The following is a 288,358-nucleotide window of genomic DNA, read 5'->3' on the forward strand; positions in this document are numbered from 1 at the left end:
CAATACCTCGCCACTAGACCACATGGGAATTTACAGTGTTGTGCAGTGGTAAGAAATTTGAATTCAGAGTGCAAAGAATTAACTGCAGAGTGCAAACTGGCAGTTGCAACTGGCGTTAAACAATTATAATTCACAGTGCAAAGGATTAAGTGCTCCACAACACTGGATTATTGTACGTGCTTCAAGAGCATTTTCACCACTACCAGAGCCTTAGAGGAGGAGGGATAATCTTCGTAACGGCCACGGACGTGTTGTAAGTATCCTGTACACTGCTAAATATTCTCCATACTCACTTCTAATTCCTCATTCTCTGATTCCTTTTCATTTATTTCATGCCTTCTGTCCCTTATTTGTGTGAACAGGGTCTTAAATAGGTGCTGTGCATGTCCGGTAGGGACTTATGTAGGTGGTTTTCTGAGTTAGGCTGGGTTAGGCTCCATAAGTACCAGTCCAGGAGGCAAGGTCCCAGTATCTGGATGATCCCACTTCCCGGACATGCCTTTGGCTGTATTACATCGGATATTAGAAAGATTACAGTAATAATTATAATTATAATAATAATAATAATAATAATTCTTGCTACCGAAGGATTGACAGCTATTTTACTTAAGATGGTCCAGTAGAAACTCGCTTGAATTAAACGTGTTCTGGGGAAGGCTCAGTCTATTGGTGTGGGTGTGGATATACTAGTATGTTTTTTTTTTTCTTGGAGGGAACAATATGCATACTTCTAGCCTTTGGTTCCTTTTTCTTGCATTAGTAGCAGCAGTAGTAGTAGTACTATTAGTAGTTGCAGTATTAGTAGTAGTAACAGTAGTAGCCTAATAGTAGTGGGATGGTGGTGGTGGTGGTAGTAGTAGTAGTAGTAGTAGTAGTAGTTGTTGTTGTTCTGCTATTGCTGTTGTTGTTGTAGTCCCAAGTTCATTTGAAAAAGTGACTGCAGACTTGGGCTACCATTCTTCAGTACATCCTCCTCCTATCACTGGATAGGGAAATAGATGAATATGCTTACATAACCAGGCAGTGGAGCCACCTGGTTGTATCGCTGCCACCACGTGAAAGCGTCCCTCTCCAGCACCCATTAAATGTAAAACATATAGCCATCATTTACCACATCACAGGTGCTGCAGAGGCATGTCTTCATGAGGTGCCACCAAATAACTGGATCGCTCAACTGCCTGGTTTTACAGACGTACATGAACTGCTTCCCTATTCCTCGAAAGAATGATGATGAACTGTAGAAGATCAGTTTATGCCTGTATACCACCGGACTCACGTTTTAGATTAGCCTGGGGATAATCATCATCATCATCATCATCATCATCATCATCATCCGGACCTCCTTTCCCACCCTCCCAGATAACATGGGGTTATTGGGTCAATATCGATTCATTCCGGATTAGTATCGGTACCGCCGGGTTGCGGCAAATTGCATGTGACTTGCCTTGGCTTAATACAGAAAATACTCTTCCATTCCAATTCTGGCAAACCAGAATTAAAACAGAATATTGTTGCCAAGCCTTGCATATACCTGAATAATTGGGTCTATATAGTCAAACCCTTATCAAGCCATTTCCAGCTATTTGTTTAATGTTTGCCTATATATAAATTTTGCCATTTTTAAGTTAACTTAATTTTAGGTAGAGAACACTGAAACAAAAAATGGTCAGTCGATCGATGATCTTAAATATTCTATTTTTACTTGAAAATTAGAAAATTATGCATTGTATTATAACTTTTCTGAATAACAACTGGATATTTATTATTATTATTATTATTATTATTATTATTATCCGAAACAGTGAATTTGCACTGGATTTTCCCCTTATTTTTTCGACTTTTCCACCACCCGCAGTGTTATGCTGAGTGTTTTTAGGTCGACTCCCCGCCCTAAAAACACTAGCGACTGAGCAGGGTCCTCTTTCCGGACCGGAAGTAAAGCACCAACAAAGGAACAGGACATAAAAACTAGGCAGTATACCTTAACACATCTATTACCTTAATTCTAAAACCGTTACAATATGATACAGAGTGATATTTAGGATATAGGATACAGAGACACAGAGTTAGGTTGGGATGACATGAGATACCACTGTACTCAACACACAATATGATCACATATAACAATGGCTTGTGGTTCTATAAGTGGGGGGCACCTGACTGCCGTTCACAATGACGGGGAAACTCCTCTATTGTGGGAGGGGGATAATACTTTATTTACTATTGTTGAATTACTTTCCTTTAAGGGACATGTGAGTTTACTGGGATTAATAACACTTAACTGTTGATTTCATATGGATTGCACTATGTCACTCTGTCACTGTTCCTGTTCCTCTTCCTCGGGTATACTTAGGTCTAAGGGGGCGTCACTGAGCTACCCGTTTTTCCTGGGTTAATTCGCTCTGTCACTCTGGTCGAGGGGGAGGACCTCAGGGGACTCTACCCATGGCGGGCGACACACTACCCACAGGGGAGTCACTACCCGGGTCCGGTCCATCGGTGCGTTGCAGGGAGGCCCTCCTATCTGGGGCCTTGACCTGGAGGTAGACCCTTATCTCAGGGTCTCGTCGGTGTGGTGCAGGGAGGCCCGCCTGTCTGGGGGCCTCGACCTGGGAGATGGCCCTCGGGGCTGGGGCCAAACAGTTGGAGGAGGCGGGTCTGGCGTCGGAGGCTCCGTGGTGTGAGGGGGTCAGCGTTACTCTCACTTGTAGGCTGCTGGGCTCGCCTGGGGGTCCTGAGGCTGCGGAGGTCCGCCAGGGGACGCGCCGTCAGGATTGGGCTGTGGCCTCCTCTCCTGCTGGTGCCCGGAGAAGACAAGAATCTCCCAGGAGTAGGAGGCAGGTCCAGACTTGGACTTTGCCTCCGCTCCGGTGACACCTTCGGGGCAACTCTCCCGAGTGGTGTCCAGCTATTCCCACAGGGGAACGCTGAAGGTGGAGTGCACATGGAGACCGTGTCCTCTCCTATATACAGGGAGGGCAGCACGGAGGAGACTCTCTCTCCTGTCTCTGTCACAGCCGTGGCTCCAGGTTGCTTTACCCTGGGACCCACTTTTTGCTTTCTACTAGGGACTCTTACCCTTGGGGTGGCAGAGGGTACTGGCCCCTCGTGGCTCACTATTGGGCCTCCTGCCCTGTATGTGGCAGAGGGAGGTGCTCCCTCGTGGCTCACTGGGTATGTGGCAGAGGGTGTTGTTCCCTCGTGGCTCACTAGGTATGTGGCAAAGGGTGCTGGCCCCTCGTGGCTCACTATTGGGCCTCCTGTCCGGTGTGTGGCAGAGGGTATTTCTCCCTCGTGGCTCACTGGATATGTGGCAGAGGGTGTTGTTCCCTCGTGGCTCACTGTGGCAGAGGGTACTGGCCCCTCGTGGCTCACTATTGGGCCTCCTGCCCTGTTTGTGGCAGAGGGTATTTCTCTCTCGTGGCTCACTGTGTATGTGGCAGAGGGTATTGCTCCCTTGTGGCTCACTATAGGGCCTCTTACCCTGGACGTGGCAGAGGTGGGGACACCTCGTGGCTCACTGAAGGACCTCCTGCCCTTGAGGGGTGTAACTATGGCCGTCGCCAAAAAGTTACTAGGGACTGACTCTTTATCAGTCCAACCCCACTGCTGTCGATGGTTAGCCCGCCTGTGAGGTTGTCTCCGATCCTGGCTCACCTGGTGTCGGGGCAGTTGCGGGAAAAAGGGGCACAGGTCAGTAGTGGTTGGGTGACCCTCTTGCCCTGGGTCATTAGCCCCCCCATTGTCCCTTCCTGGGGTGGTGGGGTGGTGGTGGCCCAGTGGTGGGGTGGGGGGTGGTGGGGTGGATGGTCCGGCGGCAGGCATTTTACCACCGTCGTCTGTGAAAACGTCACGACCCCGTGACTGCAGGTGGTAGGTGGTGGTAGTGAACGTCTTATTGATCGGGGTGAGGTGTTGCAGGAGGTTCATCCAGTGGTTGGTCATGGTGTTTGGTTCTCGGGCTGGGTTGAAAAAGAGGCAGATGGAGGAGGGGCGGTTTGTGTGGCGTAGGCGGTGGAGAAGCTGGGGCGTCTGTCGGATCTTGATGGGTGGCTGGTTGTAGGGTAGCCAGTGGACTCGGGTGATCCTCATCTTGGTGGTTGGTGCCTGGTGTGAGGGCAGTAGCTGAATGCTGGCGAGTGATGGTAGGTAGGTGCTTTTATGGGGAATGGGTCTGTGGGTGGAGGATTTCATTTTAGGGAATTGGGATTTGGGGGTTTTCCATCGTGCTTGGTGGAGAGGGAGGGAGATGGGGGAGGTGTTTGGAGGAGGAGGGGTTTGTGGTGGTGGGTGGTGGGTTGGGCATTCACTGGGGGGTGGTGTTGGGGTGTATCTGGATGGTGGGCGTGAGAGGCGACCAGACCTGGTAGTGGTGGTGGTGAGTGTGGGTGTGGGTGGTGAGGGTGGTTGTGCACGTGGTGGTGGGGAGGGTGTGCAGCTGTTGGGGGGTGAGGTGGGTGGCAGTGTGGTGTGGCGGGTATAGTGGGCATGGTCGCGGGGGAGGTGGAGAGTGTTTGATGGGGTAGGTATGGGCGTGGTGCGGGTGCAGGTGGCAGGGGGTTGAGGAGTGCAGTGTGAGGAGGTAGTGGCTTGAGGTGGCGGTGGTGAGGCAGGTGGTGGAGGCGACGTTGTGTGGGGGTTGGTATGGGGATGGGTGGTAGAGAGAGGGGTGGGAGGCGGTGAGTGGGTGGTGGTGCTGGGCGGGGGTGGCAATGGGGGCGGTGGATTTGGTGAGTCAGGATCAGGTGTGATGGTGGGTGGTGTGGTTGTAGGTGAGGTGCTGGGTGGGGGGTGAGAAGTAGTAGGAGTAGGAGTTTGGGGGGTAATTCTCGGAAGTGTCGGTGTGGCCAGGTGGTCCGGCAGAGGTGCGGGGCGCGCGGGTGTGGGGGTGGTCATTGTTGGGTGGGTGGAAGGGTCGCACGTGGCGATTCCGATACGTGCGTTGTTGGCCTTGCTGATTGATGATTACTTGATAGGGGTTGGGGACTTGGGTTATGGTGAAGGGTCCGATGAATCGGGGTGAGATCTTATTTGGGGTAGGGAGTTGTGCCACGACAACGGATTGGCCAGGTTTGTAGGGGTTGGTGTGGTTGGTGTCGGGCGTAAGGTCCTGTTGTGTTTGCAGGTGGTGGAGGCGGCGTTTGAGGTGGTGGAGAGGGTCTGTAGTGGAGGGCGGGGTGGGTGGCTGGAGGTGGTGGCGGAGGGGTAGGAGAAGTGGGGTTTCCCCGAATACTCGCTCGTGTGGTGTTATGCCGTCTTCTCGTGGGCATGTGTTTAGGCCCCATTGAACAATTTTGACATGAGCAGGCCAATCTTCATTTCCTGTTTGCATGATGCGAGTGCGGACCTGATTGAGGAGGGAGCGATGACTTCTTTCACAGATGCTGTTGCCTTGGGGCCAGTAGGGGGATGAGTGGGAGATGTGGAACCCGAATTTTTTTGCTAATTCTTGCCAGACTTTTCCTGTGAATTCTGGTGCATTGTCAGAGTGTAAGGCCTGGGGAACGCCAAAGTATGGGAATACGTGGCGAGTTAGAGCATCTGCGACGGATACTGCACTATGATTTTTTGCGGGGCATGCTATTATGAACTTGGAATAGACGTCAACGAAGGTGATTATATATTTATATCCTGCTTTGGGCGTGAGGGCTCCGATGACGTCGAGGGAAAGTAGTTGCCAGGGTTTTGTTGCTGTTAGTTTTCTGGATGGGCCTGGTGTGCGGGTGATATCTTTTCCTAAAGCACACGCACGGCAGGATTGTATAATGTCCCTGGCGATGGTGATGGGGTTCGGTGTCCAATACATGTCATTGAACACTTGAGTGAGTTTCTTAGTGCCCAGGTGAATGCCATTGTTGGCGTGAAGGTACAGCATGGTGTCGTGGGCGGTGGTGGGGCTTAGGACGATGTGGCCGTTGGGGTCGAACAGGTGTTTGCCGTGCAGGTGGAGTTTGCTGAAAATGTTTGGCAGGATCCAGGTACGGTGTTGCTTATCTTGCCACATTTTGATCAGGTCTGGTTCTGCTGAGATGGCGCTGATGGGTAATCATGATAGGGCGTCGGCATTCGTGTGGAGCTTGCCTGGACGATATGATATTTCAAAGTCGTATTCCTCGAGAGTTTCTCGCCATCTTGTGAGCTGTGCGTTTGTGGTGTTGGATTGGCGCAACCACTGTAGGGACTGGTGATCAGTAATGACAATCACATGGGTGCCTGAGATGTACGAGCGGAAGTACTCGAGTGACCAGATAATTCCTAGGCATTCACGTTTGGTGGCCGCGTAATTCCTTTCCGCAGAGTTTAAGGTGCGGCTGGCACAGGCGATGATGTGCTCATGGCTGTCTTGGACTTGTGCAAGGACCGCCCCTATGGCGAGGAGTGAGACGTCGATATACAGGCAGAACGGCAGGTTGTAGTCTGGAAAGGCAACGACTGGGGCGGAGGTGAGTTTGGCTTTGAGGGTGGTGAATGCATTGTTTCTGGGTTCTGTCCAGACGAAAGGTTCTCCTTTTTTGGTAAGGTCGTGCAAGGGTTTGGCGATGTCCGCAAAACCTTTCATGAAACGCCGGTAATAGGAGGTTAATCATAGGAAGGCTCTGGTTTCGTGCACATCGCGGGGTGGGGGGATGTCGGCAATTGCACATAGCTTGTCGGGGTCGAGAGAGATGCCCTCTGCATTGATCAGGTGTCCGAGGAAGGAGACTGATCGTTCAGCTAGAACACATTTTGTGGGTTTTAGCTTGAGCCCGGCCTGGCGTATACGCTGAAATACCTGTTTGAGGCGGTGGAGGTGGTCGGCCCAGGTGTGGCTGAAAACTATGACGTCATCGAGGTAAGCCAAACAGGCTTCCCAGGTAAGTCTGCTCAGCACAGATTCCATGAGGCGGGAGAACGTGGCAGGGGCATTGCAGAGTCCGAAGGGAAGGACGTTATATTCGTAGTGCTTCCCGTTTGATGTTGAGAAGGCAGTTTTGTGTTTGTTGTCGGGGTGGACTGGAACCTGCCAGTAGCCTGATTGCAGGTCTAGGGTAGAGAACCATGTCGATCCGTGGAGGGAGTCTAGGGAGTCGTTGATCCTGGGTAGTGGTGTAGTGTCTTTGATGGTAACGTCTTTCACTCTGCGGTAATCGACGCAGAAACGCATGGTTCCGTCCTTTTTTCGCACGAGTACTACAGGTGAGGACCATGGGCTAGTGGAGTTTGAGATGACACCGGCATCGAGCATTTCCTGGACCTGCCGGTCTTCTTCTGCCCGCTGTTTGGGTTTTTTTTCGGCGAGGTGGTTGGCGAATGGGAGGTCCGGTAGTATGAATCTCGAGGCTGAGATAGGCAGTATGGCCAAGATCGGTCGGGCCGGCGGAGAATAAGTCCTGAAAGTCCAGGAGTAGTTGGTGGAGGCTGTTTGATTGGGAAGGGGATAGATGTGATGGTATGTTGGGGACAGTGGGGTGATTAGGGGGTGGTGTTGAGCATGGTTCTGCCTCTTCTGTATCACCAATGATGAGTCCTCGAGGCAGAGTTAATGGTGTTGTGGCGAGATTCGCGATACGGATTTGGTGGGCGTGGGGGGGGAAGGAAAGTAGGGGAAACTAAACAGGATGATAGGGGTCCGGTGGGGATGGATGGTGAAAAAAGGACTGATGTGCCTGAAGGTCTGGTTAGTGTTACCCACACTTCGTGATGAGGTGGAATGGTAATGGTGGAAGCAATAGTGGCTGGGAATGAGGGAGTTTGGGGTAGCAAGGGTGGAATGGGGGATGGGGTTGGAGGGGGATGAAGTGAGGCATTTAGTGAGGTTGGGGTGGGGTTACATATACAGGCAGGTTGGGGAGGGTGAGTGTTTTAGGGTGGTGTGTGTGTGGGTGGTGTGGGGGTGGTGGTGTTGTTTTTCCTTCTTTTTTTTTTTTTTCCTTGTTAGTGGATGCTTGGTTGGGGTGGGCTGGGCTGAAGTGGAGGCGACGTTGATAACAATCAATGGTCACATGGAGTTTCTGAAGGAGGTCCAGCCCGAGGTATCCATCATATTGACTACATGAAAAATCAAATATGATGAATGGGTGGTTGGTGGAGACTCGTTGGTGAGTGCTGGTTTGTAGGGCCCGGCTTTCCCCACGGATGGGTAGGGGGCCATCCCCCGCGTCTACGAGGTTGGCTGAAGTGGGGAGGAGTGGGCCGAATGCTGAGATGTGGCGGGAGTAAAAATGGGAGTAGAGGCAAGACCTGGCTGCTCCCGTATCCACCAGTAATCTTGCCTTGACCCCGTTCAGCCAAATCTTGTTGTAGACTGGGGGTCTGTAGTTGTGTGAGGTGGCCCCCGCCACCGTGGGGAGGTGCGGGGGCAGGCCTAAAAATCCATCTGCTGAGGATGGGTGAGATTGTCGTGCTCGTCGTCGTCTGGTCCTTGGTAGAGCAGTGGTGGCGCGTCGTCCTCCTGTGCGTCGTCGTCAAGGGAGGAGACTTTCCTACGCCCTTGTTGGGGATTTTTGCACCTGCTCACCTTGAGTTGCTCCCTTATGTCGTGAAGGGGGCAGGTGTGACTGCAAGTCGTGAACTCCCAAGGGTTTATGGTAATTAGATTGCCTTGTTCCCTGGGGTTAGGGTGCTTCTTTTGTGGGTAAGCCCTGGGTACTGTGGGAGGCGGCTCTGTAGGCGGCTGGTAAGGCGGCGGCTTGGGTTTTGGTGGGGGGTTGTGATTTGTGGAAATCTTGTTACTGTGTGAAGGGGTTGTGGTGTGAGACGGGCGGCGAGGAGACGTCTGACGAGCTGCAGGTCCTGATCCATGTTTCCTGAGGGATCATAAATGGAGAAGTGCTCCCTGACCGTGCTAGGGAGAATCCTCAGCAGAGCGTTGAATGTGTGAGTATCCCGAGTATTCATTTCTGCCTCGGGATAAGCGGCGCTGACGAGGCGCCGAGCCTGGACGAAAGTGTCGTCCAGGTTACCATCATAGGTGAGGGCGTCGAGCTGTGAAAGAGCGACAACTCTGCCCATACAAGGCATAAAAACCTGTTTCACTATTTGTGTGAACTGGTCCCATGACAGTTCTGGGACTACTTTTGGTGCAACATTAGTGATAATTTTTCCCAGGTTAGGTAATGTGACCGCAATTTTCTCCTTATCCGAGTCAAACCCTATGTCTTAGAGGGGTTTGATCATATCCAAATATACATCAATGTCACATTGGTCCAGGTTGAATTTTGGTATTTGAATGTGCGGTTTGGCTGCCATTGTGCAAGTTTCCTTTTTTGGTTCCTCCGTGCTTTTACTTGGATCCAGAACCACCGCTTGCCACCAGTGTTATGCTGAGTGTTTTTAGGTCGACTCCTCGCCCTAAAAACACTAGCGACTGACCGGGGTCCTCTTTCCGGACCGGAAGTAAAGCACCAACAAAGGAACAGGACATAAAAACTAGGCAGTATACCTTAACACATCTATTACCTTAATTCTAAAACCGTTACAATATGATACAGAGTGATATTTAGGATATAGGATACAGAGACACAGAGTTAGGTTGGGATGACACGAGATACCACTGTACTCAACACACGATGTGATCACATATAACAATGGCTTGTGGTTCTTTAAGTGGGGGGTGATTGTCTTTCATTAAAGCCCAAAATATCTATACTCACAGTAGTAAAAGGAATACACAAGGTTAAGAGTCTGGGGGAGGAGTATTACTATAAGAAAGGCAGGGTGCGGATCATGACACTCGACTCAGTTAACTAGACGCGGCGACACTCTCCTCGGGGTTTTGGGTTTCCCGCGCACCTGACTGCCGTTCACACTGACGAGGAAACTCCTCTATTCTGGGAGGGGGATAATACTTTACTTACTATTGTTGAATTACTTTCCTTTAAGGGACATGTGAGTTTATTGGGATTAATAATACTAAACTGTTGATTTCATATGGATCGCATTATGTCACTCTGTCACTGTTCCTGTTCCTCTTCCTCGGGTATACTTAGGTCTAAGGGGGCGTCACTGATCTACCCGTTTTTCCTGGGTTAATTCACTCTGTCACTCTGGTTGAGGGGGAGGACCTCAGGGGACTCTACCCATGGCGGGCGACACACTACCTGGGTCCGGTCCGTCAGTGCGTTGCAGAGAGGCCTTCCTATCTGGGGCAGTTGGAGGAGGCGGGTCTGGCGTCGGAGGCTCCGTGGTGTGAGGGGGTCAGCGTTACTCTCACTTGTAGGCTGCTGGGCTCGCCTGGGGGTCCTGGGGCTGCGGAGGTCTGCCAGGGGACGCGCCGTCAGGGTTGGGCTGCGGCCTCGTCTCCTGCTGGTGCCTGGAGAAGACAAGAATCTCCCAGGAGTAGGAGGCAGGCCCGGACTTGGACTTTGCCTCCGCTCCGGTGACACCTTCGGGGCAACTCTCCCGAGTGGTGTCCAGCTATTCCCACAGGGGAACGCTGAAGGTGGGATGCACACGGAGACCGTGTCCTCTCCTATATACAGGGAGGGCAGCACGGAGGAGACTCTCTCTCCTGTCTCTGTCACAGCCGTGGCTCCAGGTTGCTTTACCCTGGGACCCACTTTTCGCTTTCTACTAGGGACTCTTACCCTTGGGGTGGCAGAGGGTACTGGCCCCTCGTGGCTCACTATTGGGCCTCCTGCCCTGTATGTGGCAGAGGGAGGTGCTCCCTCGTGGCTCACTGGGTATGTGGTAGAGGGTGTTGTTCCCTCGTGGCTCACTAGGTACGTGGCAGAGGGTGCTGGCCCCTCGTGGCTCACTATTGGGCCTCCTGTCCGGTGTGTGGCAGAGGGTATTTCTCCCTCGTGGCTCACTGGATATGTGGCAGAGGGTGTCGTTCCCTCGTGGCTCACTGTGGCAGAGGGTACTGGCCCCTCGTGGCTCACTATTGGGCCTCCTGCCCTGTTTGTGGCAGAGGGTATTTCTCCCTCGTGGCTCACTGTATGTGGCAGAGGGTGTTGTTCCCTCGTGGCTCACTGTGGCAGAGGGTACTGGCCCCTCGTGGCTCACTATTGGGCCTCCTGCCCTGTTTGTGGCAGAGGATATTTCTCTCTCGTGGCTCACTGTGTATGTGGCAGAGGGTATTGCTCCCTTGTGGCTCACTATAGGGCCTCTTACCCTGGACGTGGCAGAGGTGGGGACACCTCGTGGCTCACTGAAGGGCCTCCTGCCCTTGAGGGGTGTAACTATGGCCCTCGCCAAAAAGTTACTAGGGACTGACCCTTTATCAGTCCCACCCCACTGCTGTCGATGGTTAGCCCGCCTGTGAGGTTGTCTCTGATCCTGGCTTACCTGGTGTCGGGGCAGTTGCGGGGAAAAGGGGCACAGGTCAGTGGTGGTTGGGTGACCCTCTTGCCCTGGGTCATTAGCCCCCCCGTTGTCCCTTCCTGGGGTGGTGGGGTTGTGGTGGCCCGGTGGTGGGGTGGGGGGTGGCGGGGTGGATGGTCCGGCGGCGCAGTACCACTGATGTTTATCTTCCCGATGTTTGCAGGACAAATTAAACTTATTACACTAAATTTGACTTGGCAAAACTCCTTGTTTTCTTAGTAGTTCAATAAATGCTTCGTTATTACTGTGGTAAAGTAAATATTGATTTTGTGTAGATTGTACATCTTTCCCCCTTCCTCTGCTAAACCTGTTTTTTTTTTTTTTAATTATTGTTTCAAGCTATTTGGCTCCATACAGGTATGGTAGTCTGTCCAGTAGAATGCGGTGCTTTCAAAGCTGGGCTGCGTTTCAACAGCTGGAGTGCCACGGAACGTGACGGTGCTTTCGAGAGCGAAAGTGTGGGGGGTGAAAGGGGGATTGTCGTGGCCTCCGTCACAGTTGGAACTATTTGATGAGGTGGGTCTCTCTGGCGACATCTGACAGCTGTAAATGGTTTAGATCACAGTCGTGTGAAGGATAACAGAACTCTCAATGCCAGGGTATTATTCTGTGTAATTTGGGAGAGTGAACGGATTTTGAATACTAACATGTCATAAATGAAAAGATTTGTTGCAATACCCTCTTCATTTCAATTAAGTACTGATTTTCGTCTTAATGAAAGTAAAGGCTATGCGGATCTAAAGAGTACGGACTGAGGGTTTGTTTTCATTCATTCCCGCAAAAATCATACTTCCATGAAGTACCTCCTCACCTCTGCACAATGATCACATCTTCCAAAGTCATCTTGTTCCACTATAGTCTTGCACTGCTGGGTTCATTTCGTCTTCAAAATCGGAGGAAATTACAAGAGGAAGCAGCTGTGGCGAAGGCAGGATTTGTTATGGTTCTTCATTACGGCTTAAATATTTCCAAAGTATTTCGGCAATATGCATTTACAATTATATTTTGCTGATAAATATGCATGTAACATTAATATTGTTGTTAGTGTTATGCTGAGTGTTTTTAGGCCGACTCCTCGCCCTAAAAAAACTAGCGACTGAGCGGGGTCCTCTTTCCGGACCGGAAGTAAAGCACCAACAAAGGAACAGGACATAAAAACTAGGCAGTCCACCTTTAACACATCTATTACCTTAATTCTAACACCGTTACAATATTACATTGAATGATATTCTGGACAGGGGATACAGATATACAAAGTTACGTTAAGATAACACGGGATATTTGACATACGCTGTAATTACACTTTACAATGGGATGGGGTTCTATAAGTGGATGTGACTGTCTTTCATCAAAGCCCAAAAGATCTCAGTTCAGTAGCATAAGAGGAATATATAGGTTTAATGGTCTAGGGGAGGAATATTACTATAAAAGGGCAGGGGGAACGGATCACGACAATTGACTCGTTGGGCTGGGCGTGGTGACACTCGCTCGCACGTACACTGACAAGGGGGAACTTCTCTACTCTGGGCTGGGGGAACAACACTAAACTCACGGTTTCGGAATTATAGTCTTTAGTGAAGGGCAGGTGAGTTTGTGGTAATCACAGGCACTTATAGGTGGAATCCCTCTAATTCACACTGTCACTCTGTCACTGTCCCGGTTTCACTTTCTCGGGTATAGGAAGGGATGTCACTGATCTTACCCGTTTTTCTGGGGCGATATCACTCTGTCACTTTAAGGGGGGGACCTCCGGGGGCTCTACCTGTGGCGGGAATCATCGTACCCGCTGGGGAGAGACTCGACCCGGGTCCGATCCACTGAGGCGTTGCAGGGAGACCCTCTTGCGTGGGGTCTCGACCTGATGTAGACCCTCCTCTCGGGTCTCGTCGTCGTGGTGCAGGGAGGCCCGTCTATGTGGGGCCTCGACCTGATCCTCTAGGGGTCTCGTCGTCGTGGCGCAGGGAGGCCCGTCTATGTGGGGCCTCGACCTGGTGTGGTGGCCCTCGGGACTGGAGCCAAACAGGTGGAGAAGTCGTGCCTGGCGTCGGAGGCTCCGGGGCGGGAGGAGGACAGCGTTGGTAGGCTGCTGGGCTCGCCCGGGGGTCCGGGGACTGTGGGACGCGCCGTCAGGGGTGGGCTGCGGCCTCATCTCCTGCTGGTGCCTGGGGTAGACAAGAATCTCCCGGGAGTGGGAAGTAGGTCCCGACTGGGACTTGGTCTTTACTCGGGGGACACCTTCGGGGCAACTCTCCCGAGCGGTATCCAGCTACTCCTGCAGGAGTTGGTTGAAGATGGAAGACACACGGAGGCTGTGTTCTCTCTCTTACACAGGGAGGGTAGCACAGAGGCGACTCTCTCTCTTGACTCCGACACAGCCGTGGCGCCAGGTCGATCGGCCCTGGGACCCACTTTTGGCTTTCTACAAGGGGCTCTTACCCTTGGGGTGGCTAGGGGTGTTGGACCCTTATAGCTCACTATCGGGCCTCCTGCCCTGTTTGTGATAGAGGGTATTTCTCCCTCACAGTTCACTAACAGACCTCCTGTCCTGGTTGTGGCAGAAGGTATTTCTCCCTCGTGGCTCACTGTGGCAGAGGGTACTGGCCCCTCGTGGCTCACCAGAGTTGTGGCAGAGGGTGGTGTTCCCTCGTGGCTCACTGTGGCAGAGGGTACTAGCCCCTCGTGGCTCACCAAAGTTGTGGCAGAGGGTGGTGTTCCCTCGTGGCTCACTGTGGCAGAGGTGCGAACACCTCGTGGCTCACCAAGGGACCTCCTGCCCTTCTGGGGTGTAACTGTGGTCGTCACCACAATGCTACTAGGGACTGATTTTATATCAGTCCCACCCCACTGCTGTCGATGGTCAGCCCGCCGTTGAGGTTGTTGCGGATCTAGGCTCACCTGGCGTTGGGGCAGTTGCGGGGAGAAGGAGCACAGGTCAGTGGTGGTTGGGTGACCCTCTTGCCCTGGGTCATTAGCCCCCCTGTTGTCCCTTCCTGGGGTGGTGGGGTGGTGGTGGCCCGGTGGTGGGGTGGGGGGTGGCGGGGTGGATGGTCCGGCGGCGGGCATTTTAGTTAGTAATGATCATATATACATAACTGCTAAGTATTCTGAAAGAAGGATATCTAGTGTAAAAGCGAATTCGCGCTTCAAGTATTTAGTGGTTTCATTGCTGCTACCTCCACTACCCCCGGACCGCTCTAGGGCGCTAAGGCCTGTTGAAACGCAGCCCTGGTATTCCGGTAGATGTCACCACCACTGAGACAAACATATTCCCAGCGCTGTTTAAAAAGCATATTTTTCTTTGTTAAAAATCTACACTGTTGTGTGAAACTGTGAAGCATAGTAATGTCATATACCGTAATATAAATAATACAAATAGAACACGTATATATAACGTAGCGTGAATTGTTTATATCTATCATAAACGCAAATTAAAATATCATTGATGGCATGTGATGGCAACCCGCCATTTCAGTGGTCCTATATTATTTAATTTCTGCTACATTTAGTGCAAGTTAGGTTCTTAGTACATAGTTTGTTCAGACTGTAAACTACGCCTAGTGGGTATCTTGACTCATTCAGTCTCTATGTGGGCAGAAATGTAATGTTGAGTAAATACTGGGACTCAACATTTTGCTCACTCCCTTCACCCATGCACACCACAAGACCCGTGTTGCCACGGTTTGAGAAGGCCGTGGTGTTGCCCCTTCAAAATTCTAATACAGTTTACAGTACCTGCGGTACTGGTTAGGTCTAGACCTAACCAGACCGCAGGTAGTCTAAACTGTATTATTTTAAGCATTAGTCCTCGAGCGTTTGTTTTGAAACAAATCTCTCGTGAAAAAACAGACACTGGACTGTCTTGTGCGCATGCGTGAAAGGAGTGAGCAAAATGTTGAGTCCCAGTATTTACTCAACATTACATTTCTGCCCACATACAGGGTTGCCAGATTGGGCTACAAGTAGCGAATTGGGCTACTTTTGGAAGCCGTGTGCTACTAAATTTTGAATTTCGCTACTTGCGACTTTTTGGGCTACTTTAAAAATGAGTTGGGCTAACTTGGGCTATTAATGACTGGCGTATCCAGGATTTTTGCCACGGGGATCAAACACTTCAAATATTTCCCCCAAATATGACACTACACTGGCTTGAGTGTCCCAAACACACACACACTTTCCCACATATGTGATACTATCACTATTTTTCTACTTTCCTTTGCGGTTTTGTATTTCTCTCTCTCTCTCTCTCTCTCTCTCTCTCTCTCTCTCTCTCTCTCTCTCCACTTAGGACATATACGTAAATTAAAATTCGCTGCCGCACCCACCCCCAGTCTGGTATTCTGTTTCAAAATCCGCTGCACCCACCCCCAGTCTGGTATTCTGTTTTGTACTACTGCTGTGGTGGTAGCCAATAGAAATTCTATTTTCCACTACTTATTCTTTTAGTTGATTCTCATTGGCTCAGGCATCCTTTACTCAGGTGACCACTCGACCTGCCCCGCTCAGCAGGGAATGATTTTCATATCACCTGAACTGTACTGTACTGTATAGAAATGATTTTTCCATTAAGGAAAAACAAGAAAAACGGCATAAAGCTATTCATCCTGAAAAATTTTCACCTTGAAAAGTGGGGGGGGGGGAACAAAAGATACTCTGTCTCCCAGGCTCCAAAAAGTGGGGGAGACACGTCCCCCTGTCCCCCACCCAAACGAGGCCCCTGGCAAACACATTTATATCTGCATGCCTTCTAAAATGTAGTCTGAGGTGATCAAAATGGCTTCATGCAGTCTTCAAAAATTCTGCTTGTTTCAGTTGTTTGTAACAATAATTGTGTAGTGCTTGTTTGCAACTGGCTGCCAGGTGAGAAGATGTGGCTGAGGGGACAGGAAGGCCATTTTTTCACCTCATCAGGAATCAAGTGCAAAACATCATTAGAGCTCTAATATTAACCACATAATCTAAGGTGATAGGGGAAGTTGCTAAGTTATAACTGGTCATTTTTTCTCAAGGGTTTTCTAATATTTAGTCTAGCTTTCAATTTCAAAGGAAATTATTGCTCCTAAACAAATATTTTTCGAAGTAGATATTACTGTTTAACATACAAGTGGTAAAATTAGGAAAACTGTATTGTCATACAAGAACTATGCCAAAAATCTCAGCATTTCCCAAAAATTATCCCAGGGGGGACAAACTGCCCCCCCCTGCCCGCCCCAGTGGCTACGTGTATGCTAATGAGGCGGAAGTCAAAGATTGATTAGTGATTATGTTTCACTTAAAATATAATATAATTACCTTTTGAAGACACCCGATGGTAATGATTCATAATTTATCATATCCACCCTCTTTAAATTTCTCGCACTCTCGTATAAATCCCTGATTGGCTATTGAATTCGAACTGAACGTGTGAGATTACCACCCCAGTCAGCCGTGTCTTCTGCATCCACGAGTCGTGGATGCAGTAGAAGACTTTTCTGATAATCTTCAACTGTGAAGACGTGGTCGTGGAGACTTACTGAATGATTTAAATATGCAATTATAATGAGCTGTGCAAGAAAATACTTTCCTTTAGATCCAAAAAAAGTTTCGTTAAGTTGAAAAAATGACTAAGTTCAGACAATATGGGTTGTGTTTTGTTAAAAAAACAGTTTAGTTCCGCGAATGTAAAGGAAATGAAATAATTTGAGGAAAAGAGAAGTAAATATAGTTAATGCAGTAATTAAGGAGTTCTATGTCAACATCAGGCTTACATCACGTCGAACAACCTTACAGGAGCACTGGAGCAGCATTCAACTGGTAAGCTGTGCAAAGTTAAATTGTCTGCGCCTGTATGTATATACACGTGGATAGAGAGAGAGAGAGAGAGAGAGAGAGAGAGACTGTAGATTAATATACATACATACTGTACATAATTATGTTGGGCTACTTTATACCGAAATTCGCTACTTTTGAGGCCTTTTTGCGCTACTTTCGGTCACAAGAATCTGGCAACCCTGCTCACATAGAGACTGAATGAGTCAAGATACCCACTAGGCGTAGTTTACAGTCTGAACAAACTATGTACTAAGAACCTAACTTGCACTAAATGTAGCAGAAATTAAATAATATAGGACCACTGAAATGGCGGGTTGCCATCACATGCCATCAATGATATTTTAATTTGCGTTTATGATAGATATAAACAATTCACGCTACGTTATATATACGTGTTCTATTTGTATTATTTATATTACGGTATATGACATTACCATGATTCACAGTTTCACTCAACAGTGTAGATATTTAACAATGAAAATATACTTTTTAAACAGCATGGGGACTGTGTTTGTCCCATTGGTGGTGACATCTGCCGGAATACTAGGCTTTCCAGAAGCACCCCATTAAGTGTGCAACATATACCAGACATGCTTTAACAAAGAACCAAAATTTATAAACTGCAGAAGTTTGAGAGCTGCAAGACGTAAAAAGACAGATCATAAACTTTTTCCAAGCTGCAAAACCACGTTTAAATCATCTTGTATTGTGCTGAATATCACTATTCAACAAAGACATGAATGATGTTCAGCTCTGTTCAAGCTGATTCAAAGGCGGTCTCTCAACCCATAAAAAGAGAAGAAAACCGGATGCTCAGTTTTGCGTTTAATGGTCTGATACATAACCAGTGCTGGTAACAGATGGTTTTGTAATGGTTATGAATTGATCTGATACAGCAGTACATACATGAATCAACACGTACCCAGCCAACACTGAAATGACGGGCCAGCACTGGCATATAACGGAACTAAGGGAAAATGGCAACCATGCACAGGACCGATTTCTGGCCATAAGATTCTGTTTATATCAGGCCAATTGATGTTAATCTTGTGTTGAGCCGACATATAAATAAAACATTTTTTCCGACACTGGGCTGAAACGGCAACCATACACTGGACCGATTCCTGGCAGGAATGATTTTATATACAGTATATATATATCATATCTATCTATCTATCTATTGCCAGACGCTATAATCCTGTAAGGGGTGGCCACTTGAGTTATTTGTTTTACGGGGAGGGGCACTAACCCTCCACCAACCCACTTGTTGACAATAGGGATCACGTATGATTTGGTTATATGGTTACCACCCAGCATTGTAAATGGTTTCTTGACTTACAGGAAACAATTTGGCTTGTCACTCAATGTAAAGCCACCTGTGAAGGAAAGGAAGACAATAAGAAGTGACAGGAAAGAGGGGAGAAATATGAAGAGAGGAGGGCAGGCACAGGAAAAGAATGATAAAGGTGAAGGAAGAAGTAGGCAGCACTATATCAAGTGAGTGGATGATGGTCGCTACCACCTACCACCAAAAATACCATACTATTCGTGTTAATTTGAATGTAACATCTCAATGACAAAATGCAGCCGTCATGATGCTTAAAACACTGGGCCATGCACTTTTAAATACTGTTAACTGTAACAGTGATATTAAAAGGCATGCTTGAAATCTAGTAGCGAAATTTTAAATAAGGGGAACCTTCCAAACAAGAGGAAAGACTCAAAAAGAAAGTCAACGTATCTACTGAATCTACTATATCTACCTACATACTAATAGATAGATAGATAGATAGATATAGATATATATAGATAAAGACAGATAGATAAATAGACACATACATACCTACAGTATATATATATATATATATATATATATATATATATATATATATATATATATATATATATATATATATATATATATAATGGGTCTATTGGTGTAAAACATGTATTGGACGGATATATAAATATAACTTTATTCGAAAACTGGGTCAAAAATGGTAATAAAATGTTGGCCTAATCTACAGTATGTATTGCTGATCACCCCAATCAAGCAACTAGCAACTGAGTGATATATTTATACATCATCCATCACAGATCATTTTCATATATTGGATAACTGAAATATATCATTTTCATATATTGGATAATTGAAATATATTTTATTTAACATAGAAATTTCGACAGAGACAGGTGTTTTCCATAGGCAACTGTCTTGTTATAAAACGAAAGTGTTATTTTTGGTTATGTTTTTGTGGAACTGAACTTGTTTTCAGCTCACTAGTTCATAATTGATAATATTAATATTAAAAGGGCATTGGTATACGCACAAAATATATACAACTGGGCTATAAAATGGTCAGAGTTACACCGTTGAGTACGAAGGTCGTCCGTGCCTCAGTGGCAAGATGCACATATCTAATGTGTCGGAGGCACGGGTTCGAGTTCCACACCAGCCAGTTAATTTAATTTGTTTCATTTCAGAGATTCCATCACTTGGCGGCAATTCGGGACAAACAGAGATGGCATCATAGTGTGTATTCATAGATATAACTTGGGTAGAGAGACTCCACTCAGTATATTAGCTGTCACGTATTGTGGACTGTACGGTAGGCATTCTGAGGACAAAGGTTCGAATCTTAAGACTAAAAGCTTACAATGTTTTTCCCTCAAAGGAAGAAAAAGTAAATTTCAAGATATGTAAATTTCAAGCTATCCAGACACACTTGTAAATTGGCCCGATTACTTACACCCGATTCAGATTTGATTACTGGCTTCCGATACAGACATGATGTTGGGCCAGAACAGAACCGAATCTGGATCTTTGTGCAAAAGCTTGTCGGCACTTGCATTGGGACGATTCAGGTCATCTGGTTTGCCTGTACCATTTTGACACCACGTGCCATCACAAGCCAGCATCGGTACGGTTCTGTTCCAACACAATCGTGTCTGCTGTGCTAGGGCAGGGTGAGGAGTAGAAATGTCCAGACAACCCAAATTTGCCCAATCCAATGAGCCATACTTCCATTCACCCATCATTCAAGCCCCCGGAATCCTAGCTTTATCGGATACGCCAAAGACATTCACCACGTTCTGTAGCTTCACCTAAATGTATCCGATAGAGTCAGTCCAGACGCTGGCACGTTAAAAAAGGGTGCCAAATCCCTGATCATGCACTTCTCACAACTTTCATCCAGCCAGCTTGATCTCTTGTCATTTCCCTAGTCTCACCGACTTCCAAACCTCTCTTCCTTACTTACTCATCGACCATATCCCTCCACCTTTTCCTTGGTCTACCTCGCCTCCTTCCTTCTTCACAATCGCTCAGATATACGTTTTTCACGACTCTATTGTTATTCATTCTCTCCACATGAACAAACCATCTCAGTAAACTCACTTCGATTCTGGTGTCCACAGACTTCGCCACTCCACATCTTTCACGAATCATATCATTTCGTATCCTATCCACTCTCTGTATTCCACATACATTCTTCAGCAGTCCCACCTATACTGCTCTTACTCTTGACTTTTCATTTTCATGCCGCACCATAGTCTCACATCCACATGTTAAAGTTGGCACTAACACTCCATGAAAGCTTCGTGCAGCTGCAGCACTCAAGCCTGTTACTTATCAAGGCCTTCATTGTACCAGCTACTTTTCGTCCTTGTGTCACTCTACTTTCAACTACTTTTTCACATTTATCTCTCTTTTCTACCACTGTACCCAGGTATTTGAGCTCTCTCACCAATTCCAGTCTCTCTCCATTCACTGTTACATCACACTGGGAGTCACCTCCTCTCTCAATAGCCATCACTTTGCTCTTTTCTACCTTTACTCTCAAGGCACAACGCTCACAGACATCAACAAATCTCTACACTAACCGACCAAGTTCTTGTTCGGTATTTGCAAGTAGTACTGCATCATCAATATACTACAAATTTGATACTCCATCCATCACCATTCATTACCAGTGCCATCCCCATCTCCATTACTCATGTTCTTACTTCTCTCATTACCCCATATATATATATATATATATATATATATATATATATATATATATATATATATTGAACAACCATTGGGACATCACACAACCTTGTCGCATGCCCACACCGATCGTGAACTATTTACTTAGAACCTCATTAACCCTTACACATGCTTCATTACCATCATAAAAACCCTTAAGGGCACCTAGCGGCTTACCAACTATACTGTACATGCGCAAAACTTTCCACAATCCTTCTCTGTCCACTTTTTTGTATGCTGTTTCCAGATCCATGAATGCCATAAACACCTTATGGTCTTTCTCACAAGACCTCTCTGCTACCTGTTTCACTGCAAATATTTGGTCCACACATCTTCTGCCACTCCTAAAGCCACCCTGTTCATCACTTACTAGGACTTCTGATATCTCTCTTACTTTCTCTATAATAATTCTTCCATACAACTTCCCTACCACACTCAATAATAATAATAAAAATAATAATAATTGAAATACCCACCCGGTGGAGCGATCCCGACACCACCACCCCAGGAGGAGGACATGGGGAGGTAGCCCCCCCCAAGAGGAGGCAATGGGGAGACACACTGGTGTTCCACACCACAGCGGCATATATTCCCTGTGACCCAACGCCCCTCTTTCACACAGCCGGACCACAAGGAAGTACTTCAGTTGAGTGCGTTACCCACTGATGGAGTGAGCACTCGCCAGAATCAGGATGAGACTTGCCCTAGGAAAGTCCCAAGTAGGCCCTCGGATGCAGAGTCCACCAGATCTGCCTTCACAAGAGGGAGAGCCGCAGCCAGCGCCCACAGTCCTACTTCACCCCAGGGGAGCAGCGGCGCAGTAGTATCCACCGGATCTACTGTAGGAGAAGTGTCCACCTAATCTCCTCCTTCTGCCACCCACCTCCGGGAGCAGGCGTCTCAGACCGTCACCTCAACGACCTTCGCCTGTGCTCCCCAGGGGGGCAGTGGGCCCCATGGTAGTATCCACCGGATCTGCCACTCGGGGAGAGACCACCGGTTGTTCCCCAGCTGCACTTTCCCCTGACAGCAGGTGGGCAGCAGAGTCCACCGGACTTGCCTCAGAAGACAGAAGACCCACTGGGATTTCTTCTCCTGTTGTCCCCGAGAAGAGTGGTCCCCTGGCAGCGTCCCCTGGACCTGTCAGCCTGAGGGAGTGACCTCCGGATCTCCCTTGGCCACTACCCCAGGAGGGAGCCTGAACAGTGTCCCCCAGACCTGCCAGGCAGAGCGTCCTCCGGACCTCCTTCCTCCGCCCCGGCGTGGAGCTTCGGCAAGGACCGTAAAGCCCGCCAGACTGAGGAACAAGCCACCGGTCGTTCCTTCTCCGCAACTCGGGAGGCTCCCTAAGTGGGCACCGTCTCTGGCTCAGCCCACCCCACCTGTGGCCGAGTGAGTTGCTCCTCCCCCCTCCCCTCCTCCATGGAGAGTGGAAACTGCTCCCCAACAGGGCCCCCATCAAGAGTACCTGGGACAGGGCCACCCTGAGGCCAGGCGTCCTGTCTCTGCAGCCCAGTCCCCGATGCCCTCAGCAGCTGATGGACTCCTCCAGGACAAGCAGCCGCAGTCCACCCCTGATGGCCTCCTCCCCCAGGCGAGACCACAGCCCCCGGACTATGAAGGGCAGCTGGTGGCTGGCCCCAGGTCTGGAGCAGCCCAGATCCGCCTCCAAGACCCCCACCTCAGCCAAGGGCAGATGCCGTGCTGTACGCCTCCTAGCCCTGTTCGGCCCCAGCCCAGTGGACCACCACACTCCCAGGACCCCCACAAGGAAGGGGCCACCCATCACTCCGCCCTTCAGCTCGACCCGGACCCCCGACCACGCCGTATGAGACTCGTGCCGGGAACACACCCTGGATGGCCCCCCTCCCACATCGGGCCACCGTACGGCTACCTGTGCTGTAGCCCTGGGCATCCCCCTCGTGCCCACTGATGACCTGGCCTACACTGCGAGATACTCTTCCCTCCCCCCCCCCGACAATTTCCAGTGCTACAGACCCTGTGTGTGAACCCCTCCCCCTCGCCCAGAGTGTCGCATCCCTGTGTGTCCTAGATTTGTACCAAACCCTCATGTGATTCCCCTGTGTGCATTCCCTTGTGTGTTCCCCCCCTCTTTGTGTGTGACCCCCCCTGCCCCATAGGTAATGCCTACACTCCCCTTTGTAATGTCTCTGACCCCTCACATGTACGAGTGGTGACATACACTGTCCTAGTGCAGTGGAATAACTCCCCCCCCAAAGATCCACATATGTCGATAATAACAGACTCATGTGATATATCTGACTGAGAACATATTTCAGTGTAGTAAATTGTCACTGGGTTGTCGAGCGTGTTGTTCCCTCTCTGTGCAATACATACCTGACCTGGCTGTATATTCTATGCACTGTGATATACAGTGTCGTGTGTTATATTGCATTCATGCCCCTATGTCTTGTACTGATATACAGTGTTGTGTGTTATATTGTGTTCATGCCACATACGAGTATGTGTATTGTATTGTGCTATATATAGTGTAACTGTGTTTCATATTATACTGTGTCATATAGTGTACTTGTACTTTATATAGGATTGTCCATGTACCTGTGTGTGAACGGTTGTACTCCGTAAAGTAATATACGTGAAGATCTGGTTAGCCTGTGTTTGAGCCCTATCCCTTGTCTGCATACTCTAGCCCGGTCCAGAATAAAGAACCCAAGGCCCTCACCGTATCTGAGCCCAAGAAGTTGGGCGCACAAAACACTGCATAATAATAATAATCATCATCATCATCATCATCATCATCATCATCATTTAATTCTAAAAATCTCTCTAACGCTGAATAAAATCGTCTGGTGGTAGCAGTGTGCCTACTAGAAGAAAACGCCATTGAAGTGACTCTTCCTGCTCTAACCAAACTATTTTTTTTTTTTTTCAATTAAAGGAGACAAGACTGCTGTATCTAATCCCTCCTGTTCGAAGATCCCGTCCTAAGCTGAATTATATTGCTGAGAAGCGGGGTTCGCCAGGTAGTGCTAGCATATTCCCGATGTTTCTCGTAGTTCCATAGTTCCATTATGAGTCAGAATTGCCAGATAGCCTGCTTTTGGGGGGAGAGTTATTTTGTAAGTGGTACATTAATTTTTGTGCTCTTTTTCTTTATATTGTTTTACTTATGTGATTGTTTGTTAAATTATGTAGTTTAATATAAGTTTGTATGCTAAATAATTTAGAATGTTATGCAGTGTAAGAAAACTCTGGCATGTTTTGGATGTCTCCGAGTTGGAAAGTGTTGTAACCATTGCTGTCTCGGAAATACACGAGAACTGTGAAGAAGTGTAGAACACTCTAGAATTTAGGAAACTTATATAAGAATGGGGAAGAGACTAAAGCAGTTTTAGTTCAGTTTGAGTGTAGTGCAGTGTCAGTGCAGTGATGTTTGTACATCATCGGTAGTTATGAAAACAGTGAAGTTAGCAAGCATTATTTGTAATTATTTGAAAAATGAAGACAGTGGACTTAAGAAGACAGTGGACTTAAGAAGTCAGTGCTTATTTACGTCTTTGCTGCTATGTTGTTGTACACTGAAAGGCTGCCTCTAGGAAGAACAACTCACTGGGCAACGTCCTTCCTATACTGTACTACTGCTGTTGGAGCCTGTGGCAGTATGGGATGGGGACATAACACTGGTGTCAGGAGTGTGGATCATTAAGGGCTGCAGTGAGTCAAACCTTTGACATGGAGCAGGGGAGTGTGCAGACAAGGGCCTAAACTGGGCAGCAGGAAAAGGTGTCCTTGGTGGCAATCATGAAGCTGTTACAAGCACAAAGTGTACAACTACAAGCACAGAATGAAGGATAGAAAGAACTCAAAGAACAATTTCAGGCACAGAATGAAGAACAGAAAGAACGATATGAAAAGCTTCAAGAGGCATTGTAGGAACAACAGAGGAAATTATAGCTGAGGATGCATGGACAGCTAGATGCTTTCATGGGGGAAATGAAGGAAGAACAACAGTTGAAGGAGGACGTATAAACTGAGCTACAGCAGCAAAAGAGTGAGGTAAGCAATAATGTGACGAGGTGCAGACAGCATGTAGACGACCAGTTGAAGTATGTAGACGACCAGTTGAAGCATGTAGATGGCCATCTGATGATAGTGAGAGAATTGAGGCTGTAGAGAAATATTGCACTGCTGAGCCTGAGGTTAATGTACAGAGAGTATATGGAAAAAAAATAGACAATGTATGGTGGATCTTGACGAAGCTCAAGCATCTAAAGGTAGCATTACAGGGTTGAATAATCAGAATGTAGCAGATTTAAGTCCTGGACTTACTGTAATTATAATGCCCCAGTTTTTAGGCCTCAAACCAGTGAAGTGCATGGCTATAAGGGGGGTCCACGTAAAAAGAAACCTCAGGAATTTGATGGCAAAGTATCTTAGGAAGTTGAGTTGCCTGCAGATCAGAATGGTTGGGATGATAGACAGAAGGCAGTGCAACTTGCTACAAGTCTCAAGGGTGCTGCAATGGAGATTATTGGCCAAATGTTAGTGGAGGATAGGAACAGTTACAGGTTCCTAGTAGAAGTGCTGGAGAGCAGATATGGGACCATGTACCAGACTGAGGTTTACAGAGCAAGATTCTGAAGCTGTGTACGGGCCCAAGGCGAATCCCTACAGTAGCTTGCTCATGACTTTGAGAGTATGGCATACAAAGCATTCCCTGGAGCAGCACCTAACCTGTTGGCTATTCTTATGAGGGACCAGTCCATCGATGCTCTTAATAGTGCAAAGCTGAAAGTGCAAGTGAAGTAGGCAGAACTCAGAATCATGCAAGAAACACTAGCCAGGGCTCTAGAATTTGAGTCCTACATCAGGTCCAGTACATCCTCTTTTCAGGCCAATCGTACTCGTAGTGTAGGATTCAAGGCAAGAAAGATGCAGTTAATGAAGTGGAAAATTTTGAAGGAAGATGCTGGTACTGTGAAAAGCCAGAAAGGAAAAAGAGATCAGAGGAAGTTGTTGGTATCGTGAGAAGCCAGGACATCAGAAAGCGGATTGCAACAAATGGAAGAGAGAACATAGACCGGAGGAGGTTGTTGGTTCTGCAGGAAGCTGGGACACAAGATGGGTTGTTACAAATGGAAGAAGGAGGAAGAACGGAACAGTGCAAGGAAATCCCCAATTGCAACAAACAAGTGTAGGGCACGTGGTGAGGTGGGACACTTTAGCTATGCGTGTCCAAATGAGAAGGATGAGGGTAAATTAATGAAGGCTGGAGACGAGAGTCAACAACCAGCCAGTTTTTCCCAAGAAGCCCCACCACTGAGGATATGCAGGAGAACCTTGATGAATAGTGTGCAAGAAGACGGAAGAAAATACGGCAAGCAGTGTAGTAGGAATGGGAATCTTAGCAGGATATGCCACTGTACTGTAATGACAGGGCCAGCTTCAGAAGAAGACCTGAAAAGGAAGCAGATGGAGGATGCAGATTTACAATCAGTGCAACAGTGGCTACAGTGGAGTACAGTACGGCCATCTTGGGAAGAAGTTTCCAGAATAAGCCCTGCGACCAAGAACTACTGGAGTCGGTGGGACCTTCTTCATTTAACTCGTGGATTGCAAGCCACAGCTCAGGCTGGCTAGAGTCACGTTGCGAGCCACAGCTCAGGCTGTACTGGCCGTGCATCACCGCTAACTACTCCACCATTACCCAAACTTATGGATGGTGCTACGCAGAGAGAGAGTTTTTTCTTTTCACCCGATGATGCCCTGGATGTTTATCTTCAAGTTTATGATAAACAAATGCTTTTTTTTTTTAAATTCATTTTTTCACAACTTACCTACGTAAACTTAAACATGGCCTTATGCAAAGACGGAGAGAGAGAGAGAGAGAGAGAGAGAGAGAGAGAGATTTTTTCACCAGATGATGCCCTGGATGTTTATCTTCAAGTTTATAATAAACAAAAACTAAAAAGAAAAACTTTTTTCCTTCATTCTTTTGTGCACCATAGGGTAAAAAAAAAAAAAAAGGTAGTTGCACAATCCACGGGTTAAACAACGGATTTCTGGGGCGTCAGTGGTAGACACCCAGTGGCCTCAGCAAGTATTGGCAACGGAAATGAGATCTGGGATCTTGAATGAGTCTCATAACCAGATCATTTGTGGGCACCTGGGGTTGAAGAAGACTCTAATTCGGCTGTGACAGAGGTTCTACTGGACTGGTATGCAGCAGGATGTTGGAGAGTGGTGTCAGGCCTGTGATGTATGTTGTGTCAAGAAGGGACCCAAAAAATGTGGTTGCGCCCCTCTTCAGTTGTACCAAGTGGGTGTACCAATGGAAAGAGTTCCTGTGAACATTGCTGGACCTCCGCCACTCACTGAAAGAGGAAACTGGTATATATGTGACGCCATGGAATACTTTACAAAGTGGCCAGAAGCCTGTGCCATCCCTGATCAAGAGGCTGCAACTGTTGCTCAGGTGTTGGTTGACCAGTTCTTCTGTTGTTTTTGAATGCCACAAGAGCTACAATCAGACCAGGGTAGAAACTTCACGCATGCTGTGTTCCATGAGTGCTGCAAGTTACTGGGGATCAAGAAGACCAGGGCAACCCCACTAAGGCCACAGTCAAATGGAGTGGTGGAGAAATTCAACTGGACGCTGGGACAAGAACTGACCAAGTACCATGTAGAGGGACAAACGGAATGGGACCAGAAATTACCTGCATTGTTGATGGCATATTGGTCTGCGTCCCATGAGTCTACTGACTACACCCCTGCAAAACTGATGTTGGGCCACGAGTTACGCTTACCCATTGACTCGTTAATGGGAAGACCACCTGGTGAAGAGCTGCCTACAGAGGCACCTCTAGCTATGTGAAGCATCTTCAGGAGAGGCTGGCTGAGATACATCATCAATTGTGAGGAGCCCTTAAGTTTTCAGAAGAGGTGATGAAGTGCAAGTATGATCCCAAGGCATGTGAGGTGAGCTTCAAGGATGGTGACAAAGTTTGGTCAGCATAAGAAGGGACAGTCACCAGAGCTGCAGAGCCCATGGGCAGGCCTTACACTGTGCTGGACCGCCTATCAAATGTAACGTATCAGATTCGGGGAGGCAGGATATCTCTCCCAAAGGTAGCACACATAAACGGAGAAAGAGAGATGTAATCTTAGAGGGTGTGTGTGCTTTATGTTACCTAGCTGTAGTTGATGAAAAATGTACTGCTTCAGGCTAATGTAAGAAAAATGCTACTGTGTATCAGTGGAGAATATGCATAAACTACATACACAACAAAATGAAGGGAAGATCTGAAGCAAAGAGAGAGTTTCATGGAGGGAGAGTGTAGTAGGTGTGATGGTGGAAGGTGCTGTGGCCATCACTCACCGACCTCCTGTTAAGGCGATGCTATGTCATCACTTTCGGCCAGGGCTAGAACTGATTTTTTCACTGTATTCCATTACTACTCTAGTACTACCCTTTACTCCTGTATGTAATACATCATACAAATGCCTCCGTATTTCATAACAAAGTATAACTTATTTTTTATCAATGGATATGTGGCTACACCCCCCCCAAACAAAAAAATGGTGTGGCCACCCCCCCCCCCAAAAAAAAAAAAAAAAAAAAAATGGTGTGGCCACACCCATGAATGTCCAATTACTAACTGTATAGTTCTGTATTGGCTGATGAAGGTGTGTGGCAAGACCCACCACCTTCTTTTGTTGTATTAGCACTCTGTATCTTTTACAACAATAAATATTTCAAGATGGCACACATGAATCATCTGTGACAGTACCATGGGCCAGGACAGTACGACTGGGACGTCTCCGTGGAATCGTGCTCATCCGCAGCCAAGGATGTTGAGGAGGACCAAGGAGCTGAAGTGCAAGACGAAGAAGTGCATTAGGAAGAGGACCAAGACATTCCAGGAGTGGACTATGTGTAAGAGCAGGGACGTCGCCGGAATGGGCATAGAAGACTTGATAAGTTGAAGGATTATTTTGTGTATTGTCAGATGTTTCATTAGGTTTAATTATGTTTGTATACATTGCATAATTTTGTTGGGACGACAAAGGATTAGGGAGGGGGTAGTGTTGAGAAGCGGGATTCGCCAGTTAGGTAGTGCTAGTGTACAGTATTCCCGACATTTCCCGATGTTTCTCATAATCCCGTAGTTCTACGGGTAAGAGTTGCCAGTTCGTCTGCTGTTTCTGAACGAGTTTTTTTTTTGCATGTGGTACATTAAATTTTGTGCTCTTTTTCTCTATAATGCTTTATTTATGTGATTGTTAAATTATGTAAATTAAGTTTGCTAAATAATTTAGAATGTTATGCAGTGTAAGAAAACTCTGGCATGTTTTGGATGTCTCTGAGTTAGTAACTGTTATAACTGATGCTCTCTCAAGAATACACGAAAACTGTGGTGTAGAACATTCTAGAATTTAGGAAGCTTATATGAGGATGGGGAAGAGACTAGAGCAGTTTCAGTTCAGTTTGAGTGTAGAGCAGTGTCAGTGCAGTGAATTTTGTATATCATCGGTACTTGTGAAAACAGTGAAGTGAAGCTGGCAAGCATTAAATGTAATTATTTGGAAAATAAAGAGAGTGAACTGAAGAAACTAGTGTTTATTTACAACGCCTGTGCTGCTGTGTTGTTATACACTCTGAAAGGCTGCCTCTAGGATGAACACCTCACTGGGCAATGTCCTTCCTATACTGTACTACTGCTGTTGGAGCCTGTAGCAGTACGTGACGGCAACGTAACAATATTTAAAAAAAAAAAAAAAAAAAAAAAAAAAAAAATCTGCTGATATAAAAACTTTCTAAAAATCTTAACCAAGTACACAGAAAATTTTAAAAGTAATTATATTGTATTGTGGTGTAATTTTCAGACATAAGTAAAGCCGGACTGTAAACCCCTAAAAGACAAGCATAATTATGCTGACCAAGGGTACTATAGGGCCAGAAAGACGGGTGTCTGAAAAAATGAGGTCATGGCCCCCCAAACCCACCCCACCCCCTTACCACCACAACCACACACCACCTGCCACCCACCTCCACCCCCTCACCCCAGCTCCCCGCCCTCCCCCACTTCCCCCGCCCTCAAACCCCCACCGCCCCCTAACTCCCCCCACCATCCCTCAGTACCCCTACTGCCCCCTTCCACCCCTAACCCCCACCCTCCCACCACTCCTACCCTCCCCACCCCCACCCCCATGCTCCCTACAACCCCCAATCCCCCCAACCACTTCCCCACCACTCACCACCATCCCCCCGCCACCCCCACCCCCACACCTCTACCCCCCAAACCCCCTACACCCCCAAACAACCCCACCCCTCCAACCCCCACCGCTACCCACACCCTTTTCCCTCCATACACCTCCCCACCCCCACCCTTCCCTAAGCATCCAGTCCCCATCCCCGCACCACCCTACAACCCCCACACTTCCCCCCCAAAAAAAATAATCCCCACCATATCGCACCCGCCGATTATGCCCGTCCTGAGCGTGTCAAAACATTTTGGATGTCCATCTTTTAGGGGTTAAGCCTACAAACTAACGTTTTCTATTTCTCGTGTTTAAGAGAAAATAGTTTTAAATACTATTGCATATATTCTTATCTGCTTGGAAGGTTGGTAGGATAATCTTTCAAAATAAACTAGCACTCACTATTGCGTTTATTTATTTTTTTTTTCGATGTTTCCTAATCCTTCAAGGCCGAATGTTTTTTTTTTTTTAAATTCGGTAAACATACGCTTTATCTGAAGCAGTGGAAGCGCCTAACCAAATCAGTTGTTCTTCCTGATAGTTTATATTTTTCTGATTTGATAATTTATATTTTTCTGATTCCTTTTGTCTTGGTAAATATTTCTTGTTAAATCTGTTTTCCCGCTGTTTTTGGCTATGTTATGCTATGTCGACTCGTTTGATTCGTCAGCGTACTGGATGGGGCTGTCCTAGCCTAACGTAGCTTAACTGTATCCTAATAATTTCTAACCTAACCCAACCCAACCTAACCTAACCTACCCTAGCATCCAGTCTGACAATTAGGAAACGAAATCCACCTTTGAGTACGTTACGTAAGATTCTTCCATTACGTCGAAAACAAACAACCGTATACTGTAGGTACGGCTTACAGAACGTGATGATAAAAACAATGGGAAATTTTTCAGCAGGAAAAGGTAAATTACCGCCCTGAAAATCAAACATTTCAGAAAACAAACTGGAGGTAATGTCCTACTGCTTCAGGTAAAGTGTACGTTTACCTTTTATTCTTGCTATCTCCTGGCGATCTTGTTCAGACGTTCCGAACTGCAGGAGTTAAACAGATTCATAACAAGCCCTTTCAATATGACGTCTTTCCAACGTTTAGTAAAGTCACGAGAGAACAAGAATAAATTAATTTGGAATTCACCCGGACAGGAGTTGTAATTCGTGAGGCTAAATTGAGGAGTGAGATGCAATGCGTTGATGAACAAGAGATTGAATTAGCAAGAGCTGCGTACTGGAGTTTGAATTCAGAAGTAAGAAGGTTAGCTAGGAGAGATAAAAGAAGATGTGTGGATGAAAAGGTTGCAGAGACTGAAATCTTAATAAACAAAAATGATGGACAGAGTCAAACAATAGCATATGAATCGATTAGAGAACTGAGTGGTAATGCAGGTAAACGCAAGGAAATACCAGTTAGAGACAGGGAAGGAAATTTATTGACCAAAGATGGAGATATTAAAAATAGATGGAAAGAGCATTTTGAGACAGTTCTTAATAGACCAATACCACCAGAAGAGGATATACCGTCTGCTCAGGAAGATTTAAATATAGAAACAGGAGAGTTGAGGCTTGCAGAAGTGGAGAAAGCAGTAAAACAGTTAAAGAATAATAAGGCACCAGGGGAGGATGGTTTATTTCCGGAAATGTTTAAAGTGGAGGGGGATAGATTAATAATGATCTTGACCAAGCTATTCAATAAGATATGGGTAACGGGGTTACTACCATCAGTTTGGAAGAATGGTGTAATTGTTAAAGTTCCGAAGAAGGGAGACCTGAGTGAATGTGGTAATTGGAGGGGAATCTCTTTGTCACCGATAGCTTTGAAAGTTTTCAGTAGAGTGTTGTTAAATAGGTTGGAGCCAGTGGTTGAGGGTATTCTGAGGGATGAACAGGCTGGTTTTAGAAAGGGACGTGGTTGCAATGATCAGATCTTTATAGTTAGGCATTTGATGCAGCAAGTTAATGAAATGAGAGTACCGTTAAGTCTTTGTTTTGTTGATTTTGAAAAGGCTTTTGATAGTGTTTCGAGAGAGACTATGAGGAAGATCATGAGACATTATGGAATACCAGAGGAGTTTGTGAGGGTCATTATGAACATGCATGAGGACACATTTTGTAAAGTGATGGTTAATGGTTGTCTGAGTGATTCGTTTGAAGTCAAGTCCGGAGTAATTCAAGGTGGTGTTCTATCGCCTTTACTATTTATATTGGTCATTGATTACATTATGAAATGCGTTGGAACAGAAACCGGTGCAGGTATACTTTGGGGAGAGAACAGAAAACTTTTGGATTTAGATTATGCAGATGATATAGTTTTGATTTGTGATGGGCCAGAAGAGATGCAGAGAGTGTTGGACTGTTTGGTGAGTGAAGGTCGCAAGGTGGGTTTGGTTATTAATTGTGGAAAAACTGAAATAATCAATATGAATATGGAAAATGCGCAGGAATGTGTAATTGGAGGTATGGTTGTAAAGCAAGTTGATAGGTTTAAATATTTAGGTACTTATTTAGCCAAGGATGGTTCTTTGAACTTTGAATTCGAGGAAAGGTTAAAGAAGGCTAATCAGGCAATGGGAATGCTTAAAAATATTTGGAATAATAACAATTTCTTTGTGCATACTGTTACGGACCAGAGAAAGATAATGTACACTTTAAGTGAGAATACTAAAAATCACTACTGCCCCGTAAAGTTCCAGGTTCAAAACAAAAGAGTTAGGTAAAATTACAAGTTAAAGTTTAATGCTCAAACTAACAACAAAACATTCAGGACTCATAAAGATAATGTAATGGCAAATAAACAGGTTAAATATATGGTTAACTGCAATAGCCTCTGTTAACACGAAATTAGCGAGAGTAAATTTATCTAAGTCAGCCCTGATAAAATGAGATACCAGATAATACTCAGTGAATGCCAGATAAATTATTACAGATACAAAATAATATTAAAACTGATGGACATAAAGAACTTTACATGAATTACAAAAACTTCACTAGGCCTACAAATTAAACTTATGCTATACAGTACAAGAAAAAATGCAATAACAGTTATACTCAAATTACACAGCTGCTAGATGGTTGGAGACTACCTGAGAAACTCACAATAATAATAACTGTACAGGGGAGGACAGAGATGTGAACAAAATGAGGAGCAGATCTAAGTGGCAATGATGCAGAGACTGAGCTCATTATATAGGGGCCAGCAGAGCTTGATACAACTTGTAAGAAGGACGCGCAAATGAAGCCATGGGGACAAAGAGCTGAAAATCCCGCTCTGAATAACAGAGAGAACGACTTACTCTACTATAACGGTAGAAGGGGGGGACTGAGGCAGAACACGCTCGTGATCAAACATGCAGCAACTGTGCGTTAAAATTACACAAAGGATGATGAAATCGTAGGCTATGTAACACCTCCCCACAAAGAAAAAGAAATTTACAAAGGAAATTTCTTATTACTCTAAAACAATGTCTAAAGTCTAGATAAGCAATCTGCAATAACATTTTCTTTCCTAGAGTTACAAAACATGAGATCTCCCTAGCACGTTCAGTCATAGGTACTTGCCAGTATCCCTTTAACAAATCAAACTTACTTATGTACCTAGCCTTTCCGATCTTGTCTATGCAATCTTCCACGCGAGGGAGAGGGTAAGTGTCTGTTTTGGTTATCTGATTAACACGTCTGTAGTCAATGCAAAGCCGCTGTGACCCACCTGGCTTAGGGACCAGAGTGACAGGAGAACTTCACTCGCTCTGACAGGGCTCAATCATCTTGTGGTCCAACAGGTAGCCAAGCTCCTTCTGGATGAGAGGAACTTTCACTGGGTTCACACGGTAAGGAGGCAATTTAATTGGCTTTGCGTCTCCAACATCGACATCATGCATCAACACAGTGGTTCTTCCTGGAGTGGCACGGAACACTTGCGGGTACTCCTGCAGTAATGCCGAAAACTCCTTTCCTCGGGAGGTAGATGAGAAAGCTTAGTCTGGAGATCATTCATGATATCAGCATTCTTCCCCAAACTATCACTCAGGCTCATACTGCATGGGAGAGCTTCACTTGCAGACTCGGGTGGAACAGCTACAGTGCAGACTGGATTATTTTCGTCCCGCCTGTGATATAACTTTAGCATGTTGATGTGACATAGTTGCTTGCTCTTTCTACGATCTGGTGTGGCGATGACATAGTTGACATCACTGAGTTTCTTCTCCACGAAATAAGGACCACTAAACTTGGCTTGAAGAGGTTGCCCATGAACTGGTAGCAGAATCAAAACCTGATCTCCTGGCTGAAAGTGGCGTAACCTGGACTTCTTATCATACCAAGTCTTCATCTTCTCCTGAGCAGCTCCTAAATTCTCTCTCGCCAGCTGTAAAGCAGTGGACAGCCGTTCTTTGAACTTCATCACATACTCCAGCAGGTTGACGTCATCATCCTCCGACAGCCAGCATTCCTTGAGTAACTTAAGGGGTCCTCTTACTTCATGGCCAAACAGTAGTTCAAAAGGTGAGAAGCCCAGTGATTCATTTGGAGATTCTCTTGCGGCAAACACAACGAATGGAAGACCTTTATCCCAGTCTTTCTGATGTTCCAAACAGTATTTCTTGAGCATCGATTTGAGTGTTTGATGATATCTCTCCAACGCTCCTTGGGTCTGGGGATGATAAGCTGAAGACGTGATCTGGGTGATGCCCAACTCCTTCAGAGACTGCTTGAAAACGTTTGACATGAAATTACTTCCCCAGGCTGACTGTACCTCCTTGGGCAGACCAAACTTTGTGAAGAACCCTAGCATTTCCTTAACCACGTTCTTTGCTGAGATATTTCTAAGTGGAATGGCTTCAGGATAACGAGTAGCCATATCAATCATGGTCAACACATAAGAAAATCCTGAAGAAGTCTTAGGAAGAGGGCCCACAATATCCACCAACACACGGGTGAAAGGCGCCTCAAAAGGAGGAATGGGAACTAGAGGTGCAACCTTTTCGGTCTGATTACACTTCCCCACAACTTGACAGGTGTGACAAGACTTACAATACCAGGAAACATCCCTGAAGATACCTGGCCAGTAGAAGTGTTTCAAAATGCGTGCCACAGTCTTCCTCACTCCAAGGTGTCCTGCCAAACTGGAATCATGAGCCACTCTAATGATATCCTGCCTACAAACAAGAGGGATGACAACTTGATGTACAACCTCCCATTCACAGTCGGCTGATGCTGTTGGGGGTCTCCACTTCCTCATAAGTACTCCTGACTTTACATAATAACAAGTAGAAGCACTGGCTGACTCTTCTTCACTGTAAGCAGGGTCAGCAACCTGCAACTCAACCAACTCTTGACGAGACAAATTATCAACACTACGGGGTACTGCCTCATCTGGTGAGTGGTCCAAATTAGCAAGAAAAGTGTCAGCTAGGATAACATCATCATCATCATTATCCTCTAAATCACCAGTAACTTTAGACTTAGCCCTAGTGACAGCACATGCAGGGAACACATCAGGGACATCACAATCCTGGGACACAGCCACTGGCTCACTAGACAACTGAGGAGCTGGACACACTTGACTTCCACCAATATCATTTCCAAGTAAGAAAATTACACCTGACATTGGGAGTGTCTCAACCAACCCAACCATAACGGAACCATTAACAAAACCGGACTCTAAATTCACTCTGCACAGAGGGACAGAGAAGTAATTATTCCCTACACCTTGTAAGATTACAGTTTCATCAGAGGAATTAACATTAGAGCCTAGAACACTGGTCAGCATAAGGGATTGGCAAGCACCTGTATCACGATATATTTGAACTGATTTCCTGTCATTACTATCCAGAGGACTGACAAAACCATCAGACAGGAAATTAGCACATGAACTCTTGAGAGTGTCACCCACGTTACTGCTCAAAAGAGGAGCTCCATCATGAGAATTTAAGTTACCCCTCAAAGCAGGTTCAGTTAACTCAGTTAAAGAATTCTGGGAACTCTCAAGAGTGGACACTAGACCAATTGACTGAATATTTAAAGACTCCTTTTTGTTCACATCACGCTGTCTCCTGAAACATTTCTCCGTAGTATGACCAAGCTTACCACAATAAGTACATTTACTTTTCTGAAATCTAGAGGTGACGCTGGTATTTACTTCCTGAGAAACATCATCTTTATTCTCTTTCCTGTTACCTGTACTCTGAGTAGAGGCAACGTACTTACTCTCAGCTTTCCCTTTTTCTTTAGAATATCTCTTGTGAGTGAGAACATATTCATCAGCTAAAACTGCAGCATCAGACAAATTATCTATCCTTCTCTCATCAAGATATAGGCTTACATCTTTACTAATACACCTTTTGAAGTCCTCCAGCAGAATCATCTGCTTAAATTTGTCAAAATCAGAATCCACATTCTTAGAATTTAACCACTGCTCTAACAGATCTTCTTTGATTTTTGCATACTCAACATGGGATTGCTTATCTTGCTTGTAAGTTGTCCTAAATTTTACTCTATAAGCTTCAGGAACAAGCTCATAGGCCTTAAGAATCAAGCTCTTAACTACATCATAATTATCACACTGATCCTGAGGCAAAGATGCATAAGTTACTTGAGCTTTACCGGTGAGAACAGTTTGAAGGAGTACTGGCCAATACTCCTTAGGCCAATTAAAACCTGTAGCTACCCTCTCAAACAACTGAAAATACTTTGTTAAATCAGATTCATTAAAAGGAGGGACAAGTTTAACATTTTTAGCCACATCAAAATCATCAGAGCTAGATGATCCAGTTCAACCTTGTTTCATGCGATACTCATGGTCTGCCTGAATCCTAGCAATTTCAACTTGTGCCTCAGCCTCTTTAGCACGGGCCTGAAATTCAGCCTCCTTCACACGAGACTCCGCCTCCTTAGCCTTAGCCTCCTGCAGGGCTAGCTGTAACTTAGCTAATTTAATCTGCGTTTGCTCATTTGGAGGAGTTACATTAAACAAGCTTTCATTAATCATGTCAACAATTTGATCTTTAGAATGATGAGAGCGAACAGCAATTCCCAATTGTTGAGCAACGAGCTTAAGTTCATTCTTTGTTCTGTTTTCTACATCCAACACTGTTTGCACATTTGACAAAAAATCTTTGGCTTCATCAAGTGTAGTAATAGTAGACATAATTAATAAGTAACCGTCACAAAATATCAAGCAATATCCTTATGATAATATCCTGAATATCCTGATATGAGGTCGCCAAATTTATGTTACGGAACAGAGAAAGATAATGTACACTTTAAGTGAGAATACTAAAAATCACTACTGTCCCGTAAAGTTCCAGGTTCAAAACAAAAGAGTTAGGTAAAATTACAAGTTTAAGTTTAATGCTCAAACTAACAACAAAACATTCAGGACTCATAAAGATAATGTAATGGCAAAGAAACAGGTTAAATATATGGTTAACTGCAATAGCCTCTGTAAACACGAAATTAGCGAGAGTAAATTTATCTAAGTCAGCCCTGATAAAATGAGATACCAGATAATACTCAGTGAATGCCAGATAAATTATTACAGATACAAAATAATATTAAAACTGATGGACATAAAGATCTTTACCTGAATTACAAAAACTTCACTAGGCCTACAAATTAAACTTATGCTATACAGTACAAGAAAAAATGCAATAACAGTTATACTCAAATTACACAGCTGCTAGATGGTTGGAGACTTCCTGAGAAACTCAATAATAATAACTGTACAGGGGAGGACAGAGATGTGAACAAAATGAGGAGCAGATCTAAGTGGCAATGATGCAGAGACTGAGCTCATTATATAGGGGCCAGCAGAGCTTGATACAACTTGTAAGAAGGACGCGCAAATGAAGCCATGGGGACAAAGAGCTGAAAATCCCGCTCTGAATAACAGAGAGAACGACTTACTCTACTATAACGGTAGAAGGGGGGGACTGAGGCAGAACACGCTCGTGATCAAACATGCAGCAACTGTGCATTAAAATTACACAAAGGATGATGAAATCATAGGCTATGTAACAATACAAAAATCAAACTTTATAAGGTAATGGTTAGGAGTATCTTAATTTATGGACACGAGTCTTGGTACAGCACAGTGACTATGGAAAATAAATTCTTGGTGTTTGAAAATAAAGCACTTAGAAGAATATTAGGAGTTAAGTGGTGGGAATGGATACCAAATAGAAGAATTAGAGAAATAACGGGAGTGCAGCCGATTGATGAATATGTTAGATTCTCACGATGGAAGTGGCTAGGATATGTGTATAGGAGACAGGGAATAGTACGAGGTACACCAGGGTGGGTGGCACTTGGTAGGAGAGGTAGAGGAAGGCCAAAAGAGATGTGGGTGAGGACAATGAGACGGGAAGCTGGAGATGAGTGTTGGGGAGATCTTGAGGAGTTAGCACAAGATAGGATGTGGTGGTGTGAGTTCATCGAGGCCCTATGCATCCCCGAGGGTGCCACAGGAAATGATTGATTGATTGATTGATTTATCTTATTTTTATCGCGAAGGCGAAGAAGGTGAAGCACCCTGAGATTCTGACAAAGGTATCCCTAGTTCGACCCTTACTCTGATGTAGACTTCTGATTTTATTTTAAAAGAGAGTTAGACAGGGTGATAAAGAAGTAAATTGGGGAGTGAAAGATAAAAAATGGTAAATTGCTAGTGAAGAAGGGAGCAAAGGGGAGCAGATGGAGAGAACATTTTAAGGACTTGTTGAACATAGAAAGTACAGTAATGCGAGCATATGTACAGTCGCCAAACTTTCCACCTGGGCCATCTTGCCGCGAGAGGTGGGCAACGGTTGCTGGCAACAGTGTATATGTTTGTTCGTGTGTACATGCTCGACGAAAGTTCGGATCATCAACTCTCTTCGTCCGTAGTGAACCTCAGTCAGAGTCAGAGTTCATCCCATAAATAGCTGGGTACAGAGTTGGCTGGGGAGAAAAATGTCTCAGGAGTAAGGCGGCTCTCCCATCAGCTCAGCCAGTTGCATGAAACTGGTCGCATGGGAAACTTTTGTGTGCCACAGGTGGCGCAGAGCAAGGCCAATTAAATAAGACTATATTAATTTTATAAGGAGGTACTATATATACTGTATATTATGGTATAAATATATACCTTTATATATAGTACAATAACATATACTATCTTATTTGGCCTTAGTCCGTGCAACCTGTGACACGCAACAATTCCATGCAACAAGTTTCCTGCAACTGGTGGAGCCGGTGGGAGAGCTGCTTAAGATGGAAGCTTGGCATGGTGAATGCCAGGGTAGGCGCCGGACGGGGGGGGGGGGGTACGTTATTCATACCGCCAGTGATAATACTTGCCGAACTAGTTTTTGAGATCCATTAGCATTCTACTAAATATTTGCATTCTTAACAATACTAAACATTTTATTTTCTATAACATGTTAATGCACTAAATACTTGAATCGCTCCAAGCCTCTCTCTCTCTCTCTCTCTCTCTCCTTATATCAGTAATTCCATATCATAGGGTTATCGCTTGATACCATTATCAGTACAGGTTGAAGAGGAATGCATTTACATAACATCGCGTCCAGTTACAAGTAAGATTACCTGTCATTCACATCATGAATGACACGGACCAATAAACATTAGGATGATGTTCAGACGCTGTTAACGGTTGCTTACATCCTCGTTGGTAGTACTTCAAGTAAGTGTTTTTATGTGTTCTGTGGTGCACCACGAAGAGGTAGGAGGCTAAAATACTGTCACCTCAACAGGCAAAGAGTTTATGCATACTCTTGTCGAAGAGGCTATTACATCAGCTATGATAATGACTTACCGTATCATATTTCATATGACTATGGTCATTACAGCACACCATTGTAGTCCATTCATCTAACGAATGACTGAATTACACATTAGAAGGAAAATTGATTGTGAGCGGTACCGCTTATGTGTGAAGTCACACATTTACACGCTCATCGATTATTCACAGAACATTATCTCACATTACAGCAAGATGAAGACACCACCTCTCCATCACAGTATGCAAAAGCTTCCAGTCATTTTAAGCACAATTGCTATTGATTCATGAATTGTTGGAACATTTATATTACTATTGCCTGTGATATTACTTATGTGATTGGTAAATGCAACATAAAGAACATAAAATTATCATTACAGGCTGTAACACTGATTTTATTTTTTTAAATCCCACGAACCTAGGCGCTTTAGCGCCCGTCGACTCATGACTAACTGACTCAAGGCAGCCTTAACGAACGAGTTTCAGCCTCCGACGTCAACAGTTCCTTATTTCTCCTACTTAGCTTAAATTAATATCCGCTCAATGAGTAATCCTGTAACGATTAATGACCTCACTTATCTAATCATGTCTCAGATCAAGAATGGTATTTCAATAGGTGTAATCGTGACCGGCCCAGGACTGGCCAAATGCGAACAGACACCGGTATCTATTTTTATAGCGTAAGGGCCGGTCACACGACGGTTCTTCCCCCCCAATATTCAGTAGACAATTTTTAGCCATGGGTTGTCATGTAATAATAAAAAAGAATATGTTTATAGTTACGTAATATATGTAAAGATGCGGTCTTTTAGGTTATTTTCCTTATTGTTTTCAGTATTCGCATTATCCTGTACTTTCAAGAAGTTCCTTTCAAATTCTATCGGCTAAAATTGTAGACTGAATATTGGGATGAACTCTGACTGAGGTTCAGTACGGAAGACGAGAGCTGATGATCCGAACTTTCGTCGAGCATGTAAACACGAACAAACATTACACTGTTGCCAGCACCCTTTACCCACCTCTCGCGGCTAGGTGGCCCAGGCGGAAAGTTTGGCGACTGTACCTGGGGAATGGCTGGGAGGAGGAGGGAAGTGAGAAGAGAGGAAGGAATCAGTAGGATGGAAGTTGTGGAAGCAATGAAGAAAGTCAAAATGGGGAAAGTCCCTAGAATTGATGAAGTGTGTGTCAAAATGCTGAAACATGGGGAAGAGATAGTAGTAGAATGGATATGCATGTGCAAATTGGCCTGGGAGGAACGTAGATTCCCGGAGGATTGGAAGTCAGGTACAATTAATCCCCTGTACAAAGGAAAAGGGGAGAAAGAAGTGTGTGGTAATCACAGGGGCATTTGTGTTCTTAGTGTAACAGGAAAACTATATGGTATGACACGTATTTTGCCATTTTCTCAGTTGCCTCGGACTGCACACCCGAGGCTGTCAGCTAGCTCCCGAGAGCGATTTGGTTTTCTCAATGGCATTTCCGAGGCCTGTGACCCGACCATTACTGGAACACTCGGGTGGAAGGACCCAACTGTTAATTGGGCAAGGTACACCTCCCGAGCTGGGCAGGCCGCTGTAAAATTGATGTTTATTTTTAAATATATGAAAATACATGTGATATGTACTGGGTATAACGTCAGTAAATATAACTTCGATGTTTTGGCGTAGTGTATGGCTAAAAATTTGCACACTCCGAACCATACAACATTTACCGACGGCCAGCATATAAGCCATTATAACATTATCTGCATTCCTGCACCGATCATATTAATCAGAAAATTACTGTGACTCCTCTTCTCCATGACCGTGAACCTGAAACTGGCAGGAAGCTAAGTGGTGGGAGGGTGGGAGTTAGGGGTTGGAAGGGGGCAGTGGGGGTACTGAGGGATGGTGGGGGGAGTTGGCGCCACAGCAGGAGGCAGGGTGGGGCGCCTGGGAGACAGGAGGGAAAAGGGTGAGAAGGGGGCAATAGTGGTCTAGCAGGAGGCAGGGTGGGGCGCCTGGGAGACAGGAGGAGGGAGGTGGGTGAGAAGGGGGCAATAGTGGTCTAGCTAGTGGGAAAGGGGGGGGGGGAGCTCTACTGGAGACGAGTGATGGTGTAAGAGTGAACTGTGGCAGGAAGCTAATATAGGACGGATAAATGATACGCTGGTGACATGGTGCCAAATCAGCTATAGTTTAACCTTTATTATGGATTTTGATCATCATCATCATCATCATCCAATCCTGTGTTGCCCCATTAGGAGCGTAGGAGCCCTGGGGCTAGGCAAGTCGGTCCTGATACAGGTGAAAGTGACCACCCTCACTCATCCCTGAGTGGGATTACGTGAGCAATAAACCCCAACTATCCCTTGGATTTGAACCTACACAAGCTCAGTCCGATTGGAGCACCCTAATTGCCCACTAAACCACCAGGCGCCATAAGTTGTTTGTATGAGTACTACCCAGCATAGTAAATGGTTTCCTGGTGAACAGAAGTGTAGTCACTCGTAAACAGATGGAAGAGGAAAGAATGAAGGAAAGAAAGGCAGAAGAGGGAGGAAGGAAAGAAGGAAGGAAGAGAGGGCAGTCACCTACATCGAGTAAGTGGATGGTGAGCGACCCCACCGATCAGGCCGTCAAACGTTATGCAGACTTTGGCACGTTACGCAGTCAGCCACCATGTTTTGTTTTATCGTCTATAGGACGCCCTACTCCCTACGGGGTGGCACATTACACAAACTCTACATTACTGGTGTATGGTGACGACTGTGTCATCACATAGTGACAAATGAAACTCCCCAGAATGTTTGTCTGATGTCACACCTGTCGTCAGAGCGGCTGGGAGCTATTTTTGTTGCGTTTACGTAGTAGCCTAACATCATGGATGACAACTGTAAAATTAAAAGCAGAGGAGGGGGGGGGAGGAAATTTTTTCTTGCCACAATTAATAAATAATAGTTAACAGTAGTGATTCGTGCCTATGGTTCTCGTTAATATCTGTATGACACCGATGTAAACGAAAACGTGGTTTACTAAGGGGTAAAGGACTGGGTCTTAGAACATAGGTGGCGATATTGGGGTGGGCAAATAGGTGGGTAGAGAGATGCCATATCAGCTGTATTTACATGATCTTTATGTCGGATTACTGTTAACTCTATGCTGATAGGGTAAATCGTGGGATGAAGGGTGTGTAATTGTTAAACAGTCTGATTCACAACCTCAGTGTCCAGTTCACTGTCCGCCCCTCCCTCTTCCTGACAACTGCGTGCACTCACACATGGATACTGACGGGAAGGGGAGATGGCCGTAATGACTGCTACACCATGAACAGCTGATCACATGTTTATATATCAACGACGGTGGTTCATCTGTCTTCTTTAATGGATTGCAATATACACCGTTACTCAGCCAGGGCAACAGCTCCATGTTCGGACACTGCTGAGATGTGTGGCTCGGTAGTTGCACTCATGGACAGGGCAATAGCCCTTGTATTTATCTTTATCCTGTCAATTTATACAGTGTCAACGCTACCCGGTTGCTTATCATAAAAAACACACTGCAGATAAAGTGTGTGTTTGCACTTAATACAATCGATTTCTGTAATTCACGGCATAACTGATGTAAGATGCACGTGCTCAGACTGGATAACTGCCGACATTATAAGCTTGTTCCACCATTATTGGCTCGAAGATTTGTGAAGGAATGCTTGGGGCATACGACAGTTGCTCAGTATGAATCTAAATATAACTAATAACCAATGGCAATGTGTAAAATCAACAGCCAAACACGGCAGACAGAAAATGGCAACATAAACCTGGGTTAAGTAAATCCACCTTTATTTTACATTTGTGCCATACAGATATTAATAAGAACCATAGGGACAATCATTATTGTCAGAGTGTTCGTATTCATTGGTGAAAAAGAAAAAATCTACACAAGTCTATCCCTACTCTGTTAGCGATATCAGTCGTCATTCATGATGATACCTACGTAACAGGCTACAAGAACAATTCCCAGTCCCTATGGCAACAGCTGTAACATCTGACAAATTGTAGAGAGGTGTCATATGGTTGCACATAAGTAGTCACCGTACTCATAATACAGGGGTACTGAGCCACCCAGTGGGAAGTGTGTCGTAAATTGTTGCAGATCATGCTGGTCAATTACAACACATAGCAACGTCAACATAACGTTTCATGGTCTGACTGTATAATTCCATGTTCTCCATGAAACAATTATTTGGTTCAGTCATCACCTTGTAATCTATCCCTTCCACTGTAGCTCCTGTCGTATACCAAAGTCCACCATCCCTTGCCCCATCACCCCTCTCCTCTTAGAGGACTCCTGTAGATAGTGGAGTCCTTAGACAGAGGAGTCTTCTAGTCCCCAGTTCGACAACTATTGTCCCCTTCCTCACCCACCTCCCTCTTCCTGTCTCTCAGGTCCCTCACCCCTACCCGGCCGTCTCCTTCTGCGCCACCTCCTGTATATAGTGAACTTGCTTCGATTTCAGGTCTACCAATGTCAGGTTCACGGTAAGGAGGATGCGCGTCTCGATAATATTCTGTTCATTGATAGTTGTGGGGAAGCTGAAAACTATGACTTGTATACATAATGAATTATTAACTGTTGCATGGTTCATCACTAGAAACTAAACCATTCATGAAATCCGTGTCATTCAAAAGAACTGCCATTATGTAGATGGTGTATTGTGTGACAATATTTTTAAAAATTACTATAATCATGACATGTTATTATCAGTATATTTTCTGGCGGAACATTGCTTATATATATCAAGGTCCAAGGAGAGAAGGTCTGTCCAGTCCGGGAGAGAATTCAACCTGGTTGGCGCATGACGTCACGTGGGAGACAGCTACTCACTCCACTCACTCAGTCACTTGGTTTTCCTAGGCCGCAATGGTGGAGAGCTCGGTGTTCTCATATATTTATCTCATACTAGGACAGTTATCAGAAAGATGCCACTTAACTGTGCAGTAATTGGATGCTATTCAGCAAGCAGAAAAACTTCACTTTTTGTACAAATTATGTAAATACATTATACCATCTTGCTTAAGTTATTCTAATTAGGGCCGACAGCTGACGTATATGGAAATGTTCCTGACTCGTCTGGTTCTCTTTCATATATTGATGTCCCCTATATTAGGTTGTGCCTCGACTGACAGTCACCAGGTGATGAGTGTAGGTATGTCATGTAGAAAGGCATTACATATCTGCAGTCGATGGTGTTCTGTTAGTCGAGGTATTTTTACCATTAGTGTAGGTCTAGCTATTTGTCTCTGTAGGATTTAGTATAGGTTAGCGATTTGTCTGTTAGGTGATTAGTTTTAGGGTCTTTACATTAGGTATTTTAGTTTATAAGTAATATAAGGTTAAAAAAATAAAAAAATAAAAAAAAAAGATAATAAAAATAAAATTACAAAAAAATAATAAAATTAAAATTATTATATATATATGTACGTGTGCATGAAAGTGTGTATGTTCATATGCATGGATGTGTGTATGTATGTATGTATGTATATATATATGTTCATATATATATGTATATATGTGTAAATATATATACATGTATATAATTGCCTTAATGACCAGGGGCTCCGGCCTCAATGGTCGATAGGCAAAAAAAAAAAAAAAAAAAAAAAAAAGACAGTGACATCAATTTCTTCAGGTTCCCACAAGATAAAGACACTAGGAAGAAATGGGTCTAGCTGTGTAAGAGACAAGACCTGGTTAACACAAAACAAGCCCGTGTCTGTAGTCTACATTTTGCTGTTCTATCCCTCATTCCCCTTCTTCTCTCTCTTCACTTTCTTCCTCACTCTCTCCATTTCCTCATCTCTCCGGAGTAGTCCACCCTTCCCTCAATTACTGCTTTTTTCTCTCACATCCTCTATTCCCTCCTTCTTTTCCTTCAGTACTTTCTCTTTCTTTTAATTCCTCCATTCCCTCTTTCCTTTCCTCCATTATTTCCTCACTGTTTAACTTCCACTACTCCCTCTCTCCTTCCACTATTCCTTCACTCCATTACTCCCTAACTCCATTCCTTCATCCTTCTATGCATTCTCTCGCTCCCTCCGTTATACCCTCTCTCCCTCCACTCATCCATCATTCTCTCCATTCCTCCACTCCCTGCCGCCCTTCACTGCTCCCTAATTCTTTCCATTCATCCACTCCCTCCATCCCTCCAAGTATTCCATCCCTCACTCCTTCCATCCATCTATCTATCATTCTAGCGAATCCCTCCACTCTCCCTTAACTGCATCCCTTTTTTTCCTTCCTCGTTCTCCATTTTTTCTTTCTCTTCTACCAACTTTCCCTCAAGGTTTTCCTCCATCTCCTCTTCTTCTTGCCTCCCTCCCTCCACTAGCTGTCCTTCTCTGCCACTTCTCCTCCTACTTTCCTCTCCCTCCAATTTCCCTCACCCGTTCCCTCAATCTTTCTATCCCTCAGTCAATTACCTACTTTCCTTCCTTAGCCCCTCCATCCCTTCCTCTCCATCCCTTCCCCTCCATCCCTCCATCCTGCCCTCCCGTTTTTCTCTTCCTCTATTTTCTCTCACTCTTCCCTCATATCTATCTATCTATCCCTTCAGCTATACCCTCACTCCCTTCCTTTAAAAAACATTATTTTATACTCTCTCTCTCTCTCTCTCTCTCTCTCTCTCTCTCTCTCTCTCTCTCTCTCTCCCTCTACTCTCCTTTCATTAGTACAGATATTATCTCCCTCCATCTTCCACCTGCTTCTCCTTCTCCTTTCTTCCCCCATTCTGCAATCCATCTCTCCATTTCTGCTCCTCCTCCTCCCTCACTTTTCTCTCTCCCTCCTCCTCCTCATTCTCCACTTCTCTCTTCCTCCATCCCTAACTCCCTTTCTCTTTCTTTCATCCTCCCTCCTCTTCTTCCACTTTCTAGCTCCCTCCTCCACTTCTTTCTCCTCTTCTCTTCTCTCTCCATACCTTCTACTCTCTTCCTTGCTTCGCTCACGTCGTTTACTTCATTCGCAAATACTGTATCTCCCTTCCATCTCGCCCAATCACTTTTCTCTCTCTCCCGTTCCTCCCTACCGCTTCTCCCTCTCTCCCTTCTTGCTTTCTTTCTCTGCCTTCCACATTTTCTCCTTCATTTCTTCCTTTCTCCTTTCCTTCTCGCTTCCCCTCCCTCCATCTCTTCCTCCCCGACTCCAAATCACCGCTTTCATTTTTTTTCCCTCCAATCCATCTCTCTCTCTCTCTCTCTCTCTCTCTCTCTCTCTCTCTCTCTCTCTCTCTCTCTCTCTCTCTCTCTCTCTCTCTCACGTTAACTGTTACATCCCCATTAACTAGTAGAAATGTTAATTATGCAATGAAAACACTTTAACCATAATATGATCAGCTGAAAGTTCTGGAGGCGAAGCTATATAACATTATATTACCTCAGAAAAAAGCAGTATACCCTAAAAGAAAACGGAAGTCGCCATCGGCCGCCCGTTTATCTCCCACCTGACGTCATCAGAATGTGCGCACGAAGAGACCTTCTCTCCTTGGACCTTGATATATATTACCACTAATATGCACGGCGGCAATGATCACTGCGTTCGGTTCGTCCTAGCGACCGAGCGAAACCTGGTGAAGTTCCATATTTATCAGTATTACCAGATGCGGAGAGCGTTACACCACCGTGCTGGTGGAAGGGATGTTTCTGAAATGTCCGCAACTGTACCTATTGTACATTCAGATATACGCTTAAAATAATACCAAATCATGTTTCCTGCCTTAAGATACCTTAAACCATTGGTAATGTGGGTAAATGTTCTGTAAGTGACCTTGGCGTCTCTTGTTGACCAATTATATTCAAAACACACTCTTAAAATGATTTTGGTCATGCAAAAAACTACCAAAAATAAAATACAGTATACCTATCTTTAAGCAAAATTAAATGATTGGTCACCATTTGGTGGTAAAGTTTTGCCAACTACCGCAGGCAGGCCTGGCCAGTTTCTAGCAGCCGTTGGTCAATACCGGGCACACTTGTTTTGTTGTCCACACAGCAAGTATTGCCTCAACAACAGGCAAGGGTGTTATAGATAGTTTGCCAGTGGTTTCCCTGCTTATGACGTCATCTACGCTCGTGCCCGCCAGCCACCTTCTAAATGTGTGGCCCGGTCGTGTGGACGGGCTAAAGGCTCAGGTGTTTGCACCTGAGAAATTCATTGACTGAGAAAACCAATCTCAGTTTTCGGGTGCTGGTGTCCGAGGCTCAGGAGCAGGTGCCCGAGGTGGGTGCTTAGGCGAATGAGAAAACAGCCCATTGTCATGACAGTGATTTGACCTGATGGTGAATTGTCCCGGAACCCTGAGGACAATGTCCCAGAAGCCTTGTTAGACTGGAGGGCTGATTTGATTAGTAACCAAGGAGATTCAGTCGTACGTCCGAACTAAGGCTGATCACATCAGGACTTGAATGTTCAACCTGTGTGAATGGCCTAGATCCTACAGAGGTGACCCACATCTGTCCGATGAAAACAAACCTCTCACTCGCCATTTCCCCAACATGCCCGTGTTGCTTACAGCTCTAAATATACATATATACGACCTTGCAGCGTTAGGTGGGCGAAGGAGAGACCAGGGGAGGTTGGGTGGTGAATTCGCATTTAGTAATATCGTCACACATCAATGAATATCAAAACAATCATACAAAATACACTTCATATTCAACACCGAACCCAAATCCAGAGCAAAAACAAACCAGCTGGATGGAGAATCTCACCTTCGGGACAAATTTATAATTTTACCGATTTCCAAAAGAATGAACATTTATATAACACTTTTTATACCATAATTATCACTGTTTTCAGATCACACGTGACTGTTCAATGTGAAGTATAGTATTGTTTTTCACACAGTTATAAAGGATTTGTTTTTCCTTTCATTTTGGTAATATATTTTTCATACCTATTGCTAAGAAGCGGGATTTGCCAGTTAGGTACTCGAGAAGTTTCTCACTGATCCCCGATGTTTACTGTAGTTCCAGTACGAGTCAGAGTTGCCAGAGCGCCTGCTGTTTGTGAGGCTATTGTTTAGTAAATTATGCATTAATTTTTGTGCTCTTTTTCTTTATAATGTTTTATTTATGTGATTGCTGTTATCTTATGTAGTTTAGGTTTGTATGCAAAATAATGTAGTATTATGCAGTGTAATAAAACTCTGGATATTTTGGATGTCTCCTAGTTGGCAACTGTTGTTCTCATAGAATGTTGATCATTCTAGTGCAATGCAAGCTTATATAAGGATTGGGAAGAGACTAGAACATGGACTTTGATGCATGGTCGTGAAGGGAGTGAATGTATGCTCGTTGGCTCTCTTCTCTAGCTTTCTAGGGCTGCCTCACTGACATTAGTTCTTTTTTATTTTTCACCCTTCTGGTGGCGACTAGGTTAGTTAGTTACTCATATTCCTCCCTTCCCTCTAGCTAGGTACAGTAGGTGTCTGTACTGTTATACTGAGTTTATCTTTGCTTATTGCCCACGGAGGGTCCCCCCCACTGATCGCTCTGGGGCTTGAATCAACACGGTCGGGCCTCCCTGGAGTGGTTTGAGAGGGCAACCTCAGACTTAGGTGTGTGGTCCCCGGTTGTTTGTCCCTTGATCGTCTTTTCTCCTTCTTCCCACTTCCCCCATTAGGGGGGGGGTTACTATGGCGGACGCCCCTACTGCCTCCCCCCCCTTCAGGGGGGGAGGTAGTCCTGACCGACCCCTGACTGACCAACGGACGGACTGTCCCTCGACTGAACGGCCCCAGACTCGTTTGCCTCGTGACGTCCCTGTTCATAATGCAGAATTTGTAATCATCACTGCTCTAGGTTCCACTCCCTTGAGCAGTCTCAATCCCTTCATGATTAAGAAGGTTATTGATGGCTGTGCTGGGGAGGTGGAACAAGTAAAAAAACTTGAGAATGGAGACCTCCTTGTAAAAACATGTAATTCATCCCAAGTTAAGGACTTGCTGAAGCTGCGCAAATTCCACATGTGATGTTGAAACCAAGATCCCAACTTCCATGAATTCCTGCAAGGGAGTTATCACTTGCAGGGATCTTATGGTGATGAGTGAGGAAGAGATCATAGAGGAACTTGCTCAGCAAGATGTCATCGATGCTAGATTTATCACCAGATTTTCGGAAGGTGTCAGGACAAAGACTGCAACCGTCATTCTAACTTTTGGTAAAGTGTCACTGCCTAGCCATGTAAAAATTGGCTACGAAATTGTTCATGTGCGGCCATACATCCCCAACCCTTTCCGTTGTATGAAATCCCAGTTATATGGGCATGGTGCAAAGACTTGTCGGGCTTCCCAGCCAGTGTGTGGCAAGTGTGCAAGCCAAGGTCATCATGCGGACCATTGTACATCTGAGACAGTATGTTGCTTTCACTGCAAGGGCACTCACTCCACTTCCTCTAGGGACTGTCCCAAGTGGAAGGAGGAGAAGGAGGTCTGCACGGTGAAGGCAACTGAGGGCATTTCCTATTACGAAGCTAGGAAAAAGGTGAAGGAGTTGCATTCCCACGCCGTATAGGTCCTATGCTTTGACGGTAATGTCCTGTCCTATGATGTGCTCTGTCGAGACACAGACTGATCTTGTCCTTATCCCTTCTGCCACTCACAGTACCTCTCCATCTCGGCCTCCCGTCCGCTCCAACTCTCTCACTGAGATCCCAAAGGTTTCAACCTATTCTCAGGCTGCTGCTGCCTCTCCATCAGTACAGCCTAAAGCAAAGCTTGACAAGTCTAGTAGAAGTAACATGACCACCCTCACAAAACAGTCTCGTCCTCATGTTCCTCCAGTTCCCACTCCAGTGAGGGAGAGGAAGGTTAGCTCTTCCTCGGGGGAGTCGGGGAACCTAATAGTTGATGAACATATGGAGGTTTCCGTAAACAAGCACCGGGATAAGTCCCCCGGTAGTCGCTCACCTGCCGGCGGGCGACAAAAAAAGACAAAGCGCACTGGCCCCCAACGAAAATCTTAAACCGTCGTTTTCACTGTATTACAGTGGAATTGTAGAGGTATTGGGAATAAGTTACACAATATAGCAATTTTACTTTCAATACACAGGCCAGATGTTGTTTCTTTACAGGAGACGCACCTGGAGGATCACCCTGATCCTCCACAGTTCAAACACTATCTCTCGTATAGAAGATATGAAGGTCAAGGAGTTGCCATTTACACCCACAAATCACACCCACAAACGGAAGTGATCCTAAATTCTACTCTGGAAGCTGTAGCATGCAGAGTAAAATTTAATAACACGTATCTGTCTATTTGCTCTCTGTACTGTCATCCACATGGCCTCATTGATAGTGATGCTATAAATTCACTATTTGAACATCTCCCTAGAAATAAGTTAGTGTTGGGCGATTTTAACGCCCATCACTATCAATGGGGTAGCCTGAGGATCGATGGTCGTGGGGAGCAAGAAGCCGACCTAATACTACAGTCCAACCTCTGTCTTCTGAACGATGGTAGAGCGACTCGTGTAGATGATCGTACTGGTAACTTTTCGGCCATTGACTTATCTTTGGCCTCCCCTCGTATACATCAAGATTTCTCATGGGACCCTTGTGACGACTCTTTAGGAAGTGATAATTTACCCATCTGTCTTTCTTATACACGCGACATCGTTTCGGACCCTCCACCTCCAAAATTTAACTATAAGAAAGCAGATTGGGGATCATTCTCAAGGATCGCCAATTTAGATATATCTGGGGAGACCATAGATGTTAAGGTCGAAAATTTTACCCAATCCATATTACACACAGCTGAGGCTGCTATTCCCAAGACTTCTACAGTTCATGTGAAGCATAGAGCACATTGGTGGACGCCGGATTGCCGACAAGCATTAAGAAAACGCAATAGGAGATACAGGATTTTTGATAGTCAGCCCACTGAGAAAAATTTTATTGCATACAAACAGGCACGGGCTGAGGCAAGGAGAATAATAAGAAGGGCCAAATGTGACTCCTGGCGGTCTTTTGTGTCCACGGTGACTCGTACTACACCATTACGCAAAGTCTGGTCCACTATAAGAATATTAAATAATAAAGGCCCATACATACCTATACGACCCTGCAGGTAAATAATAACATCTATGACGAGCCTGTGGACGTTGCTAACATCCTAGTCAGGAGTTTTTCTCATATAAGTAGCTCAGCCAATTATGATCCGCGTTTTCAACATCATAAACGCACAGCTGAGCTATAGATATTAGACTTTGCCACAGAAGACGTAGACTCCCCGTACAACCAAGAGTTTACACTAGATGAATTGCTCCTTGCCCTTAAATCCTGTAGACACCAGCCCTGGACCAGACACCATCACATACGGTATGATCCAGCATCTTAATCAGGCCAACCTGATTAAGATGTTAGCATTGTACAATGAGATTTGGGCGTCTCGAACGTTCCCAAACTCATGGCACTTTGCGCACGTCATACCGATACCCAAAGAGGCTGGTCGTCTTATGAATCCCACTTCATTTCGTCCTATTGTGTTGACTTCTTGCCTATGTAAGGTCATGGAACGTATGGTTAATAATAGGCTTCTTTTTGTTTTAGAGTCGAAGAATTTGTTAAATGATCAACAATGTGGCTTCCGTAAATACAGAAGTTCACTAGATCATTTAATGAATTTGGAGCATTGTATTGCAGAGGCATTTGCCAATAAAGAATTCATGATAGGGGTGTTCTTGGACATCCATAAAGCCTATGACATGACATGGCGACACGGTATACTAATGAAGCTCTATGCTTATGGTTTAAGAGGAAATTTGCCTATTTTTATTTCAAATTTCTTAAGGGACAGGACTTTCTCTGTCAAATTGCCCTGTAACGTAACATCGGATATATTTATCCAGGAAAACGGGGTGCCACAGGGAAGTGTGCTTAGTCCTACTTTATTTAGTATTATGATCAATGATATTCTGTCATCAGCTCCCATCCTGAGGAATCTTAAATACTCGCTCTATGCTGACGATTGTGCAATATGGCACTCTTCCCGTAATGCACAATTTTCTGCTGGGCGGATTCAAGCAGCCCTTGACTCCGTCCACCAATGGGCCTTGCAGTGGGGATTAACGTTTTCAGTTCGTAAGTGTGCCGCTGTAGTTTTCACGACTCGTGACGTACCTAATTTGTGCTTAACTTTGGATAATCAGGCGGTACCTTTTCAAAATTCTGTAAAGTTTTGGGGAATACATTTTGATCGTCGTTTGAACTTCAAAATTCATGTTAATAATTTGATTGCTCGTTGTGATAAACCAGTAAATGTCCTCAAGTACCTAGTGGGTACTACGTGGGGTGCCGACAGAAAATCTTTATTAATGGTGTATAAGTCCCTTATCCGATAGAAGTTAGACTATGGCGCACAGGTGTATGGCTCGGCATCTGATGCCACGCTGAAAGGATTGGATGTGTTGCAGAAAAAATGTTTGCGAATGTGTCTTTGGATCTGTCCGGTGTACCCGTGTAGCTCGTATGGAAGTATTCCAAGTAATTACACTTAATGCTTTCCAGTTTCGTTCCACTGTTTTCACAAGCACTGGAGCTGTACAGACTTTACTAACTGCAATAACACTTCACAGTTTGCCAACAACACTTCACTATTTTCATACGTACCGATGATATATGAACTTCACTGACACTGCACTACATTCAAACTGAACAAACAACCGACTGACTATTCTAGTTTTTTTTTTTTTTTTTTTGGGGGGGGGCCTATCGACCATTGGGGCAAAGCCCCTGGTCATTAAGGCCATATATATAAATGTACATATATAGATATATATATTTATACATACATACACACACACACTTCCATGCATATATACAGACATACTTTCACTCACACGTACATATATATATATATATATATATATATATATATATATATATATATATATATATATATATATAATTTTTATTTTACTATTTTTTGGTATTTTTTTAATTATTTTTTTTATCTTTATATTTTTTGACCTTACATTATAAACAAAAATGCCTAATCTAAAGAATCTGAAACTAACCACCTGACAAATCAGTAACCTATACTAAATCCTAAAGAGGCAAATAACTAAATCTTCACTAATGTTAGAAAGGCCTCGACCAAGAGAACACCATCGACTGGAGATATGTAATGCCTCTCTACATTACACACCTGCACTCATCACTTGGTGACTGTCAGTTGAGGCACAACCTAATGTAGGGGACATTAGTATATGAAAGAGAACCAGACAAGTCAGGAACATTTCCATATACGTCAGCTGTCGGCCCTAATTAGTAACTTCAGGAATATGGTATGATGGATTTACATAATATGTACAAAAAGTGAAGAACCTCGCCCAACAGACCACCATCGACTGCAAGTGCCCAATACCTTTCTATATTGCACACTTGCACTCACCAGCTGGTGACTGTCAGTCGAGGAAGGGGGTTTAATGTAGGGGACATCAATATTAGAAATAGGTCAGTGGGAAGAGGAACTATTTCAAATACGTCAACTGTCAACCTTAATTAATAGTACAATATATACTTATTTACAGTTGATAAAAACTATAACCATACAGTAAAAAAGTCACATCACTCTGATCAGTCCGGTCTCTCTCAAGAAAGCCATCAATTTATCAGTCATAACAATGTCCCCATCACCCAGGATGGTGGAAAGGGTGAAGGGGACATCTACTGCACCGCAGTAATTTATAAGTGAAGCACGTTTACGAATAAATTGCCGACAGCGCAGGATGATATGACTGATAGATAACACCGCATTACAGATGTCACAGTGCGGTGGGAAGCGTCTTTCCATATATGGTTTCATGTGAGTTAAAATGGTGGCATTGAGCCGTAACCGAGCCAATACTTTTTCTTCAAGGCGACTGGGGCGGTTGGCAGTGTCCCAGTCGCCCAGGTGCGGCTTACAAGATGGAATATTTAGTCTGGTCCACTGACCTCGCCACAGAAGATAGATTGATTGATTTCCGAGAGAGAGACTCGACTGTAGTTCACGAGGAACGTCCCGAGTCTCCCCGAGCTCTACAGCCGACATTGCAAGTAAGTCAGCCTGCTCATTGCCGTAGATACGACAATGACCAGGCACCCAGATCAGCGTGAATGACTTGTTGCATGAATGCAACTTATTAATGATGCGGCCCTGGATCTCGTGAGAGTCCGTAGTACAAGATGCAATTGCCTGAAGGGCTGATTTTGAATCTGAAAATATGACAAATGAGTCATGCCTAGAATTGAGAGCATGGTCTATGGCTTTGTCAATAGCAAAAAGTTCGGAGGTAAACACAGATGTATGAGTCGGCAACCGATACCTGAGGGCACATTCAGTCGACCACACACTTGCACCCACACATTCACTCGACTTGGAGCCGTCGGTGTACACTTGATGGGACCCCAAGTGACGAATAATGATGTTACGAAACAAGTGGTGGACCTCCGCCTCCGGCGCCTTGGCCTTTGCTGCTGGGAGCACCAATAGGACTTCAAAATGCGCTAGATATAGAAGAAAATCTAATATTCATTGGCACTATATTGTTACAAAGTACTAAATTATTATGAAAAGCTCTATATTTAGCACCAACAGCACCAAATTAGGAACTATGGGCGCACGGGTACCGGTGGTGAGCCAGTGCCCCTGTTGCAGCTTCAATCGGCTCAGCATATGTGGCGGAAGAGCTGAGAACATTCGTTATGGTGTTCTGGTGCTGGCATCACTCGCACAATGAGTTATGTTCTCACATTACTATGCATGTTATACATGGGTGTGTTTATTCATATTTAATGGGTATGTATAGTAGTACTGAGATGAATAACCAAGTACTGTTGAGTGTAGCGTGGGAGAGAGAGAGAGAGGCTGCCCCAGACATTCCCGAGGCTAGCGCTTTTAGACGTAAACAGTGAAATTAAGGGAGGTGTGGGGGAAGGGTATAAATTCTGTATATATCTCAGTCTTGGGAAATGTATACGTATTATTACTACATATACTGTTAACACTGCCTTATTGAGATGTATGAAGTGCATTGTAGAGTTGTAATTCATACCTACTTGTGTACATATCTCCATGTGTCTGAGAGATAATGGCATCTCTTAATCTGCTGACCTGTGCCGCTTCCCAGGCTAGGCAGCGAGGGCAGTCAGATAACTTCTAGCTCCTGCCAGAAGTAGACGCTCTGTTTCGTAATCTTTCTTGTCACAGCTGTATCTTTTGTGGCATAATAAAGAGGGAGAAACACACCGTTATCTTTCTTGTCACAGCTGTATCTACTGTGGCATAATAAAGAGGGAGAAACACACTTGCTCCTAGTATCCTGATTCACCTGGCACGCTACTTGCTCCTGATCACAGGCTCATCATCACCATAGTCTTGGTAGCTAACTATGGAATTCAGCAGAGTCTATGCTGGAACAAAGGGATTATTTATGAAAACCGCTGAAAAACCAGAAGTACCGTAAGACCAAATGGCGAATGAGAGGACTTTACTGTATGTCAAGAGTAACATGAAAAAGAAAAGCAGGCTTCACAAATTCAATAAAGTATTTCACTTGATTACTATGAAATTAATAGGTGACATGCGTGTAAGACTATATAAACTGTATATATATATATATATATATATATATATATATATATATATATATATAGATATATATATATATGGATGCAGTAAGGAAGAGATGGGCAGAGTATTTTGAAAGATTGTTAAAATGTAGAGGAGGAAAAGGTGGCTGAGATTGTGGCGGATGGAAGGGTGCAAGGAATAAATGTGTTGGGAGAGTTAAATGATTCTTTGATCACGAAGGAGGAAGTGGAGAAGGCAGTAAAGGAGATGAAAACAGGGAAAGCTGCAGGTATGGATGGGTGTGCTGTGGAATGCCTGAAGGGTGGTGGAGTGACTGTTGTTGACTGGTTAGTAAGATTGTTGAATGTGTGCCTTGAGAAAGGTATGGTGCCAATTGACTGGGCAAGTGCTTGTGTGGTCCCGTTGTATAAAGGCAAGGGTGATAAGTATGAATGTACTAGCTTTAGAGGTATAAGTCTGTTGAGTGTTGTAGGTAAGGTGTATGGTAGAGTGTTAATTATGAGAGTTAGAGAGGGTACAGAGGGAGTGATTGGTGATGAGCAGTGTGGCTTTAGGAGAGGGAGGGGATGCGTTGACCAGGTGTTTGCTGTGAGTGAAAGTATTTAGCGAAAGGCAAGGATGTGTTTTGGGCATTTATGGATTAAGAGAAAGCGTATGATAAAATTGATAGGGAGGCTTTGTGGACTGTTTTAAGATTGTATGGACTTGATGGTAGGTTATTAAAAGGGGTGAAAAGTTTTTATGTAAATAGTAGAGCGTGTGTAAGAGTGGGAAATGCTGTGAGTGATTGGTTTCCCGTGAGAGTGGGGCTGCGACAGGGATGTGTGATGTCGCCTTGGTTGTTTAATATCTACATGGATGGTGTTGTAAGGGAGGTGAATGCAAAAGTTTTAGGTGGAGGTCTGAGTCTGGTGAATGTTGATGGTGGAGAGTGGAATCTGAAGCAGCTGCTGTTTGCAGATGATACTGCACTGGTGACTGATTCAGAGGAGAGATTGAGACAGTTGGTAGAGGAGTTTGGAAGGGTGTGTGAAAGGTGGAAATTGAAAGTAAATGAGAATAAGAGTAAAGTGATGAAGTGTACGAGGTTGATAGATGGTAGGGGGATGAATATAGTTTTGAATGGTGAGTTGCTTGAGGAGGTAGATTGTTTTAAATATCTAGGGTCACATGTTGCTGTGGATGGAAGAATATATGCAGAAGTGAAGTTTAGAATAAATGAAGTAGGAAAGGTGCTGGGAGGAATGAAAAAAGTGTTTGAATGTCATTCGCTTAGAATGGATGTAAAGAGAAGGCTGTATGAGGGTGTTGTGGTACCGACTGCGTTATATGGGGCTGAAACATGGAATATGGGTGTTGCAGAGAGGAAAAGTTTGAATGTAATGGAGATGAGGTGTCTGAGGAGTATGTGTGGAGTGACGCGTATGGATCGGGTGCGAAATGATGAAGTGTGAAGGAGAACTGGAGTTGTTCGGGAGATGGCTGGTAGAGTTGAGCAGAGGGTGTTGCGATGGTTTGGGCATATGGAGAGAATGGATAATGAGCGATTGGTGAAAAAGATAACTAGATCTGATGTGAGAGGTGTAAGGCTGAGAGGAAGACCATGAATAGGATGGATGGACAGTGTGAAGAGGACGTTGGATGCGAGAGGGATGTCTGTTGAGCAAGGAAGAGTGGCTGTGCGTGACAGAAATAAATGGAGGGAAATTGTGAATGAATAAGTGATGACGCAGCCCTGAGGGGATATTCTCCCGCATTTGGTCTGATCAGCTAGTCAGGTCAGGTGCGGGTAAGGGGATGGGTCTGTTATGATGTGGCAGGGGTAAACCAGTTCTGCTGTCAGGCCCTGCTGCGGATGTCACTGATTGCATTGCGCAGTTGACCCTTGTGCGGTGTGGTGCAGTGAGGATCTGTCCGTTCTCCCCTTTGGGGCTAAGATGCAAATGAATGTGTTTGAATGGATGAGTAAATGGGGAGTGTGTCGTCCTGTCTCGGCTACTGCCCTTTCCTTGGGGGAAGCAGCCTAGATATATATATATATATATATATATATATATATATATATATATATATATATATATAATGCTAGGCGTTTTTAGGTCGGCTTCCCTCCCTAATAATGCCTAGGGTATAGCTAGGTTCCCTTTCTAGACCATAGCTTAGACACAGTATGAGAGGAAAAGGGCATAAAAACACAGGGCAACAACCTTACTCGTATATTAGCAAATTCTCTGCTACAGAATGGGAAGACAATTCACTCGATGGCTATACAAAATTAATACACAGGCCGGGAGATGGATTGCGTGTATCACGCAGGATAAAAGATAGACAATAGGCTCAATTTGGGTAAATAGGTAATACACAGTTTCACAGTCTTTATATGTGTGGCTCGTTTCACAGTGAGAGGGTGAGATATGGGTTTTACTGTGCACAGGATAGTTTATGAGTCCTTATTCTGGCACTGACTCCGTTTCATGAATACAGAATGGGAATATATTGCGACTGGATATTACCTCTCAGTTTATACAAGGTGGATATGCACTATCACAAGAGTTATTATTATGACTGAGTTTTACCTCTCGTTTTGTACAAGGTGAGAATGCACTGTTACAAGAATCTTCATCAATGGCACTGGAATTCAATGCTTATCTGCACTGCGCAGTCTCTGTCCTTACCTCTCAATTTCTGTCTGTGGGGACTACAGTATGTATCACAATCACTAGTCAGCGGGCAAGGGGAAGGGGGAGGGCCTGCAGAATCACAGTTGTCAGCCTGGCATAGGTGGAGTCCCTTCAGGAGTCCCTTCGTCCTGCAGCCACGGGACAACTCGCAGGGGCGTTGTCTCTCATCGAGGGCTATGGTCGTGCGTGGTGAAGGGCCCCTCACTGTCGGGGCTGGGGACTAGGGTCTGGCCCTCAGGGTTGGGGCCAAACAGGTTCTGTAGACGCTCCTGCAGGTGCCTGGTGGGGGAAGGGCGTTGCCTTTATTGGGGAGGGGAGAGGTCTCACCCCAGGGTCCTGGGGCACCCTCGAGGGTCCGTCGGCTGCGGTCTCCTTCCTATTGCACTGCCATCGGGGTGGCTCCAGGCAGGAGTCCGTCAGGTGTGGGTCTCGGGGGCCGACTGGATGAAGAACAACCCTGGGGATAACACAGGGCCTCTCCACCAGTCCTTGGGTTGGAAGTCCTCCTCCTGGTGGTTGCCTCAATCCTGGTGGGTGGAGATGCGACCTGTGCCCCTGCCGGTAGGCAGGGCTGAGTGCAGGTCGCCCTTACATTGTGAAGTCACTGGGGGCAAGGGACTTTGGTGGCGTCCCTCCCTGGCGCGGCTACAGGCCGTCACCGAGGTCCCTTGGGCAACAGGTGGAGGATGGCTGCAGCTCATCCCTTCCCAGTCGGTGCGACTACTGGCCGTCACCGGGGCCCAACTTCCTGACGAGACCGTGGACGAAGTGCATCTACAGGCCGTCGCCTGCCTACAGGCACAGCTACAGGCCATCGCCAAAGTCCTATAGGGAGGGCAACGTGTAGGCGAGGAGCAGCTACAGACCGTCTCCTGCCTACTGCTGCAGCTACAGGCCGTCACCGGTGTCATGCCCTCTGAGGCAACTGCAGAAGGAGAGGGGGTGTACCGGTCTCTCCCCACGTGTGGCTTCGGTCTGTCGCAGGTTCTGCAGGGAGGTTCAGCAGCACCTGGAGCGGCCACAGGCCATTTCATTTTGGGCGCGGCTAAAGGCCATCACCCTTACTGATGTGCGGCTACTGGCCGTCACAAGGGCGTGGCTACAGGCCGTCTCTGGTTTTGCGTGGCTACAGGCCGTTGCTGGGGTGCTGCTTGGAGCTGGTTTTCAGCTCCACCCTGATCCTGGAGAGGGCTAGCTCGGCCAAAAGGTAGTGCACTTGGACTGGGGTGGTCGCACCGGGCGCGCTCCGAGGAATAGAGTTGCGCGGTCCAGTGGGACTTATGTCTGTATTGTACGGACTTTGTGCATGCGCCACATACCCCTCCATAGTCTCCTCCTGGGGGTGTAGTGGTGTCCTCAGTTGCCATGGCCAGTGTTTCACCACCATCTTCAGGGAAAAAGTCACATCCCCATGGCTGGAGGTAGTAGGTCTTGGTGGTGTTATGGGCCGGCATTAGGTGTTGCAGGAGGGGTGTTCCATTGGGTCGTCGCCAGGTTTTCGTCGAGGTGAGGGGTGTAGGTGAGGAAGAGGATGGAGAGCTCGGAGGCTGTATGGAGTTGAGGCCCGCGGATGCAGTGCCTCCTGCTGGAGGTCGGTGCCCAGGTTGTGCACCGTATCCTCGTGGGTGTAGGTGGTTGCTCTCCTGAGGGTCTCAGCTGAATGCTTGCGACTATGGAGGTGGTGCATCTGATGGGAGGGTGTGAAAGGTGGCCAGAGCGAATGATGGTGGTTTTCAAGGTGGGCGTGGGTGGCGAGGTGGGAGTGCGGCCTCCCGATGCTGTGACTGTACGGGGCATTGGGATGGGATGGGTGGTGTTTGAGGTGTGGGCCTGGTGGTTATGGGAGAATGTGGGGTGATGGCAGGGGGAGTTGACATGGGGGTGGAGGTGACAGGGTGGTGTGTGGGGGTGTGAGGGTGCTTTGGTGCTGGAGGTGGGTGGTGGTGGGGTGGCGGGGTGTAAGGTGTGCGGGGTGAAGGAGCTGGGGGTAAGGTGATAGGGGGCTGGCTGGGGGGACGAATTTGCGGCAGTGGTGAGGGGGCGGGTGTGGTGGCGTGATGTGTGGAAGGTGAAAGGACTGGAGGTGAGGAGGTGGGGGGCTGGCTGGGGGAATAAATCTGCGGTGGTGGTGAGGGGGCAGGTGTGGTGGCATGAGGTGTGGGTGAAGGGGGAGTGCAGGCGTGTGGGTCGGTTGTGGGTGATCTTGGCGTGCTCGGACGGCGTGATGGTGGAGGGGTGGCATGTGAGATGGTGAGAGGTGTGGATGTTGGAGTCGGTGGTGAGGAGAAAGTGTGGCCTTGTGGTGTCATCCGAATGTTTGGTGATGGGGTGGCGTAGGTGGCGGTAGGGGGCTGTGCTCGTGGTGTGGGGTGGGTGGTGGGTGTGGGGTGAGAAAATGGTGTGGGTATGGGGGTGGTGGCGGGTGGTGTGCAGTCCTGGAAATGTGGTGGAGTGGCTGGGGGTGGATTTGGGGCCCCCGGGTCGGGTGGATGTCTTGGCAGCGGTGGTGGGGTGGCGGGAGCTGAGATGCGGGGTGTGGCGAATGGTGTGTGGCGTCGGAGGTGTGGTGCGGGGGCCATGGTTGGGTGGGGAATTCCTTGGTTGTGATGCTGGTCCTGCGGTGATGACGTGGTGGAGGGCAGTGAGGCATCCGGTGGTCATTGGGGATGAGTTGGGGATCTGTGGGGATGGTGAGGTTGAGGGTGGGGTAGGGAAGGTGACCGAGGAAATGGAGGTGGGTGAGAGTGAGGAGGAGGAGGGTGTGATAGTGCAGGCGTGAGTTAGTCGTGTTGGTGGGGAAGGTGAGTGGTGAAGTGTGCTAAGTGGGAGAGTGGGTGTGGCGTGGCAAGGAGGTGGCGTGTGAGGTGGGTGGTGCGAGGTGATAGGTGGGAGGCAGTAGACAGGAGATGGTTTTAGGAAGTAGGTTAGGGGAGGATATGGTATGTGTTCTAGGGGGTCTGTTATGGGGGAGGCAGGCTTTGTGTTGAGGGAGGACAGGATGGGGGGAGGTGATGGTAGCAGAGAAAGTGGTGTGTGGGGGAGCAGGAAGGTTAGGAATAGGGAAGGGTAAAACAGAAGATATAGTGGGTGGAGAGTAAAAGGAAACATTACGTTTCCCCCTGTCATAGACTGGAGGGTGGTGTTTTTGTGAGGTGGCCCCCGTTAGTATGGGGAGGTGTGGGGGCGGTGTGCACCTTTCTGTGCCGAACTCTGCACCTTTTTCGTCAAGCTCTGTAGGAGGCGTCATCCTCGGCGTCTTCGTCGTATGGTGGGGAGGCTTGTAGATGCCCTTGGATCATTTTCCTGCACCGGGCAGCTTTTAGCTGCTCATGGATGTCGTGGATAGGGCATCCGTGGCTGCAAGCAGAAAATTCCCACAGGTCAATAGCGATCATCTTTGTGGGGAATTGATTAATTGCGCCGATATGTTGAGGGGTGGAGTGGATGGCTAAAAGGCATCTCATTAATTGGATATCTTTATCCAGGTCTCCCATCGGGTCATGTATTATAAATGTTCTTTGATCAAACTGGGGAGGATCCTAAGGAGTATGTTAAACATAAGCTGTTCCCGGGTTTCTGCGTCTGCTTCCGGGTATGTGGTGGTGACGAGCCGCCTAGCCTGAATAAGAATGTTATCCGGGCTTCCGTCGTACATTAAACCATCCAGTTGTGACAGTGCCACTACCCTACCTAGTGAGGGTGTGATTGTCATAAAGACTTTGTAGTTACTTGTAGAGAAGTATATTTTAGACTTGTGGTCGAGCGGCTTTTATATCTCGTAGTAGTTTCCCCACCAGATGTCATGTAGTGACGGGAGAGGTAAAGAATAGTATGGGACTATTTTTATTTGTCTTGGAAATATTAAACAGGTATAATAGTATAAGTCCTGGGTAGCTACCTCCCTGTCTCGCTATCTCTCTCTCTCTCTCTGTTCTAAGGCTAATCTCCGTCTCGACCTCTCTCTAGGGTCGCTTGTCTCCTTCTAAACTCTCTTTCCTAACATCTCGTGTAGTAGGGTGTGTGTGTCACGTATGTTCCTCATGGCAACAGAACTTTCTCACGAGAGGACTGCTGACAGCTAACTGCATCATCTCCTTACTGGCCGCTGTCGTCAGCTTTCCTCCGTGTAAGCGTTTAGCGCTGCTCGCTTCTCGCAAACACAACACCTTCTCATCATTTGACTTCCTGCTTCTATCTGTCTCTCTATCTATCTATTTATTTACCTATCTATTATGTAGTCCTATATTTGCTCGGCCGCGAAAAATGGCGTACCATCGACATTTAATAGTTATAATATATTAATACATACTACATACACATTATAATGAACTTATAAGCTAATTAAGTGAAATACATAATATTGTAAAGTAACATAATTGTATGAATATTGTATACATATATTATTCATAGTAAATAGTGATTATTCAGTAATATTACATTTTAAATAAGTTGAATACATATTGGAATAAATGCATTAAAGTAAATTATTTAACTGTAATACAGTATGTACTTGGGTTATTATAGTGAAATGCATACATGCAAGAATAAAAATAGTTTAAAATTAAGATTATTGTAAGAGTTATTAATATTTCATTTAAAGATAATGGTACTGGTTTGTCATATATGGGTCATTCTTCTTTGTGTTATTATTATTATTATTATTATTATTATTATTATTATTATTATTTTATATATAATTAATACTATATACAAAATATATACACTTCATTCAGGGTGGTTAACTGTGATGTTAACTCTCCCCCCACTAAACAATGACTCCAAATTAGCAATTCTTGCATGCATTCTGTGCATGGCCAACAGCAATACTGCAACCACAATGCAGATAATTATAAAGACAGAAGGTGCTTGGCTATACACATAATATGGGTTGAACATACTCAAACTCAAATCTTCCCAGGGCTTCATAGTTTCATTGATCAGCTGCATAGTTTCAAACTTAGGTGAAGTCAGCTTAATACTTGTGCTCATGTTTAAGTCCATATCAGGCAGTGGGTGGAAATGTTTGTGTGTATGGTTGATAATGGCGTAGTGATTGATGGTGGAAAAAGTAGACATGGATGGTGTAAATACCGCACAGTAGTCTGGTGCTATGTATAATCCTGAGGCTGATGTATGAGATGGTGGTATATCTGGACAGACTATGTAAACTGATGTGTTATGAGGGAAATAAAAAAAACTGCGAGTGTCCAATGCGTTGATGGTGTACAAGTTTATCTGGAGCAAAAGTGAAGTTGCAATGATGATGAATATTGTTATTGCTGATGATAGCCATTTCACAAGGGACCGTATCAGTAGGCTGAAACGTGAAAATGTACGCAGGACAAAGATGAACAGCATGTAAGGATGTGCGGCACTTTCGCTCAATCGTTGACTCACTTGCGAAAGTGACAGTGTCTCGTCTCTTGGAGACCATGATGAGTTCGGTGTCTGTGTTGATGTTGATGATGACTAAAGTGTTGTTGTTTCTATAGGGGAAGGGGTGTATTTGGTATACTGTGAACAGGTCTTCCGTGATGAATGGTACATGAACTATCACTGATGTTGGTGTTAGTGTTGCTTCCAAGTACGGGTAATATTGCATAAATTCCCTACTGCGGAACAATGGCTTCAATTTATGTTTATGTATGCCTTGACTAACTATCTGACGTAGCTCATGAACTGGGAGTAAGTCATTTGTGATCTTGCCATCACCAGCATTCGAAATTCCTTGCATAAGTGCCCTGAAATGATCTCTAGTGTTCTCTAATTGTAGTAGAATCGTGTCAATATGTTCTGTGATGATGGAGAAGTGCTGGAAAAGGGTAACGTTACCCTCCAAGTCATTTATTTTATCTATACTCTCGAGAGCTACGTTTTCTGCTTGTTTCAGATTTTTCACAATTGTTTTCATTGCTGAGTTCTGTCCTGTGATGAATTTATCTTGGTATGTTAGTACCTGAGCTATCTTATTAAAGTTTTTGTTTATTTCTTTAAGGTCATCCTCTGTAGCCAATCCAAAGATGTTCCCAAGAATAGCGCCGCCCAGATCGAACAAACCGCGCTTTTGGCGAGTACGTGTGATGTTGTTCCTGTCGCTCAGCACCTCTGTTCCATAAGATGGGAGATCTTGGATCATGACGAGCATAGTTGACTTCGCCTGTTCTAGTTTCCATTTCGCTAACTTCACCATTTCATCCACTTCCTTGGTGATATGTGATTGTGAAACATAATTCCCTATCTTGAAGTCCAGAGTTCGCATCGGCGTCGCAAGTCTTTCTATATAAGTAGGTAAGTCATACAAGTAATCTAGACTTATTTCAGTACTCATGACGTCCTTGACGATTGTAGTCGTGGCCGTTGGAGCTATGAGGCATCCTTGTCGTACTATATGCTTGGGGTCTAGGTGCGCATATACTCTTACTATGTATAGGAGAATCCATAGCATAAGTCCCTTCATCGTAACCTACCGAAAAAAAAAAAAAATCTATTAATTTCCTATAAAGCTGTGGTTGATGATAGTGATGATGTGCGTTACGGTTGGCTGTTATTTCATTTATAGAAGGAGTTTAAATCGATATTTAATTCTCGTAAATGATGTACTGTAGATTTCATTGGAATAGTTGCACCTATGTTCGATTGTTTGGTATATGACCTTAATTTCTTTTTGTAATCATTGTTGTGTTCTTGCTTGGTTTCTTGAGGTACGTTCACCTGTTCGGTTGTATCCGAGGCTGAATAATTATGTGATAATTCCCTTGAAACTCGTTTTAAATGGTCAATATGAACTTGTTTTTCCTCGCCACTTGAAAGTGACTTAATTAAAACTTTGTTTGCCTTTATGTTAATTACTCTGTATGGGCCCTCAAATTTAGGGGATAATTTATTGTCTCTCGTATGAATGACTCCGTAAACAATGTCTCCTAAGCTGATAGGTGAATCTTTTGCCTTTTTGTTAAATGCCTCCGTCATTTCTTCCTTGGACATCGTTAATTGTTTTTGCACTCTTTTGTGTATGTCCTGGAATTCACGTAAACGGAGTTTAGAGTAATCATCGTAATTGTATATAGGCATGCTGTCACCTTCTAGGAGCTCATATGGTAATTTTTTATCTGTGCCATATATAATGAAATGTGGTGTGTCACCAATGGATTTATTTATAGACCCATTAATGGAGGCCTCTACTCTGGGAATCCAATCATCCCAGCTTGCATAATTTTCACTGAGAATGTGTCGTAGCACATCTAATACCTTTTATTTTGTCTCTCTACCAACCCATTCGATGCTGGGTGATAGGCCAAAACGTTAACCTTTTTAATGTTGTATTGTTTACATATTTCTTGTAAGATCTCAGAATTAAATTCTCCTCCATTATCACTTATTAATACCTTTGGGGTAGTAAAGCGACATATTACATTATCTGTTATTGCCTTTGCTACTGTCTCTGCTGTCTTATCTTTAATTGGAGCTAAAATGACATAACGGGAAAAATGATCCGTTGCTACGAATAAGTATAGGTTATTATTGTATGATAATGGCATCTTGAGTAAATCAACAGCGACAACGTCCCATGGTTGATGTGGTACTGGGTAATTACCCATCGGTGCAGGTGTGATTGGGTATCCTTTGTGTTTCGCACATGATTCGCATCTGTCTATATGATTGTGTATATCTCTTCGTAATGAAGGCCAGTAATATAATAGCTGGGCTTGGTTGAATGTCTTATCCTTTCCAGGGTGTCCTGCATGTGGGCTGTCGTGTATCATTCGTAATACTTGGGGTATCATGTCATTAGGTACTACCAACTGGTTAGTATTTCTTTGGCGTTTTGGTTGTTTAGAGTTAATTTTGTATAATGTATTATTGACCATTGTGAATTGTTCAAGTGGGACATGCAGTTTGGGTAATTGTATGTCATCTCCACTTTCTAACTTGTATATTACTTTTGACCATACTGGGTCAAGTCTTTGTGCCTTTGCGATATCCTCGTGGTTTGGGATATTTCCTTTGAGATCTAACGCCGCGACCTGAATTGTGTTCGGGTTCCTAGATAATGCGTCAGCTACTATATTCATTTTACCTTGTATATAATGTATTTGTACATTGTAGTTTTCAACTGTACATTTCCATCTTGCTCTCCTCCCAGAAAGGAGTTTTTCTTTAAACATACCCACCAGTGGTTTATGGTCGGTGAATAAGTGGATTTCGTAACCATATACCAAATCTCGAAACTTTTGTAATGCAAAAATCACTGCAAGTGCCTCTAAGTCTGTAGTGCTATAATTTTTATCCGCACCTCTTGTCTGTCTGCTGGCAAATGCAATTGGTTGATTCTTTCCTCTTTTATCTTCCTGCATCAGTACAGCCCCTAATCCTTTAACTGATGCGTCTGTACAAATAAGAAATGATTTCGTGTAATCTGGATATGCTAAACAAGGTGCATTCGTTAGTTTAATTTTTAGATTGTTAAATGCCCTTTTTTGTTCTTCTTCCCATTGGAATACAGCATCTTTTTTTGAGTAGTTGGAATAGAGGGAAGGCTATATGAGAGAACTGTGGTACGAAGGACCTATAGTACCCAGCCAGACCTAAAAATTGTCTAACTTCGTCAGTCGTAGTGGGTTCAGGAAAATCTCTCACTGCCTGTATTTTGTCATCAGTGGTATGAATACCATCAGAACTTAATTTGTGGCCTAAGAAATTTATTTCCTTAAAGCAAAATTTGCATTTAGAAAGTTTAATTTTTAATCCAGCATCACTAAGCTTTTGTAAGAGTAAGTCTAATTTCCTGAGATGATCCTTAATATTCTTCGTTGCGATAATAATATCGTCAAGATAAACAAATATTCCTTGTCCTAAAATTCCGGACAATACGTAATTCATAAGACGCTGGAACGTACCGGGGGCTGTCCTCAGTCCCATTGGCATTCTTGTATATTGATAATGGCCTCTGTTTGTTGAAAAGGCAGTGTATTTACGTGACTCCTGAGATACCGGAATCTGATAGTATCCGTTTAGGAGATCGATGGTCGAGAATATATTATTCTCAGGACCAATATTCTGTAGAACATCACTTAGCAATGGCATGGGAAATCTGTCAGGGATTGTGTGATTATTTAGTTTACGGTAATCTACTACCGCACGCATTTCTCCATTTCTCTTGGGCACAAAGAAAAGGGAGCGTTCCACGGAGAAACTGAAGGCTCAATAATTCCAAGCTTTAACATTTCATCGACATACTGATTTGCAAGTGTACGTTGGGAGTGTGGTATGCGATAAGCTGGTACGAAAATTGGTGGTGTTTCTGGGTGCACATTAATCATGTGATTAATCAAGTTAGTACACCCTAATTGTTCTCCGGGCAAAGGCTACGGTGTCCCTGTGTGTTTCCAGCAGGGTTAACAAATCATTTTCTTCGTCAAATTCACCTGAGTGAATTAAATTCTCTTTTATTCTTTCTCTATCCGTAGATTTGATCTCACTTGTTACTCCACCAATATTTATTTCCTTCACAGGGGCGAAACATTTTTCAATATTAACTATGCAAGTTCCCTTCTTCAACTGAACTTCCCCATTCATGTGATTAATAATGAATATCTGAGTTAGCCCTTCGTCGTTCGTATGACATAATGCGTTTTCTACTGACAATCCCTTTACTTTACATAATTCTTCTAAGACAAGAACAGTACTATTCCGTAATTTGCTCTTTATGGTAACCTTCATGTATGAATTAGGTGGTATAACCAAATCATTAGTGAGATGGGCTGGAAAAAATTGATAAATCAGTACTGTTAGCTGGGTCACTAATTCTGGAGGATGGGGTTGCTGGTGTAAAAGTGGATCTATACACTCATCTGTTTGTGTATGTTTGTTTAAGCCTTTAATATTACCAATTCTTTTTGGCTCTCTTCTACCAATCGGTGAGGGCTCTGAAAGTATTTCCTCTATGAATTCATTATCAAAGTCTATTCCATTCATTTGTGGGAGTATAGTTATGTTCTCAGTTCTCATGGATCTTAAGCCCAGTAACATATGAGCTTTAATTGCTAAGTTTTCAACGATATAGAACAATGCAGAGAATGGTCTTGTAGTTTCTGTGAAACTGAGATTTAATCTTATCATACCTTTTACTGTAATCTCTTGACCATCTACTGTGTTTAATTCTAAATCAGCTTCATCCAGAAAAGTTACTTTCTTTTTATTTTTAAGAATTCTATTTAGTTCTTCATGTGTTATTAAGTTCACTGGAGAGCCTGTATCTAAAAATAAGGAAACGTTTTGATCCTCACATACAGCTGGTATCAAGATACACTCATTTCCCAACATGCCTCCTATGTGAAGTTTAACCTTGTTCTTCTTTACGTTTGTTCGTTTTTTGTCATGACTTGGTCTTCCCCCGATTTGAACATGGACACAATTTTTTCTACTGTTTTGCAATCACTAGTCCAGTGCCCTTGGTATCTATGATGCCTACAGTAAGGACCAAACCCTTGTGTCTTTTGATTATCCTCTTTTGCCTTGATAAAGCATTCATACCTTGTGTGTCCTGGTTTTGCACAGTAATGACACAGAATGGACCTATCCCTTGACTGTGACCTACGAGGTGATTTCCCATAAAAAGTGTTGTTTATAGCGCGAGACCTGCTCGGGCTGCGCGAAAACTTATGAAACTGCCTGTAGGAAGGCGTGTGGGAACGAGGTCTAGGCGTCTTTGTCTGTTTGGGCTGCCTCATTTCAGGTCGCGATCGATTTTGTTCTCTGTTTGGGGTCGGTGTTGATGTTTTCACAGCTGATACTGTCTCAGGTACCCTGATTCTACCAGAATGTGCATGTGTGTCGACCACACCTGCTTTACTGCACTGCATCTCTACCTCGTTCATTAAGTCTAGTAAGCACATTCCAGGGATGTACGCGATTGTTTTGGCGATCTTAAGGGTTCTATCAGGTAATTTACACAAGGCAGCTACATAACCAATGATGTCCACGACGAGGTCTGGGGACATCTTTCCATCATCTGTTATCCACTTAGAATTCTCCAGAGTAGCTAATAGGGTTCTCTTGATTGTGGAGACATCAGCAGTTATTTCACTGAGCACATGGTTTGTAGTGTGCTCCCTTACAAGATCTACAATTTTATGTAATTCTGGAATTATACCTGGCAAGAAGTTCATACCTCCAGAAAATTTCTTCAGAAATTCAGTTTTAAATTCATCATATGTCCTAGCACGATGTAGCTTATCGGAGCGCAATAAATTGCTTGCTGGACATCTTTCCTGGCTTATGCAAGATGAAAAAATAGCAATTTTCTCTTGTTCATCTAGTATGTGGCGCTTGATGAACATTTGTTCGCACTGACTGATTAATGAAATGACATCAATGCGATCCTTGTCTGTGCCAGAGAATTTTGGGGCAGTCTTATCCTCGTGATACACAAAAACGTGAGGTGTGGTTTTTAGATCAGCAGTATTTGTTTCTTGATTCATATTTAATGATTGCCCTGTTAATTCAACTTGTACGAGTTTATCGTTATGTGAGGGAATGGTAGAATATGTATGACCGGACCGGTGAACCCTGTTAAGTATATTGGCATACGTATTTAAGGCAGCTGCGAAGTCGATACTCTCAACGTCTGAAGGGGTTTCCCACTCATCATCCGAAACTCCCGTATTTGTTTCCTTATCTATAACGTGTGGTGTGGGTTGTACAATGGGTGGGCTGTCTCTTAATTGTGAGTCTGATGTTGTGGCAATTTGTGTGTCATCTGGTATTAACGTGGGTGGTTGCGAAAATATTCCTGTCATTAAGATATGATGTTATGAAATACGCCTCTTGTTTATTTATGTCCTAGCAAACTAGATGATTAAATAAGTTGAATATAGCTAATTTTAGCACTGAGAAGAAATGAGCAAGTATAATTTTACCCACTTGATACAGATCGTAGAGGTGTGTCGATACAAAAGTCGATCTCGGAAGAAAATACAGGTTTGATTGAAGATCTCTTGATAATTCTAGTGGTGTGTTGATGGACGATATTACTCAGGAAACTCCATGGCCTGGTATTTGTAGTGGTTAACGGCTGTCCCAGGCAAACCTCAACATAGAACGTCGAATTTCCAACTTAACTGTGAAAATAAGTGAATATGAGTAGGAGCTATGTGAATAATGAGTAATGAGTAGTGGGTGAGAAGTGCCTGGTGTCAGTCACACGTTGCTTGGCATGGCAGACTCGCGTTGTGATGTCATCTCAGCACATGGTGACGTCGGCTTCCCACACTGGTAGCTGTGGTGAGTGAATGAGTAGCGATGAGTAACTTGAGTGAAGACGAGTGAGTAAGATGAGTTGTAAATCGTGTCTCACTCTTCGTTTGTTTGTTCCCTTTATTCTATGTGGAAGTTTTCTCTGTCCTTTTCTCTAGTGATTTATTCGTTGTGGGATGAAGACTGCCGCTACTTGTAGGTGCGTGTAGAAGATTATACAGACGACGTAGAGTTGTTAATTGTAGTTGATTGTAGATGGCTGTAGTTGATTGTAGATGGCTGTAGACTTTGTAGAACTGAAGCTAACCTTGTAGTCTCGGTTGCTTTTGTAGAAATTTGCTTTTAATTCGGAGACGATGTCCGCAGATTTGCTGGTTTGTCGTTAAGCTACTTGCAAGGCGTCGAGTGATCTCTTGACCTCTGCATCAGCGTAATGATCTGGGAGACGGAGGGGGCAGGAGCTGATATTGTTGGTTGTTGTCAATCTTGATATTTTGTAGGAATTTAATGTTGATTCGTAGACGAGGTTCGTATACGTTCGCTGCTACCAAATGTCATAAAGACTTTGTAGTTACTTGTAGAGAAGTATATTTTAGACTTGTGGTCGAGCGGCTTTTATATCTCGTAGTAGTTTCCCCACCAGATGTCATGTAGTGACGGGAGAGGTAAAGAATAGTATGGGACTATTTTTATTTGTCTTGGAAATATTAAACAGGTATAATAGTATAAGTCCTGGGTAGCTACCTCCCTGTCTCGCTATCTCTCTCTCTCTCTCTCTGTTCTAAGGCTAATCTCCGTCTCGACCTCTCTCTAGGGTCGCTTGTCTCCTTCTAAACTCTCTTTCCTAACATCTCGTGTAGTAGGGTGTGTGTGTCACGTATGTTCCTCATGGCAACAGAACTTTCTCACGAGAGGACTGCTGACAGCTAACTGCATCATCTCCTTACTGGCCGCTGTCGTCAGCTTTCCTCCGTGTAAGCGTTTAGCGCTGCTCGCTTCTCGCAAACACAACACCTTCTCATCATTTGACTTCCTGCTTCTATCTGTCTCTCTATCTATCTATTTATTTATCTATCTATTATGTAGTCCTATATGATGGCTTGAATTAATAACTTTGTGAAGTTCACCCATGTTAACTCAGGGACGACTTTGGGTGCAATGTTGGCAGCGGCTTTGCCTAGGAGAGGTAGGGTGACAGCTGTTTTCTGCCTATCGTCCTCGAACCCAATATCCAGCAGCGGCTTACCTACTGATTGATATGGGTGGGTGTCATATTGTTCTGGGTCGAATTTGAGTAATTATATGTGCGGTTTCGTTGCCATTTTGACGATTTCCTTGTTTGCTCCTCTCTGTGTTTGCCCGGCTTAAGTACCACCGCTGTCCACTTGTGTTATACTATAGTAGGACTCGCGCACGTTTGCGGCTGTGGTGTGGTCCGCACCTGTGTACAGTGTTGCCACGTTTTCTATACCGTTATCTCTCTCTCTCTCTCTCCTGGCGGGAAATGTGAGCCACCCTGAGTACTTTTGATTCTTTTATAAGTTATTTATAATTGTGCTTTCATCTGTTAATTTGGTTTTGTTATATTTAGTAGTAGATGGAGTGTCAAAGTTACTGTCTGCTGAGAGGTTTGTTGCGTTACTGATTCATACACCCCGACGTAGTGGGGTGTGGGTGTAGGTGTGGGTGGGAGTGTGGATGTGGGTTTGTTGGGGTGGTGGTCCAGGGGGGAGGGGAAGTGTGAAGGGGGATTTGACCTGAGACACCCAGGAGGGATTAAGAAGGGAGGGAAGGGGAAGGGGGGGCTGGATTCACCTACCACATGGCGGGAAATGTGAGCCACCCTGAGTACTTTTGATTCTTTTATAAGTTATTTATAATTGTGCTTTCATTTGTTAATTTGGTTTTGTTATATTTAGTGATGCCGACAATGCATTCAATGCATGCCCCTCTCCTGCCTCTCTCTCTCTCTCTCTCTGTAGGGAAGCTATCTGTCAGTGCTGCCACTCACAAGAATTATATGAATTATTTCTTTTACTTTGGATATTGGCATATTTCTTCTTTTTTCAGGCTCATTCTATTATATCCATAACTGTAATATTATTAACCACCCTAAAACTACGCTAAAAAACATTAAAAGTGACTGCTATTTCTTTTAGCAACACTGTACAATATGTATGCCATGTTTCTGTGTTACTGTATAAATATTTTATGCATAATTAGATTACTGTTGATTCATCCATCAAAATACACAAGTGTAAGTTTTATTCATCTGAATTTATCGAATTTGTGATGCCTTGTACATAAATAGCTTCCGTTTCACATCGCAAGTTGAGGAAACGTGGCACCATTGTAAACAGGTGCGAGCCACACCACAGGCGCTTGCGGGCGCAAGGCCGACTATAGGCATTTTTAGGTTGGCCTCCCGCCCTAATAATGCCTAGGGTATAGCTAGGTTCCCTTTCTAGACCGGAGGTTAGACACAGTATGAGAGGAACAGGGCATAAAAACACTGGGCAACAACCTTACATGTACTGTATATTAGCAAATTCACTGCTACAGAACAGGATGATAATTCACGATATGCTATACAAAGTTATTACACAGGACAGGAGATGGGTTATGTGTATCACGCAGGATACGAGATAGACAATAGGCTCAATTTGGGTAAATAGGTAATACACAGTTTCACGGTCCTTATGTGTGTGGCTCATTTCACAGTGAGAGAGTGAGATATGGGTTTTACTGTGCACGGGATAGTTCAAGAGTCCTTATTCTGGCACTGACTCCATTTCTAGGAATACAGAATGGATATATATATTGCCACTGGATTATACCTCTCGGTTTACACAAGGTGGATATGCAATGTCACGAGTCATTATTATGACACTGAGTTTTGCCTCTCGTTTTGCACAAGGTGGGTATGTACTGTTACAAGCGTCCTTATCAATGGCACTGGAATTCACTGCTTATCTGCACTGCACAGTCTCTGTCCTTACCTCTCACTTTCTGTCTGAGGGGACTATGTATCACAATCACCGGTCGGGGGGCAAGGGGAAGGGGCAGGACCTGGGGACTCACAGTTGTCAACCTGGCATAGATGAAGTCCCTTCAGGAATCCATTCATCCCACGGCCACAGGACAACTTGCAAGGGCATCGTCTCTCATCGAGGGCTATGGTCGGGTGTGGTGAAGGGCCCCTCACTATCGGGGCTGGGGACTGGGGGCTGGCCCTCAGGGCTGGGGCCAAAACAGGTCCTGTAGGCGCTCCCGCAGGCGCCTGGTGGGGGATGGGCTTCGCCTTCGTCGGGGAAGGGGGAGGTCTCGCACCAGGGTCCTGGGGGCACCTTCGAGGGTACGTCAGCTGCGATCTTCTTCCTGCTGCACCACCGTCAGGGTGGGGCTGCGGCGTCACTCCCAGCAGGAGTCCATCAGGCATGGGTCCTCCTCTGGGGCTGACTGGATGAAGAACAACCCCAGGGATAACACTGGGCCTCTCCACCAGTCCTTGGGTTGGAAGTCCTCCTCCTGGAGGTTGCCTCGGTCCTGGTGGATAGAGATGCGACCTGCACCCCTGCCAGTAGGCAGGGCTGAGAGCAGGTCGCCCTCACGTTGTGAAGTCACTGGAAACAAGGGACTTTGGTGGCGTCCCTCCCTGGCGCGAATACAGGTTGTCGCTGAGGTCCCTTGGGCAACAGACGGAGGGCAGCTACAGGCCGTCCCTTCCCTGTCAGTGCAGCTACTGGCTGTCACCAGGGCCCAACTTCCTGATGAGACCGCAGACAAAGCACAGGTACAAGCAGTCACTTGCCTATAGGCACGGCTACAGGCCATCATCAAAGGCCTGTATGGAGGGCGACATGCAGGTGAGGAGCAGCTACAGGCCATTGCCAAAGTCCTGTATGGAGGGCAACATGTTGGTGAGGAGCAGCTACAGGCCGTCTCCTGCCTACTGGCATGGCTACAGGCCATCACCAGTGTTATGCCCTCTGAGGCAACTGCAGAAGGAGAGGGAGCATACCGTTCTCTCCCCATGTGCGGCTTTAGGCCATCACGGGTTCTGCAGGGGGGGGTTCAGCAGCACCTGGAGCGGCCACAGGCTGTCTCCTTTTGGGCGCAGCTACAGGCCATCGCCTTATTAATGTGCAGCTACCAGCCGTCACAAGGATGTGGCTACAGGCCGTCACTGGTGTTGCGCGGCTACAGGCCGACGCTGGGATGCTGCTTGGAGCTGTGTTTTCAGCTCCAACCTGATCCTGGCGAAGGCTAGTTTGGCCAAGAGATAGTGCACTCAGACTGGGGTGGTCGCGCCAGACCCATTCTGAGGAATAGGGGCACATGGCCCAGTGGGACTATGTCTGTATTGTACAGACATTGTGCATGCGCCATATACCCTACCTTAGTCTCCTCCTGGGGGTGTAGTGGTGTCCTCAGTTGCCTTGGCCAGTATATCAACATTTATATATATATATATATATATATATATATATACATTCATTCATTGCCAGACACCATGTATCCCAAACGGGGTGGCCAAGGGCTTAGAGTTAATTGTTATACAGGGAGGGGCACTAATCCTCCACCAACCCCACTTGACAAGTAGGGAGAACGTTATGCCAACAGCATCTGGTGTTCCCAGGCGGATATATATATATATATAGATATATATATATATATATATATATATATTATATATATATATTTTATATATATATATATACTGTATATATATATATATATATATATATATATATATATATATATACAGCTTTCATATACCACTAAAGGAGAACGTAATTCTTTTGGTGAAAAGAAAAATGGAAATAATGGAGCCTCTTCCTTCTGCCACTGTTTAATTATCCATTGATCCAATTAAGCTTGGTCACTAAGCCAGCGCATGTGATGACATCTGTTGAGTCTCAGCCATATCTCTCCCCATGGTTCGCATTCTCTATGGCCGATCAGAACAAGACATTGGATATTGTCATTCCAGATGAATATGCACTTGTATCCCTTCAAAGTCATTTTAAAATATACCAAGGATGTTGTAATATGAATATATTTATGACGACAGCTATGGGTTATGCCAGATTATAATTGAAAGTCAACTACAGCGAGGCAGAAGCAAGTTAATTATTGACTTCAAGTGCAAATTATAAATAATATCCAAAGCCTATGCCACTGAATGAACATAGACCTAGATAGTTCCCCTTGAAAATTAGTTATTGGAGTATTAATCACTCAATATCAAGCTCCAGTTTCATCAGCCCTCGGGACTAGTTCCCAACCATCCCCATTTGCTGAACTTTTTCAGTGTTTTTAACACAGAAAGTAGGCCCTCATGCTCTCTTATACAGGTTTCTCTAACTGTCTACACCAAACTACACGCACGTACACACTACACTTCCTTTTCTAAATTAATAGAAAAATGGGCACATTAACCTTGCCTCAGAGTCCCCAGGGGTGGGGACAACAGATACCCCCACCATCCACCCCTCTCCCGGTGACGACTCTATGAGTTGCCTGGAACCACTGTCTGACTCATTTCTTCTTCATTTCTGCAACATTCGCGGCCTTTCCTCTTTCTCTCTGTTGAACATCACCTCTCCTCTTCTTAGCCTCACTTCTCTTTCTAACTGAGACTCAGCTGTCAGAAGCAACTGACAGCAAACCCTTTTCTGTATCCTCCTACTTCCTCTATACTCAGCTCAAAGCCAAAGGTGGCTGTTGTGTATATGTACGCAATGACTTATCTTGCTCTCGTGTTCCTGAACTTGATTCGTCTGAATTCTCTACTCTCTGGCTTCGGCTTTCCTGTCATTCTCTGACTAAATATATCTGTGCTGCTTACTTATCTCCTAATTCTACTATCAAAAATTCTTTGACTATCTTACTTCTACGATGGAATACATTCTATCCATTTCTCCTTTCTCTGAAATCTCCATTCTAGGAGATTTCAATGTTCACTACCACCTTTGGGTCTCCTCTCCTTTCCCTGATCCACCTGGTGAACGAGCCTACATCTTTTCTATCCTTAATGACCAAGAGCAGCTTGTACAGCACCCTACCCGTATCCCTGACTGCCTTGGAGAGAGCTCCAACATACTTGACCTCTTCCTTACAACTAATCCTTCTGCTTACACTGTTAATCTTTCCTCTCTGTTGGGCTCATCCGATCACAACCTTATTACCTCAACCTATCCTGTCGCACAGGTACACCCGGTGGACCCTCCAAAGAAACGGCAATTGTGGCAACTTGGAGATGCGGATTGAGAGGCCCTCAGGCAGTACTTCTTTGATTTTCCCTGCAATGATTATTGCTTTCATGGTCGGGAGCCATCTGAGTGTGCCTTGCGCATTACAGAGGTTATTCTCTCGGGTATGGAAGCATACATTCCTTTCTCATATCCTTTGACTAATGCAAGAAAGCCTTGGTTTAATCACGCTTGTTCTAATGCTGTCCACAACAAGGAGAGGGCCTATAAAAGGTCTAATGCTGTCCACAACAAGGAGAGGGCCTATAAAAGGTACCAGTGCCAACCCACTCCTGAATCACAACTTTCTTTTTTATGTTTCTGCCCAGAATCATGATAAGTCTGTTCTTCGCTTGGCAAAAAAATATTTTCATCCACACTAAATGCTCTCAACTCTCCAACAAAAATTCTTCCCGCTCCTGGCACCTTGCCAAAAACCTTTCTAACAACTTTACCTCACCATCCTTCCCTCCTCTTTTCTACTCTGCTGGCTCTGTAGCTATTTCTTCTACTGACAAAGCAGATCTCTTCGCACAGACTTTCTCCTCCAATTCCACCTTAGACGATTCCAGTGCTGTTCCCCTATCACTTCCCCCCTCTGACTTCCTCATGGCTGACATTAAAATTTCTTCAGCTGATGTATTTTCTGCCATCACTGGTCTCAGTACTAACAAGGCATATGGGCCTGATGGAGTCCCTTCTGTTGTCCTCAAGAACTGCGCTTCTGTGCTTACACCCTGCCTAGGTAAACCTTTTCACCTTTGTCTTTCAACTTGTACCTTTCCTTCTTGCTGGAAGTTTACTTTAATTCAGCCTGTCCCAAAGAAGGGTGACCATTCCCAACCCTCTATCATCCAACTGCTTTAACATCCTGTATTTCAAAAGTTTTTGAGTCTACTCGTAATAGAAACATTTTAAAGCATCTTTCCTATCGCAACCTTCTTTCTGATCATCAGTATGGGTTCCGTCAGGGACGCTCAACTGGCGATCTTCTCATCTACGTTTCAGACTCTTGGTCATCCTCCTTTCGGGACTTTGGCGAAAACTTTGCCATTGCACTTGATATCTCAAAGGCTTTCGATCGAGTCTGGCACAAATCTTTAATTTCCAAACTGCTCTCTTACGGTTTCTATCCTTCCATCTGTGCCTTCATCTACAGCATCCTTTCTGGTCGTTCTATAGCTGCTGTTGTAGACGGCCATCGTTCTTCTCCTAGATCTATTAATAGTGGTGTTCCTCAGAGCTCTGTCCTATCACCAACTCTCTTCCCTTTATTCATCAATGATCTTCTAAGCTGTACATCTAACCCTATCCACTCATATGCTGATGATTCCACCCTTCACCTTTCCATTCGGTTCCTGCAACGTCCATCCCAGCAGTTACTTCAACAATCAAGGGATGAGGCTATGGCACTCCTAATGTCTGACCTGGCTCATATCTCTGACTGGGGTAAAAATAATCTTGTTTTTTAATGCATCTAAGACTCAGTTTTTACACCTATCTACATGAGTGAATCTTCCACAGGAGTACCCATTAAAATTTAATAATATCCAGCTCAATTCAGCATCATCCTTGAACATGCTTGGGGTCTCATTCATTCGGGATTTATCTTGGAGAGGTCATATTACATCTCTTGGTAAAATCTGCTTCCAAGAGATCAGGTGTGCTAGGCCAACTCCATACCTTCTTTACCCCTGCACAGTTGTTGACTTTATACACAGAATTTATTCGCCTCTGTATGGAGTACAACTCCCATGTGTGGGGAGGCTCCCCTCACACAACTCTTCTTAATAGGGTGGAGTCGAAGGGATTTCGTCTCATCAACTCTGCTCCTCTTACTGGCACCCTTCAACCTCAGTCTCTTCGCTGCACTGTTGCATCTTCATCTCTTTTCTGTCGCTACTTCCATGGTCATTGCTCCTCTGAACTGTCTGCTTGCATCCCTCCACCTTTACGACGGGCGCATAGCACCCGTCTAGCAATAAACTCTTATCGTTTTTCTGTCCAACTCTCTAATACAAGAGTTAACCATTACTCCCAATCCTTCAATTATGCAACAGGTCAACTCTGGAACTGTCTCCCTCTGTTTGTATTTCCTACTTCCTATGATCTCCAGTCTTTCAAACGCAGTGTGTCCAGACATCTCGAAATGAACAGATCTTGAATTTGGCTCTCTTTTGCACTGTTTTTGTGTTTTTTTCTTGGAAGGAACTGTGTTGAAAGCTCATAGCCTTTGGTTCCTTCTTCCTCGCATAAAAAAAAAATATTTATAGAATGACAGGGAATCATCTTGGGTAGGAAGTGTCCTGATGGGAAATCGTCCATGTTTTGACAGCACGACTTGATGGCGAATTGTCCCGGTGTCATATGCACAGAGTGACTTTATGCAGGAAGTTACCGTTCCCTTCTCTATTTAGCCTAAATTTATTTAAACTAACCAAACTGTTATGCTAGGTGTTTATGGGGCAGTTTCCCGTCCCTAGAACGCCTAGAGTGTGGCTGGGTTCCCTTTCTAGACCGGAGCTTAGACAAACAAGAGAGGGCCAGGGCATAAAAACACAGGGCAACAACCTTACACGTATATTGAGAAATTCAACTGCTGTGGAACAGGACGACAAACTTACACAATCTCATAGGCAAAAATCAATACATAGGCTAGCATTAATGGGTACAGTATTGCACAGGATACTGGATGTACAGGAGTCTAAGTCTGGTTCAGGTGGGAAAAGGCACTGTCACACTGTCCGTGATGAGGAAGCACTGTCGTGAGGCGATCACTGTTCTGACACTGAGTTTATAGGCTGAGTATGGGGGGGGAGGGGAAGGTGTTACTGACTTGCACAAGGGAGGGGAATATTTGATAGCACTATTTGCAGGCGCCATTATAGGAGCGAGGGTAATATCAATTTGTAATATTCACTGTCCGTGCTTTTGTATTTCAGGATTTTACAGGCTTACTTGGCCCCACTATACACTGGTAATGAATTCACTAGGGCGCCTGCTCTTTTACACTCACTGGTCTCGGTCTTTTCTGGCCTCACTATATTCTGATAATACTGTAAACTCACTCTCATGCCTTAAGTGCCGGTCTCACTGTTCACTGTAAATTCACTGTCTTTAGGTCCACTTTGTTTCAGGGGGGGGGGAGGGGGAAGTCCAGGGCTTAGGGTGCGTGCACAGAGAACGATGGTTTTCTCGCGCGAGCAACCAACGTCGACCAGTGCGGACCCGCACTGGCTTCCGGCGCTGGTAGGTGATCACAAAGGACGCAGGTAATCTGCTCCGACCAGCGCGGGGAGGGACATGGTAGCAGGGTTATCTGTCAGTCGTGATTTACCAGCTGTGTAGCATACATGTCAAGCTCATCATCTGATGATGAGCTAATATTGCTCGAGAATACTCATTCAAAACTGAATAGGAAAAAAGGAGGAATACATGAAATAAATTGCAAAAGAAAACAGTATGGAGAATATCACCATCTTTTTAGTGACCTAAAAAGGGACTCGAGAAGATTTTTTGAGTATACATGGATGAGCCAAGATACTTTTGACTACATTCTCAAGAAAATTGAACATCGCCTGAGAAAGACATGGTGTAACTGGCACAGATGGCCTATTCTGCCAGAAGAAAGACTAGTCATCACTCTCAGGTGAGCTGAAATCAAATTCCAGAATAAATTTAATGTGGTACTAAATAAATATAACGAAATTTCTGGAAACCAAATAATTTTCCTTTTATTTTGAGATACAGTTTGTACCATAGTGGCACTGATAAACATTAACACTGAGCAGGGCATAGATACAAATATAATTGATATAATAATAGCACAAAAAAAAAATCCTTCTGTATACCTATATGTGGTATGAAGACTACTACTCTACAGTACAGAGGTATTGTAGCTATCAGTGGCAACATTTTGAGGTTCCAAAGGAGAGTGGGTGTAGGAGTGAGGTTCCAAAGGAGAGTGGGTGTAGGAGTGAGGAGACACCTGTGGAGTAAAAACAGAAGCTGGGGCAGAGGACCCATAGGTATGTGGAGGGGGAGACGTGATTGGAACTTGATATGCAAACTGCTGTACAATTTCTTGTATATGGCCTCTGAATATCAATTTCTGTGCAACTGGAATTCCTTTAACATGAGGTAACAGGCTCTTGAAGAACATTAGATCCTCGTCGTCATCTTTATCCTGTTTGCGACTTGAATTTTCCATTAAATATTGAATTTTTTGCCTCTCAATATCCAAGAGGCTCTGGTTGTAGTCTTCTGTTTTCAGGCGCTTGCTACCTCCTTTTTTCTTCGGATAAGAGGAAGCTGAAGGAAGTCTATGCTTGTCAGTTACTTCATCTTCGTGCACAGGTGTATCCTGAGTATGGGGTGGAGAGGCTGGCATACTTTCCTCACTAACCAAGGGGGGCTCCATGTCATCCATTTGGTATCCTAACTGAGGTGATCCAGGTACAGTGAATCCTCAAAATACGAAAGGGATAGGGACCAAAAAAAAAAATTCGTAATCCGAAATTTCGTATATTGGAACGATTTTCTCCATTGAAATATACATATAATGTGGGGGATGCATTCCAGGACCCCATTGGACCCCCCACTAAAACTTTACCCTTCCTATTTAGAAGTATGCAATACATGTATACAGTACCATACTATTATACAGACATAAAAAAATAAAACATACAACTAATTACTGTAGTATTAGTACACTGTACAGTTAAATACAGACCTATGCTGCAGCCGGAGATTCGTTTCGTTGATATGATGCTAAGACCACGCGAAAGCTGCAGGTCCTCGTGGCTTGGCAGGCAGCTGAAGATGAAGAGAAGGAGGTGGCCATCTTCTTGTACATTTCCTTTTTCTTCATCACAGTCCCAACGGTTGATGGTGCAAGGCCTAAACTCGCCCAATCTCTGAGACTCCCTGCCCCTCCTTGTGGTGTCTTATTATTTCCAATTTCCTCTCAAGAGTAAGAGTACAATGCTGTTTCTTTGCACCTGGTTCCCCAGATGCTGGAGATGATGCAGGGCGCTTGGGGGGCATGGGGAAAATACGAAAAGGTGAAGAACAGCAAAAAACAGTGTAACGTACGGCGAAGCTGAGAGGAGAGGACGGACATGACTCGACTGGGAAGCGCACGAAAATGTGTTTACCAGAGAGGGGTTAGTTCGTTTTCTCACCACAAGCGAGCACGGCGCCATTTTGAATTTTTTGCATTTCCTCTCGTTTTGTTTTTCGTACCATCAAGACAAATACTTTCATATTGTGGAATTTGTCCTACATTTATCGCTTTCTTACCAACGGAAATTCGTACTTCGAGTTTTCGTATTTCAAGGACTCACTGTAACGAGGTTCCAGCAGCATCACCTGCCAGCAGACTTGAGAAATTTCCTGTTGAAACTCCTTGTTTCACGACATCTTTCAGGAAATGCAATAAATGGAAATACTGCCACTTTGATGTCTGAGTGTCACCTGCAGCATCACCTGATCGAGCTGGGGGTAATTTCCTAAGCTCCGCAGCAATTGGTCCCGAAGATATTTCCATTTCTTTTTCACCAATGTCTCTGAAAAGACCAAAGATTTGGGAAGTGATAAAGAGAGGCACAACTTTATATTAGAATTATAAATAACAACATATAAACATATGTACGTATCCTGGACCGACATCACGCAAGGAGGGGGAGGGTAGACAAGACAACATGCACAAACACACACATGCATAGCTACTACACATGCACTCCTCACACTTAGTCCCAAGGCTGACAGCAATGGTAACAATATTATTTGACATCATTTATTGACATTGCTCATTATATTATTTATAGGTATCTTGCAACAGGATCATCGTTCCATGCCCTTGCATTCACATTTAGGATGGGTTCAACAATGGTGGGAAAGATTGTTGCTGAGACTGTTCGTGCACTATGGGAAGAACTGGAACAGGAATGCATCCCAGTACCAACAGAGGAGTCATTCAAGTCAATCGCTGAAGAGTTCTACAGCATCTGGAATTTTCCTAACTGTTTAGGCTCAACTGATGGAAAACATATTCGTATTCAGTGTCCCCAGAAGTCAGGGTCAATGTACTATAGCTACAAGACATATTTTTCCATTGTCCTTCAAGCTGTTGCAGATGCACATTACAGGTTTATGACTGTTGACATAGGGGGCTATGGAAAGCAAAGTGATGGTGGTACGTTCCAAGCCTCAGAACTGTACAGAGTTTTGGCAGAGAAAAAACTAGAAATTCCTGAACCATCCTTCCTACCAAATACACGTCAAAGCCATGTATGTGTTAGTGGGGGATGAGGCCTACCCACTTTTACCTTTTCTCCTAAGACCGTATGGTGGATGTCGCCTGACCTTTGAAGATAGCACCTTCAACGAATGCCTATCTAGATGTAGGAAGACTGTCGAGTGTGCTTTTGGTATTTTGTACAGCAAATGGCGTTTGCTGTCAAAGTGTATTGAAACCAGTGTTGATTTGATTGATCAAATTGTAAAGTGTATGTGTGTTTTTCATAACACAATTATAGACAGAGAGGGAATGGAGCACAATCTGACTGTGACTGCTGTGTCTGCTAAACAAAATCGTATGCATTGTCCAGGAAGACCATCCAAAGAAGCGAAGAATGTTAGGGAAATTTTTAAATCATTTTTACTGAATCATCCTTTAGTATACAAGGACAAAAATAAATAGAGTAGGTCCCTTGTAAATAAAGTATAAACCAAGATTTGAAATGTGTGTTGGCTTCGCTTCTTTTGCCTTTGCTCTTACCTAATCAAATTGCACTTGTAAATACAGTTAAAACACACACAATAAAAGATATTGCTCATCACTGCTAAATACAGTAATCCCTCCACTACCCGACATAATAGAGCCAAAGGCATGTCTGGAAAGTGGTCCTGTCCGGATAGTGGTCACCTGCCTACTGGACTGGTACTTCAGGGCCCCTAATCCAGCCTAATTTTGAAAGCCACCTAAATAACTCCCTACCAGACATGCATAGCACCTATTTAAGGCCCTATTCACACCAATAATGGACATAAAGCATGAAATAAATGAAAAGGAACCCAAGAATGAGGAATTAGAAGTGACTGTACCACAGCCAGGGTACTTACAGCACGTCTATGGCCACCTTCTTAAGGCTTTGGCAGTGGTGAAAATGCTCTTGTACCACGTACAGTAATCCAGTGTTGTGCTGCACTTACAGTAATTCTTTGCACTGTGAGTTATAATTGTTTAACACTGCACATTGTTGATTGCACCATGCCAGTTTTAACCGCCAATTTCAACGGCCAGGTTTGCACTCCACAGTTAATCCTTTGCACTCTAAATTCTAATTTCTTAACACTGCACAACACTGTAAATTCCCGTGTGTTCTAGTGGCGAGGCATTGCAGTTATTCACATACACACACACACACACACACACACAGACACACACAAAAAAAACGGGTACGTTTGGCATCCACTACGATAAACATTCGCTCACCATCGAAGTTAAGCAGTCACTGTTGTTGATGGGGAAACACAGTTGCCAGATTGCAACAGCCACATTACCAAACCCCTCCATTTTCATTACCAAATTTAACTCTTCATTACCAAATTCGTAAAGCTTGCATTTATTCTTCACTAATTATATATACAAGTGGAAATACATGTATTCACTCTCCTTATAATTAACAGCATGTTGATTATTTTCACGGAGCCTCTGTGGTACAGTGGTAGAGTGTGCGTTTCGTACACGGGTGAACCAGAGTTCGCGCCCTGCCAGGGTAATAAACTTTGGGAGTGTTCACCCGGCCACGTACTGCATTGGCGGACACAAGAGGTGCTGTGGTTGAACCAGTGTCGCTTACTATAGAGTATGCTTGCACCCAGTCGGCTTGCATGGGCCGATTACACTTGGTTCACAGACTACACACACATCCAAAGCCACTCCAACACTACAATTACACTTACAAACACTTCTCACCCTAAATACAATCTCTACCAGACAGCCTAAGCCACTTGGTAGAGATATATTGGCTGTATCGTCCCGAATTCGGTCAGGATAGGCCGGTCCTGCAGTGGATACTCAAACGGCTGATGATGATGATGATGATGATTATTTTCATGTTATGTAGGCTTGCAGATTAATCAGAGAGAGTAGACAATCCACCATCTTCATCCTGTGTATCCTCATACATGTGAAAAATCCATTTGGTAATGCATTATTCTGATTCATTACCAAACGAATGTTTCATTACCAAATTGGCCCACATTTGGTAATGAAAAATACCAAATGGCAACCCTGACAGGGGAGGGGGAAGGGGGGAGGGAGGAGGAAGGAAGGGGTGAAGGGGCCATGGTGTAACAGCTGCCCGGCGTCGTGCGGCAATTTCAAATTACCAGAGGGGAAAAAAAGTCGGATTTTTTCTTTTTTCTTTTTGCGATTTCTGGGCAATTTTGGGGATATAGGTCCCTGGACCAAAATGTCCAGTAGGTGGGGTGTCCGGAAAGTGGGCGTCCGGATAGTATAGGGATTACCGTATTTGTTTAACTTATCTTTATAATTCACTGCACTAGTGTCAACAAGTGTGTTTGGATATATATATATATATATAAATATATATATATGTATATATATACAGTGAATCCTCGAAATACAAAAGGGATAGGGACCAAAAAAAAACTTTCGTAATCCGAAATTTCGTATATCGGAACGATTTTCCCCATTGAAATACAGTAACCCCTCCAATATCCGGATCAATAGAGCCATAGGCAGGTCCGGATAGTGGTCCTGTCCGGATATTGGGCCCCAGCTTATGGACTTGTACTTATGGACCCTAACTCTGAAAAACACCTATACAACTCCCTCTGGACATGCATTGCACCTATTTAAGACCCAAATCACACCAATAAGGGACATAAAAGACTGAAATAAATGCAAAAGAACCATAAAATGAGGTTTTAGAGGTGAGTTTATACATTATTAAACATTCTGGGTACTTACAAGTCCCTTGCTCTTGGACTGGTTTGAACCGCCAGTTTGCAGTCCACAGTTAATCCTCTGCACTCTAAATTCTAATTTCTTAACACTGCACAACACTGTAAATTCCCATGTGTTCTAGTGGCAAGGTATTGCAGTTTATTCACTGTTTATTCACAAAAAACAAGCACCTGTGGCTTGCACTGTTATGAGTATCTGCTCTCCATCGGAGTTAAGCTGTGACTGTTGATGTTGGTGGGGCAACAGAGTTGCCAGATCGCAACAGCCACATTACCAATCTCCTCAACTTTCATTGTCAAATATAACTTTTCATTACCAAATTCGTAGCTAGCATATATTCTTCACTAATTATATATACAAGTGGAAATACATGTAATCACTCTCCTGATAACTAACACCATGTTGAATATTTTCACACTATGTAGGGTAGCAGATTAATCAGAGAGAGAGCAAACAATCCACCATCTCCATCCTGTGTATCCTCATACATGTGAAAAATCCATTTGGTAATGCATTATTCTAATGCATTACCAAACGAATTTTTCATTACCAAATTGGCCCACAATTGGTAATGAAAAATACCAAATGGCAACCTGACAGGGGAGGGGGGAGGGGGAGGAAGGAAGGGGTGAAGGGACCATGGTGTAACAGCTGTTTGGTGCCAGGCGGGAATTTCAAATTATGGGAGGGAAAAAAGTCAGATTTTTTTCGAATTTTTTGCGGTTTTTGGCCCATTTTGGGAATATTGGATCCCAGGAGGATTATGTCCGGTTAGTGGGGATGTTCGGATATTGGGCGTTCGGATATTAGAGGGATTACTGTATACATATAAAGGGGAGGATGCGTTCCAGGACCCCATTGGACCCCCCACTAAAACTTTACCCTTCCTATTTAGAAGTATGCAATATACGTATACAGTACCATACTATTGTACAGACATAAAAAAAATAAAACATACAACTAATTACTGTAGTATTAGTACACTGTAGTATATGAGGGAGGGGGGGGTGAGTTGGGGGGAGGGTAGTCAAATGGTGGGTGACAGAGTGACTTGGAGGCGTTTTGTCTGCGGCCACCCTTTGTGGGATTAGGGCGTCGGGCTATAGATAGATAGATATATTAGTACACTGTACAGTTAAATACAGACCTGTGCTGCAGCTGGAGATTCGTGTCGTTGATATGGTGCTAAGTCCATGCGAAAGCTGCAGATCCTCGTGGATTGGCAGGCAGCTGAAGATGAAGAGAAGAAGGTGGCCATCTTCTTGTACATTTCCTTTTTCTTCATCACAGTCGCAACAGTTGATGGTGCAAGGCCTAAAGGTCACCCAATCTCTGAGACTCCCTGTCCCTCCTAGTGGTGTCTTATTATTTCCAATTTCCTCTCGAGTAAGAGTACGATGCTGTTTCTTCTTTGCACCTGGTTCCCCGGATGCTGGAGATGATGCAGGGTGCTTGGGGGACATGGGAAAAATACGAAAAGGTGAAGAACAGCAAAAAACGTAACGTATGGCGAAGCTGAGAGGAGAGGACGGACGTGATTCGACTGGGAAGCGAGAGAAAATGTGTTTACCAGAGAGGGGTTAGTTTGTTTTCTCGCCGCAAGTGAGCGCGGTGCTGTGCAGCGTGCCCATTTTGAATTTTTCGTATTTCCTCTTGTTTAGTTTTTCGTACCATCGAGACAAATACTTTCGTATTGTGGAATTTGTCCTACATTTATCGCTTTCGTACCATCAGAAATTCGTACTTCGAGTTTTCGTATTTCAAGGACTCACTGTGTAGATATATATATATATATATATATATATATGAATATATATACACTCAACCCCCTGCTATCATGCCTAATTGGTCACAGGAAATGCGTGTGATAGCTGAATACGCGATAGCTGAACTGAACAATCAATGGGAAAATTTCTAATTGGTTTTTCGGTGGCCCATTTTTCTAACTTTTAACCACTTTATGCCAACGCTTTCCTGCCAATCTCTCCTCTAACATGAAATAAAGCATTATTATATTAATAATAACAGTATAATGAATAAATAAACAACATAAAAGGCCATCAAACTTTTATAAGGATTACGGCTTGGGTGGCTTGATGGGTTCCGAGGCTTGGGAGTGGCTTAGTTGCTGCCAGATCTCTTTGGCTGTCTCCATTTCTCTAGTGTCCACAGCTATAGGGGGTATCACATGGTACGTTATATCAGGAAAGGCTTAGGAACATTTAAGTGGAACAAAACTTGGACACTATCACACACGTTCCTCACACTGTCGTCAGAGCCCCGTCTCAGTTGTAAACACAGGATTACTTTATCGACATCACATTTTCTTCGGCATAAGAAATATTAACTCTTTATAAAGGTTTCAAAATGACTGATATTTATTCTAAAATACATAAAATACAATATTAATAAGTATTCAGTGTTAGGCTAAATTTCAATGCTGTAGTACGATATTTTCTTTCGAGCCGAATGGGAATTGGTCACTGTTTTGCCTGTCGTGTCCTCGGCAGGAATCCGTTCAGATGCATTCCAAATGCCCGTACTATAATCGGGAATTTTACCACATTACCATTCCGATTAACCATCGTATCCTCTGCAAACCTCGTATGAAGTGCCGTATGAATAAGTTTCGCTTAGCCTGTTTTCAAACTCGAAGCGTGATAGCGGTCTTGGGATGCGTGATAGCATGTACAGTTGTGCATTTGATGTGTGCGTGACAGCAGATAAGCGTGATAGCTGAACACGCAACAGAAGGGGGCTGAGTGTACACACACATATATATATATATATATATATATATATATATATATATATATATATATGTACAGAGAGAGAGAGAGAAATATATATCTATATATATATATGTATATTTATATATATATACAGGTAAGCCCTTAATTCACGCGAGGGTTTGGTTCCCAGACCCTTCGCGTATGTGGTAAATTCGCGTATATGTTCTGCCCTTGTGTGCACATAATTACGCATGTCTATAAGTATATTACATCTGAATAATACTGTTTATGCACTACAAACACCTTATAAACTAGCATAAAGTATTAAAAACAACAAAAATGTAAGAAATTTAAAACTGAAACCTGACAAGCACAGGCGTAGGTGGAGACACTTCAGCAGTCTGGTGCACTAGCCCTCACTGCCTCCCATATGCTACATTCTGCCTTCTTTATTGTATGAACAGCTGACTCATTCACCCCAAACATGCGGTTCCAAGACAATTCACAGGCGTAGGTGGAGACACTTTAGCACAATCTGGTGCACTAGCCCTCACTGTCTCCCGTATGCTACGTTCTCCTTTATTGTATGAACAGTTGACTCACCCCAAACATACGGTTCTGAGACAATTCACCATCAAGTCAATTCACCGTCAAAACATGGACAATTCCCCGTCATTCTATTAATATACTTATTATTGACTAACTAATACTTTAATAACTAATTTTCAGGGGGATTTTATAACTCATATAAGTAAAAAACTAGTGTACTGTACTTGCTAAATAAACTGGTATGTAAATAAATGACGGGGAATCGTTCTGACGGAGAATTGTCGCCGACATTCCTCCCTGAAGTTTGTCCAACACTTTAACTTTGTCAGTGACACTACTTTACCAGCCCGCTTTGGTGTGTTACCACATGCATCACTAGCACTACACTTAGGCCCCATGTTGGCAGACAAGGCAAGCAATCACTGGAAGGCAGAAAAATAAGGCACAAATAACGATTCTCAAGTCACGCATGATTCGACCGTCGGATTCAAACTGACTGTGTGGTGCTTGGTCGACCGACCTCCCACACACACTTACACACACACACATACATATATGTATGCACACAGGCAGCAGGTAGGCATTTTTTATATTTTATTTATTTCTCTTGTATACTGAAATTACTTATTTGAATACTATAATTTTATGTTTTAATTATTGTACGAAAAATTCGTGGATAACCGAAATCGCGTGAAAAAAGTTCGTGTGAATTAAGGGATTACCTGTATATATATATATATGTACAGTACCCTCGCGTCCAACATGCGTTTGTCCAGCACGATTCATGTCCAGCATGGAGAGCAATAATTAGTAAGATTTAATTCGGTTTAATTACTGTAACACGGGTGCATTAGCATAACACAGACGGAGCTCTGAGAAGTGGGCGAAATCTGCAGAGTTCGCCTCTAGCACGATCACCCCTGGTCCAACACGGTCATACTGGACAATCCCGTGATGCTGACAGCCAATAAAAACTTCCAATCAAGTAGCCTCCCCTGCTCACCATAGTGAGGTGATCATGATGTCGCCCAATAAAAAACGCTTCTGCTCTCACGTGATGTTTTGTTTAAATTTCTCCCGCCACAATGCCACTCAGTCGCATAATTCGCATTGGAAGCTGCTTTTTTCTTGCTGCATTTTCTGCCCTTGTTACTGCATTTTACCCTGTTCATGATGCCTAGGAAGCCTTATGAGAACCCCAAGAAGCGGCGGCACCTCCCTCAGGCCACCAAGCTAGAAAGCATCAAGAAGAAGAAGGAAAGGGAGAGGAAAGCGGACATTGCCAAGGCCTACGACATGAATGAAGCCAACGTGAGGACCATAATAAAAAACCAAGACAAGATCCTGGCAGCAGTGAAGGCTTACAGGGTGCTAGGACAGGCAGAAGCAGGACCTTCCATGGCTGTGGACAAAGATAGTGATTCTGAGTGTGATTTCGAAGGATTTATGAGGGAGGTTGAGGAGGAGCAGCAGCCATTAACCGCTAGTGATGCCAGCAGCAATCCTCCGGGGACCCAGTAGGACTACCTACAGCCTTGGATACCACCTTCCATTCCCAGCAATCCCACCAACACTAAACTAAAAGGTTAGTTATCATTCATAGCACAGTATCATTTATTATAATTACAGTAGTACCAATATATGTATAGGTATATGGTAGGTATTTAGGGTGACTTTTCCGACAAGCTCAAGCCTGCTTCCTCTGTGCACGCTTACACTTGTTTTATATGGTGTAATTCTTGGGGCAGGTCGGCGCCGCTCAGCGCTGGTTGCTCGCGCGAGAAAACCAAAGTTCTCTGTTCACACACCCTTACAACTCTCAGCCTGGGGTGGGTGGAGGCCCTGTGGGAGTCCCTTCGTCCCCCAGCCACGGGACCACTCTCAGGGGCGTCGTCTCTCTCCTGGGGCTCGGGCTGTGTGTGGCGAAAGGCCCCTCACTGTTGGGCTGGGGACTGGGGTCTGGCCCTCGGGACTGGGGCCAAACAGGCGTTGGAGGTGCTCACTTAAGCGCCTGGTGGAGGATGGACGTCGCCTTCATCAGGGTGGGTAGTGGGCCCGCCCAGGGGACATCCTCATGTACTTCAGCAACTCCAGATCCATAAGGCAGTCTACTAGAGTTTTCCTTGCCGCAGCATCCAAATGGAATGCTGGTCACAACCTGCTTTCCACTTGTTGCTTGGAAACAAAACAGACAACCTCCATGGCAGGTCATCAGAGCATCTGAATATTGATTCCATGTCACAAGAAAAGAATAGAAATTAATAAAAACCACAAAAATTAAATTGTATGTACCTAACAATTGTAGTTAGAGTCTCCGTCGGTGATATCAGAATATTTCTCACCATACAAAATTAATATAGGCTCATTTGAATTCTAATCCCACCAACAAGCTGTATGCGAATTGTTATCTATTTCTCCTTGCAAGTAAAATCTCACTCACAGTGCGTCAGCCTGGCTAGCGGCTCACAAAACTGGGTCGCATGTTAGCCACTTTTGGCCCAGTGTGATGCCAATGTTACTGACACCTCTTCTGTACTGGTTTATTTTCAATTCTGCTCCACTGCTATATTCTTGAGTCTTCATTTTTATATTCTTGTGTTTTCATGCAATATATATCAACAATAAAATATGAGGCAAAAAAAGTGACATTAACACGTAGTTTGGACAACAAATCACTAAGGAAGAGTTGCTGGGGAGCCTCCTTACCCAACAAGAATACAGATCTTTAAAACATGTGTTTAATGTACACACACACACAGTGTGTGTGTGTGTGTGTGTGTGTGTGTGTGTGTGTGTGTGTGTGTGTGTGTGTGTGTGTGTGTGTGTGTGTGGACACCACAATGGTTGGCATTTCCCAAGCATCCTTTCTTTTACAGAAGAAAAGTTGTTAAGTAAACTTCATGGTCGGCCAGCTCAGGATGGTCATTAAAATCGAAATTCATTAAAAGTACCAGTGTGGTATATCATGAGTTTACTGTATCTACAGTTTCACATGATTTTATCACTCTTGGTTAATGGTGTCTTGGCTCAATAGCTCATATCACATGCAGCATGAGGGGTGGCTTACCACAAGTACCAATAGTAGCTAAAGGGGCACTACAATCCACAGGACTCACAAATAGCTCTTTTTCTAAAACCATTTTAAAAATTTTACATTACTTTGGCAATGCACCAAAAGAGGTAAAACGTCTTCTTAACTTGTTCGTGAATGGCACCATGCCTGCTTGAGTCGAATTTCTGCTATAAGCTTTGCTACATTAATCATAACCAATTGTTTCACACCTGAATGAATTGTCAGATACCCACTTAGTGTAATGGTACCTTGTGTTTAGTGTACATCTACATTGACTGGCAAGCCAAATGATTTCCTGTAAACCAGAAAATCATTTACAACACTGGGTGGTAACCTTATAACCAACTGACGTGTTCCCTACGTGATAGCAAGTGGGTTGGTGGAGGGTTAGTGCCCCTGCCCGGCAAACAACTAACTAAAAATACGAACAAGAAGCCTCGGACCGGGACTGACCAAAAGATGACGACTAACGACCATACAAAGGACATGATATGCATGGCGACGTGGAATGTCAGGGGTGTAAATGATGATGTGAAAGAGAGAGAGATTGTCCAGGTGCTTGAGGGTGCGAAAGTGGATGTATGTGGATTAACTGAAACTAAAAGGAGAGGTACGAGTATGAGGGAACAGGAGTATGGATGGAGTATATGTGCAGGAGCAGGTGAAATTAAGAGGGTAAAAGAAGGAGCGTGTATTGTTGTGAGTAACAGATGGAAGGAGAATATATGAGTGTAGGATCAGTTGGTTCAAGGACTGTGTGGGTAAGACTGAAAGTTGGACTACAAATGTGGGCGATTGTGTGCATGTATGCACCAACGCAAGATTGTGCAAGGAGAGTGAGAGAAGAGTTCTGGACAAATATGGAAGTGTGCATGGAAAAGCTTGAAAGGAATGAGAGTGTTTTTGATTGGTGATATAAATGGTAAAGTAGGGAATGTGAAGGTGGATGGTGTAGTTGGTGAGTAGGGTGTGCCTGATGAGACAGATGAGAATGGCAGTGCTTTAGTGGACATTTGTGCCGGGAGGGGGTTGGTGATAGCCAATACTCTCTTCAGGCACAAAATGATCCACAGGTATACATGGCGAGTGATGAGAAGGGTGGACAGTGAAGAGAAAGGAAGGCAATGACTGATTATGTGTGTGTGAATGAAAGGTTGCGAAGATGTGTAATGGATGCAAGAGCACATAGAGGTTGGGGGAGTGGACTTTCTGACCACCACTTGGTGGTGGCCAGAATCAAGGTACAAGTAAAATGGAGAAACAGAAGAGGGGAAGGACAGGACAAAGGAGTATATGCAAGGAGAGTGGAAAGGCTACAAGAGGATGAGAAAAAGGCAGAATATAAGAGAGAAGTGGAGGAACAATTGGGTAAATATGAACTGGAGTAGATGGGGGGACGTGGAAGGTGTGTGCAAGATATTCACAGAGGAAATCTGTGCAGCATGTAAGGTGGTGTGTAAGGTGAAGAGAAGATGAAAGGGGGTGCAAGAAACAGCATGGTGGAATGAAGAGGTGAGACAGGCTGTGGCACAAAAGAAAAAAGCATGGATGAAAAATAGGGGCGTGGAAGAAGTTGAGAGACGGAAGAGAGTTATTTGTAGAAAGGAAGAGAGAGGCGAAAAGATTACTATGAGTAAGAGAGAGTAAGAAGAGAGTGGATGAGGAATTTGGAAGGGATCTGAGAGTCAAGTGGAGGGAATGTAAGAAAATGTTCTGGAAAGAGGTGAAGAGAGTCAGACAGGGTGGCAATGAAGTTAGTAGGGGACTGAGAGATAAAAATGGTAGATCACTAGTTGAGAAGGGAAAAAAAGAAAGCAGATGGAGAGAACCATTTAAGGAATTGCTGAACACAGAGAAAGTAATGCGAGTATAAGTGGTTGGGGAATGGCTGGGAGAAGGAGGGAGGTGAGAAGACAGGAAGAAATCAGTAGGATAGAAGTTCTGGAAACAATGAAGAAATTCAAAAAGGGGAAAGCCCCAGGAACTGATGGAGTGTGTGGTGAAATGCTGAAGCATGGGGGAGACATAGTAGTAGAATGGATGTGGAAGATGTGCAGACTGACCTGGGAAGAGGGTAAAGTCCCGGATGATTGGAAGTCAGGTATAATTACTCCCTTGTACAAAGGGAAAGGGGAAAAAGAAGTGTATGGTAACCATAGGGGCATTTGTCTTCTTAGTGTAACAGGAAAAGTATACGGTAGGATACTTATTGACAGAGTTAGGGAAATAACAGAGGAATTAGTTGGAGAAGATCAGGGAGGCTTTCAGAAGGGAAGAGGTTGTGCAGTTCAATTAATCATTCTTAGATCTACAGTGGAAAAGTATCTAGAGAAGGGAAAGAAGTTGTGGTGGCCTTCATGGATTTGAAGAAAGCATATGACAGGGTCGATAGACAAGGATTGTGGAAAGTATTAAGAATATATGGAGTAGATGGGAAGTTGTTGAATGCTGTGAAGAGTATGTATGAGTGGTAAGGCTGCAGTGCATGTGGATAGTGAACTGAGTGAGTTTTTCTATTTGAAGGTTGGGATGAAACAGGGATGTGTCATGTCTCCATGGTTTTTCAATCTGTATATGGATGGGGTTATAAAAGAGATACAAGGTAGGGCAGTGGAAGTTGGAGTGACCCTAATGAGAGAGGGCAGTGTTTGGAAACTCCCTGTATTGTTGTTTGCAAATGATACAGTGTTGTTCAGTCAAGACAAAGGGGAGCTGCAAGGCTTGGTGGATGAGTTTGGGAAGGTAAGAAACGGAATTTAAAGGTGAATGTAGGGAGGAGTAAAGTTATGGTCTTCAAGAGAGGCGAAGTCAGTGAACGTACAGTGAGGTTGAATGATGAGGAAATGGAAAATGTGAGTATGTTTAAGTACTTGGGTAGTGTGATGAGTAAAGATGGAAGGTTGGAGGATGAAGTGCTTGAAAGGTACAACAAGGAAGAAAGGTTGCTGGTTCCTTGAAGACAGTGATAAGAAACAGGGAAGTGAGCATGGAAGTGAAAAAGTTGTTACATGAGAGTATTGTAATACCAACTCTGACGTATGGAAGTGAGGCTTTGATGCTGTTGGAGGGACACAAGTCAAGAGTGAGAGCAGTGGAAATGAGTTACAGTATTTGAGAGGAGCATGTGGAGCCACATGGAGAGACAGACTGACAAATGAGGATGTGATGCGTTGTGGTGTCAATGTGATAGGAAGCATTAGGAGAAACACACTGAGGTGGTTTGGCCATGTGGAGAGGATGGAAAGTGAGAGACTGATGAGGAGTGTATGTGAGTGAGGTGGAGGGGGAGAGAGGGAGGGGAAGGCCAGAGATGAGATGGAGGGATGAAGTGGAGAGGTATATGAGGGAGGGGGGTATTAATTGGGAGCAGGGCAGGGAAATGGTGGGGGACAGGGTAACGTGGAGGCTATTTGTGTGGCCACCCCGTATAAGGTATTAAGGCGCCTGGCAATAGACAGATAGTTTCTCAGTCATCACATTTCAGATTTTTTCATTCCTGAACTTATACTAGAAAGTATTTATAATGAAACCATTTACCCCATGCATCACACTTTCTTCACTACTTATGGAATTAAACAGTGTCAGAAGGGATCAACTGGGTCAACCATTTACCACATTAAGCACACTACAGTAGAAACTATTCTCTCCACAATGATTTAATAAGTGTCCAGAGAGTTTACTTTTTCAACCAAACTGGTTACCACATTTACCACACTTAAAATTCTTCACTCCTGAAAGAATAAACAGGTGTTTGATGAGATTCCCCATCTATCCTAATAGTTCATCACATTAATCACACCTGAAATTATTCACTCCTGAATGTATCAAGAGGTACTGAATGAGATCACACTTCTGTGCAAATCTATCTATCTATCTACTGCAAGACGCCTTAATCCCATACAGGGTGGCCACAAACAAATCGCCTCCACGTCACCATGTCCTCCGCCATTTCACTGCCCTTCTCCCAACTCACACACCCCCTCTGTGCAAACAGTTTACCATATTCACCACACTTGAAATTCTTCACTCCTGAATGACTTCATAGGTGTCTGAGGACATTGCCCTTCAGTGCAAATAGTTTACCACATTTATCACACTTGAAATCCTTCACTGCTGAATGAATCAATAGGTGTTAAGTGTGCTTATCCTTCTATGCAAACTGTTTACCACATTCATCACACTTGAAATTCTTCACTCCTGAATAAATTAACCCCTTAAGACCACAATTACTTCAGACGGGTACCCCCCCCAGCCTCAATTTGGGGAGGTTTTGGCGACTTTCACCAAGGGCAAATTGATTGTGTTCTGGTTAAAGAGGAAGAATTTTCACACCTGACAATGCAATGCGCACCCCTGTAGGCCTGATGGTTACTGCACAATCGCGAGTCAAAGTTAAAAAAATGTTGATAATAGTTACCCCTCGAAAACAATCGAATACGTGAAAATTTTGTTAACTACCTACTTTTCTCACTGAAACATGTCATTTCAAGGTGTTTTGTCACACCAACTAAGAAAACGGGTTTATGTAGATGTGGGGAGATTACTAGGCTAGGGGGAGTAGGGCTATAGGTATGGGGGTTGGATATAACCAACTTTTCGCATGAAAAGAAAGCACTTCAGTGTGTTCTGTAACATCTACCGTGAAAACAGGTGTGTATGTAAGTGTGGGGAGATAACTAGTGTGGGAAGTAGGCCTACAAGGCCTTGGTGGTACTTGGGGAGAAAAAGTTCGGCAACAACCAAATTCTCGTGGAAACCCTTCATTTCAATGGGATCTGTCATATCAACCATGAAAACAGGTGTGTAAGTAGGTGAGGGGAGATGTAACAGGTGTGGGGAGTAGCCCTACAAGGCCTCACAGTCATGCAAAAACCAACACAGACATATATAGATGTTTATAACCATCGAGGACATCAAAATAAAGTTGAATAATGCTTTAGATACATGCATATGAAATGGAAAAAAAAAAAAAAAAAGAAGCAGTAATTTTACTTACTTTCTGTCTGGCAGGTATTGGATGACAGAAGGGAGGAGAAGGCCTCGTTCCTCCATGACCCCAGGCGATGAGGGACGCTAGGCAAACAGACTCGGTGGTGGGTGAGCGAGCAGGTGTGTGCAGGTGTAGCTGGGTGTTTGGCTGGGACATGGGTGTGGATGGACAAGCATGCGGGTGGACTTGCCTGCGGGTGGGCAGTAGGGTGACTGACACTCGGTTCAACGCACTTGTGTCCGATTTGTCCTTTTACTGTCCTTTCACTGTCCACTTAGAGTAGACCTAACTTATCAATACACTTATTTCTGCTCATGTCCCCTCACTGTCCACTCATTTCTATCTATGTCTTTTCACTGTCCACTTAGATCTAACTTATCATTACACTTATTTCTACTCGTGTCCATTCACTGTCCACTTATCCTAACACTGTCACTTTTCAGAACTGTTGTTTAGTATGATATATTTTGAAGCACAGCATGCATAATGGAGTCTCGCACCCTGCACACATTGTTGTGGTCATTTTCCTCGCCTTCTGCCGATGTTTTGTATTATAGCACACATGACAGGCCCGCTGGAGTGACTTGCGCGTGCTACCCGGCGGCGCCTCGATGGCTGTCAGGTAGTGCCGCTCGGCGAATGGAATGGCACTGCACCGCTCGGGCAGGGAAGCTGGAGTGGCAGCACGCCCATGACTTGTCGTTGCCAGTGTGCCATACTTTTCCAGGATTTGTCGACTAAGTTCGTGTATGTAGAGTGGCAGGGTGAGAGACTGGCCGACACCGGTAACTGCCTTGTAATATAGGAACGAGTTGAGTGTGCACATGTCCACCAGGTGAAAGAAAAGTTTTTTATACCACTTTACTGATTTCTTTATGCACTCCACACTCCCAATCATCATGTCTGACTTATCCACTAATCGCATGTTCATGTTATAGTCGACGACTGCATCGGGCTTCATTATCACTGAACCCTCTCTACCCCTCTTTCCGCTATCCACCATCTCTCCACTGTGCAGGGTCGAAAGCGTTGTCACACTCGGCTTATCCATCCACTTCACCGCCAGGATGTTTTCGCACTGCATTCTGTCAATGTCTCCTGACTTCTGCTTTTGAGGCAATTTAGGCATGTGCTTACGGTGCTCTCGCACTGTACCACATGTCCCCGTGTTGTGCTCGTGGAGATGCTGGCACAGGGCAGGACTCGTATACCAATTATCAAGGTACAGCACATGGCCCTTGTCCAAATGCGAGCCCATCAGCTCACGCACCACCGCACCAGACACACCCAGTGGCTTGTTACGGCCTATATCTGTGGTCTTGCCTGCGTAAAGGACCAGATCAAGTATGCAACCGGTCTTGCAATCACAGAGCACAAAAATTTTGAGACCGCACCGGTGACGCTTTGTGCGTACGTATTGACGAAAGCCTACGCGCCCTCGAAACAGCACGAGGCTTTCGTCAATCACTAGCTTCTGAAAAGGCCGAAACAGATCGCGGAATTTTGCCACAAGGTTCTCAAACACCGCGCGAATTTTGAACACTGAATCCCGAACATCTGGAGCACTATTGTCTGTGAAGTGCAAGAACCGGAGTAACAGCTGATACCTGTCACGGGACAAGTACTTCCCGAATATAGGCGTAGCCACCAACGAGTCTTTCTGCCAATAATCCCTCATGTTTGGCTTTCGGTTGATGGACATCAGCATAACCAGGGCGAGCATCACGTATATCTCGTCCACCGTGGTGTCATGCCACCGTTGGATGGGGGAGAAGGTGGAAGCTGCTTCCTTGCTGCCCGAGAATTGGAAAAACCGGTTTGTCTCATCCACAACCATCTGCACTAGGACCATGTCGAAGAGCAAGGTGAAATAATCTAGGAATGAGGCCTGGGGACCTAAGTCCTTCACCCGCTGGGCCACCCCTGACGATCGGTCGTCAAAGTTGTAGCTGTTGGGAGTGAAGGGGTCGTTCTCCCTTACTGGCCGCCAGATGAATTTCCTCGGATCTATGGGGCCCATAGGGGGAGGGGCAGGGCAATGAGCCCTCCTCAGCGTGGAGCCAACAGGCTCGTCCCTCCTGCGGCTGCATCGCCCATGCCCACGTTCTCGGGCAACCTGCTGCTTGCTGTCGTCCTCATCGTCATCTTCCTCCTCCTCCTCACTCGACTCTGAGGGCAGCTCGCAGTAGGAAGGCACCTCGGATGAGGTGCTCTCATCAGACAAAAGCTCTTCTTCGTTGTCATCAACCTCACACTCTAACTTTACATCTGTTTCTTCCTTTACCACCTCCATTACTTTAACACTCACCTCACTCTCTGACTGTACATCTGGTTCTTCCTTTACCATCACCATTACTTTATCACTCACCTCACTTTTTGACTGTACTCCTGGTTCCTCCTTTACCACCTCCATTATTTTATCACTCACCTCACTCTCTAATTGTACATTTGGTTCTTCCTTTACCACCTCTATTATTTTATCACTCACCTCACACTCTGACTGTACATCTGGTTCTTCCTTTACCACCTCCATTATTTTATCACTCATCTCACTCTCTAACTTTACATTTGGTTCTTCCTTTACCACCTCCATTATATCACTTCTTCCACCTATTGCTCTATTCTCTAATTTTTCTATAATGACAAGGTTATTTACTTCGTGGATCCTGAATTTGGCTCTCTTTTGTATTGTTTTTCTTTTTCTTCTTGGGAGGAACGGTTTGCAGGCTTCTGGCCTTTGGTTCCTTCTTCTCTGCATTAAAAAAAAAAAATGCAAGGTTTTTCACTTGTAAATAAACACTAGACACATGAACAACGTTTGTTGTCACGTAAATCGAAACTTACTATATACAAAAACAACAGATGTGTGGAAATTTTTTTTTTTTCTTTTTTTTGGCTGTGGACCATAGTTGTCTGACACGTCACATACAGTAATTAGTTGGGTGACCACAGTCGCCTAACACGGCCAAAGGATTAATTATTGCTAACACATGCCAATGCTTCTGAACAGTAACTTTACACATACAAACCATCACTGCTGAGTCAAACTGGCAATTCAGACTGACATTACCACCATCTTCCTTATTTCAATAGCTGTTACCTATTGTCTCTTTGGCAACTGATATTGCATAGGATACCACACTAAGTAAATCATCCAAAATCAGCTCCTACTGTATGTGAGAAAAAAAACCTTCCACAGGACACTACATGGATAATAACCAATAAGTTGTTGGCTGAAGTACTTCTTGTTGGATGTGCTAACATAACAGATGATGTGCCGTCAGTCCTGTTTTATACTTATCCATTACTCATGCAGCACCTTGATGATGACATTCTTTAAGACTGATTTACTGCTCTGACTCCAGCTGTCAACCTGGAACAACAGCTGCCATTAGACCAGCATCTCCATGAAGTTAATAACACTGTCCAGTGAACAACTTTGCATTGAGCTCATTTATTAAAAATATATATATATATATATATATATATATATATATATATATATATATATATATATATTCATTTTTATGGTTATTCATTTGTACAGCAATAGAAAACATATAGAAATCTATACAGAAACAGCTAATGGAAAATGCTGTCTTTGTCTTATTAAGGGCTGGTTTACAAATCTCAGTGTTCAACATTAACTCTTATAAACAAAAAATACAATTTATTTAACATTTAATATCACTTTACCATGACATTCATGATCGATACATCTTCAACCCTTAAAATGTGACATTCCTTCCATGAGTAAGCATCAAGCAACTGCTACATTACTTCTGGAATGTATTCTGAATTTCCTACTGCTTTATTACTGTTCATCAGAGACACTGATAACATCAATGGTGGCACAGTTTGACAGTAAGCCACAGTATATTGTTATTATTCCTGTATTGAAGATAACAAAAAATAAATAAATAAATAGATAAATAAAAATAAATAAACAAATAAAGAGAAAGTTTGGGAAAATTTTTGATACACTTTTCCCCAATATCAAAAAAGTGGGAACTCTTATGCTTCTTTTTGTGTAGATTCCATTTGCACAGTGCACAGTATAACTTGAATACATTAGCATGCAAAACAATGGTTTACAGTACAAAACTTTATTAACGCTGAGAAAGAAATATCAACATGAAGACTTGATTCTTAGCACAAGCATTACCCTTTCGCTGGGGTCTGTAGGGTCCGCATCAGCTCCACTGATGAACTGAGTGCAAGCTGCCTTGTGCATGTCCAATTGCTCTCTCACCACACACCTGAATCACAGATCACTTCATTACATAAAGAACAGTAGATTATCTAGTGGACATGTACTCAATGTTACATCAACAAAACTATGTAATAATTTTAGAAGTCATCGGCCTGCAATCAAGAGACTAATGCATACTTCCTGAAGAAATACAGTAATCAGTAAAGCTTCAATGTAAAGTATTCCTAAAACAAAGATACATACAGAAACTGACTGTCTATCTATTGCAAGACTCCTTAACCCGAGGCGTCCCAATAACGTACGGATAAGTTGCAACGTTTTGTAACGGTGAATCTTGATAACGTATCCATATGTTTTGCAATTGCAAGCCCCGTCATTTCCACAATTTTCAGATTTCGCGCATGATTTTTGGTACGTAGACCCAGAACAACTTCCCCTACCTGCCGCCAGGCAGGGACACTGCCTTACCCTGCATGACCTCCCCCCCCTCTGCATGCCATTGTTTCAGCAACTCACCTGTTAGCAGTGACCTGGCTAGTATAGATATGTCGCGCCACGGTACAAAATTCAAGGCAAGAGTCATTCCCCAATCAATGACAATGTGGACACAAAAATTACACGGTGCCAGAGCAAGAAACAAGCAGAAACGATGAGGAGGTAACGTCACCAAGGAAGGTGCGGTATGTTCATGTGTTCAGTGAATGAAACTACGCTTATATCATGCACATTACTGTGTGAAAACCAATATATTCTTGTACTACGTATAAATTTGTACCAAATAAACAAATATCTGCCTATTCTGAGTGGTTTGCAAGTTACCGCTACAAAGAAAACGCGACTCTCACAGCATGGCTCCAGAGATCACAGTACCAGATGTTTAACCCCTTCACGCCCAGATGTTGACCATGCTGTTACACGTCAATCCCAGCCGCTCCAATGGCGTCCATGTGCTTCGTGCACCTCACATTATTTATAATTTTCTTTATATATATATATATTGTTTCGGAACAGAGAAAGATAATGTACACTTTAAGTGAGAATACTAAGAGTCATTACTGTCCCGTAAAGTTCCAGGTTCAAAACAAAAGAGTTAGGTAAAATTACAAGTTAAAGTTTAATGCTCAAACTAACAACAAAACTTTCAGGACTCATAAGGATAATGTAATGGCAAAAAACAGGTTAAATATATGGTTAACTGCAATAGCCTCTATTAACACGAAATTAGCAAGAGTAAATTTACCTAAGTCAGCCCTGATAAAATGAAAATACACTGGGTAATGCTCAGTTAATGCAAGGTAAATTATTACAGATACAAAATAGTATTAAAACTGGCTGACAAAATGATTCCCACACAAATCACAAAAAAAACTCACTAGGCCTACAAATCAACACCTTATGCTATACAGTACAAGGAAAAAATGCAATAACAGTTATACTCAAATTACACAGCTGCTAGATGGTTGGAGACTTCCGGAGCACTCACAACAATAACTGTACAGGGGAGGACAGAGATGTGAACAAAATGAGGAGTAGATCTAAGTGGCAATGATGCAGAGACTGAGCTCATTATATAGGGGCCAGCAGAGCTTGATACAACTTGTAAGAAGGACGTGCAAATGAAGCCATGGGGACAAAGAGTTGACAATCCCGCTCTGAACTCCAGAAAGAACGACTTACTCTACTATAACGGTAGAAGGGGGGGACTGAGGCAGAACACGCTCGTGATCAAACATGCAGCATACTGTGCGTTAAAATTACACAAAGGATGATGAAATCATAGACTATGTAACACCTCCCCACAAAGAAAAAGAAATTTACAAAGGAAATTTCTTATTACTCTAAAACAATCTGTCTAGAGTCTAGATAAGCAATCTGCAATAACATTTTCTTTCCCCTTGACATGTTTTATGTCTAATGAATACTCCTGAAGAAGTAGACTCCATCTTGTCAATCTCTGATTTTTATCTTTAAACTTACTAAGGAATTTCAGTGGGTTATGATCGGTATAAATGACTATGGGGTCAAAGCCAGAACACAAATAAAATGAAAAATGCTGTAAACCCAAAATCAAGGCCAAAAGCTCTTTCTCAATAGTTGAGTAGTTCTTTTGAGGTGGAGTGAACTTCTTACTGTAATAAGATACAGGGTGTTCAATACCCTGATCATCCTCTTGCAGCAAAACAGCCCCATCTCCTGTATCACTTGCATCAACAGCCATCTTAAAAGGCTTAGCAAAATTTGGAGTAGCGAGCACTGGCTGACTTAATAGAATAGCTTTAAGTTTGTTGAAAGAGGATTCACAGTTATCGGTCCAGACAAATTTAACTCCCTTTTTCAGTAGGTCTGTAAGTGGTGATACAAGAATAGAAAAGTTAAGAACAAATCTCCGGTAATAACCTACCATTCCCAAAAATCTTTGTAGCTCTTTCCTACTTTTAGGTCTGGGAAGATCACTTATAACCTGAACCTTAGCTGCTGGTGGTGCAATATGTCCATCACCAATTACGTACCCAAGGTACTGAACTTTAGCTTGACCAAACTCACTATCTATCTATAGCCCGACGCCCTAATCCCGCAAAGGGTGGCCGCAGACAAAACGCCTCCAAGTCACTCTGTCACCCACCATTTGACTCCCCTCCCCCCAGCTCACCCCCCCCTCCCTCATATACCTCTCAACTCCATCCCTCCACCTCATCCTCGGTCTACCCCTCCCTCTCCCTCCCTCCACCTCACCTACATACACCCTCTTAGTCAGTCTTTCATTCTCCATCCTCTCCACATGTCCAAACCACCTCAGTGTATTTCTCCTAATCTTTTCAACCACATCCACATCTACCCCACAACGTTCCTTCACTTCTTCATTCGTCAACCTGTCCCTCCACGTCACTCCACATGCTCCTCTCAAGTAACTCATTTCCACTGCTCTCACTCTTGACTTGTTCCCCTCTTGCAAGGTCCATACGCCTCGCTTCCATACGTCAGGGTAGGGATCACAATACCATCATGCAGTGACTTCTTAACTTCCATACTCACCTCCCTATTTCTCATCACTGCTTTCAGTGTGCCAGCAACCTTCCTTCCCTGCTGTACCCTTTCCACGTACTTCATCCCCCAAAGTTCCATCCTTACTCATCACACTACCCAAGTACTTGAATGCACTCACATTCTCCATATCCTCACCATCCAACCTCACTGCACACTCTGTGACTTCATTCCTCTCAAACACCATAACTTTACTTTTGTTTACATTAACTTTCAGCTTCCTCCTCCTACACACTGTCCCAAATTCATTCACCAAACCTTGCAACTCCCATTCATCTTCACTCAACAATACTGTATCATCAGCAAACAGCAACACCGGAAGCTTCCAAATCTCACCCTCATTCATTAGGGCCACCCCCACATCTACTGCCCTACCTTGTACCTCCTTTACAACCCCATCCATATATATATTAAACAGCCATGGAGACATTACACACCGCTGTTTCAGTCCCACATTGAGATCAAAGAACTCACTCAGCTCACCATCCACTCGCACCTCGTACAAACTCTTCACAGCACTCAACAATTTCCCCTCCACTCCATATATTCTTAATACCTTCCACATACCTTTCCTATCTATTCTGTCATAAGCTTTCTCCAAGTCCATGAAGGCAGCGTACACTTTCCTTCCCTTCTCTAGATACTTCTCCACTAAACATCTTAGAACAAATATCTGATCTACACACCCTTTTCCCTTCCTAAATCCCCCTTGTTCTTCTCCAACTAGCTCCTCTGTCATATGCCTAACCCTATCAATGAGTATTCTACCATATATTTTACCAGTCACACTAAGAAGGCAAATACCCCTATGGTTACCACATACTTCTCTCTCCCCTTTTCCTTTGTACAGAGGAACAATTATACCTGATTTCCAGTCCTCTGGAACCCTTCCCTCTTCCCAAGCCAATCTACACAACTTCCATATCCACTCCACAACAATCTCACCCCCATACCTAAGCATTTCACCACACACTCCATCAATTCCTGGGGCCTTTCCCAGCTTAATCTTCTTCATCGCTTCCACTACTTCCGACCTACTGATCTCTTCCTCCCTCCTCTCATCTCTCTTCTTCTCCCAGCCATTCCCCAACCACTTATACTCACACTGCTCTCACTCTCTACATTCAACAAATCCTCAAAGTGCTCCTTCCATCTCCTCAATTTCTCTCTCTTCTTCACCAACAATCTATTATTCCTATCTTTCACTCCCCTACTATTTCCCCTTTCACACTGCCTTACTTTCTTTACCTCCTTCCAAAACAATTTCTTACTCTCCCTCCATTTCACACTCAGATTCCTCCCAAACTCTTCATCCACTTTCTTCTTACTCTCCTTCACCAGTCTCTTAACCTCCCTTCTCCTGCTCACATATATCTCTCTCTTCTCTCTCTCATCTTCTCCCCTACCTCTACTCGCCAACCATTCACCATATGCCTTCTTCTTTTGTTCCACAGCTCGTTTCACCTCATCATTCCACCATGCTGTCCCTTGCACACCCTTGTATCTCCTCCTCACTCCACAAACCGCCTCACACGCTGTGCTTATCTCTTCCGTGAATATCTTACATACGTCTTCCACCCCTTCCATCTGCTCTAGCTCATACCTTCCCAATCTTTCGTCCACTATGCTCTTATACTCTGTCCTCTTCTCACTATCTTGCAATTTCTCCACTCTTCTCACAGGAGCTGCTTCCTCCTGTCTTCCCCTTCGCCTCCTCAACCACTTTCTTTGCATCTTTACCTTGGCCATCACTAAGTGATGGTCCGAGACTCCATTCCCCCACCCTCTCCACACCCTTGCATCCAACACTTGTCTTCTCATTCGCTCATCCACACACACGTAGTCTATCATTGCCTTTCGTTCAACAAGTTCACCATCCATCCTCCTCATTACTCTCCATGTATACCGGTGGATCATCTTATGACGAAAGTAGGTGTTGGCTATTGCCAACCCCTTACCAGCACAGATGTCCACCAAAGCACTACCATTCCCATCTACTTCAGCTGGCACACCCCACTGACCAACCACTCCATCCACTCGTACATTCCCAACTTTGCCATTCATGTCTCCAATCAACAGCACTCTCTCGCTCCTCTCAAACTTGTCCATACATGCTTCTACTCTTGCCCAAAACTCATCTTTCACTCTTGCCACTCGATCCTCTGTTGGAGCATACACACATACAATCGCCCATGCTTGTATACCTACTTTCATCCTCACCCATACAATCCTTGCACCCACTGTTCCATACTCTCTTATATTCTCCTTCCACTTCTTGCTTATCATCAGACATACTCCCTCTCTTGCCCTCTCATTCTCACTGACTCCCGCACATATACCTACACTGTATTCCCATTCTCTCATCCTTTCACCTTTCCATTTAGTTTCAGTCAATCCACATATATCCACTTTTGCATCCTCAAGCACCTGGACAATCTCTCTCTCTTTCACTTCATCATTCACTCACACTTTGATAAATTAGCTACAAGATTAGCATGAACCAAACGCTCAAGAAATTTACTGACATGGCATAGGTGATCTTTCCAGTTGTCACTGAAGATTAATACATCATCAATATAAACAACACACCCTGCCAAACCCTCTGTTACAACATTCATGAGCTTCTGAAATGTGGCTGGTGCATTCTTCATACCATACAGCATTACAGAACATGCAAAAGCCTTTCCTAGTGTTACAAAACATGAGATCTCCCTAGCACGTTCAGTCATAGGTACTTGCCAGTATCCCTTTAACAAATCAAACTTACTTATGTACCTAGCCTTTCCGATCTTGTCTATGCAATCTTCCACGCGAGGGAGAGGGTAAGTGTCTGTTTTGGTGATCTGATTAACACGTCTGTAGTCGATGCAAAGCCGCTGTGACCCACCCGGCTTAGGGACCAGAGCGACAGGAGAACTCCACTCGCTCTGACAGGGCTCAATCATCTTGTGGTCCAACAGGTAGCCAAGCTCCTGCTGGATAAGAGGAACTTTCACTGGGTTCACACGGTAAGGAGGCAATTTAATTGGCTTTGCGTCTCCAACATCGACATCATGCATCAACACAGTGGTTCTTCCTGGAGTGGCACGGAACACTTGCGGGTACTCCTGCAGTAATGCTGAAAACTCCTGCCTTTCCTCGGGAGGTAGATGAGAAAGCTTAGTCTGGAAATCATTCATGATATCAGGATTCTTCCCCAAACTATCATTCAGGCTCATGCTGCATGGGAGAGCTTCACTTGCAGACTCGGGTGAAACAGCTACAGTGCAGACTGGATTATTTTCGTCCCGCCTGTGATATAACTTTAGCATGTTGATGTGACATAGTTGCTTGTTCTTTCTACGATCTGGTGTGGCGATGACATAGTTGACATCACTGAGTTTCTTCTCCACGAAATAAGGACCACTAAACTTGGCTTGAAGAGGTTGCCCATGAACCGGTAGCAGAATCAAAACCTGATCTCCTGGCTGAAAGTGGCGTAACCTGGACTTCTTATCATACCAAGTCTTCATCTTCTCCTGAGCAGCTCCTAAATTCTCTCTCGCCAGCTGTAAAGCAGTGGACAGCCGTTCTTTGAACTTCATCACATACTCCAGCAGGTTGACGTCATCTTCCTCAGACAGCCAGCATTCCTTGAGTAGCTTAAGGGGTCCTCTTACTTCATGGCCAAACAGTAATTCAAAGGATGAGAAGCCCAGTGATTCATTTGGAGATTCTCTTGCGGCAAATACAACAAATGGAAGACCTTTATCCCAGTCTTTCTGATGTTCCAAACAGTATTTCTTGAGCATCGATTTGAGTGTTTGATGATATCTCTCCAACGCTCCTTGGGTCTGGGGATGGTAAGCTGAAGACGTGATCTGGGTGATGCCCAACTCTTTCAGAGACTGCTTGAAAACATTTGACATGAAATTACTTCCCCGGTCTGACTGTACCTCCTTGGGCAGACCAAACTTTGTGAAGAACCCTAGCATTTCCTTAACCACGTTCTTTGCTGAGATATTTCTAAGTGGAATGGCTTCAGGATAACGAGTAGCCATATCAATCAGGGTCAACACATAAGAAAATCCTGAAGAAGTCTTAGGAAGAGGGCCCACAATATCCACCAACACGGGTGAATGGCGCCTCAAAAGGAGGAATGGGAACTAGAGGTGCAACCTTTTCGGTCTGATTACACTTCCCCACAACTTGACAGGTGTGACAAGACTTACAATACCAGGAAACATCCCAGAAGATACCTGGCCAGTAGAAGTGTTTCAAAATGCGTGCCACAGTCTTCCTCACTCCAAGGTGTCCTGCCAAACTGGAATCATGAGCCACTCTAATGATATCCTGCCTACAAACACGAGGGATGACAACTTGATGTACAACCTCCCATTCACAGTCGGCTGATGCTGTTGGGTGTCTCCACTTCCTTATAAGTGCTCCTGACTTTACATAATAACAAGTAGAAGCACCGGCTGACTCTTCTTCACTGTAAGCAGAGTTAGCTAGACCTTTCAACTCAGGGTCAGCAACCTGCAACTCAACCAACTCTTGACGAGACAAATTATCAACACTACGGGGTACTGCCTCATCTGGTGAGTGGTCCAAATTAGCAAGAAAAGTGTCAGCTAGGATAACATCATCATCATCATTATCCCCTAAATCACCAGTAACTTTAGACTTAGCCCTAGTGACAGCACATGCAGGGAACACATCAGGGACATCACAATCCTGGGTCACAGCCACTGGCTCACTAGACAACTGAGGAGCTGGACACACTTGACTTCCACCAATATCATTTCCAAGTAAGAAAGTTACACCTGACATTGGGAGTGTCTCAACCAACCCAACCATAACGGAACCATTAACAAAACCAGACTCTAAATTCACTCTGCACAGAGGGACAGAGAAGTAATTATTCCCTACATCTTGTAAGATTACAGTTTCATCAGAGGAATTAACATTAGAGCCTAGAACACTGGTCAGCATAAGGGATTGGGAAGCACCTGTGTCACGATATATTTTAACTGATTTCCTGTCATTACTGTCCAGAGGACTGACAAAACCTTCAGACAGGAAATTAGCACATGAACTCTTGAGAGTGTCACCCACGTTACTGCTCAAAAGAGGAGCTCCATCATGAGAATTTAAGTTACCCCTCAAAGCAGGTTCAGTTAACTCAGTTAAAGAATTCTGGGAACTCTCAAGGGTGGACACTAGACCAATTGACTGAATATTTAAAGACTCCTTTTTGTTCACATCACGCTGTCTCCTGAAACATTTCTCCGTGAGTAGCAATGACCAAGCTTACTACAATAAGTACATTTACTTTTCTGAAATCTAGAGGTGAAGCTGGTACTTACTTCCTGAGAAACATCATCTTTATTCTCTTTCCTGTTACCTGTACTCTGAGTAGAGGCAACGTACTTACTCTCAGCTTTCCCTTTTTCTCTAGAATATCTCTTGTGAGTGAGAACATATTCATCAGCTAAAACTGCAGCATCAGACAAATTGTCTATTCTTTTCTCATCAAGATATTGGCTTACATCTTTACTAATACACCTTTTGAAGTCCTCCAGCAAAATCATCTGCTTAAATTTACCAAAATCATAATCCACATTCTTAGAATTTAACCACTGCTCTAACAGATCTTCTTTGATTTTTGCATACTCAACATGGGATTGCTTATCTTGCTTATAAGTTGTCCTAAATTTTACTCTATAGGCTTCAGGAACAAGCTCATGGGCCTTAAGAATCAAGCTCTTAACTACATCATAATTATCAGATTGATCCTGAGGCAAAGATGCATAAGTTACTTGAGCTTTACCGGTGAGAACAGTTTGAAGGAGTACTGGCTAATACTCTTTGGGCCAATTAAAACCTATAGCTACCCTCTCAAACAACTGAAAATACTTTGTTAAATCAGGTTCATTAAAAGGAGGGACAAGTTTAACATTTTTAGCCACATCAAAATCATCAGAGCTAGATGATCCAGTTCCACCTTGTTTCATGCAATACTCATGGTCTGCCTGAATCCTAGCAATTTCAACTTGTGCCTCAGCCTCCTTAGCTTTTGCCTGAAATCCAGCCTCCTTAGCCTGTGCTTGAAATTCAGCTTCCTTCACATGAGCCTCCTGCAGGGCTAGCTGTAACTTAGCTAATTCAATCTGCGTTTGCTCATTTGGAGGAGTTACATTAAACAAGCTTTCATTAATCATGTCAACAATTTGATCTTTAGAATGATGGGAGCGAACAGCAATTCCCAATTGTTGAGCAACAAGCTTAAGTTCATTCTTTGTTCTGTTTTCTACATCACACACTGTTTGCACATTTGACAAAAAATCTTTGGCTTCATCAAGTGTAGTAATAGTAGACATCATGAATAAGTAACAGTCACAAAATATCAAGCAATATCCATCCATCCATCCATTGCCAGACGCCATGTATCCCAAATGGGGTGGCCAAGGGCTTAGAGTTAACTGTTTTACAGGGAGGGGCACTAATCCTCCACCAACCCCACTTGACACGTAGGGATGCCAACAGCATCTGGTGTTCCCAGGCGGTCGCCCATCCAAGTACTAACCAGACCCAACGTTGCTTAATCCTTTGATAATATCATGAATATCCTGATAAGAGGTCGCCAAATTTATGTTACGGAACAGAGAAAGATAATGTACACTTTAAGTGAGAATACTAAGAGTCATTACTGTCCCATAAAGTTCCAGGTTCAAAACAAAAGAGTTAGGTAAAATTACAAGTTAAAGTTTAATGCTCAAACTAACAACAAAACATTCAGGACTCATAAAGATAATGTAATGGCAAAAACAGGTTAAACATATGGTTAACTGCAATAGCCTCTATTAACACGAAATTAGCAAGAGTAAATTTACCTAAGTCAGCCCTGATAAAATGAAAATACACTGGGTAATGCTCAGTTAATGCAAGATAAATTATTACAGATACAAAATAGTATTAAAACTGGCTGACAAAAATGAATCCCACAAATCACAAAAAAACTCACTAGGCCTACAAATCAACACCTTATGCTATACAGTACAAGGAAAAAATGCAATAACAGTTATACTCAAATTACACAGCTGCTAGATGGTTGGAGACTTCCGGAGCACTCACAACAATAACTGTACAGGGGAGGACAGAGATGTGAACAAAATGAGGAGTAGATCTAAGTGGCAATGATGCAGAGACTGAGCTCATTATATAGGGGCCAGCAGAGCTTGATACAACTTGTAAGAAGGATGCGCAAATGAAGCCATGGGGACAAAGAGTTGACAATCCCGCTCTGAACAACATAAAGAACGACTTACTCTACTATAACGGTGAAGGGGGACTGAGGCAGAACATTCTCGAGATCAAACATTCATAATACTGTGTTTTAAAATTACACAATTGATTATTAAATCATATTCTATGTAACAAAATATTATATATATATATATATATATATATATATATATATATATATAAATAAACGTATATATATATATATATATATATATATATATATATATATGTATATATATATATATATATATATATATATATATATATATATATATATATATATATATTTATTTCCTTATGTACTTTTTCACTCTAAATATGATATATAATGTTTTGGGGATATATAATATACTGTACAGTAAATACTAGCTAAGTGGCAATATATTGGAATAATACAGTAGTCAATGTACATACATTCTGTCATGCTGTGTTGTTGGTTTGATTACTGTATATACAAAGGTGAGGGGGCTTAGCAAAGGCATTTTTTTCTTTCTTGATGGCACACCACTTGAGCCTGGCTTTGGATTAATTGGTACATCAGTGTGCCACTCCCTGAAGTGGTCTATTGAACACAGACCTGGCTCCCCTGGACATCCAGGGCAGTAATACACTGTGTCTTTCCTCTTGTGTTCCTTCCCAGTACACACTCTACAACGTTTTTGTTTCCCCGACTTTTCATGGCGAACCCATGCATGAACAAGATCCTTGAGCTCTATCACTTCCACTGGCCTTTTCAATGTCTTTGTATCTTCTTGCATAATGAGAGCATCAGCACTACTGCTGTGTTCATGCATCCATTGCTTACTGACAGTTTTGATGAAGTGGAGAAATTCACATTTGAATTGGCACACATTACGGTAGAAGAGAAAGGCATTCAAAAGAGTGCAAAATAAGAAGTGAATTCCTATCTTCTTGAACCATGCCAAACTCTTTTTCTCAAATATATATGGGTCAAGCAACTGGTCTGCCATATCTACACTGCCCATTTTGCTGTTGTAGCAATCAATATGTAAAGGCCTGTTGAAAAATACAGTCTTATTTCCAAAATATGTCTTTGTCTTTTCTACCATGCCTGCTTTATATTTGGTTGTAAGCACAGTAACTTCTTTTTTGTCTTGATATTTCACAACCAAAGTATTATTTTTTCTAGCAAAGACTGACTGATGCTTTTCCAACTTTTCACTCGTAACTCTCTTGGGGGGCCCTCTACCACTACGCACAACTCCAGTCAGCATTGTATTGCATGTCAGCAGGTAGTCACTAAGTCTGAGACTTGTGTACCAATTATCAGTGACAACGTGTAGTCCCTGATCCAACAAATTCTTCATTAGGTACACAACAATGTCCTCAGAAACTGAGAGGTGAGAAGCAGCAGGGTCATTTATTTTGTAATTACTCTTTCCATAATAAATTTCATAGTTCCATGAATAACCACTCCACTCATCACCAGATGGGCATAACACAAAAACTTTTACACCAAATCGTGATCTTTTAGTCTTGATAAACTGTCGAAAGCCAAATCGTCCCTTCCACAAAACATGTGCCTCATCAACAGCTACGTCTTTTGATGGTCTGATCAGAGTCTGGCATCGTTTTCGAAGTAGCTCTAAAAAGGGCTCAATCCTTGAACTAGGGTCACTTTTTTTCACAGATGCAGCTGAAGAGAACCTCAGAAATTTCAAAATGGAATGAAATCTGTTTCTGCTCATCACATCTTTGAAAAATAAAGGTTGTCCTCCAAACATCACATTGTGTGACCAATACATATGCATATTTGGCATTTTTATCATACCCATCACCATGAGAAAGCCAAAGAACACATGCAGTTCCTCTGTCGTCACTGGTCGCCACTTTAGTCCACGCACTTTGGATTTACCTGGATTTTCTTGTAAGTAAACTTCAGCTCTTTCATTGATCCATGCATATAATTTAGACATCACTTCATCATCAAAAAAGTAACTAAATACTGCCCCAGGGGTAGTGAAACAATGTGGTCCCAATGCAGAATTTACACCAGCATTTTCATCACTGAACAGGGGTACATCATCAGGCCTCTCTTCTGAGAAAATGTCTGCAACAAGCCACCAGCCTTCCTCTTCGATAGGCTCTGTATCCTCGGATAATTCACTACCACTCTCAGAGAATTCACTGTCAGATGTTGCACTGCTACCTGAATAACTTGGCACGTACACATCATCTGAACTATCCCCACTAGTCAGCCATGGTGACGTAATTTTGCTATGTCTGTATTCGAACATCCACCAAAAATGGAGAGAGAGGGAGAGGACAAAGGCACCGAGTCCTCCTTTCATGGGTGATGAGCAAAAACTAAAAAAAAATGCAATGTAACTGGCTGAGAAGACCGTGACATGGCTGGGGTATCACTTATATCAATTATGATTGGTTTGTAGGGGGAAGGGGGCCTGGGCTTTCAAATGTATCTCTTCTGATTGGTTAGTGGGCGGAGCTTCTGATAGCATCAGTGGCAAATACTAGGCTTGAAAAACTCTCCCACACCCCTGTACCACTGAGTGAAACACACTAGAGGAAGACTGATACATCAGGACGCACCAAAGTACGTCCTGGACAGGCTCACCAGGCGCCATGTTGACGTGTACGCGTACGTCCTGAACGTGAAGAGGTTAAAGGGTCACCTGTTTAGACCACTTTTAAACTCAGGTAAGTAGTTTTGGGGGAAGTTTCCAATGTTTCTCATAAAAAGCGGAGGTTTTAGCCAAAAAAGTTTTTTCGAAAATTGGCTGGGATGGGGGGTGGGGAGGTCAGTGGTGAAAAATTGGTTGGGACGCAGTGGGTTAATTCCGTAAGGGAGGGCCACAAAAAAATCACCTCCATGCCGCTCTGTCCCCTGCCATTTCACTGCCCAGCTCCCACTTCACAATCCCCTCCCTCATATACCTCTCCACTCCATCCCTCCATCTCATCTTTGCCCCTCCCCTTCCCTCTCCCACCCTCCACCTCACTCACATACACTCTCCTCATCAGTCTCTCACTCTCCATCCTTTCCAAATGGCCAAACTACCTCAATGTGTTTCTCCTAATGCTTACTATCACATCCACATCCACACCACAACACTCCTTCACTTCCTCATTTGTCAGTTTGTCTCTCCATGTGACTCCACATGCTCCTCAAAAATAACTCATTTCCACTGCTCCCACTATTGATTTCTGTCCCTCCAACAAGGTCCAAGCTTCACTTCTGTAAATAAAAGTTGGTATCACAATACTATCATGTAGTAACCTTTTCATTTCCATGTTCACTTCCCTGTTTCTTATCACTGCTTTCAAGGAGCAGCAACCTTTCTTCCTTGTTGTACCCTTTCAAGCACTTCACCCTCCAAACATCCATCCTTACTCATCACACTAGCCAAGTACTTACACTGAACTCACATTTTCCATTTCCTCCTCATCCAACCTCACTGTACATTCACTGACTTCAACTTCCCTCGACGACCACCACTTTACTATCTATCTATCTATCTATTGCCAAATGCCATAATCCCATACGGGGTGGCCATTTGACTTTATTTGTTTTACAGGGAGGGGCACTAACCCTTCACCAACCCACTTGTTGACACGTAGGGAGCACATATGGTTTGGTTATATGGTTACCACCCAGCGTTGTAAATGGTTTCTTGGCTTACAGGAAACCATTTGGCTTGTCACTCAATGTAAAGCCACCTGTAAAGAAAAGCAATAAGAAGTGACAGGAAAGATTCCTTATATTCACCTTTAGATCCCGTTTCTTACTCTTTCAAACTCATCCACCAAGCCTTGCAGCTCCCTTTCGTCTTCACTTAACAACACAGTATCATCTGCAAACAAGAGTACAAGGAACTTCCAAACACTGCCCTCTCTCATTAGGGCCACTCCAACATCCACTGTCCTACCTTTTTCTTCTTTATAACCCATCCATATACAGATTTAACAACCATGGAGACATGGCATATCCCTGTTTCAATCCAGCCTTCAAACAGACAAATTCACTCAGTTCATTATCCACAAGCACTGCAGCCTTAGCACCCTCATACATACCAGTACTCTTCACGGCCTTCAACAACTTCCCATCTACTCCATATATTCCTAACACATTCCACAAACCTTGTTTATCCACCCTGTCATAGGCTTTCTCCAAATCCGTGAAGGCTGCATACAACTTCTTTCCCTTCTCTAGAAACTTTTCCATTAAAGATCTAAGAATTAATATCTTTCACAACCTCTTCCCATCCTAAAACCTCCCTGTTCTTCTCCAACTAATTCTTATTTCCCTAACTGTCATCAAGTATCCTACCATATACTTTTCCTATTACACTAAGAGAAATGCCCCTATGATTATCACACACTTCTTTTTCCCCTTTTTCTTTGTACAGGGGAATCATTATACCTGATTTCCTGGAAATCAGGTATAATTATTCCTCCCAGGCCAATCTGGACATCTTCCACATCCATTCTGCTACTATTTCTCCCCCATGCTTCAGCATTTCACCACACACTCCATCAATTCCTGGGGCTTTCCTCATTTTGACTTTCTTCATTGCTTTCACAACTTGTAACTTACCGATTTCTTCCTCTCTTCCCACATCCCTCCGTCTCTCAGTCATTCCCCAGCCACTTATAGTCACATTTCTTTCATTCCCTATGTTCATCAATTCTTTATGTACAGTAACTGTACTTACTGTACATAATTTAAACAATGATCGAAGGTAGTAGGTGGTGGCAACATCATCCACTCACTTGATGTATGGTAATATTGAACCTCTCCCCTCCCCCTTCTCATTTCATTTCTGTGTCTGCCTTCCTCTCATCTTACCTCTGCCTTCCCTTTCTGTTATTTTTATTACTCTCCTTTCCATACCAGTTGATTCTATGCTCTGTGACAAGACTACTAGTTTCCTGTAACCCAGGAAACCAATACAACTCTGGCTGGTAACAATATAACCAAATTACTGGTTGAAGTGGAGCCTGCAGTGGTGCTCCTATTAACTAGGTGGAGAGATGCAATTGTAGCATCAAACCACACTATTCCCCGCACCTTACTTGGGTTCGGCACTGTCAGCCACAAAGGAACATTGGGTCATTGCATAGGACAACCCTGCAGTGTTGCTTGCCTGTAGCTGATGGGTCTGCTTGGCCAGAGTGTCTGGGATTGAATAGCAACAAAAAAAAAACCACTGACTGTATCACAGATCTGGCAGGTCCTATGTGGTGAAAATGGGTGCCAAGTTACTCCGACTATAGTCGCAGCACACGACTCTGAGGTTGTTATTATTGTGCTCTGGCAACCTACCATTCAAAAGTGCATCTGATTTCGTGTATGAGACGCATGTAATTCGTGTATAATATGTTCGTATATAATAATATCCATGTATAATATATTCGTGCATAATACCATGATTCATGTATAATATGATACAAAATCGGACGCACTTTTGAATGGTAAGTTGCCAGGGTACGATAATGACAACCTCAGAGTCGTGCACCGCGACTATAGTGCCACCTCTGCAACACTAAACAACAGGTAGCTACTGACTGCTCCCACATTTGTTTCCTAATTTAGACTGGATGCTTCCTATACCAGTCTAGTGTTGTTACACTGACTTAATCTACATTCTGTCACCGCCAAAATGCTCTAGAAACATAGGACTGACATTCTATGTTATGTCACCACCAAATCCCTTAAGAATAATAGGATGTTAAAAATGGCAACTGCAATGGATACAGTCATATGAGGCGCTATCTAAAATTTTCAGGATGGATCATGACGCCTAAAAGGATTGTAGCAGCGTGATGTGCCTCCTGGTGGCAGCACTAACATGCATTGGGAGTCAATGTACAGCTGGCCGCACTCCCGCAAGGGCCACAGCGTTGTCAACGCTGGCCAAGATATTTACTCTGAAACACTAGTAGAGAGATGCATTCGAAGCATCCACAGCCAGTAAGAGAGAGTCGTACAGAGAGAGTTTGGCAGGGAGGAAGGGGGTTTGAGGTATAAATATTACACTTTTCTGTCGCCTCAACAATCGTCATATCTCGCCTCTCGTGTACAGGCACCCACCTACCCACCTCAAACCCGTTCCCTCCCTCAGTCCTGTGAATGCTTCGATCAGAGCTCACTACTAATGATTCGCGGTTACTATCTCGCCCAGCGTTGACAACACTAAGGTGGCCCTCGCGGGAGTGCGGCCAACTGTACCATGCAGTGAGGGGCTCGGTGGAAGTGGGGATTTGTGACATTCATTCGTTTGCTCTCGCGTATGTGCCATTAGATGATTTTCGAGACAGATATGAAAAAGGAACAGTGAATTTCCATAAAATTTTCTGCAAAGCTCAGAAAAAATGCAGAAGAGACCCTAGCTGATTCAACAAATGTTTGGTATGCAATCGCTTGGTCAGACACAGATGTTTACATGACATGCACGGTTAAAGGCCAGTCGAACATCGGTTGACGACGACAACCACAAAGGGGGGGTCCCTCAATCAGCACAACTCCTCAGAATGTCGCAAAAATTCAACAGCTCATCCGTGAGGATCAACGTTGGAGCATTCACGATAATGGTGTGGAGGTGGGAAATGGTTTTGTGACATGTCAGAGGATTCTCGCTGCAGCAAGGCACTGATGCCTGCACTGAGCTTCTTGGACTCGTCTCAGAAGAAATCTTTTTGTCTGGGCCCTCTGTGACTTTTTTCCGTTCCCAAAAATGAAGATTAAGCTGAGAGGGCACTGTTTCGATTCCACTGAGGAAATCCAGAAGGAACAGCAGGTGGTGCCTGACACTCTCATCAAGAAGGAATTCCAGGGAGCATTCCAGCAATGGAGGATGTGCTGGGACTGGTGTATCAGTGTGCAAGAGAATTACTTTGAGGGTGATGGTGGCCAATAAGAGCTATGGTAAGTTTTCAAATTTAAAGAGCATTAGTCCAGAAATGTCTGGATAGCACCATGTATATAACCCCTCCATTTCAGTATGTTTCTCCATAAGCTGAATAAATTTGTCCTTACACATCCATAATAATTGAAGACAAGACAACATGAGCCTAGTTCAATACTTATCACAAGCCAAACCTTACTGTACCTCTTCATATACACGTTACTTAAACTGTCTAACCTAACAAAATAACCAAACCCAACCAAAAATAAGCTAACCCAACTTAACCATGCCAACCCTAACCTTACTTAACACAGTCTAAACTAACTTTATTCAACCATAACCTAGCCTAATCTAACCTACACTAACCTATTGTGGGAAATATTTTCCCCCAGAGCAGTTGTGCTCTTTACTTTTAAGAGAGTTGTCCCTGTTGAAAGCAGAGGAAAACTCAGAGATTGTTTATGACTAATTCAAGCGGTTTATTAACCCAGAGACTGCATTCTAGTTCTATCTATCTATCTATCTATTCCCAGAGCCTCAATCCCATTTGGGGTGGCCACAAACAAATCGCCTCCAAGTCGCCCTGTCCCCCGTCATTTCACTGCCCTGCTCTCAACTCACATCCCCCTCTCTCATATACCTCTCCACCCCATCCCTCCATTCTAGTTCTGGCTAATAATTCTTATTATTAGTAAATTAAATGCTACTGCATTTAACATTTGTGGACAACTACCGGTATATTGTAAACACGTGAAAATACAGTAATCACTCCAATATCCGGATCAATAGAGCCATCAGTAGGTTCGGATATTGGTTTTGTCCGGATATTGGGCCCCAGCTTATGGACTTGTACTTACGGACCCTAACACAGAGAAACACCTATACAACTCCCTCCGGACATGCATAGCACCTATTTAACACCCAAATCACACCAATAAGGCACATAAATGACTGAAATAAATGCAATAGACACATAAAATGTGGGTTTAGAAGTATGTTCATACATTAATAAACATTCTGGTACTTATGGACTCTAACCGAACCTAACCTAACCGAACCTAACCGAACTCTGAAAAACACATTCCTACTGCACATGCATGAGGTAAGTTTAGTATGGAAAGAAGTACAGTATGACACTTTCTGGTAAGTATAGTATGGGAAAAAATACAATATGAAACATTCTGGTAAATATAGTATGGAAAATAGTACAACATGAAACATTTTGGCTACTTACAGCAAGTCCCTGGCCACCTCGATGAATAACCGCCTCCTCTCGGACTCTGACAGTAAGAACGATTTCCTGAAGCACTTGCACTACACTCTTCCTGAAGTCTTGCACTGAACTTAGTCACTAACACACAGAAGTCCGTTCTTTTCACAGTGTTCACTTTAGTCCAAATAATGTTCCATTAAATTTAAGTGTTGCACATTAACTTTTCCCAAGCCATGGCGAAGAGCGTAGGTCTTGTCGCGGTGAGAGACAGGCGGGAAGTGGGGAGGATGCAGCGGCGCTCTATCGGACGTCGGAGGAATGACGAACCAAAACAATGCTCTCACGCGGCGCGCGCGGCAAGTTCAAATTACGGACGGCAAAAAATCGATTTTTTTTCCAATTTTTTTGGATTTTCGGACCATTTTGGGAATGTTTGATCCCAGGACGATAAGGTTCGGTTAGTGGGGATGTTCGGTTATTGGGCGTCCGGATATTAGAGGGATTACTGTACTTATGAATTTTCCACTGTCATGGCTGCGCCTGCGTGGTAGGATGATGTGTATCCTGACGAGAAAACGAAGGAAGGTCTATCACATCTTGACAGTGAATATTTGGCTTTAGTTTTATTGAACACTCTGATTAACTTAAGTTGGATTTTCCTTGTTAATTTCATGAAGTAATTCATTGTACTTAAGTCAGTGTAATGAAATAATATTTGGAATCTCTGAATCCTATGAGGGAAAGAGACTCTACATTGCTTCACTTGGTTCCTAAAGCTCATTCAGGCCACACATTGTACAAATCACACCAAGGTCACTTGGAAGGGCCCAGGCAAACCAACCGAGGCCTCAAGCTCGTCTTCATCTGTTATTCTGACTCTATCTAGCTAAGTAACCTTTATGATTTAGCCAAATTGGGAGGAGTAGCTACAATATGAGGAGATACTGGTGAGTTAGAGTATTAGTTATACATACTCTTTCCTGAAAGACTTCGAGTACAATAAAACCTCGATATAACGAACTTCAATAGACTGGAACTCGCTTTTCTCAGACCTACCGGTCTAAATTAATATATATCGGAAAAAGTCCGATAAAGCCAGAAGCAGTCCGGACTGCCTGACCACTTCAGCCCTGTTCACCACAATAAGGTAAATAAAAAACATGTTTATCAGTGTACAGTACAGTATTATTATATATATTACACCATTTGATTAATGTAGTGAAGTTATTGCACAGTACAGTACCACAATGGTAGTCAAAACAGTTTAAAAACTGTTTATGCAATCCGGACTAATGTCTGATACATTAGAAAAAGTCCAGATTACCAGAGGGATGTCCGGATAACGCTTTTATCGGAATTTTGCATTTTTCGGAATGGTTTGGGCCCCAATTATTTCGTTAAAGTGAGGTCTTACTGTATTTAAATGTCATATTTGTTGTTGTTAGACTAACACTCATCAGAAGAGAGTGTATAAAATTTCTGACACCTACGGTACCAGTAACTTATCCAAACACACTGAAATATCATAAACTAGGCATTAAATTATTTATTTAAAGTGAAAATACAAGAACTACAAGTCTTTCACCACTGCCTTACATTGAACGGAATCAGCTGTTTTTTACTTATGAATTACCACTGGGCCTGGCATGGTGCAATACCTCAATCCATGCTGTGTGTGCATATCTAACCCACAGAATGCTTACCTTACTGTGTATTTTTGATAATGCATGCTCATGTATGTCTCCATTGTTGAAATTCTTATTAGTAATTATAGTAATCCCTCCAATATCTGATGTAATACAGCCAAAGGCATGTCCGGAAAGTGGGATCGTCCTGATACTGGGACCCTGCCTCCTGGACTGGTACTTATGGACCCTAACCCAGCCTAACTCACAAAACCACCTACAAAATTCCCTACTGGACATTCATAGCACATATTTAAGAACCCATTCACACAAATAAGGGACAGAAAGCATGAAATAAATGAAAAGGAACTAAAGAATGAGGATTTAGAGGTGAGTAGTAGGAGTAAACTGTAGCACCAGTCGAGCAGGGCAGTACTACCGAGGTGGATGGAAAGTTGATGACAGGGAGTGCTGGAGCTCCCGTTTCATCAGCGCCCCTCAGGATTAGTTCCTGACCATTCCCCTTTGCTGAACTTTTTCAGTGTCTCAGTTACACAGAGAGTAGGGCAGCATGCTCTCCAATACAAATTTCTCTACCTATCTACACAAAACTACATGCACAGTACACACAACACTTCCTATTCCAAAATTCAAAAAATTATGGCGCCTCATTGACCAGCCTCAGAGTCCCCGGGGGGGGGGGGGACCATTAATGCCCCCACCTTCTGCCCCCCTCCCGGTGACGACTCGAGGTGCCTGGAACCACTGTCTGACTCGCTTCTTCTTCATTTCTGCAACATTCGCGGCCTATCCTCTAACTTTCGTTCTGTTGAGCACCACTTCTCCTCCTCTAAACCTCACCTTCTTTTTCTAACTGAGACTCAGCTGTCTAAGGCAACTGACAGCAAATCCTTTTCTGTATCCTCCTACTTTCCCTATACTCATTTCAAAGCCAAAGGTGGCTGTTGTGTAAATATACGAAACGACTTATCTTGCTCTCGTGTTCCTGAACTTGATTCTTCTGAATTCTCTACACTCTGGCTTCGGCTTTCCTGTCATTCTCTGATTAAATTTATTTGTGCTGTTTACTTATCCCCTAATTCTGCTATCAAAAATTCTTCGACCATCTTACTTCTACGATGGAACACATTCTATCCATTTCTCCTTTCTCTGAAATCTCCATTCTAGGAGATTTCAATGTTCACCACCACCTTTGGTTCTCCTCTCCTTTCTCTGATCCACCTGGTGAACAAGCCTACATCTTTTCTATCCTTAATGACCTAGAGCAGCTTGTACAGCACCCTACCCGTATCCCAGACCGCCTTGAAGAGAGCTCCAACATACTTGACCTCTTCCTTATAACTAATCCTTCTGCTTACAGTTAATCTTTTCTCTCCGTTGGGCTCCTCCGATCACAACTTTATCACCTTAACCTGTCCTATCACTCCGAAACGGTACCAGAGCCAACCCACCCCTGAATCACATCATCTTTATGTTTCTGACCGGAATCGTGCTAAGTCTGTTCTTCGCTCTGCTAAAAATATTTTCATCCGTACTAAATGCTCTCAACTCTCCAACTCGAATTCTTCCCACTCCTTCTGGCACCTTGCCAAAAACCTTTCTAAGGGAAACGTCGTCTGTGGCATTTTGGAGCCGAGGATTGGGAGGCCCTCAGGCAGTACTTCTTTGATTTTCCCTGGAATGATTATTGTTTCCATGGCCGGGAGCCATCTGAGTGTGCCTTGGGCATTACGGAGGTTATTCTCTCTGGCATGGAAGCATACATTCCTTTCTCATATCCTTTGACTAATGCAAGAAAGCCTTGGTTTAATCAAACTTGTTCTAATGCTGTCCGCAACAAGGAGAGGGCTCACAAAAGGTACCAGAGCCAACCCACCCCTGAATCACATCATCTTTATGTTTCTGACCGGAATCGTGCTAAGTCTGTTCTTCGCTCTGCTAAAAATATTTTCATCCGTACTAAATGCTCTCAACTCTCCAACTCGAATTCTTCCCACTCCTTCTGGCACCTTGCCAAAAACCTTTCTAACAACTTTACCTCATCATCCTTCCCTTCTCTTTTCTACTCTGATGGTTCTGTAGCTATTTCTTCTACTGATAAAACAGATCTCTTCGAACAGACTTTCTCCTCCAATTCCACCTTAGACGATTCTGGTGCTGTTCCTCCATCACTTCCCCCCTCTGACTTCCTCATGGCTGACATTAAAATTTCTTCAGCTGATGTATTTTCTGCCATCACTGACCTCAATATTAACAAGGCATATGGGCCTGATGGAGTCCCTCCTGTTGTTCTCAAGAACTGTCCTTCTGAGCTTACACCCTACCTAGGCAAACTCTTTCGCCTTTGTCTGTCAACTTGTACCTTTCCTTCTTGCTGGAAGTTTGCTCTCATTCAGCCAGTCCCAAAGAAGGGTGAACATTCCCAACCCTCTAACTATCGTCCAATTGCTTTGACGTCCTGTATTTCAAAAGTTTTCAGGTCAATTCTCAATAGAAAAATTTTAAGGCATCTTTCCTATCACAACCTTCTTTCTAATAGTCAGTACGGGTTCCTTCGGGGACACTCCACTGGCGATCTTCTCACCTACCTTTCAGACTCCTGGTCATCCTCCTTTCGGGACTTTGGCAAAAGCTTTGCCATTGCACTTGACATCTCAAAGGCTTTTGATCGAGTCTGGCATAAATCTTTAATTTCCAAACTGCCCTCTTACGGTTTCTATCCTTCTATCTGTGCCTTCATCGCTAGCTTCCTTTCTGGTCGTTCTATAGCCGCTGTTGTTGACGGCCATTGTTCTTCTCCTAGATCTATCAACAGTGGTGTTCCTCAGGGCTCTGTCCTATCACCAACTCTCTTCCTTTTATACATCAATGACCTTCTAAGCTGTACATCTAACCCTATCCACTCATACACTGATGACTCCACCCTTCACCTTTCCAATCGGTTCCCGCAACGCCCATCTCAGCAGTTACTTCAACAAACAAGCGATGAGGCTATGGCACACCTAATGTCTGACTTGGCTCGTATCTCTGGTTGGGGTAAAAATAATCTGGTTGTTTGTAATGCATCTAAGACTCAGTTCTTGCACCTATCAACCCGACAAAATCTTCCACAGGTGTACCCACTAATGTTTAATAATATTCAGCTTAATTCTGCATCATCCTTGAACATGCTTGGGGTTTCATTTACTCGGGACTTATCTTGGAAAGATCATATTACATCTCTTGTAAAATCTGCATCCAAGAGATTGGGTGTGCTAAGCCAACTCCGTTCTTTCTTTACCCCTGCACAATTGTTGACTCTATACAGGGGTTTTATCCACCCCTGTGTAGAGTACAACTCTCATGTGTGGGGAGGCCCCCACATACAGCTCTTCTCAATAGCGTGGAGTCAAAGGCTTTTTGTCTCATTAACTCTCCTCCTCTTACTGACTCTAAGATGTTTAGTGAAGAAGTATCTAGAGAAGGGAAGGAAAGTGTATGCTGCCTTCATGGACTTGGAGAAAGCTAATGACAGAATAAATAGGCAAGGTATGTGGAAGGTACCGGTATTAAGAATATACTGAGTGGAGGGGAAATTGTTGAGTGCTGTGAAGAGTATGTACGAAGGAGCTCGGGCTCCGGTGCAAGTGGATGGTGAGCTGAGTGAGTTCTTTGATCTCAATGTGGGACTGAAACAGGGTTGTGTGATGTCTCCAAGGCTGTTTAATATATATATGGATGCAGTTGTAAAGGAGGTGCAGGGTAGGGCAGTGGATGTGGGGGTGGTTCTAATGAAGGAGGGTGAGATTTGGAAGCTTCCGGTGTTGCTGTCTGCTGATGATACAGTACTGTTGAGTGAAGATGAATGGGAGTTGCAAGGTTTGGTGAATGAATTTGGGACTGTGTGTAGGAGGAGGAAGCTGAAAGTTAATGTAAACAAAAGTAACATTATGGTGTTTGAGAGGAATGAAGTCACAGAGTGTGCAGTAAGGTTATATGGTGAGGATATGGAGAATGTGAGTGCATTCAAGTAATTGGGTAGTGTGATGAGTAAGGATGGAACTTTGGGGGATGAAGTGCGTGAAAGGGTACAGCAGGGAAGGAAGGTTGTTGGTACAGTGAAAGCAGTGATGAGAAATAGGGAGGTGAGTATGGAAGTTAAGAAGTCACTGCATGATAGTATTGTGATCCCTACCCTGACGTATGGAAGTGAGGCATGGACCTTGCAAGAGGGAAACAAGTCAAGAGTGAAAGCAGTGGAAATGAGTTACTTGAGAGGAGCATGTGGAGTGACGTGGAGAGACAGGTTGACGAATGAAGAAGTGAAGGAACGCTGTGGGGTGGATGTGGATGTGGTTGAGAAGATTAGGAGAAATACACTAAGGTGGTTTGGACATGTGATGAGAATGGAGAATGAAAGACTGACTAAGAGGGTGTATGTAGGTGAGGTGGAGAGAGGGAGAGGGAGAGGTAGACCGAGGATAAGGTGGAGGGATGGAGTTGAGAGGTATATGAGGGAGGGGGGGGTGAGTTGGGGGGGAGGGTAGTCAAATGGTGGGTGACAGAGCGACTTGGAGGCGTTTTGTCTGCGGCCACCCTTTGTGGGATTAGGGCATCGGGCTATTGATAGAAAGATAGATAGATACAGTGAAATTTCAGGTTTCGATGGGCATATGTACCTAAAAATCACCGCGAAATTCAAATAATTGAAATCTAAACTGAACTTGTTGTGGGAAAAATTAGTTTGGGTCTGAGGCCACTGAACCTAACTCCCTAAAATCATGATTTTTTGCCCACATCTGTAAACTTTATGAACTATAATTATGGTTAAGTAACTGTACCGGTAGTTCTGCATTGTATTGCCATACTGTCAGCAAGTGTATACATCTTGTATATCTGCCCATTTCTGTATTGCCATTTCTCCTTTGGCTGCAAAGATTTAGAGGTGCCAGGCTGCTCTCGTACATTACCAATGCTACCCAAAGAACCACCCTTGCTTGCCATCTTGAAACACGTAAGTTGCAATGAAAATACATACAACTAAACTGCAGTGAAATGCATGTCCACATATGGAAGTTACAGGCTGAAAGTGCAGCACCTGGCTGTACAGGGCTGGCCGCTGGCAGGACAGTCGCAAGATGGCCGCAGGCAACAGAGCATCGCCTTGCACTGTTGCACATGGCCTGTTGTTGGTGGTGCCTACTCCCATTCGGGAGCTTTTGTCTTTAACCCCTAAAACGCGGATCGTCGCATTTGCGACGGTCGGCCCAAAGGGCAGAACGGCGGATCGTCGCGTTTGCGATTTGAGTTAATTTTGAATAACCGCAGGCAAGCAGGCTCCAGCTGGTATTGTCTATCAGTCCCGCCACCCATGAGCTACGTTTAGCACACTTGACCTTTGTACTACTGACCTCAGTTGTTGCCAAGTATCATTTTTTTTACCCACCGACGCACCGATGCGCGGCCCTCCCTCGTCGTGCGATATGGCAATGCGCGGACGGCTGATACGTGTCAATCTGCGCCGTCATCTCGCAAGCACTTTTTGCTATTGGGAAACGCTTGTTTCCCCAGTTGTCACACTGTCATTTTTTCGCGCGGTTTGCCCCAGAATAGCGTCAGTCCACGCAAATCTTCCACGGTGACACCATGTCCAACTCGAGCTCTTCCGAGTCTGTGCCTTCTAGCCCTCCGAAAAAGGGTTTTGTGACCTCAACCCCCTTCAAAACCTTACCAGGAACTACTAAGGGCCTAAGTGACTCTGCAATAGCCTCTGAACTTTTGAAAGCCTCAATGGACTATGGCAGTGACGTCGGTGTGTGGTCGAGCCTGGCTGAGTCTGACACACAATCCAGTGCAGAGTCCGGGCCAGAAGTGATTGTTTCTGTGCCTGAGGAGAGTGTGTCAGTGCCCAGCACCTCAGCAGGGAAGGCTCCTGTGAGAAGGGGCCTTGAGTATGGAAAGGGGGAAAAACGGAAAAGGAGCGGTGACCCCAGCTCACCGCCATTGTCCCCTACGCCACGTCACGCCACCGCAAGCCCGCCACGTACTCCCAGCCCTATTCTCTCGTCCTCCTCCTCTGCTGCCCTGTCTCCTGAGTCGTCGGAGTCGCCTTCACCACCTCGAAAGGGAAGTAAACGTGCAACATTACGTTCTAGAGGTTTCCGTAGGCCTAGTGTTCGTGTTGGTAGAGCAAAAACTTTGTCCCCTAGTATATGGCTAGCTTGTAGTAAGGGAACTCGCACTAGGCAACTCGGCAGTCATGCCACCGTGAGTGACCTTGAGCCCAGTGATAATGTCCCCACCACCACCACCACCACAACACCAACACGACCTGGGATAGCCTCAACCTCACATACTGTCGCACCGCCTGCCTCACCCACTCCCACATGACCTGCCTCACCCCCCGCCGCCCCAAGCACCTCCCAGCCTAGGCAGGGAACGCTGGATGCCTTCGTGTGGTCAGAGGGATCAGATTTTGTGCCGGAGGATCTGCCCTTTGACGACAGTGGGTGTGGACTTCAGGCTGACTTCCCTGTCGACGAGGATGGTGAATGTCTTGACTACCTGTTGGCCTTCCTTGACGACGAGGTTATCTGTACCGAGACAAACAGGTACGAGGGGCAATGTGCTCCAGTTTGCGAAGGAGAAGGTGAGGCGGCCACGCCATCCACGTCGCGGATGGCAGCATGGGTGCCTCTTACGATCCGAGAACTTTTTGTATTTATTGGATTGATGTTGCTAATGCCCCACAACTGGAAACACAAGCTAGAAGAATACTGGACTTCCGACGAGCTGTGCCTAACACCCATTTTCAATAAATACATGAGCCGCGATCGTTTTAGGCAGCTGATGACTTACCTTCACTTTGCGAACAATGATGAGCCTTCCCAAACTGACCCATTATGGAAAGTGAGGGGAATCCTGAACATGATCAAGGATAAGTTTACGAGGTTCCTGCGCCCTTTCATGAAAGTCGTGATTGACGAGTCCTTGGTATTGTTCAGGGGCCGTCTTCGGTTCGTCCAGTACATTCCAAGCAAACGGCACCGCTTTGGAATCAAGTTTTTCGTGCTGTGCGACTGCAAGACGGGGTTCATCCTAGACTTCGTCATTTACACCGCCAGCAATGTCGATTTGGATAAGACTGACCCCCTTGGATTCTCTGGTTCTGTGGTGAAAGTGCTTTTGGAAAAGTACTTTGGCGAGAATCATGTCCTGTATACGGACAATTACTATACCGCTCCTAAACTCGCCAAGTACCTTTCTGAACACGGCGTCGGCTCCTGTGGCACTGTCAGAAGCAAAAGGGCACATTACCCTGCCTTCCCCGAGGCTGAAAAGTCAAAGCGGGGAGACGTGCACCTGAAGAAATCTGACAAGATGCTTGCGATCAGGTGGCATGATAAGAGAGTCGTGAACATGCTCACCACAGTACACAAGGGGGAAATGCTGGCAACAGGGAAGGTCGACAGAAGGACTGGCGAGCCTGTGATGAAGCCTGATGCTGTCATTGACTATAACGTCAATATGCGGCTGGTGGACAAGTCTGATATGATGATTGGAGAGATTGACTGCCTGAGGAAAAATCGTCGTTGGTACAGGAAGGTGTTCTTGCACTTGATTGATATGTGCATGTTGAACGCCTCCATCCTGTATAAAATCAAGAACAGGAAGCCAGCCAACTACTCTCTCATACGATTTTCCAAGACTTGTGTCTACCAGCTGCTTCAGCGTTACGGCCAGGTTCTTTCAACAGGTCCCAAACGCCACCCTCACACACCTCCAGACCGCCTACAGTGTATGGCCTACCTTCAGCGACACCGCCTGGAGCCACTGCCAGCCACTGCAAAGAGGGGGAAAGCACTGAGGAGGTGTCATGTGTGCAGCCACACTACCAGGCAGGACAGAACCTTTAGGCGCACCTCCTTGCAGTGCAAAGAGTGCAAAGTTCCCCTCTGTGCTTACCCGTGTTTCTTTGACTACCACAGCCTAAGTAGATTTTGAAAATAAGGGTAAGATTCTTTGAAATAATACTGAGAGTGACAGTGGTAATATTGTTTAGTTTTCTTTTACGTGCTGACAGTGACAGCCGGATGAGTGTAAATTAGTGTATGTACTTGTAAAAGCACTGACAGTGACAGTGTTTTTTGGTGTAAATAATTGTACATAGTAATAATATAAGTATTGCGAGTGACAGTCACTCCAGTGTAAGAAGATGAAAGCATATTTTCCTATTCTATATTCTGACAGTGACAGTTTGTTGTGTAGAAAATATTATTTTTATAACACTGGACAGTGACACTGATGAATAAGGCAAAAAAAAAGAACAGATACAGTGAAAGTGAGCGGTAGAAATGAAGTGCGAGTGGCCGACAGGAGCGAGAATAAAGTGCCTGCCGTAAGGCTGAATAAACTCGCGCCGCGGTGGTCTTCCTCAGTCCCAATCCACAATACTGGCAGTGACAGTGATTTTTATGGCCGTAATAGTGACAGGCAAACGTTTGCGAAGTCCTATGATGAAAAAAAATGTAGTATACGTGTTTTTTGCCGAGAAAAGGTAAATGTGACAATAGTGACGGGAAGATCGCCACCGCGCTGCATGTCGGCCGTGCGCTCCGTTCATTTTAGCCTTATTTTCAGTGCTTATTTACAAATACGGATTCCAAACAACCTGTACGTTGTTGTATAAAGTGTACTGTGACAGATTGAGGCTGTGGTAGAAAGAAAACCGGGTTTCTGGAGGTGTGAGAGTGAAGACTTAGTTACCCAACTTTGCAAGTCTTCACAAGTCCTTTGGTAGTCAACGAAGGCTCAACATGTGGCTCAGGTGAAAGCTGAATGTAAGTACTATATGCCATAAAAATTTTAATGCTCTAGGGTTAATCTATGATTTTTGGCAAATTTTTTCCCATAGGTACTCAGACCCCGCTACAACCCCGCCACAGCGGGGGGATCGGCCGTACACAGCCGCGTTTTAGGGGTTAATGCAATCAGGACTTAATATTTAACTTGCATGTGTGGCCTAGATCCTACAGAGGTGGCCCACGTCTTAAGAAAACAAACCTATCACTCCTATTTTCCCCACATGCCCGCTTTACTTACGGTTCTAAATATCCACATATACGACTCTGCAGCGTTCTGGTGGGCGGAGAAGAGGCCAGGGGAGGTTAGGTGGTGAATACATATAATATAATGTCGTCACGTATCGATATATATCTTCTTCGATATATATCAACAGTACACATAAAACATCATATTTATACACCGGGTTTCGGGACAATTCGCCGTCAAGTCAATTCGCCGTCACAACAATAACAAGACAATTCGCCGTCAGGACTTTTCGCCGTCAGGACGATTCCCCGTCATATATTTACATACCAGTTTTTTTTAGCAAGTACACTAGTCTTGTAATTATATGAGTTTTAAAAGTGGTGGTGGTTTATTGTTTTTATAATAAATGTGTTATGCTGAGTGTTTTTAGGTCGACTTCTCGTTCATAGCGACTGAGCGGGGTCCTCTTTCCGGACCGGAAGTAAAGCACCAACAAAGGAACAGGACATAAAAACCAGGCAATATACCTTAACACATCTATTGCCTTAATTCTACACCGTTACACTATAATATAACACAGAGTGATATTTAAGATACAGGAGACAGGGACACAGAGTTAGACTTTAATACCACAAGATACAGTTACACTTAACACACGATAGGCTATGATACATGTATACCAATGTCTTTAATTATATATAGAGATACCCGTATTTCATTTAAAGCCAAAACATATATTCACCTGAGAACAAGGGGAATAAACAAGGTTAAGAGTCCATGGGGGAAATACTAGGCTACTATAAAGAAGACAGGGTGCGGATCGCGACACTTGACACAGTCACCTAGTCGCGGCGGCAATTCACACAGGCTTTTGATTCTCCCGCGCACCCTAGTCTCCGTTCACAATTACTGAAAGTTAAGTCACTGCATGATGGTATTGTGATCCCTACCCTGACGTATGGAAGCGAGGCGTGGACCTTGCAAGAGGGGAACAAGTCAAGAGTGAGAGCAGTGGAAATGAGTTACCTGAGAGGAGCATGTGGAGTGACGTGGAGGGACAGGTTGACGAATGAAGAAGTGAAGGAACGTTGTGGGGTAGATGTGGATGTGGTTGAAAAGATTAGGAGAAATACACTGAGGTGGTTTGGACATGTGGAGAGAATGGAGAATGAAAGACTGACTAAGAGGGTGTATGTAGGTGAGGTGGAGGAAGGGAGAGGGAGGGGTAGACCGAGGATGAGGTGGAGGGATGGAGTTGAGAGGTATATGAGGGAGGGGGGGGTGAGTTGGGGGGAGGGGAGTCAAATGGTGGGTGACAGAGTGACTTGGAGGCGTTTTGTCTGCGGCCACCCTTTGCGGGATTAGGGCGTCGGGCTATAGATAGATAGATCTTTTATTTTGGGGCTTGTACATTTACTCTAACTTCTTTTATTGGCGGTCCAAGTACTTTTCTATTCTGCCGGGTATGGAGTTCTTAACAACTGTCACTGGTTTTACACTGGTCTCACTTGGTCACTGTTCACTGTTCTTTTCCCCTGGTTCATTCTCGGTATAAAGGGCGTCACTTATTTACCCGTGTTTCCTGGGAGGGGTACACTCTGTCGTCGGGCGTGAGGAGAGGGCCCTAGGGGGACTATGCCTGCAAGGGGCAACACACTACCCGCAGGGGAGTCACTGCCCGGATCCTGGTCGTTGGTGAGGTGTAGGGAGGCCCTCCTGTCTGGGGGCCTCGACCTGAGTGGAGGTCCTTGCCTTGGGGCCTCGTTGGTGGGGTGCAGGGAGGCCCTCCTGTCTGGGGGCCTCGACCTGAGAGGTGGCCCTCGGGACTGGGGAGAAACAGCTGGAGGAGGCGGGCCTGTCGTCTACGGCTCCGCGGGGTGAGGGAGTCTGGGTTACCCTCGCCTGTAGTCTGCTGGTCTCGCCTGGGGGTCCTGGGGATGCGATCGTCTGCTGGGAGAAGCGCCGACAGGGTTGGGCTGCGGCCTCGTCTCCGTCTGGTGTCTGCAAAGAACAGAGATTTCCCAGGCGTGGGAGGCAGGCCCAGTCTCGGTCCTTGCCACCACTCTGGCGACACCTCCGGGGCAACACTCCCGGGTGGTGATGAAAGGTTCCCACAGGAGGACGAGGTGGGAAAAGGATCCACGGAGTCCGTGTCCTCTCCTATGTACAGGGAGGGAAGCACAGAGGCGACTCTCTCTCCTGGGTTTTCTACAGCCGTGGCTAAAGGTCCTCTCACCTTGTTACCCACTTCTAGCTGTAGTCTTGGGCCTCCTGCCCTTGGAGTGGCTAAGGGCCCCCTGGCCCTGGCGCACTCTTCTGACCGTAGCCTTGGGCCTCCTGCCCTGGGAGTGGCTAAGGTCACTACTGCCCTGGTGCACACGTTAGGCCATAGCCTAGGGCCTCCTGCCCTTGAAGTAGCTAAGGGCACAACCGCCCTGGTGCACACGTTAGGCCGTAGCCTAGGGCCTCCTGCCCTTGAGGGTGTAACTATGGCCGTCGCCAAGACGTTACTTGGGACTGAAGCTTGTTCAGTCCCACCCCAATTCTGGCGATGGTTGTCCCGCCCGCAAGGTCGTTGGCGTTCTCCGGTCATAAGAACATAAGAAGAGAGGACAACTGTAGTAGGCCGGTTGGCCCATGCTAGGCAGCTCCTAGAAGAGTAACTGAACTACTAGAATGAGATAAGGGGTAAAATGCCCGCGACCGGACCTTCCGCCCCGCCACCCCCCACACCACCACCGGGCCACCACCACCCCACCACCCGAGGAGGAGATAACGGTCAGATTAGTGACCCGGGACAAGAGGGTCATCCGACCACCTCTGACCTGGGCCCCTTCTCCCCGCAACTACCTCAACACCAGGTGAGCCCAGACCCGCAACAAGTTATACGGCGGGTTAACCCTCGACAGCAGTGGGGTGGGACTGATACGTCAGTCCCTCGTAGTCTTGTGGTGACGACCACAACTTCACCCCAACGGGACAGGAGGTCCCTAGGTGAGCCATGGGGTGTTTCCACCTACTGCCACCGCGAGCCACGAGGAAGTTCCTTCCTCTGCCGCAGTAACCCACGTGAGCCACGAGGGGCTTGTCTCCTCTGCCACAGTGAGCCACGAGGGCGTAATACTCTCTGCCACTATCAGGACAGGAGGTCCTTTGACGAGGGAAGAGAGCCCTCTATAACAAATAGGGCAGGAGGCCCAATAGTGGATTGTACGGGGCTCATGCCCCTAGCCACTCTAAGGGTAAGAGACCCTCACACACCGCCACAAGTGGGTCCCAGTACCGATCAACCTGGTGCCACGGCAATTATAAAGACAAGAGAGAGAGTCGCCTCTGTGCTACCCTCCATAAGTGTAAGACAGACCACAGCCTCCGTGTGTCCTCTAGAGCCAGCTAACTCCTGCAGGAGTAGCCGGACACCACCCGGGGGAGTTACCCCTAAAGTGTCACCTGAACAGAGGCCTGGTCCCAGTCGGGACCTACCTCCTACCCCCGGGAAATTCTTGTCTTCCCCAGGTACCAGCGGGAGACGAGGCCGCAGCCCACACCTGACGGCGCGTTCCCCGGTAGACTTCCGCAGTCCTCGGACCCCTAGGCGAGCCCGGCAACCCGTCAACGCCGACCTCCCCCTGCCGCAGACCCTACGACGTCAGGCCCGTCTGCTACACCTGTTTGGCCCCAGTCCCTAGGGCCAACACAGACAGGCCTCCCTTCACAGTGACCAGAGGAGGGCCTATAACAGGTCGAGACCCCAGGCAAGAGGGTCTCCCTGCACCGTGACCAGAGGAAGACCTACAACAGGTCGAGACCCCAGGCAAGAGGGTCTCCCTGCACCGTGACCAGAGTGGGGACCTACACCTTACAGTGACAAAGTGATATCGCCCCAGAAACTCGGGCAAGAATAGTGACTTCCCCTTCCCTGTACTGATCCCGTGACAGAGTGAACCAGCGGGAATACACCAAAAAGTGTCCGTAAATACCTTCCCCTAACAAAGACTATAAGTTCTGGGTTCATCCGAACAGTGCTATCCCAAAGTCCAATCTATAGTAGTCCCCCCCCATTGTCAGTGTACGCACGGGCGAGAGTTGCCGCGCCGAGCCTAAACAGTGAACTCTAGTGCTCTACCTCCCTTGCTAACTTATAGTAATAATCCCTCCTCGGCTCATCAAGCCCAGACATCTCCATTGCCCCGACACGCTAAGACCTTTTGGACTTTGATACAAGTGAATCCCATCCACTTACGGACTCTTAACCTATTATAAAGCATAATTAAGGAGTGTGTGAATATCCCATATTACATTAACGTAACTCTGTATGTCTGTATCCTCTGTTTATAATACCATCCTATGTGATATTGTTAAGGTGTTGTAATTAAGGTAATAGATGTGTCAAAGGTGGACTGCCTAGTTTTTATGTCCTGTTCCCTTGTTAGTGCATTACTTCCGGTCCGGAAAAAGGACCCCGTTCAGTAGCTAGTGTCTTTAGTACGAGGAGTCGGCCTAAAAACACTCAGCATAACACTGGTGGCAAGCGGTGGTTCTGGATCCGAGTAACGCACGGGGAACGTTAAAGGAAACCTTGCACAATGGCAGCTAAACCGCACATTCAATTACCAAAATTCAACCCGGACCAATGTGACATAGATGTTTATTTGGACATGATCAAACCCCTTTTAGACATAGGATTTGAATCAGATAAGGAGAAAATTGCAGTCACACTACCGAATCTGGGAAAAATCATCACAAATGTCGCACCCAAAATAGTCCCAGAACTGTCATGGGACCAGTTCACTCAGATAGTGAAACAGGCTTTCATGCCTTCCATGGTCAGAGTTGTCGCACTCTCACAACTCGACGCCCTCACCTATGACGGTAACCTGGATGATACTTTCACCCAGGCTCGGCGCCTCGTCACCGCCGCTTATCCCGAAGCTGAAGTACATACTGGACACTCATACCTTCAACGCCCTGCTGAGGATCCTCCCGAACATAGTCAGGGAACATTTCTCCATATATGATCCCTCAGGAAATATGGACCAAGACCTGCAGCTCGTCAGGCGCCTTCTCGCCGCCCGTCCCACACCACAACCGCTTCACGCAGTGACAAAGTTCCCCACAAACCACAACCTCCCACCAAAAGCCAAGCCGACGCCCCACCAGACGCCTGCAGACCCGCCCCCCACAGTACCCCGGGCTTACCCGCACAGGAAGCGCCACAACCCCAGGGAACAAGGGAACTTAATCAGTATAAACCCTTGGGAGTTCACGGCTTGCAGCCGCACCTGCCCCCTTCATGACATAAGGGAACAACTCAAGGCGAATCGGCGAAAGAACCCTCAACAAAACTGTAGAAAAGTTTCCTTCCTTGTAGATGACGCCCAGGAGGACGACATACCACCACTGCTCTACCGAGGACCGGAAGAAGACGAGCACGACGACTACCCCCATCCTCAGCAGATGGATTTTTAGGCCCGCCCCCGCACCTCCCCACGGTGGCGGGGGCCACCTCAAATACCTACAAACCCCCAGTCTACAACAAGATATGGCTGAATGGGGTCAAGACAAGATTACTGGTGGACACGGGAGCAGCCAGATCTTGTCTCTACTCCCACTTCTACTCCCGCCACATCGCAGCATTCGGCCCACTTCTCCCCACTTCAGTCAACCTCGTAGACGCCGGGGATGGCCCCCTACCCATCCGTGGGGAAACCAGGGCCTTACAAACTACCACCCACCAACGAGTCTCCACCAACCACCCATTCATCATTTTTGACTCCTCCTGCAGCCAATATGATGGTTACCTTGGCCTGGACCTGCTGCAGAAACTCCACGCGACCATTGATTGCTATCAACGTCGCCTCCACTTCGGTCCAGCCCAACCCAACCAAGCATTCACCGACAAGAAAAAAAAAAAAGAAAAAAAAAAACACCATCACCACCCCCACACCTCCCACCCACACAACACACCACCACACGCTCCACCTCCAGCCCACCTGTTCCTGTAACCCAAGCTTACACTCCCCAAGGACCTCAGTAACTTCCCTCCCACCACCACCCCCCACTCCACCCTTGCCATCACAAAACCCCTCATTCCCTGCCACTATTGCCTCCACCATTACCATTCCACCCCACCACGAAGCATGGGTGACGCTCACCAGACCCTCAAGTACATCAGTCCTTTTTTTCACCATCCATCCCCAACGGGCCCTTATCATCCTGCCTAGTCTCCCCCACTTTCCTCCCTCCCAACGCCCACCAGATACGTATTGCTAATCTCGCCACAACACCTTTAACCCTGCCCCGAGGCCTCATAATCGGCGACACAGAAGAGGCAGAACCATGCCCAACACCACCCCCCAATCACCCCACCCTCCCCAACATACCACCACATCTCTCCCCTGCCCAGTCAAACAGCCTCCACCAACTACTCCTGGACTTCCAGGACTTATTCTCCGTCGGCCCCACTGATCTCGGCCATACCACCTACCTCAGCCACGAAATTCACACTACAGGACCTCCCATTCGCCAACCATCTCGCAGAAAAATCCTAAACAACGGGCTGAAGAAGACCGGCAGGTTCAAGAAATGCTAGATGCCGGTGTCATATCAAACTCCACCAGCCCATGGTCATCACCTGTAGTACTCGTGCGGAAAAAGACGGAACCATGCGGTTCTGCGTCGATTACCGAAAAATTAAATGACGTTACCATCAAAGACGCTACGCCACTACCCAGGATCGACGACTCCCTAGATTCACTACATGGATGCACCTGGTTCTCTACCTTAGACCTCCAATCAGGCTATTGGCAGGTTCCAGTTCACCACGACGACAAGCACAAAACCGCTTTTTCTACATCAAACGGGAAGCACTACGAATTCAACGTCCTCCCCTTTGGACTCTGCAACGCCCCTGCGACCTTCTCCCGCCTAATGGAATCAGTGCTGAGCGGACTCACCTGGGAAACCTGTTTAGCCTACCTGGATGACGTAATTGTCTTCAGCCATACCTGGGCCGACCATCTCCACCGCCTCAAACAGGTTTTCCACCGCATACGACAGGCCGGATTGAAGCTAAAACCCAGCAAATGTGTGTTAGCTGAAAGATCAGTCTCCTTTCTCGGACACCTGATCAACGCAGAAGGCATCTCCCCCAACCCCGACAAGCTGCGTGCAATCGCCAACATTCCACCACCCCGCGACATGCACGAAACCAGGGCCTTCCTAGGACTAACATCCTATTATCGGCGGTTCGTGAAAGGCTTCGCGAACATCGCAAAACCCTTGCACGATCTGACAAAGAAGGGAGAACCTTTCGCCTGGACTGAACCCCGACACATCGCATTCACCACTCTCAAAGCCAAACTCACCTCCGCCCCAGTCGTCGCCTTTCCGGACTACAACCTACCATTCCGCCTGTACACGGACGTCTCCCTCCACGCAATAGGGGCAGTCCTTGCACAAGTACAGGACGGCCGCGAACACATCATCGCCTGTGCCAGCCGCACCCTCAACTCGGCGGAAAAAAATTACGCGGCCACCAAACGTGAATGCCTAGGGATAATATGGTCACTGGAGTACTTCCGCTCATACATCTCAGGCACCCATGTGATCATCATCACGGACCACCAGTCCCTACAATGGTTGCGCCAGTCCAACACCACGAACGCCCAGCTCACTAGGTGGCGCGAAACCTTAGAAGAATACGATTTTGAAATATCGTACCGTCCAGGCAAGCTCCACACGAACGCCGACGCCCTATCAAGACTACCCATTAATGCCATCACAACAGAACCCGACCTGATTAAGATGTGGCAAGACAACCAACGCCCTACCTGGATTCCGCCTCATATTTTCAGCAAGCTCCACCTGCATGGCGAACACTTGTTTGACCCTAACGGCCACATAGTCCTAAGCCCCACAGCCGCCCATGACACCATGCTCCACCTCCATGCCAACAACGGAATCCACTTGGGCACCAAGAAACTCACCCAAGTGTTCAACGACATATACTGGACACCGAATCCCACCACCATCGCCAAAACCATCGTGCAATCCTGCCGAGCCTGTGCGCTAGGAAAAGATATCACCCTCACACCAGGCCCATCCGGAAAACTTATGGCCACTAAACCTTGGCAACTGCTATCCCTTGACGTCGTCGGACCACTCACCCCCAAGGCAGGATATAAATATATTATCACCTTCGTCGACGTCTACTCAAAATTCATCATAGCTTGTCCTGCTAAAGATCACAGTGCAGTATCTGTCGCTGATGCTTTGACTCGCCACGTGTTCCCATATTTTGGCATTCCCCAGGCATTGCATTCCGACAATGCACCAGAATTCACCGGAAAAGTCTGGCAGGAATTAGCTAAAATATTCGGATTCCACATCTCCCACTCATCCCCCTACTGGCCACAAGGCAACAGCATTTGTGAAAGAAGCCATCGCTCCCTCCTAAATCAAGTCCGCACTCGCATCACACAAACAGGAAATGAAGACTGGCCTGCCCACGTCAAAATAGTTCAATGGGGCTTGAACACATGCCCGCGAGAAGATGGCATAACACCACACGAGCGAGTATTCAGGGAAACCCCGCTCCTCCTCCCGCTCCGCCACCACCTCCAGCCACCCTCTCCACCCTTCCCCACTGACCCCCTCCACCATCTCAAACGACGCCTCCACCACCTACAAGCACAACAAGACCTGACACCCGATACCATCCACACCAACCCCTACAAAACAGGACAATCCGTCGTCGTCGCCCAACTACCTACTCCTAACAAAATGGCACCACGATTCATCGGACCCTTCACCATAACTCAAGTCCCCAACCCGTATCAAGTCATCATCAATCAACACGGCCAGCAGCGCACGTATCGCAACCGCCACGTGCGACCCTTCTACCCACCCAACAATAACCACACGCCCAGCACCCCTACCCGACCACCTGGCCATGACGACACTTCCGGAAATTACCACGCCTACTACTTCTCACCCCCACCCAGTACCTCACCTACCACCTCACTACCCCCCCCCACCCCCGACCTTGACCCGACTCAACCGCCGCCCTCACCACCACCCCCACCCAGCACCTCACCTACAATCACACCACCCCCCACCACCCCAGATCCTGACTCACCTCAGCCGCCGCCTACACCACCACCACCACCCACCACCACCACATGCTCAACAACGCCCACACCACACTCCCCCACCCATTCACGCACCACCCCTCACACCACACCTCCTCCATCCCCTACCTCTCCATCAACCCAAACCACTGCCTCCTCAAACCATACTCCTCCACCTTCGCCCACCTGCGCCCTCACCACGCCCAGAACCACCTAAGCAAACGCACCCGCCCTACCCAGCGACCATGCTCACTATACCCGCCACACAACCAGGCCACCCCCCTCACCTCCCACCACCCGTACACCCTCACCAACACCACGTGCTCAGCCACCCTCACCACCCACACCCACCCTTACCACCACCACTACTAGATCAGGCCGCCTTTCACGCCCACCACCCAGATATACACCAACACCACCCCCCGGTAACCAGCCAACCAACCATACCCCACCACAAAGACCCCCTACCCCAAACACCTCCCCCATCACTCTCCCTCTCCACCAAGCACGATGGAAAAACCCCAAGTCCCAATTCCCCAAAGTCAAATCCCCTAACCACCGACCCATCCCCCATATAAGCACCAACCCGCCAACCCTAGCCCGCATTCAGCTACAGCCGCCCCACCAAGCAGCAACCACCAGCATGAAAATCACCCGCGTCCAGTGGCTATCTCACGGCCAGCCGCCCATCAGAATCCGACAGACGCACCAGCTTCTTCGCCGTCTACGCCGCACGAACCACCCATCCTCCATCAGGCTGTTCATCAACCCAGCCCACGAAACAACCAGAATAACCAAACACTGGACCAACCTCCTGCATCACCTCACCCCAGTCAACATGACACCAAACACCATCACCTACCACCTGCAGTCACGGGGTCGTGACTTTTTCACGAACGACGGTGGTAAAATGCCCGTGACCGGACCTTCCGCCCTGCCACCCCCCACACCACCACCGGGTCACCACCACCCCACCACCCGAGGAGGAGATAACGGTCAGATTAGTGACCCGGGACAAGAGGGTCATCCGACCACCTCTGACCTGGGCCCCTTCTCCCCGCAACTACCTCAACACCAGGTGAGCCCAGACCCGCAACAAGTTATACGGCGGGTTAACCCTCGACAGCAGTGGGGTGGGACTGATACGTCAGTCCCTCGTAGTCTTGTGGTGACGACCACAACTTCACCCCAACGGGACAGGAGGTCCCTAGGTGAGCCACGGGGTGTTTCCACCTACTGCCACCGCGAGCCACGAGGAAGTCCCTTCCTCTGCCGCAGTAACCCACGTGAGCCACGAGGGGCTTGTCTCCTCTGCCACAGTGAGCCACGAGGGCGTAATACCCTCTGCCACTATCAGGACAGGAGGTCCTTTGACGAGGGAAGAGAGCCCTCTATAACAAATAGGGCAGGAGGCCCAATAGTGGATTGTACGGGGCTCACGCCCCTAGCCACTCTAAGGGTAAGAGACCCTCACACACCGCCACAAGTGGGTCCCAGTACCGATCAACCTGGTGCCACGGCAATTATAAAGACAAGAGAGAGAGTCGCCTCTGTGCTACCCTCCATAAGTGTAAGACAGACCACGGCCTCCGTGTGTCCTCTAGAGCCAGCTAACTCCTGCAGGAGTAGCCGGACACCACCCGGGGGAGTTACCCCTAAAGTGTCACCTGAACAGAGGCCTGGTCCCAGTCGGGACCTACCTCCTACCCCCGGGAAATTCTTGTCTTCCCCAGGTACCAGCGGGAGACGAGGCCGCAGCCCACACCTGACGGCGCGTTCCCCGGTAGACTTCCGCAGTCCTCGGACCCCTAGGTGAGCCCGGCAACCCGTCAACGCCGACTTCCCCCTGCCACAGACCCTACGACGTCAGGCCCGTCTGCTACACCTGTTTAGCCCCAGTCCCTAGGGCCAACACAGACAGGCCTCCCTTCACAGTGACCAGAGGAGGGCCTATGACAGGTCGAGACCCCAGGCAAGAGGGTCTCCCTGCACCGTGACCAGAGGAGGACCTACAACAGGTCGAGACCCCAGGCAAGAGGGTCTCCCTGCACCGTGACCAGAGTGGGGACCTACACCTTACAGTGACAAAGTGATATCGCCCCAGAAACTCGGGCAAGAATAGTGACTTCCCCTTCCCTGTACTGATCCCGTGACAGAGTGAACCAGCGGGAATACACCAAAAAGTGTCCGTAAATACCTTCCCCTAACAAAGACTATAAGTTCTGGGTTCATCCGAACAGTGCTATCCCAAAGTCCAATCTAGAGTAGTCCCCCCCCCCCCCATTGTCAGTGTACGCACGGGCGAGAGTTGCCGCGCCGAGCCTAAACAGTGAACTCTAGTGCTCTACCTCCCTTGCTAACTTATAGTAATAATCCCTCCTCGGCTCATCAAGCCCAGACATCTCCATTGCCCCGACACGCTAAGACCTTTTGGACTTTGATACAAGTGAATCCCATCCACTTACGGACTCTTAACCTATTATAAAGCATAATTAAGGAGTGTGTGAATATCCCATATTACATTAACGTAACTCTGTATGTCTGTATCCTCTGTTTATAATACCATCCTATGTGATATTGTTAAGGTGTTGTAATTAAGGTAATAGATGTGTTAAAGGTGGACTGCCTAGTTTTTATGTCCTGTTCCCTTGTTAGTGCATTACTTCCGGTCCGGAAAAAGGACCCCGTTCAGTAGGCTAGCTAGTGTCTTTAGTACGAGGAGTCGGCCTAAAAACACTCAGCATAACAAGGATAGCAAAGAAGAAGGCTCTCCCCAGCCCTCCAAACTCTCCAGCCGAAGCCGGCAGGAAAAAGTCAGAAAGAACACCACGCCGCATAGAAAAACTGGCGTGGACATTTAACAGGAAAGTGTGAAAGGAGAATAGAGACTATCATAGTGTGACCTGAAAAAGAAAAATTATGAATTAGTATTGGTTATAAGATTTTCTTTTTTCTATATCCACCCCTTATTAGTCATATGCTTATCTAGCCTATGCTTGAAACTCTCAGTGGAAGAGGCAGCAACTCCTTTACTAGGTAGCTTATTCCATTCGTCTACTACTCTATTACCAAACCAATTTCTACAGACTTCCTTACTGAAACGGAATTTTTCTAGTTTGAAACCATTATTTCTAGTTCTATCCTGTATGCTCACTTGAAGTAACTTGCTAATATCTCCCTTATTTATACCCTTCATCCACTTAAACACCTCAATTAAGTCTCCCCTTATTCTACGCCTCCCTAGCGAATGCAGACTTAGTCTTTTCAGTCTGTCTTCATATGACAGGTTCCGAACGTCATGTATCATTTTTTCATTCTTCTCTGTACATTTTCTAACGAATTAATATCCATTCTATAGTAAGGACACCAAAATTGTACTGCATAGTCTATATGTGGCCTTACTAATGCTGGATAAAGTTTCAGTATTACTTTTGATGATCTATTGCTCACGCTTCTTGAAATAAATCCTAGGACCTTATTTGCTTTATTTCTCGCATTTATACACTGTTGCCTTGGTTTAAGGTCGTTACTAATCATAACTCCTAGATCTCTCTCGCATTCCGATTTGCTAATTTCTTTGTTATCTAAGCTGTATTTAGTATCTCCAATGATCTTGCCTACGTTAAGTACTTTACATTTTTCAACGTTAAATTCCATTTGCCAAGTTTTAGACCATTTGGACAATGTATCGAGGTCTTTTTGTAAGTTATGGCAATCGTCAGTCGAGTTAATGATATGCCCTATTTTTGTATCGTCGGCAAATTTGCTGATGCTGCTATTGACTCCTAAGTCTAGATCATTTATATATATAATAAATAATAAGGGACCGAGTACTGAACCCTGTGGTACACCGCTAGTTACTAATCCCCAATCCGACTTAGTTCCATTTATTAATACTCTCTGCTTTCGTCCTTTCAGCCAGGATTCTATCCATTTTAAGATATCGCCGTCTATACCGTGTGCTCGAACCTTTCTAACTAACCTTTCGTGTGGGACCCTTTCAAAAGCTTTACTAAAGTCCAGATAAATAACATTGTAAGCTTTATCGCTATCTACTGCCTCATAGACCTGGTGTCGGGGCAGTTGCGGGGAAATGGGGCTCAGGTTAGTAGTGTCCCGGTGACCCTCTTGACCTGGGTCACTAGCCCCCCCGTTGTGTCCTCCTGGGGTTGTGGTGTGGTAGCGGCCCGGTGGTGGGGTGGGGGGTGGAGGGGTTGGTGGTCCGGCGGCGGGCATTTTAAAATGTAAAACAAGGCATCTAATAGTGGGCATTAACTGAAAAAATATAAATATACTGAAACGCGAATCAGGCGATGTGCGATCTTTCAATCCATCGTTTAACATACAGTAGGGCTACATACGAGACATTGGCATTTATATAAATGCCTAATGACCTTAAGTGAACGATCGGCATACTTTAGAGTTGTACGAATAATCTTCATATCACGTGCATATAAATATGTAAGCTTAAGATTCTCAGCCTACTGTATGCAATAATTACAATAAGCTTCACCAGATGTCACGCACATTAGTTCGTATTTGATTCACTGTTCGTTGACAAATTGAAAAAAACACCGATGTGGGACTTAGTGTGTATTGACGTTTCGCCTTGTGGCTTCCTCAGAACACAATTGCTGAATATACACCATATTAATTTTCCTGTATATACTCGTATAGCAGAAGGCAGTGGAAGTTTGAGGGGGGGTGAGGTGGTGGGGTGAGGAAGGTGAGGTCCCAGGGGAAAGGGATTACAGATCACGGAGCAAAGACGGAGAGAAAGAAAAGAAACAAGGGACAGGTGAAATGAGGAGTCCTTAAGGAATGGGAGGGACTGTTGGGTAAGGAGGTCACAGGGGGAAAGGAATTGCCGATCCCAGCACAGGTGTGTGTGTTTGTGTGTGTGTGTAATTCACCGGGTCGGTCAGGATCACTTGATGGTCGTGATCGTCAGCTTTTACCCTCCCGGAAGGGAGCTGAGAGCTCATATAGTCCGATCTAAGGGCAAGGCTGTGACCTTCACACACGCACACACCCGTCCCCTTGCTCAAGGGGGACAGTAACCACCCGCTTCGTCAGTGAAACTTTTCGCAACCTGAGCGAGGCGCGAACTCCCGTCCACCAGTTGGCAAGTGAGAACGTTACCACTGCACCAGCGAGTGGTGTATGTGTGTGTGTGTGTGTGTGTGTGTGTGTGTGTGTGTGTGTGTGTGTGTGTGTGTGTGTGAGAGAGAGAGAGAGAGAGAGAGAGAGAGAGAGAGAGAGAGAGAGAGAGAGAGAGAGAGAGAGAGAGAGAGATTTGTATCTAAATGTGTGTGTGTGTGTGTGTGTGAGAGAGAGAGAGAGAGAGAGAGAGAGAGAGAGAGAGAGAGAGAGAGAGAGAGAGAGAGACAGACAGAGACAGACAGACAGACAGACAGACAGACAGTCAGACAGACAGACGGACAGAGAGACAGAGAGAGATTTGTATCTGAATATGTGTGTGTGTGTGTGTGTGTGTGTGTGTGTGTGTGTGTGTGTGTGTGTGTGTGTGTGTGCGCGCACACACACAAGTGTTTTGCAGGTGGGTAAGAAGCTGGGTGAAGAGGCGGGATGAGGATGGATGAGAAGGAAAGAGGTGTGATGTTTTGAGTTTAGAGAGGGTGGTGTGAGGAAGATTTCTTATTGACAATATACCTGTCCACAGAATTCGATTGGTGATAAGATTCGTTGTTCTCTTCAATGGTATTGGAACATACTGTAACAGCTGTCTAAACACATCTGCGTCTTTTTAAGTCTGCTTCCTTGTACAAAATTTTTGCATTTCCCATTTCATTATATGACCTGTATTAAATATGTGAGTTATGCGTTGATGCTGTTGTACCGGCTCATTGCATACATATATTCTTCTATTATCCCTTCCAAATCACCCCCTGTTTCACCTCTGTATACCTTATCACATACTGCACATGGAATGGAGTAAACACCTCTCTCGCCGGTGTTTCTGGTTCTTACCTTGTGTCAGACCAGATCACCCACTGTCTAAGATGTCTTAAATGCTACCTCAGTTCCTGATTTTCTTAAAAACCGTGCAAAGTTGTTGCTCGTACTGTTATTGGGAAGGATTATACGTCTCACAACGCTGGATTTCTCAGCCGTTGCCCATTTCCTGATAGCCCTGGCATCTTTTCTGGCACTGGATAACGTGTGTTTTGGATACTTCTATCTATCTATCTATTGCCAGACGCCTCAATCCCGTTTGGGGTGGCCACAAACAAATCGCCTCCAAGTCGTCCTGTCCCCCGCCATTTTACTGCCCTGCTCCCAACTCACACCCCCCTCTCTCATACACCTCTCCACCCCCATCCCTCCATCTCATCCTCGGCCTCCCCCTCCCTCTTCCCCCCTCCACCTCACTCACATACACTCTCTTCGTCAGTCTTTCACCCTCCATCCTCTCCACATGGCCAAACCACCTCAGTGTGTTCCTCATAACGCTTCCTATCACATCCACATCCACACCACAACGCTCCTTTATATCCTCACTGTGATAGTCTCTATTCTCCTTTCACACTTTCCTGTAAAATGTCCACGCCAGTTTTTCTATACGGCGTGGTGTTCTTTCTGACTTTTTCCTGCCGGCTTCGGCTGGAGGGTTTGGAGGGCGGGGGAGAGCCTTCTTCTTTGCTATCCTTATCTCATTCTAGTAGTTCAGTTACTCTTCTAGGAGCTGCCTAGGATGGGCCAACCGGCCTACTGCAGTTATCCTCTCTTCTTATGTTCTTATGTTCTCATTCGTCAGCCTGTCTCTCCATGTGACTCCACAGGCTCCTCTTAAATAACTCATTTCCACTGCTCTCACTCTTGACTTGTGTCCTTCCAACAACGTCCAAGCTTCACTTCCATACGTTAGAGTTGGTATCACAATACTGTCATGTAGAAACTTTTTCACTTCCATGCTCACTTCCCTGTTTCTTATCACTGTTTTCAAAGAACCAGCAACCTTTCTTCCCTGCTGTACCCTTTCAAGCACTTCACCCTCCAAACCTCCATCCTTACTCATCACACTACCCAAGTATTTAAACGTACTCACATTTTCCAATTCCTCACCATCCAACCTCGCTGTACATTCACTGACTTCACCTCTCTCAAAGACCATCACTTTACTCTTCCCTACATTCGCCTTTAGATTCCGTTTCTTACACACTCTCCCAAACTCATCCACCAAGCCTTGCAGCTCCCCTTCGTCTTCAATCGACAACACAGTATCATCTGCAAACAACAGTACAGGGAGTTTCCAAACACTATCCTCTCTCACCAGGCCCACTCCAACATCCACTGCCCTACCTTGTACCTCTTTTATTATCCCATCCATGTACAGATTGAACAACCATGGAGACATGACGCATCCCTGTTTCAACCCAACTTTCAAAGAGAAAAAATCACTTAGTTCACCATCCACATGCACTGCAGCCTTCGCACCATCGTACATACTCTTCACAGCATTCAACAACTTCCCATCTACTCCATATATTCTTAACACTTTCCAAAATCCTTGTCTATCCACCCTGTCATATGCTTTCTCCAAATCCATGAAAGCCGCATACAACTTCTTTCCCTTCTCTAGAAACTTTTCCACTAAAGATCTAAGAATGAATATCTAATCTACACAACCTCCTCCCTTCCTAAAGCCTCCCTGATCTTCTCCAACTAATTTCTCTGTTCTTTCTCTAACTCTGTCAATAAGTATCCTACCATACACTTTTCCTATTATACTAAGAAGACAAATGCCCCTATGATTACCACACACTTCTTTTTTCCCCTTTTCCTTTGTACAAGGGAATAATTATACCTGACTTCCAATCCTCCGGGACTCTACCTTCCTCCCAGGCCAATCTGCACATCTTCCACATCCATTCTGCTACTATCTCTCCCCCATGCTTCAGCATTTCACCACACACTCCATCCATTCCTGGGGCTTTCCCCAATTTAACTTTCTTCATTGCTTCCACAACTTCTATGCTACTGATTTCTTCCTGTCTTCTCACCTCCCTCCTTCTCCCAGCTATTCCCCAGCCACTTATACTCGCATTACTTCCATCATCTATGTTCAACAATTCCTTAAAGTATTCTCTCCATCTGCTCACTTTTTCTCCCTTCTCCACTAGTAATCTACCATTTTTATCTTTCACTCCCCTGCTAACTTCACTTCCACCCTATCTTACTCTCTTCACCTCTTTCCAGAACATTTTCTTACAGTCCCTCCACTTTACACTCAAATTCCTTCCAATTTAGAAAATGTGCTGTCTATGTACTGGAATTCATCTTTCAAATGATCCTTACTGCAAATCCTGAAGGCTCTGAGGTGGAACCCTGTTAATACACTTTTCTTTATCATAAAGTTATGGGTGGAATAATAGTGAATAAGGTTATCCGTATTTGTGGCTTTAAATGCCAACAGAACAGCGAATCTTATCACCTATCGAATTCCGTGGCCAAATAATTTGTCAATAGGAAATCTTCCTCACACCACCACCCCTAAATTCAAAACATTACCCCTCCTTCCTTCCCATCCATCCCCATCCCCTCTCTTCACGTAGCTTCTTATCCACTTACACAACACTTGCACACACACACACACACACACACACACACACACACACACACACACACACACACACAAAATGAGGGAAGATCAGAAGAGGACAAGAAGAAATTTTTTTACAAAGTAATAGGATTGCAGGTACGAAAGTGGTACACAAACAGGATGGAAGAAAAAGGAGGAAGGTAGTAGAACCATGTCATGACAAGTATATAAACAAGATGATAAAGTTGATGTACTCAAATGTGGATGGAATGGTATCTAAATTACTAGAGATGAATGATTATGTCAGAGAAAATGAACCACAAATAATATGCCTAACTGAGACAAAATTAACACCAAGGATATCCAATGACATACTAAACTTAGAGGAATACAATATGTGGAGAAGAGACAGAAATTTAAAAAAAGGAGGAGGAATTATAATATTAACTAAGAAAAATCTAAAAGTCAAGGAAATAAACCTAGATATACCATCACAAGTAGAACTGATTGCAGTAGAGATCGACACATCTGAAGGTAAAGTAATTGTAGCCAATTTGTATATGCCACCCAGATCAAACACATGGGAAAGAGACGAATATGAGGACCTGGCAGCGAGAACAATTCAGAGTATAAGATCCTTGCTACATAAAATGGAAGAGAAATCGGAATGAATTATACTAACGGGGGACTTCAATACAAATATAAATTGGAATACTCCAGATATAAATAGCCAAGAAAGCTGTTGGGACCAAAAGCTCCTGGATCTCGTACAAGAGTTTTTCTTAACGCAACATGTGAGGGAAACCACTAGAAAAAGAAGACTTGATGTACCTTCAGTGCTAGATCTAATATTTACTAGGCAAGAAAATGACATTGAGAGTTTAATATATCACCCTCCACTCGGCAAAAGCGATCATGCAGTACTAAATTATAACTCCAGGATAGCATATGACAGTTACAAAAAGAGACTAAACTATAAAAAGGGAAATTATCAAGACCTAAAGAAGTATTTCTTAGAAGTTGATTGGGAAAATGAGCTTAGAGGACAAGATTTAAATGCTGTATATAAATTTTTTCTTGAATTTAATGAAACAGGAGTCCAGAAGTACATCCCACAGCACAAAGAAGCAGATAAGAAAATACAGAAATGGTTCAATACAGAATGTAAAAAATCAAAACAAAGACGAGATTTGTTGTGGAATAGATACAGAAGACACAATAGTGAAAGGGCGTATAATAATTACAAACAGGCAAGAAACGACTATACAAGAATAAGGAGGGAAACCCAAAAACAGTTTGAGGAGGATATAATAAATAAAAGTAGTGATCAACCAAAGCTGTTTTACAGCTATATCAGAAGCAAAACCAAAGTAAAAGATATAATACAATCCATTACGGACGAGGGAATCACTTATACACAAGAGAAAGACATTTGTGAAGCACTAAATAAGAATTTCCAATTAGTTTTTACAGAAGAAAAAATTTTTGAGAGGGACTATGTGGAACACGCATGTCCACACATACTACCAGATATACAAATAGCAGAAAAAGTAATATAGGAGGAGTTAAGTAGATTAGACAGAGGAAAAGCAAGTGGTCCTGATGAAATTTCATGTTGGGTGTTACGAGAATGTGCAAAGGAGTTAAGTAAACCATTATTTTTAATTTTCAAGAAATCCTTGAGTCAAGGGAAACTACCTGATATTTGGAAAAAAGCAAATATAGTCCCCTTATTCAAGAAAGGAAATATACAAAATCCTCTCAACTACCGACCAGTATCACTGACCAGTGTTGTAAGCAAGGTATTAGAAAAACTTATAAGAAAAGCTTGGGTAAATCATCTAGAAGAACACAGTATGATAACAGAAAGACAGTTTGGTTTCAGAAAAGGAAAATCATGTGTTACTAATCTGTTGAGCTACTATGACAGAGTAACAAACACAATACAGGAAAGGGAAGGATGGGTGGACAGTATCTATTTAGACTTCAAGAAAGCTTTTGACACAGTACCACAGCAAAGACTTTTATGGAAGCTGTACCATCAAGGAGGAATTCGAGGCAAACTGTTTTGTTGGATGCAAGACTTTCTCATAAAAAGAGAAATGAGGACAGTACTATAAGGAAACTACTCATCATGGAAAGAAGTGACCAGTGGAGTACCACAGGGTTCGGTGCTGGCACCAATCATGTTTTTAGTGTACATAAATGATATAAACAGTAACACTGGAAATGAGAGCTATCTGAATATGTTTGCAGATGATGCAAAAATACAAAGGAGAATTACTAGCACAGACTCTTGTAACGAGCTACAAGAAGAATTAAATAAACTTCATGAATGGAGTAGTACATGGCAAATGGAATTCAATGTGGACAAGTGTCATGTAATCAAGTTTGGTAAAAGTGGAAAAAGACCTGATTGGGATTATAAGTTAGGAAATAAAACCCTATACACATCAGAAAGAGAGAAAGACCTAGGTGTGATTATCCATAACAGACTATCTCCGGCTGACCACATCAGCGAGAAGGTACGGAACATGTATACACTGCTTGCAAATATGAGAATAGCATTCACATACATAAATGAAGACATGCTAAGAAGGATAATAACATCATTCATTAGACCAACCCTGGAATATGCATCAATAGTCTGGAGTCCTCATCTCAAAAAGCATATAGACAAGATTGAAAAAGTTCAAAGGGCCGCTACAAGATGGATACCAAGCTTAAGGGACCTAAGCTACGAAGAAAAACTAAATAAACTGAATCTACCAACACTACAGGAGAGAAGGAAAAGAGGTGACATGATAATGCTATATAAGTGCATATCAGGAAAGGAGAAAATAGACATAAATGATTACTTAACATATGGAGAAGCATCAGCAAGAGGACACTGCAAAAAACTGCATAAGAAGAGAGGTGATAAAGACGTAAGGAAATTCAGTTTCCCAAACAGAGCAATTGATCAATGGAATGCACTATCGAATGAAATAGTGTGTGCAATAACAATTCACAAATTTAAGGATATGTACGATAAATATGGTCTAAGACACGGGACAGTACGAGCTTGACTCATTCCTGTAAAGATACAATTAGGTAAGAACAATTAGGTAAGGTAAGAACACCTGTGCTGGAATCGGCAATCCTTTTCCCCCCGTGGCCTCTATTTCCTTACCCAACAGTCCTTCCCACTCCTTAAGGACTCCCGATTTCGCCTGTCCCTTGTTTCTTTTATTTCCCTCCGTCTTTGTGCCGTGATCTGTAATCCCTTTCCCCTGGGACCTCACCTTCCTCACCCCACCTGCCCCCATACCGTCCCCAGCCAATACCTCACTCCCCCTCAAACTTCCACTGCATTCTGTTATACGAGTATATACAGGAAAATTAATGTGGTGTATATTCAGCAATTGTGTTCTGAGGAAGCCACAGGGCGAAAAGTCAATACACACTAAGTCTCACATCGGAGTTTCTTCGTATTTATTTCTGAATTCTTGCATGATTTTGCTGGACGACACATGCTAGGCAGCTCACATAATTGTGACCATGAGTAATATGACAAGACAATGGCAATGGAAAAAAAAAAAAAAAAACTCCCCGGCCAGGAAAAATTAAATCGAGTTGAAATTTATAGGAAAATTTGAGTTGGGACACTCTTAGATTAGAACATAAGAACATAAGAAGAGAGGACAACTGCAGTAGGCCTGTTGGCCCATGCTAGGCAGCTCCTAGAAGAGTAACTGAACTACTAGAATGAGATAAGGATAGCAAAGAAGAAGGCTCTCCCCCACCCTCCAAACCCTCCAGCCGAAGGCGGCAGGAAAAAGTCAGAAAGAACACCACGCAGTATAGAAAAACTGGAGTGGACATTTTACAGGAAAGTGTGAAAGGAGAATAGAGCCTATCATAGTGTAACCTGAAAGGGAAAAATTATGAATCAGTATTGGTTATAAGATTTTCTTTTTTCTATATCCACCCCTTATTTGTCATATGCTTATCTAGCTTATGCTTGAAACTCTCAGTGGAAGAGGCAGCAACTACTTTACTAGGTAGCTTATTCCATTCGTTTACTACTCCATTACCAAACCAATTTCTACCTATTTCCTTATTGAAACGGAATTTTTCTAGTTTGAAACCATTATTTCTAGTTCTATCCTGTATGCTCACTTTAAGTACCTTGCTAATATCTCCCTTATTTATACGCTTCATCCACTTAAACACCTCAATTAAGTCTCCCCTTACTGTACGCCTCTCTAGCGAATGCAGACTTAGTCTTTTCAGTCTGTCTTGATATGACAGGTTCCGAAAGTCATGTATCATTTTTGTCATTCTTCTCTGTACATTTTCTAACGAATTAATATCCATTCTATAGTAAGGACACCAAAATTGTACTGCGTAGTCTAAATGTGGTCTTACTAATGCTAGATAAAGTTTCAGTATTACTTTTGATGATCTATTGCTCACGCTTCTCGAAATAAATCCTAGGACCCTATTTGCTTTATTTCTCGCATTGATACACTGTTGCCTTGGTTTAAGGTCGTTACTAATCATAACTCCTAGATCCTGTAATACCTGAATGTTGCCCCACCGGTATTCACCAGTGTGATGCTAGTGGTAAGACCTTTTATGCCACTGGCTGACACCAGTGTAAAACCTGAAACTTTATCCCACCAGTTGACACCAGTGTAATGGTAAAGATCTGTTATCCCACCGGTATTCACCAGTATAATGATAGTGATAGGGGTATGTATTTTCTTACCTGTTGTGGGTATTGATCAACTCACCCATGGATATACAAATGGTACCCGACTTAATATAATGGATGGTAAATATTTATGAAAAGAATGAATTGTGGTAGCGTTTGTAGTTTTTGGCCGAGTTTAGACTTAGTCGGTACCTAAGGTGGTTGTCGTTCCCTCAGCGAAGGAATCTTGAATTGGAAGGGGAGTGAATTTGGCTTGAGGACATAATTTCCTTGATTAGGTATACTAATAAAGAAAAGAAAATGCTATATACTTTACTCTAATAATTAATTTCCACAAAAAAACATTTTTTATTACATGACCCTTTTTAGTATGAGAGAAGATTGTATATGTTACTAAGGCTTTTGGGTGATCATTCCTCTAACATTATTACCAGACGAAACAATTTGATACACGCAAGGTATGGAGTCGTTGTACTTTACTTTCTTTTTTGGCCGTTACTCTTGGGCTCAACAATGGCCTCAAGACAGGGACACTTTTACGGGTATGAATTGTCTGTTCGGGCTGGCATAGCCTCGTATCAATAAGAATGATTATTTGTATTCATCTTTCACCCATATAAGGTATTCTCCTCATATAATTTTCTCGGTTCTCACATCAAATCAGTATTGTTTTTTACAGTTCACCATCAACAATGTTATATAATCACTAGAAATACATAATCTCTCGGGCTTGTCTAGCCTCGAGGAATAATTAAAAAAAAAAGAAATACAATCACTAGGAACACCTCAATCACTCGGGCTTATTTAGCCTCGAGGTACAACTTAAATATCACATTATTGTTCACAATCAGTAAGTTCCCTTCCACGCTCCTGATTATAATTTTTTCTAATAAACTAATTTTTAAAGAAAGAGAACAGTTGATGAATTTGAATTTTCCTTTCCGTTACAGAACATATCACTTTTATACTTCTATTCCTTATCTACAAAAAAAAAGTTCACTTGATAGAATCATAATAACACATCAAATACCTTCGGTTTGTAATAATAACTCGTGAGTGGTGCAAGTGTAAGTGTAAAAGTCTATGGGCAATACTTGGGAATAATGGCGTGCTCCCACGGACGTCGCCGCCGGTGTCTGGGGACTAAACGAACGTCTGTTACACACGATGTCTGGGCAGCAAGTCACTACGTTAAACTCTCAACAATATTACTTCTCATAGTTCATAATAAGTAAGGATTAAACAAAGAAAAAGAGGGGGAGGAAGAAGAAATGTGGACGACTCACCTAAACGAACGTCTGTTACACACGATGTCTGGGCAGCAAGTGGGGCATGTCGGGCACTAAAGGACGCCACTGCTCAAGTCAAATGAGGTGGTGTTTTTGAAATATGGGGGGTTTCAATTCTCTTTACAATTTATTTAGCAGTGTACCCATGACGACAAGACTTTTGATTGAATTGGGGAAAATTTGGGATTTATTCCTTACTTAATTTAGATACTGATTCTATCACTATTTCAATTTGAATCTGAGAGCAGCTCATGCCATCTAGTGACGGTCAAGGTAAACGGGACTTTAAATCCTCACAAATGACATTATTTAGGCCTTTTGGACTGCTAATCTTACATACTGGTGTTCTAGCAGCTTCATTAGTAAACATTTCACAACTAGGTTACGGAAAGAATTGTATAATCATCATTACTCTGTTTAAGGTTTAAACTCGGCGCCCGGCAACGACGCATAAAGGGAGGGGATAAGCTGCTCGCATGTCTTTCATTACTCGGCTTGACTAAGGAATTCCCATAGCTCAACATCTACAATTACATCACCCACTGCATAGATACAGAGGTACATACATATAAAAATAGAGTTAGCCCTACAGTAATTATTAATATATGAATTACTACTTAGAGTAGGAACTTATAAACTAATATTCAGGTTACACCCTATCTAACTTGAAATTACAGTACTACTAAACACATACATGAATATCAAATGTGTGGCACTACACGGCTCCCACGTTCGGAAAACAAATTTTACCCAAGTCAATTTTTCTATGACATGTGCATGGATGGAATGTTGTTACTCTGACAACTGCTATGACCACTTTGAATTTGGAATACCTTTCCCCACAATCGGTGGCACCTGTCGGTCCACATTAAACACCTGATGCGTACCTCGGAAGGTCGCTTACTCACCACATTAGGAGGTATGATCACTCCTTACTCGAGATGTTATGAGGGAATTTATGCCCCAGTCAGCCTCAGGTTTTGGAGGATAGCTTGTCACTCACCTGAGCTCGACAGGGTCTCTCGAGATTGAGATCACCACGGGAGGCGCTTCCTTACACTCTTCCATTTAATATCACATTCACTCAGTCCTTTCGTTTCCAGCTTTCCACCCGCAAGAGGTGAGCGCTCATTCTGTCCTGAAGACTCCACTACCTCACAAACCGTGCTAACTGTAAGGTGAGGGGATTATATACTCCCCTCGAAGTAAGGCACTTCCCGGTTCCAACAGGAACTCTTCTCTTCCTTTTTTACACCCTCTCCTCGGGGATGAGTCCACCCGGAACATAACTTTAAGCAGTTATGTTTCACAACATTCGTCACATGCACTTATCCACTTTTCTAACACTCCTCTATGAGTCTCCGAGGGGCAATCCTCACTCGCGGTGGTAATCGCTCATCTTCGGGCTCCGGGGCGAGCTCCTGCTGCAGCGGTTCTAAGAGCCATTCCTCGGTACCGTAATATGGTTTTACCTTTTCAGCAGCCCTTTGTATTTTTTTCCCACTAAATACATTTTCAATGATATAAACACTTCCATCTAGCAGTACTTCAATCACTTTATACGGGCCGTCCCATTTGGCATTCAGTTTTCTACAGGTACCCGGTTGTATGGTCTCTTTTTTTCGCCCACACCAAACTATTAATTCCAACCTTCTGTGCTCTCCTCCGCTGTCCAGGACGATACCTCGTGACGTCCCCAAAATCGATGAAGTATTGCCCAAGACAGTGTATGATGTTTTGTGTATGTCTCTGGGTAATATTTGTCTAGCAAACGTGTAATTACCTAACCCTTAACATTCTAAGTTGGAAAGGAAAAGTGAAAAATTAGCACTAAGCTTGGAAAACATGGAAATATCAAGTCGAGAGGTAGGACAGAAGAGCAGAAGAGGGCAGTAAGGAGACAGACTGGAGATAAAAGGCCCCCTTTAGTCGCCTCTTACGACAAGCAGGGATACTGGGGAGGTATTCTTTCCCCCCTTCCCCAGGGGTAACCGTATCTAGTACACTATTTGAACCTCATTACTACCAGGATGTTCTGAATATAGCGTTGCAGAGATATTTGGGAATGATCAACCAATGCTACCCTTAGCATTCTCTCTACTTTTTGCGCTTCGCTTCCCTTCACTTTCTCACCAACGCCACTAATTTGGGAACGATGAGTATCCCACCGCTATTGCCACCAGTGTAATACTTGAATGTTGCCCCACCGGTATTCACCAGTGTGATGCTAGTGGTAAGACCTTTTATGCCACTGGCTGACACCAGTGTAAAACCTGAAACTTTATCCCACCAGTTGACACCAGTGTAATGGTAAAGATCTGTTATCCCACCGGTATTCACCAGTATAATGATAGTGATAGGGGTATGTATTTTCTTACCTGTTGTGGGTATTGATCAACTCACCCATGGATATACAAATGGTACCCGACTTAATATAATGGATGGTAAATATTTATGAAAAGAATGAATTGTGGTAGCGTTTGTAGTTTTTGGCCGAGTTTAGACTTAGTCGGTACCTAAGGTGGTTGTCGTTCCCTCAGCGAAGGAATCTTGAATTGGAAGGGGAGTGAATTTGGCTTGAGGACATAATTTCCTTGATTAGGTATACTAATAAAGAAAAGAAAATGCTATATACTTTACTCTAATAATTAATTTCCACAAAAAAACATTTTTTATTACATGACCCTTTTTAGTATGAGAGAAGATTGTATATGTTACTAAGGCTTTTGGGTGATCATTCCTCTAACATTATTACCAGACGAAACAATTTGATACACGCAAGGTATGGAGTCGTTGTACTTTACTTTCTTTTTTGGCCGTTACTCTTGGGCTCAACAATGGCCTCAAGACAGGGACACTTTTACGGGTATGAATTGTCTGTTCGGGCTGGCATAGCCTCGTATCAATAAGAATGATTATTTGTATTCATCTTTCACCCATATAAGGTATTCTCCTCATATAATTTTCTCGGTTCTCACATCAAATCAGTATTGTTTTTTACAGTTCACCATCAACAATGTTATATAATCACTAGAAATACATAATCTCTCGGGCTTGTCTAGCCTCGAGGAATAATTAAAAAAAAAAGAAATACAATCACTAGGAACACCTCAATCACTCGGGCTTATTTAGCCTCGAGGTACAACTTAAATATCACATTATTGTTCACAATCAGTAAGTTCCCTTCCACGCTCCTGATTATAATTTTTTTTCTAATAAACTAATTTTTAAAGAAAGAGAACAGTTGATGAATTTGAATTTTCCTTTCCGTTACAGAACATATCACTTTTATACTTCTATTCCTTATCTACAAAAAAAAAGTTCACTTGATAGAATCATAATAACACATCAAATACCTTCGGTTTGTAATAATAACTCGTGAGTGGTGCAAGTGTAAGTGTAAAAGTCTATGGGCAATACTTGGGAATAATGGCGTGCTCCCACGGACGTCGCCGCCGGTGTCTGGGGACTAAACGAACGTCTGTTACACACGATGTCTGGGCAGCAAGTCACTACGTTAAACTCTCAACAATATTACTTCTCATAGTTCATAATAAGTAAGGATTAAACAAAGAAAAAGAGGAGGAAGAAGAAATGTGGACGACTCACCTAAACGAACGTCTGTTACACACGATGTCTGGGCAGCAAGTGGGGCATGTCGGGCACTAAAGGACGCCACTGCTCAAGTCAAATGAGGTGGTGTTTTTGAAATATGGGGGGTTTCAATTCTCTTTACAATTTATTTAGCAGTGTACCCATGACGACAAGACTTTTGATTGAATTGGGGAAAATTTGGGATTTATTCCTTACTTAATTTAGATACTGATTCTATCACTATTTCAATTTGAATCTGAGAGCAGCTCATGCCATCTAGTGACGGTCAAGGTAAACGGGACTTTAAATCCTCACAAATGACATTATTTAGGCCTTTTGGACTGCTAATCTTACATACTGGTGTTCTAGCAGCTTCATTAGTAAACATTTCACAACTAGGTTACGGAAAGAATTGTATAATCATCATTACTCTGTTTAAGGTTTAAACTCGGCGCCCGGCAACGACGCATAAAGGGAGGGGATAAGCTGCTCGCATGTCTTTCATTACTCGGCTTGACTAAGGAATTCCCATAGCTCAACATCTACAATTACATCACCCACTGCATAGATACAGAGGTACATACATATAAAAATAGAGTTAGCCCTACAGTAATTATTAATATATGAATTACTACTTAGAGTAGGAACTTATAAACTAATATTCAGGTTACACCCTATCTAACTTGAAATTACAGTACTACTAAACACATACATGAATATCAAATGTGTGGCACTACAATCCCTCTCGCATTCCGATTTGCTAATTTCTTTGTTATCTAAGCTGTATTTAGTGTCTCCAACGGTCTTCCTACGTAAAGTACTTTGCATTTTTCAACGTTAAATTCCATTTACCAAGTTTTAGACCATTTGGACAATATATCGAGGTCTTTTTGTAAGTTATGGGAATCGTGAGTCGAGTTAATGATACGCCCTATTTTTGTATCGTCGGCAAATTTGCTGATGCTACTATTGACTTCTAAGTCTAGATCATTTATATATATAATAAATAATAAGGGACCGAGTACTGAACCCTGTGGTACACCGCTAGTTACTAATCCACAGTCTGACTTAGTTCCATTTATTAATACTCTCTGCTTTCGTCCTTTCAGCCAGGATTCTATCCATTTTAAGATATTGCTGTCTATTCCTTGTGCTCGAACCTTTCTAACTAACCTTTCGTGTGGGACCCTATCAAAAGCTTTACTAAAGTCCAGATAAATAACATCGTAAGCTTTAGTACCACAGGGTTCAGTACTCGGTCTCTTATTACTTATCATATATATAAATGATCTAGACTTAGGAGTCAATAGCAGCATCAGCAAATTTGCCGACGATACAAAAATAGGGCGTATCATTAACTCGACTGACGATTGCCATAACTTACAAAATGACCTCGATACATTGTCCAAATGGTCTAAAACTTGGCAAATGGAATTTAACGTTGAAAAATGTAAAGTACTTAACGTAGGCAAGACCATTGGAGATACTAAATACAGCTTAGATAACAAAGAAATTAGCAAATAGGTATGCGAGAGAGATCTAGGAGTTATGGTTAGTAACGACCTTAACCCGCCCCGTCCCGGCAACTTTTCGACCACTGGTACCCCCCAATCCCGGGCAATTTTCGACCTTTTTTTTTTTTGCTTAAACTTTCGCTTTTGGTCAGAAACAATGGCCGGTGGCAAAGAAAGTGGTCCCTGGGGTCCCTAATTAGCTTAACCAGGTATGCGATGGTCCCACCTGGCCCCGTGTTCTCCCTATGCGGTGTGAGCATCAAAAGTTTTCTATGGTATTATAAGTTTGGGAAACCAATGAAAGTAAGTAGAAATGAATTTATTACAAACATAAAAACATGTGATAAAAGAGTATATTGGATTTTATACAAAAACAGAGCAGAAATAAGCATTGTACCATCGTGAGAAACGAGCAAAATCGGCCAACTTGGTTCCCATGAATCGCTAACATTCTAAAATCATGATACATATAATTTTTTTTACTTACATAATACTTCTACAATAACATTATACCATTTTACATTATACTGAACTGTTTTTACGTATTCACAGGCCTTTTGATAACATTTAGCGTAATGCTAGCGCTAATTTACGTAGTGAGTGAACTCGCTGTGACTGATGTTTCAACTCGTATTGTGCTTTTTCTACTAACATAATACCTTTCTAATATTATTATACACTTTTCAACTTTATAGAACTGTTTTGAGATTATTTCAGGCCTTATGTAAATATATAGCGTAATAATAGCGCATAGTAACACACACGGTGAAGTCGCTATGACAACTAATTCAACTTACAACCTATTTTTTTACTTATATAATTATTCTACACTAACATTGCACATGTAAACAATTGATATAATTGATATTACATCATTTCTGAACGTAAGATGGAACTTAGCGTCATAATTGCGCGTACTTACACAGGGAGTGTTATCGCGATATCATTTGTTTCATCTTACACAAGTAATCAACTTATAAAATACCTTACTACTAACATTACAACATCATCCACTGTATATAATTCCTATCACATACTTACTGACCAGAATGTGGGTGTAATCGTGACATCAATTATGACAACTTACAGTAATGTTCAACTTATACGTTTTATTCATGCTAACATTACACCCGTTTCCACTTTATTTCCTTGTTATCACATATTTACTGACCAGATTTACACAGTGGGTGTAGTTTTGATAACAATTCTTTCCACTTACACTAATTCTCATCTTATACATTACTTTTCTGAAAAAATAACACCCGTTTCAACTTTATATTTCACTTAGCACCTACTGACTGGCCTTACCATTATCATGAGCGTCATTTCGCCTTCCCACACAGTTTCAGAAGTGTACGAGATTATGGTATTCCTTGAAACAAGGCTGAAGGCACAACGCAACATTGCACTCGACACACTCGTATCTTGTGTCTTTTCTCTGCGTTGATGGTCTGACTGTCGAGTGCTTACATACATGGCAGCGACGCTGGGGTTTACGACGGTTTGGTTCGGAAGGGATTGCGCTGGGGTAGTGGCGGCCTGCAAGACGTAGGGGAGTCTGAGCAGCACGGGGGGCGCGGGGGCGGTGTGGGGGTCTTTCCTGGGCATGCTTGGCGATTATTTCACGTGCCAGCTCCCTCACAAACCCCTCAAAGGTCTCGGATACTCCGGTGGTCATTGCGTGCAGGTAGTGGGCGTTCAGGACCGTGATGTCGAGCAAGTGGAAAAAGAGTTTCTTGTACCACTTCATCGTTGTCCTGTCACAGTCAACACTTGAAATCATCGAGTCTGACTGATCAACTTGCCTCATGTTCAGATTATAGGCAAGTACAGACTCTGGTTTCCATACGTTGCGCCTCCTCTCGCTACGGTGAGCCACGGAGTCTGTGCGGTGCATCAGGGGGCTGTGAACAGTTGATAGGAGGCAAACTTCCCTGTTGTGGTTCCACAGGGTTGGAAGGATGTTATTGGCCTGGAAGAAAACCACCTCATTCTTGTCAAGTTTCCTCCCTATCTTGACCATATGGCGACGGTTTCTCTTGACTGTACCACAGACTCCGGTGTCGTGTTGGTGGAGGAACCTAGCGAGAAGAGGGCTAGTGTACCAGTTGTCCAGGTACAAAACATGACCACGATGAAGGTACTCTTCTATCATTGTCTTCACCACGGCCCCAGAGAGTCCTATACTCCGATCTTCTATTATATCTGTCTGTGCGCCCGTGTACAAGACTATGTCTTGCACATAACCAGTCTTACAGTCACACATAACAAAGATCTCGAACCCGAAACGGTGTCTCTTGCTGGGTATATACTGCCTAAAGGAAATATTGCCTCTCCACAACACAAGACTCTCGTCTATGACGAGGTCTCTGTAGGGATAAAATGAGGAGCGGAACATTTCCCGTAAATGATTAAATACCAGCCTAATTCTCCTCATTTTATCGGTGTTATTTGCATTGGCTGGATCATCTGCATCAAAAAAGTGGAGGCGGCCGAGAATAAACTGAAATCTATTACGACCCATCACCTTTCCAAAGAAAGGTGTTAGGATGATTGGGTCCGTTGTCCAATAGGCAGGAATTTGATTTTTCTTCACCACACCCATCAAGATTACCAGGGCCAAAAATAGGAACATCTCTGATATAGTCACGGGAAAGTCATACTGTTCTGCATGCTTGCTTGTGGTTCCTAGGCGTTCACTTTCAAGGCACTGGGATTGTGAAAATATATTCGTCTGTTCTACTATGCGCCCAACAAACGCCTCATCAAAAAACAAATTGAAAAAATCTAAACGTGACGACCCAGCATTTACACCTGGAGCCGTGCAATCTGACCGCCACTCCTCAGTGAACTGGTGAATGATGGGAGTAAAATTACTCCCATCCTCCCAGTTCCACATGACACCACCGTCTCCAGCCACGTCACCATCGTCCCCTTCGTCAGGGTGGGGAGGTGAGGGTGGTGGGGGAGGTTGGGGAGGTGGAGAGCGGCGCCTCTCATCACTCGCACTTCTCTTCCCTCTCCCTTTTCCTTTACCCTTTCCCTTCCCTTTCCTTCCTTTCCCCACATCCTGGGGCTGTGGGGAGGAAGTTTGGGCATATTCAGGGGCGAAAGAAGTGCTGGGGAGTGACTCAACCTCCTCTCCCCTAGGCCTACGAGCAACACGTGCTCGTGCTGCCTCCCTCCCACCAATGGCCCCTTCACCCCGCACTACCCCCACACCACTCTCACTTTCACCCCGCGCTGCCGCCACAACACTTTCCCTTTCTCCCAGCAATCCCACCACACCACTTGCTACTTCCCCAGACAAAGTACTTGAACCATACCTTAGGTGTCGTCTCGCTCCACCTTCTGATCCACGTGGTGATATTTTTTCCTTTCCCAACCACTCGGCGATATCACGTCCTAGCCCTCCGTCATCCTCATCGTCCTCATCCTCGTCCTGATCAGAATCGTGATGGAGAGATAGCTGTGCACGTGGTTGGGGAGCAGCCTGGCCTTCCCTTGCCTTACGGTATGTCACATACCGCGTTTTTCGGGGTGAAGGGACCTCCTCATCACTGCTACTTATTTCTTCCTCTGGCTGGACGTAATCGCGATCCACCACATCATCATCGAGTGGAGAATCACTGTCTCCAGTGAAGGCTTCCAGGACGGATGCAATTTGCTCATCTGAGAGACCTTTCCACGCCATGTCTGACCTGGGTCACTGCTGGCAGGTGAGTGACCGAGACAAGGGCGAGCGCGGGTCACGCGGGGTCTAGGACGCTGCCCGCCTGGCGGCAGGTAGGGGAGGCTTGGGTACCCGGGCGAAACGAAAATCTCCCGCGAATTTTGAAATTTGTGGAAATTATGAACCTTGCAATTGCAGGACGTTGAAGTACGTCCTCGGGACTGGCTGTGACAAAACGTGAGGACGTGGAAGTACGTCCTCGGGACGGCGCGGGTTAAACCAAGGCAACAGTGTATTAATGCGAGAAATAAAGCAAATAGGGTCCTAGGATTTATTTCGAGAAGCGTGAGCAATAGATCATCTAAAGTAATACTGAAACTTTATCTAGCATTAGTAAGGCCACATTTAGACTACGCAGTACAATTTTGGTGTCCTTACTATAGAATGGATATTAATTCGTTAGAAAATGTACAGAGAAGAATGACTAAAATGATACATGACTTTCGGAACCTGTCATATGAAGACAGACTGAAAAGACTAAGTCTGCATTCGCTAGAGAGGCGTAGAGTAAGGGGAGACTTAATTGAGGTGTTTAAGTGGATGAATGGTATAAATAAGGGAGATATTAGCAAGGTACTGTACTTAAAGTGAGCATACAGGATAGAACTAGAAATAATGGTTTCAAACTAGAAAAATTCCGTTTCAGTAAGGAAATAGGTAGAAATTGGTTTGGTAATAGAGTAGTAGACGAATGGAGAAAGCTACCTAGTAAAGTAGTTGCTGCCTCTTCCATTGAGAGTTTCAAGCATAGGCTAGATAAGCATATGACAAATAAGGGGTGGATATAGAATAAAGAAAATCTTATAACCAATACTAATTCAAAATATTTTTCTTTTCAGGTTACACTATGATAGTCTCTATTCTCCTTTCACACTTTCCTGTTAAATGTCCACGCCAGTTTTTCTATACGGCGTGGTGTTCTTTCTGACTTTTTCCTGCCGGCTTCGGCTGGAGGGTTTGGAGGGTGGGGGAGAGCCTTCTTCTTTGCTATCCTTATCTCATTCTAGTAGTTCAGTTACTCTTCTAGGAGCTGCCTAGCATGGGCCAACCGGCCTACTGCAGTTATCCTCTCTTCTTATGTTCTTATGTTCTTAACGCTATCTACTGCCTCATAGACCTCCGAGTAGAATGACAACAAGTTTGTGAGGCAGGATCGTCCTCGCCTGAATCCGTGCTGACTTTCGTTTATAAGATTAAATCTTTCTAAGTGATCTCTAATCTTATTTGCCAAAATTGACTCTAACATTTTTCCTACTATTGACGTTAGACTTATCGGACGATAATTCGACGCGCTGATTTATCACCCTTTTTAAAGATGGGCACTACGTTTGCGGTCTTCCACGCCTCTGGAACTTCTACTGAACTTAAAGAGTCATTAAATAACGTTAAAAGTGGCTGACATAATTCTTCTTTGGTTTCTTTTATAATTTTTGCATATATATCGTCTGGACCTGGCGATTTTTGAGGTTTTAACTTATTAATTTCTTTCAATACGTCCTCCTTACAAATGGTTATTTTACTAAGAATATTTTCCGTATTCTCATGGTAAATATTTGCTGCTTGAGGGACCAGGTCTAGATTTTCCTTGGTGAATACTGATATGAAATAATTATTTAGGATGGAGCACATTTCTTTATCTTCACTGGTAATGTCACCTGATTCTGTTCTGAGTGGTCCTATCCTATCTTTATTTTTCGTACGGTACATTTGATAAAAACCCTTGGGGTTTTCCTTTGATTCACTTGCAACCTTAATTTCATAACTTCTCTTTGCTTTTCTTATCTCCCTCTTTACTTCTTTATTTAAAATCGTGTATGGGTTACGTAAGTGTTCCTCTCCACGTTTTATTTTTCTATATATTCCTTTCCTTTGGCCTATGAGAGATTTTAATCTGTTATTTAACCATCTTGGTTCTGAATTATTCGTTCTAAACGGTTTTGAAGGGATATATCTATCTTGGCCTCCGTGTGTTATATTTATCAACTCGTTATATTTCTCACTGGTCGAACGTCTGCTTGGTACTGAAGCTGAGTTAATTCCCGTCACCTCGACTACATTCCTATCTACCACTTCCCCCCTCACAGACACCCGACGGACATTCTCACGTGTTGCCTGCCCCTCACCTATGACCTGGGGTTCCCCACTGACCTGGCATTCCCTCAAATAGCTAATCTCCCTGTGGAATACCGTTCGAAAATAAGCTCTTAAGCCATTAGGAACTGACATGGAAATGTTATTCGAAAGGACAGAAACATTGTACTATAAAAGTGAAACCTAAAAAAAAAAAAAAAAAAAAAATCCTAGTACAGTAATCCTGTTATGAATGAAATACTGGCTCAGACGATGTTATTCCCCTCTTTAACCCCTCCTTATTTACAGGTACAGTATAGTACGTCATATTAGGATTCATTCACTATTCCTAGAGGAAATTTGATTTCATTTTTGCAAGATTTCCCTTAATAGGAGACTTACTGAGCATTTAAGCTCTCTCCCTCTCTCTCTCTCTCTCTCTCTCTCTCTCTCTCTCTATACATATGTATATACATACATACGCGAAACAACGTGGTTATCTTATTTCCTGCAAGTTATTTTTTTTTCTCTCTCTCTACCTACCTACCTACCTATCTTTCTCTATCATATATATATAAATAGATAGATAGACAGATATACCTTTCTATTTTTCTAATATTCTGTATATATCCCATTGGATCCCCGGGGTGCTGGGCGAGGCATGGCGCTGGGTGGGTACTAAGCATACCGCCCTCCACCTATCGGCTCATAGTCGCGAAGCTCATAGGTCCCTACCCGTGGGTTCCCTAATTTATAAAGACTTGAAAAATCCCAGTTTTGTTCAATATTCCGGACACCGGGCTCCAATTTTTTTTTTTTTTTTTTAATAACAGAATGGAGGAAGGAAAAACAAATGGGGGAATAAAAATAATCCATACACCAGATTACTGGTGTCCTCTATTCATAAAATATCTGTAACAGTTAGACTTGAACAGTTGTGGGTTGAAATTTGGAGGAAAACAACTCTGGGGAAGCGAGTTCCAGAGAGATGCAGTTCGGGGAATGAAAGAATTCAGATAGGCAGAAGTTCTGCAATATGGTTGAGTGACATTCCAGTCATGAGCGCTACCAGATGCCCGTGTAGCACGAGGGAAGGCATGGAGAGGTGGCACCATGGACGCAACTTTGTCTGAGCATTTGCCAAAAAAATATCTGTAAAATAATGCAAGGGAGGCAACATTCCTTCTTACTTGCAGGGGAGGTAGTTTATATGTAATGGCAGGGTTGTTAATGATTCTAACAGCTCTATTCTGAATTTTGTCTAGTTGTCTTAATGCAACCTCTCCACAACCATTCCACAAGGGTGAGCAATATTCAAGCTGACAGCGCACATGACTCTTATAAATTATAGCTAACTGCTCATCGGCGAAGAAGTTACGGACTCTGTACAATAATCCAAGTTTCTTTGAGGCAGTTTTAGCAAGTGATCTGACATGAGAGGTCCAGCTAAGGGCACTGTTAAGTGAGACACCAAGAATTTCAATACTTTTGGAGATGGGAATATTAGTAGCACTGAAGGTAATGTACGAATCTGGCAATATCGGTCTATTAGTAAACTGTATATATTTAGTTTTACTAGCATTAAAAGAGACAAGGTTGTTTTGTCCCCATTCACTGATTGTAGCTAGATCTTGATTTATGGAGATGGCTATACTGAGTTGAGAGGTAGAGATATTAGACTTTGTAAATGGATGTCTGAGTGTGAATGAACTATGTAGTGTTGAGTCATCTGCATATGAGTGAATGGGATTGTGAATGATAGATAAGAGATCATTAATATGAACCAGAAATAGGGTTGGCGCCAGAACTGATCCCTGCGGCACGCCGGCGTTAATTGAGTGGAAATTCGAATATACATCATCTACTTTTACTCTTATTTTCCTGTCACTAAGATAAGAAGAAATCAAAGGAACAAAAGACGTTAGTCCATAGCAAGGGAGTTTGGACAGCAGGGAACGGTGCCATACTCTGTTGAAAGCTTTAGAGATATCAAGAGCTACTGCATGAGTTTCTCCAAAAAGATCAATTGATTGATGGATGCTATGAGTTAAGAGATTGAGTATGTCGATGGTGGATCTTTCGTGGCGAAAACCGTATTGTCTATTACTAATTAAGTTGTTGGATTCAAGATACTTAACAATATGCTTATTAATTAAAGTTTCAAATACCTTACCAAGAGAAAATGTGACAGCTATTGGTCTGTAATTGGAGGGGTCAGACGAACTTCCTTTCTTCGGGACTGGGTGGATATTGGCTTCTTTCCATGAATTTGGGAATAAAGAAGTACGTATGCATAGTCTGAAAAATTTAGCTAAGACAGAGGCAAGTTCAGGGGAACACTTTTTCAAAACAATTGGCGGAATTCCATCTGGGCCTGGAGCTTTGTTGGTAGGTAAATTGTCTAGGATGGATTTTACGAATCTTGTCTGTATTTTAAGTGGGGGAATTTCGGGAGAATCAAGTTCCAAGACTGAGACATTCTGGCTGGTATCATCTATGGTAGAGTTTCTTGCAAAGGTACTAGCAAAGATATCTGCTTTCCCACGTGGGTCATTTGTAATATTGCCATCTGAAGATTTTAGTGGGGGAATGGGATATATATACCACGTTGAGTACACCGCTTCCCGTCCGATCAGCGAAGTTAAGCAACGTTGGGTCTGGTTAGTACAGTACGCTCGCGTCCAACACGGTAATATTGTCATGCATGGGTCACGTGTTGGACCAAAAACGTGTTGGACAAATAATAGAGCTTCTGGGGAAAAATGAATTGTGTCAGCAACCCTAAGAAAAGTCACCCTAAATACCTACCATATACCTATACATATATTAGTACTATTGTAATTATAATATATGGTATTGTTCTATGAACGATAACTAACCTTTTAGGATAGTGTTGGTGGGCTTGCTGGGAATGGAAGGTGGTATCTAAGGCTGTAGGTAGTCCTACTGGGTCCCCGGAGGATGGCTGCTGGCGTCACTAGCTGGTAATGGCTGCTGATCCCCCTCAACCTCCCTCATAAATCCTTCGAAATCACACTCAGAATCACTATCTTTGTCCACAGCCATGGAAGGTCCTGCTTCTGCCTGTCCTAGCACTCTGTAAGCCTTCACTGCTGCCAGGATCTTGTCTTGTTTTTTTATTATGGTCCTCACGTTGGCTTCATTCATGTTGTAGGCCTTGGCAATGTTAACTTTCCTCTCCCCTTTCTTCTTCCTCTCGATGCTTTCTAGCTTGGTGGCCTGAGGGAGGTGCCGACGCTTCTTGGGGTTCTCAGAAGGCTTCCTAGGCATCGTGAGCAGGGTAAAATGCAGTAACAAGGGCAGAAAATGCAACAAGAAAAAAGCACCTTTCAATGCGAATTATGCTACTGAGTGGCGCTGTGGTGGGAGAAATTTAAACATCATGTGACAGCAGAAGCTTTTTTAATTGGGCGGCATCACGATCATGTCATGATAGCGGGCAGGGAAGGCTACTTGATCAGAAGTTTTCATTGGCTATCATCATCATGGGAATGTCCAGTATGACCGTGTTGGACCGGGGGTGATCGTGCTAGAGGTGAACTCTGCGGATTTCACCCACTTCTCGGAGCTCTGTGCGTCTTATGCTAACACACTTGTGTTGCAGTAATTAAATCGTATTAAATAATACTAATTATTTGCTCTCCGTGCTGGACGTGAATCGTGCTGGACTAACGCGTGTTGGACGCGAGGGTACTGTACTTGGATGGGTGACCGCCTGGGAACACCAGATGCTGTTGGCATCCGTACGTGTCAAGTGGAGTTGGTGGAGGATTAGTGCCCCTCCCTGTAAAACAATTAACTCTAAGCCCTTGGCCACCCCGTTTTGGGTACATGGCGTCTGGCAATGAATGAATGAATATATATATATATATATATATATATATATATATATATATATATATATATATATATGTGAAGCAATGTGGTCAACTTTTATTTCCTGCAAGTTATTCTGTCTCTCTCTGTCTCTGTCTGTCTGTCTGTCTGTCTGTCTGTCTCTCTCTCTCTCTGTATATATATATATATATATATATATATATATATATATATATATATATAGAGAGAGAGAGAGAGAGAGAGAGAGAGAGAGAGAGAGAATAATTAGCAGGAAATAATAGCTAACCACGTTGCTTCGCACGCGCGCACACACACACACACACACACTGAGGGAATCATCGGAGGTAGACGTCCGTCACCGGCGCTCCATACCAGACCAACACAGCCAGTGGCAATTACCTAAATTAGTATCTTTGAATGAGTTAAACTCTGTACCAGGTTAGACTAAATGATTTTTCACTATTAAAAGGAAAAGAAATAATAAGTTTAAAAAAGATTGGTTCAAACAGAACAAAGAACCACAATGCGTTGAGTCAGCTGGGTTTGTTTATACTACAGCAACACGGGGAAAGTGTACATACTCTGTAAGTACATACTCTGTTCATTTAGTATTACAAAATGGATACATACTTCAGTAAAACAAATTTGGAAAAGAAAAGGGATAAAAGTAAAAAGCAAAATGATGATTTCTACCAAGAACTGGTTGAAGTGAAGACTCACAATAGACTGGTTGAACGTGTACACAAACTAGAAATGGCTTTCAAAAATGAAATTGATGAAATAAAGAAGCAAATGCACTTGCAAAAGGAAGAGATTGAAAAACTAGGAAGGGAGGCCAATAAGAAAGACACAACCATCAGTGAACTAACAGTGGAATTGAGTACGCTTAGGAAGAAAGTGAGTGAAATGGCAAGTACAGTAGTCAATCACGAGAGTGTTATGGAAGAGTTAAAAAATGACACAGAGACAATTAGATAAGCAAGCAGTCTTATGGACCAGAGCAGTGATATTGAGGAGAAGATAACACAGGTGAATGAAGCTGTGCAAAGCTACAAAAATGATGTAGAAACCACGTATGCTGAAATGGTGAAAGTAAAGAAAGACTTAGAAACAAGGGTGGAGGAAAAAAGCATTAAAAAGGAAGTGAAAAGAATAATCCAAAACAATCCAAAGTTAGTCAGAGATTCAGTAGAAATAAATAAATCAATAGTAATCACTGGTATAGAAGAGGAAGAAGTTAAAAACAAGATCACTAAAGACAAAAAGGAGATGGCAAATGTAATAAGCTTACTGAAAGAAGTATCAGAGGAAATCTGTAGTAAAGACATAGAGGAACACAAAAGGTTAGGGAAATACGAGAAAAGCAAGACAAGACCTCTAAAGGTGACTTTCCAGAGTGTAAACACTGTGGAAGAGATACTAAAAAATGCAAAAAATCTTATGGAAAAAGAGGAGTTCAAAAATATATGGATAAAAAGATGCCTAACACAAGAGGAACTGGAATTACTGAAAGAGAAAAGGGAGGAAGCAAAAACAAAAAATGAGGGAAGATCAGAAGAGGAGAAGAAGAATTTTTTTTTACAAAGTAATAGGATTGCAGGTACGAAAGTGGTACACAAACAGGATGGAAGAAAAAGGAGGAAGGTAGTAGAACCATGTCATGACAAGTATATAAACAAGATGATAAAGTTGATGTACTCAAATGTGGATGGAATGGTATCTAAATTACTAGAGATGAATGATTATGTCAGAGAAAATGAACCACAAATAATATGCCTAACTGAGACAAAATTAACACCAAGGATATCAAATGACATACTAAACTTAGAGGAATACAATATATGGAGAAGAGACAGAAATTTAAAAAAAGGAGGAGGAATTATAATATTAACTAAGAAAATTCTAAAAGTCAAGGAAATAAACCTAGATATACCATCACAAGTAGAATTGATTGCAGTAGAGATCGACACATCTGAAGGTAAAGTAATTGTAGCCAAATTGTACATGCCACCCAGATCAAACACATGGGAAAGAGACGAATATGAGGACCTGGCAGAGAGTACAATTCAGCGTATAAGATCATTGCTACATAAAATGGAAGAGAAATCGGAAAGAATTATACCAACTGGGGACTTCAATACAAATATAAATTGGAATACTCTAGATATAAATAGTCAAGAAAGCTGTTGGGACCAAAAGCTCCTGGATCTCGTACAAGAGTTTTTCTTAACGCAACATGTGAGGGAAACCACCAGAAATAGAGGACTTGATGTACCTTCAGTGCTAGATCTAATATTTACTAGGCAAGAAAATGACATTGACAGTTTAATATATCACCCTCCACTCGGCAAAAGCGATCATGCAGTACTAAATTATAACTTCAGGATAGCATATGACATAGTAAACAGCAATGACAGTTACAAAAAGAGCCTAAACTATAAAAAGGGAAATTATCAAGACCAAAAGAAGTATTTCTTGGAAGTTGATTGGGAAAATGAGATTAGAGGACAAGATTTAAATGCTGTTTATAAAAAATTTTGTGAATTTTATGAAATAGGAGTCCAGAAGTACATCCCACAGCACAAAGAAGCAGATAAGAAAATACAGAAATGGTTCAATACAGAATGTAAAAAAATCAAAAGGAAGAAGAGATTTGTTGTGGAATAGATACAGAAAACACAATAGTGAAAGGGCGTATAATAATTACAAACAGGCAAGAAACGACTATACAAGAATAAGGAGGGAAGCCCAAAAACAGTTTGAGGAGGATATAATAAATAAAAAAGTAGTGATCAACCAAAGCTGTTTTACAGCTATATCAGAAGCAAAACCAAAGTAAAAGATATAATACAATCCATTACGGACGAGGGAATCACTTATACACAAGAGAAAGACATTTGTGAAGCACTAAATAAGAATTTCCAATTAGTTTTTACAGAAGAAAAAAATTTTGAGAGGGACTATGTGGAACACGCATGTCCACACATACTACCAGATATACAAATAGCAGAAAAAGTAATACAGGAGGAGTTAAGTAGATTAGACAGAGGAAAAGCAAGTGGTCCTAATGAAATTTCATGTTCGGTATTACGAGAATGTGCAAAGGAGTTAAGTAAACCATTATTTTTAATTTTCAAGAAATCCTTGAGTCAAGGGAAACTACCTGATATTTGGAAAAAAGCAAATATAGTCCCCTTATTCAAGAAAGGAAATATACAAAATCCTCTCAACTACCGACCAGTATCACTGACCAGTGTTGTAAGCAAGGTATTAGAAAAACTTATAAGAAAAGCTTGGGTAAATCATCTAGAAGAACACAGTATGATAACAGAAAGACAGTTTGGTTTCAGAAAAGGAAAATCATGTGTTACTAATCTGTTGAGCTACTATGACAGAGTAACAAACACAATACAGGAAAGGGAAGGATGGGTGGACAGTATCTATTTAGACTTCAAGAAAGCTTTTGACACAGTACCACACCAAAGACTTTTATGGAAACTGTACCATCAAGGAGGAATTCGAGGCAAACTGTTTTGTTGGATGCAAGACTTCCTCATAAAAAGAGAAATGAGGACAGTACTAAGAGGAAACTACTCATCATGGAAAGAAGTGACTAGTGGAGTACCACAGGGTTCGGTGCTGGAACCAATTATGTTTTTAGTGTACATACATGATATAAACAGTAACACTGGAAATGAGAGCTATCTGAATATGTTTGCAGATGATGCAAAAATACAAAGGAGAATTACTAGCACAGACTCTTTTAACGAGCTACAAGAAGAATTAAATAAACTTCATGAATGGAGTAGTATATGGCAAATGGAATTCAATGTGGACAAGTGTCATGTAATCAAGTTTGGTAAAAGTGGAAAAAGACCTGATTGGGATTATATGTTAGGAAATAAAACCCTATACACATCAGAAAGAGAGAAAGACCTTGGTGTGATTATCCATAACAGACTATCTCCGGCTGACCACATCAGCGAGAAGGTACGGAACATGTATACACTGCTTGCAAATATGAGAATAGCATTCACATACATAAATGAAGACATGCTAAGAAGGATAATAACATCATTCATTAGACCAACCCTGGAATATACATCAATAGTCTGGAGTCCTCATCTCAAAAAGCATATAGACAAAATTGAAAAAGTTCAAAGGGCCGCTACAAGATGGATACCAAGCTTAAGGGACCTAAGCTACGAAGAAAGACTAAATAAACTGAATCTACCAACACTACAGGAGAGAAGGAAAAGAGGTGACATGATAATGCTATATAAGTGCATATCAGGAAAGGAGAAAATAGACATAAATGATTACTTAACATATGGAGAAGCATTAGCAAGAGGACACTGCAAAAAACTGCATAAGGAGAGGTGATAAAGACGTAAGGAAATTCAGTTTCCCAAACAGAGCAATTGATCAATGGAATGTACTACCGAATGAAATAGTGTGTGTCAAAACAATTCACAAATTTAAGGATATGTACGATAAATATGGTTTAAGACACGGGACAGTACGAGCTTCACTCATTCCTGTAAAGATACAATTAGGTAAGAACACTTAAGTAAGGTATGAACACACACACACACACACACACACACACACACACACACACACACACACACACACACACACACACACACACAAACTTGTAAAAACAGGAAATAGAACCAAGACGAAAGAATACGCTGAGTCATCTCTGAGGTTTGTTTAGACCAAGGTCCAAGGAGAGAAGGTCTCTTCGTGCGCACATTCTGATGACGTCAGGTGGTAGATAAACGGGTGGCGGAAGGTGACTTTCGTTTTCTTTTAGGGTATACTGCTTTTTTCTGAGGTAATATAATGTTATATAGCTTCGCCCCCAGAACTTTCAGCTGATCATATGGTTAAAGTGTTTTCATAGCATAATTAACATTTCTACTAGTTAATGGGGATGTGACAGTTAACGACAGAGAGAGAGAGAGAGAGAGAGAGAGAGAGAGAGAGAGAGAGAGATGGATTGGAGGGAAAAAAAAAAACATGAAAGCGGTGATTTGGAGTCGGGGAGGAAGAGATGGAGGGAGGGGAAGCGAGAAGGAAAGGAGAAAGGAAGAAATAAAGGAGAAAATGTGGAAGGCAGAGAAGGAGAGCAAGACGGGAGAGATGGAGAAGCGGTAGGGAGGAACGGGAGTGACAGAAAAGTGACTGGGCGAGAAGGAAGGGAGATACAGTATTTGCGAATGAAGTAAACGACGTGGCCGAAGAAAGGAAGAGAGTAGAAGGTATGGAGAGAGAAGAGAAGAGGAGAAAGAGATGGAGGAGAGAGCTAGGAAAGTGGAAGAAGAGGAGGGAGGATGAAAAAGGAGAAAGGGAGTTAGGGATGGAGGAAGAGAGGAGAAGTGGAGAATGAGGAGGAGGAGGGAGAGAGAAAAGTGAGGGACGAGGAGGAACAGAAATGGAGAGATGGACTGCAGAATGGGGGAAGAAAGGAGGAGGAGAAGCAGGTGGAAGATGGAGGGAGTTAATATCTGTACTAATGAAAGGAGAGAGAGAGTATAAAATAATGTTTTTTAAAGGAAGGGAGTGAGGGTATAGCTGAAAGGATAAATAGGTAGATATGAGGGAAGAGTGAGAGAAAATCGAGGAAGAGAAACGCGGAAGGACAGGATGGAGGGATGGAGAGGAAGGGATGGAGGGGCAGTGGAAGGAAAGTAGGTAATTGATTGAAGGATAGAAAGATTGAGGGAAAGGGTGAGGGAAATTGGAGGGAGAGGAAAGTAGGAGGAGCAGTGGGAGAGAAGAACAGATAGTGGAGAAAGGGAGGCAAGAAGGGAAGATGGAGGAAAACCTTGAGGGAAAGTTGATAGAAGAGAAAGAAAAAATGGAGAACGAGAAAGGAAAAGAAGGGATGCGGTTACGGGAGAGTGGAGGGATTCGCTAGAAGGATAGATAGTTGGATGGAAGGAGTGAGGGAGGGAATACTTGGAGGGATGGAGGGAGTGGATGAAAGGAAAGAATTAGGGAGCAGTGAAGGGCGGCAGGGAGTGGAGGAATGAAGAGAATGATGGATGAGAGGAGGGAGAGGGTATAACGGAGGGAGGGAGAGAATGCATAGAAGGAATGAAGTTAGGCAGTAATGGAGTGAAGGAATAGTGGAAGGAGGGAGGGAGTAGTGGAAGTTAAAGAGTGAGGGAGTGATGGAGGAAAGGAAAGAGAGAATGGAGGAAATAAAAGAAAGAGGGAGTACTGAAGGAAATGAATGAGGGAATAGAGGATGTGAGAGAAAGAAGCAGTAATTGAGGGAAGGGTGGACTACTCCGGAGAGATGAGGAAATGGAGAGAGTGAGGAAGAAAGTGAAGAGAGAGAGAAGGGGAATGAGGGATAGAACAGCAAAATGTAGACTGCAGACACGGGCTTGTTTTGTGTTAACCAGGTCTTGTCCCTTACACAGCTGGACCCATTTCTTTCTAGTGTCTTCATCTTGAGGGAACCTGAAGAATTTGATGTCACTGTCTTTTCTGCTGACTGAATAGCATCCAGATACTGCACAGTTAAGTGGCATCTTTCTGATACCTGTCCTAGTATGAGATAAGTATATGGGAACACCGAGCTCTCCACTAATGCAGCCCAGGGAAACTAAGTGACCGAGTGGGTGGAGTGAGTAGCTGTCTCCCACGTGACGTCATGCGCCAACCAGGTTGAATTCTCGCCCGGGCAGGACAGACCTTCTCTCCTTGGACCTTGGTTTAGACTACAACAAGACGGAGATTGTAAGTATATGCTTTGCACTTTAAGTATTGCAAAATGGATACATACTTCAGTAAAATAAATTTGGAAAAGAAAAGGGATAAAGGTAAAAGGCAAAATGATGATTTCTACCAAGAACTGGTTGAAGTAGAGACTCACGATAGACTGGTTGAACGTGTAAACAAACTAGAAATGGCTTTCAAAAATGAAATTGATGAAATAAAGAAGCAGATGCACTTGCAAAAGGAAGAAATAGAAAAACTAGGAAGGGAAGCCAATAAGAAAGATACAACCATCAGTGAACTAACCGTGGAATTGAGTACACTTACGAAGAAAATGAGTGAAATGGCAAGTACAGTAGTCAATCACGAGAGTGTTATGGAAGAGTTCAAAAATGACACAGAGACAATTAGGCAAGTTAGCAGTCTTATTGACCAGAGCAGTGATACTGAGGAGAAGATAACACAAGTAAATGAAGCTGTGCAAAGCTACAAAAATGATGTAGAAACCACGTATGCTGAAATGGCGAAAGTAAAGAAAGACTTAGAAACAAGGCTGGAGGAAAAAAGCATTAAAAAGGAGGTGAAAAGAATAATCCAAAACAATCCAAAGTTAGTCAGAGATTCAGTAGAGATAAACAGATCAATAGTAATCACTGTTATAGAAGAGGATGAAGTTAAAAACAAGATCACTAGAGACAAAAAGGAGATGGCAAATGTAATGAGCTTACTGAAAGACGTATCAGAGGAAATCTGTAGTAAAGACATAGAGGAACACAAAAGGTTAGGGAAATACGAGAAAAGCAAGACAAGACCTCTAAAGGTGACTTTCCAGAGTGTAAACACTGTGGAAGAGATACTAAAAAATGCAAAGAATCTTATGGAAAAAGAGGAGTTCAAAAATGTATGGATAAAAAGATGCCTAACACAAGAGGAACTGGAATTACTGAAAGAGAAAAGGGAGGAAGCAAAAACAAAAAATGAGGGAAGATCAGAAGAGGAGAAGAAGAATTTTTTTTTACAAAGTAATAGGATTGCAGGTACGAATGTGGTACACAAACAGGATGGAAGAAAAAGGAGGAAGGTAGTAGAACCATGTCATGACAAGTATATAAACAAGATGATAAAGTTGATGTACTCAAATGTGGATGGAATGGTATCTAAATTACTAGAGATGAATGATTATGTCAGAGAAAATGAACAACAAATAATATGCCTAACTGAAACAAAATTAAAACCAAGGATATCAAATGACATACTAAACTTAGAGGAATACAATATATGGAGAAGAGACAGATATTTAAAAAAAGGAGGAGGAATTATAATATTAACTAAGAAAAATCTAAAAGTCAAGGAAATAAAACTAGATATACCATCACAAGTAGAACTGATTGCAGTAGAGATCGACACATCTGAAGGTAAAGTAATTGTAGCCAATTTGTACATGCCACCCAGATCAAACACATGGGAAAGAGACGAATATGAGGACCTGGCAAAGAGTACAGTTCAGAGTGTAAGATCATTGCTTAATAAAATGGAAGAGAAATCGGAAAGAATTATACTAACGGGGGACTTCAATACAAATATAAATTGGAATACTCTAGATATAAATAGCCAAGAAAGCTGTTGGGACCAAGAGCTCCTGGATCTCGTACAAGAGTTTTTCTTAACGCAACATGTGAGGGAAACCACCAGAAAAAGAAGACTTGATGTACCTTCAGTGCTAGATCTAATATTTACAAGGCATGAAAATGATATTGACAGTTTAATATATCACCCTGCACTGGGCAAAAGCGATCATGCATACTAAATTATAACTTCAGGATAGCATATAACATAGTAAACAGCAATGATAGTTACCAAAAGAGCCTAAACTATAAAAAGGGAAATTATCAAGACCTAAAGAAGTATTTCTTATAAGTTGATTGGAAAAATGAGCTTAGAGGACAAGATTTAAATGCTGTATATAAAATTTTTTGTGAATTTTATGAAATAGGAGTCCAGAAGTACATCCCACAGCACAAAGAAGGAGATAAGAAAATACAGAAATGGTTCAATACAGAATGTAAAAAATCAAAACAAAGACGAGATTTGTTGTGGAATAGATACAGAAGACACAATAGTGAAAGGGCGTATAATAATTACAAACAGGCAAGAAATGACTATACAAGAATAAGGAGGGAAGCCCAAAAAGAGTTTGAGGCGGATATAATAAATAAAAGTAGTGCTCAATTAAAGCTGTTTTACAGCTATATCAGAAGCAAAACCAAAGTAAAAGATATAATACAATCCATTACGGACGAGGGAATCACTTATACACAAGAGAAAGATATTTCTGAAGCACTAAATAAGAATTTCCAATTAGTTTTTACAGAAGAAAAAAATTTTGAGAGGGACTATGTGGAACACGCATGTCCACACATACTACCAGATATACAAATAGCAGAGAAAGTAATACAGGAGGAGTTAAGTAGATTAGACAGAGGAAAAGCAAGTGGTCCTAATGAAATTTCATGTTGGGTATTACGAGAATGTGCAAAGGAGTTAAGTAAACCATTATTTTTAATTTTCAAGAAATCCTTGAGTCAATGGAAACTACCTGATATTTGGAAAAAAGCAAATATAGTCCCCTTATTCAAGAAAGGAAATATACAAAATCCTCTCAACTACCGACCAGTATCACTGACCAGTGTTGTAAGCAAGGCATTAGAAAAACTTATAAGAAAAGCTTGGGTAAATCATCTAGAAGAACATAGTATGATAACAGAAAGACAGTTTGGTTTCAGAAAAGGAAAATCATGTGTTACTAATCTGTTGAGCTACTATGACAGAGTAACAAACACAATACAGGAAAGGGAAGGATGGGTGGACAGTATCTATTTAGACTTCAAGAAAGCTTTTGACACAGTACCACACCAAAGACTTTTATGGAAACTGTACCATCAAGGAGGAATTCAAGGCAAACTGTTTTGTTGGATGCAAGACTTCCTCATAAAAAGAGAAATGAGGACAGTACTAAGAGGAAACTACTCATCATGGAAAGAAGTGACTAGTGGAGTACCACAGGGTTCGGTGCTGGAACCAATTATGTTTTTAGTGTACATAAATGATATAAACAGTAACACTGGAAATGAGAGCTATCTGAATATGTTTGCAGATGATGCAAAAATACAAAGGAGAATTACTAGCACAGACTCTTGTAACGAGCTACAAGAAGAATTAAATAAACTTCATGAATGGAGTAGTATACGGCAAATGGAATTCAATGTGGACAAGTGTCATGTAATCTAGTTTGGTAAAAGTGGAAAAAGACCTGATTGGGATTATATGTTAGGAAATAAAACCCTATACACATCAGAAAGAGAGAAAGACCTAGGTGTGATTATCCATAACAGACTATCTCCGGCTGACCACATCAGCGAGAAGGTACGGAACATGTATACACTGCTTGCAAATATGAGAATAGCATTCACATACATAAATGAAAACATGCTAAGAAGGATAATAACATCATTCATTAGACCAACCCTGGAATATGCATCAATAGTCTGGAGTCCTCATCTCAAAAAGCATATAGACAAGATTGAAAAAGTTCAAAGGGCCGCTACAAGATGGATACCAAGCTTAAGGGACCTAAGCTACGAAGAAAGACTAAATAAACTGAATCTACCAACACTACAGGAGAGAAGGAAAAGAGGTGACATGATAATGCTATATAAGTGCATATCAGGAAAGGAGAAAATAGACATAAATGATTACTTAACATATGGAGAAGCATCAGCAAGAGGACACTGCAAAAAACTGCATAAGGAGAGGTGATAAAGACGTAAGGAAATTCATTTTCCCAAACAGAGCAATTGATCAATGGAATGCACTACCGAATGAAATAGTGTGTGTCAAAACAATTCACAAATTTAAGGATATGTACGATAAATATGGTTTAAGACACGGGACAGTACGAGCTTCACTCATTCGTGTAAAGATACAGTTAGGTAATAACACTTAAGTAAGGTAAGAACACACACACACACACACACACACACACACACACACACAACAAACTTGTAAAAACAGGGAATAGAGCGAAGACTAAATAATACGCTGAGTCATCTCTGAGGTTTGTTTAGACTATAACAAGACGGAGATTGTAAGTATATGCTTTGCACTTTAAGTATTGCAAAATGGATACATACTTCAGTAAAACAAATTTGGAAAAGAAAAGGGATAAAGGTAAAAAGCAAAATGATGATTTCTACCAAGAACTGGTTGAAGTAGAGACTCACAATAGACTAGTTGAACGTGTAAACAAACTAGAAATGGCTTTCAAAAATGAAATTGATGAAATAAAGAAGCAGATGCACTTGCAAAAGGAAGAAATAGAAAAACTAGGAAGAGAAGCCAATAAGAAAGATACAACCATCAGTGAACTAACCGTGGAATTGAGTACACTTAGGAAGAAAATGAGTGAAATGGCAAGTACAGTAGTCAATCACGAGAGTGTTATGGAAGAGTTCAAAAATGACAGAGACAATTAGGCAAGTTAGCAGTCTTATTGACCAGAGCAGTGATATTGAGGAGAAGATAACACAAGTAAATGAAGCTGTGCAAAGCTACAAAAATGATGTAGAAACCACGTATGCTGAAATGGTGAAAGTAAGGAAACACTTAGAAACAAGGGTGGAGGAAAAAAACATTAAAAAGTAGGTGAAAAGAATAATCCAAAACAATCCAAAGTTAGTCAGAGATTCAGTAGAGATAAACAGATCAACAGTAATCACTGGTATAGAAGAGGATGAAGTTAAAAACAAGATCACTAGAGACAAAAAGGAGATGGCAAATGTAATGAGCTTACTGAAAGACGTATCAGAGGAAATCTGTAGTAAAGACATAGATGAACACAAAAGGTTAGAGAAATACGAGAAAAGCAAGACAAGACCTTTAGAGGTGACTTTCCAGAGTGTAAACACTGTGGAAGAGATACTAAAAAATGCAAAGAATCTTATGGAAAAAGAGGAGTTCAAAAACGTATGGATAAAAAGATGCCTAACACAAGAGGAACTGGAATTACTGAAAGAGAAAAGGGAGGAAGCAAAAACAAAAAATTAAGGGAAGATCAGGAGAAGAAGAAATTTTTTACAAAGTAATAGGATTGCAGGTACGAAAGTGGTACACAAACAGGATGGAAGAAAAGGGAGGAAGGTAGTAGAACCATGTCATGACAAGTATATAAACAAGATGATAAAGTTGATGTACTCAAATGTGGATGGAATGGTATCTAAATTACTAGAGATGAATGATTATGTCAGAGAAGATGAACAAGAAATAATATGCCTAACTGAAACAAAATTAATACCAAGGATATCAAATGACATACTAAACTTAGAGGAATACAATATATGGAGAAGAGACAGATATTTAAAAAAAGGAGGAGGAATTATAATATTAACTAAGAAAAATCTAAAAGTCAAAGAAATAAAACTAGATATACCATCACAAGTAGAATTGATTGCAGTAGAGATCGACACATCTGAAGGTAAAGTAATTGTAGCCAATTTGTACATGCCACCCAGATCAAACACATGGGAAAGAGACGAATATGAGGACCTGGCAAAGAGTACAGTTCAGAGTGTAAGATCATTGCTTAATAAAATGGAAGAGAAATCGGAAAGAATTATACTAACGGGGGACTTCAATACAAATATAAATTGGAATACTCTAGATATAAATAGCCAAGAAAGCTGTTGGGACCAAAAGCTCCTGGATCTCGTACAAGAGTTTTTCTTAACGCAACATGTGAGGGAAACCACCAGAAAAAGAGGACTTGATGTACCTTCAGTGCTAGATCTAATATTTACAAGGCAAGAAAATGATATTGACAGTTTAATATATCACCCTCCACTGGGCAAAAGCGATCATGCATACTAAATTATAACTTCAGGATAGCATATGACATAGTAAACAGCAATGATAGTTACAAAAAGAGCCTAAACTATAAAAAGGGAAATTATCAAGACCTAAAGAAGTATTTCTTATAAGTTGATTGGAAAAATGAGCTTAGAGGACAAGATTTAAATGCTGTATATAAAAATTTTTGTGAATTTTATGAAATAGGAGTCCAGAAGTACATCCCACAGCACAAAGAAGGAGATAAATGGTTCAATACAGAATGTAAAAAATCAAAACAAAGACGAGATTTGTTGTGGAATAGATACAGAAGACACAATAGTGAAAGGGCGTATAATAATTACAAACAGGCAAGAAATGACTATACAAGAATAAGGAGGGAAGCCCAAAAACAGTTTGAGGCGGATATAATAAATAAAAGTAGTGATCAATTAAAGCTGTTTTACAGCTATATCAGAAGCAAAACCAAAGTAAAAGATATAATACAATCCATTACGGACGAGGGAATCACTTATACACAAGAGAAAGATATTTCTGAAGCACTAAATAAGGTTTTCCAATTAGTTTTTACAGAAGAAAAAATTTTTGAGAGGGACTATGTGGAACACGCATGTCCGTACATACTACCAGATATACAAATAGCAGAGAAAGTAATACAGGAGGAGTTAAGTAGATTAGACAGAGGAAAAGGAAGTGGTCCTAATGAAATTTCATGTTCGGTATTACGAGAATGTGCAAAGGAGTTAAGTAAACCATTATTTTTAATTTTCAAGAAATCCTTGAGTCAAGGGAAACTACCTGATATTTGGAAAAAAGCAAATATAGTCCCCTTATTGAAGAAAGGAAATAGACAAAATCCTCTCAACTACCGACCAGTATCACTGACCAGTGTTGCAAGCAAGGTATTAGAAAAACTGATAAGAAAAGCTTGGGTAAATCATCTAGAAGAACACAGTATGATAACAGAAAGACAGTTTGGTTTCAGAAAAGGAAAATCATGTGTTACTAATCTGTTGAGCTACTATGACAGAGTAACAAACACAATACAGGAAAGGGAAGGATGGGTGGACAGTATCTATTTAGACTTCAAGAAAGCTTTTGACACAGTACCACACCAAAGACTTTTATGGAAACTGTACCATCAAGGAGAAAATCGAGGCAAACTGTTTTGTTGGATGCAAGACTTTCTCATAAAAAGAGAAATGAGGACAGTACTAAGAGGAAACTACTCATCATGGAAAGAAGTGACTAGTGGAGTACCACAGGGTTCGGTGCTGGAACCAATCATGTTTTTAGTGTACATAAATGATATAAACAGTAACACTGGAAATGAGAGCTATCTGAATATGTTTGCAGATGATGCAAAAATACAAAGGAGAATTACTAGCACAGACTCTTGTAACGAGCTACAAGAAGAATTAAATAAACTTCATGAATGGAGTAGTATATGGCAAATGGAATTCAATGTGGACAAGTGTCATGTAATCAAGTTTGGTAAAAGTGGAAAAAGACCTGATTGGGATTATATGTTAGGAAATAAAACCCTATACACATCAGAAAGAGAGAAAGACCTAGGTGTGATTATCCATAACAGACTATCTCCGGCTGACCACATCAGCGAGAAGGTACGGAACATGTATACACTGCTTGCAAATATGAGAATAGCATTCACATACATAAATGAAAACATGCTAAGAAGGATAATAACATCATTCATTAGACCAACCCTGGAATATGCATCAATAGTCTGGAGTCCTCATCTCAAAAAGCATATAGACAAGATTGAAAAAGTTCAAAGGGCCGCTACAAGATGGATACCAAGCTTAAGGGACCTAAGCTACGAAGAAAGACTAAATAAACTGAATCTACCAACACTACAGGAGAGAAGGAAAAGAGGTGACATGATAATGCTATATAAGTGCATATCAGGAAAGGAGAAAATAGACATAAATGATTACTTAACATATGGAGAAGCATCAGCAAGAGGACACTGCAAAAAACTGCATAAGGAGAGGTGATAAAGACGTAAGGAAATTCATTTTCCCAAACAGAGCAATTGATCAATGGAATGCACTACCGAATGAAATAGTGTGTGTCAAAACAATTCACAAATTTAAGGATATGTACGATAAATATGGTTTAAGACACGGGACAGTACGAGCTTCACTCATTCGTGTAAAGATACAGTTAGGTAATAACACTTAAGTAAGGTAAGAACACACACACACACACACACACACACACACACACACACACAACAAACTTGTAAAAACAGGGAATAGAGCGAAGACTAAATAATACGCTGAGTCATCTCTGAGGTTTGTTTAGACTATAACAAGACGGAGATTGTAAGTATATGCTTTGCACTTTAAGTATTGCAAAATGGATACATACTTCAGTAAAACAAATTTGGAAAAGAAAAGGGATAAAGGTAAAAAGCAAAATGATGATTTCTACCAAGAACTGGTTGAAGTAGAGACTCACAATAGACTAGTTGAACGTGTAAACAAACTAGAAATGGCTTTCAAAAATGAAATTGATGAAATAAAGAAGCAGATGCACTTGCAAAAGGAAGAAATAGAAAAACTAGGAAGAGAAGCCAATAAGAAAGATACAACCATCAGTGAACTAACCGTGGAATTGAGTACACTTAGGAAGAAAATGAGTGAAATGGCAAGTACAGTAGTCAATCACGAGAGTGTTATGGAAGAGTTCAAAAATGACAGAGACAATTAGGCAAGTTAGCAGTCTTATTGACCAGAGCAGTGATATTGAGGAGAAGATAACACAAGTAAATGAAGCTGTGCAAAGCTACAAAAATGATGTAGAAACCACGTATGCTGAAATGGTGAAAGTAAGGAAACACTTAGAAACAAGGGTGGAGGAAAAAACATTAAAAAGTAGGTGAAAAGAATAATCCAAAACAATCCAAAGTTAGTCAGAGATTCAGTAGAGATAAACAGATCAACAGTAATCACTGGTATAGAAGAGGATGAAGTTAAAAACAAGATCACTAGAGACAAAAAGGAGATGGCAAATGTAATGAGCTTACTGAAAGACGTATCAGAGGAAATCTGTAGTAAAGACATAGATGAACACAAAAGGTTAGAGAAATACGAGAAAAGCAAGACAAGACCTTTAGAGGTGACTTTCCAGAGTGTAAACACTGTGGAAGAGATACTAAAAAATGCAAAGAATCTTATGGAAAAAGAGGAGTTCAAAAATGTATGGATAAAAAGATGCCTAACACAAGAGGAACTGGAATTACTGAAAGAGAAAAGGGAGGAAGCAAAAACAAAAAATGAGGGAAGATCAGAAGAGGAGAAGAAGAAATTTTTTTTACAAAGTAATAGGATTGCAGGTACGAAAGTGGTACACAAACAGGATGGAAGAAAAAGGAGGAAGGTAGTAGAACCATGTCATGACAAGTATATAAACAAGATGATAAAGTTGATGTACTCAAATGTGGATGGAATGGTATCTAAATTACTAGAGATGAATGATTATGTCAGAGAAGATGAACAAGAAATAATATGCCTAACTGAAACAAAATTAATACCAAGGATATCAAATGACATACTAAACTTAGAGGAATACAATATATGGAGAAGAGACAGATATTTAAAAAAAGGAGGAGGAATTATAATATTAACTAAGAAAAATCTAAAAGTCAAAGAAATAAAACTAGATATACCATCACAAGTAGAATTGATTGCAGTAGAGATCGACACATCTGAAGGTAAAGTAATTGTAGCCAATTTGTACATGCCACCCAGATCAAACACATGGGAAAGAGACGAATATGAGGACCTGGCAAAGAGTACAGTTCAGAGTGTAAGATCATTGCTTAATAAAATGGAAGAGAAATCGGAAAGAATTATACTAACGGGGGACTTCAATACAAATATAAATTGGAATACTCTAGATATAAATAGCCAAGAAAGCTGTTGGGACCAAAAGCTCCTGGATCTCGTACAAGAGTTTTTCTTAACGCAACATGTGAGGGAAACCACCAGAAAAAGAGGACTTGATGTACCTTCAGTGCTAGATCTAATATTTACAAGGCAAGAAAATGATATTGACAGTTTAATATATCACCCTCCACTGGGCAAAAGCGATCATGCATACTAAATTATAACTTCAGGATAGCATATGACATAGTAAACAGCAATGATAGTTACAAAAAGAGCCTAAACTATAAAAAGGGAAATTATCAAGACCTAAAGAAGTATTTCTTATAAGTTGATTGGAAAAATGAGCTTAGAGGACAAGATTTAAATGCTGTATATAAAAATTTTTGTGAATTTTATGAAATAGGAGTCCAGAAGTACATCCCACAGCACAAAGAAGGAGATAAATGGTTCAATACAGAATGTAAAAAATCAAAACAAAGACGAGATTTGTTGTGGAATAGATACAGAAGACACAATAGTGAAAGGGCGTATAATAATTACAAACAGGCAAGAAATGACTATACAAGAATAAGGAGGGAAGCCCAAAAACAGTTTGAGGCGGATATAATAAATAAAAGTAGTGATCAATTAAAGCTGTTTTACAGCTATATCAGAAGCAAAACCAAAGTAAAAGATATAATACAATCCATTACGGACGAGGGAATCACTTATACACAAGAGAAAGATATTTCTGAAGCACTAAATAAGGTTTTCCAATTAGTTTTTACAGAAGAAAAAATTTTTTAGAGAGGGACTATGTGGAACACGCATGTCCGTACATACTACCAGATATACAAATAGCAGAGAAAGTAATACAGGAGGAGTTAAGTAGATTAGACAGAGGAAAAGGAAGTGGTCCTAATGAAATTTCATGTTCGGTATTACGAGAATGTGCAAAGGAGTTAAGTAAACCATTATTTTTAATTTTCAAGAAATCCTTGAGTCAAGGGAAACTACCTGATATTTGGAAAAAAGCAAATATAGTCCCCTTATTGAAGAAAGGAAATAGACAAAATCCTCTCAACTACCGACCAGTATCACTGACCAGTGTTGCAAGCAAGGTATTAGAAAAACTGATAAGAAAAGCTTGGGTAAATCATCTAGAAGAACACAGTATGATAACAGAAAGACAGTTTGGTTTCAGAAAAGGAAAATCATGTGTTACTAATCTGTTGAGCTACTATGACAGAGTAACAAACACAATACAGGAAAGGGAAGGATGGGTGGACAGTATCTATTTAGACTTCAAGAAAGCTTTTGACACAGTACCACACCAAAGACTTTTATGGAAACTGTACCATCAAGGAGAAAATCGAGGCAAACTGTTTTGTTGGATGCAAGACTTTCTCATAAAAAGAGAAATGAGGACAGTACTAAGAGGAAACTACTCATCATGGAAAGAAGTGACTAGTGGAGTACCACAGGGTTCGGTGCTGGAACCAATCATGTTTTTAGTGTACATAAATGATATAAACAGTAACACTGGAAATGAGAGCTATCTGAATATGTTTGCAGATGATGCAAAAATACAAAGGAGAATTACTAGCACAGACTCTTGTAACGAGCTACAAGAAGAATTAAATAAACTTCATGAATGGAGTAGTATATGGCAAATGGAATTCAATGTGGACAAGTGTCATGTAATCAAGTTTGGTAAAAGTGGAAAAAGACCTGATTGGGATTATATGTTAGGAAATAAAACCCTATACACATCAGAAAGAGAGAAAGACCTAGGTGTGATTATCCATAACAGACTATCTCCGGCTGACCACATCAGCGAGAAGGTACGGAACATGTATACACAGCTTGCAAATATGAGAATAGCATTCACATACATAAATGAAGACATGCTAAGAAGGATAATAACATCATTCATTAGACCAACCCTGGAATATGCATCAATAGTCTGGAGTCCTCATCTCAAAAAGCATATAGACAAAATTGAAAAAGTTCAAAGGGCCGCTACAAGATGGATACCAAGCTTAAGGGACCTAAGCTACGAAGAAAGACTAAATAAACTGAATCTACCAACACTACAGGAGAGAAGGAAAAGAGGTGACATGATAATGCTATATAAGTGCATATCAGGAAAGGAGAAAATAGACATAAATGATTACTTAACATATGGAGAAGCATCAGCAAGAGGACACTGCAAAAAACTGCATAAGGAGAGGTGATGAAGATGTAAGGAAATTCATTTTCCCAAACAGAGCAATTGATCAATGGAATGCACTACCGAATGAAATAGTGTGTGTCAAAACAATTCACAAATTTAAGGATATGTACGATAAATATGGTTTAAGACACGGGACAGTACGAGCTTCACTCATTCCTGTAAAGATACAATTAGGTAACAACACTTAAGTAAGGTAAGAACACACACACACACACACACACACACACACACACACACACACACACACAACAAACTTGTAAAAACAGGAAATAGAACCAAGGCGAAAGAATACGCTGAGTCATCTCTGAGGTTTGTTTAGACTATAACAAGACGGAGATTGTAAGTATATGCTTTGCACTTTAAGTATTGCAAAATGGATACATACTTCAGTAAAACAAATTTGGAAAAGAAAAGGGATAAAGGTAAAAAGCAAAATGATGATTTCTACCAAGAACTGGTTGAAGTAGAGACTCACAATAGACTAGTTGAACGTGTAAACAAACTAGAAATGGCTTTCAAAAATGAAATTGATGAAATAAAGACGCAGATGCACTTGCAAAAGGAAGAAATAGAAAAACTAGGAAGGCAGGCCAATAAGAAAGATACAACCATCAGTGAACTAACCGTGGAATTGAGTACACTTAGGAAGAAAATGAGTGAAATGGCAAGTACAGTAGTCAATCACGAGAGTGTTATGAAAGAGTTCAAAAATGACACAGAGACAATTAGGCAAGTTAGCAGTCTTATTGACCAGAGCAGTGATACTGAGGAGAAGATAACACAAGTAAATGAAGCTGTGCAAAGCTACAGAAATGATGTAGAAACCACGTATGCTGAAATGGTGAAAGTAAGGAAAGACTTAGAAACAAGGGTGGAGGAAAAAAGCATTAAAAAGTAGGTGAAAAGAATAATCCAAAACAATCCAAAGTTAGTCAGAGATTCAGTAGAGATAAACAGATCAATAGTAATTACTGGTATAGAAGAGGATGAAGTTAAAAACAAGATCACTAGAGACAAAAAGGAGATGGCAAATGTAATGAGCTTACTGAAAGACGTATCAGAGGAAATCTGTAGTAAAGACATAGAGGAACACAAAAGGTTAGGGAAATACGAGAAATGCAAGACAAGACCTCTAAAGGTGACTTTCCAGAGTGTAAACACTGTGGAAGAGATACTAAAAAATGCAAAGAATCTTATGGAAAAAGAGGAGTTCAAAAATGTATGGATAAAAAGATGCCTAACACAAGAGGAACTGGAATTACTGAAAGAGAAAAGGGAGGAAGCAAAAACAAAAAATGAGGGAAGATCAGAAGAGGAGAAGAAGAAATTTTTTTACAAAGTAATAGGATTGCAGGGACGAAAGTGGTACACAAACAGGATGGAAGAAAAAGGAGGAAGGTAGTAGAACCATATCATGACAAGTATATAAACAAGATGATAAAGTTGATGTACTCAAATGTGGATGGAATGGTATCTAAATTACTAGAGATGAATGATTATGTCAGAGAAAATGAACCACAAATAATATGCCTAACTGGAACAAAATTAATACCAAGGATATCAAATGACATACTAAACTTAGAGGAATCCAATATATGGAGAAGAGACAGATATTTAAAAAAAGGAGGAGGAATTATAATATTAACTAAGAAAAATCTAAAAGTCAAGGAAATAAAACTAGATATACCATCACAAGTAGAATTGATTGCAGTAGAGATCGACACATCTGAAGGTAAAGTAATTGTAGCCAATTTGTACATGCCACCCAGATCAAACACATGGGAAAGAGACGAATATGAGGACCTGGCACAGAGTACAATTCAGAGTGTAAGATCATTGCTTAATAAAATGGAAGAGAAATCGGAAAGAATTATACTAACGGGGGACTTCAATACAAATATAAATTGGAATACTCTAGATATAAATAGCCAAGAAAGCTGTTGGGACCAAAAGCTCCTGGATCTCGTACAAGAGTTTTTCTTAACGCAACATGTGAGGGAAACCACCAGAAAAAGAGGACTTGATGTACCTTCAGTGCTAGATCTAATATTTACAAGGCAAGAAAATGATATTGACAGTTTAATATATCACCCTGCACTGGGCAAAAGCGATCATGCATACTAAATTATAACTTCAGGATAGCATATGACATAGTAAACAGCAATGATAGTTACAAAAAGAGCCTAAACTATAAAAAGGGAAATTATCAAGACCTAAAGAAGTATTTCTTATAAGTTGATTGGAAAAATGAGCTTAGAGGACAAGATTTAAATGCTGTATATAAAAATTTTTGTGAATTTTATGAAATAGGAGTCCAGAAGTACATCCCACAGCACAAAGAAGGAGATAAGAAAATACAGAAATGGTTCAATACAGAATGTAAAAAATCAAAACAAAGACGAGATTTGTTGTGGAATAGATACAGAAGACACAATAGTGAAAGGGCGTATAATAATTACAAACAGGCAAGAAATGACTATACAAGAATAAGGAGGGAAGCCCAAAAACAGTTTGAGGCGGATATAATAAATAAAAGTAGTGATCAATTAAAGCTGTTTTACAGCTATATCAGAAGCAAAACCAAAGTAAAAGATATAATACAATCCATTACGGACGAGGGAATCACTTATACACAAGAGAAAGATATTTGTGAAGCACTAAATAAGAATTTCCAATTAGTTTTTACAGAAGAAAAAATTTTTGAGAGGGACTATGTGGAACACGCATGTCCACACATACTACCAGATATACAAATAGCAGAAAAAGTAATACAGGAGGAGTTAAGTAGATTAGACAGAGGAAAAGCAAGTGGTCCTGATGAAATTTCATGTTGGGTATTACGAGAATGTGCAAAAGTTATGTAAACCATTATTTTTAATTTTCAAGAAATCCTTGAGTCAAGGGAAACTACCTGATATTTGGAAAAAAGCAAATATTGTCCCCTTATTCAAGAAAGGAAATAGACAAAATCCACTCAACTACCGACCAGTATCACTGACCAGTGTTGTAAGCAAGGTATTAGAAAAACTTATAAGAAAAGCTTGGGTAAATCATCTAGAAGAACACAGTATGATAACAGAAAGACAGTTTGGTTTCAGAAAAGGAAAATCATGTGTTACTAATCTGTTGAGCTACTATGACAGAGTAACAAACACAATACAGGAAAGGGAAGGATGGGTGGACAGTATCTATTTAGATTTCAAGAAAGCTTTTGACACAGTACCACACCAAAGACTTTTATGGAAACTGTACCATCAAGGAGGAATTCGAGGCAAACTGTTTTGTTTGATGCAAGACTTTCTCATAAAAAGAGAAATGAGGACAGTACTAAGAGGAAACCACTCATCATGGAAAGATGTGACTAGTGGAGTACCACAGGGTTCAGTGCTGGCACCAATCATGTTTTTTGTGTATATAAATGATATAAACAGTAACACTGGAAATGAGAGCTATCTGAATATGTTTGCAGATGATGCAAAAATACAAAGGAGAATTACTAGCACAGACTCTTGTAGGGAGCTACAAGAAGAATTAAATAAACTTTATGAATGGAGTAGTACATGGCAAATGGAATTCAATGTGGACAAGTGTCATGTAATCAAGTTTGGTAAAAGTGGAAAAAGACCTGATTGGGATTATAAGTTAGGAAATAAAACCCTATACACATCAGAAAGAGAGAAAGACCTAGGTGTGATTATCAATAACAGACTATCTCCGGCTGACCACATCAGCGAGAAGGTACGGAACATGTATACACTGCTTGCAAATATGAGAATAGCATTCACATACATAAATGAAGACATGCTAAGAAGGATAATAACATCATTCATTAGACCAACCCTGGAATATGCATCAGTAGTCTGGAGTCCTCATCTCAAAAAGCACATAGACAAGATTGAAAAAGTTCAAAGGGCCGCTACAAGATGGATACCAAGCTTAAGGGACCTAAGCTACGAAGAAAGACTAAATAAACTGAATCTACTAACACTACAGGAGAGAAAGAGAAGAGGTGACATGATAATGCTATATAAATGCATATCAGGAAAGGAAAAAATAGACATAAATGATTACTTAACATATGGAGAAGCATCAGCAAGAGGACACTGCAAAAAATTTCATAAGAAGAGAGGTGATAAAGACGTAAGGAAATTCAGTTTCCCAAACAGAGCAATTGATCAATGGAATGCACTACCTAATGAAATAGTGTGTGTCAAAACAATTCACAAATTTAAGGATATGTACGATAAATATGGTTTAAGATACGGGACAGTACGAGCTTGACTCATTCCTGTAAAGATACAATTAGGTAAGGTAAGGAGCAATTAGGTAAGAACACACACACACACATATATATAGATAGATAGATAGATAAATGCGAAACAACGTGGTTATCTTTTATTTCCTGCAAGTTATTCTCTATGTCTGTCACTCTGTCCCTGTCTGTCTGGCTGTCTGTCTGTCTCTCTCTCTCTCTCTCTCTCTCTATCTATCTATCGAGAGAAAGAGAATAACTCGCAGGAAATAATAGATAACCACGTTGCTTCGATATATATATATATATATATATATATATATATATATATATATATATATATATATATATATATATATTGCCAGACACCATAATCCAGTAAGGGGTGACCGTTTGTCTTTGAGTTAGTTGTTTTACGGGGAGGGGCACTAACCCTCTGCCAATCCACTTGCTGACACGTGGGGAACACGTATGGGTTGTTATATGGTTTCCACCCAGCGATGTAAATGGTTTCCTGGCTTACAGGAAACCATTTGGCTTGTCAGTCAATATAAAGCCACCTGATAAGGAAAGAAAAGTAATAAACAAGAGACAGGAAAGATGGGAGATGTAGGAAGAGAGAAGGACAGACACAGAAAAGAATGATAAATGTAAAGGAAGAAGTAGGCACCACTACATCATGTGATTGGATGATGGTCGCCACCACCTACCACCTATATATATATATATATATATATATATATATATATATATATATATATATATATATATATATATATATATATATATATATATATATATTGATAGGTCGATCAAGAGATAGATAGATCGATAGATAAATAGACAGACAGACAGAAACCGAGAAAGAGGATAACTTGCAGGAAATAAAAGATAGCCACGTTGCTTCGCATGTATATATATATATATATATATATATATATATATATATATATATATATATATATATATATATGTATGTGTGTGTGTGTGTGTGTGTGTGTGTGTGTGTATGTGTGTGTGTGTGTGTGTGAGAGAGAGAGACTGTTGTGGAGTGGATATGGAAGTTGTGTAGATTGGCTTGGGAAGAGGGAAGGGTTCCAGAGGACTGGAAATCAGGTATAACTATTCCTTTATACAAAGGAAAAGGGGAGAAAGAAGTATGTGGTAACCATAGGGGTATTTGCCTTCTTAGTGTGACTGGTAAAATATATGGTAGAATACTCACTGATAGGGTTAGGCATATGACAGAGGAGCTAGTTCGAGAAGAACAAGGGGGATTTAGGAAGGGAAAGGGGTGTGTAGATCAGATATTTGTTCTAAGATGTTTAGTGAAGAAGTATCCAGAGAAGGGAAAGAAAGTGTATGCTGCCTTCATGGACTAGGAGAAAGCTTATGACAGAATAGATAGGCAAGGTATGTGGAAGGTATTAAGAATATATGGAGTGGAGGGGAAATTGTTGAATGCTGTGAAGAGTATGTACGAAGGAGCTAGGGCTACGGTGCGAGTGGATGGTGAGCTGAGTGAGTTCTTTGATCTCAATGTAGGACTAAAACAGGGTTGTGTGATGTCTCCATGGCTGTTTAATATATGCATGGATGGGGTTGTAAAGGAGGTGCAGGGTAGGGGAGTGGATGTGGGGGTGGCTCTAATGAACGAGGGTGAGATTTGGAACATTCCGGTGTTGCTGTTTGCTGATGATACAGTACTGTTGAGTGAAGATGAATGGGAGTTGCAAGGTTTGGTGAATGAATTTGGGACAGTGTGTAGGAGGAGGATGCTGAAAATTAATGTAAACAAAAGTAAAGTTATGGTGTTTGACAGGAATGAAGTCACAGAATGTACAGTGATGTTGGATGGTGAGGATATGGAAAGTGTGAGTGCATTCAAGTACTTGGGTAGTGTGATGAGTAAGGATGGAACTTTGGGGGATGAAGTGCGTGAAAGGGTACAGCAGGGAAGGAAGGTTGTTGGTACACTGAAAGCTGTGATGAGAAATAGGGAGGTGAGTATGGAAGTTAAGAAGTCACTGCATGATAGTATTGTGATCCCTACCCTGACGTATGGAAGCGAGGCATGGACCTTGCAAGAGAGGAACAAGTCAAGAGTGACAGCAGTGGAACTGAGCTACTTGAGAGGAGCATGTGGAGTGACATGGAGTGACAGGTTGACTAATGAAGAAGTGAAGGAACGCTGTGGGGTGGATGTGGTTGAGAAGATTAGGAGAAATACACTGAGGTGGTTTGGACATGTGGAGAGAATGGAGAATGAAAGACTGACTAAGAGGGTGTATGTAGGTGAGGTGGAGGGAGGGAGAGGGAGGGGTAGACCGAGGATGAGGTGGAGGGATGGAGTTGAGAGGTATATGAGGGAAGGGGGGTGAGTTGGGGGAAGGGTAATTAAATGGTGGGTGACACAGCGACATGGAGGCGTTTTGTCTGCGGCCACCCTTTGCGGGATTAGGGCGTAGGGCTATAGATAGATAGATAGATGATTACATTAAACGAGGCAAAGACATTATGGATCAAAGGATCAGTTGTCGTACAATATACACTAAATCTTAAAGATGGACAATGAATGCTCTTGGCTACATTCTCGACATTGCCAGAGTAAATTCACAGACAATTTAATCGTTATATAATAATCAGGACCCAAGAAAAATTGCTTCAGTCACATAAGGCTGGCAGTTAGTGAAGGCACTGTGTAATCCTCATATTGAAAGAAGGCAAGTTCAGGCTTGTCGTTTGACCAGAAATACTATTGCAAAGATGAATTTGATGCTAGGACAGGGAGAGGTAGAGGAGGCCGTCCCGAAGTAATATGAGAATAGGTCAGGCAAGCGTTGCAAATGTCATTCATGCCTGGAGTTAATCTGTGATTTAGGACATACTCAGAATCGCCCTAAAGTAAAACTGTGCCCGAAACAATGTCAATATGTCACAAGCACACATGTGATCAGCATTTAAATAAACTATGTGCGAAATGCAATGGCAGCATGTCAATCAGTGAGTCATATTTTGAATAAGGAGAATGACTATGCTCGTCAGAGAATGTGTAGAGATTATGACTGCTTCCATTATTACGTATTATACTTTTGTCTAAAAATTTCCGTATATGATAGATACTTAGATATAAACAGATATAATATTTATATACTTTGACACCAATCTGTATGTAGATAGGAGTGGATATATATATATATATATATATATATATATATATATATATATGTGGTAGAGTGTGCGTTTCGTACACGGGTGAGCCAGGGTTCGCACCCCGCCAGGGTAATAAACTTTGAGAGTGTTCACCTGGCCACGTACTGCATTGGCGGACACCAGGGGTGCTGTGGTTGAACACACTGTCGCTTACTATAAAGTATGCTTGCACCCAGTCGGCTTGCGCGGGCCGATTACACTTGGTTCACAGACTACACACACATTCAAAGCCACTCCAGCACTACAATTACACTAACAAGCACTTCCCACCCTACATACAATCTCTACTAGGCAGCCTAAGCCACTTGGTAGAGATACATTGGCTGTATCGTCCCGACTTCGGTCGGGATAGGCCGGTCCTGCAGTGGATACTCAAACGGCTGATGATGATATATATATATATATATATATATATATATATATATATATATATATATATATATGTGTGTGTGTGTGTGTGTGTTTGTGTGTGTATTTTGGGGAGCCGAAACTACACATTCAAATGGCACCAAAATTGGCACAAAAATAGCAGAAAATTCGCTGATGTGAAAAAAACTTGGTCCCATCACGACTGAAACATTTTTACTATATTTAATGAGTGATCACATTTTGACCAAAAAATGCCGCTCCAGGCACCCGGCATAGGATCTCCATAAAATTTTTGGCTCATAGGTACAACTAAAATAAACTATAGCAGCGTAAGAGCCCTCCGCAGGAGCAAGTGAGAGTGGACCGAAGGGCCCACGAGCACTTGTATATATACAGCGTATATATATATATATATATATATATATATATATATATATATATATATTTCCAGATGCCTTAATCCCGTAAGAGGTGGCAACAAACGAATTGCCACCATGTCGTCCTGTCCCCCGCCATTTCATTGCCCTACATCCAGCTCACATCCCCTTCATATGCCTCTCCACTTCATCAATCCATCTCATCCTTGGCCTCCCCCTCCCTCTCCCCCTTTTCACCTCAATCACATACACTCTCCTCATCAGTCTCTCACTGTCAATCCTCTCCACATGGCCAAACCACCTAAATGTGTTCCTCCTAACACTTACTATCACATCCACATCCACATCACAACACACCTTCACTTCCTCATTTGTCAGTATGTCTCTCCATGTGGCTCCACATGCTCGTTTCAAGTACAGGTAACTCATTTCCACTGTTCTCACTCTTCACTTCTGTCCCTTCAACAACGTCCAAGCTTCACTTCCATACGTTAGAGTTGGTATCACAATACTGTCATGTAGTAACTTTTTCACTTCCATACTCACTTCCCTGTTTCTTATCACTACTTTTAAGGAACCAGCAACCTTTCTTCCTTGTTGTACCCTTTCAAGCACTTCACCCTCTAAACTTTCATCTTTACTCATCACATTACCCAAGTACTTAAATACTCTCACAGTTTCCATTTCCTCCTCATCCATCCTCACTGTACATTCATTGACTTCACTTCTCTTGAAGACCATGACTTTACTCTTCCCTATATTCAACTGTAGATTCCGTTTCTTACACACTCTCCCGACTTCATCTACCAAGCCATGCAGCTCCCCTTCGTCTTCACTTAACAACACAGTATCATCTGCAAACAATAATCCAGGGAGTTTCCAAACACTTCTCTCCCTCACTAGGGCCGCCCCAACATCCACTGCCCTACCTTGTATCTCTTTTATAACCCCAACCATATACAGATTGAACAACCTTGGAGACATGACATCCCTGTTTCAGTCCGATCTTCAAATAGAAGAAATCACTCTGTTCACTATCCACACACACTGCAGCCTTAGCATCATCATACTCTTCACGGCATTCAGCAACTTCCCATCTACTCCATTATATTCTTAATACTTTTCCACAATCCTTGTCTATCCACCCTGTCACACGCTTTCTTCAAATCCATGAAGGCCTCATAAAACTTCTTTCTCCTCTCGAGAAACTTTTCTGCTAAAGATCTAAGAATGAATATCTGATCTACATAACCTCTTCCCTTCCTAAAACCTCCCTATACTTCTCCAACTAATTCCTCTGTTATTTCCCTAACTCTGTCAATAAGTATCCTACCATATACTTTTCCTATTACTCTAAGAAGACAGATACCCCTATGATTACCACATACTTCTTTTCCCCATTTTCATTAGTACAGGGGAAAAATTATACCTGACTTCCTCCGGGACTCTACCTTCATCCCAGGCCAATCTGCTCATCTTCCACATCCATTCTACTACTATCTCCCTCCCATGCTTCAGCATTTCACCACACACTCCATCACTTCCTGGGGCTTTCCCCGTTTTAACTTTCTTCATTGTTTCCACAGCTTCCATCCTGCTGATTTTTTCCTCTTCTCACATCCCGCCGTCTCCCAGCCATTCCCCAGCCACTTGCACTTGCATTACTTTCATTCTCTATTTTCAATAATTCTTTAAAGTGTTCTCTCCATCTGCTCACTTTTTCTTTCTTCTCTACTAGTAATCTACCATTTTTGTCTTTCACTTCCCAACTAACTTCTTTGGCACCCTGTCTAACTCTCTTTACCTTTTACCAGAACATTTTCTTACATTCCCTCCACTTGACACTCAAAGTCCTTCAAAATTCCTCATCCACTCTCTTCTTACTCTCTCTTACTAATATTTTCACCTCTCTCTTCCTCTCTACATATGACTCTCTCTTTCGTCTCTCAACTTCTTCCAAGCCCCGGCTTCCCATTCACTCACTATATGCTTTCTTCTTTTGTGCCAAAGCCTCTCACACCTCTTCATTCCATCATGCTATTCCCTGCACCCCCTTTCGTCTTCTCTTCAATCCACACACTACCTCACATGCTGCACAAGTTTCTTCTGTCAATATCTTGCACACACCTACCACGTCCCCCATCTGCTGCAATCCATATTAACCCAATTGCTTCCCCACTTCTCTCTTATATTCTGCCCTTTCTCCATCATGTTGTAACCTTTCTATCCCCCTTGTAAGAACTACTTCCTTTTGTCCTTCCCTTCTTCTATTCCTCCACTTCATTCCGACCTTGACTTTCACCACCCCAAAGTGGTGGTCATTTTGTGCCTGAAGAGGGTATTGGCTATCACCATCCCGCTCCCAGCGCAAATGTCCACGAAAGCACAGCCATTCTCATCCGTCTCTGCAGTTACACCTCACTCACCAACTACTCCATCCACCTTCACACTCCCTACTTTTTCATTCATATCTCCAGTCAAAAACACTCATTCCTTTCAGACTCTTCCATGCATGCTTCCACATTTGTCCAGAACTCTTCTCTCACTCTGCTTGCACGACCTTGTGTTGGCACATACACGCACACAATCGCCCACATTTGTGGTCCAACTTTCAATCTTACCCACACAATCCTTGAGGCAACCGATCCATACTCTCTTATATTCTCCTTCCATCTGTAACTTACAATATCATACACTCCTTCTCTTGCCATCTAATTCTCATCTACTCCCGCGCATATACCCCATCCATACTCCCATTCTCTCACACTCACTTCACCATTTAGTTTAAGTTAATCCACATCCATCCATTTTCGCACCCTCAAGCACCTGGACAATCTTTCTTTCACCTCATCATCTGCACCCCTTACATTCCAAGTAGCTATCCATACCATGTCCGTTATTCGGTCCTTAGTCATCTTTAGGTCAGTCCTAGTCCGAGGCTTCTTGTTTATATTTTTAGTTAGTTGTTTTCCGGGAGGGGCACTAACCCTCCGCTATCAGCATTTTGTTTAATATTAGTCTGGTGGCAGAATGGTCATTTTCGGGTGAACTTCGTTCCAAGATATATACAAATATTTATTGCATTTTCTGATACTTTGGGTTGTAACCATTAAAATAAAAATGTGCACTCAGCTGGCACTCTTGAGCGTTTCAAAATGGAGGCAGAAATCCAATATGGCCGCCTGCATGAATGATGATGCTAATAAAACATGTTTAGCTATCTTTTTCAGTTTTTAATTTTCTTCATACAATATTAATATTAACATCCTATCAGAACATGCACTAAACAAAATGATCACCTGTAAACTACACTGTAACATTTTATTTTAGTGCCCCTCCCCGGAAAACAACTAACTAAAAAAACCAACAAGAAGCCTCGGACAAGGACTGACCTAACGATGACGACCCAGGACCGGACAAAGGACTTCGTAATGGCTACATGGAATGTAAGAGGAGCGAATGATGAGGTGAAAGAGAGAGAGATTGTCCAGGTGCTTGAGGGTGCGAAAGTGGATGTATGTGGAATAACTGAAACAAAATGGAGAGGAGAAAGTGAGAGAATGGGAGTATGGATGGGGTATATGTGCAGAAGTAGGTGAGAATGAGAGGGTAAAGGAAGGAATATGTATAGTTGTGAGTAAAAGATGGAAGAAGAGCATAAGACAGTATGGATCAGTTGAGTCAAGGGTTGTGTGGGTAAAGTTGAAAGTTGGACTACAAATGTGGGCGATTGTGTGTGTGTATTCGCCAACGCAAGATCGTGCTAGAAGAGTGAGAGAAGAGTTCTGGACAAATGTGGAAGTGTGCATGGAAAAGCTTGGAGGAATGAGAGAATGTTTTTGATCGGTGATATGAATGGTAAAGAAGGGAATGTGAAGGTGGATGGAATAGTTGGTGAGTGGGGTGTGCCTGCTGAGATAGATGAGAATGGCAGTGCGTTAGTGGACATTTGTTCTGGGAGGAGGTTGGTGATAGCCAATACCCTCTTCAGGCGTATAATGATCCACAGGTATACATGGCGAGTGATGAGAAGGGTGGGTGGTGAACTGAATGAACGGAAGGCAATGATTGATTATGTGTGTGTGGATGAAAGGATGCGAAGATGTGTAATGGAAGCAAGAGCTTATAGAGGTTGGGGGAATGGACTTTCTGACCACTACTTGGTGGTGGCCAGAATTAGGATCCAAGTAAGATGGAGGAATAGAAGAAGGGAAAGATGAGAGGAAGGAGTAGTTGCAAGGAGAGTGGAAAAGTTACAAGAGGATGAGAAAAAGGCAGAGTATAAGATAGAAGTGGAGGAACGATTGGGCAAATATGAATTGGAGCAGATGAGGGACGTGGAAGGTGTGTGCAGGATATTTACAGAAGAAATATATGCAGCATGTGATGTGGTGTGTGGAAGGAAGAGAAGATGGAGGGGGGTGCAAGGAACAGCGTGGTGGACTGAAGAGGTGAGACAGGCTGTGGCACAAAAGAAGAAAGCATACAATGAATGGATGAGAAATAGGGGCGTGGAAGAAGTTGAGAGGCAGAAGAGAGAGATATATGCAGAAAGAAAGAGAGAGTTGAAAAGATTAGTAAGAGAGAGTAAGAAGAGAGTGGATGAGGAATTTGGAAGGAATTTGAGTGTAAAGTGGAGGGACTGTAAGAAAATGTTCTGGAAAGAGGTGAAGAGAGTAAGACAGGGTGGAAGTGAGGTTAGCAGGGGAGTGAGAGATAAAAATGATAGATTCCTAGTGGAGAAGGGAGAAAAAGTGAGCAGATGGAGAGAACACTTTAAGGAATTGTTGAACATAGAAGACGGAAGTAATGCGAGTATAAGTGGCTGGGGAATGGCTGGGAGAAGGAGGGAAGTGAGAAGACAGGAAGAAATCAATAGGATAGAAGTTGTGGAAGCAATGAAGAAAGTTAAATTGGGGAAAGCCCCAGGAATGGATGGAGTGTGTGGTGAAATGCTGAAGCATGGGGAAGAGATAGTAGTAGAATGGATGTGGAAATGTGCAGATTGGCCTGGGAGGAAGGTAGAGTCCCGGAGGATTGGAAGTCAGGTATAATTATTCCCTTGCACAAAGGAAAAGGGGAAAAAGAAGTGTGTGGTAATCATAGGGGCATTTGTCTTCTTAATATAGTAGGAAAAGTGTATGGTAGGATACTTATTGACAGAGTTAGAGAAAGAACAGAGGAATTAGTTGGAGAAGAACAGGGAGGCTTTAGGAAGGGAAGAGGTTGTGTAGATCAGATATTCATTCTTAGATCTTTAGTGGAAAAGTTTCTAGAGAAGGGAAAGAAGTTGTATGCGGCTTTCATGGATTTGGAGAAAGCATATGACAGGGTGGATAGACAAGGATTGTGGAAAGTATTAAGAATATATGGAGTAGATGGGAAGTTGTTGAATGCTGTGAAGAGTACGTATGATGGTGCTAAGGCTGCAGTGTGTGTGGATGGGGAACTAAGTGAATTTTTCTCTTTGAAGGTTGGGTTGAAACAGGGATGTGTCATGTCTCCATGGTTGTTCAATCTGTACATGGATGGGGTAATAAAAGAGGTACAAGGTAGGGTAGTGGATGTTGGTGTGGCCCTGGTGAGAGAGGATAGTGTTTGGAAACTCCCTGTACTGTTGTTTGCGGATGATACTGTGTTGTTGAGTGAAGAGGAAGGGGAGCTGCAAGGCTTGGTGGATGAGTTTGGGAGAGTGTGTAAGAAACGGAATCTAAAGGTGAATGTAGGAAAGAGTAAAGTGATGGTCTTTGAGAGAGGTGAAGTCAGTGAATGTACAGCGAGGTTGAATGGTGAGGAATTGGAAAATGTGAGTACGTTTAAGTACTTGGGTAGTGTGATGAGTAAGGATGGAGGTTTGGAGGGTGAAGTGCTTGAAAGGGTACAGCAGGGAAGAATGGTTGCTGGTTCTTTGAAAGCTGTGATAAGAAAAGGGGAAGTGAGCATGGAAGTGAAAAAGTTACTACATGACAATGTTGTGATACCATCTCTTACGTGTGGAAGTGAAGCTTGGACGTTGTTGGAAGGACACAAGTCAAGAGTGAGAGCAGTGGAAATGAGTTATTTAAGAGAAGCCTGTGGAGTCACATGGAGAGACAGGCTGACGAATGGGGATATAAAGGAGCGTTGTGGTGTGGATGTTGATGTGATAGGAAGCGTTATGAGGAACACACTGAGATGGTTTGGCCATGTGGAGAGGATGGAGGGTGAGAGACTGACGAAGAGAGTGTATGTGAGTGAGGTGGAGGGGGGAAGAGGGAGGGGGAGGCCGAGGATGAGATGGAGGGATGGGGTGGAGAGGTATATGAGAGAGGGGGGTGTGAGTTGGGAACAGGGCAGTGAAATGGCGGGGGAAAGGGCGACGTGGAGGCGATTTGTTTGTGGCCACCCCAAACGGGATTGAGACGTCTGGCAATAGATAGATAGATAGATTTTTAAGTTTTTATGATTATTTTCAGGTGCTGATAGAAGAAATTTTAAATGTTAATAAATTGCTATCATCAAAGTCAGTAAAACAATAAAGATATCATCTGAGTTCTATTTTCTAATAATTAAGAAATATAAGCAGCATTGAATTATTCAGTGCTGCTTATATTTTAGGGACACATCTTAATTACAGATTTCTCTTATAGATGTGGTTCCTGCAGATCCAAGTATAATGTTGACAGCTATGACAGAATCTCAGAAAATTACTAATTCTATGGGACAAACATACACAATCTTCACAAATGATCATCAGCTGTATGAAGTTGTGATAAACATATCTTGGGTGTATAGTGATGTTTTTAAACTTCATTCCACGCTTAGGTGGAATGCATACACTTGGGAACTTCATAGGGGCTGTTGGCACTCTTATGGCTGACACTGGATTAGATGATATCATGGATGTTGCATGTGGAGGGGTCTCTAAAACGTTGAGTGGAAAAAAAGTATCCACAAAACTAGAGCTCTGCGCATCATAGTTGAGGAGTTGTTGCATGAAATTATTCAGGATGATATCCACAGTTATTCTGAGTTGATGACAGAACTAAACCTCAGAGCAGCACAAAGCAGAACAGCAAAACTATGGATTACTATCCTCGTGAAGTCAGTATTTCTGATGATGCAGTTTGTTCGTGCTGAACGAGAAAGTGATTGGCCACTCTATTTGCTTGTCATCAAAGAGATGCTTCCTTATTTCTTTGCTAGTGGTCATGCCAATTATGCAAGGTATGCCTTGTATTACTTTCATTCTATGAGCAAACTGCCTGATGAAGTGCTTCCAGACTTCATGGATGAAGGTCATGTATTGCGACATCAACCGGGCTTCTGGAATGGCATCTGGTCTGACCAGTACATTAAAGACAACTTTCATGCATTATGGCCATAGTTCAGGAGAAGTTACTGGAATAACCCATCAGCATGATTGAGAAGGTGGGCTCCTGGACTACATATCTGCACTCAACTGAAAACAAAAAGATGTTTTATCCATGCTTGATGGAAACGCACAATTCACGGTCATGACCCATAAGGAAGAAGAAGGGCCTTCAGGGATACAAAGTGACGAAGTAGACAGAGCAAATATTCGGGAGAAGCTTCAAAGCTGCATAGATCCACTGAAAGAAGAGTGCCATCCACCTGGACATATTAATGTGGTTACAGGTAGAATATGTGCAGAGCATGTCATTGTTGACAAGGCTGTTGAATTGGGAGCAGCTATGATGAAAACATTTGAGAAAGGATGGCTACAAAGTTTTCACAAGCCACTCTCAAGACCAGTTGTGCTCATGTCAACGAAAAAAAAAAAAAAAAAAAAAAATTAAAGTGGAGAATATATCTGTGTATGATACCACATTGATCTGTTCGAGTGCTTTGTCTTCAAACCTCTAGGAACATCAACATGAGAGATGTTCTCTCTTATGAGTTGGCTGCATTCCACCATCAATATTCTAGGAAAAGACAGGTGATATCAGCCTGTCACCTTCTAAAGCCACCCTGAAAGCCAAAATCCAAGTGGAAGTATCTGATCGCAGAGCGGTCCCAGCTGATGCTATAATACTTGATGGGTGTGCAATTCTCTGGGTTGTCAAATGGCCAAGCAAAGGTGTCATAGAAGATTATATACCAAAGTTTGTGCAGTACGTATGTCATTGTATTTTAGCAGCAAACACACATCTGGTCTTTGACAGATATCACAGTGGAAGCATAAAAGACGCAACACAAACAGCTAGAGCTGGGAAGGAAGCAAGTAGATGTCACAGACTGTCATTGGCAACACCTCTGCCACCACAGAAGGTCTGCTTATCAGTTACACACAATAAATCCCAGGTGATTAATCTTATTTGTGTGTATATGTGTGTGCACACTGCTCTACTGCCACACAATAAAAAAAAAAAAAATTGTGATTTCAGGTAAGGAACCAATACCAATAGAGTTTTGTAATGGAAGCAGAAGAAGCAGGCCTGACTTGCGCACTACATATGAGGAAGCTGATGTTATTATGGTGCAGCAAGCTGTCCATTTGGCAGAGTCAAGAAGACACAGCATTAGAATAGATGCTGATGACACAGACATATTTGTCCTGCTACGCCACTTCTATAAGCGAGAAATCTTGACTGCAATATGGGTAATGGTTGGAACAAGCCCTTCACGATCAAGTGCAGATATCAAAGCAACAGTTGAGCAAAATCAAGATGTTCTCAACCGTCTGTTACTTGCCCATGTTTTTAAAGGATGTGACAGTGTTTCATATTTATGGAATATTGGTAAAGGGAGCAGTGTAAAGGTAATGAAGAGTGGGAAAACACTTACTAGATTAGGGAGGCAATAAGAAGAGCTGACTGATGCTGCTTCTGAAGCCACAAAATTCAATGCAGCATGTTATGGCTTTCCAAATGAAAACACGACATCTTTAAAATATATTGTGTGGCAATCAAAGATGGGCAATCTTCGGCTCATCACAGCACCAGAACTAAAAGCTTTGCCACCAACAACAGAAGCATTTGAAGAACATATTTGCAGATCCCATTTACAGGCAGCACTTTGGGGAAGCTCCCTTGATCCAGAGCCACCAGAAATGAACCCTGTTCTTTATGGGTGGACCAAGGATCCTGATTCAAACATGTTGGTTCCAACTGGCTTGCCACCTGATATTTCTCCTGGATCACTTGATATCCTAAAACTAATCAAGTGTGGGTGTCAATCCCGCACCCCATGTTCAACTGCCCGTTGCAGTTGTGCTGCAGTACAACTTTCTTGCTCACTGTTTTGTGCTCGCCATGAAACTGACTGCCACAATCCTCAAAGTAAATCAAGAGTATTAGTTGAAGAAGAGGAAAATAAGGACATGGAAATGATAGACACTTAATATATTAATTGTAAATGTGTTCAGTTTAACAGTGTTTTTATATTTATGAGCAACACATATTTTTGATGTAAAGCATTTTGATAAATTTTGAAGGGTGTAATTGGTCTAACATTCTGCTATAAGGGATATGAACATTTTAGTTGTGAAAAAGATTATGGTTTAAATATGTTTGTTGGAACAGACATGTTATATATGTAAAAATGTTTACTGACAGAAAGACCTAATTATCCATCATTTCCCTGTATATATAGTTTGTTAAGAAAATGAAATATTGTGGTAATACCTGGTGATAGTCTAACAGGGTACGGTAATCACATTTGGTGCCTTTTTTAAGCAATTATAATTAACTGAGTAATTTTTCTTTTCACGGTTTACACATATATAATATACTTTCTTATGCCTAGAATTTCTTGAAATAATTCTACACATAAATAATGTAATATTAGTAAAACTATTGACAATAGTAATCAAATATTGTAATTTTTCATTTTTCCGGGGGGCCATTTTGGATTTCGGCCCATATAACAAAATGCTCTAGTGTGCCAACTGGTTGCACTTTTTTATTTTCATTAGTAGGGTCCAGTGTATCAAAAAATGCAATAAAACTTTGCATATGTCTCGGCCCGAGGCTCAGTGAAATTCCTCCAGACTATATGTTGATATCAAACAAAATGCTAATCCTGTAAATCTGAGAGAAGGAAAGTTAACAATGAAATATGAAATTAGGTGAGCAAGATGTGTACAAAGAAAATGGTAAACTTGTAAAACCACTGACCGAGCTGTTTGAAAAAACATTCATAACCATTCAAACTTTGCCATCTCAGTTTTCTGCACTCAAGCACCACAACCTCAACTTATATCCCAACAGTACCTCTACTATTATCTTCAACTCAGTTAAATAATGTTAAAAAGTTGGGACGGTTAACGGAAACAATACTTGAAAACTATAAAACCTAGTGAGGATAGTTTATAATTTACATTGGGTGGAAGTGGCGTAGATATTGAAGAATACGATGCCCTTATTAGTGGTACAAGGTATCAAGGCACGGAGGAAATGTGGAAACTCCTAACCTTAAAGAACAGGTATCAGATAATGACAATACTACTTACATGAAGACCGCTAAAAACAAAACCATTTTTAAAGACACGATGGGAACATCAGTGCAACCAAAGGAGGGAAGTACCCAGACATTATGAAACCGAGATATGTTATCTGCCTTAATCATTAAACACGTCAAAGTAACTTAGCTGACATCACTCACTTCCTTAAAACAGAAGAAGGATGTACTCGTAGATCCTCTGTTATTCTCTAATCGGACCCAAATGTCCTTCGCGACCTACATCATCTATTATTTCTAGAGATCCAGGCCGGCAACATGAATGTCTTCTATGAATTACAGGTTAGTAACAATGACCTTCTCCCGGTGGGAATATTCCAAGGAAATATAATAAGAAATACTTTTCCTTTATAATAAACAGAACACAAAATACACTTGTCACAAGGTCAAGGTAAAAAATTGAATCACAGCACTAACCATCAGACACATGTACCCCTCAAAATCGATTCGAGAAAGACTGGAAACATATCTGTGCTACTGACACAGACACAAATGGATAAAATCAGAAAACTGTTTCGTTTTATAGTGAAAGTGAGTAAAGCTCAGATTACGCAGTTACCTAAACATGGTGTCTCCCTCTATTTATACCAGCTTTATTAGCAGCAGCAGGCGCCCTCAGTTCTTTCGCTGGTGGTGCTAGCTTCATTGCTGAAGCCATTAAGGAAAAGAAAAACTGCAGGTAAACAGTCTCGCGAATTGTAAACACATAATCGTGCATAGAGGAGAAAGAGAAAGGCCTCTTTTTAAAAAAAAATCTGACCACCAAGAAAGTGGCAAAGGTCTTCTAAAACCCTAGTCTCAAAAAATTGTCAAAGGTCTTTTTTAACATCATAAAATGGTTAAGCACTGTGTATGAAGCACAAACCAATATGATTTGATAACATTTGCGAAAAAGCTTAACATTTCCTTTTCGGGGGAGATACATGAGCAACACCCTACCAAAGTCTCCAAAGAACGCGAATGCAGTGTAATGAACCTTAGACACTGTGCTGTTGTGTCAACTCTTTTGGAGTTGCTCCTTCCCAGGAATTCAAAGACTGTATGAAAGGTAATCTTTTCTACTCAACCTATTGCATCCAACAATTAACCCACCCCATCCTGACCGATTCTCCACCACTGACTCCCCCCCAATCCTGACAGATTTTGGATTTTTTTTTTTTTTTGGCTCAAACCACCTCTTTTGGCAAGAAACATCGAAAATTCATAGAGAAATCGCACACCTGAGGTTTAAAATGACGAATGCAGGTAACAGTACCCCTTACTTTACTGTGTTTTGCATGAGCCAGGCTCCAGAGAAAATGAGTTCTATGGGAGGGGTAACTATTCCACACCACACATAAACGGTATTTATTTATTTATTTGGTATGAATTTATATGTAGTACAAGAGTATATTGGTTTTCACACAGTAATATAGGCGAAAAAAGCATTGTTTCACTCACCAAACACGTCAACATACCTCACCTTTTTCGGTGACATTACCTGATCATCACTTCTGACTGTTTCTTCCTCTAATGTTATGTAAACTTTGTCCTCCACATTGTCATTGATTGGGGAATCATTCTGGCCTTGAATTTCGTACAGTGGTGCGACATGTCTCTACTGGCCAGTTATATATATATATATATATATATATATATATATATATATATATATATATATATATATATATATGTGTGTGTGTGTGTGTGTGTGTGTGTGTGTGTGTGTGTACGTATATACGGTATATATCTCATCTCTCATCTCATCTCATCAGCCGTTTGAGTGTCCACTGCAGGACCGGCCTATTCCAGTCGAAGCGGGGACGATGCAGCCAATGTTTCTCTGCCAAGTGTCTTAGGCTGCCTGGTAGAGATTGTATGTAGGATGAGAAGTGCTTGTAAGTGTATTGTAGTGTTGGAGTGGCTTTGGATGTGTGTGTATTTTGTGAACTAAGTGTAATTGGTCCGTGCAAACTGGCGAGGTGCAAGCATACTTTAAAGTATGCGACACTGGTTCAACCACAGCACCCCTAATGTCCGCCAATGCAGTACGTAGCCAGAAGAACACTCCCAAAGTTTATTACCCTAGAGGGGCTCCCTCGTTCTTCAGTGTATGAAAATGCACACTTTACCACAAAGTATATATATATATATATATATATATATATATATATATATATATATATATATATATATATATATATATATGTATATATCCATTATCAAATCCTAAGTTGCCCCATGACGAGCGTAGGAGCCCGGGGCTAGGCAGTTGGTACTGACATTTAAGATGAGAATGACCAACCTCACTAATCCCTAAGTGGCATTACGTGAGCAATAAACCCCAATCACCCCTTGGATATAAACCTTCACCGGCTCAATCCAATTGGAGCACAATAATTACCCACTAAACCACGAGGCGCCAAAATTTGGTTATATGGTTACCACCCAGCGTAGTAAATAGATTCCTGGTGTACAGGAAACCATTTGGCTTGTCACTCAGTTTAGAGTCACCCATAGGCAGAAGGAAGAGGAGAGAATGAGGGAATGAAAGACAGAAGAGGGAGTGTAAAGTCACCCGTAGGCAGAAGGACGAGGAAAGAATTAAGGAAAGAATGATAGAAGAAGATGGAAGGAAAGAAGGATGGAGGAGAGGACAGGGTAGACACCCGAGTGCAGCACTACATTGAGTGGATGGTGAGCACCCCCACCTACCACATGTTATTTCTATCTATCTATCTATCTATCATCTATCTATCTATCTATTTATCGATCAATATATTATATATATATCTATATACATATTTCTCTCTCTCTCTCTGTATATATATATATATATATATATATATATATATATATATATATATATATATATATATGTATGTATGAGGCACCGAGGATCAGAAGGGCGTTATCCACAAGACCCTTGTTTTGAGTAATTAATAATTAAAGTTAGGGTTTAATTACATACATCATTTCGAAAATTAAGGCATTATATAATATATCAATGGAAATGTGTCATCAAGACATGTTTTGTTACATGTTTTTTAAGGTGTTTTTGTGTATGTTTTTTTCAGTGTTTTTTTTTCTTACACTCCCAAAATAAACCTATACATAAAACGATGATGCATGAAATTAATGTAACTTTGTACTATATATATAATGGTATTAGTAACATGTTAACCAGTCATGTCCCGAGCACTTTGCCACCTCCGACACCCCCCAGTCCCTAGCATTTTTGGATTTTTTTTTTTTTTGGCTAAAACCTCCGCTTTTGGTGAGAAACATCGAAAATTCATAGAGAAATCGCTCACCTGAGGTTTAAAATACTCGATACAGGTAGGAGTACCTCCTTACCTTACTGGGTTTTCTATCAGGCTGGCTGCAAAGAAAACGAGTTCTAGGGGAGGATAACTATTCCACACCACTCATAAATGGTATTTTATTTAATTATTTGGTACGAATTTATATGTAGTACGAGAGTATATTGGTTTTCAAGCAGTAATATAGGCATTATAAGCATTGTTTCACTCACTAACTCATCACCATTCCTGACCTTCTTTTGCCACATTACCTGATCATCATTTCTGACTGTTTCTTCCTCTAATGCTATGTAAACTTTGTCCTCCACATTGTCTTCAGTTGGGGAATCACTCTGGCCCTGATTGTCTTTATTGGGCAGGTCACTTGTAACAGGTGAATTGCCGAGCCAATGGGGGGGGGGAGGTTATGTGGTGTAAGGCACTGTACCTGCTTGGCATCTTGTAGAGGAATAGAGGAAGGTGTCCCGTGTATACGTACGAAAAATCACGCACGAAAATTGAAAATTGTGCAAATTAGGGACCTTGCAATTGCACGACGTACCAGTACGTTGTCGGGACTGGCAAATGCAAAATGTTGCAAGGTACCCATACATCGACGGGACGGGGCAGGTTAAAGTTTTATTATCCTAGGCCCAATAGTTTTTTTTATATGGATTTTTAAATGGCGTTTTTTGGTGTGTGTGTGTGTGTGTGTTTTTTTTTCAAAGAACGGACCAAAACGTACGAAGGACATTATGCCAGTAGTTCCTGAATATTGTCTGGGTGTTGCTCCAACCCACAGCATCAAAACATCGTGCAGAACACATGCAAGGCTCACCCACTGCCTGGGCATTCACGTGTTTACTTGTTGCATGGCTGAAGTAAACTTCACCACTGTCTCTCTTGCTCTTCATTTCCCTCTTCTTCCAAGTCTCTGGCTGCCTTGCTCGCTTCCTGGTTAACTTCCTGGCCTCACCATCACTTGCTGAATCACTATCACTTATGACTATCTAGTTAATTCACGAGAAAATGGCGAAATAGAAGAGGATAATCCAAACAGATCTCTGCCATGCCATACACCACCAAACGTAGCACTCAGTGAGGAGGCAGTCAGCTGTTCACGGAAAGTGCTGCATGACTGGCTGAGACCAGGTGTGTGGCCCCTAGGTGCGTGGTCATTGGCTGATGCCTACGCCCTTATGGACCTGTGCCTTCAAGTACCTCTATATAAACCCATGCACAAAAAACATGCTACTTTCAACATTCGTTCACGACCCGTAGGGGTTCTTTTTCCGTGAAATGTTTGTTGTAAAAATTTTTTGAACCTCTGAGCTAATTTTTCCCACTTTTAACTTCGAAAGTTGGGAAGTGTGGCTTACGCCCATATGGTCCTGGGGGCCTCATATATATATAAATATATATATATATATATATATATATATGTAACTTGCAATACTTTGGTGATAGAAACTCCGTGTACAAACAGCTAGATAAGGAGTTTATTACAAGCTCACAGTAAAACAGTCTACCCGACCAGGCTGCCTGATATCAACTGATGCAATAACGCCGTCTTCAGGCGTGGGAAAGCATGCTGACCTAGCAAATTTAGTGGGGGCATGTATGCATTGGGTGGGGACATATATACATCGGGGGTAGACATATTGTGGAGGGGGTACACTACTCCCCCGGGTAGTTGAGATGGTGTCTCCTGACACCAGGAGGTAAATGGTGGGTGATGATAGTAGTAAGGCAGGACCGGGGAGGTTTGTACAAGGGATAAGTATGATACAGGGGCAGTAGGGGAGACATGGCCATGTTGAGGGGAGGGAATTAGAAGGATATATACATATAAGATATACAAGGAATAATAGGTACAAATTCAGTAAGGGTCGAAGGGATTTATGAACATAATGGGAATTACACAATAACAGTTTGATACATGATAAACAAGGAGTAGATATGAGAGTTCTATTGTTGTTCTTCCTTCATTTTTTTTTTTTTTTTTTTGTGGATTTCCTGTAGGACACACTGTCACTGAGTAATGCAGGAAAGAAATACCATCATTTTCTAGTAGGCAGAGTGCTGTTCACAGTTTGGTTAAATGGTAGATGGCAATGGTAGTCACGGAATGGGAGGGCACTAAGTACGGGGAGTTTCTACGTCGTGGGTAGGGCGTACTATGCCGGTAGTGACTCTGATTTCCTGGAATCGACGTTCCATTGTTCCGACACAACAATGCACTGCACAGATGATGAGTAGAAAACCTATGAAAGCGATAACCACAGGGGGAAACACAACTGTCGGATGAACCCATGAACAGCTGAAGGCCAGAGAAAATTGATCCATAATGAAATCACTGTCATTGAGGAAGGTGAGCAGGTGCAAGTGAGGGGAGGTGATGGTAATGTTGGCAGATGGTAGGGTTGAAGGCATGTCGATTGGTTGAAAGATGTCATAGGAGTGTTTACGAACAGCTTGGTGATAGCGAGTGGCGTAAGTGATGACGGACTCTGATTTGACGGTACAATAGTCAGGTGCTTTGTAGAGACTACGAGCGGGGACGGAGCGAACGGAAGAACCAGGACACATGCTTGTGACAGAGATGGGAACAGCAAAGAAGAAATACTGGACATGGTTGAGGTGAGCATGGTGGACCGGGAGGTCAGGAGCTGGGACAAAAGAACAGGCCGAGTAGATGGAATGGTTGCGAACTAAAGCAGACTCACAGGGTGTAGCACTACTAGGGAAGATAGCGAAAAGGTGGGCAGCACAGAGACGAGAGGTCGGAGTAAGGGAGGAACATTGCTGGAGGTCCGTGGAAGAAAGGAAGGCAACGGAAAGATGATCATGGGAGAGGAGGAAATATTCTGAAGGAACAGATACCTGTAACAAGGAGTTGTTGAGGCGGAAAGGGAAGGGAATGATGTGGAAAAGGTTAAAGGTTATGGCAGAACGGAGAGGAATATGGACGACGACGTATGTAGTGAGAAGAGTGGCTTCGAGAACAGGATAATAATATTCAAGGGAGGAGTAAGGGAGGACTGGGGAGAGACCGAAGGTGGAGTGAGCCCATTCCAGGACAGAACGGAGAGCTGAGACAGGTACTAAGTCGGCAGTGACACGTCCATTGATAGCATCGACCAGGATATGAACCAAGGTAGAGACTTGAGACAGGAGAGAGTCAACGGCCAGTTGGAGATTATCCATGTTGAGTTTGAGGTAGAAGAACTGAGAGATAACGTTGAGATCTGAAAGGTGGCGTTGTAAGATATGGGTGAAATTGTTTAGAGTGGACGTGACTTCATTGAGTTGGGTTGTGAGCTTCTGTAACATAGTGTGTTGGATTTTAATGACTCGGCGTTGTGATTCTAGGGCTGAAGCTAAATGAGTGAGATCAGATTGGAAGCCAGAAATGTCACGGGCTGTAGCAACGCCAAACAAGCCACTCAGAATCTCACCGCCGAAGTCGAAGAGACCTCGTTTCACACGAGAATGACCCACGGGTGTCTGAATGGAAAATGTGTCATTGAGCTCAGTGAATCTGTTACTTATGTATTGCAATTGCCAGGAGAGTGGGAGGAAAAGGTTATAGAGATACTCATTCGGGTTGTGTGTCCCCATGAGGGCCGTGAGATGGTTCCTGATTCCGTGGAGCTGGTGCGCGTAGGCAGGTAGGGCAATGGCTACGTCGGCCAGGGGCGCAAGATCGTAGCGCAAAGAGGCGATGTCGTCGATAAGCATTACCTCGCCTCCCGAGCCGACCAAGGCCCCGGGACGTACTCCACCATCGTCCTGACCTGACCCAGACCCCAGGAGGGTCAACACTGCCGGCAGGGAGATCGCTAACATCGTACCTAGAAAATCAGAGTAGAGTTAATGGGGAAGGTCGTGAAGAGGTTGATGGGCAGAGCGCAGTTTGGACCGATATTGATTGGTTGATGAATGAGCAGGTGGAGGTGGAGAGGAAGGAGACTGAGGGATAGGTGGAGACAGAGTAGATTGAGGGATGGGAGGAGGGGAAGAGGGGGTAGGAGGTTGTTTAAGTGACTCTTCCAACACGAGGCCATGGGGTGCTCGCTTTAAGTCATCGACGTGGACCCATCTGGTGTCCCTAGTGGACAGGTCCTGGAGGTGAAATTTGTTGCCTTGTCGAGTGAGGACGCGGTGGGGCCCTGTAAATTTGTCATCCAACTTAGAGGAACGCGTATGGGAATGGGCAAAGACAAGATCGCCTACACTGATAGTGATAGGAGAGGCGGACTTATGTTGGCGCTGCAGCATGTCCTCCTGAGAGGAAGCCAAAGTGGATTGGACATACTGGTGGATTGTCTGGAAGTTGGCCAATTTTAGTTTAACATAATCATCCATGTTGTAGATGGGTTCTGGCTTTGAGGATAAGAGAGAGTATGGGAGGTCCTTGTCAAAACCAAAGAGGACGAAGAAGGGAGATTCAGCAATGGATGCATTGATGGAGCTATTGATGGAAGATGCCACTTGGGGAATCCAGTCATCCCAGGACGAACTATGGGAGCCTAGATGTCTGAGGCACTCTAAGATTTTTCGGTTGTGGCGTTCTACAAGGCCATTGGAAGCCGGATGGTTAGGCACGACATTGCACTTACTGATATGAAAGTGGCGACAGATCTTATCGAGAAGGCTATTGTTGAACTCTGTACCGTTGTCAGTAAGAATGGTATGAGGGGTACTGAACGGGCAAATTACGTGATCTACAAGGGCACGTGCAACGCTCTTCGCGGTCTTGTCGGAGAGGGGTACGAGGACACAGTAGCGGGAGAAGTGGTCGACTGCTACGAACAAGTACTCAGCGCCAGATTCTGTGAGAGGTAGTTTTAAGAGATCGATTGAGACAGTTTCCCATGGTCGTGATGGGATTGGGTATTGTAAGACAGGTGCTGGTAAGCCGGTTGATCCTTTGTGGCGGTGGCAGGAGAGGCAAGAGTCACAGTGGGCATTGATATCGCGGCGCATGGTTGGCCAATAGTATTTGAGATGTGCTTGGCGCAAGCATCGGTCTTTACCTGGATGGGAAGCTTGAGGAGTATTATGAACAATATGAAGAACCTTGGGTATCAGGGCAGTGGGGACAACAAGTTGGCATACTTCGCGATTGGGCATATCTTTGCCTGTTAGCAGTGTTTTCCTGTACAAGATATCATCATCTAGCATGAACTCATCTAGTGATACTGGCAGAGTAGGTAAGGTCGAGGCATCGCCAGATTCTAGGAAATAAATGACTTTGGACCACATGGGGTCTTGGCGTTGAAAGTTTCGAACAACGTCTGACGTTAGTGTAGTGTTTTCAGTTACTTCAGGCTGCAGTGATGTTATAGCTGCTGCTACATGACGTGAGAGTGCGTCTGCGACTACATTCAACTTGCCTGGTACATATTGAAAAGTGGGATTAAAGTCCTGGATGATGACAGACCATCTAGCTAACCTACCTGTTAGGTTGCGATTTTTGAACAAATCACATAGTGGAAGGTGGTCTGTTTGGATATGCACTGGATAACCATAGACGATATCTCTGAAATGTTTCAAGGACCAGATTACCGCTAGTGCTTCGAGATCTGTGACACTGTAGTTACGTTCAGCGGTTGTAAGGGTGCGACTAGCATACGCTATTACGTGCTTCCTTGATGCTTCATCGAGTTGCATCAAAACGGCACCAAGTCCAGTGCCTGAGGCGTCTGTGCAGAGAAGGAATGGTGTGGCATAATCAGGGAACGCTAGAATAGGGGCATTTACAAGAGCTGTCTTTAGCTTTTGGAAAGCCTGTGACTGGTCGTTAGTCCAAACAAAGGGCACATTCTGCTTGAGTAAGTGGGTCAGAGGAGCGGCGATCTTCGCGTAATCGCGGATAAAGCGACGATAATAGCCACTGAGGCCCAGGAAACTTCGTACAGCGTCGGTAGTGGTAGGTTCTGGGAAGTTAATGATTGCCTTAGTTTTATCCTCATTAGTATGAATGCCTTGTGCATCTACGACATGGCCTAGGAATTTGATTTTCTTTCGCAGGAAGTCACATTTACTGAGATTGATTTTCAGGCCTGCGAGCTGGAGGCGTTCAAAGACTTGCTGGAGTTTGGTAAAATGATCAGGGATGGATTTACTCACAACAATGATATCATCTAGGTAAGCAAAAAGAGAGTGTCCCATCATACTGCTGAAGACTGAATGGATAAGTCGCATGAACACGGAAGGAGCATTTCTCAGACCAAAAGGGAGTCTCTTAAACTGAAAATGTCCGGAAGGGGTGCTAAAGGCTGTAACTGGGCGAGAGGACTCTTCCATTTCGACCTGCCAGTACCCGCTGAGGAGGTCTAAAGATGAAAAGACTACGTTATTGTCACCAAGGGATTCTAGCAAATCAGTGGGGACAGGTAGCGGGAAACGGTCTGGAACGGTGACAGAATTGACCTTACGATAGTCGACTACTGGTCTAAGGTTGCCGTCCTTCTTTGGTACTAAGAAAAGTGGGCTATTCCATGGACTGACGGAGGGTTCAATAATGTCCTGGTCTAACATGTTCTGTACCATTTGATATGTTTGCTTTCTCTGGCTGTGAGGCAATCGATACGCTGGTATGTAAATCGGCTGAGTTCCTGGGAGTAGTTCAATCGTATGTTTGACAAGGTCTGTTCTACCCATCGGTTCACCGGGTAAGGCAACCACGTTTCTGTACGAGGTCAGAAGGTCGAGGAGTTGAGGCGTATGTTCTGGGAAATCTGTGCAAGTGAGATGTGAGGGCATATCGGGTGAATGCGTCGGCGCAGATCCCGTAGAGTTAATAGTACATACACCGATTGGCGTATCATCAGTCTGAATAGTAGGAATTGAGGAATCCTGGCACACCTTTACGGCCGCTGGGTATACTAGGAAGTCTCCAATCTTTACACCACTTTTAAGTTTTAGTGGAGCATTTGTGACATTGAGCAAGTACAGGTAGCATAAACTGTCCTCTAAGACTGTACACCACGCTGACTCATAAGTCAAGCCATTCACACAACACGTCTCAGGTAGGGTTAGTACATCCACTCCTTCTTTCGCACCGGCAACACAAACAGAGACTTTGGTGAACTCATGCGGTAACAATATTGTGCACGTATTCGTTACTGCACGTTTCGTCTCTGCGTGTTGGAGAAGATCATTCAGACTGTGTGAGGTAGGTAACTGAGACATGTCTGAGTCAGCGATAGTGTTGTCGGGAGAGGATGTAAGAGCCATGTTCGAGGGCTGAGATGATGTATCAGGGGACATTGAGGAATTTATGTCCTTGCTCGCAGTCAGTAAAGGAATGATCTCTGTATTCTCAGATGATGAGAGTGGTGGTTTGGGCTGGGTTGGACTTTTTGGTAGTGATAGGGACAGAGGTAATTGAAGGACTGATTTGATCGTAAGAACAGGACGGGGACATTCCATAGTGTGAACCGGGAATCCAGAAATGTCTATACTACCACAAGCAGGTAATAATGCAATGGAATGTTGTGCCATGGTGGAGAAACCAATAAGGGCATCTGCGGGATACTGCAAGTCATTAGTGACATGAACTTCAATGAGGATAGGGGGCAAAGCTCTGTGGAGTTTGACTTCAAGGGCGACTCTTCCCTTAACCTTAAACTCTGAGCCGTTAATACCACATAGGCGAATGTCTGGTGGTTCTAGGAAACTGACGTGGTTGTGATGGCGATGAATAATTTGTAAGGAATTTTCGGAGATGAGATTTACTATAGATCCTGTGTCCAAGAAGAATGACGTTGGTATGTCATGACTGCTGCCGAGAATGACTAAACCCGAGGAGGTTATGGGACCTACATGGCGGATGGGGAGTTGGGTTTCTGGTTCTACGTGATATTGGTCCGATACGGGCGCGGCGCTTCCCCCGACTGTGGGTGGTTGAGGTAACGACATTCCTCAGTGGTGAGTCGTGCTTGATTTGTGGTATTTGCAGTGTGGACGACGTGAGCGGGAAGGCGTACGCTGTCTGGTTTGGGAGCGAGGACGTCTGTATGTACGGTCGCAACTGGATGCTCGATGTCCAGGATGACCACAGTACCAGCAAAGAATCGAAGATTGTCTGTTCCGTCGGGCACTAGATTGATCATGACCTGCGGTAGGAGAGCGATGTGTGGCAGGTCTGCCACGTGTGGTGGGACGGGAGCGAGATTGGTCTGGGGTAGTGGAGATGTGACAGACTGAGGAGGCCAAGGGTCGGGTGGTGCCCTGACGCGTGTAGTTCGAACCTGTTCTTTCATGAATGGCTTTAGTGACCTGAATAATTTTATCTCCTGGATTGAAACCGATTTCCAAGGCTAGCTCTCGCTGTTTAGGAGTAAGCCAGTGAAGGAATCTGAGGTAACCAATTAAGTCAGCAAAGTTGGTGAGTGAAAGCATTGGAACGCCATTCTTGTCTTCTAACCATTTCGTGCCTACCAGTAATTGGAGTATCTCGCTACTAGTTGCTTTCATGGCGGCGGCAGCTTCGCGGAGCTTGGCATATTGCGCTGGGACGTGCAAGTCCTCATCTAGTTGGTTTAGGAGATTAATGAATCCCATGAGAGATGCGGAATTTGAATGCTGGCAACAAAGGCTGATGAGTTCCGTACGAAAATCAGCAAAGGTACGAATGCTATCGAAATGTCCTGCACGGATCGCGGATCCGATGTCTGATTTACCGTGATGCAAGCGACCGAGGAGGTAAGCTACTTTGAGCGATTCCTCGGTAATTTGTCTATTATTTATTTCGGTTTCGACTTCTCTGAGGAAATCATAGACAGACCAAGTTGGGTCCTGGCCGGTAAATTTGGGACGATTGGCATCGTCGAGATAGATAGACTGTGGAGGGTTGGCCATGGCTGGAAGTGCAGAAGTGGCGGGAGGAGAGGTGTGGGAGAGAGAGAAGGCAGTGGCAGTTAAGGGCGAGGAAGACGGGGTATGAAGGGAGGCAGGAGAAGTAACGACAGTGGAAGGAGTAGAGGAAGAAGAAGGGAGAGTAGTGGCAGGAGTAGAGGAGGAAGTATCTGGATTTACGAGGGTAGGACGGGTAGTAAGTGATTCTGCGGGAAGTGAAACGGGAGTCTCAGGTACAGGGCGGTGGTACTCTTTGCCACTTCGTAAATGAGTGATTGTGTTAGAGTCGGCAGACGGGGTATGAGCAGGTGATGTTTCCGGGTCGAGAGGGCGGGTGTTAAGCGGTTGACGTGGAAAGTATGACATTTAATGCGGCAATGGAAGATGAAAGGATGAAGATGGATACGTAGGTGGAAATGTATAAATAACAATGAGAGAATGGAATACACTAGGTGTGAAAATATGAATGAAGGTGCGGGGATGAATGGATTAAATAAAATGCGAAGGATGAGATGGAATATAAATAACGTAGGTGAAGATGAAAACGGGGTAATGAAAATGAGATGGAATATTTACAATAACCAATCTGTAGAGAAAATCGAGGATAATCTCTATAGAAAGGAAAGATATACTATAGTTACACAGAAGAAACGGGAGTGTCGAGAGGTATGACGTGCAGGGTGGCTGGGCGTAGCTGGGTGGGGCGGGGCTGGGCGGGGCTGGACTGTGGGGTAGAGACAGCTGGGCGGAGAGGAGAGGAGACGCCGCGATGAATCACCGGCAGGGAGTGGCGGTCTTAGGAGGCTCCGTAATGCAGACCAGATGCGGGCAACGGCGGAGGCCGGTGGTGGGTGGTGAGGCAGATGTCGGCGCAAGGCAGGTGTAGAGCTGGTGAATTGCAAATGCAGAGAATGGTGGTGGGCAGACAGCGGGCAGACAGTGATAAGTGGCACCGTGGGGGCAGGAGTTATGATGAGTCCGGAACAGGTGCTGGGAACAGGTGCAACAGGTGCGTAGGTCGGCGATGGTGACACTTGCAGTCAGGGAGAAGGCGTATGGGTGCGGTTGTTTGAGAGGTGAGCACTGGCGAGAAAAATGGCACACTCGAAAAGCACAGCCAAGGTATAGAGGCACGGAGAAAGGGGCGAGGCTGGCAGATGCGAGACGTCGTGTATCTTGTTGTATCACTAAAAATCCAAGGAGGCGGTCAGAATGTGATGGTTCGAAACACCACTGCTACCAAATGTAACTTGCAATACTTTGGTGATAGAAACTCCGTGTACAAACAGCTAGATAAGGAGTTTATTACAAGCTCACAGTAAAACAGTCTACCCGACCAGGCTGCCTGATATCAACTGATGCAATAACGCCGTCCTCAGGCGTGGGAAAGCATGCTGACCTAGCAAATTTAGTGGGGGCATGTATGCATTGGGTGGGGACATATATACATCGGGGGTAGACATATTGTGGAGGGGGTACATATGTAATATATATATATATATATATATATATATATATATATATATATATATATATTGTCAGATGCCTCAATCCCGTTTGGGGTGGCCACAAACAAATCGCCTCCACGTCACCCTGTCTCCTGCCATTTCACTGCCCTGCTCCCAACTCACACACCCCTCTCTCATATACCTATCCACCCCATCCCTCCATCTCATCCTCGGCCTCCCCCTCCCTCTTCCCCCCTCCACCTCACTCACATACACTCTCTTCGTCAGTCTTTCACCTTCCATCCTCTCCACATGGCCAAACCACCTCAGTGTGTTCCTCATAACGCTTCCTACCACATCCACATCCACACCACAATGCTTCTTTATATCCTCATTTGTCAGCCTGTCTCTGCATCTGACTCCACAGGCTCCTTTTAAATAACTCATTTCCACTGCTCTCACTCTTGACTTGTGTCTTTCCAACAACGTCCAAGCTTCACTTCCATACGTTAGAGTCGGTATCACAATACTGTCATGTAGTAACTTTTTCACTTCCATGCTCACTTCCCTGTTTCTTATCACTGCTTTCAAAGAACCAGCAACCTTTCTTCCCTGCTGTACCCTTTCAAGCACTTCACCTTCCAAACCTCCATTCTTACTCATCACACTACCCAAGTTCTTAAACGTACTCACATTTTCCAATTCCTCACCATCCAACCTTGCTGTACATTCACTGACTTCACCTCTTTCAAAGACCATCACTTTACTCTTCCCTACATTCACCTTTAGATTCCGTTTCTTACACACTCTCCGAAATTCATTCACCAAGCCTTGCAGCTCCCCTTCGTCTTCACTCAACAACACAGTATCATCTGCAAACAACAGTACAGGGAGTTTCCAAATACTATCCTCTCTCACCAGGGCCACTCCTTGTACCTCTTTTATTACCCCATCCATGTACAGAATTGAACAACCATGGAGACATTTATTTTTTTTATGTGAGGAAGAATGAACCAAAAACCATGAGCCCGCAAAACTGTTCCTTCCAAGTGAAAAACAAAATACATGAGAGAGCCAAATTCAAGATCCATTCATTTCGAGATGCCTGGACACACTGCGTTTGAAAGACTGGAGATCATAGGAAGCAGGAAATACAGACAGAGGGAGACAGTTCCAGAGTTGACCTGTTGGATAAATGAAGGACTGGGAGTAACGGTTAACTCTTGCATTAGAGAGCTGGACAGAAAAGGGGTGAGAGTTTGTTGCTAGACGGGTGCTACGCGCCCGTCATAGAAGTGGAGGAATGCATGCAGACAGTTCGGAGGAACAGTGACCATTGAAGTAGTGATAGAAAAGAGATAAAGATGCGACACTGCGGCGAAGAGACAGAGGTTGAAGGTAGTCAGTAACAGGGGGAGAATTAATGAGATGAAAAGCCTTTGACTCCACCCTCTTGAGAAGAGCAGTATGTGGGGAGCCTCCCCACACATGAGAGTTGTACTTCACACAGGGGCGGATAAAACCCCTGTATTGAGTCAACAATTGTGCAGGGGCAAAGAAGGAACAGAGTCGGCTTAGCACACTCAATCGCTTGGAAGCAGATTTTACAAGAGATGTAAAATGATTTTTCCAAGACAAGTCCCGAGCAAATGAAACCCCAAGCTTGTTCAAGGATGATGCAGGATTAAGTTGAGTGTTATTAAACATAAGTGGGTATACCTGTGGAGGATTTTGTCGGGTTGATAGGTGCAAAAACTGAGTCTTTGATGCATTAAAAACAACTATATTATTTTTACCCCAGTCAGAGATACGAGCCAAGTCAGACATTAGGTGTGCCATAACCTCATTCCTTGCCTGTTGAAGTAACTGCTGAAATGGACGTTGTGGGAATCGAATGGAAAAGTGAAGGGTGGAGTCATGAGCATATGAGTGGATAGGGTTAGATGTACAGCTTAGAAGGTCATTGATGAATATAAGGAAGAGAGTTGGTGAGAGGACAGAGCCCTGAGGAACACCACTGTTAATAGATCTAGGATAAAAACGATAGCCGTCTACAACAGCGGCTATAGAACGACCAGAAAGGAAGCTAGAGATGAAGGCACAGAGAGAAGGATAGAAACCGTAAGAGGGCAGTTTGGAAATTAAAGATTTATGCCAGACTCGATCGAAAGCCTTTGAGATGTCAAGTGCAATGGGAAAGCTTTCGCCAAAGTCCCGAAAGGAGGATGACCAGGAGTCTGAAAGGTAGGTGAGAAGATCGCCTATGGAGCGTCCCTGACGGAACCCATACTGACGATCAGAAAGAAGGTTGTGATAGGAAAGATGATTTAAAATTGTTCTATTAAGAACAGGCTCAAAAACTTTTGTGATACAGGATGTTTAAGCAATTGGACGATAGTTGAAGGGTTGGGAATGGTCACCCTTCTTTGGGACTGGCTGAATGAGAGCAAACTTCCAGCAAGAAGGAAAGGTACAAGTTGACAGTCAAAGGTGAAAGAGTTTGCCTAGGCAAGGTGTAAGCACAGGAGCACAGTTCTTAAGAACAACAGGAGGGACTCCATCAGGCCCATATGCCTTATTAGTACTGAGGCCAGTGATGGCAGAAAATACATCAGCTGAAGAAATTTTAATGTTAGCCATGAGGAAGTCAGAGGGGGGAAGTGATGGAGGAACAGCACCGGAATCATCTAAGGTGGAACTGGAGGAGAAAGTCTGAGCGAAGAGATCTGCTTTATCAGTAGAAGAAATAGCTACAGAGTCATCAGAGTAAAAAAGGGGAGGGAAGGATGATGAGGTAAAGTTGTTAGAAAGGTTTTTGGCAAGGTGCCAGAAGGAGCAGGAAGAGTTCGAGTTGGAGAACTGAGAGCATTTTGTACGGATGAAATTATTTTTAGTACAGTGAATAACAGACTTAGCATGATTCCGGGCAGAAATGTATATATAAAAGATGTGATTCAGGGGTGGGTTGGCTCCGGTACCTTTTATAGGCCCTCTCCTTGTTGCGGACAGCATTAGAACAAGCGTGATTAAACCAAGGGTTTCTTGTGTTAGTCAAAGGATATGAGAAAGGAATGTATGCTTCCATGCCCGAGAGAATAACCTCCGCAATGTGCAAGGCACACCCAACGGCTCCCGGCCATGAAAGCAATAATCATTCCAGGGAAAATCAAAGAAGTACTGCCTGAGGGCCTCCCAATCTTCAACCCAACCTTCAAAGAGAAAAATTCACTTAGTTCCCCATCCACATGCACTGCAGCCTTAGCACCATCATACAAACTCTTCACAGCATTCAACAACTTCCCATCTACCCCATATATTCTTAATACTTTCCACAATCCTTGTCTATCCACCCTGTCATATGGTTTCTCCAAATCCATGAAAGCTGCATGCAACTTTTTTTCCTTCTCTAGAAACTTTTCGACTAAAGATCTACGAATGAATATCTGATCTACACAACCTCTTCCCTTCCTAAAGCCTCCCTGTTCTTCTCCAACTAATTCCTCTGTTCTTTCTCTAACTCTGTCAATAAGTATCCTACCATACACTTTTCCTATTATACTAAGAAGACAAATGTCCCTATGATTACCACACACTTCTTTTTCCCTTTTTCCTTTGTACAAGGGAATAATTATACCTGACTTCCAATCCTCCGGGACCCTACCTTCCTCCCAGGCCAATCTACACATCTTCCACATCCATTCTACTACAATGTCTCCCCCATGCTTCAGCATTTCTCCAGACACTTCATCAATTTCTGGGGCTTTCCCCAATTTAACTTTCTTCATTGCTTCCACAACTTCTCTCCTACTGATTTCTTCCTGTCTTCTCACCTCCATCCTTCTCCCAGCCATTCCCCAGCCACTTATACTCGCATTACTTCCATCCTGTATGTTCAACAATTCCTTAAAGTGTTCTCTCGATCTGCTCACTTTTTCTCCCTTCTCCACTAGGAATCTACCATTTTTATCTTTCACTCCCCTGCTAACCTCACTTCCACCCTGTCTTACTCTCTTCACCTCTTTCCAGAATATTTTCTTACAGTCCCTCCACTTTACACTCAAATTCCTTCCAAATTCCTCAACCACTCTCTTCTTACTCTCTCTTCCTAATCTTTTCAACTCTCTTTTTCTTTCTACATACAACTCTCTCTTCCGCCTCTCAACTTCTTCCACGCCCCTATTTCTCATCCATTCATTGTATGCTTTCTTCTTTTGTGCCACAGCCTGTCTCACCTCTTCAGTCCACCATGCTGTTCCTTGCACCCCCCCTCCGTCTTCTCTTCCTCCCACACACCACATCACATGCTGCACATATTTCTTCTGTAAATATCCTGCACACACCTTCCACGTCCCTCATCTGTTCCAATTCATATTTGCCCAATCGTTCCTCCACTTCTATCTTATACTCTGCCTTTTTCTCATCCTCTTGTAACCTTTCCACTCTCCTTGCAACTACTCCTTCCTCTCGCCTTTACCTTCTTCTATTTCTCCATCTTACTTGGATCCTAATTCTGGCCACCACCAAGTAGTGGTCAGAAAGTCCACTCCCCCAGCCTCTATAAGCTCTTGCATCCATTACACATCTTCGCATCCTTTCATCCACACACACATAATCAATCATTGCCTTCCGTTCATTCAGTTCACCACTCACTCTTCTCATCACTCGCCATGTATACCTGTGGATCATTTTATGCCTGAAGAGGGTATTGGCTATCACCAACTCCCTCCCAGCACAAATGTCCACTAACGCACTGCCATTCTCATCTATCTCGCAGGCACACCCAACTCACCAACTATTCCATTCACCTTCACATTCCCTATTTTACTATTCATATCACCGATCAAAAATACTCTCTCATTCCTTCCAAACTTTTCCATCCACACTTCCACATTTGTCTAGAACTCTTCTCTCACTCTGCTCACACGATCTTGTGTTGGCGCATACACACACACAATCGCCCACATTTGTATTCCAGCTTTCAACCTTACCCACACAATCCTTGACCCAACTGATCCATACTGTCTTATGCTCTTCTTCCATCTTTTACTCACAACTATACATACTCCTTCCTTTGCCCTCTCATTCTCGCCTACTCCTGCACATATGTTAGGACTCCATATTATAAATACAAATCATAATAGATAGCATGATGGATAGATAGATAGTTAGATAGATAGATAGATAGATAGACAGATAGAAAAAGCAATTCAGGGGATGATGAGAAGGTATTGTGTCTGCGAGAATCGAGCAATGCTAAACATGCTTACACACTCTAACTCAAGGAATGCTTTATAGGCACACGACAGCGCCTCATGACCATACACACACATACCCACATACTCACACACAGGCTTCTAGAATATTCCAACAACTGTGTAACACACGTGACACGACCCCTGCTACACCAGAATTTAGGAAGCAGAGCTCAGAAGGAGGCTAGCTAAAGAACCGACAGGTAGGAGAGAGAAGGAGCCTAGCAACATGGGTGAGAGGGTGGATTGATTGATTGATTGATTGCAAATAATTAAAATCTGGCGGCGCAACTGCCAGGGTCATATGCCGCCGGACAACAAAGCAAAACACACAGCAAAACAAAAAGTGCACATCCAAATTAAAATTGATTTCTGTTAGTAGGAATAAAACACGGAAAATAATAAAAAATGGTTTATAAAATATCAATTACTTATAAAAGTGGAAGAAGGCCCGCCTCCTGAAGAAAACTAAAAACATTACTAAAATTACTAGTGGCTTCACCAAGCATCGAGGACAAACAGTAGGCACCATCTGCCCCCTTATGCCTATGGAGGAATCTCTGACGTAGGTCCCCCAGACTCGGACACTCGACCAGCAAGTGACGGACAGTAAGGGGAACAAGGCAGTCATCACAGTACGGTTGAGTTTCGCCACACATGAGGAACCCATGTGTAAGCCGAGAATGCCCAATGCGAAGCCTAGCAAGAGCCACCTCCAGTCACCGAGACAAAGAGGGAAGAACCCTTGGCACAACCACTCTCTGAAAGGTTTCTTATAGTTTATTGTGAGAAACACCATCCCTGTGTCTCTGCCAACACGTAAGAATTGCGTACCGCAAGTAAGGCGTTACATCAGAAACAGGAAGTGGGTAGTCAGCTGGGGGCTGTTGAGAAGACGCAGCTTTAGCTAAAGTATCTGCCCTCTCATTGCCCACCACACCAACATGTGTAGGAACCCAACAGAAGTCTACACAGTGGCCACGACGGCCAAGAAGAAAAAGCCACTCTAAAATTGATAAAACCAATGGATGGGATGCATTAAAAGACTCCAGTGCAGACAAAGCACTATGCGAGTCACTAAAAATCACAAAAACGGATTTGGGGAGAGTAAAAATGATTTTAAGAGCATATAAAATTGCGGTCAGTTCTGCCATATACACTGAAGTAATGCCAGGATGGCTACCGCCCCTACTAAAAGAAGGGAAGACAACACCAAATCCTACTCCAGTATCAGTCTTAGACCCGTCAGTGTAGACGGGGACAGAACCCTCGTGAATGGAGGCATGTTCTAAAAAGAGAGAAAGGGACACCTGAGAAGGAAGTGAGCCCTTTCTTTCAACAACGGACCTACAGAATGTCGCGCGAGGGAGTAGCCAAGAACCCACCTTTGGGATCCGATGTGGACGAATTGCCAGTCTCAGGAGAGAGAGGGCTAGCATGACAGACCGGACCCTGTAACCAAATGGCTTTGGGAAACTAGGACGGGTCTCAAAAACAGAGGATCGGGAGTCCTGTGAGACAATGGCACAAGAAATTGAGTCTGGAATGCGGTGAAGACGATACCAACACCTCATCATTAGCAACTGATGTCGCAAGTCCAAGGGGAGTACACCAGCATCTACCAACAAACTTGTAATCGGGGATGATCTGAATGCCCCGGTTGCCAGACATACACCAGCATGATGCACAGAATTTAACAACCGGAGGCGGGCATCTGTTGCAGAGGAGTAGACCTCATACCCATATTCAAGTTTAGGAAGAATAAGAGACCTATGCAAGAGGAGGAGGGTCTGACGGTTAGCACCCCAAGAGATATGAGCTAAAACCCTCAAAAGACTCAAAGCTTTAAGACAAGCCACCTTAACAGAACGAATATGAGGAACCCAGGTTAATCTTCTATCAAACAGAAGACCCAGAAACCGCATCTCTTCCACACAGGATATTCTTCTACCATAGAGATACAAGTCAGGGTCTGGGTGGACTCCTTGAAGACGACAAAAATGTATAACCACTGTCTTTGCTGAAGAAAAATGGAAACCGGGTGTTTCTGCCCAGTCAGAAATTCTATTGAGAGTCAGCTGCAACTTCCTCTCTATCAGAGACATTCTAGACGCCGTGAAGGAAATCAAGAGGTCATCGACATACAGTGATCCTCGTACACCATCAGGAAGTACACTGATGATGCTGTTAATGGCTACAGAGAACAGAGTAACACTAAGGATACTCCCCTGTGGTACTCCATCTTCTAGTGCTCAGGCATTAGAAAGCACTCCTCCCACTCGCACCCTTAAAATTCGGTTAGATAAAAATTGTTCAATAAAAACAGGTAAGCGCCCACGAAGATCAAACTCATGAAGAGAGAGTAAAATACCATGACGCCAGGCAGTGTCACATGCCTTTTCCAGATCGAAGAAGACCGTGACCTGGTGTTGGTTAGTGGAAAAAGCCTCACAGACAGAAGATTCCAAGGACAGTAATGCATCAGAGGTAGATCGCATTTTTCGAAAACCATACTGGGCAGGGGATAAGAAGTCACCTCTCTCTAAAAACCACACAAGCCTAACATTGACCATCTTTTCCAAAACTTTACATACACAAGACGTCAAAGAAACAGGCAGATAATTCGTCGCCTGTAGGTGGTCCTTACCTGGTTCGGGGATGGGGATAACTTCAGCAACACCCCAACAAGCCGGAAACTCCCCAGAACACCAAATCTTATTAAACAGTGAAAGCAAAAACAACAGGGACTCATCAGACAGGTGACGTAAAAAGGCATAAGGAATATCATCATAACCAGGAGAGGAATCATGGCACTGCAACAGAGCTACCTGAAGTTCAGAAATTGAAAATGGAACATTGCACGGCTCTCCTCCAGCAGAGGCAAAACTGAGACCACGAGACTCTAGGCGTTGATGGTGGCAAGCCGAAGGCGTATCTACATCCTTCTTTGACACACTGGCAAAACGATCAACAAGCATTTCTACAACAGCAAGTGGATCAGCCACAGTTCCACCTGCTGCAGATAAAACAGGAGGGGATGGAACAGTATATTTTCCTGAAATTTTCCTTACACGGTTCCACACCTGGGTGATGGAAGTCCTTGAATTGATGGAGGAAACATAACCCTTCCAGGATGAACGCCTGGCCTCCTTTAAAACCCGCCTTATATGAGCTCGTGCCCTCTGAAACGCCACCAAATACTGAGGATCCCCACGGTGACGACGAAGTCGAGAGAAGGCGACTCGTTTGGCTCTCACTGCGGAACCGCACTCAGAGTTCCACCAAGGAACCAGACGTGTAGGAAAATGACCCTTCGTTTTTGGAATAGATAACAGGGCTGCTGAGTGCAACATGGTATTGAAATATGAAGACTGTAGCACCAGTTGAGCAGGGCAGTACTCCCGAGGTGGATGGAAAGCTGATGATAGGGAGTGCTGGAGCTCCCGTTTCATCAGCCCTCAGGACTAGTTCCTGACCATCCCCCTTTGCTGAACTTTTTCAGTGTCTCAGTTACACAGAGAGTAGGCCAGCATGCTTTCCAGTACAAATTTCTCTAACTATCTACACCAAACTACATGCACAGTACACACTACACTTCCTATTCAAATTTCACCAAAAATGGCGTCGCTTCATCAAGCCTCGGAGTCCCCAGGGGGGGGACCATAAATGCCCCCACCATTCGCCCCTCTCTCCGTGACGACTCGAGGTGCCTGAAACCACTGTCTGACTCTCTTCTTCTTCATTTCTGCAACATTCGTGGCCTTTCCTCTAACTTTCACTCTGTTGAGCAACACCTCTCCTCCTCTAAACCTCACCTTCTCTTTCTAATGGAGACTCAGCTGTCTGAGGCAACTGACAGCAAACCCTTTTCTGTATCCTCCTACTTTCTCTATACTCATTTCAAAGCCAAAGGTGGCTCTTGTGTATATATACACAACGACTTATCTTGCTCTCGTGTTCCTGAACTTGATTCTTCTGAATTCTCCACACTCTGGCTTCGGCTTTCCTGTCATTCTCTGACTAAATATATCTGTGCTGTTTACTTATCCCCTAATTCTACTGACTATCAAAAATTCTTCGATTATCTTACTTCTACGATGGAACACATTCTATCCATTTCTCCTTTCTCTGAAATCTCCATTCTAGGAGATTTCAATGTTCACCACCACCTTTGGCTCTCCTCTCCTTTCACGGATCCACCTGGTGAACAAGCCTACATCTTTTCTATCCTTAATGACCTAGAGCAGCTTGTACAGCACCCTACCCGTATCCCTGACCGCCTTGGAGAGAGCTCCAACATACTTGACCTCTTCCTCACAACTAATCCTGCTTACTCTGTTAATCTTTTCCCTCCGTTGGGCTCCTTCGATCACAACCTTATTACCTTAACCTGTCCTATCACTCCGGTACGGCCTGTTGACCCTCAGGGGAAACGTCGCCTGTGGCATTTTGGAGCCGCGGACTGGGAGGCCCTCAGGCAGTACTTCTTTGATTTTCCCTGGAATGATTATTGCTTCCATGGCCGTGAGCCATCTGAGTGTGCCTTGCGCATTACGGAGGTTATTCTCTCGGGTATGGAAGCATACATTCCTTTCTCATATCCTTTGACTAATGCAAGAAAGCCTTGGTTTAATCACGCTTGTTCTAATGCTGTCCGCAACAAGGAGAGGGCCTACAAATGGTACCGGAGCCAACTCACCCTTGAATCACATCATCTTTACGTGTCTGCCCGGAATCGTGCTAAGTCTGTTCTTCGCTCTACTAAAAATAATTTCATCCATACTAAATGCTCTCAACTCTCCAACTCAAATTCTTCCCGCTCCTTCTGGCACCTTGCCAAAAATCTTTCTAACAACTTTACCTCATCATCCTTCCCTCCTCTTTTCTACTCTGATGGTTCTGTAGCTATTTCTTCTACTGATAAAGCAGATCTCTTCGCACAGACTTTCTCCTCCAATTCCACCTTAGACGATTCCGGTGCTATTCTTCCATCACTTCCCCCCTCTGACTTCCTCATGGCTAACATTGAAATTTCTTCAGTTGATGTATTTTCTGCCATGACTGGCCTCAGTACTAACAAGGCATATGGGCCTGATGGGGTCCCTCCTGCTGTTCTCAAGAACTCTGCTCCTGTGCTTACACCCTGCCTAGGCAAACTCTTTCGCCTTTGTCTGTCAACTTGTACCTTTCCTTCTTGCTGGAAGTTTGCTCTCATTCAGCCAGTCCCAAAGAAGGGTGACCACTCCCAACCCTCCAACTATCGTCCAATTGCTTTAACGTCCTGTATTTCAAAAGTTTTCGAGTCAATTCTCAATAGAAAAATTTTAAGGCATCTTTCCTATCACAACCTTCTTTCCGATCGTCAGTATGGGTTCCGTCAGGGACGCTCCACTGGCGATCTTCTCACCTACCTTTCAGACTCCTGGTCATCCTCATTTCGGGACTTTGGCGAAAGCTTTGCCATTGCACTTGACATCTCAAAGGCTTTCGATCGAGTCTGGCATAAATATTTAATTTCCAAACTGCCTTCCTACGGTTTCTATCCTTCTATCTGTGCCTTCATCGCTAGCTTCCTTTCTGGTCGTTCTATAGCCGCTGTTGTAGACGGCCATCGTTCTTCTCCTAGATCTATTAACAGTGGTGTTCCTCAGGGCTCTGTCCTATCACCAACTCTCTTCCTTTTATTCATCAATGATCTTCTAAGCTGTACATCTAACCCTATCGACTCATACGCTGATGACTCCACACTTCACCTTTCCATTCGGTTCCCGCAACGCCCATCTCAACAGTTACTTCAACAAACAAGGGATGAGGCTATGGCACACCTAATGTCTGACTTGGCTCGTATCTCTGACTGGGGTAAAAATAATATAGTTGTTTTTAATGCATCTAAGACTCAGTTCTTACAACTATCAACCCGACAAAATCTTCCACAGGTATACCCACTAATGTTTAATAATATTCAGCTTAATCCTGCATTATCCTTGAACATGCTTGGGGTTTCATTCACTCGGTACTTATCTTGGAGAGATCATATTACATCTCTTGTAAAATCTGCTTCCAAGAGATTGGGTGTGCTAAGCCGACTCTGCTCTTTCTTTACCCCTGCACAATTGTTGACTCATTACAGGGGTTTTATCCGCCCCTGTGTGGAGTACAACTCTCATGTGTGGGGAGGCTCCCCACATGCAGCTCTTCTCAATAGGGTGGAGTCAAAGGCTTTTCATCTCATTAACTCTCCTCCTCTTACTGACTCCCTTCAACCTCTGTTTCTTTGCTGCACTGTTGCATCTTTATCTCTTTTCTATCGCTACTTTAATGGTCACTACTCATCTGAACTGTGTGCTTGCATTCCTCCACCTCTATGACGAGCGCATAGCACCCGTCTGGCAGCAAACTCTCATCCATTTCCTGTCCAATGTTACTCCCAGTCTTTCATTTATGCAACAGGTCAGCTCTGGAACTGTCTCCCTCTGTCTGTATGTCCTGCTGCCTATGATCTCCAGTCTTTCAAACGCAGTGTGTCCAGGCATCTCAAAATGATCGGATCTTGAATTTGGCTCTCTATTGTATTTTGTTTTTCTCTTGGAGGGAACTGTTACTGCGGGCTCATTGCCTTTGGTTCCTTCTTCCTCGCATTAAAAAAAAAAAAAAAGACAGCCAAACTCATTGACAGAAAGGGAAAGGAACTGAATTCCCTGAAACTTGGCCAGTCAGCCTTATCCAGAAGCCAGCGAGGAAGACGTGGCTGAGGTCCACCAGCACTAGAAGTTAAAAGTAATGGAAAATGGTCACTGCCATACAGGTCTGGCAACACATCCCAGTTAAAATCTAAGACAGCATCAGCTGAGCATTGAGACAAATCACTGGCGGTTAAAGTTCCAGTCTGACTATGGAAATAAGTCATTTTATTGGCATTAAAAATGCCTAACTCCTCATCTTCCACTAAAGAGGCCAGCATTACACCCCAAGGGTTGGCCTCACTGTTTCCCCATAGCGGATGGTGAGCATTCATATCTCCTAGTAACAGAAAGGGAGAAGGAAGGTCATGAATAAGGCGTTCCAGATCCACCCTTTCAACAGTAGCACTAGGAGGAAGATAAAGACTGCAAACTGTATACTGCCGACGTAAAAACATCTGGACAGCGACAGCCTGCAGGGGAGTGGAGATGTCTAGATGACTGTATGGAATATCTTTGAGAAGGAAAATAGCAGCACCTCCATGATGACCTTGGCCCGACACAGGATCAGAATAAAAGGCATGGTAGCCAGAAGGACCAGAAGGAACAATATCACCCACCATGGTCTCCTGGATACACATGCACAGAGGAGTAAACGGAGAAACCAGATGACACAATTCCTCATAGTTGGCACATAAACCCTGACAGTTCCACTGGATAATGGAACCCATAATGGAGGAATGATGATTAAGTGCGGGACTGTACACCTGACAAGCAAGCGGGTTTTGATTGATGCTTATGAAGGACCTTGACAGGAGCCTGCCCAGCACCAGAAACCCGCACCCTCTGTCGAACATCCGTGGGTAAACAAGAGGCTGAGGAAGAAAGTTTTACAACACTCCTTCTTGGAGTGGGCATACCAGTTTGTTTGGAAGGTGGCTTGGAGGCTGTTTTTGAAGGTGTAGGACGGCCAGTGCCCCCACCAGAAGCCCCAGAAGTGGAAGTAGAGCCCACAGGTCTAGAGTCATTTGAGGAGGCCATCTTATGCTTCAGATCTGAAGCACCAACGAGCGGTCCAACATCCTCAGGTGGGGACTGAACCAGAGCTGAACCATCAGCTTCAGGTGTCTCCTGGCTAGATCCCTCAGCCTGCTGGACAGAGGGAACAAGACAGGTGTCAACAGAAGGATCAACAACAGAGACCTTAGGTGGCTGGTCTTCATTTTCAGAGGACTCTGATGAACAACGGTGACGTTTACCAGGTACAAATGGAACCTTGGGCATACTGGCTTCATCGGGAGAAAAGGTCCAGTCAATGTGATCGTCTGCCACCACCTAAGAAATGTGCAAGTTGTCAGCCACGGGAGTGGGAGTGGAAACAGTATGAGTAGGGAGTGGGAAAGGTTCATTTTCACAAACAGTGTGAGCGGTGGGGACAGCATCCTGCAAAGCACTAGATAATGAAGTGGGCACTGGGCTGGGTTGAGGCCTTCTCGGAGATATAGGGCGGTGCACTGACTTTGCAGAAAGGACAGAAGCATACGTAACACCGGGCTGGAAGAAGCGAGTCTGAGCTCACTTCTTAGCCTCAGGAAATGAAATCTTCTCAAGTGTTCAAACTGACAAAGCAGTAGCGAGGACAACTTTTAGAAGATACAGCATGAGGGCCCCCACAGTGATAGCATTTAAGGGGTCCTGGATAGTCATCGGTATGACTTGGTCTGCCACAAGAGATACAGACACCAAGGAGGCCAGCCTGTGCACGACGGCAAAAACGGCTAACATGTCCATACCCCTGGCAGTTGAAGCAGCGCTTTGGGGTTGGCACATACGGCTTCACAGGAATCGATAACCATGCCAGTTTCACAGATCTAGGGAATGCCAATCTGTCAAACGTCAAGAACAATGTTGCAATCGGGGTCAGAATCCCATCTATCTTTTTCTGAAGGTGCTCAACCTTCACCACACCAAACGACCACAGTTCTTCTAACAGTCGCCCCTCCGAGTATCGGAGGACGTCCCAAGAGAAAATAACTCCCTTAGTTTGGTTAGATGTTCCATGAGGAACACAGGTAACTGCAGAGCCAGCTACAGAGGTCAGAGACATTAGGTGAGAGCTCTCTTCCGGGGAGGACACCTCAATAAGAATACTTCCATCCCCCTGGGATGAGATCTTGGGCTCTCTTCCAAGGGATGAGACAATGGGACGGTGTAATTCAAAAATATCAATATCTAGGACTGACCCTCCTACCGTGGATTTCATCACCAGATATTTTGCATAAGATGCGGGAACAGGCTCTTCTGTGCTCAGCCCCAGAGCTGTACCTACCCGACGTGACCGCCTCCCAGTCCCAGTTGAACGCTGGGGCAAAGGAGGACATTCACCAGGGGCCTGGTAAGGCTCTAAGGTGGCAATAAGGGAGTTTCCATGAACAGAGCTAGAGTCGTCAACAAGATTTTGCTTAAAGGCAGCCATATGCATGTACAAATAACTTCATTCCCCCACCCCCCCAACCCACCATGGAGTCCAACAAGGGGAGGCCATATGTCAGGGACAGAGCCACTGATGACCCCAGGGGTAGCAGAGGAGTATACTCAGGTAACCACTGGGGGACCTGGACAAGGGTGACTCCAGGACAATAGGAGCCACCAGGCCCTCCAGTGCCCACTTGACCCTAGCCAACACATGACTGGCCGATTGACCTGGTCAGGCCCAACCAGGCCGCCCGTCTAGCAAGAATAAGGGACCAAAGAGGTGTATTGCTAGCTGCAGGGCACATCATGCAGCATCGCTCAACCTCCAGGACTCCCGTCTCCCCGCATTACAGGACGCCACGCACGACAAACACGTGGGGAGGCAACAGTCCCGCCCTAGATGGCAAATGGGCAGGGACTAACATCACCAGCAGGCCTCCTCTACCAGTGATGTAGGGGGTGCTTGGTCCATGAGGCCGACAAATGCTGAACCCTACAAAGGTAGCCATGCCTCCCAAGTAGGTGGCACAGCCAACCATGCTTCAAGCCCCACCACCACATCAAGGCGTTCCCCTACAGTGGGGCAAGAGGGTGGAAGAGAGAGAGAGAGAGAGAGAGAGAGAGAGAGAGAGAGAGAGGAGGTAGCTTGCAGGACTCTACTTATACTTCACTCGTGTGTGAAAGACTTGTTAATATTTCCAAGACAAATAAAAATAGTCCCATACTATTCTTTACCTCTCCTCTCATTGCATGACAAAAGGGAACCAAGATTATCTACTTACAAAACTACTCACGTATAACAACAGCTCGTCCACGAGTCTAATATATATATAACTAATCTACAAAACCTCACTACAAGTTTCTACAAAGTTATTGTGAGATATGGCGGCAGCAAACGTACGAACCTCGTCTACGAATCTACAGTGAATTCCTACAAAAAACAAGCCTATAAGCCTACGAGTCTACAAGTCTACAAGCCTACAAGTCTACAAGTCTACAAGCCTACAAGCCTACGAGTCTACGAGTGTACAGTTGATTCTGCATTATCAAGATTGAAAATAAAAAATACCTCTTACAGCCAACAACTCACAACCAGCTCCTGACAGTATTCTCTCCAACCAGCCCCCTCCGTCTCCCCAATCATCACGGCTTCCCAGTAGTTTAACAAAATATTGATACAAACAGTCTTCCAATTTCTACGACGAACCAACGAACTACAACCATCTACAATCAACTACAAGTAACAACTCTACGAGTTGTCTGTATAATCTTCTACACGCACCTACAAGTAGCGGCAGTCTTCATCCCACAACGAGTAAATCACAAGAGGAAAGGACCGAGAATACATCGAGAAAGAAAAACAAAACAAACAAACGAAGAGTGAGACACGACTCACAACTCACACCCACCAGACCTCACCCTCCTTTCTCTCCTACCGTCCCCCAACCTCCTCCGCTGCCGCAGGAGTGAAGAGGTCAAGACGACGAAGCAAATACCAAGCCCATATTCACAACTCATCTTACTCATCTTCACTCAAGTTACTCATCGCTACTCATTCACTCACCACAGCTACCAGTGTGGGAAGTCGACGTCACCATAAGTGGTTGCAGAGACGACAACACGTCAATCAACCCGTGAAGGACAACGCTATCACCACGTGCAACACCACTCACACCATTTCCACCACGGTAAAAATTAGTGAGTTACATAGTTACTTCATTAATACAATACACAGTAATAGACAAAAAGACTACTGCACAAACATGTAAAACGTGCTACATAATTACAACTTAAATACATATACCTACTTCAGTTATCTTCATAATTCAATCATTATATACTTGCACCAACAATGAATATTCTACACTGTATATATTCATTCATTTATTATAGCATTTATTTACTACCAACGAATGTTACCATTTTTACCTACATAAAATACGTGTTTCATACATACAGCTATACATTATTACATCTGCAAAGTAATAAAGAAAATATACCATCACAGTTACTCAGTGAGCGATTAAAAGAACTGTATTAAATACTTATTAATTAAAGCTACCTAGTGGAAAAAGATAAGTTACAAGGAAAACCAGAAAAAGAAAAAAAAAAAATGGTCAACACAAATGACGTTACCAAGAATGAACATCTTCAACACAATCGTGAAGACAAAGATTTCCACACAATGCTGACATATATTGCCCACGATAGGTACAAGTAAACAACAAGTCAGTGTATATAGTTAATACTGTATATAGTGTACATATTTTTTTTTATACAAAATAACAAAATATGGGGCTATATATTATAATTTTCAGTAATATCTGTGCAATATGAAAACCTTTAAAAAGGGTCCCAAGGAAATTAGCCAGCAATTATGTAACCATGAACAACACAGAAAAAGCGTAGACAAAAGAAGAAAAACAAACGATAGAAAATCAATACATACAAAAAAAAAAAAAAAAAAGAAGAAATAGAGTAAGATCACATAACAAACAAATGCTCAAACTAACAACAAAACATTCAGGACTCATAAGGATAATGTAATGGCAAAAAACAGGTTAAATATATGGTTAACTGCAATAGCCTCTATTAACACGAAATTAGCATAAGTAAATTTATCTAAGTCAGCCCTGTTAAAATGAGATACCAGATAATACTCAGTGAATGCCAGATATATTATTACAGATACAAAATATTATTAATGATGGCTGACAACAAGAACCCTTACATAAATTACAAAAACCTTACTAGGCCTAAGAATCAACCTTATGCTACATAGTACAAGAAAAAAATGCAACAACAGTTATACTCAAATTACACACAGCTGCTAGATGGCTGGAGACTTGCTAAGCACTCACAATAATAATAACTGTACAGGGGAGGACAGAGATGTGAGCAAAATGAGGAGTAGATCTAAGTGGCAATAATGCAGAGACTGAGCTCATTATATAGGGGCCGGCAGAGCTTGATACAACTTGTAAGAAGGACGCGCAAATGAAGCCATGGGGACAAAGAGTTGACAATCCCGCTCTGAACAACAGAAAGGACGACTTACTCTACTATAACGGTAGAAGGGGGGGAGTGAGGTAGAACACGCTCGTGATCAAACAGGCAGCACACTGTACGTTAGAATTACACAAAGGATGATGAAATCATAGGGTATGTAACACCTCCCCACAAAGAAAAAGAAATTTACAAAGGAAATTTCTTATTAAGGAAATTTCTTATTACTCTAAAACAATCTGTCTAAAGTCTAGATAAGCAATCTGCAATAACATTTTCTTTCCCCTTGACATGTTGTATGTCTAATGAATACTCCTGAAGAAGTAGACTCCATCTTGTCAATCTCTGATTTTAATCTTTAAACTTACTAAGGAATTTCAGTGGGTTATGATCGGTATAAATGACTATGGGGTCAAAACCAGAACACAAATAATATGAAAAATGCTGTAAACCCAAAATCAAGGCCAAAAGCTCTTTCTCAATAGTTGAGTAGTTCTTTAGGTGGAGTGAACTTCTTACTGTAATAAGATACAGGGTGTTCAATACCCTGATCATCCTCTTGCAGCAAAACAGCCCCAGCTCCTGTATCACTTGCGTCAACAGCCATCTTAAAAGGCTTAGCAAAATTTGGAGTAGCGAGCACTGGCTGACTTAATAGGATAGCTTTAAGTTTACTGAAAGAGGATTCACAGTTATCGGTCCAGACAAATTTAACTCCCTTTTTCAGTAGGTCTGTAAGTGGTGATACAAGAATAGAAAAGTTAAGAACAAATCTCCTGTAATAACCTACCATTCCCAAAAATCTTTGTAGCTCTTTCCTACTTTTAGGTCTGGGAAGATCACTTATAACCTGAACCTTAGCTCCTGGTGGTGCAACATGTCCATCACCAATTACATACCCAAGGTACTGAACTTTAGCTTGACCAAACTCACACTTTGATAAATTAGCTACAAGATTAGCCTGAACCAAACGCTCAAGAAATTTACTGACATGGCATAGGTGATCTTTCCAGTTGTCACTGAAGATTAACACATCATCAATATAAACAACACACCCTGCCAAACCCTCTGTTACAACATTCATGAACTTCTGAAATGTGGCTGGTGCATTCTTCATACCATAGGGCATTACAGAACATGCAAAAGTCTTTCCTAGTGTTACAAAACATGAGATCTCACGTTCAGTCATAGGTACTTGCCAGTATCCCTTTAACAAATCAAACTTACTTATGTACCTAGCCTTTCCGATCTTGTCTATGCAATCTTCCACGCGAGGGAGAGGGTAAGTGTCTGTTTTGGTTATCTGATTAACACGTCTGTAGTCAATGCAAAGCCGCTGTGACCCACCTGGCTTAGGGACTAGAGTGACAGGAGAACACCACGCACTCTGACAGGGCTCAATCATCTTGTGGTCCAACAGGTAGCCAAGCTTCTTCTGGATGAGAGGAACTTTCACTGGGTTCACACGGTAAGGAGGCAGTTTAATTGGCTTTGCGTCTCCAACATTGACATCATGCATCAACACAGTGGTTCTTCCTGGAGTAGCACGGAACACTTGCGGGTACTCCTGCAGTAATGCCGAAAACTCCTGCCTTTCCTCGGGAGGTAGATGAGAAAGCTTAGTCTGGAGATCATTCATGATATCAGGATTCTTCCCCAAACTATCACTCAGGCTCATGCTGCATGGGAGAGCTTCACTTGCAGACTCGGGTGGAACAGCTACAGAGCAGACTGGATTATTTTCGTCCCGCCTGTGATATAACTTTAGCATATTGATGTGACAAAGTTGCTTGTTCTTTCTACGATCTGGTGTGGCGATGACATAGTTGACATCACTGAGTTTCTTCTCCACGAAATAAGGACCACTAAACTTGGCTTGAAGAGGTTGCCCATGAACTGGTAGCAGAATCAAAACCTGATCTCCTGGCTGAAAGTGGCATAACCTGGACTTCTTATCATACCAAGTCTTCATCTTCTCCTGAGCAGCTCCTAAATTCTCTCTCGCCAGCTGTAAAGCAGTGGACAGCCGTTCTTTGAACTTCATCACATACTCCAGCAGGTTGACGTCATCTTCCTCCGACAGCCAGCATTCCTTGAGTAACTTAAGGGGTCCTCTTACTTCATGGCCAAACAGTAGTTCAAAAGGTGAGAAGCCCAGTGATTCATTTGGAGATTCTCTTGCAGCAAACACAATGAATGGAAGACCTTTATCCCAGTCTTTCTGATGTTCCAAACAGTATTTCTTGAGCATCGATTTGAGTGTTTGATGATATCTCTCCAACGCTCCTTGAGTCTGGGGATGGTAAGCTGAAGACGTGATCTGGGTGATGCCCAACTCTTTCAGAGACTGCTTGAAAACGTTTGACATGAAATTACTTCCCCGGTCTGACTGTACCTCCTTGGGCAGACCAAACTTTGTGAAGAACCCTAGCATTTCCTTAACCACGTTCTTTGCTGAGATATTTCTAAGTGGAATGGCTTCAGGATAACGAGTAGCCATATCAATCAGGGTCAACACATAAGAAAATCCTGTAGAAGTCTTAGGAAGAGGGCCCACAATATCCACCAACACACGGGTGAAAGGCGCCTCAAAAGGAGGAATGGGAACTAGAGGTGCAACCTTTTCGGTCTGATTACACTTCCCCACAACTTGACAGGTGTGACAAGACTTACAATACCAGGAAACATCCCTGAAGATACCTGGCCAGTAGAAGTGTTTCAAAATGCGTGCCACAGTCTTCCTCACTCCAAGGTGTCCTGCCAAACTGGAATCATGAGCCACTCTAATGATATCCTGCCTACAGACACGAGGGATGATAACTTGATGTACAACCTCCCATTCACAGTCGGCTGATGCTGTTGGGGGTCTCCACTTCCTCATAAGTACTCCTGACTTTACATAATAACAAGTAGAGGCACCGGCTGACTCTTCTTCACTGTAAGCAGAGTTAGCTAGACCTTTCAACTCAGGGTCAGCAACCTGCAACTCAATCAACTCTTGACGAGACAAATTATCAACACTACGGGGTACTGCCTCATCTGGTGAGTGGTCCAAATTAGCAAGAAAAGTGTCAGCTAGGATAACATCATCATCATCATTATCCTCTAAATCACCAGTAACTTTAGACTTAGCCCTAGTGACAGCACATGCAGGGAACACATCAGGGACATCACAATCCTGAGTCGCAGCCACTGGCTCACTAGACAACTGAGGAGCTGGACACACTTGACTTCCACCAATATCATTTCCAAGTAAGAAAGTTACACCTGACATTGGGAGTGTCTCAACCAACCCAACCATAACGGAACCATTAACAAAACCAGACTCTAAATTCACTCTGCATAGAGGGACAGAGAAGTAATTATTCCCTACACCTTGTAAGATTACAGTTTCATCAGAGGAATTAACATTAGAGCCTAGAACACTGGTCAGCATAAGGGATTGGCAAGCACCTGTATCACGATATATTTTAACTAATTTCCTGTCATTACTGTCCAGAGGACTGACAAAACCATCAGACAGGAAATTAGCACATGAACTCTTGAGAGTGTCACCCACGTTACTGCTCAAAAGAGGAGCTCCATCATGAGAATTTAAGTTACCCCTCAAAGCAGGTTCAGTTAACTCAGTTAAAGAATTCTGGTAACTCTCAAGGGTGGACACTAGACCAATTGACTGAATATTTAAAGACTCCTTTTTGTTCACATCACGCTGTCTCCTGAAACATTTCTCCGTAGTATGACCAAGCTTACTACAAAAAGTACATTTAATTTTCTGAAATCTAGAGATGAAGCTGGTATTTACTTCCTGAGAAACATCATCTTTATTCTCTTTCCTGTTACCTGTACTCTGAGTAGAGGAAACGTACTTACTCTCAGCTTTCCCTTTTTCTTTAGAATATCTCTTGTGAGTGAGAACATATTCATCAGCTAAAACTGCAGCATCAGACAAATTATCTATTCTTTTCTCATCAAGATATAGGCTTACATCTTTATTAACACACCTCTTGAAGTCCTCCAGCAAAATCATCTGCTTAAATTTACCAAAATCAGAATCCACATTCTTAGAATTTAACCACTGCTCTAACAGATCTTCTTTGATTTTTGCATACTCAACATTGGATTGCTTATCTTCCTTGTAAGTTGTCCTAAATTTTACTCTATAGGCTTCAGGAACAAGCTCATAGGCCTTAAGAATCAAGCTCTTAACTACATCATAATTATCAGATTGATCCTGAGGCAAAGATGCATAAGTTACTTGAGCTTTACCGGTGAGAACAGTTTGAAGGAGTACTGGCCAATACTCCTTAGGCCAATTAAAACCTGTAGCTACCCTCTCAAACAACTGAAAATACTTTGTTAAATCAGATTCATTAAAAGGAGGGACAAGTTTAACATTTTTAGCCACATCAAAATCATCAGAGCTAGATGATCCAGTTCCACCTGGTTTCATGCGATACTCATGGTCTGCCTGAATCCTAGCAGTTTCAACTTGTGCCTCAGCCTCCTTAGAACGGGCCTGAAATTCAGCCCCCTTAGCACGAGACTCCGCCTCCTTAGCCTGAGCCTCCTGCAGGGCTAGCTGTAACTTAGCTAATTCAATCTGCGTTTGCTCATTCAGAGGAGTTACATTAAACAAGCTTTCATTAATCATGTCAACAATTTGATCTTTAGAATGATGAGAGCGAACAGCAATTCCCAATTGTTGAGCAACAAGCTTAAGTTCATTCTTTGTTCTGTTTTCTACATCACACACTGTTTGCACATTTGACAAAAAATCTTTGGCTTCATCAAGAGTAGTAATAGTAGACATCATCAATAAATCACAGTCACAAAATATCAAGCAATATCCTTATGATAATATCCTGAATATCCTGATATGAGGTCGCCAAATTTTTGTTACGGAACAGAGAAAGATAATGTACACATTAAGTGAGAATACTAAGAGTCACTACTGTCCCGTAAAGTTCCAGGTTCAAAACAAAAGAGTTAGGTAAAATTACAAGTTGAAGTTTAATGCTCTAACTAACAACAAAACATTCAGGACTCATAAGGATAATGTAATGGCAAAAAACAGGTTAAATATATGGTGAACTGCAATAGCCTCTATTAACACGAAATTAGCATAAGTAAATTTATCTACGTCAGCCCTGTTAAAATGAGATACCAGATAATACTCAGTGAATGCCAGATATATTATTACAGATACAAAATATTATTAATGATGGCTGACAACAAGAACCCTTACATAAATTACAAAAACCTTACTAGGCCCAAGAATCAACCTTATGCTACACAGTACAAGAAAAAAATGCAACAACAGTTATACTCAAATTACACACAGCTGCTAGATGGCTGGAGACTTGCTAAGCACTCACAATAATAATAACTGTACAGGGGAGGACAGAGATGTGAGCAAAATGAGGAGTAGATCTAAGTGGCAATAATGCAGAGACTGAGCTCATTATATAGGGGCCGGCAGAGCTTGATACAACTTGTAAGAAGGACGCGCAAATGAAGCCATGGGGACAAAGAGTTGACAATCCCGCTCTAAACAACAGAAAGAACGACTTACTCTACTATAACGGTAGAAGGGGGGGAGTGAGGTAGAACACGCTCGTGATCAAACAGGCAGCACACTGTACGTTAGAATTACACAAAGGATGATGAAATCATAGGCTATGTAACAACATACACGTCTTACAAAATGTCATACAACATCCATTGCATTTATTCAAATATGCATACAACTTGTTTAAAATGTAATATTACTAGATCATTGCAATCTACTATGAATATTATATGTATACAATATTATAATCAATATTATGTACTAATAGATTAGCATATGTCCATGATGATTGCTGTCGGAGGACCTTCATCGGCGTGACCGAGCAATGTTAGGACTCCATATTATAAATACAAATCATAATAGACAGCATGATGGATAGATAGATAGTTAGATAGATAGATAGATAGACAGACAGATAGAAAAAGCAAGTCAGGGGATGATGAGAAGGTACTGTGTCTGCGAGAATCGAGCAATGCTAAACATGCTTACACACACTAACTCAAGGAATGCTTTATAGGCACACGACAGCGCCTCGTGACCATACACACACATACTCACACACAGGTTTCTAGAACATTCCAACAACAGTGTAACACACGTGACACGACCCCTGCTACACCAGAATTTAGGAAGCAGAGCCCAGAAGGAGGCTAGCTATAGAACGGACAGGTAGGAGTGAGAAGGAGCCTAGCAACATGGGAGAGAGGATGGAAGAGAGAGAGAGAGAGAGCGAGACAGGAGGTAGCTCGCAGGACTCTACTTATACTTCACTCGTGTGTGAAAGACTTGTTAATATTTCCAAGACAAATAAAAATAATCCCATACTATTCTTTACCTCTCCTCTCATTGCATGACAAAAGGGAACGAAGATTATCTACTTACAAAACTACTCACGTACAACAACCACTCGTCCACGAGTCTAATATATATATAACTAATCTACAAAACCTCACTACAAGTTTCTACAAAGTTATTGTGAGACATATACCTCATCCATACTCCCATTCTTTCACACTTTCTCCTCTCCATTTTCTTTCAGTTTTTCCACATACATCCACTTTCTCACCCTCAAGCACCTGGGCAATGTCTCTCTCTTTCACCTCATCATTCGCTCCTCTTACATTTCATGTTGCCATTACCAAGTCCTTTGTCCGGTTCTGGGTCGTCATCGTTTGGTCAGTCCTTGTCTGAGGCTTCTTGTTTGTCTTTTTAGTTAGTTGTTTTCCGGGGAGGAGCACTAACCCTCCGCCAATCCTTTTAGTCGCCTTTTACGACAAGCAGGGATATTGGGAGAGTATTCTTGAAAACACCCCCTACTCCCCAGGGGGTATATATATATATATATATATATATATATATATATGTATATATATATATATATATATACATATATATATATAAGTATCTATCTATCTACCTATCTATCTATCTATCTATCTATATATCTCTCTCTACATATCTATCTATCTATCTATCTATCTTTCTATATGTGTGTGTGTGTGTATATATATATATATATATATATATATATATATATATATATATATATATATGATCGTTCATGAGTTTATGAAATTGCATTTATGAATTGCCTCGCGGGCCTGATCAAAAGGTCTTGTGGGCCTTATACGGCCTGGAGGCTGGACATTCCCCAGCCTTGCCTTGAAGTGTTCCCTCCATCTCTTCACTTTTTCCCCCTTCTCCACTATCAGTAAAATGGGTTTTGTGTGCACGTGAAGAGCGAGCGAGTGTTATTTCATACACCCATCATCATAGTTTCATCTTTCTGTAATCTTTCAACGTTTTGGTGAGATAGTTCAACAATAGCAGAAGAATAATTGAGCTAAAATTTTTGCTCTGTCACAGTTTCCTTGTCTCACGTTTTCTTTCTGTATGCGCACATAGCAAGGCAGCATAGCATTTATCACACACGCAATGTTCAGTTCTCTGCTCCCGACTTGCGGTGTCAATGAACAGCATCAGTAAATGCTTGGCTATTGATCGAATGATAAAGGCCATGGGGAAATTACCCTTGCTGATTTCACTCCGTAGTCGTAGAAAAAACGTTCATGTGAAATTATGAGTGTAGTATCTGATACTCAGTTGTTAGAATTCATGCAAGAAAACACAGTGTTACACCAGGAAATCTTTTAAAATTCGATTTCATAGTGGAGCATGTCAGTTGAACCTTGGTAGATTATCTTGGAAAGCTGGGATTCCAAGGGGTTTCTTTGGTCTTATGAGCAATTATATAGCTAGAAACAAAATTTATTGAGTGTATCTGCTACCTACTGAAAGAAACTCGCCTTTATCTCACATAGTAGAATAGTTATTTGCCTCTGAAAGCAATCGCTGTCGGGCCATGTTGTGTCTCAGCAGAGTATAGAGTAAATATTGCCCTGCTAGATGCACTGCTAGCTCGGAGTTAATCAACGTTTTTTTTTTTTTTTTCACTCCCCTACTAACTTCTTTATTACCATGTAACTCTCTTTACCTCCTTCCAGAACATTTTCTTACAGTCTGTCCACTTTACACTCAAATTCCTTCCGAAGTCGTTATCCACTCTCTTGTTACACTCTCTTATTTTTTCACCTCTCTTCTCCTCTCTATAACTCTCTCTTTTGTCTCTCAGCTTCCTCCATGCCTCTGCTTCCTATCCACTCACTACACGCTTTCCTCTTTTGCAGCTCAGCTTGTCTCACCTCTTCATTCCACCATGCTGTTCATTGCGCCCCCTCTCGTCTTCTCACTTCACACACCACCTGACGTGCTGCACAGATTTCTTCTGAGAATATTTTGCACACACCTTCCACCTTCCCTGTCTACTGCAAATCATATTTACCTATAGTAGGACTCGCGCACGTTTGCGGCTGTGGTGTGGTCCGCACCTGTGTACAGTGTTGCCACGTTTTCTATACCGTTATCTCTCTCTCTCTCTCTCTCCTGGCGGGAAATGTGAGCCACCCTGAGTACTTTTGATTCTTTTATAAGTTATTTATAATTGTGCTTTCATCTGTTAATTTGGTTTTGTTATATTTAGTAGTAGATGGAGTGTCAAAGTTACTGTCTGCTGAGAGGTTTGTTACGTTACTGATTCATACACCCCGACGTAGTGGGGTGTGGGTGTAGGTGTGGGTGGGAGTGTGGATGTGGGTTTGTTGGGGTGGTGGTCCAGGGGGGAGGGGAAGTGTGAAGGGGGATTTGACCTGAGACACCCAGGAGGGATTAAGAAGGGAGGGAAGGGGGAAGGGGGCTGGATTCACCTACCACATGGCGGGAAATGTGAGCCACCCTGAGTACTTTTGATTCTTTTATAAGTTATTTATAATTGTGCTTTCATTTGTTAATTTGGTTTTGTTATATTTAGTGATGCCGACAATGCATTCAATGCATGCCCCTCTCCTGCCTCTCTCTCTCTCTCTCTCTCTCTCTCTCTCTCTCTGTAGGGAAGCTATCTGTCAGTGCTGCCACTCACAAGAATTATATGAATTATTTCTTTTACTTTGGATATTGGCATATTTCTTCTTTTTTCAGGCTCATTCTATTATATCCATAACTGTAATATTATTAACCACCCTAAAACTACGCTAAAAAACATTAAAAGTGACTGCTATTTCTTTTAGCAACACTGTACAATATGTATGCCATGTTTCTGTGTTACTGTATAAATATTTTATGCATAATTAGATTACTGTTGATTCATCCATCAAAATACACAAGTGTAAGTTTTATTCATCTGAATTTATCGAATTTGTGATGCCTTGTACATAAATAGCTTCCGTTTCACATCGCAAGTTGAGGAAACGTGGCACCATTGTAAACAGGTGCGAGCCACACCACAGGCGCTTGCGGGCGCAAGGCCGACTATAGTCGCTACCCTACTTCGCTCTTATATTCTGCCTTTTTTCCATCTTCTTTCAACCTTTCTATCCTCTTTGTATGGAATGCTTCCTCCTGTCCTTCTCTCCTCCTATTCATCCATCACATTTGTACCCCGACTTTCACCACCACCAAATGGTGGTTTGAAAATTCACTCCCACAACCTCTTTATACTCTTGCACCCAGTACATACCTTCTCCTTCTCTCATTCACACATGCATAATTAATCATTGCCCTCTGTTCATTCAGTTCACCACCCACCTTTCTCAGCAGTTGCCACGTATGCCTGTGGATCATTTTGTGCCTAAAGTGGTTATTGGCTATCATCAACCCCCTCCTTGCAGAAATGTCCATTAGAACACTGCCATATTCATCCACTTCCGCAGGCACACTCCACTCACCAACTGCTCCATCCACCTTCACATTCCTTACTTTTCCATTCATATTTCCAATAAAAGAAATTGTCTCATTACTCTCAAACTTTGCCATGGACACTTCCACGTTTGCCAAGAACTCTTCCTTCACTCTACTCACTCAGTCTTCCATTGGCGCACGCACACAGACACAGACACAGACACACACACACACACACACACACACACACACACACACACACACACACACACACACACACACACACACACACACACACACACATTTGTATTCTCCCTTTCAGTCTTACCTACACAATCCTTGGGCCAACTGATCCATACTCTCTTATATTTTCCTTCCATCTCTTGCAAACAACAATGTATATACTCTCTTTTGCCCTTTCATTCCCACCTGCCTCCTCACATATACCCCATCAATACTTCCACTGTCACACACGTTCACCCCACAGTTTAGTCTCAGTCAATCCACATATGTCCATTTTTGCACCCTCAAGCACCTGGACAGTGTATTCACCTCATCATTTGCAAAACTTACATTCCATGTTGAACTTCGTATCACGTCCTTTGTTCTGTCCTTGGTGATCACCTGTTGGTCTGTCCTAGTCTGAGGCATTTTGTTTGTGTTTTTAACTGTTTTCCGACAAAGAAGCAGTAACCCTCTGCCAACCCACTTGTTTAAACATAAGGAAAGCGTATCGATTGGTTACAAGGTTACCACCCAAAGTATTAAATTATTTCCTGGTTTACAAGAAATCATTTGGCTTGTTACTTAGACTTACTCTGTAATAGAATATCACTGGACTGAGTGAGTGGATGAGGGACGCCCCCATTGACCGCGTAATGTATATATAGTCAAGCTGTATTAAAAATATCTGCTAAGCCAAAGTTTCTGGGGATGAGAGACTGGAGTCAAGAGAGTGAAGGAAAGGTCTATGATGTCTTGGAAATTAAACAGCTCAAAACCAAATACGGTCCTTCCTAACACACTGCTCTGGCAGCCGATGTCGAAGCGGTGGCTCAGTCTGTTGAGAGGAGGCCTCCAGGCCTACTGGACCCAGGTTCAAATCCTGGCTGGGGCTGGGAACAGTTTAAGGATATGAATGTCATAAAATCAGACTTTACTGATCTACTAGTAGACCCCCGACATGTCGTAAAAATACTTCCTCTAATACCAATACACCATTGCTGTATGAGACAGGCCTAGCACGAATTCAATATAGACGGTTGGTGTTAGCGCCCAAGTGTTGACATGTAGAAGTGTATGGTATGTAGGAGGACTACTGGACCCTGGGAGCAGGCTGTGAAGCCTATGCCCAGAGTCGAACACAATAAAAAAAAAAAATCCAATATATTTACCCAATTGGCTGACCAATATTTTGACCCAGGCTCACCACAAAGTTATTAACGACAGCCATGGTTTTGAGCTAACCCACCATGGGTTCAAAGACTCAGGCTCGCAAGCCTATCACAATATCACTTTGGATTAACCTTACCTCATCCACCACCGTTCATCGACGCTCAGCACTACTCGTACAACGATTTTCCTCATCATCTGGACCTAAGTTCACACCCTCTGTTCAGTATCACTCAAAACGCTGTCCATGGCAGTGTTAATCAATACCTTCCACCTCATTAAAAGCTCACGACGTCGGCAGGTGACCTCGGGTTGTTTAAAGCATATACCAGCAACTGAACATCACACACACACACACACACACACACACACACACACACACACACACACACACACACACACACAAATAAAAAAAAATCGTGACGCTCACAGCCATCGCTGCACACGTCACCTAAATGTTACATGAGAGCAGGGGGGAAACAGGGGGAGGAGCACGCCCCGACTGAAGGAAAGGTGGGCTTGGACCATCGCTTTCCCTACTGCTGTTGTTGTTGTTGTTATTGTTGATATTAACGTTGTTGTTCTTGTTGCTATTCTTGTTATAGTTGATGCTGATATGATGTTGATGTTTCTGTTCTTGTTCATGTTCTACTCCTCCTCATATCCCTCCCCCCGGTGTCTGACAACGTTTCTACCAGCATGTCAGTTTAATTTGTTGACATAAATTTATAGCTATCAACTCTCTGCTGGGTGAGTTTAGTTTAGGAAATTTTATGGCTAGCTGAGGAGACGAGCGTTTTGTTAGGTTGGGTTGTGGTCTGTTGAAGATACCCTCCCCCCCATTTGTTTAGAGTAGGTTACGTTAGGTTGGGTTGGGCTGAATTTTAGCCTGTTTGAGACCGGTTAATGCATGTTTTGGCCTATCGGGAGACCGACCTATTAAGTTAGATTAGTTTGGGTTACAGTAAATATCGTTAGGTAAGGTTATGGCCTATTGAGGATGATATGTCTGTTACAGCTATTAATTGTTTGCCCCACGTGGGGGTCTTTTAAGCTGAGTAAAATTGCCTGACCTTAGCCAAAACAATAGACAAAGTTTTCCTACCACTGGCCACTACCACCACCCACAGCCCCCACCCGCACCACACCCACCACACCAACATCACACCCACAAGCAGCGTGGAGTGGGTGATTGCTGGCGATGCACCTTTTAATGTTAATCCACTGACCGTATTCTTACTGCTTTAGGAGACTGCCACGCTTCTTCCTTGGCAAATATTTTTGCATCTATACATTGCTCTTCTTTTGCATGGTATATTCTATTTCTACCGAAAAGAAAGATTTCGAAAGTAAAGGAAAAAAAAAAGTACCGGTACATTAAATGCAAGACACATGACTCCGGACGGGTGCAACGAAATGTTATCAAGTCAGTTGTAAGACTCAGTAAACATTTAGCTGTTGTGGCTCTCAGTAAATTGAATAAAACCATATGGCAATATTTGATACAAGGTCAATAGTTCTTAATTTTCAGGCAAACATTCATGGAAATAATTTTGAAAACTTTCTTTGGCAGTGGGGTTCTCTGAACTGCGTATAATCATCTACCAGCAACTACAATAATGTGAATAGATGTTCCTTCTCAACCAAACGTTCATTGAAAACATTTTTATCGTTTTCTTGGCAGTGGTTGGTTTCTTTGTGTTGAAAGTATTGTCTGACTTAAGGACAAAATTACATAATTTATATACAAGGCGTTAACCCGCAACTCGTTCACCACGAATGCATCTTTTTTTACCTGTGTATTTAGGTGCCGGATGTTCAACAACGGTACATTCATAGTTTCTTGTTCTTGTTTCTAGGGAAAGTTTTGGTTTTGTTTTTTGCCCGTGGCTCCACCCACACAGAGGTGCATTCATCATTTGATAGTTAATTAAGGATAAACTGTCAGTTCTAAACCTAAGATTATTGTAACTACAAGCTGATAGGGAAGGATGGTACGCTTAAGTACCTTCCCAGAAACATTGCACATGCAGCAACCTTATTACTAACGGGATATGTAAGACCACATCCATGCATGCCAGCATACAACGTTTATCTTTACAGGGTGTATTACTCATGGCGTGCCCCACTTACTTCCACCCCAGCCTGTCCTGCTCACTCCTCTCAACCTACCCCACACTTTTTCTATCCCCCCTTCCCACGTCATTGTTCAAAGACACTTTCCACTGCCAGTGTCATTTCTCATACAACAACCATCTTCATAGCATGTACTGCACAAGGAAGGAGGAAGAGCGGAAGGCCGATGAGGAAGTGAATGGCTTGTGTGAACAGAGATTTGAGACAGAAGAGATGGATGATGGAAGAGGTGTAGGACCGAGCTGTATGGCGACGATAGGACAAACACATCTACTCCACGTAAGTATGGGAAAAGGTGGAAGGTAATAAGATAACATGATAGTTTGGGGAATCTGATCACCATAACATTTGTACAAAGGCACAGTCATAACCGTCTTCTACTTTAGTGGTACTGTTCCACTTACTAAGGCTTTTATACTCGGTAATATTCCAAGCACCACTTAATTCCACTCCCGCCCAAACACTTAACTATCTGTGCATAAACCTCAGCGACACCTAATCCCTTCCCAGTCTTCACCTTCCTCACGGTATTACTCACTTATACCAGCATCATATTTTCAGGCGTCACATCTATTTTCACATCATCAGAACCAGTCATGAATACTACCATTCTCTTCTGATCATTCCCAGTCATCATCCATTGATAATATGCTCCGTATATGCCTTCCATATGTTACTATTTTTGAACTTCCATCCTTAATATTTTCATACTTTTCCACCCTCGCTTTTGCATTTTTGCAGCTCCGTATATAATGGTTCCCTATTTTGACAGTAGTTAGCATTCATTTTTGCAACTCCGTATATATAGTTCCAAATTTTTACGGCAATTAGCATTCATTTTTGCAACTCCATATATAATGGTTCCCTATTTTGACAATAGTTAGTATTAATTTTTCTATTAGACCAGCTTTCACGACTTTTTGCCGTCGTTTTTCTAGTTTTATGACGTGTTTCATACTTTCAGTATGTTCAGTCTTTTTATATCAATTTATTTTTTCCAGCAGAACTTTTTTCTCTTACTATCCCCAGATAGTACTAACAAGGCATATGGGCCGGATGAGGTCCCTCCTGTTGTTCTCAAGAACTGTGCTTCAGAGCTTACACCCTGCCTATGCAAACTCTTTCGCCTTTGTCTGTCAACTTGTACCTTTCCTTCTTGCTGGGAGTTTGCTCTCATTCAGCCAGTCCCAAAGAAGGATGACCACTCCCAACCCTCCAACTATCGTCCAATTGCTTTAACGTCCTGTATTTCAAAAGTTTTCGAGTCAATTCTCAATAGAAAAATTTTAAGGCATCTTTCCTATCACAACCTTCTTTCCGATCGTCAGTATGGGTTCCGTCCACTGGCGATCTTCTCACCTACCTTTCAGACTCCTGGTCATCCACCTTTCGGGACTTTGGCGAAAGCTTTGCCATTGCACTTGACATCTCAAAGGCTTTCGATCGAGTCTGGCATAAATATTTAATTTCCAAACTGCCCTCCTACGGTTTCTATCCTTCTATCTGTGCCTTCATCGCTAGCTTCCTTTCTGGTCGTTCTATAGCCGCTGTTGTAGACGGCCATCGTTCTTCTCCTAGATCTATCAACAGTGGTGTTCCTCAGGGCTCTGTCCTATCACCAACTCTCTTCCTTTTATTCATCAATGATCTTCTAAACTGTACATCTAACCCTATCCACTCATACGCTAACTCCACCATTCACCTTTCCATTCGGTTCCCGCAACGCCCATCTCAACAGTTACTTCAACAAACAAAGGATGAGGCTATGGCACACCTAATGTCTGACTTGGCTCGTATCTCTGACTGGGGTAAAAATAATATAGTTGTTTTTAATCCATCTAAGACTCAGTTCTTACACCTATCAACCCGACAAAATCTTCCACAGGTATACCCACTAATGTTTAATAATATTCAGCTTAATCCTGCATCATCCTTGAACATGCTTGGGGTTTCATTTACTCGGGACTTATCTTGGAAAGATCATATTACATCTCTTGTAAAATCTGCTTCCAAGAGATTCGGTGTGTTAAGCCGACTCCGCTCTTTCTTTACCCCTGCACAATTGTTGACTCTATACAGGGGTTTTATCCGCCCCTGTGTGGAGTACAACTCTCATGTGTGGGGAGGCTCCCCACATACAGCTCTTCTCAATAGGGTGGAGTCAAAGGCTTTTCATCTCATTAACTCTCCTCCTTTTACTGGCTCCCTTCAACCTTTGTCTCTTCGTCGCACTGTTGCATCTTTATCTCTTTTCTATCGCTACTTTAATGGTCACTGCTCCTCTGAACTGTCTGCTTGCATTCCTCCACCTCTACGACGGGCGCGTAGCACCCGTCTGGCAGCAAACTCTCATCCCTTTTCTGTCCAACTCTCTAATGCAAGAGTTAACCTTTACTCCCAGTCTTTCATTTATGCAACAGGTCAGCTCTGGAACTGTCTCCCTCTGTCTGTATTTCCTGCTGCCTATGATCTCCAGTCTTTCAAACGCAGTGTGTCCAGGCATCTCAAAATGATCGGATCTTGAATTTGGCTCTCTATTGTATTTTGTTTTTCTCTTTGAGGGAACTGTTACTGCGGGCTCATGGCCTTTGGTTCCTTCTTTCTCGCAAAAAAATAAATAAAAAAAAGATGCTTCTCTTTTTTCCATTGCTTTTTAAATTCCACATCCCACTAAGCCGTACGTTCTTAATAATTGCTAGCTTCTTAACACCAAACAGCTCTAGCACCTGTAATAATAATAATAATAATAATAATAATAATAATAATAATAACAAAGCTCGTTGCTTTAGATTTTCCAAATCCATTCGCTATAAATCGATTGACTTAACTGCTCCACTAATACTTTGCACTGGTTGGGGACGAGCAAAACAACTGAGAGTTAGCAGAAATCTTAATATTTATGGAGAAAATTTCTGTGAATTACCATAGAAGAAATCATGTTATTTTAGGTTAAGTTTAAACAACATTCGCTGTGTGGGATAAGGCATGCAACTGACGCTCCTTATGATTCCTGAGTCATTTTGCATGAGAGACATGCCCAGGTCATGGACATTTGAAGGATCTAGCCTTTCGAAGTTAAGATGGGCGATGTGTACCTCCGTCCAGGGAACTAGAAACTGTCCCTTTTTCTGAACCTCAGAAAATATCCGTGATTTCTTTGCAACTACGAGGTGTATGGTGAGCATGTGGTTATCTCGAACTCAACTATTATTTTCCGATTTGCCATCCGAAATATGCTGATCACTTGGGAGAGGATGGGGTGAGGTTTGAGGCAATGTGGTTATAGAATGGGCAATGTGGAGGTTTGAATTGGGGTGCTAGGGGGATAATGGTGGAAAGGTCTAACATGTCGTGAAATTGCACGCTTAAAAGAGCAGGGAAAGGAGATTGATGAGGGACTTTAGGCACTGCCTGCACGAGGGGTGATGATTCGGGGATGAAATTATGCACGTGAGTAGAGTATGTGGAGTAGCTGCAGGTGTGTACTTACCCTCCCAGCCTGCTAAGTGGGATCACATCAGGGATGGGCTGGGGCCAGTATCCAAGCATCGTTTACCCACTCACCTAACCATTCCTAATTCCAGTCACACTCATAAACTATTTCTTTTCCATGATGATCATCATCATCATTATCACCATGACTTTTTCCATCAAATGTGGGTGTGAGATAGAATCCAACAACAAAGGAAGTGAAAATATGAAAATGGGATAACTATCAACAACGTGCCCAGTGAAATAGGTCAGAACATCTTTACTCTGTTCTGTGCCCCAGCCATGTGGTTCTGGTAACACAGTAGTTGTAATGGTAGTAGCTGTACCCCTAGATTCGTACGAAACATGAACATGGTGGGCTGTAGGTTAAAGTTGCCCTTCTCCTTCAGGCCACTATCCTTTCGGGGGATGGAGATGGAGTTCAGGGACGTTTATATTAGTAGGCAGCAGAGTTACCCAGCTCTGTTTGTGCCACCACATGAAGGCTTCTCCTTCCAGCACCCTAGTAACACGGATTTATTATTTATGTTGTTGCTCAACCCCGGTTTGTCGGGCCGAGCAGACCTGTTGACTGCAAGTAATCAACTGCCCCCATGGGGTCGTGCTAGAGGTTCCCTGCACCCTTAAAGTGTGTTCGTCTTAGCGTGGCATGTTGTGCAGGGCTCCATAATGTGTTATGTTGTTTAGGCCTGTTTTACAAGCTGGTCATATGTCATCTGTGGTTCCACCCACTCCGAATCTGAGCTGGTTATTAAGAAGAGCTGGATGACGTTCTGATCTAAAGTCTAAGTAGAGGAGCTCGATCAGGTCTGTTTAAGGACACCTCTGACTGGTGGAGGTCGGAAGGGGGTGCGGACTTGAAGTATAATGTTCTCATCGAAGTGTTGTATTGTCCTGCGCATGAAATGGGTGTGTAGGTGATTCTTACTTGCAAGTGTTGGAATTTCTGGAGGTGAGATATTGTAGAGGGCTTACTAATGTTTGTGTGATTGTTCTTTTATGCGACTAGTATGTTATGTGGCTCTTTTCTATAATGAAAGGAATGCCCTATGTCTGCACTGTCTGCCGCGTAGAATTGTGTCTCTCATATCCAGATATTATCAGACATGGAGGATTTTAGTTTTGAAAGTGAGCTGCAAGTGATTTTGGTACAGCCAGTGATGATGCGCAGAACACTATTCTGTATGATTTACAAGGTGCTGTAGTGGATGTTAAACAGAATAAGGACCTATGCCGAAGAAGAATATTACATCATAGAATGGTATATTGTTTATGGAGTAGGGAGAACTTTTTTTTTAATTTTTTTTTTAAGTAAAAGCCTGTTTCTGTAAGCGCCCCGAGCGCGTTGAGTATGGAGTATGCCGCCTCTTGATGTCCTGTACATGATGCTTAAAGTTGAATTCATTGTTACATGTCACCTTGAGGCTCTTGGTGGAGGAGATGTTTGACACAGGCACATCTCTAAGTGTGATGATAGGGGTATACCTGTGCTCATGTTTGCTGCCTTTCTGGCTCTGACAGTGGATCTGGTTGGAATGATCCTCAGCCTGTTGTCCTCGAATCATGCCTGAAGTGTGTTGAGGTAGTCTTGTTCCAGTATACAGGCTGTGTTAATGGCATCTGCATATGAGGCAGTGTTTGTGAGAGGTGAGAGTATGAGTGAAGGTGTATGTAAAGATTAAAAAGGGGAGGTGAAAGAACGAAGTCTTACGGGTGTGGGTGAACTTGGAGGACGTATGTGGGTGTGTGTAGGTGTTGGTGGGTAGATGGGTGGGTATGGTGGCTGTGGGAGTTGGTGAATGTCGTGGCTATACAGTAGATGGGTGTCGTGGGTGTGGGTGGGTGGGCGATTATCAGTGGTTGTGGATGGGTTTGAGTGGGTGTGGGTGGATATAGGTAATTGTACTCTACGTGGGTATGGTGGGCCTGGGAGGGTGTTGTGCTTGTGAGTGTGGTGATTATGTTAAGGCGTCATTGTGGATGAGTGTGGTGATTGGGATGTGTGTGTATGTGTGTGTGTGTGTGTGTGTGTGTGTGTGTGTGTGTGTGTGTGTGTGTGTGTGTGTGTGTGTGTGTGTGAGTGTCTTTTAGCGCAGAGGGTGTGAACGCGGATGTGAGTAGGTATGAGTCAGCTGGGGTAGGAATAACCTATTACGATGACTGTTTAAGTATAGGTAAGTTTGGGTAGTTATGAGCAACTTTGTGTATATCTGGGTAACTTTGAGTAGGTATGGTTAACTCTTGTCGGCCTGATTCTTAGCTTCAGAAGCTAAAGACACATGGTTTCAGTGGCAGTGTGCTGGGGTGGATCAAGGACTGGCACATCGAACGAAAGGAAAGGGTTGCAATAAATGAAAAAGAATAAGACTGGATAAATGTTGTAAGTGGAGGGCCACACGCCTCAGTGTTAGGTCCTATTCTTTTTTCAGTATACATACCGGTACATGAAATTGATGAAGGTTTATTTTGTAAGGTCACTAATTTTGTCGACGATACTGAAATAGGTAACAGAGCAGATACAGCACTGCAGAGGCAGGCAAGTCGGACAGAGCTTGATCAACTGTTTAATTGGAGCCAAACATGGCAAATGGAATTCAGTATTAATAAATGTAATGTGCTAAAAATTGGCAGTAAAAACGTAAGGGCCAGTTATAACACGAATAATGTTCAACTTGAGAGGGTAAACCATGAAAAAGACTCATGAGTTGTCATAGTAAAATTATTTCAAACCAAGCAAACAATGTAAAGTTAAAGAAGCTAATTCACTGGATTTATAAGCAGAACATTCGAAAATAAATCAGAAAATACTGTCCTTACTTTGTATAATTCCTTAGTACGCTAGCACTTGGAGTATTGCATTCAGTTCTGGTCACTGTATTATATTAATGATATGGAGAAACCAGAGAGAGTACAGCGAAGGGAGATAAAGATGTTACTTCGACTCTGAAATAAACCAAAGGACGTGCGTTTTAGAAGCCCTGAATCTCTTTACCCCTACTAGACGCAGGTTACGTGGAGTTTTAATTCAAGAATTCATAATATTAAAAAGAGACGACAATATGGCTATCGATAAATACTTCACAGTTGATCGTTCAAACTGCATTAAAGGTAATGGACATAAAGTTATCGGCAGACAATTTCAGTCACATGAGGCTAAACATTTCATCTTTAACAGAGTTGTAAATTTATGGAATAAACTTCCATCAGATGCAGTAAACTGTTATACAGTGCTAACCTTAAAAAAACGCTTGGATAAGTATGTGTCATATAACCCCGGTAAGTATGTTCATTCCTGAATAACACATTTTTTTATTTTTTCCGGCTCCTGGAAGATACAACCACGGAACAACATCGATAAATACTGTTGATTTAAAGTTAATCTTCCTTTCAGGTATAGTGTAAAGTAAAATTTCATCTCCCTCTTTCCTGTGAAATTCCCATGACAGTTTTTCTATGCTGCATGGTGATCCTTCTCACTATTTCCTGTCGGTTTCGGCTGGAGGGTTTGGTGGGTAAGAGGGGGGAGAAGCTTTCCTGTGTTTTTTTTTTTTTTTTTTTTATCCTTGTCTTTAGCTGACAGAAAAGTTTTGTTAGTTATAACCTTCGCTATACCAGACAGTCAGAAAATGACCAACAGGTCTATTGCCGTTTGCTATAATTTGTACTGTACGTCCCCTGATTAAATGTTTTACAACAAATGAAAATTGTAGCTCATATGAGGCTTGCAGCTTGGCCCGTACAAACCTTCATGGCGTCTCATCTAAAGTCTGCAACTCGGCAAGGGTTAACCTTAAGTAGGTAATTTTGGTGAGTATGAGACAGTATGGGAAGGTATGAGACAGTAGGGGAAAGTTGGCGTACTTCTGTGTAAGTATGAACTGATATCGATGTGTAACAATTAAATAATATATGCTTGTTAACAAAATGTATACACAATATCATACTTTTTACCTTACACAGACTAACAAATATCTAAAAAATAAAAGTTGAGCCGACTATCCTAACACGAAAGAGGGTAAATAAAGTCTAATATTTATGATACTATTTAGACTTGCTTCGATTACTCTCTCAATGACTCAGCTGACTCAAGTGTTCTGAACTGCTGACAGCGTAACAGGTGTTGGCGCAAGGTACATTTAAAATTATTCTTGTTATATCCCAAACACCTTCGCTAAGATGGCGTCCTCTGAAAGATACTCTTGTAACCGCACCTCACCAAACAATCTGATGTTCTAACCTAATCAGCCCACGTAAACCTAGCCCCACCTTAACTTAAGCCAACGCAATGCTAATGTAACCCATGCGACTCAGACTGCTGCCTCCCCCCCCACCTCTCTCTCTCTCTCTCACACACACACACACACACACACACACACACACACACACACACACACACACGCGCGCGGGCACACACACACACACACACACACACACACACACACCTGCCGCATTTCCAACACATACAGTGAAGTTCTACACTCGAGTAAGCAAAGTGCACTAATCATGGACCCTACCTCTTAAGCCTGTGAACTAAGTGACTCTCCTTAACACTTTTGGCTACTGAATGCTCGGGTCTGCCTAAGGTAAGTTTTTTTAAAGATTGCGGAAGGATTTTGTGGTGTATGAAATTTAGGAAAGTGCTGAAAAGAGAATTGGTTAAGATCTGACCAGTGCCAACTTACACCACCACCACCGCTACCACCACTACTGCTCTACTACTACTACTACCACCAGGTAATCTTACAACACCCACTCCAAATCATCATCATCATCATCATCATCATCATCATTTTCAAAGTCATGGTCATGATCTTGTCGAGCCTTCTCCTCCTCCACATTTGCTTTAAACCCTCTTTCCCGCTTAAATAGGGTGGGACGGACCTTGAATCAAGAACAGGAGCTTCAGGGTTTACTGACTCACACCCTTTGCGTGGTGTGGTGTGAGGGATATTTTTGTGGCATGGTGTGACGTTGCTTTGTTCAGGTCGCTGAAGTCTACTGGAGTGGCCGTTAGTGAGAGACAGATTGACAGACAAAACTTAACTAGAGATGCTCCCTCATCAGTGAATATAAAAACTAAGGACAGACTAGCAAAGATATTACCTCCACAATTTATCTAAATTTCGGGCATTTGGACTACTGTCTGCACCATCCCCCGTTCTAATCATCATCATTATCATCATCGGCAGTCATTGATCATGGTCATCATTATTCATCATCAGTCATCTTCAGTCATCATCATCATCAATCATCATCATCATCATCATTCCGGCCCTAATCCTCTCCCAATTCCCCCCCTCCTTCCCCCAAAAAAAAAGACTGGTAATAACATCAACATCGAATCATCATCATGATGTGACTTATATTCTCTCTTAAATCGAAGGGGTGAAGTAGAATATCGGAGCAAAAAGAGAGAAACCTTTGAAAATGTGGGACTGTTCAACATCGATAGTGAAGAATGCTTGTTAGTTTAATGCGTCTCGACTGCACGAGTATCTTAAAAGCAGACAGTCAACTGATTGCCTACTAAGTATATATTTTTCCCCTGGCACAACAGCCAACAATCATCGGTTTTACAGCAGTTCCACAGTGGCACTGCTGGATGATCAGGGTCCAGGAGGAAACAAAACTTTGTCAAAAAATCTCATCGGCGCGAAGGGTTAGAACACTGATGGGCTGCAGAGGCCACCGTGCTCTAAATCACTCCAAAACACCTGAAGACACTACCAAACACTATGAATGTATGTGTGTATACTAGCAGGGGTACCAACGTCGCCCTTTTAAATCCTATTCTCTTGCATACCGATATTGTCTGGGACCAAGGACTCCCCTTGTGGAAGAAGGAGGCCTATTTTACTCCTGGGGCCCATGTATACCGTATACATGTGTGTAAAGAGCAGGTGCCATTAGGTGACTACGGTCGAAGCTTGCGAACATGTTGAATCCTTTATATACGATACGAAACGATATATGGACAGAAAGCTATATATATATATATATATATATATATATATATATATATATATATATATAAACAGTAGCGCTTATTATATAAGGATGGCTCAGGTTCAAAATAACGCCCAGCATATAAAGTATAGAGGCATAAACATCAGAACCAACGATACCAAGATTTAAGCATACTGACTAAAAGACCTTCCTATATCAGAGCAAAGTTACTCGCGAAGCCATACTAACCTTTGTAGGAGTCGTGAAAATAATGAGGTTGGAAAAAATACTGATCTTATTCTTTCATATTATTTTTTCTTTCTTTCTCCATCGGCCATAACTCCAACACGAAAAAATGTACTGTACACGAACGTGTCACGCACCAAAAGGCTTCTTAACAATCGAGTATATATATATATATATATATATATATATATATATATATATATATAAAACACTCCTGACTGGGAATCGAACCCTAGACCTCTTAGATAGAAGTCATGCACTGATACCACCCTACCACGGCGTGATAAAAGCTGAGAACACCTGATTTTTTTTGACGAACCAGGTAACTCCATTATAGAAGGATATATTTCAGTCACAACACATTAGGATTATATCTCAGCCCCAACATACACAGAAGCTCGTGTTGTGCCTGGGATAGATTAAAACTGCTCTGCTACTTGCTGAGTTGCGTGGGGCTGTGATATAATCCTAATGTGTTGTGATTGATATATATCCTTCCATAATGGATTTACCTGGTTCGTCAAAAAAAAAAAAAAAAAAAAAAATCAGGTGTTTTCAGCTTTCATCACGCCGTGCTGGAGTGGTATCAGTGCCTGACTCCTATCTAAGAGTCTAGGGTTCGATTCCCAGTCAGGAGCATAAAAAACATCTGTACACACGCGTGTAAGGTGTGTCTGTCCAACATATATATATATGTATATATATATATAAACTTAGTGGAGGCAGTCGCACTACAATACGAGAGTTACAGCCTGAAAAACATGCCCTGGCACTCAGACCACTTCTCAGACCTCTTCTCAGATTACTGAAAACTCCACGGTTTCTCCTTGTCTAGATCCACGTCAACATTTTGTGTTTATTGTATTAGTAATTGTGATAGTTATTAATACCGGTATGTATATTTAAGTTTACTTGGTAATTATGTTCCATAAAAACGATTATAAATAAAAATATAATTTAGACTCTGAGTAACTGTTGAAGACGTAGGGATGGAAGAAGTGCAGAAACAAGATATTTTAATAAGGAAATGAAGAAAGCATTGGAGATGGAAAGAGATTTAGAATTCAAAAGTCATCATTACATTGCATCAGCTACAAACGATTTGAAAACAGAAACAATAGAGCTTCTTGTTTCGTTTTTTCATCATTCGTTTCTGTATATTTTCCATCCGTACATCTTAAAAACATTTCTACAGTAAAATGATTGTTTTCTAGTTGATATATACTGCGGAAGAGGGAAGGGTAGGAGAGATTTTACTAATATCTGACTCTTAATGCATAAATGTTACAGCCTGTTCCCCAAGGCCAAGCAGTCCTAGGTGCCATAAACCTCACATGTCACCACTTGGGCGCCAGGTTTATCTCATTCACTATATGTGTGATTATTTTATTGGGAATGATTTATAATATATTGGTTAGACAGGGGAACATCTGTCTCAAGAGGCGACTTGCTGTAAGTGTGAAGAAATTCCTGAAAGTCGGTACGGAAGTGCCTTATGGTTAAAAAAAATAAATAAATAAAAATTCAACCCTAAAGCGGAAACGTTTGAAGGCGTAGATTAAGGTCATTAAGGGAATAAGGATCAGATGATATACGGACTAGGGTTAGGAGACTGGATTGGTAGCAAAATGTTCCATATAAGGAACATAAGTAAGGCCAAGCCACACGTCAAGGCCCAGTAATTCTAATCGGTTACCTGATCATGTACTCATACACAATCATTAGGTCAGTTCTATCTATCTATCTATTGCCAGACGCCTCAATCCCGTTTGGGGTGGCCACAAACAAATCGCCTCCAAGTCGCCCTGTCCCCCGCCATTTCACTCCCCTGCTCCCAACTCACATCCCCCTCTCTCATATACCTCTCCACCCCATCCCTCCATCTCATCCTCGGCCTCCCCCTCCCTCTCCCCCCCTCCACCTCACTCACATACACTCTCTTCGTCAGTCTTTCACCCTCCATCCTCTCCACATGGCCAAACCACCTCAGTGTGTTCCTCATAACGCTTCCTATCACATCCACATCCACACCACAACGCTCCTTTATATCTTCATTCGTCAGCCTGTCTCTCCACGTGACTCCACAGGCTCCTCTTAAATAACTCATTTCCACTGCTCTCACTCTTGACTTGTGTCCTTCCAACAATGTCCAAGCTTCACTTCCGTACGTTAGAGTTGGTATCACAATACTGTCATGTAGTAACTTTTTCACTTCCATGCTCACTTCCCTGTTTCTTATCACTACTTTCAAAGAACCAGCAACCTTTCTTCCCTGCTGTACCCTTTCAAGCACTTCACCCTCCAAACCTCCATCCTTACTCATCACACTACCCAAGTACTTAAACGTACTCACATTTTCCAATTCCTCACCATCCAACCTCGCTGTACATTCACTAACTTCACCTCTCTCAAAGACCATCACTTTACTCTTCCCTACATTCACCTTTAGATTCCGTTTCTTACACACTCTTCCAAACTCATCCACCAAGTCTTGCAGCTCCCCTTCGTCTTCACTCAACAACACAGTATCATCTGCAAACAACAGTACAGGGAGTTCCCAGACACTATCCTCTCTCACCAGGGCCACTCCAACATCCACTACCCTACCTTGTACCTCTTTTATTACCCCATCCATGTACAGATTGAACAACCATGGAGACATGACACATCCCTGTTTCAAACCAACTTTCAAAGAGAAAAATTCACTTAGTTCACCATCCACAGGCACTGCAGCCTTCGCACCATCGTACATACTCTTCACAGCATTCAACAACTTCCCATCTACTCCATATATTCGTAACACTTTCCACAATCCTTGTCTATCCACCCTGTCATATGCTTTCTCCAAATCCATGAAAGCCGCATACAACTTCTTTCCCTTCTCTAGTAACTTTTCCACTAAAGATCTAAGAATGAGTATCTGATCTCCACAACCTCTTCCCTTCCTAAAGCCTCCCTGTTCTTCTCCAACTAATTTCTCTGTTCTTTCTCTAACTCTGTCTATAAGTATCCTACCATACACTTTTCCTATTATACTAAGAAGACAAATGCCCCTATGATTACCACACACTTCTTTTTCCCCTTTTCCTTTGTACAAGGGAATAATTATACCTGACTTCCAATCCTCCGGGACTCTACCTTCCTCCCAGGCCAATCTGCACATCTTCCACATCCATTCTACTACTATCTCTCCCCCAAGCTTCAGCATTTCACCACACACTCCATCAATTCCTGGGGCCTTCCCCGATTTAACTTTCTTCATCGCTTCCACAACTTCTATCCTACTGATTTCTTCCTGTCTTCTCACCTCCCTCCTTCTCCCAGCCATTCCCCAGCCACTTATACTCGCATTACTTCCATCCTCTACGTTCAACAATTCCTTAAAGTGTTCTCTCCATCTGTTCACTTTTTCTCCCTTCTCCAGTAGTAATCTACCATTTTTATCTTTCACTCCCCTGCTTACTTCACTTCCACCCTGTCTTACTCTTTTCACTTCTCTCCAGAACATTTTCTTACAGTCCCTCCACTTTACACTCAAATTCCTTCCAAATTCCTCATCCACTCTCTTCTTACTCTCTCTCTTACTAATCTTTTCACCTCTCTCTTTCTTTCCACATATAACTCTCTCTTCCGCCTCTCAACTTCTTCCACGCCCCTATTTCTCATCCATTCATTGTATGCTTTCTTCTTTTGCGCCACAGCCTGTCTCACCTTTTCAGTCCACCACGCTGTTCCTTGCACCCCCCTCCGTCTTCTGTTCCTTCCACACACCACATCACATGCTGCACATATTTCTTCTGTAAATATCTTACACACACCTTCCACGTCTCCCATCTGCTCCAATTCATATTTGCCCAATCGTTCCTCCACTTCTCTCTTATACCCTGCCTTTTTCTCATCCTCTTGTAACCTTTCCACTCTCCTTGCAACTACTCCTTCCTCTCGTCTTTCCCTTCTTCTATTCCTCCATCTTAGGTCAGTTATGTGGATAAATCTCTGTGTGTGTGTGTGTGTGTGTGTGTGTGTGTGTGTGTGTGTGTGTGTGTGTGTGTGTGTGTGTGTGTGTCTCTCTCTCTCTCATCGTAACACCCCGAAGTAAACCTTTTCTTGGTAGAAATATTACAAAAACAACAGGACGCAATTCGGAACAGAGCTATAAGAGTCATACTTTTATGGCAAATGCTCAGCCAAAGTTGCACCCATTAGGCCACCTCGCCACGCCTTGCCCCGTAACACGGGCATTGGCAGCGCTGATGAATGGACTGTCACTCTGTCATGTTGCACAATTTCTGCCTATCCGAATTCCTTTATTATCCAAACTGTTTTACTTTGGAACTCGCTTCCCTAAATTAGTTCTCCCCCAGACTTCAACCTGCAGCGGTGCTAGTCCTACTGTTACAATTTTTTTTTTTTAATGAATGGAAGACACCTGCTGTCTAGTGTTTGGACTTATTTTTCAGATTTAAATAGTTTTTTCTTTCTCTGTACATCTTATGTAAACACACACACACACACACACACACACACACACACACACACACACACACAGTAACACCAACATTGCCACTACAATCTAAACATTCGACGAAGTGCCACCTTCAGGTGACTCTGTCTTCAAGTGACATTCAGATGACTCTGCATACAGTAAGTGACATGCGTAATGGCTTCCTGTAACCCAGCCTATAATAATTTTGCTACAATGGGTGATAACCACATGAACTAATGGACTGCTGGTGATCTAATTAGCGAAGAAGCTCCAACTGAATCTGGCGTATAAGGAATTACATACAAGGGCTGTTTGGTGTTTACTACTCGTATAATACCACTCGAGACAAACCAACCTGTCAGTCTTGCCTAAAATGTCTGGACAAAGCAGCAGAGTGCAGTACCCCGACGCTCCTGACTTTGCAAAAAAAAGGACTAAAAATAGGTAGATGGATAAATCACCACAGTACGCGGTTTATACTGCCTTATTTGTAAAACTGAATTTGCGGAAGTGTAAGTCCGGCATTTTTGAGTCATGCATGAGACGCACAAAGGCCAAACATGTTCAGTCATCATCATTAAGGTCGTATGTTCAAGAAAATATCATCAAAACCTAAGGGCTTGTCCACACGTTTGTCGAAATAAGAAATAGAAAAATATCATAAAATAGAATACGGAGGCTTAACATGCCAAACGAATCGCCAGTGAAGGTGCTACGAAGACACCTATACCACTCAAAAAAAAAAAAAAAAAAACTGTCCTAAGAGATATGATACACGAGACCAACTTTGCTCGATATAATATTCATCAACCTGTACCTCTTCACAGCAGGACAAAGGCCTCTCTCGACTTTATCCACTCTGACCTATTGGCTGTTAGTCTGTGTCACCTAAGTCCAGTGAATCTTAGAATCTCATCTCGCCACCCCTCTCTTTGTCTGCATCTTCCTCTTTCTCCGTTTCTGGGCTGCTACTCATTGATCTTGGTTGTCCATCTGTTATCTATTCTACGAAGGACGTTACCTACCCACATCCATTTAGGCTTTTTGCCTGTAGTGATAATATCCTCTACTTAGCGCTGTTTCCTTATCCAAGAATCTCTTTTTTTAACTCTCCATGTGACCCGTAACATGATCCTTTCCAGCCTTCTCTGAGGACTCCCAGGTTTAAGTTCCAAGGGTTTTGTTAAATTCCAAGTTTCTGATACCTGGATTAGGACAGGAAGGACACACTAATTACGAACCGTCTCTTTTGGCGCAGTGGTAATTGTTTGCCTTTCATGTAGTTAGTTAGTTTGCCAAAAGCCCTCCATCCCAATCCTATTCTTTTCTTAATTTCATTGTCACGAGGTGGGTCTGCCTGAACTGTCTGCCCTAAATACAAGCACCTTTGTTTTGTCTCCATTTACTCTCAGTCCCTTGTGCTTCATACCATCTCTTCACTTCCTAGAGCTCCCCTCCGTTTCATTCTTTGCAATCATCACCAAGTCGTGGGCATAGACATCTCCCACGGGAGTCCACCTTTGAAGTCAAGTGAGAGGGCTTCAAGCACCATGATAAACAATCTGGGGCTCAAGACAGACCCCTGATGGGTACCAACACTCACGGAAAACTCATCACTCAATTTTCCATTCACTCTCACCTGGGTGAGTGCACGCACATACATAGCCAGCCACTCCAGCCAGCCACTTCTCGATCCCAAGCTTTCTCACTGCCCACTTCGCAACCTCCTAGTCACAGGCCACCTCCAAATCAACAAAAACAAGTGCAGATCCTTTTTCTTTCCTATGTATTTTTTCTGAAGCTGTCGAACAATGAACATGGCATCAGTGGTCCCTTTGCCTGACATAAACTCAAACTGTATCTCATCAATATTCGCCTTTTCTCTAATTACACTTACTAGAACTCTTCCATTACCCCCATTATCCGGTCCAAAAGTTTTTTACCTCGATAATTTTCTCTTTCCATCACCCTTTCCCTTGTACGCATTTACAGTCACACTCTTCAGCCAATCATCTGCGACAACACGCTCATATGTAAGAGTATTTATCATATCAGTAAATATTCCCACTCCTACATCTCCTGAGGTCTTCATCAGTCAACCTAAACACACCCGCAGCCTTCCCAACCTGCACCCTGCTCTCAGGAGCTCCATCCGTCAAAGACTAAGGGCCAAACACTGAATGAAGTGACAACAAACCTTTCCTATGCCAGTCAAACCCCTCACTCAGCAGCCAATTATAATGCTCGCTGCAGGCGTCTTTCATAATCCTCTCTGTTCACCAGTACCTTCATCATTCTTCACACCCTACCAACCTGTGATATCCCTGTTTTCCCTCTTCATTGGATCTTCCATCTTAAATATCATATTGTTCCATTCCACACTATTTAGGTTATCCAGTAAAAGTCTTTGAGACTCAGATTTTGCCCTACATCCCTCCTTCTTAGCCAGACGCTTGGCAGCCAAGTACTGCTCTTTGTTACCAACCCTTTTCCATTCCCGGAAAAGCCTTCATTTCCCCCTAACTGCAGCTTGTACACATTCATCAGTAATAATAATAATAAATAATAATAACAATAATAATAATAATAATAAAAAAAATAATAATAATAATAAATAATAATTTGTTGAGTTGTTCCCCTCCACGGAAATGTATAGTAAAAGGTGAAAAATTTATGCGTTTTGAAGGGAAACAAGAGTTAAGTGGGGACGCTCACCATCCACTCACTCGATGTAATCCTGCTCTCAGGTGTCTGCCCTTTCCTCTCCTCCATCCTTCTTTCCTACCATCCTCTTCTGTCTTTCTTTCCTTCATTCATTCCTTGTTCTTCTGCATACGGGTGACTCTACACTCCCTATTCTGCCTTTCCTTCCTTCATTCTTTCCTCTTTTTTCTGCCTGTGGGTGAGTGTACACTGAGTACACTCATCCACAGGCAAATGGTTTCCTGTACACCAGGAAACAATTTACTACGCTAGGTGGTAACCATATAACCAAATTTTGGCGCCTGGTGGTTTAGTGGGTAATTTCGGCTCCTCAATCGGACTGCGCTGGTGAAGGTTTTTATCCGAGGGATGGGTGGGTTAATTGCTCACGCAATGCCACTTAGGGATGTGTGAGGCTGGTCACTCTCATCTTAAATGTCAGGACCAACTTGCCTAGTCCCGGGCTTCTACGCTCCTCATGAGGCAACGTAGGATTGGATGATAGATGGATGGATAGACTAATACTAATTCTAATACCAATAATCCATCCATCCATTCATCATCCAATCCTTCGTTGCCCCATGAGGAACGTAGAACAGGGCTAGGCAAGTTGGTCCTGACATTGAAGATGGGAGTGATCAGCCTCACTCATCCCTGAGTGGCATTACGTGAGCAATAAACCCTAACCATCCCTTGCAGTGGCGTATCCAGGATTTTTGCAGGGGGGGCAAACAGCTGGGATATATCCCCAAAATATCTGTCACCGCACTGGCGTGAGTGTCCCGAACACACACACCTTCCCACAATTGTGATGCTATCGCTTTTTTCTACTTTCTTTTGCGGTTTTGTATTTCCTCTCTCTCTCTCTCTCTCTCTCTCTCTTTCTCTCTCTCTCTCTCTCTCTTTCTCTCTCTCTCTTTCTTTCTTTCTTTCTCTCTCTCTCTCTCTCTCTCTCTCTCTCTCTCTCTCTCTCTCTCTCTCTTCATTTAGCACATATGTGTAAATTAAAATTCGCTGCCGCACCCACCCTCAGTCTGGAATTCAGTTTTGTGCTACTGCTGTGGTGGCAGCCAATAGAAATTCTGTTTTCCACTACTTATTCTTTTAATTTGATTCTTATTGGTTCAGGCATCAGGTGGTGCATACGTCAAGACTGATCTAAGTAAATACATCTGGTGGAATTAACCTCTTTTAATCCTTGACTCAGGTGACCACTCGACCTGCCACACTCAGCATGGAATGACCTTCATATCACCTGAACTGTACTGTACTATGTAGATTGGATTCTTTCACCAAGAAAAAAAGAAAAAAAAGAAAAACGGCGTGAAGCTATTCATCCTGAAAATTTTCATTTAGAAAAGTGGGGAGGACAAAAGATACTCTGTCCCCCAGGCTCCAAGAAGTAATGGGGGACATGTCCCCCTGTCCCCACCCAATAAGGCCCCTGGCACAGATATTTATGTCTGCTTACTTTCTAAAATGTAGTCTGAGGTGATCCATATGCTTCATGCAGTATTCAAAAATTCTGCTTGTTTCAGTTATTTGTAACAATAATCGAGCAGTGTTAACTGGCTGCAGGGTGAGAGGATATGGCTGCAGGGTGAGGGGATGTGGCTGAGGGGACAGGAAGGACATTTTTACGCCTCATCAGGATTCAAGTGCAAAACATCATTAGAGCTCTATTATTAACCACATAATCTAAGGTGATAGGGTAGGCTTGTCATATGTCCGGATATTCCCGGAAATGTCCTGTATTTAGGTGTCAAAATCTTCTTCCGGGGGAAATTTTTTGAAATTCTCCAAAAGTCCGGAAGTTTGAGCTTCCATCACTTTTCCTCGAAAAATTTAACATACCATTACACTCTAATGACTAGAGAGAGAGAGAGAGAGAGAGAGAGGCCTTCGCTGTTTTCGTCAGCTGTTAAGTGTTGGCAACCTGGCTGGTTTAGTGCTAGCAGCTAGCTAAAATGTCCTGCCTTTTCCTGTTGTTCAGCCACGAGCTTTTTTTTTAATTCCTTCCATAGTGCTGTTATACCCATAAAATACATGGAAACTGCACAAAGTTATTGGCTTAGTTTTCATTTTTACTCTGTAGCATTTGTTAAATCCTGCATCTAAGGCACTTTAGCACTTTTCAGTCATAATCCAACCAATTCTGTACTTTGCCTGTTATCATTACCGGTATATTGTATAAAAAATATTAAAGATTGTGATACAGTACAGCAGTACTAGTGTTTGTGTGTGCACTGTAAATATATATATATATATATATATATATATATATATATATATATATATATATATATATATATATATATATATATATTGTTACGGAACAGAGAAAGATAACGTACACTTTAAGTGAGAATACGAAGAGTCACTACTGTCCCGTAAAGTTCCAGGTTCAAAACAAAAGAGTTAGGTAAAATTACAAGTCAAAGTTTAATGCTCAAACTAACAACAAAACATTCAGGACTCATAAGGATAATGTAATGGCAAAAACAGGTTAAATATATGGTTAACTGCAATAGCCTCTATTAACACGAAATTAGCAAGAGTAAATTTATCTAAGTCAGCCCTGATAAAATGAGATACCAGATAATACTCAGTGAATGCCAGATAAATAATTACAGATACAAACTATTATAAAAAATGACTGACATAAAGAACCCCACACGAATTACAAAAACTTCACTAGGCCTACAAATTAAACTTATGCTATACAGTACAAGAAAAAATGCAACAACAGTTATACTCAAATTACACACAGCTGCTAGATGGTTGGAGACTTCTTGAGCACTCACAATAATAATAATATCTGTACAGGGGAGGACAGAGATGTGAACAAAATGAGGAGCAGATCTAAGTGGCAATGACGCAGAGACTGAGCTCATTATATAGGGGCCAGCAGAGCCTGATACAACTTGTAAGCAGGACGCGCATATGAAGCCATGGGGACAAAGAGCTGATAATCCCGCTCTAAGCAACAGAGAGAACGACTTACTCTACTATAACGGTAGAAGGGGGGAACTGAGGCAGAACACGCTCGTGATCAAACATGCAGCATACTGAGCGTTAAAATTACACAAAGGATGATGAAATCATAGGCTATGTAACACCTCCCCACAAAGAAAAAAGAAATTTACAAAGGAAACTTCTTATTACTCTAAAACAATCTGTACATGGCATTACAGAACATGCAAAAGTCCCTCCTAATTTCACAAAACATGAGATCTCCCTAGCACGTTCAGTCATAGGTACTTGCCAGTATCCCTTTAACAAATCAAACCCACTCATGCACCTAGCCCCTCCGATCTTGTCCATGCAATCTTCCACACGAGGGAGAGGGTAAGTGTCTGCTCCGGCTATCTGACTAACACGTCTGTAGTCGATGCAAAGCCGCTGTGACCCACCTGGCTTAGGGAACAGAGTGACAGGAGAACTCCACTCGCTCTGACAGGGCTCAATCATCTTGTGGTCCAACAGGTAGCCAAGCTCCTTCTGGATGAGAGGAACTTTCACTGGGTTCACACGGTAAGGAGGCAATTTAATTGGCTTTGCGTCTCCAACATCGACATCATGCATCAACACAGTGGTTCTTCCTGGAGTAGCACGGAACACTTGCGGGTACTCCTGCAGTAATGCCGAAAACTCCTGCCTTTCCTTAGGAGGTAGATGAGAAAGCTTAGTCTGGAGATCATTCATGATATCAGGATTCTTCCCCAAACTATCACTCAGGCTCATGCTGCATGGGAGAACTTCACTTGTAGACTCGGGTGGAACAGCTACAGTGCAGACTGGATTATTTTCGTCCCGCCTGTGATATAACTTTAGCATGTTGATGTGACATAGTTGCTTGCTCTTTCTACGATCTGGTGTGGCGATGACATAGTTGACATCACTGAGTTTCTTCTCCACGAAATAAGGGCCACTAAACTTGGCTTGAAGAGGTTGCCCATGAACTGGTAGCAGAATCAAAACCTGATCTCCTGGCTGAAAGTGGCGTAACCTGGACTTCTTATCATACCAAGTCTTCATCTTCTCCTGAGCAGCTCCTAGATTCTCTCTCGCCAGCTGTAAAGCAGTGGACAGCCGTTCTTTGAACTTCATCACATACTCCAGCAGGTTGACGTCATCTTCCTCCGACAGCCAGCATTCCTTGAGTAACTTAAGGGGTCCTCTTACTTCATGGCCAAACAGTAGTTCAAAAGGTGAGAAGCCCAGTAATTCATTTGGAGATTCTCTTGCGGCAAACACAACGAATGGAAGACCTTTATCCCAGTCTTTCTGATGTTCCAAACAGTATTTCTTGAGCATCGATTTGAGTGTTTGATGATATCTCTCCAACGCTCCTTGGGTCTGGGGATGGTAAGCTGAAGACGTGATCTGGGTGATGCCCAACTCTTTCAGAGACTGCTTGAAAACGTTTGACATGAAATTACTTCCCGGTCTGACTGTACCTCCTTAGGCAGACCAAACTTTGTGAAGAACCCTAGCATTTCCTTAACCACGTTCTTTGCTGAGATGTTTCTAAGTGGAATGGCTTCAGGATAACGAGTAGCCATATCAATCATGGTCAACACATAAGAAAATCCTGAAGAAGTCTTAGGAAGAGGGCCCACAATATCCACCAACACACGGGTGAAAGGCGCCTCAAAAGGAGGAATGGGAACTAGAGGTGCAACCTTTTCGGTCTGATTACACTTCCCCACAACTTGACAGGTGTGACAAGACTTACAATACCAGGAAACATCCCTGAAGATACCTGGCCAGTAGAAGTGTTTCAAAATGCGTGCCACAGTCTTCCTCACTCCAAGGTGTCCTGCCAAACTGGTGTCATGAGCCACTCGAATGATATCCTGCCTACAAACACGAGGGATGACAACTTGATGTACAACCTCCCATTCACAGTCGGCTGATGCTGTTGGGGGTCTCCACTTCCTCATAAATACTCCTGACTTTACATAATAACAAGTAGAAGCACCGGCTGACTCTTCTTCACTGTAAGCAGAGTTAGCTAGACCTTTCAACTCAGGGTCAGCAACCTGCAACTCAACCAACTCTTGACGAGACAAATTATCAACACTACGGGGTACTGCCTCATCTGGTGAGTGGTCCAAATTAGCAAGAAAAGTGTCAGCTAGGATAACATCATCATCATCATTATCCTCTAAATCACCAGTAACTTTAGACTTAGCCCTAGTGACAGCACATGCAGGGAACACATCAGGGACATCACAATCCCGGGACACAGCCACTGGCTCACTAGACAACTGAGGAGCTGGACACACTTGACTTCCACCAATATCATTTCCAAGTAAGAAAGTTACACATGACATTGGGAGTGTCTCAACCAACCCAACCATAACAGAACCATTAACAAAACCAGACTCTAAATTCACTCTGCACAGAGGAACAGAGAAGTAATTATTCCCTACACCTTGTAGGATTACAGTTTCATCAGAGGAATTAAAATTAGAGCCTAGAACACTGGTCAGCATAAGGGATTGGCAAGCACCTGTATCACGATATATTTGAACTGATTTCCTGTCATTACTGTCCAGAGGACTGACAAAACCATCAGACAGGAAATTAGCACATGAACTCTTGAGAGTGTCACCCACGTTACTGCTCAAAAGAGGAGCTCCATCATGAGAATTTAAGTTACCCCTCAAAGCAGGTTCAGTTAACTCAGTTAAAGAATTCTGGGAACTCTCAAGAGTGGACACTAGACCAATTGACTGAATATTTAAAGACTCCTTTTTGTTCACATCACGCTGTCTCCTGAAACATCTCTCCGTAGTATGACCAAGCTTACTACAATAAGTACATTTACTTTTCTGAAATCTAGAGGTGAAGCTGGTATTTACTTCCTGAGAAACATCATCCTTATTCTCTTTCCTGTTACCTGTACTCTGAGTAGAGGCAACGTACTTACTCTCAGCTTTCCTTTTTCCTCTAAAATATCTTTTGTGAGTGAGAACATACTCATCAGCTAAAACTGCAGCATCAGACAAATTATCTATTCTTTTCTCATCAAGATATAGGCTTACATCTTTATAAATACACCTTTTGAAGTCCTCCAGCAAAATCATCTGCTTAAATTTGTCAAAATCAGAATCCACATTCTTAGAATTTAACCACTGCTCCAACAAATCTTCTTTGATTTTTGCATACTCAACATGGGATTGCTTATCTTGCTTGTAAGTTGTCCTAAATTTTACTCTATAGGCTTCAGGAACAAGCTCATAGGCCTTGAGAATCAAGCTCTTAACTACATCATAATTATCACATTGATCCTGAGGCAAAGATGCATAAGTTACTTGAGCTTTACCGGTGAGAACAGTTTGAAGGAGTACTGGCCAATACTCCTTAGGCCAATTAAAACCTGTAGCTACCCTCTCAAACAACTGAAAATACTTTTGTTAAATCAGATTCATTAAAAGGAGGGACAAGTTTAACATTTTTAGCCACATCAAAATCATCAGAGCAAGATGATCCAGTTCCACCTTGTTTCATGCGATACTCATGGTCTGCCTGAATCCTGGCAAGCTCAATTTGTGCCTGAGCCTGTACCTGTGCCTCTTCAATACGAGCATTTGCCTCCTTAACATCAGCCTCCTTAGCACGTGCTTGAAATTCAGCTTCCTTCACACGAGCCTCCTGCAGGGCTAGCTGTAACTTAGCTAATTCAATCTGCGTTTGCTCATTTGGAGGAGTTACATTAAACAAGCTTTTATTAATCATGCCAACAATTTGATCTTTAGAATGATGAGAGTGAACTGCAATTCCCAATTGTTGAGCAACAAGCTTAAGTTCATTCTTTGTTCTGTTTTCTATATCACACACTGTTTGCACATTTGACAAAAAATCCCTGGCTTCATCAAGTGTAGAAATAGTAGCCATCATGAATATATCACAGTCACAAAATATCAAACAATATCCTTATGATAATATCCTGAATATCCTGGCATGAGGTCGCCAAATTTATGTTACGGAACAGAGAAAGATAACGTACACTTTAAGTGAGAATACGAAGAGTCACTACTGTCCCGTAAAGTTCCAGGTTCAAAACAAAAGAGTTAGGTAAAATTACAAGTCAAAGTTTAATGCTCAAACTAACAACAAAACATTCAGGACTCATAAGGATAATGTAATGGCAAAAACAGGTTAAATATATGGTTAACTGCAATAGCCTCTATTAACACGAAATTAGCAAGAGTAAATTTATCTAAGTCAGCCCTGATAAAATGAGATACCAGATAATACTCAGTGAATGCCAGATAAATAATTACAGATACAAACTATTATCAAAAATGACTGACATAAAGAACCCCACACGAATTACAAAAACTTCACTAGGCCTACAAATTAAACTTATGCTATACAGTACAAGAAAAAATGCAACAACAGTTATACTCAAATTACACACAGCTGCTAGATGGTTGGAGACTTCTTGAGCACTCACAATAATAATAATATCTGTACAGGGGAGGACAGAGATGTGAACAAAATGAGGAGCAGATCTAAGTGGCAATGATGCAGAGACTGAGCTCATTATATAGGGGCCAGCAGAGCCTGATACAACTTGTAAGCAGGACGCGCAAATGAAGCCATGGGGACAAAGAGCTGATAATCCCGCTCTAAGCAACAGAGAGAACGACTTACTCTACTATAACGGTAGAAGGGGGAACTGAGGCAGAACACGCTCGTGATCAAACATGCAGCATACTGAGCGTTAAAATTACACAAAGGATGATGAAATCATAGGCTATGTAACAATATATATATATATATATATATATATATATATATATATATATATATATATATATATATATATATATATATATATAATCTCATCAGCCGTTTGAGTGTCCACCGCAGGACCGGCCTATCCCTACCGAAGTGGGGACGATACAGCCAATGTATCTCTACCAAGTGGCTTAGGCTGTCTTGTAAAGATTGTATGTAGGGTGAGAAGTGCTTGTAAGTGTAATTGTTGTGTTGGAGTGGCTGTGGATGTGTGTGTAGTCTGTGAACCAAGTGTAATCGGCCGGCGCAAGCCGACTGGGTGCAAGCATACTTTTATAGTATGCGACACTGGTTCATCCACAGCACCCCTTGTGTCCGCCAATGCAGTACGTGGCCAGAAGAACGCTCCCAAAGTTTATTACCTGGTGGGGTACGAACCCTCGTTCTTCATTGTACGAAAATGCACACTTTACCACAGAGGCTTCATATATAATATATATATATATATATATATATATATATATATATATATATATATATATATATATATATATATATATATATATATATATATATATAGTAGGTGAGAATGAGAGGGCAAAGGAAGGAGTATGTATAGTTGTGAGTAAAAGATGGAAGAGGAGCATAAGACAGTATGGATCAGTTGGATCAAGGATTGTGTGGGTAAAGTTGAAAGTTGGAATACAAATGTGGGCGATTGTGTGTGTGTATGCGCCAAAGCAAGATCGTGCTAGAAGAGTGAGAGAAGAGTTCTGGACAAATGTAGAAGTGTGCATGGAAAAGTTTGGAAGGAATGAGAGAGTGTTTTTGATTGGTGATATGAATGGTAAAGTTGGGAATGTGGAGGTGGATGGAATAGTTGGTGAGTGGGGTGTGCCTGCTGAGGTAGATGAGAATGAGAGCGCGTTGGTGGACATTTGTGCTGGGAGGGGGTTGGTGATAGCCAATACCCTCTTCAGGCATAAAATGATCCACAGGTATACATGGCGAGTGATGAGAAGGGTGGGTGGTGAACTGAGTGAAAGGAAGGCAATGATTGATTATGTGTGTGTGGATGAAAGGATGCGAAGATGTATATTGGATGCAAGAGTTTATAGAGGTTGGGGGAGTGGACTTTCTGACCACTACTTGGTGGTGGCCAGAATTAAAGTTCAAGTAAGATGGAGGAATAGAAGAAGGGAAAGACGAGAGGAAGGAGTAGTTGCAAGGAGAGTGGAAAGGTTACAAGAGGATGAGAAAAAGGCAGAGTATAAGAGAGAAGTGGAGGAACGATTGGGCAAATATGAATTGGAGGAGATGGGGGACGTGGAAGGTGTGTGTAGAATATTTACAGAAGAAATATGTGCAGCATGTGATGTGGTGTGTGGAAGGAAGAGAAGACGGAGGGGGGTGCAAGGAACAGCGTGGTGGACTGAAGAGGTGAAACGGGCTGTGGCACAAAAGAAGAAAGCATACAATGAATGGATGAGAAATAGGGGCGTGGAAGAAGTTGAGAGGGGGAGGAGAGAGTTATATGTAGAAAGAAAGAGAGAGGTGAAAAGATTAGTAAGAGTAAGAAGAGAGTGGATGAGGAATTTGGAAGGAATTTGAGTGTAAAGTGGAGGGACTGTAAGAAAATGTTCTGGAAAGAGGTGAAAAGAATAAGACAGGGTGGAAGTGAAGTTAGCAGGGGAGTGAAAGATAGAAATGGTAGATTACTAGTGGAGAAGGGAGAAAAAGTGAGCAGATGGAGAGAACACTTTAAGGAATTGTTGAACGTGGAGGATGGAAGTAATGCAAGTATAAGTGGCTGGGGAATGGCTGGGAGAAGGAGGGAGGTGAGAAGACAGGTAGAAATCAGTAGGATAGAAGTTGTGGAAGCAATGAAGAAAGTTAAATCAGGGAAAGCCCCAGGAATTGATGGAGTGTGTGGTGAAATGCTGAAGCATGGGGGAGAGATAGTAGTAGAATGGATGTGGAAGATGTGCAGATTGGCCTGGGAGGAAGGTAGAGTCCCGGAGGATTGGAAGTCAGGTATAATTATTCCCTTGTACCAAGGAAAAGGGGAAAAAGAAGTGTGTGGTAATCATAGGGGCATTTGTCTTCTTAGTATAAAAGGAAAAGTGTATGGTAGGATACTTATTGACAGAGTTAGAGAAAGAACAGAGAAATTAGTTGGAGAAGAACAGGGAGGCTTTAGGAAGGGAAGAGGTTGTGTAGATCAGATATTCATTCTCAGATCTTTAGTGGAAAAGTTTCTAGAGAAGGGAAAGAAGTTGTATGCGGCTTTCATGGATTTGCAGAAAGCATATGACAGGGTGGATAGTCTAGCATTGTGGAAAGTGTTAAGAATATATGGAGTAGATGGGAAGTTGTTGAATGCTGTGAAGAGCATGTACGATGGTGCGAAGGCTGCAGTGCGTGTGGATGGTGAACTAGTGAATTTTTCTCTTTGAAAGTTGGATTGAAGCAGGGATGTGTCATGTCTCCATGGTTGTTCAATCTGTACATGGATGGGGTAATAAAAGAGGTACAAGGTAGGGTAGTGGATGTTGGAGTGGCCCTGGTGAGAGAGGATAGTGTTTGGAAACTCCCTGTACTGTTGTTTGCAGATGATACTGTGTTGTTGAGTGAAGACAAAGGGGAGCTGCAAGGCTTAGTGGATGAGTTTGAGAGAGTGTGTAAGAAACGGAATCTAAAGGTGAATGTAGGGAAGAGTAAAGTGATGGTCTTTGAGAGAGGTGAAGTCAGTGAATGTACAGCGAGGTTGGATGGTGAGGAATTGGAAAATGTGAGTACGTTTAAGTACTTGGGTAGTGTGATGAGTAAGGATGGAGGTTTGGAGGGTGAAGTGCTTGAAAGGGTACAGCGGGGAAGAAAGGTTGCTGGTTCTTTGAAAGCAGTGATAAGAAACAGGGAAGTGAGCATGGAAGTGAAATATTTACTACATGACAGTATTGTGATACCAACTCCAACGTACGGAAGTGAAGCTTGGACGTTGTTGGAGGGACACAAGTCAAGAGTGAGAGCCGTGGAAATGAGTTATTTAAGAGGAGCCTGTGGAGTCACATGGAGAGACAGGCTGACGAATGAGGATATAAAGGAGCGTTGTGGTGTTGATGTGGATGTGATAGGAAGCGTTATGAGGAACACACTGAGGTGGTTTGGGGATGTGGAGAGGATGGAGGGTGAAAGACTGACGAAGAGAGTGTATGCGAGTGAGGTGGAGGGGGATAGAGGGAGGGGGAGGCCGAGGATGAGATGGAGAGATGGGGTGGAGAAGTATATGAGAGAGGGGGGTGTGAGTTGGGAGCAGGGGAGTGAAATGGCGGGGGACAGGGCGACTTGGAGGCGATTTGTTTGTGGCCACCCCAAACGGGATTGAGGCGTCTGGCAAAATATATATATATATATCTATATATATATATATATATATATATATATATATATATATATATATATATATATATATATATATATATATATATATATTAAATAACAGAACGGAGGAAGGAAAAACAAATGAATAAAAAAAAAAAAAATAACCCATACACCAGATTACTGGTGTCCTCGGTTCATAAAATATCTGTAACAGTTAGACTTGACCAGCTGTGGCTTGAAATTTGGAGGGAAACAACTCTGGGGAAGCGAGTTCCAGAGAGATGCAGTTTGGGGAATGAAAGAATTTCGATAGGCACTGGTTCTGCAATATGTCTGAGTGACATTCCAGTCATGAGCGCTACCAGATGCCCTTGTAGCACGAGGGAAGGCATGGAGAGGTAGCACCATGGACGCAACTTTGTCTGAACATTTGCCAAAAAAAAATCTGTAAAATAATGCAAGGGAGGCAACATTCCTTCTTACTTGCAGGGGAGGTAGTTTATTTGTATTGGCAGATTTGTTAATAATTCTAACAGCCTTGTCCTGAATTTTGTCTAGTTGTTTTAATGCAATCTCTCCACATCCATTCCATAAGGGTGAGCAATATTCAAGCTGAGAGCGCACATGACTCTTATAAATTATAGCTAACTGCTCATCAGCGAAGAAGTTATGGACTCTGAACAATAATCCAAGTTTCTTTGAGGCGGTTTTAGCAAGTGATCTAACATGAGAGGTCCAGCTGAGGGCATTGTTAAGTGAGACGCCAAGAATTTCAATACTTTTGGAGATGGAAATATTAGTAGCACTGAAGGTAATGTACGAATCTGGCAATATCTGTCTATTAGTAAACTGTATATATTTAGTTTTACTAGCATTAAAAGAGACAAGGTTGTTTTGTCCCCGTTCACTGATTGTAGATAGATCTTGATTTATGGAGATTGCTGTACTGAGTTGGGAGGTAGAGATATTAGACTTTGTAAATGGGTGTCTGAGTGTGAATGAACTCTGTAGTGTTGAGTCATTTGTGTATGAGTGAATGGGATTGTGGGTGACAGATAAGAGATCATTAATATGAACCAGGAATAGGGTTGGCGCCAGAACTGACCTCTGTGGCATGCCGGTGTTAATTGAGTTGAAATTGGAATATACATCACCTACTTTTACTCTTATTTTCCTGTCACTAAGATATGAAGAAATCAAAGGAACAAAAGACGTTAGTCCATAGCAAGGGAGTTTGGACAGTAGGGAACGGTGCCATACTCTGTCGGAAGCTTTAGAGATATCAAGAGCTACTGCTTGAGTTTCTCCATGTAGATCAGTTGATTGATGGATGATATGAATTAAGAGATTGAGTATGTCAATGGTGGATCTTTCGTGGCGAAAACCATATTGTCTATCACTAATTATGTTGTTCGATTCAAGATATTTAATAATGTGCTTATTAATTAAAGTTTCAAATACCTTACCAAGAGAAGATGTGACAACTGTTGGTCTGTAATCATACGGGTCAGAGGAACTTCCTTTCTTCGGAATTGGGTGGACATTGGCTTCTTTCCATGAATTTGGGAATAAAGAAGTACGTATACATAGTCTGAGTAATTTAGCTAGAACAGAGGCAAGTTCAGGGGAACACTTTTTCAAAACAATTGGAGGAATTCCATCTGGGCCTGGAGCTTTGTTGGTAGGTAAATTGTCTAGAATGGATTTTACGTATCTTGTCTGTATTTTAAGTGGGGCAAGTTTGGGAGAATCAAGTTCTAGTACTGAGACATTCTGGCTGGTATCATCTATGGTAGAGTTTCTGGCAAATGTACTGGCAAAAATATCCGCTTTACAACGCGGGTCATTTGTAATGTTGCCATCTGAAGATTTTAGTGGGGGAATGGAAGATGACTTGTTAAAGTTATTATTGAAAGAATGAAGAGTTGCCCCATGAGGAGCGTAGGGGCCCGGGACTAGGCAGTTGGTCCTGACATTTAAGATGTGAGTGACCAACCTCACTCATCCCTGAGTGGCATTACGTGAGCTATAAACCCCAACCACCCCTTATATATATATATATATATATATAGATATAGATAGATAGATAGATATATATATATATATATATATATATATATATATATATATATATAGATAGATAGATAGATAGATAGATAGATAGATAGATAGAGAGAGAGAGAGAGAGAGAGAGAGAGAGAGAGAGAGAGAGAGAGAGATAACGTCAAAGGCCCAAAGTGTGTGGTAGGGGGCGGGGAGAGCATGGGTTTCAGCGGAGGCGTGCTGTATTTTGACAGTTCAGATGTGGCAACCCTATGATAGGGGAAATTGTTTAGTTATAGCTGGTCATTTTTTCTCAAGGGTTTTATAATATTTAGTCAAGCTTTCAATTTCAGAGGAAGTTATTGTTCCCAAATAGATATTTTTGGAAGCAGATAATATTGTTTATTATACAAGTGGTAAAATTTAGGAAAACTGTATTGTCATGCAAGAACTATGCCAAAAATCCCTTTCAGCATTTCCCCAAAATTTTCCCAGGGGGGCCAAGCTGCCTCCCCTGCCCCCCCAGTGGCTACGTGTATGATCCCTTGGATATAAACCTTCGGCTCAATCCGACTGGAGAGCCGTAATTACCCACTAAACCACCAGGCGCCAAAGTTTGGTTATACGGTTACCACCCAGAGTAGTTAATGGTTTCCTGGTGTACAGGAAACCATTAGGCTTGTCACTCAGTGTAGAGTCACCCTCAGACAGAAGGAAGAGGAAAGAATGAAGGAAGGAAAGACAGAAGAGGGAGAGTAAAGTCACCCGGAGGCAGAAGGACGAGGACAGAATGATGGAAAGAAAAGCGGAAGAGGATGAAAGGGAAGAAGGATGGAGGAAAGGAACGGGCAGACACCTGAGAGCAGCACTACATCGAGTGAGTGGGTGGTGAGCGCCTCCACCTAATAATAATAATAATGATAATAATAATAATAATAATAATGATAATAATAATAATAATAGTGATAATAATGATAATAATAATAATAATAATAATAATAATAATAATAATAATATAATAATAATAATAATAATAATAATAATAATAGAAATAATAATAATAATAATAATAATAATAATAATAATAATAATCATTATTATTATTATTTGGTGGTAGGTGGGGGCGTTCATCATCCACTTAAACACTTTAGTGCCGCTCTGGGTGTCTGCCCTTTCCTCTCTTCCTTCCTTCCTCTTCTGTCTTTCTTTCCTTCATACTTTCCTCTTCCTTCTGCCTACGGGTGACTTTACACTCCCTCTTCTGTCTTTCTTTCATTATTTCTTTTCTCTTCCGTCTGCCTATGGGTGACTCTACTCCAAGTGACAAGCCAAATGGTTTCCTGTACACCCATAAACCATATACTACACTGGGTGGTAACCATAGAACCAAATTATGGCACCAGGTGGTTTAGTGGGTAACTGAGGCGCTCTTATCGGATTGAGGCTGTGTAGCTTTATATCCAAGGGATGGTTGGGGTTTATTGGTGACTTAATGCCACTCAGGAATGAGTGGGGCTGGTCACTCTCATCTTAAAATATGGGTCAAGGTAGATGAAATTTATTCCCAGTTTCATTCCATAAATGCTGGCGTACCTCAGGGATCAGTTTTGGCCCCAACCCTTTTTCTCATTCATATAAATGACCTATTTGTCACTCACAACTCAATACACTCCTATGCTGATGACTCGACACTTCATAGTTCTTATACATTTAGTACCTCCTGTACACAGTCTGATATTATAAATTCCCAAATAAAACACAGCAATTTCTCTGAACCAGGACCTTTCTAATAATAATGGGGACAAACACGTCTGGTCTCATTCAATGCTCAGAAAACTAAATACATTAACTTGACCAACAGAAAGAATCCCTCAGACTCCCGCATAAATTTAAATGATGTTTGTGAGAAGAAAGTTGGATGTGTTCGCTTTGAATGATATGAAGATCAAAGGGAAAGGTAAGTCTAAGTTTGGAAGTGTGAATGGAAGATTTTCAAGTGTGGATAGAGGAAGGGCAAGAGAAGGTGTGGCCTTGTTAGTGAGCCCGGAATTACAGCAGTGTGTGACTGAATGGAAGGAGGTGTCATCGAGACTGATGTCGGTGAAAGAGAAAATTGAACGTGAGTTGTGTGCATTTGTGAGTGCATATGGGCCTGGTAGTGAAAGCGATGAAGAAGAGAGGGAGTCTTTCTGGAATGATGTTGATGAGTGTCTGCAGAGTTCTGGAGCGGATGTGAATGTGGTAATGATGGGAGATCTGAATGCTAGAGAGGGAAATGTAGCAGTTGAAGACGTAGTTCTATGCATGGTGTGCATGGAAGAAATGAAAATGGGGAACGAATGATAGTGATGTGTGTGGAGAGAGAGATGGTGATTGGAAATACGCTGTTTGAGAAGAAAGATATTTATAAGTATACATGGGTGAGACAGGAGGGTGGAAGGGTTGTTGATAGAGCTTTGATGGACTATGTGGTTGTGTCTAGGAATGTAATAGGAAGATTGTTGGATGTGAGAGTTCTGAGAGGAGAGGGTGGAGGTATATCTGACCACTACCTGGTGGAGGCAAAGTTGAGAGTAGGTAAGAGATGGGTGAGAACTAGGAGAGTTAGGTGTGGCAGGGAAATTTTGAAAGTGAGTTGGATAAAAGTGAGAAAATAATGGAGTATCAAGAGAAGTTGAAAGGTGAGTGGAACGCAGTAAAAGATCAGGAGAATGGCAGTGTGGAGGAGGAATGGCAGTTGTTTAAGAGTGCTGTGGTGGAGCATGCGGAAGAGGTGTGTGGTGTGAGACGAGTGGGTGGTGGTGTAAGAAAGGGAAGTGAATGGTGGTGCGAGGAAGTAAGTATGGCTGTGGCTGAGAAGAGACGTGCATATGAAGTGTGGCTGCAGAGGAAGGATGAGGTGTCATGTGAGAGGTATAAGGAAAAGAGGAATAGGGCGAGAAGGGCTGTACGTGATGCTAAAGTGGCAGCAGATGATAGGTGGGGTAGGCGGTTGACTGAGAATTTTCAACAGGATAAATAAGAATAAAAAAGTGTTTTGGAAGGAGGTGAAAACGGTGCAAAAGGGAGTCTGGGAAGGAGAAGCGAGTAAAAGCGGAGGATGGAAAGATGTTAACTGAGATGGATGCAGTAAGGAAGAGATGGGCGGAGTATTTTCAAAGATTGTTAAATGCAGAGGTGGAATGGGAGGCTGAGATTGTGGCAGAAGGAAGGGTGCAAGGAGTAAATGTGTTGGAAGTGTTGAATGATTCTTTGATCATGACGGAGGAAGTGCAGAAGGCAGTAAATGAGATGAAAACAGGGAAAGCTGCAGGTATGGATGGGTGTGCTGTGGAATGTCTGAAAGGTGTTGGAGCGACTATTGTTGACTGGTTAGTAAGACTGTTGAATGTGTGCTTTGTCCAAGATATGGTGCCAATTGACTGGGCAAGTGCTTGTGTGGTCCCTTTGTATAAAGGTAAGGATGATAAGTATGACTGTACTAGCTTTATGGGTATAAGTCTGTTGAGTGTTGTACGTAAGGTGTATGGTAGAGTGTTAAATATGAGAGTTAGAGAGGGTACAGAGGGAGTGATTGGTGATGAGCAGTGTGGCTTTAGGAGAGAGACGGGATGCGTGGATCAGGTGTTTGCTGTGAGACAAGTGTGTGAAAAGTATTTAGCGAAAGGTAAGGATGTGTTTTAGGAGTTCATGGATTTGGAGCAAGTGTATGATAGAACTGATAGGGAGGCTTTGTGGACTGTTTTAAGATTGTATGGACTTGATGGTAGGTTACTATAAGGAGTGAAAAGTTTTTATGTAAAAAGTAAAGTGTGTATAAGAGTGAGAGATACTGTGAGTGATTGGTTTCCCGTGAGTGTGGGGCTGCAGCAGGGATGTGTGATGTCGCCTTGGTTGTTTAATATTTATATGGATGGTGTTGTAAGGGAGGTGAATGCAAGAGTGTTAGGTGAAGGTCTGAGTCTGGTGAATGTTGATAGCAGAGAGTGGAATCTGAAGCAGCTGCTGTTTGCAGATGATACTGCACTGGTGGTTGATGCACAGGAGAGATTGAGGCAGTTGGTAGAGGAGTTTGGAAGGGTGTGTGAAAGGAGGAAATTTAAAGTAAATGAGAATAAGAGTAAAGTGATGAAGTGTACGAGCTTGAATAGTGTTTTGAATAGCGAATTGCTTGAGGAGGTAGAGTGTTTTAAGTACCTAGGGTCACATGTTGCTGTGGATGGAAGAATAGATGCAGAAGTGAAGATTAGAATGAATGACGTAGGAAAGGTGCTGGGAGGAATGAAAAAAGTGTTTAGACGTCGTTTGCTTAGAATGGATGTAAAGAGAAGGCTGTATGAGGGTGTTGTGGTACCGACTGCATTATATGCGACTGAAATATGGAATATGGGTGTAGCAGAGAAGAAAAGTATGAATGTAATGGAGATGAGGTGTTTGAGGAATATGTGTAGAGTGATGCATATGGATCGTGTGAGAAATAATGAAGTGCGAAGGAGGATGGAGTTGTTCGGGAGATGGCTGATCAAGTTGAGCAGAGGGTGTTGCGATGGTTTGGGCATATGCAGAAAATGGATAATGAGCGTCTGGTGAAAAAGATAACTAGATATGATGTGAGAGATGTAAGACTGAGAAGAAGACCAGGAATAGGATGGATGGACAGTGCGAAGAGAGCGTTGGATGCGAGAGGGATATCTGTTGAGCAAGGAAGAGTGGCTGTGCATGACAGAAGTGAATAGAGAGAAACTGTGAACGAATAAATGATTAAGCAACCCTGAAGGGATATTGTCCCGTATTTTGTGTGATCAGCTCATCAGGTCAGGTGCAGGTAAGGGGATGGGTCCATTATGATGTGGCAGGAGTAAACCAGCTCTGCTGTCGGTCACTGCTGCAGATGTCACTGATTGCACTGTGCAGTTTACCCTCGTGCGGTGTGGTGCAGTGAGGATCTGTCCCTTCTCCCCTTTGGGGCCAATATGTGAATGAATGTGTTTGAGCGGATGAATAAATTGGGAGTGTGTTGTCCTGTCTGAGCTACCTCCCTTTCCTTGGGGGAAGCAGCCCATGTATATAGATAGATAGAATATTCCCATATCCACTACAATTGATATCCTATGTGTCACACTAAACACCAACCTAAGCTGGACAGCTTATGTTAAATCCCTTGCTAGAAATGCTTCTGAAAAATTGGGACTTCTGTACAGAGTTCGTGAATTCTTCACTGACGAGCAGTTGGTCACAATATACAAAAATCATTTGCGTTCTCAGATCGAATACTGTTCGCCACTGTGGAGTGGATGTGGAGCGGTTGCACTGAGGCAGTTGGACAAAATTCAATATAACGTCATTAGATTAATCAATAATCCTGCTATTACGCAGGACCTTCCTCCATTATCAGAACGTAGAGATGTTGCGTCATTAGCATTATTTTACCGATATTTTTACCGTATGTGCTCTGACGAACTTGCTTCAATTGTGCCTCCCCTTCACATTTTCTCCAGAAATACTCGGGAAACTGGGAGCACCCATGAACTTACACTCTCTCCCCCACAATACAGAACCTCTGCTTACCAAAATTCATTTATCCCCAGAACTACTACTCTCTGGAATTCACTTCCTGGGAGTTGCTTCCCACAAACATTTAATCCACTTTTATTTAAATCCATTTGTTATAAATATTTTATGAATGAAGGATGCCTTTAGGCACATGGACTTAATTTTTTATTTCCTTTGTTTTTCTTTCCTCCATTCATTGACTCTAAAAAAAAAAAAATGTCAAGACCAACTTGCCTAGTCCAGGGCTCCTAGGCTTCTCATGAGGCAACATAGGATTGGATGATGATGATGATGATAATGATGATGATGATGATGATGATGATTAATACTAATTATTCTTCATTACACACACCAACCAAACCTAACCTATATTAATACAACTTTCTTCTAGGAAGTGGTAAGTTTCCCAAGTGTTGAAAAAGACAGGAGTTGAAAAATCACCCAGCAAGAACACACGTGACGGGAGGAATAAAGAGAAGAGAAGAGAGAAAAAGAAGGGGAGGAAGAAGAGTGCAGGAAAGGATAGGAAGAGGAACGAGGAGTGGTAAAGGAGGAAAGGGAGAGGAAGAAGGGAAAGGAGAAGAGTGAAGTGAAGAGAGTAGTTTTTCCTGCAGCCTTGCCTCCCTACCAACCTGTTATGGGTTTGAAGATTCAGGTAAGAAGTAATTCTTTTTTATTTTAACAGTCTGGACTACTTTAAATCTTCACTATGATGTCTCGCTACACTCAGGGGATATTATTTAACTTAGAGGAAACACATTTCAGTGGTTCAAAACGACTTGCACATAACTTTTATTATGACAAGAAATACCGAATATACAGGTAAATGTGACAGACACGTGGTAGCAGGAATAAACGAAAAGACGTCCTCAGACTGAAGGAGTTAATATGGACAACCTT

The 288,358-nt window shown here is 43.1% G+C and overlaps 1 non-coding gene and 1 pseudogene across 1 annotated transcript; both read right to left on the reverse strand.

The window, feature by feature from the left end:
- Positions 1-81,839: 81,839 nt before the first annotated feature.
- LOC145390894 (uncharacterized) lies at positions 81,840-83,632 on the reverse strand (annotated as a pseudogene).
- A 184,977-nt stretch (positions 83,633-268,609) lies between these two features.
- LOC145391074 (U5 spliceosomal RNA) lies at positions 268,610-268,721 on the reverse strand. The gene has a single exon (XR_013895768.1). It is a non-coding gene; the product is annotated as a U5 spliceosomal RNA (small nuclear RNA).
- Between the last annotated feature and the right edge of the window lie 19,637 nt (positions 268,722-288,358).

The sequence above is a fragment of the Coenobita brevimanus genome, chromosome 16, assembly GCF_032717465.1.
Source record: "Coenobita brevimanus isolate Jiangsu-jjx chromosome 16, ASM3271746v2, whole genome shotgun sequence".
In the NCBI taxonomy this organism is placed as follows: Eukaryota; Metazoa; Arthropoda; class Malacostraca; order Decapoda; family Coenobitidae; genus Coenobita; species Coenobita brevimanus.